The sequence below is a fragment of the Falco cherrug genome, chromosome 2 (genome assembly GCF_023634085.1).
Source record: "Falco cherrug isolate bFalChe1 chromosome 2, bFalChe1.pri, whole genome shotgun sequence".
NCBI lineage: Eukaryota > Metazoa > Chordata > Aves > Falconiformes > Falconidae > Falco > Falco cherrug.
This window is the reverse complement of record NC_073698.1, coordinates 88293752-88582109: the sequence shown is the minus strand read 5'-3', so window position 1 is coordinate 88582109 and position 288358 is coordinate 88293752.

The following is a 288358-nucleotide window of genomic DNA, read 5'->3' as shown; positions in this document are numbered from 1 at the left end:
GTTGTGGTAATCCACTTTTATCCAGGAATCAACACAGCTCTACAGTTTGATGTGTTGCCCAAAGAAGAGAAGCTAGAGAAGAGATCATGTAGTTTATTCATTTTACATTATTCTTCAGCCTGGAGTGCTGGGTTTGGGCTGGTCTTTCTTAGAGCAAGTAACCACACTTCCGTCACTCAAACACCTCTCCCTTTTGGCAAAATGTGGGACATGGCCTACCTACCTTTAGCAGGCTGAACTGAATATATGAATTGCTGCAGTTAAGACAGGATGGCTTTATTCTGCCCTGTATCTGTTTGCTATTCATCCTTTGTAAAGCTGAAATCTCTTTTTACATTCATCCACTTCAATGTTTTATATTGGACTCTAAAAGCAAATCTATCAAACTACTAAATAATATATATTAATAGATACATTATCTGCGATGAGAAGGAAACCTCTTTCAGAAGGATACAGTGTTCCAAGAAAAAAAGAACAGGGTTTCTTTTTTTGGACTGCATACTGTAATTTTTTAGATTTTGTCTTTGGAGATGGGTATTTTCTGGCCTTGCAAATACACTGAGTGGTCTAGATAAGATTCCTCTTTTTCGCTTGAGTGGGTACAGTAGAAGTACATCCAAACAATTCTATTTAAAATGGCAATATAATTTCACAAGAACTGAAGACCTTGGCAGAGTCAGAAAGCAGGAACTCAGTCAAGGCTTATATACACTTTACAGACACTGTGTTGTGGTTATAATCACCAGGTAGTAGTGATGCAGGTAGTGCTTCCACTCAGTGACATGCAAATTGACTTTATTGTTGAGGCACATACACTCATTTTTTTTTTCCCCAGGCCATGTACACGTTAGATACAGATCTGTAGTCAAAGAAACATGATATAGTCTGCTTTTCTAGCAATTAGTGTACTCCATCAGCACTTTCTTACGTTTTGGAGATGTGGACACAGTGATAATAGTGCCTACTGATTTTCTGAACTGTGAGCTCAACCGAGGAAAATACTGAAAGGATATAAACAGTAGCTGAAGATGAATGTTGGCAAGAGGTTCAAAAAAGAGATGGGGACAATGGCAGTACTTCAGACAGAGGTCTACTGATGTCGTCTAAGAACTACAGCAAAATGGAAACAGGTTAAAAAAAGCCCCTAACTATAATGGGAAAAGAATGGCCCAAAACTTTTATTTTATAAAGGCCTAATTGTTGAATGGAATAATGTGAAGATAAGTAGTTCCTTTTCACTTTTCTTTTTTGAAAAAGTGAGCTCAGGAGTAATGTAGAAAAGGATTATGTTTCATCTGAAATGTGATTCTTTTTGCTTTTCTGTCCCATTCTGTATAAGCTTTTTGACTGGTATTGAAACCAATAGTTTTGTACAACATCAGTCTGATGAGATGAAATTGTCCATCCGACTCTGTTCAGTCTGAAATTATACCTCAGCTACAAGCTCTGCCAAAAAGAGCTATAAAAATGCCAAATCCTTGCCAGAAGCTTACTTAGACTAACACAGGCCTATGCATCAGCATGGACCAGTGCACAGACTTTCTCATCACTCAGCTGTGTGCACCATAAACTCTTAAACTGCCTGTTTTGCTGATAGCTGCAGCTGTGGGGAATCTTTTTTGCTGATACATAGGATTTTAGACTATTTTATTAGCTTGTTGAAATGAAAACGTAGTTTATATGAATAGCTTTGATATGAAACCAGGACCTGAAAGTAGAAGAACTTCAGTGCCTTGCCAAATACACATATTCTGATCGTGCTTCTCATGTGGTGACCATACGCATGAAGAATATAAGGAAGGTTAATGTCTAGGTAGGATGGTGCCTACACTGGAAAGATGGTAGTCCCTTTGAGAAGAGAGAAAGGAAAACTATCCATCAAGATCCTGTCTTTCACCTTAAAGAGCACCATGCCTGGCTTATGACTGGTTTGATATGGGCAAGTTGAGGAGTGACTATTTTAATCACTGATGTATGAAAGTGCTTATAGCTTGTTATGTTCTGCTGTAGTTGTGTACATGGTATTCTGACTAGGGAAGACTTCCAAAGTCCTTGTGTTTGCCTTCTATGGTCACCTTGATTCCTTAAAACAAAAGTTCTGGTTGTAATGGAAAGAAGGGACTCTGACTGCCCAATGACATTCAATTTTCAGACTTGAGAAGAGAGTCAGGTTCCAGAGCAACAGCTGTCCCTGCATACTTGTCAGCTCAAAGTATCTTCTTGATTGAATGTCTTCCTGTCTTCCACCTGAGAAGGTGGAAGGGCTGCAAATTTTTCCAACTTTTATTTTCTGATGTCTTGAAATTTGTGTCAAAGTCTGGAGTATCCCTGCCATTTTCGTAGAGATCACTTTGAAATTCAGCAGGTCTAACCTTTATGATGAAACATGCTCTTGACAGAGGAAGAAACTCATGCTGAATGTAATGAGTCTGAAAAAAAATTTTTATGTTTGTCCTGAAAACCTACTCCATTTTGATTTAATCATCTGCTTTTTTCTTTATGTATATATTTCCAATTTTTGGCATGGATTTTCTTATCTTGCAACCAAAGCCACAAAACACAGTTAACTCTGGTGTACATGGCAAGTTTGTGTCAATATTTTGGAACTTCTGAGCCCAATATTTCCATTGAAATTAATACAATGTGTTTTCTCAAAAAAAAAAAAAATATCTGGAAGAAGAGATTCTGTGAATCTTACTGTACTGCTCAAATTCTAACTTTCACATTTGATACTAAAATATAGCTTAGAAAGTGCAATTTTCTAATTTATAGAAAAAAATAATATATTTATCTCAAGCTTAGCTATTTCATTGAATGAATAAATGCATTGATTTATTGACAATACTAAGTACTAAAATGATATACCCCCAAACAACCACTGCAGACCTCTGGAATTTTGCCAATGACAGCCACGTCTTTGAGGGGTAGGATGGTTGAATGGCACTGTCACACCAGTCAATATGTGTACGTAGAGCTACCAAAGTCTACTATTAAAGGCATTCTGTCCTGTTGGTTTTCAGCACCTGGCTATACAGTAGAAAAGTTTATTATTCTGCATATATGTGTTAGCACAGTGGAGTTTCTAAGTTAGACAGAGGTGTCTGACTCATACCATTTATTCTTATACATGAATAGGAACGATGACTTAGGTTTTGGCCACTAACGGTAAGTGCTCATAGCTACATTAACTTATGAATTCCAGCTACTGCTGTTTGTCATCTTTTTGTATTGTCACAGAAAATGACCAGTGAAAGCACTATATGAATGCCTCAGTGCATCATTCCTCTTCACAGCTGAAGACCTTTGAGACATCCAGACAGAAAAGTGAGACCATGGCGGTTTCCCCAGGGCCTCCTGTGTGTAGGTGACCTCTTCTTGGTGAGTAGCAGAGAAAGGAGTCAGAATAAGCATTATTTTCTGTCCTGGGAACCAGAGAATGATTGCCCAGAGTGACCTTAACTGACAGTGTGGCATTACAGAGCTCAGAAACATTGAGGGTCTATTTGATTTTTATACAGAAAAGCACAGAGAAAAGAAGTTCCAGAATGACATCCAAATGGGGTCTTCTGGTCCAGTTCTATGCATTAAACAGTTCGTAGCTCTGAAAGATAAATTTGAGCTATTTACTAAACAATTTTATGGATTGATTTCTTAATGATGCTGAAGTATATACTGGGATTCCTATAAACACATAGAAATCTCACTCTCTCACCCCCTCACTGTGCTTTCACATCAACGGACTCTGTGGGTTAGCACCTGCCAGAATTCTCTTGCATGAGACAATTTTTTGAAAAGTAATATAAAACCAGGGAAGAAAATAAAAAGAGTCTATGGATTGAGAGCAGTTGTACTGACCTGGACTTACACGACTTTACAATAAAAAGTGAAGCTTGGAATCATAGGGGATCTATCTGATAATTTTAAACATACAGCTGAAGAGCTATTGTTCACAGGATAGATGGATAAACAAAGTAAGGACAGAGGTCTGTATGTGAGGAGCTGTTAATTTGAATGCATAGAAATGGCCATCACTGAAGAAAGACATGAGAATATCACTGACAGAGAGCAGAAAGATTCTTTCTGGTAGACCCAAGTGACTCTTTTGGCTGTCCGAAGCCCACAGAAAATTCTCAGCTGAAGTGCCCTGGCTTTTTGCTAATATTTAGAAATAATGAGATTTAATGGTAGGAGTTCTGTTTAATATTAATTAAAACCCAAAAAGTCCCATTGAAAGATCACATCTTACGTGTATGATGTAAATAAGTCTGTGAGGTCTAAAGAAAATCACTACAGCTGTTTCTTTGGTAGAATACCTACAAAGATAAAGCCCAAAAAGCTGGCATATTGGTGTCTTTAAAATAAAGCAATCACAGAGAAAAGAATCTCAGAGAAAAAAGTCCTGCACTTCTCCTCCCTTTTCAGTGTAAATTAGTAAACAGAACAGAACAGAAATGAGTACAACAAAAACATGTTTTATTCTAAATGAATTATGGGAGAGGAGGATAAGATATGTCAAAAACAATAGTATACTCTGTAATACTTGCAGAGTACTGCCAGGAAACCTTCCAGGAAAGCATTTTTAAAACCTCAGAAATGCACTTTGAAAGAACTGAAGGGCTATGATAACATTCATGAAGATTATACCTAGGTAACTCAGCCTGTAAGTTCCTACTTTCAAAAGATTATGGTAATAATTGATGGTTAGTCCTAAAATATCAGCACATAAAAAAGAACTGGAGGTTGAGATAGAAAGGTAACATTAAATAGTAACATAGAACATAGATATATAAAGACAAAGAACGTTTCAAGAATAATGGATAAAAAGTACAGTTCAGTGCAAATTAATATAAAAGATTGATCAGTCAGTTGAATCTCTATCACATGTCTCAGAGCATATAAAACATGGAATGCAAAAAAAGGATGTGGAGAAACTACTTGTTCCATTGATGAATGACAAGAAACTGCAAAGACAAAAATAAAAAATCCTACTGTCTCTGCAGACTAGTAATGGATCAGAATCCTTATTATATAATCCTTTAGATTTCATAAAGTAGCACAAACACAGAAAATAATACAATCTTGCAATTTTCATATATAAAATCCATATATAAATTCCTGCAATCCTACAGAAAAAAAGTGAAGGAACAGAGGAACAATGGAACCAACAACAAAGTTCTGTCAATTATAAAAGAAGTATATATACAGGGATGTGAATTCCAGACTTTTAAGCGTGAATGTATCCCAGACAAAAACAGACGGCTTGCAAAATCTGCAATTTACCAGTATGTTGATATGGAGAAATCACAAGAGAAAACAGAATGCTACTGACGTTAGAAGTTTTCTCTGATGAGAGTAAGTGGGGCAAGCTGGGTTAGGAACATAGGAACTGCCACAGCAAATTAAATCAGTACTTCATTTGTTCTGTTGTCCTGTCTTTGACAGGGAGCAGCTATCAATACTTCAGAGAATAGAGAAAAAATATTTAAATGCATACAATTCCGGAATGACCATCTCATGGTGAAATTTTTTCTGTATCTCTATTGATTAGAGTTTGGCTTGTCACCTAGAGATTTAATCTTACGACAACATTCAGGGAAACACTTTAAATAGAACACCAAACACTGAACTTTATTCACATCCATGTTTTTACTTGTGTGTAAAAAATGTCTGTCAAAATGAAAACAGCTGCAGAGCTGGAAGGGAGCGATTGCATCCCAAGCATCAAAGTATTTTATTATGCTTTTGAGGTTGGCTGAGAAGCTGTGGTAACTCCCCATTCTTCAGCCTGTTGATTTATATGTGGAAGGAAGTTCTCTGTTGGAACAGAAATATCTGCAGTTTAATTAAAGTCATGTAAAATAAACAAATCTTCCTCTTTGACACTCGGATGCTGAGGAACAAAAATTTCAGAAGTGGAATTCTAAAAAACTCCTCAAACCCTTAAGCACGTCTTAACAATTTGCTAAGACGATTGCCAGACCTGAGAATACATTGACTTTTTGCATGGCTGCCCTGCCATTACCTCTCCAGTTTGTTTGTTCTGGGCCTTACGGATTTTACACTTACTTACTCTCCCAAAAGCTTTAAGTAGGTATTTTTAGGCTCTGGTGACTGCCTTGGAGCTATCAGTCATTTCAAATAACACTTGCTTGCCCTTCCTATTCTTCTTCCATCCTATACATAAGATGGTTTTTTATTTGCTATGTTCTCAGCCAGACAAACAGAACACTCTTTCTTTCAGTTCCATATGCCTAGGTGTCTCAACAATGACCAATTCAGACATCCCAAGTGGGTGCTGACGGAGCTGTTGATGGCATCAATATGCCTGGGTCAGCACAGTGGTGTCCTCCCCCAGTCATCTACCCTGAGATGAAGGGCTAAGTAGCCTTGGAGCAGCACTTCAGTAAAGCAGTGTTATTTACTTCAGGAGCTGTGTAGCATCTTGATATTTTCCTTCTCTGGGCTGAGAAGCCATCCCCTTGGCAGTGCAGAAAGAAATGGGGCCTCAAATACTCTACAAGTGTCATAAGCATCAAACCAGTGTACTCTGGAACAGAATGTGGTTGTAAAGTACAAACCCACTAATGTATGTGTTCTTATTGCTCTTGACTTAGATGTACACATTTATCTTGCAGTAGATCCCAGTATATCAGACACAAATGCAAATATCATCCTGTGTGGACGTCAAGAAGCTACTGAAACCTATGAAGGAACACGATAATGTAGTAAGGATTTAATTTCTGCACTAACCGAATGATAGTAGGCTCAAGAAGCTTTTTGTCACAAAATGAAGGTGATTATTCTTTGGAAAATAATATTTGCATTTGTTTTGTAGAGAAGCCACAGTGTTTTTAGGAGAACTTGCTAGGACAGATCTTGTTTTGGATGTAGGTAGAGAATTTCTTTAAAATGTTTTCATGTTTTCACCAAAAAAATAAAAGTTTATGAGAATCATGCAAAGAAGAAAGCAAGCTCAGAACAGCATGTTTTTTTCTTTAAATCATGCAGCACACCATGGAAAAATGTAAAAAGAAAACAGCAAATGTAGGAAAAAGACTTTTCTAATACTGTCCCTCTATTCCAGTATCCATCTGCTAATAGCAGATGCCAAATTAAGATTGTAAACCCCAAAGAAATATACAAAGATATGCTTTTAATACTCTCCTAAACACACATTAATCAGTATAGAAATATTTTGACCTAAAAGCTGTGTTTAAATGACCACATTTAATAACCATTATTGAAACTCAGAATATGTATATTGCACCTATCCTATGAGTGGCTTCAGCTCTCTTGTACAGTGAGTGGAAACCTGTTTGCTCTGTTAGGTTTAAACTCGTTTACTATAAAATTTATTAGGTACCCTTGCTTTTCTTAGGAAGAACAGTGAGTACTTTTTTCTTTAACTTCTGTATATTTTTACCATTTTATAAATCTTTGATGTGCTCTCTTTTCCACCTTTTGTTTCCAAGATCGAGAATGTGAGCCTACGCAGCTTCTCCTCAAGCAGAAACTGTTTAGTACCTCTAATTTACCATTCTATTCTTCTTTGTATTTTTTCTAATGTTGCTATATTCTTTTAGGAAAGACAACAAGAATCACCTGCAATTAAAAAAAATTGTTTAGTAGTATGAAAGAATTTTTATGGTGTTTTGATTTGCCATGTTGATTGCTGTGTAGCCTTAAGCTTGGCATTTTCAGCAAGATCTTGACAATGAGTTTCTAGATTCTCTTTCCAAATCATAGCAGATATCTTAGAGTTTATTACACTGAAACGATAGTTAAGTGGTTTTTTTCTGTGTACAGCGAAGCCCCCAGAATGAAAGAAAGCATTTTTTTTAATGTAGAAGCAATTTTTGGAAGTGCTTTTGGTGTTCCTTACAGGCTCTGGGTGTGACTTGACTCTTGAGTGGCCCATGCAGTGCTCTAGCAACTCTCAAGGGCTGTGAAACCCACAGGGTCAGTGTGACAGACTGTAAATTGGAGAAAAAAAAAAATAAGGACAAAGAAGAAAGTATCCTGCACTGCAAATATTTCTGGGTCCAACCAATTAGATGCCTCTAAGTAAAAAAAAAATAATAATTGAGTCCATTAATAATATTCCATTTTATTTGTTTGAATTCCTTTATTCTTAATTTTGGATTTTTGGTAATTTTATTAGACAGAGTTACCAGACTAAGGAAAGCTCAGATACTTCTTATATCGGTGCATTTTAAACATTACTAATGTAAATATTAAGATGCACGATTCATGGAATCTATGCATTGTGGAAATTACATTAATGGAAAAAAAACATTCACGAAAGGCAATTCCATCCAGCAGAGAAAGCATCAATAGCTCCTCCTACTTTTAATCTCCCCTCACTGAATACTGTACAGGGAAGAATGTAAAAGTGGGAGACTTGTCATGCAGGTGGATTTTTTGTTTATATTAGATTTTATAAAGATTATCCCTTAGTTTAAAATTCTGATAGTTCAGATTCTTCCCTTTTCTTATTGGTCATGGATTACAACAAGAATATATGTCACAGTTTAAAGCTCTCTCATAGCCCAACAAATCTTGAAAGATGTGCATTGAGCTTGATTATTCTGGAGGTGAAACCCATGAAAAAAGACAGTTGACTTTTTCACAGTAGTCCCTGATGAGGAAGAATATGTATTAGGATATTTTGTGTTGCAGCCAGCTTTCCTTTCCCTTTTCCAGTTGAACATTTTTGTTACAACCTTTTCATTACATAGAACTAATTTAGTCTATAAGTTAATTTTTAGAGGAACTGACAAAATCACTCTTGAAAATCAGTTTAATTTATAATTATGGGGGAATTTGTACCTTAGTTTTTAAATCAGTTATATAGCTGATTAATAAATCTTTACTTTTAAGATTCCAATTATGTATAAAAAATTATCTCACAAAATCTAGGAAAAAAAATAAGGAAACTCCCAATTCTTCTCTTCTCCCCCGTTCACTTTTCTCTCCCACCATCTGCCTTCTTGCACTGTACTCCCCTTCCCCTGCAAAACTGTTCAGTGGTACATCATTTGCACAAATCCATCTGCTGGACAAAGCAACCATAGAAGAAGCTGTCTGCTGTGAGAAAAAGATAGGCAGAAGACATTTCATCTCAGAAGACCCAGCCATGGGAGGACAAATGATAATTTGGTCAAAAAAATAATAGGAAAATTATATTTTACTTTCACGTTCTGTTTTCAAATTGAAAAAGATGTAGGAAACCCAAATACTATTTTTTCAAAAGCAAAATATTTTAGAAACACGTTCCAAGAATTTATTAGCTTTCTTCTTTCATTCTGTTTTCCTGAAGGAAATTGAAACAAAGAAGAATGGAAGGAGTTAAAAAAAGGAAGAATATGATTAATAACTGTTTCCCAGACAAATAGGAAAATATTCAGGCAAGTAATATTTTGAGTTTATGAATCTTCTCAAAGAATTGGAAAATATTTGTGAAAGATTTAGGTTTTATTGAGACATTACTTTTCAATGTTTTTAATTTTGTTAGACAAACATTTTGCCCCATACTGACAGGCTAACTGATCAATAAGCTAAACTTTTGTTGAATTCTTCCACCTTAGTTACATTTACTTCTGCCGAGAAATAGCAGTGACACAAGTGACCTCATCGGTATCACTACTGTTGTCTAGAGAAATTGTGGATGTCCCATCCCTGGAAGTGTTCAAGGCCAGATTGGATGGGGTTTGGAGCAGCCTGGTCTAGTGAAAGATAAAGATGTCTCTGCCCACTGCAGCTGCACTACCAGTCCATAGAGTGCTACTGTCTATATTTTTTTTTTATGTCTTCCCTGACAACCTCTCAGTTGTGGCCTTCTGTGAATGGAGCATATATAGAGTGTATACAATTTTTTTTCTTAGTAGCCTTTCTATTAGTTTGTTTTTGTCTTTTGTGCTTCCTGGAAAAATTTCAGACTTTTAAAAGCATTTGATTTGCTACTCTTTTATCCTCTTTCTTTGTTTTCCTAGCTCTACTGAGTGAAACTTAACAAATCAGGCTTTCAAACACATACTGGCTTCAGAAAACAAGAATTAATGAAAATGAGTATTGTTCTGGGAACAAGCAAACAGACAAGAATTTGTATTAGAATTTAGATTTGGGACAGAGGATGACTGGAAAGGAGGAAGAACTCAGAATAATATCTTATGGGTAAAAAAAATACTGCAGGAGCTTGTTATATTTTGCCTGCAGTCCTCTAAACTGGACTTCTGAGCCTATGGAGATCGTTGGCTAGTCACTTCAGAAGCAGCAGAAGCATGCACCTTGAAGGAACTTGGCAAGATGTCGGGGGATACTGTATGAATGCGGGGAGCAAAGCTAACTGCAGTAACTGTGCAGGGAGCTACAGATGCAATTAAAGTCCTACTGTTCACAGCACAATTTCTTTTTAACCGTGTCTGAGGTTATATTAAAACTAGAACTTCCATGGGTTTTCAGATGCATTAGAAACACCATTGAAGAAACAAAGCAACAAATAAGTGAAGAATATTTATTATTTTTTTATTTTGCTCAAATCTGCCAATGGAAGGATCAATATCCTTGTTAGTGATCACACGTCAAAGGCTTTGAACAGTGTGCAGAAAAATAAATATCAATGTATGCATCCTGTAATGAACAACAGAGCATTGATGCAAACGTCTCATTGGGGAGGAGAAAGATGGGGATGTCAAGTTTCGAAATGCAGGCACAGGAGAGGAAAACCGTCTCTCACAGACGGGGAACTCATCTAATGCAGTCAGAATGTGAGAATATTTTTCTTCTGAGAGCTTTGAAAATGTATCCATTGTCTCAGGGCTTATGAAAAAAAATTGGATTTCAGTCTCTCATTTTGAGAAGAATAAAGACCTTCACCAGAGGCAAGAGATAGAAATTAGCTTCATGGATGGATTGAGGACATGGTGTTCTTTACAAAGGCCTAAAAGCTTTTCTTAGCTTGCAAGTGGATAGGTTCTGTGATATTTTTCTCTGCATAAGGTTTTATACGAATGTCTCACTTCTTACTGTTTCCAACTTGGAAAGTTTCAGAACCATTCTTGACGTTATACACAAAGAGCATGAACCACTGTTAAGCAGTGGACAAAGCCACAATACTCGATTCTCTTAAGACTGATGAATAGACTTGCTGTTTCAAGAACAAGACTGTCAACAGTGGCAACTTGTCCTCCATTTAAGTGTTTTTATGATGCTGCTTTTCTCTTGATGAAAACTAACTACACAAAGTGGGGTTCAATGCATGATTAAAAAAAGTTTAAAAGTGTAGGTAAATGGTTGTTTCTACTGGCTGCTGTCAGTAACAGCTACTACTTTTGACGATATGAAGTGTTAAAGAGTTAAAGACAATCCTCAAACATCTGTCAAAATTTAGATGGCCTTGTAGCCTCTTAGGCTTGCTGACAAACACAACCACTCCAGAGACAGTGGAAAGTCTCATGTCAGGGGCAGTGAGCACAACTTAAACCTGTAATTGAAATTTTACATCATTAGAAAAACATACAAAAGTCATAAGCCGCTTCAGTAAAATGTCACATGTCACTAGCGTCACAGTTATCTAAGCTGTCTCACTAGGACGTAGATGGAAGTCATCTATCTATGGCTGTTCCAGTGGAAAATGTGCTCCATACTGGAAAGAGGCTCACTATTTTATGTGTTCATGCCCAGCAGAGTAGTTTGGGAGACTCCTCCTGGGTTATGTCAAGCTAAATCAGTTTGGGTTAGATTAAACAGTTCAAACATTTGGATTAAGTTGCTGGATTTGGCTTGAAGTGAATAAAGCAGGACCCACAGAAAAAGCCCCTCCAGCAGATCAAATTTAGATTCTATACATTGATGGAAAACTGGTGGCTATGCCCTGTTCTGCAAGCATGGCTGGACCCTGTGTAAACTCCTTAATGGTATCTCTATTTATAGATGTTACATTTTAGGTATTTTTTAAAAAAATTTGTTAACTTTTTAGAAACAAAGTATATGCATTCGGGAAAAAGAATCACTATATGGTATCTGTTACATGAGACTAGCTGAATATAGGTGGTTCTAAATGGATGGCTGTTCAATTTACATACCCCACTACACACTGATCTATTTCAAGCTTGCTCAGGATGACAGGATTTAAAAAACATTCACTATTCTTCAAATGCATTTCTTCTCATTTCCTTTATGAAGGTTCTTTCCTTTGTATTTTCTCTTAGAAGCTTCAGGAAATATTTATGCTGATATGTAAATAAAAAATACAGACAAACTGTGGGCTCAGTTTTCTACTGGTGCAAATCAAGCTAACTTCACCAGAATGGGAAAAGCATTAACAACAATTCCTTACATGAGTGGAATATCTCTGGGTGACAGGAAAGTTGATGTCACCCTTCTCCTCCGTTTAATCCATTTGTTTAAAAAATCCAAACATTTTTTTTTTCTGGATGAGCAGATCTCTGAAACCCTTTCTCCCCTCTTCTGGGATAGATTTTTTGAATCTGTTTGTTCACACAATATATTTGCAAAAAATAATAGAAAATTCATATGAATAGCTACAGTCTGCAAACAAGATGACTGTGGAACAATACCTGCTTTTAGTCAGCATATAATAAAGAGAAATTTTTTTTAAAAAAACCCAAACAAAACAAACCTAAGCCTATTCCATGTTTTCATGAATTGGCTACCATCTCTGGAAGAGGGACTTGTATCTTTCCTCAATATCTGTCCTGCTGACATTTTCAGAGTCCAGTAGTAAGACATTTCAGCTGACATAAAGTGGCAGATGATTCTGGCTGATTTCACAGTAAGCTCAAGGCTGAATTAGGGACAGATGTCTGGTCACAGTCACCACAGATGAGGGATGGTGAGAACTTTCTTGCCTTAGCAGCTTTACAGGCTGCCTTGCTAAGAAGACAGCCTAGGCTGAAGTTTATCTTTTATTGCTAAGATGCTAAGAAAGCTGAAACAGGAAAGGTTAGCGTGAGTGAAAGATATGACTCATCTCTAATCTCTCTGGTTTGTAATTAACAGCATTGAAAAATATGGATGAATACAGCTACCTCTTTACACAGTTTAGGCTGCTCTTGCTCTCTGCCAGTCCAGACAATGATTGCCACAAACACCATTTAAAAATAATAAGAAAAGGAAAGTTCTCAGTACTAGTGCATCGGGCACTTCTTTGGGAGTAGGGATAGAGCTTGTGTTCCTTTTAAGAAATATCCTATATCTATTTTCCACTGTGTGTGCTGCTTTCTTTCCTCCTCTACTAAGGAATTGCATGTAATCCTTCATGTCTTTTTTTTCTGGGGAAATGCACACTTTTCACCCAGCTTTGAACCCAGACCTCATGGCCCTGAAGATGCTGCCTTCCACATTTGGAGACTGGAATTTAAGAGTATCCTAGAGTGTTCCTGGGAGGAAAAAACAAAATGGACATCAGGGGATGAAGAAAGCATTCCACATATCCAACAACCTCCTTCCTCCTCATTGTTACTATTTCTTTTTGTTCTCAGAGATCTTTTGAACCTCTGTTAGGAGCCATTCCTTTCTGCCCTGTGCACTTGAAGGAACTTCTGATAATTCACTTAGTTATTTTGAGACTAACAATATTTTGCTAAGTCAGTATCTGGAAAAGCCTCATGGCTGAGACCTTATTTGGTGATGAGCAGATTGACCCCTCAACAAGTTGCACATCTAGTATTTTCAAAGCATTAGGGCAAACAAGAAAAGATACTGCAAGTTAATTTGTTAGCCCAATAACTATTAACAACACCGTGTACCTATTGCTCTTGTTTGTAATACGTGTTAGATAAAGATGGTAATAATATATGGATCTCAGTAAAACTTAATCAGGCCCTGGATACGGTGATATTTTCCCCTAGATTTTACAGTGAGGCAAAGCCACCTCTCAGTTTACAGGTACTACCAAGGAAGGCATGTAATATATAAACATACTCAGTGTAGACAGATTTTATTTTATGCTGAAACTGTAAACCCAGCATACAGAACTAAACATATCAGTAAAAATGTCTGAATGAGTCAACAAGGTATAGTTTGTAAACCTGTTTTCAGCTATTAACTTCAGCTCATGGAAGATTTCCTGCTGTTTATATCACTGACAAAGATTGCTCTATAACTGTTATGAAAGCACTTTTTGCTATTGTTGTCAGCCCTTCAACATAGTCACATTATGGTCGTGAAACGTAGCCTTTTTTTTTTTTTTAAACGGTGGTGTTTTGTGTTGAAAATATGGGGGAAATAGTTGTACTGCTGAAATTGGTCATATACAGTTATGATAATTTTCATTAAAAGCAAAAAAAAAAAAGACAAACAATGGGTAATAGGACATAATTTTCTCCCCTTTTAATGAGATTTTAAATAAAAATTTGAATGAAAATTTAATAATTTTAAACTGAAGCATCATGTCACTTAATAGGAATAATCTGTCTTCATATGAAGAAATATATTGGAAAAAAATGCAATACCATTTTCAGATATATTTTATTTTATAATATTGAAACACAATACTTGACTAGATCCACAACAGTGACTTTACAGGAATTACAAAAGAAAAGTAGAAAAAATGTAGGTTGTAGGTTCAGCTTTCGAAGCAGACATACTTACACATTTTTTCAAACTTCAACGAGTTTGCAGGCGAGCTCTGTTGCCTTTGACATCTCCTCTGAATGCAAGATTGCATCTGTTTTCTGGGCTTGTGTTTTTTTCTTTAATGCTTATTTCAAAAATATGTCCAGCTGTGCTGTCACATTGCATCTTTCAGTCCCAAAGTTTTCAGCAGCTTGCAGGACCCTCACTAACAACAGAACTCATTCCCTACAGCACCCACAGAGGCTGCAAGGAAATGTCCTCTGGGAAGGGTGGCTTTTGGAACTTGCTATTTGCACTGGAAAGGCAAATAAACACACAAGACTTAGGAAAAGTGGTCTAAGTTGATTGGCTTTACCCTTAATTGAGCTTAATTCTTGGGCTTTGAGAAGCATTAAGAGCTTTACCTTAATAATCAGGTTTGGCATACTGACATCCAATACCTCTTTTTCCTTTGCTTGACTGACACCCCCTGCCCTCATAACAGACTGTCATTAATCCAGTTCTTCAGCATCTATAGTGCATAGTACATACATAACAGCAGGGAAAAAAATGAAATTTGGGACTACTTGTAGGAGAGCTTGAGAACCAGCACATTTTTAGATTACAGGTTGTTTAAAAACTCACTTAAGAATATAAATAAAAATTCTTCTCTGGAGCATAGGAGTTTCTGAAACAAAGGTAGAATGAAACTTGTTTTCTAGAATAGCTCCCAGTACCTGCCTTTCTGTAAAAGCTGGGAAATCAGGGGTGTGCTCTGGATGTTACCTGCTTATGCCTTTGGCACAAGGGTATGGAGTGTTGAGTTCAGACAAAGGGACGCTGCCCACACATGGAGAGGAGGTTCTCCTTTAGTAGTGCTGTGTGAAGGCAAGCATATGCCAAGAGAGGTCCAGAAGAAAAACTATTAACTTACATGAATGTGCAGAAAAAGAAAAGCAGCACATGAAAACATTTAATTAAAAAGAGGTACATTTATGCACTTTTTGGTTGAGCTTCTGTAATTGAAAAATAGCGGAAAAAATATTTTTCTTTCCTTTTTGAAATTTAATGAGCTCTGCTCACAAGCAGAAACATTCAAATCTAATGCAATATTTCTCATTTTGAAAATACTGGAAACTTACTCACATAACCATGAATGTTTCTCAAATGAGAAAGAGCAGTTTGATAGAGAGAAGAAAAGAGCATTCCTCTCAGCTCTCCGTAGCAAATTTGAAAGCTAAGAAATCTGGATAGCTTAGATAAGATTCAAACAGGCATCAAAACATGAAGTTCCTCCTTTGAACTGAACCCTGCTACTTCAGTTTCAGAAGTGCTTATGACATCTACAAGACACTGTAGTGAAAGACTGAATGACAAGGAAGGAGAGGTACAGCTGAAATGCTGCCCTTTAAGGAAGGGAGAGCTGCAAAATACAATTCCTACAACAAAACCCCCAGGTTTTGTTCATGTTATAAATAAAAACTAGAAATGTTCTCTACCTTCCTTACAGGCAGCTGTCACAAGATAAACTATTCTCACTGATGCCAGCTGAAAAGTCACTTAGTCGCTTTACCTTCTGGTAAACTTTACATTTTGGTCAAGCCAGAATGAGCATTAGATCAAGCAGGCTTACCTGTTCATTTAAGAATGGAGAGTGTAGGCACATTCCTGAGATCACCATTGTTTTTCAGGTTGTCTGGATTTACTAAAATCAAACTCTAGATGAATATCAGACAGAAGCACCCACCACAAGCTCAGCTAGAACTATTGAATTCCACAGTGTATAAAGTAAATTATGTTGGTTTTTTCCCATTTTGGTTGGAATAAATTTCTGTCAGGGAGACTGTGTCTGTTCTGTCAAATTTCTTATCTTGAAAAAACCCTGAACATCTATTGTAAAAGAACTTATGCAAACATTCTGCTTTGACAATTTAAAAACCTAAATTTCTCCAGTTCTACTGTGGAAGGAGTTTTAGAACTTGAAAGTCTTTAAAAATGAAAAATCAAAACGAAACACTCAATGACTGAAACAAAGTGTTTTGAATCGTGGTTTTGAATATTATTTCCTTTACATATTTTCACTTCATGAAAATGTGAGATTATTCTTTTTATATTGTGCTAAAGATGTGAGAAATACAAAACAGAAGGTGGATGAATAAAAAAAATCTGGAAAATTATAACAATGTGGAAAATCAGGTTTCTGTTCAGCTCTACAGCAAGAATTAAATTACTATGAAAATCATGTCAGATTACATGTGATGATAAAAGGATGATACACTGTTTCAGTGCACCTAGCAAATTGTTTGCCACCCAGAAGTTCAACCTGGTGTATAAAATAACGTACACATCCAGGCTTTGTGGTGTGCTTTTCCGCTTCCTGGATCTATGAACAGACGGATCTCTAGTTCATGGAACGTGCTTTGAAGAGCTAGATGACATTGTCACTCTTGTGTCATGGAAAGAGCTGAATAAGGTAAAACAACATTCACAGAATTACAGAATCACAGAACCACAGAAGGGCTGAGGTAGGAAGGGACCTTTGGAGTTCATCTAGTCCACCCCCTGCTCAAGCAGGGCTATCTAAAGCCAGTTGCCCAGGACCATGTCTAAATGGCTTTGCTGTCAGTATCTCGAAGGACAGAGACTCTACAACCTCCCTGGGAAACCTGTGCCAGGGCTTTGTCACTCTCACAGCCAAAAAGCGTTTCCTGATATTCAGAGGGATCGACCTTTGTTTCAGTTTAAGCCCATTGCCTGTGGTCCTGTCACTGGGAACCACCAAAAAGACCCTGGCTCCACTCTTTCCACCCTCCCTTTAGGTATTTATATGCATTGATAAAATCTCCCTTGAGCCTCCCCTTCTTCAAGCCGAACAATCCCAGCTCTCTCAGCCTTTCCTCCTAGGAGAGATTCTCTAGTCCTTTGATCATCTTCCTGGCCCTTTATTGGACTCCCTCCAGTGGGTACATGCCTCTCTTGTACTAGGAAGCCCAGACCTTGACACAGAACTCCAGCTGTGCCCTCACCAAGGAGAGTGAGGGCAAGGAACTCCCTCCACCTGTTTGCAAAACTTTGCCTAATGCAGCCCCAGATACCATTAACCTTCTTTTCTGCAGGGGCACATTGCTGGTTCACATTCAACTTGGTGCCCACCAGGATCCCCAGGTTCTTTCCTGCCAATCTGCTTTGCAGATGGATGTCCACCAGCATATACTGATGCCTGGGGTTCTCCTCCAGGTGCATTCAGATCTGTTGAAAACTTAGTAAGTCAATGACATTGCCAATATTTGACATGAATGAAAGAGGAATTCATAGTGGTTTTATTCTTTCAATCTCAGAAGTAGGCACTGTTATTTTCTTTTAAATTTTGGCAAACTCTGAGACGAACTCTGGGATGTATATCAGGCTCAAGAAGAAGAAAATATCAGTTAAAAATAGCTCTAATACTCAGAAAAAAGCATTCACCAGTGTAATTCTGTCATTACCAGTCAGTCAGTCTGACAAGGAAATTTTTCACACCTGTTCTGAGTTATTCCTTCCTCTTGGGTTGACCATGACACTCACATCCATGACTATGGTGTTACTCTGCTTCCAATGGGCTGCAGCTGGAGACTCTTACTCAGCTGGAATGCCACATATGTTATTAGGACAACTGCTGGCATGGGGACTTGCCAAGGTGACGCAGGGCTAACCCTAGTTTTCTGACATATAAGCACGGACTGAAACTAAGTTTGATTAATGAAGAAGTTATTTTATAGCAACATGTGAGAGTTCTGGAAAATCTGGAATTAATCCAGATTGCTAAGGTAACCACTTATTTTCTCAGTTTTAATGTTGCTTTACTACTGCAGCTGAAAGTGTTGTTATGTCCTTATGCTCATCTTCCTCCTTATGCTTTAGAGTTGTTTGCTGTACTTTACTTTCCTCACATTGTTATCTGTGAATTAAGAAAAAGAAGGCACAACATATTTTAAGCAATCTAAAAATCCATTTTTCTCACTCTGAACAAAGGTCAATGTGGATGACAAACCTTTGTAATGTTTTCTCTTCCCCCCCCCCCCCCCCCCCGCAATTCTGTTTACCAGTGGCTTTTCACTGCAGTTTTATTTTTCAAAAGCAGATATTATAAATGCTTAATTCTGTCACAAATTTTCTTCCTCTTCTCTGCTTTGAGCAGCTGAAACAGGAAAAAAAGAAAGGAGTTCTCATGCTGTTTGTAGAAATTGAATTTGTATTGGAGGAAGATATCCTAAAGAATGAGATGTCTATGGGATAGGCAACAGCTACAGTAAAAATCACACAGCCATAAGTCGATGACTGCTAGAACAAAGCTCTGCTACATGCTTCACACTTCTGATTAATGAACTCTTCTGAAATTTGAATTGGACCATCAGAAACCACTTAGCACATCAGTGTGTTTTGATACAAAATGCCATCAATGAGCACTTCATATAATCTTGGTTATTAATTGTCAGGGCAAGATTTTAACCCCCTATTCTAATATTAACTGTAAATATAGCCTATATTTCATTTAGATCTAGGAAGCAAGAAAATAAATTTTTGAGTGTCACTTCCCTGAACCAAATTTCTTGTGTTTTTCCATTATAGTAATATAATTATTTGCACTTTCTACAAAGTGGGTTGAAAATTCTGTCAGATCTGAATTCCCCACTCCATATGTCTCAGGATTCTTTCTTCTGGTTTTGTTTGTATGTAAAATTAATGTAGCATTCTTCCTGACAGACCTGTGCTCCCCGCCCCCATCCAGTCTGTGGAGAGCTGTGGGGCAGCAAAGATACCCTACTACGGGCTTAAGGAAAAAGTTCAAAGGGTTGCTAAGGGGAGGTGTGAATTGTACAGACAGTGCAAGGACATGAAAGAATCAGGCTTAGCTGTCGAGATAATGTTTTGCCCCAAATACATTGATGAAATTAAAGTAGTACATCCCTGTCTTAATGGTTTATAGATTGCAAAACAGGGGGCTTCACCCTGAGTTTCCCATTAGTTTACCTGGTACTTGTTGCCACCTGACATAGCTGGAGACCTGCAGGCAGTCCTGCTGTTTGCCAGCTTCACATGTCACGTTATGACTTGACTCAAGACAATATCAACGGCAACCACAGAATGAGATCGGGAAAAGTCATTAGGATGTGATAAAAAGAACATGTGAACTTATAATCAAGATGAAACTATCTTCTGAAAGTGCAAAACCCAGAGTGAAAGAAGGCGGCTTTGGGCTGGTGTATGTGATCTCAGAATTGACTGTATTCAACTCTAGTGGGAACAGTATGCTCTTCTCAGTATAAAATGCCAGTATTTGTCTATAGTTCAGGTATACAAAAAATGCGTACACTATTGCCACTGCTGAGGACTAGGTAGAGACAGCTAAATACCTATTTCTCCAACCTGTTGGAAGCTTCTTACAAGGATATATACAGAGAAGGAAAACTGTAGATAACTTTGGGAGCAGGAGTCATGCTCATGCTCAGCCTCTGCTATCCTAATGCCTGAGGTTCATTCTCTAGAACAGCTGGGACTGCTTATTCTTGATTAACTGGCGTCAGGGAATAGATGATAAATGGAGACTGTATTCTTGCAGAGTTAATTGTTCACCTTTTGTTGAAGGTATAGGTAGTCATAAAAAATGACTATAACAAATTTGTGAATTATTCTGTTGCTTGCAGAAAGTTAAACTGGTGCACCAAGCCACTGCTTACCTGTCGGCAGGGCTCGCTTCTGAGACCAGCTGTTGTCTGTGGGTCCCTGCAAGTTTCTTGGCAATATGTGTCAGCAGCCATTGATTATGGTATTTTCCACCACATTGTTAGCTGTCACAGGGACAAGTGACTGGACAGAACCTGCCAGCCCCCTGGGACCCCTCCTGCTGCCAACACTGTTCAACATAATCTTCACCATGAAAATGTTTCCTTCCCTCCCCTGGTGACTCCAGCTGGGAGGATCTCCAGGGACATTTGCCGAGTGGTGAGGTACTGGATAGTTCACAACCACAGCCACAGCACCACTGCTGTGTAGCTGTGACAGGGGCCAGCATGAGAGCCCCAACTTGCAAGCAGCTCCGAAGGGAAGAAGTGGCAGGTCCTGTTCACAGCTTTCTTTAAGAGGAGCTCTTGTCAGCACAGGAGCCGTCCTTGGGCTCAGGCAGTTAAACTAGAAGCTAGAAGGTGCTCAAGGCTGTGACTCATACTTACAGCTTGAATTTATTCATACATGATTACACTTGTGGATTCTCAGGTCAGCACTGTTTTTCAGCATACTCAGCCCTTCTTTTTTTCCTGGTGTTTAGCTGCCCTATCAGTTATATTTGTAGAGAGTAATAATATTCCCAGTTGCCTTACTTTTAGTAGACTGCACAGTACAGATTCTTTCAATCTCCTTTTATAGAAAAGGTTGTCCATTTCTAGAATTCTCCTCATAGCTGCTCTGTGTAGCTGTTACAGTATGAAGTCATTTTTTGGTGTGGGTGACTAAAATTGAACATGGTGCTCCATCCTCAATATTGTCCTCATTACACTGGAAATACATCCCTGAATTTTAGGGTTTGGAAGGAAACGAATGTCTTTTCTGACTGCAGATCGCAATAAACAGGGAAGTAGTATAGTTCAGCCTCAAAATCCAAATGTTTGTAGAAGGAGAAAATTAGTTGACACTGAGCAGTGTGGAAGATTTGTCAACTTGCTGTTGTACGATATTTATAAGCTTTAATTGTACAGATAGAAACAATCAACAGAAAAGATTTTCATAATTTATGGTAGGTAAGCTTTACCTGTTTTCCCTCCAACCACTTCAGAGATGCAGGCATGTCTGCTTTTATTGACACAGTATTGGGTTTGTTGCACTGTGTTTAACTTTAGTCGGTCTGATGGGACCATCTGGAAATTGGTTTGGAAGGAACTTCCCATAATGATGTGTTATTTGAATATCCAGTGGGATAAACAAGTAGATTCCACTCATATTCTACGTAAGCAGTCATTTTCTCTGTTATTAAAATGAGCCCAGTGAATTAAATAGATCTTTTTTCTTTTTCTCCAAGGCATTATAGATGTTTTTCACATTGCCCATTTCTTTCAGACTTATTATTTTCAACATCTATATTCTGAACATTTTCTAATGAAATAGAAGCATCAATGTAATAGTAGATAGCAATGTGTACTATACACATCACCATTCTTGTACCACTACTGTAATATGTATACAAAATAGACAGCAATTTTTGAAAAAGGGCAGCAAGGCAAATAAACACTTCTTTGTAAGTGTGATACTCAAAGGAGAAAACAGAGAACTAAAACATCAGCACGAGTTAATATATTGTTGATACAGAGAGAAACCAAGAATTCAGATCAAGGCTTAACCATGTTTCAAAGGGAAAAGTAAGCAAAACTCAGTATAAAGGAAAGTCAGAAATGTCTTGTACTACATCTCTGGGAGCATTGCAGAGATGGAAAACAAACAAACAAATAAACAAACAAAAACCTCCTCCAAACCAAAAGAACTAGAGCAGGTTTGAAAAAGAAAGAAGGAAAGATGTATTAAACGAAACAGAAGCAAACGTGGAGGAGTTACAGTGGACTGAAAGAAAATGATGACACTCTATCAAAGCAAAACAGAAATATAATGTAAAGTAAGTTTTCCTTCAGAATTAAAGAGGTGGCTGCTACTCTGTGCAGATAATTTACATTACAGTTACTCCAAACCAGTAGAGAAGTTTTATCAGAGCAAAATCAGAGGTTTTTTATTTATTATGAAGGTTCAGTTTCTCTATTTTATTAGCCTTTACTAGGCTAAGGCCTCTCAGTGATGTGCTGTCATGTGCTACGCTTCTGGAAAAGAATGCATGTATTCCTGATTTGTAGTTGTTCTGCTAAACAACATTGGAAAAGAGAGACAAATGGATTAAAGAGTAGTTGTGTTGATTTTAAAATTATTTCATATGGTGCAGTGATTCTCTTTTTCATCCTGTTCGTACCATTTTTATTACTGAGCTGCAAACGACTCTTTCAGTTACTCCAGGACCGCAGTGCTTGCACTTGCACAGCTAAGTCCCTAGGATATATTTTTTTCCTCTTTTGTCTTTCTTGGTTATTAGTAGAATATTTTTTCTGCAGAGACTTCTGAAGATTTGGGTTATGTTAAGTCAGTTCTAGAAAGTGAAATAGGAATGGGTGAGGGAAGTATTACATATACATTTTACATAAGTGTCCAAGAGGAGTCCCTTTATGTAACATATGCTTCTGCCTCCAATCTCCAGCACTATGTACTGCCAACCTATGCAATGATTTGATGTATAGAAGAGTTAGACAAGGATGTTTTTATAAAGGCGAGACTTGCCACTGCTCTTAAGAAATGTAAGTGTACTGCAAGGACCATTTGCATATTAGACAAGTAGCTTTTAGCAAGACAAATTCTGGAGGGATCTGTTCATCATGATTACTGCAGGAACATGCTACTTGTCACCATGGCAAGCAACATGAAGAAATAAGCTCCCTGCAAATACTGTCTCTCTTAAAAATACTGGCTTTCCACATGATGACATTCTCTCACCTTTTCCTCATCTTCCTTCTGACTTTTTCTTACTAAAATCATGGAGGATATCTATAAGAAAAAAATGTTAGTTTCCAGATCTTCCCCTGGATAGCAGTACAGAGGCAGGAAAACAGTCTGAAAATGGTGACATAGAAGGGATGTGTTCGGAAGACAAGAATTGCAAAATCATTGAATTTGATGAAGAGAGCGAAGAAAAATAAATATATTGCACTAATCCATATATTTTTTTTAAATGTATACCATCATGTTTTCATGGCATTTGCTTTTATTCTCTGTTATTACATTTAATTTCAGCTAGTTGCTCAGAAGACTGAGATGCATGATTATCTTTGGCTACTGAGTCCTCAAAATCCTATTTAATAGCCAACTGTCAGTAGAGGTAGACTGAGGTCTGCTGACATCTCAAATACTCTACATGTATATATATGTAGAAGTCTAATTTTAGTTATATAATATATATATTTTTATATAATTTTAGGTATATATATAATTTTAGGTATATATATATAAATAAGAGCTTAATCCTTGTCAGCACAGTGGAGCTAGGTATTGAATTAATACATCCATAATATGGTTAAAATAATGGCATGTCACTACTCTGGGTAAAGACATTCACAAAACGCAAGTCTAGGAATGACCATTATGACTGTCAGGTTTTCTTTATGACTTTGATCACACTTTATGAAGTATTTTCTAAGTCTAAATAAATAATATTTTGGTTGAAGTAGATGCTGAAGAGAGTCTGGTCAAGTTAAAAGAAAATCCACCATGTAGCTTGCCCTAACAGTTCATCACTCCACTGAAAAACATCTCCTTTTTGTTTCTAGTTTTAGACACTGTCTTATTTAGATGAGTTACTTAGCAAGAACTAGGCATAGTTCTAAAACTTGCAACATCTATTAAAGATCAGGGTTTATAAAAGAGCAGGTTATCACCATAACAAGAAAATATGAGGCTTTAAGTATTGTTTTCTATCATGAACCCATCCTGAACCTATTGTATTTGGTCTTCATGGCATTTTAGAATTGTCTTAGAATAATATAAGACTGTTACAGGAAATCCTGAGTCCATCATCCCATCTGGAAGGTATCTTAAATCTGCTGCTAACTTTTCATCTATGATTAATGGGTCTGTTACTTCAAATTTGAGGTGTAGTTCACACAATGTAAAATTGAGTGACTTCAGGACAAACCAGAATGTGTTTAATAAAATATAATAGAGAGCTTCACCTCTGCAGTTGTAACTATGCTTAGCAATTTTTTCCCCCGATTGATTTGGATTCTTCCTGGCTTTTAAACTTTCTTTCTTTCTTTTTTTTTTTTTTTTCTTTCTTTTTTTTCTTTCTTGTAACAAGGTCTTTTACTATCCTACAAGGCAGATTAGATCTTTAAGCTAATTTGCTTTGGTATCCTTATGGGAGTCCTCTTGATTGTTAGAATAGAAGTTCCTTATAGATTTGCAGTATGTATAACAGTCTAACAAGTGTTCATTCTTTAGTTCTATGAATACCAGATCTTATTAAATTCACTTGAAATCCAAAATACAAAATTGATATCTTTGGCAGCTTTTAATCTCTCCAGAGAAACTGTCTGCAACAATTTTACTTCTAATAAATATGGCAACATGTTTACTAGGATTTAGGTGGGAGTCATTAATTCAATTCATAGAATCATTTATTAATTCAAGTTGGAAGGGACCCATAATGATCATCAGGTCCAAGAACATTAAAAAACAAACAAAAATAAAGGTGGATACAGCTGACAGACATTTACAGGAGTGTACACTGTAACCTCTGCCTAATCCACCTGTTCAGACACTTGCTCTTGCTCAAGTCTATCACTGTGGCAATACTTAGCAACTTGAACTAGCTTGAACATGAGCCAAAAGAATAGGTAACAAGAGCTGCATACTGACTGACCTTATAAGAACCACAGTCAGTAGACCTAAAAGAAATTATCTCCTTTTCAGTACTAGTGAAGCTGTACCTTGTTTACTGCACTCAGGTTTTGGCACCCAGTCCCAGAGGGACTGTGGATGGAGGTGGACTTGAGCCTTGAGCACATGGCCTGTGTGAGGCTGAGGGATCTGGGACTTCCTCAGTCTAGTGACAGAGGCTGAGTAGAACAGTTTAGGAGCTCTGTACATCTGTTAAAAGGGGATGGAGCCAAAGACGATAGATGGTAAAACAAGTAGCAGCCACAAGTTTGTCCAATTTCCAGGTGGGTGTTAGGAGAAGCTGTGGCACTGGGAGGATGGTGTGGCACTGGGACAGGTTTCCCAGAGCAGTGACTCTGCCCTTCAGGGTGTTCAAGACTAAGCTAGACAAAGCCATGGCAGGTCTGATTTAGTGCTGGCAGCACACCTGCTATGGGCAGGATGTAGGTCTGGATGATCACCAGATGTGCCTTCTAACTGGTGTCCCTGTGACTTTGTGACTATATGATTTTGCTGAAAGTTAGGACAGGTCAGATTAACTTCAATCTCATGGACTGCATATTAATTAGAAGACTGAAATGCATGGATTTAGTCTCAAGGAGAAGAAAACTTTGTCTGAAAAAGCAGCTTTAACATTTCTGCATGGTATTTGTGAAAAAAAAACACCTTTCTGTTTTACTTCCTTACTTTGTCTAAAATTTCTGAAAAGATAGATATTGTTTGGCTATGAATGAAATGATATGCTTTTCTTTTGAAATGGATGGTAAGAGAAGCAAGGGAGGAAGATATTTTTGCCAAGATATACTCACAGGAATGATAATTCTAGATAATTAAAAATAAGTATTTCCTCTGTACTTTTAAGGTTCAGCAGAGGAGAAACAAGTAACTTTTTTTACTTCTCTATAATTTTGAGAAACGTTAATAAAAATCCAAAGTATCTGATTATACAAAATACTTCCTTCCTAATTATTTTTAGTTTTGACTTTTTTTTCTGCAACATTGTTATAAAGATACTAGACCAGACAGAAAACCTTCACAGTGCTTTTTTTCCAGTGGACTCTCATCTTCACAGAGTAGCTGTAAATTATTTTTGAAAGAAGTCTCATTATTCTGAATAAACAGCAGTTGCTATGACTAAAGGTCTTGCACAAAAACATAAAAGGTAGTCATTTCAATACTATATAATTTCATCATTTTGTACTTTTTGTTTTGAAGGCACTTAAGAGCTGTGGAAGGCATAAAAAAGTTCTGCAAACACTAAACCTCATTCCAGCTCCATAGTGCTGGGAGGGTACAGAAAAACAGTGCAGTCCAAAGCCTGTGCTGTTGCACACCCCAGTTCAAAGCTCTTCCTTACTGGATGAATTTTTCTACTGACCATAATGCAATCTGGCCATGCACTGCCAGCCTATATTTTACGTTCCTTGCAGCTGTGAGCAGAGCTTGTCCCAGACTGTTCCTGGCCCAGCCATAGCATTCTTGCATAATGTACTCATTGCCTGTGTGAACTGCCCATGTGTTTACAGAGTATAATAAGAAACCCAGACTGCACACTCTGCTACCTCAGGGCATTCCACATGCATCACTGAAGGGTAATACTAGCCCTGAACCAAGTCCCCATCCATCTCCCATGGATCAAACCCAAATGTAGACTTTATCTCCATCAGCCTTATTGTTTACCCTGTGAGAGTTTGCAGATGCCAGCCAAGAAATGAGCTCTTGGTAGAAATGTCATTGTTTGGCTCTCGAGGTAGGCCAGGGGTTCTTGAGGATGGAAAAAAAAAAGGTTAAGGTGTATGACTGTGAAAAAGAAAGGATGAAGATATAGTTTTAGTTTGGCTTTTTGTTTGGGTTTTTGGGGTTTTTTGGTGTTTTTTTTTGGGTTTTTTTTTTTTTTTTTTTTATGACCCGTCCCAGTAGGTCCAAAAGGTGAGCACATGGGATGTTTCTGGCCAGGTCAAACTGATGAACTTTGAGTTTGGGGCAGATAGGAATTTCTGAACTATGGTTAAAACTTAGGCAAGCAAAATCCTGAGTGAAACCTGATTTCAAGTGCAGTCCTTCAACCTTGTGATAACCTAATAGTCAACGTACTCAACTTCCCCAAGAACAGAGCAGAAAGGCAAAATGTTTTTGATGATTGATACTTTTGGATAGGTTTTTGGTATCTAAAGAAATACTTGCTACAATTAATATTTTTTAGAGTAAACTATTTTTGTTTATTGCTAGTGACACCATCATTGTGACATTTCCTTTCCAATTCTAATAATCTGAATTACTCAAATCATCATAACATGAAGTATAATTGGGCCAAAGTAACTGTGTATCTCAATATAAGCAATACAGAAGACACAGAACATACAGAAAATAATTATTTCAGAGGTTTTTATGAACTCTTAAATCCACAAGTGTTTTCATGGATATATATTCCTTCTGATGCTAGAGTACCTTCATGCATAGCTCACAGAAGACCTCAATGACAGCTCCTGCCTTTGAATAAGTTACTAAAATATCTCTTCTCCACTTTCTCATAAAATGCAGCTTACAAGCAGTCAGATGATCAAAGATAATAGGCCGTTAAGTAAACCAGCCTTTGCAGAGAGCAGGGCAGAAGCCAGCAGAACAGGAGCGCTTAACCCACCACTGTGTAGGAGACATAAACATCATATGGGATGGTTGGACAACTGAAGCTTGACTAGCAGACAGCAGTCAGCCATAGGCCATGGGTGACATACACTGAGGCTGGACACAGAAGGCATTCATCCAAGGAGGCGAGTTAAGCAGACACACAGCTTTTCTTAGCAGCAAAAAAGTCTCCATGTTGTTAAACGCTGACTAACTTAACAGAAGCCATGTCCAAAAAAAGGGCTCCCCTGCGACCATCCATGGGTCTCACAGACTGTGCCCTGTACAGTGAATGGCTGATAGGTTTTGACTCCTAGAAAACCACTAGTGAGTAATCTGGGAGAGAAACAACCCCATTTGTTTCAGTGATGCAGTGCAGTGCAGTGCAGAGCAGTGAATGCAAACTCTACTAGCTGTATGAGGCTTGGAGTAGAACTTGGATATCTTCCATGTTTTAGTCTTGCGGCTTCTTCCAGCTAAAGCAGTGCATATGACATTATATGTTTGCTTTCTATCTCTGGTTCACATGTTGTTGTTTTATCCCCATACCTTTCTCCTTTTATGATTTCTTTGCTCTTGGCTAAAGCTTCTGCTGTTCTGTGGCTGTAATTTAATTTCTATGTCGTTACAGATTGTAGAGGTTTTAAATTTCTTTACATATCTAGCAATCAATTAAATTTTGTAAGAAATCAACTCTAATTTATAACCTGCAGCCACCTTGCCTGTTGTTTATAGTGGAACAGCAATGCTGTTTAAAGGACACTGAAGAATTCTTGTAACGTTTTCCGGTGCAAAGGTGTTCTTTATGTATTTATAGCATTTCATGTCTCCAGTAACATTCTTCTACAATTCTACTCAGCTAAAACTATACAGGTTCTATACATGTGTTTCCATTTAAATTAATCTCTTAATGGAATATTTTTATATTGCATTAAGTTAATGCATTGTAACAACAAAGTTCTTAGAGACAGTATAAAATGATTTGATATGCTATTGATTACTTCCTGCACAAATATTTATTATCAGAATCTTTTTAGACCTAAGAACAGAGCAGACAGAGAAACTTCTGTCTGCTTGTCTTATGAAATACATGGATTTTATTAATGCATTCAGTTCTTGACAGTCAGTGACACTTGGCTGAGCAGACAGGCACAGATACTGACACGAAAACTAAACAGATACAGGAAAAAATTGGCCTGAGTTGTCTTATTGCCATCTATCAATCTACAACCAATGCAATCCACACAATGTTTTCTTTGAAAGAGCGTAAACAATCTTGGATCTCATAGAGGAAACACACATTCAAGACATAGGTCGGGGAGAGTATTACCAGCCTGAGATTTATTTCCATCCCATTTTCATTTGTGACAACAAGCTCTATGCATCAAGATTGCCTCACAGTCAGAAATTTTAAAGGAAGCCTAGGTTTTGACTTTGTAATACTAAAAAGTAATCTTATTCAATGACAAAACCTCTACAAACAACCTTTCCAGAACAATGAGAGTAAACCTAATAATAAAGAGTCATTCTTGGTTTTAGCATTTTGAAATTAATGAAGTTTATCACCATTTATTTTTTGCCTCTTTGACATTTTTGTTAGTGTTAACAGAAGTATCTCATGCTGATGTCTGGAAAACACACTGAACACTGAAGTTTGACAGCATAAACCTCCACCTGGGAGCAGCGTGAAGGATCCTTTGCCTTGTCATTGACATCCGTGGGATTTCATGTACAGGTAATATTCTCAGCTGGTGTAAAACACAGGGTTCTGTTTTTTACATGACTCTGCCACTTGGAGCAGAATTGCTTCACTGCTTGTTAAAACAGGACTGGGGGTAAAAGTTGTGCAGAGCACACTGGGAACACACAGTGCTCAGCCCAGCTTAATGCCTTGAGTCCCTGGCAAAAGAAATTGACTGTCCAACTTTTCTCGTATAGAACCATCCTTTTTTTTTTTGTTTTCCCCTTTAAGTGTATCCTGAAGTTCTTGGTGTGTAAGGAATAGGACCACCTTTGTTTGCTTTGAAGTAATACCACAGCAAGATTTGGTCTGAAATGCAGTGATATGGAAAGTCCTCTGAGGTCACTGAAATGATCTCCCACTGATGTCAGGGTAATTTGAACTTTGTTCTGCAGCTTGATAGAAATAGATTGTGAAAAGCCAGAAGGTGTTATTTCCACACATGCTCTGTTGCTCATGATTGTTACATTTCTATTTTTTTTTTAAAGATGATTTTTTATCATGAATGGGAAAAAGTAAAACATTCTCTTAACAGCAATAAAACCCCCACTACCTTATTGCTATCAGACAACATTCCTCTGGGACCTTTAAACAAGATTGGTAATGTTGCAATTCCACACAAAGACCAAGTGAAAACAGAATTATCTTGCAGATGAAGATTTTGCACCCAGAAAGTAAGGATATTAGAATTTATTCAGGTCATTGTTGCCAGAGCCTTTTGATATGGATTTGCGAGCTAGTCTTACAACACTCAGACTTAATCTGAGAATAATTAGGATGATGGGATCAAATATTAAGTGATATAAAACCAGGAACTGGGATGAAAGTTCCAAAGTAATGGTCACTCAGAGGACATGTAGGCTTAATTAAACATCTCAAGAACTAGTTTTTCATGCAAGTAAATAGTCATGTGCTTACGGCTATGAATATATGGCAGTTTATTGTGTCTCCAGAATTTCTGGTGTCCAGCCCTAAAGTTCACTCAAAACTTTACTTAAAGTAAAAATTAAAAAGAAAACTCCTGTCACTTTGTTTCAACAGCATAAAATTTCAGTTTATTGCTTATTACTCAATGTATAACAACTTGCAACTCCTTTATCTATTTCTGCCTGTTTCACGAGTAAGCCTGGACAAGGTCACATGTGCTAGGTGTAAATAAATGGATTTCTGAATTAGAGTAAACTCACTAAATGTCACAAAGCAACTAGCTTTGTGTCAAGACCTAAAGGGTTACTCAGCCTGCAGCTGTGCAGGGGTCATGACTGTGGGTTTGTAGGATTCCATAATACACAAGGACATGGAGTCTTTATCCTCAAAATTTCTCTTTTATATAACAGATCACCACAAATACCACACAAATTACCACCAGCAAGTATAATACCATGAAATTATCACTACCAAGTACATCTATGAATAATAAAGTGAGTATACAGATGTATATTTATTAGAAATTACTATCAGCAATCAATAATATAGTATCAATTAATAGTATGGGAGCAGTCAATAGAAGCAACCATTTGTAGAGCAACCCTTTTATAGCAACAACTAATATAACAGCAATCAATTAGGTACATATTATTACAGATTACTACAAACTTATACTTGTTTTATACATGAAGCAACTTATCAACAATATAACAGCAGTTATTAGTGTGGTAGATTTCTTATATGGATATATAGTACCGGTATCAAGTGAATCAGACAGACTTCAGAAGGGGCCAAACCATCCCAGAGTGGAAGACAAACCCATCCCAGAGGGGGACCCAACCATCCCAGAGGTGGGACGACAAACCAAAAAGACCTTAAAAGTGGGCTTAAAGAGGGACCAGTAAGACAGCAGGCAGAGGCCCACTTCACAGATGATTTGTGACACAGAGCCTGGAGCCAGCCAGGCATCCCTGGTGAGTCTAAGATCTTGTAGAAAGTTGACATGGAAAGTTCAGCCTGTGTAGGAAAGGAAAAATGTGTGCAGCATGGGAAGCTCATGGAGAGAGAGGTTCCACTTTGGATAAAAATTTAGTCCTTTCCGTATCATAGAGACACAAGAGGGCATAAGGCATCACAACTTCGAGCAGCCAATAGCTGCTGGTAATTCCTATTTTTCAGCCAACAGATGTTGTCATTTCCTGTTCTTTCAGACCATTTTATTTTCCCAGACTGTTTACATTTTTCAGATGATAAGTTGCCATTACAGTTCCTTGGTTTTGCACATACTGATGGTATCTGAGGATACCTCTAGGTACCCCAGCTGTACTCCAGAGAGGCCAACTGTACTTTTCAAGGATGTTTCTGGTTGCCAGGCTCACGGCTCCCAGGCTGTCAGGCAATTTCTCTGTCAGTATTTTTCAGAGAACACTTATGCTGTTCAGTAATTTTCCCCTTCTAACCAGGCCAACTTTATGGCTGCTCATATAGCTTTATAAGGGTGATTTTCTAAATGCAAGTCTTGAAAACACAGTGAAGGCTGCTCCGCAGATTAAAATGATTTTTATGGACAACGATTTTGTGACAGACTTTGTAAACTACAAAGCATGTCTTAAAACTGAGATCTTAATAGCACAAGGGGCACTTCTGAGTCTTCCTTAACTGTGTGGGTTTATGACACAACCATGGAATATATCCCCAAACCATAATCATTTAATCATTTGGTAAATATTAAGAAGTACACGTTATTCCCATGCTGGCTGTTGACTTTTAGAGCTGTAAAGTACATTACCTCAATTTTTCATATTGAATAATAATAAGATCTTGGAGGTTAACTAAAGGATTTTGAGAGAGAACCTTAAAGAGTGAGGTGCTCAAAGCCCTTTGTCTTCAGTAAGAATAACTTGACTGGGCATTTTTCAATATGCCAATATTATATATAACTTTATAGATAATATACATATAGGAGACTTTGGTGATTTTAGGACATATCATTGTTAGTTGTGTTAACAACACCTTCTTTGACTTTGAACATAATCACAGACCATGACACTTTCACAATGTGAAACACAGTACTGATCAATGTGAACTACTATCTATGTGCCCACAGTTAAAGGATGGACAGGAAAGGAGTCAGAAGAAGAATCATGAAGTACTCGTTTTCTACTACTATGCTTTGTCTCCATTTTTTCTTTTAAGGAAAGAATAGACTTCATACAAAACTACATGTTCTAAATATGATTATCCTGAATATGACATTGCATATGTGACTTTTTATACTGTTCACTGTAATATAGCAAATAAATCCTTGGAATAGGAAAACGACAGAAAATTAGAAAGAACAGTGTGGCATGAACTGATGTAGTGAAATAGCTGTTCAACAGATGTGATCATCACACCAAATGTGTTTAGTGTTGCTTTTTATATTTGATTTGTTTAATGTTATGCTTTGTTACAAACCATTTTTTCAAGGGACTGGATATACTGTGTTTAGACTGTAAGCAAATGCATTGAATTCTGAATCTAAATCCCTAGCCATTTAGGTACAAACCTGAGTAGTCATTACACAAAAGTATTTTTAGATTCATTAGAAATTAATGAGGCAAAACAGCTTTGTAGGAGAGACAGAGCAAAAATTGTGAAGGAGCCATGGTGTGCCTATAGGTATAAAATACATTTTGATACATATATGCACATTTATAGTTACACATACACATAAATATGAATATATACTCATGAAGTAATGTTATTGTAAAAAAGAATATATTATATTAATATAATTTATATTATATATTAATATAGTCTATAATATATTATAGGATTCTGCTCTCTACTGTACAAATTTTCATCACATACAGGGAAAGGTACTTCTTTAAAAAATGTTCAGTTAATGAATCTGCTTTTTACAGTGTGGACCTAAAAGCACGTTGGAAATTTTGCTTTAGAGTTGTCAGCATGAATGATGGAAATAAAATAATTTAAAATATTGTTAGGATACTGTTAAGTATCTTGGTGAATAATGCAATGAATATTAAATACTCACTTTAATTACTCAGTTAAATCAATAATTGAGTAGTGGTGTGAGCTGTTTACCAAGTCACCCAGCTCGGCAGTGTAGCTAGTGCAGAAGTGGCTCTGCAGGCTTTTGACCAACAGTGGATTCTGTGTTTGAATCAAAAATCATCAAAGGAAAGCAGGAAATCCTGGGTGAACCTTGTCCTGAAATGACAAAACCTACACTTTGGATGGATCTCCAAACTCACAGTCATCAAATTACTCTTCTACTTTTGATTTTTTAATTCAGCGATGCTCAAACTAGGGCTATTAGCTATGTGAATAAATGTGTTTTTCTGTGACACAATTGGCATGATGAGTTGCATTACATAAACATTTATTTGTTTACTAAATGTGTTTAAAAGTCTCCTAACCAGTGTCTTTGCTGAGGATAAGAAGCTACAGAGATAAGGCAAAGTGGTGCTGATATGCACACACACAGACACACACTTTTAATCAGTGGATCACAAAGTATTTAACAATTAGATCATATTTTCGTTTTACAGGTAGAAAAAAGCAAAACATATTTTATGGTATTTTAGCTAGATATTTAAAATATTCTCAGAAAAAACAAGTCAAACTTCTCCCTCAAATTGTGAATAGACCAGGGTGGACCAGATAAATAATTTCTGAGGATACTAAGCGCTTGATCCAAAGTCTATTGAACTCAGTGGGAGACTTTCTGTCAACTTCAGCAAGCTTTGGATGAAACTAGAAATATTTTTTCTAGTATCTTCAAAGTAGATGCTACAAACTTGATTAACAATAAAGAAGAAAGTTGTAGCTACTTTAGTTTTTTCAAAAAAACCAACCATCTGGCATTTCTGGATAACAAATACACACACATGCACACACACATATATATATATACACACTAAAATTCTAGGCACAAATGTGAGAGTATTCTTCTTTAATTACACTTCATAAAAGCAATTAATAACATGCACCTATAAGTTAGTTCAGTGTTAACTGGTTCTGAACATGACTATTCTCATCTATTTACAGTATGCAGGCACAAAATCAACAGTTTATGCTCCCCTTTATTTTTCACAGCAGGACATAATTGTGTATGTTATTTTGGTTTTGCTTTATCTAGAATAAGTAATCAATCACCACTTTCATCTTTATGCTCATTCAGCATCAGTTTGAGGTAAAGGTGGTAGCTTTTTTACTACATTCACAATGTAGTAAAAACTGCAACCACAGAGACCACTTTTTAGGCCTTATTCCTGTTGGCTGTAGTAGGAACAGGATTATCAACACCCAGTTTCAGAAAAAATTGTAGGGAAAAATAACTTTTGCATTGCTGCACCATTTGACATACCGGAGTGTAATCCTTTCCCCAGGTTGTTTCCTATGCTTTGACCAAGTCTGTAAAATGAAGGGGTAATTCACAGGCTGGGCATAACCCAAAGAGCAATGCTTTTGGCCCACATCACAACAGAAGTGAGAGGTTGCTTGACTGCAGTCCCTTGGTCTGGGCACAGCACTGTGCAGAGCAGAGGGACCAGGGACAACAGCCACAGCCTCTCAGCTGCCTAGGGAATCATCCCAGCACTACAGGAAAAGCTGCTTGTGGCTCTCTTGTACCTTTGGTTGGGGACCCCGAGTGCCTCTGCAAGGGAAGGTGGGGAGCAGGGGAGGGGCTTGTCACTAAGTTTGTGGTAGAAAAGGAAACTGGGAAAACTGCTTGTGTGCCTGAATGTGTGAGGGAGGGAGACAACGATGGTTCCAGGATAGAGGACCCTGCTCCTCCTCTCCTTTTTCTGGAGATACGATAGTGCTCAGGAAGAGGGGAGCTCAGGGGTTGGCAGCCATGTGCTTGGAAGGGGCTGATAAAATCTGACAAAGAAGGAGTAGGACTTATACCACTTCCCTTAACCTGTCTAAATATTAGATACCTTATCTAAGCTAATAATTTAGGATGTCCCCATAGTCAGTGGAGAGGCATGAGGCTCAGTTCATCCTAGGATGTATATTTAAACAATATTGGCTAAATATGCACATTTTCTGCAAAAAGAGGAGTGACTGAGAGTGACAGACCTTATATTTTGAGGCAGGAGTCTTACCCAGCCTTTGACACAGAGCTAAGCTATCTAACTTGGTATATTGCTGTAAGTTGCTCTGGCATCTGTAGTACAACCAGCTCCATATGCCCGCCAGCTGCAGGGATTAATCTACAGCAGTAATGAAGAATCCGAGTTACACTCCTAGACTCCTCCACAATTTATATGCAAAAAAGGATACAGAATAAATTTGGGGCATGGAGTTAAACTAGATTTTGCCAGGACAGAGCTGCTCAGAAACTGAAATAATGTGGAAGGTGGGAAGAATTAACCTCGTTCATCCCCTTCACCTCTCCTTATATGAACAGTCACAAGGGGGAAGAAAAAGCCCAATTTTGTCCCATACTAGTTGAAACATTAAGTTCCAATGCTTCTAAGGAAGGTATACAGAGAAGTACAAAACGTACAGAATAACTTCCATACTTCTAAGCTGTTCTGTCTTTGATTCATATCCTCTAAAACCACTGTCTAATAATTTTTCTTTAAATTGTATTACCCTTTTGTTACAGGAAATAACTTGGTTGTGATTTGGCATCAAGACAGTTGCAAGTAGTTTCCTGGAAAAAAACTTATACCTTGAGTGACTAACGATGCCTTGCAAAATTTTAATTTCAACGTTATTGCCCAGTAACTCAGAAGAAAATACTATTTCTAAACAGGTAGAAATAATAATGATTGTCTAAAGGTCTAAAAGTCTAGAATTCTAAAAAGTCTAATTGTCTAAAAGTCTAAAACGTTCAATCTTTTCTGCTTTAGGTGTCAGTTTGAAAAAGTATAGCAGAAAAATATCCCATTCCCTTTAAAAATCAGTTTGAATGACGTGTTTTCTTTTAAATGACAATGTTACTAAATGATGGTTTAATAATAAGATCACTTAGCCATGAAACTAGCGCACCTGATGCTAGCAAGCCTGTTCACTGTTGCTAGTGGCTCTGAATTGGTGTTCACCCCAGTGCTTTTCCAGTTACCTGTCCCTTTTCCACTTCAAGCTAATTCTCTGCTTTGTTGTGGCTGCTAAATGCTGTCTTTTGGTTGGTTTACGTTTGGATTATACAGGGTTTCAAGAAATAACAGCAGTTTTATCTCAACACAGTTATTAGTAGGGACTGTGAGTTTCAAGAAGCTGAAATTTTGTTTCTGCTGGGGTGCTGCCAATTAATCAGCGTTTAAGTGCAATAAGCATGATTTACACTGGAAATAATGTAAAAATGTCAATCACATTTCAGTTGGAAAAATATATTGAAATTTAATATATATTCTCTGGCCGAGTGTATTATTATGGCCATATATAATATCATAGTTTTCCACAGTTGTATGTTGTCTAGAAGGAACATAACCAGTAAATCTCTGGTTTGGTATCAAAAAATGTAGTGTTAATAGACATTAACAGTGCAGAATTTCATTATTTTGGGAAAAAATAATGGCATGCAATGCCTTTCCTCTCAAACATGATTTGAAATCCTCTGTACAGGTTCACAGCAAGAATGGCCAAGTGTCATTATAAGGTGATGACTGCTTAGTGCCCCTTTTGAAATGACTATGGCGGGTTCAGCCCAGGCACAGCATTCACATCCCAATTAACTGGTACTCGCAGAAATAAGATAGAATGACCTTTTTTTAAAAAGACAAATAGGTCATTTTGAATATCCAGAGCTATTTCAGAATTTAATGAGCACTGTTTTCACACACTCCCAGTGGATAAGAGAAGATGACAGTTTGTGTGGGACTGCTTCTGTGACAACACTGTTAGACACTTGCTTAGATCTCAGTGTTGCCTCCCTTTCCCGTTACACTGTAAGATGCTTCTCAACATGAGAGATACAGGATGCACTCCAAGTCTAAGAACTGCAAACAAATGAGTAGTGTTTTAGATTGTGTACAAAGTCTCTTGCCCCAAAATTTCTGTTTAAGGGGAAATATATCTCCTTAGAACCCCTAAACAGCAGACTGTTAGTCAGCCAACTGAGGTGGCCTCGGTGTGAGAGATGCTAGAGGGCATGCTCATAACAGGAAAGCCTGCCTGGGAAGGAAACTTTCAGATCTAACCCTGACTCTAAACTTAACACTAACCCCCTCCTCCTTTGCAGAACTGAGAAAGGAGTCATGCTTGGCAGGTGTGGAGCTGGTGCCAAGGAAAGGGAAGACAAAGAGAGAGTCTGCAAGTAGTAGGTGTGATTATGGGTCAGGCAGACACAGCTGGGATGCCTGAGGTAAGGTGAGTTCACATCTCTGCTAAACAGCGTGGGTAAAGGTTGCCTCTATGGCTTGTGTGAAACTTTCTGAATTTCACATCAACAGGGCTTTTGTGCCACGTGTGTTGGGCACATGGAACCCCTTTCCTCAGTCACTCTTGTCCTGAGATTCACAGACACCTGCTGACACCATATAAACATTATCTCTGCCTCACGTGGGATTTGGCTTAGTGTGGGGTGCTACTGCTTTTAAGGAGGAAAGAGGAAATCTAGTGTTCCCTGGTTCCATCCCTTCCACATTCCTAGTAGGAAACTATGCCAAGTAGCACTGCCAAACGCTGGAGAGCTGGCTGCTCTCTGTGCCATTGGTAGCAGGGCTGTGCAGTGGGAGGCTGGGTAGTATATGGCAACATAGAGCACACAGCTGCCTACAGTACTGTTCATGTCCAACTCTGTCATCACTTTACTCTGTAAACTTTACAAACATGATGTTACCTCCAAATCAGCCTATTAAACTTCATTAGTGCCACGTAAGTAATTTGAGAATTGAAGGGGTTACATCAAACCTATCACGTAACTATAATATATTCAAACTAAAACCCGCCCAGTAGGACCACCTTCCCTGACCCCGGTGCTCTCACTCATTGCCCATGAAGAAACTTGCCTGTCCCTGGGGCACTCAGCAGTGCCCGGGGTCAGAGGCAGGTGCGGGACTAAAATTCATCTGAGAGAATTATAAATCATGTCCCAATAGGTTTCTCTCTCACCTGAAATATTTTGTTTATTAAAATCTGTAATGTAGTTGGTGATACACACTTGTTTCTAAAGTAACACCAAAAGATACTTGATGTGTTATGCATACAAATACTGGTATACTCGTTTTTCTGCAAAAGGCATGTCTTAAAAATGTGAGGTTCATTCATGCCTCAGGTTTATGCTCTTGTTTGAGGACATATGCAGATTTGGTATTAAAAGTTCTGGGGGAAAAAATATTCTAAACTCCTTTAGGAAAAAAAAAATTAGGAAATACAGAGGTTTTGCCTGCAGTGCCATTTAACGTATGACAAGATGAATATAGCAGCTAAAATTTTACTGGTGGTCACATGCTGTTCAGTAGGTCAGCTGTGTTAACTCCTCTCCACCGAGTTCACACTTTCTCTCACCTTCTTTTAGATTTTATCAGCAGTTCCTGATTTTGTGTGAATGTCCTTACTCTGCTCCTTTGATTCTTCTCTCATTTCTTACATTGCACTTGCCTGTGTCTTCCCCTCCATTACCCTTTTGCCTTTTCACTTACCTTTGAGTACTGTTTCTGTAGTGTTTTTTCTTTTTTTTCTGTCTTCCCTTCTGGCCTTAAAACATTCCATACCCTACAGAAATGTGTTTTGAATTATCTGAGAGATCATCCTACTAGTTGCAATCCAGTGCTTTGTTGCAAAACAATTGATTTGGTTGTCATCCATGCTATAACACATATGATTCCTGCATGAAAATGGCTCCCAAATCTACCTAATTTCTGATTTTCCTCATTCCCTGTTATTTTTAAGGATGAAGGAAGAAAAAAAAAAAGCATAGTAATAGATGCTCTTTAAAGTATGTTTTCATTTTTGTTCACTGTCCTACTTGTGATTTTTTCTTTCATAATTTTCTCACTCTTCTCCTTCCATTGCTCTCCTTCACCTTTCAAAGCCTCAATGCCTACAATACTTAGTAATAACACTCCTACTGTTAGGGATGAGCAAGTCTAGTGCATACACTTAATCCAAACAATCTTTTATATTGGTTAGATTAATTTTTCATAGTCTCCAAAGGAAAAATCATTGTTTTAAAAATAAAAAAAACAGCTCAATAAGTCAATTTTTCGGAAGATTTGCATGTGTATGTCACATGCAGATTTCCTCATTTTGGACCTTTTTTTAAATTCAGTTGTCCCCTAATATCACTACATGCTCCTTACTTTCCCCATCTTTTTTAAAACTCAGTGTCTAAAACTAGACACCATTCTCTGGATAAGGTCTACCTCATTTCAGATTCAAGAGAATTGTTTCTCATCAGGTTTCTCACCTTGTTTTGGAGACAGATTCCTTATTTCTTTGCAAACAATACTGCTTTCGTCCAGCAGTCACTTGGGCAGTTAATATTCACTCAATAGATGGCCAATTCTTCCTCTAAGACACTCGTGTCTGACTAGTGAACTGCCACTTTGTTCTTGAGATCAGTTATTTATGAGAACCATGTTAAGGTTATCTTAGTAATTCCATTTTTACAGTTGCAATAATTTATGATTGAAAATTTCATGCAGTTGCTGTAAATACGATGCACTTAATATACACACTCCTTTGATTTGTTTTAACCACAAGTCTCACATCTACTATTGTATTCTTTGGGATTTTAATGAAAATGTGGAAGATGGATGCCACGATGTTCTCAGGGATCCTGGTCCCCCAGTTGTTAAGGCTGTGTAGCTACCTGAACCTTCACCTTCTCAGCTACATTCCTTGTTTTCCCACTAGTGGAAATGGAAGCTAGAGGGCTCAGGTTACATCCCTGGGGAGAGTTAGGATATTTCTGCAGTACGCAGAGCAACACGCAAGCAGCAGAGAATTTTAAAATCCTATATTTTAGAAATAGATTAGGGGATGAGGAAAAGACACAACCCCCCCAGGGAATTGTCAAGGGTATTTTCCTGTGCTCTGCTGTTTTTGGCTAGATTAATGTCCATATTATTCCACCCATGATCTATTTCCCTTGTAGTGTTAACTTTATCTGGAGTGGTTTTGGATTAGGGGAGATGAGAATGAGAGAAGGACAAAATCAATCAGGACTTAAGAAAAAGGACAGAGACATTCCTGAAGAGAGAGGTTGCTTAGACAGTTAGTTTTGAAAAAGGAAGAGACTTACAAAAGGTGAAGTTCAAGCAACAGCATCACTAGCAATCAGCACTGCTCTCAGCCTCTGTCCCACTGTGCTTTCAGTGACTGCTAAACGCCTAGAGCTCTATTAACACATATCAGTGCGTGGCTCTGTTGAGCTCAAACCATACCCCTTTCATGGTACCTGTTGTCATAAAGTCACGGTCATGTATTACTACAAGTGCTCAGGAGAGATAATTAATCTCGCCACTTTCACTGCTGAAGAGGCACTAACAGGAAATTGATAAGAAGCTTAATATTATTAAACACCTGTGAGAAACCATTTAAGGCAGAAGAGAGTTTTGCATCACTGTGGCCATAATCCTGCATCCACACTTTGTGTTGCTTTTAGGAGAAAATCCAAAGCAATTAAGGGTCATATGTTAATAACTGCTTTATACTTTATTTCACCTCATAGCAATCCAAGAACAGTATGTAACAAACAGATAATCATGAAATAATTATGAAAGCTGATGGTCAAATGGACAAGTCCTGTGATCTGCTTGACAGCTGTATTTTGTAAATTAAAATTTACCTCTTGCTGAGTCAGAAACTTCAGGAAAGGTATCTAATGATTAAAAAAAGGGAAAGAAAATGAGAGTTCTGTTCTAATGCAAACTAACTCACTAGTTAGTTGTGAAGCCTTTGGTAAATCACTTCAGGTGTGGAGAAGCTTCAGAGAAAGCTGCAAAGGGTTGAAGGCAGACGGGAGGCAGCTGTTGAGAGCCCTCACTTATATTCTGAATGACAATGGCATAAGACAGGTTATGTCTAGGAGCCATAAATTTGCATGATGATACAGAGTTATGCCTGTGCTAATATGAACACTGGAGAGGTGAAACAATATTGTGGGTATAGTGAAATGTTGTAACTTCCCAGTGAGCTCTGGATCAAAGCTAGCTTGAAGCAGCTGTCAAGAATACACTGAATCATGTTTAGCCTCCAGTTTTGGGTAAGCAAATCCTTTAATGGGTCTGGTTTTATGTGCCAGTTTGTGGTAATCCCTTAAGGATAATGTGTCATGAACTGGTTACTTGAAGGAATGTAAATTATGTTGCATAATTTGCAATTTTAAAGAGAAGTTATTTAAATATTTTTAATTTTTTTCAGCTTTTTTAAACATAGTTGTTTTTTTTTTCTTCAGAGTTGATCCCCTTGCTCATGTGATACTGCAACAATGACCAGCAGGCACTGCCAGCTAGAGATTTCTTGGTAGAGAGGGGAGTGCTGACGTATTTTGTCTGTGAGGTTTCCCAGACTTTAGGGACTCCTTTCATTCAGTTCACTGACTTACAAGCATTTATTGTTACAAAGCAGTAAGCATTTATTGTTACAAAGTCCCTCTTTTCTTTGTGTGTTCCACTGCCAGCAAGGAATGAGTAGGTAGAGAGTTGAGGTATTCTTGCATTTTCTGTGTTTTGCTCAGTTGGATACAGAACAGCCAAAACACAGGATGACTGTAAATTGATGGAAATTATAAAGTAAGTGTTCAGTCAATAAAGCTTCTTAATTATTATTTTTAATAATAGATATGAATTACTAAATCAGGAATTTTAGCAGAAGTTGTAAATTACCAAATGAATTACAGATTTAATGCATCTGTGTACTGAAAATCTGAATTTATTAACAGTGAAAATGTTATTTACTAGAAGAAATCTTCATGAAAGAAAGAAAGGCACTGTCTTCCATGGCCAACACACTTGTTCATGTTTTTCTGAAAAATGTCATAGTGTTAAAGGTGGTGGCTGGGCAGCAGGTGGGGGAGCTCCTTTCCTTTGTTTAGGTGCGGGCACTCTGGCAGCCAGGTGGTGCTCCATTTTATCTTTGCAAGCAAGTTGAGCCAGGAAGAGCAACAGGTCTGTAGTTCAAGGAGAATAAAGTAAAGAAACACCAGCATGAGCTGAGGCAGCCAAATATTCTTGGTTCTACGAGGTATTTTTCTTTGATGAATCTTTTCCTGAGTTTTCTCAGCCATCTCTATGGGAGCTTTATTGGTGAATGTGTTGCACCTGGGTACTCAAGATTATGCAAGACTACAGCAGAAGTTTCCTGGGGGAGAAATTTCTTCAGGTTTTGGCTCAGCCTTTGCTGACCTGAAATGTGTGGAAATTAAGTAGAAAACACATGGCTTTTTACATAATTTGTAAGGACAAGAGTGAAAAAAAATTCTTAAATGATAGTTGTTTTAGAGACCATAGATCTTCTAAATTTCCTGTTGCAAGATTTCCCTTTTTTAAAGGGTGTGCTGTAGCTACAGAGGGGTCTGTGCTCTGCTGTAGCAGGGGATCTGATATGAAGAACAGTGAATGTATCAATACACCTTGCTTTTACTGTACGAAAAGTAGAAATAATGAACAAAATAGTTTTACCAAGTAAGATCTTTTTCTTCATAAATTCTGATTCTCGAAAGAACTATTGATTTCCTCTAACCTCTGCTCCATGCCTTCTGAAACACACACACACACAAATCACTATAAAAATTAGCAATATTTGCTGCAGGGTGCAGCTGTAACCTTCTATCGTATCTCTTTCCCCTCTGATACATTCCTGCTGTACAGAAAATTCTGTAATGAAATACAAAAGGCAATGATTTGGCAACTTTTATAGTACTTTTAACTGCTATCTTGAGGGAAAAAGGAAATATTATGAATTGCATAAAGTGAGCACTGTCATCCCATGTTTTATGGATTGTTTTCAGGACATGCTGTATGTAGTCTGGCATCAAAAGCACAAATACCGTGAATCCAGCTGAGATAGCAAACTTTCAAAGTCGTGAGGGAACTAAGGCTCAGCTGTCACTCTTATCTCCATTTTCCTCATATTCTTATGAGATGGTTTCTTTAGCAGACCTAGAAGGGCATGAAGTATTAATAACATCTTTCACCACTGGAATTTGAAGGAAAGAGTATGATTTTGGCCTTCCTGGAACTGTGCACATCTAGCTTTAAAAGTGAGATTTGGACAAGAAGGCATGTCTAATTCAGTTCCTATGTGCTCTGGCAGTCTTGTGGCTTGTGCATACCTGCTTGTAAAGTTGTGTAGCTAATTAGGGTATTGAACAAACCTTAGATGAAACTTATTATTTTCTCAAAGCAAAATGAAGCTTTTCAATTCATCTTGGTCTAAATCTGTTTGTGCTGACACAGACATGATAATACGTGGGAAGTCTGCTCCAATAGTTCATGCGCTGAAGGCATTTGCTGGGTTGTCGGTGCACTTATATGTCTGCCACAACAGTGCAACTGTATGGACGATGAAAGGACTGCATTCTTAAAGCTTTGGTACACCATATAGCTTACCTTTTGAAAAAAATATGCAGTTTCATGTCAAGGTAACAAATACAGTGTCAACATGAAGAATTAGAGAAATGAAGGCTTTAATTTCTGATTATGTTTATCTGCATATCCTCCACTGGGGTGGAGGAGGAATGAACCTATCTTTGGGGAGGCTTTCTTGTTTGTGTTTTTGTCAGAAAGATAAAATAACAAGCTGATAAGAGCAAAAGGAAGGGTAGGGACAAAGTTTCAATAATTAGGAAAAAGAAAAAGATGCGTGAAAGAAAAATAATGATAGTATAATAGACGTTAGAGAGAGGCAGCAGAACTTCAGGCTTCACATCCGAATTACCTTTGGGTATTTTGTTCTTCTCCATTTCTTAACTTAAATTTCTCAGTCTTAAAGGACAATGTGGGAGTTACTTTTACCCACCTGACTGGGAGACACTTTGTAACGCAAAATGTCTACTACGCTTTGTGTTTGTTCAGTTAGTTCTGTACAGCAAAGAATGAAAAAAAAAAGAGTAAACACACATACTCTAGTGCTTCTCAGATTTTCTTCAGTGGCATTTTGAAATTTTTCTTTCCTTGATTCTCTTGGTGAAAAGTCTTTTGTCTTAAAGGTGTTCAGCTTAAAGAGAAAATTGAAAATATCTCTAAAAAGCAAAAGGTGTTTGTGAAAAGCTCAGCTTATTGAAAAGAGAATGAACCCCTTTTCCAAACCAGGAAATCAATCCCCTTAAAAAAACAAAACAAAACAAAAAACAACCAAAACCAACAAACAAATCAAAAAGAACACCAACCAACCCCCAAAATGACCCTTATGTCACAAATCACTCAGCACTTGTCAAAGAAACTTTGGTGGAATTTTGGAATTTTGATCTCTGCTCCCTGTTAGGTTTTGTGAGTTTACAAGACTTGGCATCTTGTCTCATTTTCCTTCTTTACTATTACTTCTGAATATTCCAAGTCTATTTTTTTTTCTTTTATTTGACATATACATCCTTCCACCTGTCAAAATCTGAATGTATAGATAGTCTGGCATGATAAAGGCTGGAGGGAAAAGCACATCTAAAATATAATAATGTCATAAGATTAAACATAAGCTCTACTTTAAACGTTTGTGTGGGTTTTTTTTCCCTGTAACTTTTAAATTGTGTTTCTTCTGAGATCTGCACCAGCAAACATTTGGAAATGCTGATGGGGAGGGAGTAGGTTTAGGATTAAAATACTGTGTGGTTGAGGATAAGCATATGGATTTTATTAGTAGTTTTGCTATTGCTTGTTTAGTCTTCCCAGAGCTTTCTAAAAGACTGCAATGATGCAGATACTAAAATTAGTCTGTTGAAATTGGATTTTTGCTTTTCTTTCTGTGGAAATGTAATAAAATAGGACAATACAAATAAAATCCTATTTTTTAAAGTGCTTTCATTCTGGTTTTCATTGTCCCCTTCATTCCACAAAATATTTTACTTTTCTGATCAGTGTAGGGTCAAATGAATATAATCAAGAACAAGTCTGAAATGTACTTTTAGCTTCACAGAAATGTTAGGTGCTGCAGACTGCACTGTTGCCTGAAGTACTGCATTCCAAAATGAAAGCATAAAGTGGAGCACCTCTCCTATGGAGACCAGCTGAGAGAGCTGAGGTTGTTTAGCCTGGAGAAGAGAAGGCTCCAGGGAGACCTTCTAGCAGCCTTCCAGTGCCTAAAGGGGGCCTGCATGAAAGCTGGAGAGGGACTTTTACAAGGGCATGTGGTGATAGGACAAGGGGTAATGGCTTTCAACACAGAGAGGGTAGATTTAGATTAGCTATTAGGAAGAAATTCTTCACTATGGGAGCAGTGAGGCACTGGCACTGGTTGCCCAGAGCAGCTGTGGATGCCCCATCCCTGGCAGTGCTCCAGGCCAGGCTGGATGGGGCTTGGAGCAACCTGATCTAGTGGAAGGTGTCCCTGCCCACGGCAAGAGGTTGGAACTAGATGATTTTTAAAGTGCCTTCCAACCAAAGCCATTTTATGAAAGTAGAATGGGAACGATATGTGAATTGGAAAAATCAATAGCAGTTATACTTTCATGGTACTAAAGATAAAAAAAACCTACCTTGTTTTAATTCCACAGCAATAGGTTTAAGTGAAAACAACTTGTGTGTGTGTTTCTTTGAATAAAACATGTCCTAACAACACAAGTGGCTAACGTACAATAGAAAGTCTGTTGAATCTCAGTGTTGGCTCAGATTTGGGAAGCAGAGTAAACTAAAGGCAGGAAAATTCCTCATGGGCTAGAAATATATCTTAGAGCAGGTGGCTCTCTGATGTTGAGTGTGTAAATATATGTGAATTTGCATATGTGAGGTAAAGAATTTTTAGAAAAAAGTGCAAAATTAAAATTTAAGTGACGATATCACTCTTTAGGTGATGTGCCATTGAATTTGCCATGATCAAAATGTATGAATGATTGAACCTGCTTTGACCTGAATCATTACTATCTCTTAATACATTTATTGAATTATGTATTCAAGGAAATACTGTACATTTGGACAAATGTTCAAGCACAATTTAATTATTAGCAGAACTGCATTAAAATTTCAAATGTATAAAATTTTATTGCTTTGTGTCAGGAGCTAAAGGAACTGTACGTTGCTCATGGCATCAGAAACAAACAGTGGTCCTAAATAACAGTAATTTTCTCTTGTATTGCTTTCTGCATTCTTTTATGGAAAAGGTTAGCAAAAAGTGCAGAAAGGAAGGACTGACTGCCCCTGAAGGGCTGGTAACTTGTAGAACAAGTATGACTTCAGTTCCAGAGTTCTAGTGAGGTAAATGTTTTGAAAAGAATCAAAGGTAGTGTGAGGACAGAGATGGGCATATATCAAAAGGAATAACGGAAAGTCAAAGGTTCAAATTAAATCAGCTTTGGAAAAGAACACATTTCTAATGCCTGGGAAATAAATTGATTTGAAGAAAGAAAAAGTCTTTGCAAGGTTTTAGAAAGTTTGGGTCAAGTTTTGTTTATCCTGATACCAGTTTTTCAAACTTGTGTACATGCGCTGTAAACTTCCCATAGTTTCCTGTTTCCCCAGAGATTTTACCTGTGGTCTGAATGATGAGTCACAAAACACTGTAGGTTTTATTTTGAGGGTGTTTTTTGTTTGACTGGTTGGTTGGTTGATTCTTTGAAACCTTTAGTCAGTTTGGTCTTAGAAGTACAGAATGATAGCTGGTTCACTTTCAATATATAAGCAATTTTATAACTAATCACTTTGCTTATTAGAACTATATACTCATTTCACTTAGCATTCCAGGGAGCCTGGAGAATTGCAAGCTGTAAAACAAAGATGTGTTCAGTATGCTCTGCTCTGGAAGCTAAACTGATTAATAATGTACTGCCTTGAAAACAGAAACAAGTGAAACTGCACCAAATTATTGAGGGTGGTTCCAACCTACAGCTATAATAGCTGAATTTTTAATTGATGTATACCTATAATTCAATGACAGGGTGGGCTTGCCTGATTAAAGCAGCTCATGCTGTAGACTATATTACGCTGCTCTGTTTGGTGTTTTTTAAATGATAATATAAAATACGTAGGTATAGAGATACCTCATTTTTATTAAAGAAAACTGTTCTGGCAAAGTTAATTCCTATTAATTTTTATGGCAAGAAAGTAACCTAAAATCTATCTATTAATACCACTAATACCAGTAAGTGGACAGTACTAAACAATTTTTAAAGTTTAAAAGCTTTAAAAATCACAAATTATATCTTCTACCAAAAAAGTGTAATTCAGGAAACATTAGTGGCTTGAATATTACATTTTTCATTTTGTCACATATAGTCCTCTAATTCTTTTTAAAGCCAATTCAGGTAGTATAGCCTAATGTTTGGTTTTGCATCATTGTAATATTTCTAATTAAAAATGTAATGCCACTGATTAGTCATTTAATGTCTGATTTTTTTCGTATTCTTGTTTCCTTTTGATAAAAACTTATTGACAGGAAATGTCTCATTCATTATAAATGTCTCAGCATTGTATATGCAAAACTGTAAAGTAAAAAAAAAAGGTATAGAAAAATAAAATTATTACACACAAAAAAAATAAACTAAACATCTTTGGTTACAGAACTCCCTAGTGCCTTCTTCACATGCCACAGGCTCTTTGTTATTCTTTAAAAGACCAGGGATCTTACGAGACCACTTAGATATTTGTGCTTTTAATTATTACTTTATTAGTTTAAATAAATGGTGATATTTTCTTATGTCCATGCTAGAGTTTTGATCTATACTAGAGCTTTGTGCTATCTAGAGCAAGATAGTGGCAGCAAATGAGTGTGATTTTGGTACTGCTGTAGATTTCTTCAAATAAATAACTAAAAAAAAATAACCAGAGGAATCAGGGGACTGTTCATGTGCTTGGTGGAGTAAAGGATGAGGTCTTTATTAATTCTAGTTATGAAGTAGAGGTCAAAAGGTGGTGACTGCAAAATGAGATTTTGTAAATTATTGTTTATCTTGTATAGTAGAATGAAAATTAGCTATGTAGTCTCATAGTCTCAGATTCCTGAGTCAAAATTTATGACAGAGAATATATTCAACCTGTTTCTTCTGTGTACCCCACATCTCTTCTCTTGCTTACTGTGCCCTGCGATACAATCAAATATTTAATCCATCACAGTTTGGAGAAGGTGGGTTTGTTTAAGGAAGCAGGTAGGCAGACACAAGAAACCAGATATCGGATTGCATATGGCACCAAACTGTTACCCACTTAGGGGCTGGAAGTAGTACAAAGTGACTTGCAGTAGAGTTGACAATGATCAGTGTAAAATCTGTCACATATTTGATGTAAAATCTATCATTAGGCATTATATGACACCATTTGGTTAAAACACTCTTTAGCTTGTAACATCAAGACCTGGACAGATGGATGACTCTGTGGCTGTAGGCTGGTGTGATTCATCCCTTTCAGATCTGTGTGGCATATTGTAGACTTCAGACTCATGAGAGAAGGCAGCCAAGGCTTCATTCATCTATTTGCAAACGACAAGCCATGCCAGGGTTACGGCAAGCTAAAGCGTTAGTTTTTCATAGAACAATGGAAATTGGAGTTAACACGGCTCTTTCTGCCTATTTCAGCTCTCACCACTGAAGAAAGATTAACACAGGACCTCACTGATGCCTTCCTAGACTCAGTGTGAAACATCCTGTATTGGTCTTGTTACAGCACATGTATCAGGAACACCAAAGCCTCCTGGCTCACTGTCTTCAGACTTTCTAACAGATCCCATACGTTGACATCAAGAGGTTAGAAAAGATCAGACCCAATATCGGTCTATTTTGTAAATGCCTATCGCAACCCAGTGCTCCCAGGGGCTGGTATCTTTGTACATACAGCCTAACATCCTATGTGCTGATAACATTCGTAGCATCCTACATACTGAACTGGTATTTGTCAGTCTCGACCACGTAACACCCATTTTGCCAGGGAGGGGGCACCAATGGCTAACTCTACCTTTCTCCTAGGTGTGGGAGCCTGCAAATACCCATTCTCATTTTCATCTTATCTGTCATGTTTGGTGGCTGTAGGAAAATTGGCCAGGTGGCCTGGGTTTGAGAGCTGGTAAGCATGCAAGCAGCATGCATACATACTTATTCTGGCTGGCTGATGACTCACTTAGCAGACTGCAGTGATGTCTTCTACCAAAGCATGAGTGCCTAGACGTGTAGGAGATACTAGCAATTACAGGCTGTGACAGCAGATCTTAGTGGAGGTAGCCAAGAGCACATCAAACCTGGCTGCACAGAGGATATTTAATTCAGATCAAAGTCCATCTGTGCTTGTGTGGCACTCATGGAAAATCTGAAGACACCTAAAGGAGTCCTTGAAGCTCCAGTACAAACACTCTGGCTAAGAGTTTTACACCTTCTAGCACCTTGGTGCAAAACTGTGGAATGATTTTTTGTTCTCATAGCTAAGGATTATTATAAAATTCAGCACTTCCAGGTCCCAGAATAAGGTACTACTCTTTGACCTTGTCCTCTCTACTGTAAACACATTGAAAACTGTAGATGAAAAATTAATAGTTTCTCCCCAGCACAACACATCTTAATCATCCAAACTGTCATTCTGTATGTGATGTTGTCCCAAGAGAATAAACAAGTGTCATATGAGTTACACAATCTGGTGTAAGCACCTTTGCCAGAAGGAAGAAGATGCAGTCGCTTTCATTCCCAAGTATGTCTGCCAGCCAGGCCTTGTCTCTGTCATGGTTTGACATTGAAGTGTTATCTCACTCATAAACAGACTGCTTATAAATGTCTATATATAGTGCAAGAACTCTTTTGGCATGGACTTTTCTTTTGTACAAGTTCATGCCACAGCCCCAGTCTTGAGACATTCTTAACTGTCTGAGAGCCTGCATAGTTGTGGCAGCATGGGAGCACAGGCAAGTAGTGAATGACAATAAGAAACATTTAGTCTGTGGAACAAAAGCAAATTTGAAATTTAGGTTACAAGTACAAACGACTGGCATGCAGAATAGTCCTTACTAGCTCTTATTAAGAAACCAAACACGCATTATTATAAATCTCATTAGACTTACTGCCGTACTGGTGACTGAAAGAAGCTAAATGCAGTTATAATGTGACCTGATAAGTCTCACTTCCAAAATATGTTTTATTACCTTCCAAGATAGCTTGTAGTAAACTAAGCAATGAAGGACTAAATTCAAAGCCCGTTGATTGATTATGAGACAACAGCTTTTTAGTACAATGTTTGGCAGCCGATTCATCTCAGGACTCAGCTGATGCCTTATGTAACATAGTGCTGCGATTGAGACACAGCATAAATCATGCAGCATGGAATTTCTGGGAAAAATACATCCACTTTTGTAAATAACAGCATGTTGCATAGAGAAAAATCAATATCAAACCAAGTATCAGTTTCCTATTCACACATAATAAAACACTGCATGCACAATTATTTTTTTCTGTTGCTCACAAATTTCTTTGCTATTTTTTATATCAGGATTTCCTTCCAACCCTGCCACCCCTCATAAATAAAACAGCTGTGTAGGTAGGTAGATCTCACTTACCAAATTAAAGCTGAGCCCCTAATATTGTTTCACCTGATACATATATAATTAGGCCCAGGAGAAAAGACAGCTGTTTTCCATCTCTATCATTGTGTCATTTTATTTGTATTGAAACCGAAAAAAATCTTAAAGTTGTGGAATATTGTTCTGTAGCAGAAGCTGGCAGAGTCAATAAAGTTCAACACAGACTGACCCTCTTCCCTGCTGTGCCTTGACATTTCAGCACATACTGTATTACTCCATACTTATAATTTCAAACGTATGTGGAGGTTGTCTCTCATACTGCTTGAAACTAAATCCATTTGAAGTGTATGGAAGGATCCCAGAATAATGGAGTTAGTTCTTTTTATCTTTAATCCTTAGATTGTGTACCATAAATTAGTCTTATGCCACAGTGTTTCTTATGTGGAGAGATACAAGAAGAGATAAATAATTTTGTATTTACACCTGAGGGATGCACTGTAAGAAAGCCTGAACCTCAGGCTTTATTTGCTGGAGCTGTGTTTTCATGTTAGCTGTAGGCTTGGGCTTGTACTTCAGCCCAAAATCCCTGGCTATCCTCTGTGTCTGCATGTTGTCTCTCACTCTGATTCTAGCCTGCAGTGAGCCCTGGGAAGGGCAACGGAGGAGGTGTGGGAGGGAGAGTGGGGACCTGGCACGTCCTTGACTTCTGCCTCTGCAGGCAGTACATGCCCAACTGAACTAACCTCCTTGGCTGCGTACAGTCAGGGGTGTCTATTAAAGTAATCAACTTCTTTTAGTAACCCTGCATAAAACAGGGGCGTAGTACCCACCACTGCCTTCTGGATAGTAAATGCTGTGCTACTCGTCCATATGTACTGTGCTTAATGTAAAGGAAGTCACATCTGCACTGATATCTCCAAGACCTGCTGCAATATAAATGCATACCAGATTAAATAGAACAAGTGATATTATGGACAACAGTTTGGTACAATATCACAAATGAATTCTCTCTCATCATCTGTATTGATTTCTTAAATTGCCAATAACTTCTACCTTATTTTGCTTACTTGGTCTTTTTGCTTAGGGCAAAATCATGTGTAAAATTAAGGTGATGCTGTGTTGGCCAAATCACATCCTCTTTCTCTGCTTTAAAGTGACATACATTTTCTGCTAAAACCATAATGACTCGTTAACAGAACGAGAGGTGCGCTGATGGTGAAATCCAACATTTTCATAATGCATAAATTTGTCAAAATTCCTCTCTAAACTAGGCTATTTCTGGGACTATATTAATCGTTGTTTAAAATTGGTACCCCTACATTAAAAAGAATTGACAAATCTACATTTGAGAGGTTCTGGTGACTTCCCAAATCAGCATGTGAACACATATAATTTCTGATTTATGCCCTGAAGTTTAACAATCCCTCAAAATACTAAAGTAATAAAAGATAACTATGGTAATTTACTGCAGTTCTGTGTGTTTGAGACTGTGTAGGACACAAATTTACATCGGTCATAAATTAATTTACTATAACATCTTTTTACACTACACTGGTAGTAAAAATCCTCTCAAAATGAAGAAAAACCTGCTCTTAATTAACCTAGCGTGTTTTCACATTACCAGTACATATTAAAAGGCAAAAAAAATTATATTAGTGATTCCCAATAACCCAGAGGCGTAACAAATAGTATTACTATGCTTCATTGTGTTAAGACAGGAAAAATTTTTGTAATGTGTTTTACTTGACCTGATTTTCTCATCTTTACTGTGTTTGCAAGGTAAACATCAACATATTAATAGACATTGAGGTGTAGGCCTCAAAGATGTAGAGCACAAAACGTCTCACTAAAGTCAACGGCAAGAGATGGATGGTTGGATTCTGTGAGAATCTCCCAACTGTGCAACTTGTTCACTGCTTTGGGCTGGGGAAAAATCCATGTGGAAAGGTAGTAAATGTAGAATCAGTACCAAATGCTCTCTGATGTAGAAGAAAACAGAGAACCAAGTTCAACAACCTTTTTCTTGGTGTATTTAAAATATGCATGGATGCACGTAGGCTGACAGGATCTTTGCAGGAGGGCCCTGACACAGTGCCAGATGGAGCAGTGGGTCTGTAAGAGTCTGAGCTCAGGCTATATTTGTGGTAGTTTAGCGATGGGAGAATAGTCACATCTTTAGAAATGAAAAATATCTTCTGCTGGATCAACTTCTGGAAAAAAAGACTGGATTCTGGAGATATGAGGTCTTCATGAAAGGCAAGTTTTGAAGTTCTTTACTATTATTTTTTCTGAAGAGAACCATTATCAATTGTTTCTCCACGTACAATAAAAACGGATGATAAAAATCTGCTCAGTGAGCATCAAAGGAAATTTAAGTCAGTTAATAGGAAAAAAAACAAAGGTCTAATTCTTAGAAAAGAGAAACATTAGAAGTGAAGCTGTGATATTGTGAATTGCTTTCTTTTGGAGGTCTTTTGAAAACAGATTAGGCAAGCATATAGACCATATATCCAAGACATATTAGTTGGTCTTTCAAGGACCCTTCTAGTCCTATTAGGAAATTAGCTTAGCGGTATGGCTGAGCTCCGATCTGCAAAGCTATGTCCACATGAGAGTTTCCTTACCGTCTTTCCCCCTTCTGAACTAGTAGCAGCTACTTGCTGAGTTCTGGGATTTTTAATGCTGTCTATCGGTAGGAAATGAAATGCTGTTTAAATGCAAGAGGAACTGAACTGGAGTCCAGTCCAAAGACATCTCATTCTTCTGCATATATACAGATGTAATAAATCTCTTTCCTCTTGCTGTAAGATATCATGTTTATCAGTCTATGGAGTTATGTTCTTTCCTTTTTAACTAGGGTAACTTTTTTCTTTTTCTTCCCTCAAAAGTAATGGCAAGGGGGAAGATCTGGGTAGCTCTTATGAAATAATTAAAGAAAATTGCAAGGTACTTTTGGACTAAAAGAGATCTGTTCATTACCTTTCAATTTGTGGACACTGCTTAATGTCACTCAATGAACGAGAAAACTGTGTTAATTTCTAAACAGTCCTCAGATCTGTCCTGCACATGCAGCTATACATGCAGAGCTCAAACCATGTCTGCACACATCATTGATTTTTCAGGTTTTCAGGTCAGTTATAAGTTTTGAAATAGGTGTGTATGGTCAAGTAGCAAGTATGTGGGAACTTCAGTGTTCTCACTTCACAAGTAGACACAAGCTAAGTTTCTTTGGTAAATTTTTAATGCTGTAATCTGCATGAAACAATTGTGGCACTGTTAAATTATTTCAAATTGTTCCCATAAACAAGTGAAAGTTTTATAATTATATGACAAAAACAAATCCATCAAAGTGATAGTCAGTGTTCTTGCAGGGCATGCTGATTCTCATGTAAAAGCCAGTATGTTGCAAAGGAGGGAACAGACAGACTTGCACCACCAACTTTCCAGATTTTAAAAAAAGCCCCAAGAATTAAGTGAGCCTAACATCCTTGAGGGGCAAAAGATCAACTCCTTACAACTAGTACAGAAGATTCCAAAAGAAAATGTATCATGGAAGAAAAGCCAAAGTAAGACTCAGAAAGTAAACTTGCTTTATTTTGTTTCTTAGACTGAATCCTTCTTTGCTTTCTGGGGTAAAATGAAATGCCTGGAGGAAACTGTTAATGCTCGAAGAACTTCTCCATTATTTCCAGACTCCACTCACCAATTCAATTTTGTAATTTTAAAATCACAGAATATGTGTATCCCGCACTACAGATATCCTGACTGATTATGAAAAGCAATCCAACACAACAAACTGCACATATATATATACAGATAAGAAAAAGAAATAACCACAAAAGTTTCTGTGCTCACAATGAAACTCTTGCAAACTCCTGTTGAACTTGTAGGGCAGTTTGTGTCAAAGCCTGAGACTTTTGGTTATATGTCACAATTCCAAAACTCAGAAACCTAATAGGGAAAGACCTGTCAGAATCTTTTTTCTTGATCACTGTGGTATTTCCTGTGTTCCTCTGCTGAAAACAACACAGCAGTGTTTGATATATGGATAAGGCACAAAGAAACCTTAAATATGCCTAGCTAAATAAAGTATTATAACTTGAATCTTAAGCAACAAACTTCGCTTTAGATCAGCAGGTATCCACGATGTCACAGAAATACATGTTTGTAGTGGAATCTTCCCTTTGATAGGTGTCCTTCATTCCTTCCAGCTTCAGTGCAGAGCATGTTAGGGAGACCTCACTCCTGTGAGACCATGCCAGGGGTCTAGTGTGGACACTTCAGGCACAAGCCAGCCTTCAGTGAGGAAACTTCTTCTTACCACCACCATATGCAAATCAAATAAAGCAGACAGGATCACAGATGATTTTTAATTGCTGAACAGGTTTCTGCATTTAGAAAGCATGGTTCACTCACAGAACTGGACACACTGATCATCAAAGTGGATGTGCCTTTAATCAACTTTTCCAATGAGAATCAAATAATTCATCCTACTTGCAGTGCTGGAGTCAATTAAAGAATAGCTTTGTGTTACATACTTCGCCATCATCCAAGATTATTATCTGATTACACGAGTTCGTATGGTACTCCACTGTTCATAGCTGATTAAAAAACTGATAGGCAGCTCAGCCACATTCCTTAGGTAGACTCAGTTTGCACTTAATTGTCAGGAACCCTGTTCAGATGTGGACGCACTGTTTTTACACATGCCTGTCCCAGTTCTTTGATGGGTGATGGCAATACTGCTCTGGACTCTGCTTCTAAAGCCCACTTTTCTGAGCCACTGAATGCTAAGAGCAAGTGTAAGGTTAGAGTGGAGCAACTTGGAGTCCCTTGTGTGGGGACAGACATCCTAGCTCTCTGCTTGCAGCCGAAGATCAAACTGGGTGGGGAGAGTAGGGAGATGATTTATATTATGTGATGGGGAGATATTGTACTGGACATATGTATCCTTCTCCATATTCTCTTCCATCGTTTCTCTGGTTCATCTAGTCCTGTAGCTTTGTCAGTCTAAACCAGATGAAAGCTCCTGTTCCAACCATTGAAATCTCATCTCTGTATAGGAAAAATTTAACTCTGGTATTTTACAATACCTGTAGTTTAAGAACCTACTTTGCATATTTTGAAAAACAGCTTGGCACTTTAGTGGTTTATTGTTGTTTCAGGCCATAAAGCATAATTTAAAAGTGATATTTAATTGGGAATATTAAAACTCCACAGATTTTTCACTGGGGAAAGAGTACATTTTAATTTCAATTACTCATTAACATTGCTGGGTTAGCATTTTATTCACTGTAGGTTATTTTGTAGTTCCTTGCTTATTAGCCTGTTATTGTAATCTCTCAAAGCAAATATATCTGCTTATGTCAGATTTACTGTAATTTTAACCTTTTATGCAACAAAACAGGGTTATATTAAAGGCTATTAGGAATTCTCTTTTCCTACTCTGCAAACTCAGAGAATTTTATACTGTTCTGTAGTACTGCTAGAACAATGCTCCAGAGAGACATGAGGTGGCTTTGAGTCAATCATGCTAATTGTTTCCATATTTTGCTAAGCTACTGCTGTCTTCAGTTGCAATTAACATGACATCTGGCAAAGCACTGGGCTGGAACATTGATTATTCTAATGTTTCACATTAGTAATCATTAATAACAAATGAATAATTCAACCGATTAATAATTAACCTCTGGCTAAGGTTTTTGACACTATTTTTCCTCTGTACAGAGTCACAGCATGTACTGTTTAACTTGCTGTGATGTTCACTTCATCTCTCTTAGAAAATCAAATTGTATTTCGTTTTACTCTGAAGCAGTACAATGTGTACCTTGGGTTTCAGGAGCACAACAGTCAATGTGCTCTATTCATTGAGACTGCATTTGTATTCTATTTACATATAACCATTGTGTGATTTCTCAACTCTGAGTGCTTACTCATATAAGGACATAAAGCTGTACTTGGGTGGCCATGAATACATAGACCAAAACCAGGTGGAGGCAGGGTAACTGCTAACTTGCCAGCAGTTATTGACCATTATCTATGTGCTGCCTCCTAGAACAAATGAAGACTAGAAAAGAACATTTATTTATTTCCTGGGAAACTCTATTACCTGGTGAAAGACTGCTATGGCTTTGTCCTTAGTGTGTGGCTTAGTTAAACACACTTTGCTTAACAAAGTGACTCAGTTCCCTATATTATTCTATGCTGCTATTTTTAAGGAGTAAAATGTAACCAGGGTACTTTTACAAGAGGTAAATACAGTGGAAGGGGAAAAAAAGGGGAAAGCTCAGTTTTGTTTTATTAACTGCTGCTTCTTATCACAAGATAATAGCAGTAGTAGTAGAGGAATAAATAAATAAATTGAGGTGTTGCCCCAAACTCTTAGAATATTTGGTAATAAAAGTGAGAAGCACAGATACTATTGATTCCATGAATACTATGAACACCTGTGTAACACTCACATATTAATGCTTGCAGTTTCCTGGCTAGACTTAGGAGCTTGTACTTCCTGGAGTAAAACCAGTATTTCATAACCCACGTATGTCAAGCTGCCTACACAATCAGACCTCAGTTTTCATCTGTTTCTCCTGTTAAAGATGCTCTTCAGGAATGGTGACAGCCACCTGGGAAGACAGATGTGAATTTGGAGAAAGCAGTCACTGTATCAGTGACCTGAGGCGCATCGGAGCAGCTTCAAGACAGATTTGTCTTCTGTAAACCAATCTCTGAGCACAACTCTGTGGCACAAGGTAATGAGTACTGTAAGCGACACTCTATTCCTCTTGCCCTATGGGATCATAGGAGTTTAGAGTATTCCCAAGTATATCCTTCATGTTGATTTCAGGAAGGATTCATGACATAGGAGAAGCTTTTCTAGTGTTGGTCCAGTACCCACCTATTATACCAAATGATTATCCTGAACTTAGATATTATGGCTTTTGAGCAATTTTGAAAAAGGAGAACAAATCAATTCTTTATTCAGAATCTAATTAAAGCTGAAAAGACAGCTACCAGAGAGAAATAATGACTTGTTAAGCTGCTGTGACTGGCTGAATTTGAAATGCAAGCAGTAGAACACTGTTCATAGATGAAGAGGAAGCAGTAAGCTGATGACCTGCTATGGCGTCACAATTGCTGGGAAGATGGTACAACCAGTAATGCACTTAATTTTGCCTTCAGAGGAAGTGCTTACTGCTTTACATACCAACAAGTACTGCCCAAGGTGACTGAGCTTTAGGGAAAGGGACAAGTAATGAGATTTTGTAAAACCCCTACAAAATTTCAAGGTTTAGGTCCTTAATGATATTCATCAGAGGACCTGTAAAACTGTGCCTCCTTAGGTTAATGAAATGCTACTATATATGTAATGTGTAGACATGACACTTAGGGAAATGGATTAGTGGTCGACTGCAGTGTTAGGTTTATGGCTGGACTCGATGATCTTAAAGGTCTTTTCTGATCTAAATAATTCTATGATACTATTCAAGTGCAAGCCAGCATAAAGAAGCTGGCTTTACTCTTGCCATTTCCAAGCAAACAAACAAGGAAAAGAATTTTCCCCATTTTCAGATCTAGTACACCTAAGAAACATGAAGCAAACTCATATAATTACAGACATATACAGAGCCACAGGCTTTACTTTCTCAAAGAAAATTGAGAATTATGCTAAACCATGCATAATTCTTGGTTGCTAAATGCCTGATGTCTGAGGCTCTTTTATGTTCTATAACACTTCTTATTGGTTGGAGAGTCAAATATAAACCCTTGCACGTATTTAACCTGAAAACTTAATTAAAAAAAGACAATATTAATGAGCTCTATTTTCTTCAAGAAAGGAGTTTTTCCCTCAGAACTTCCTCATTTCTAAATATAGCTGAATTACCATACTTTTTTTTTTCTGGGAAATGTTAGAATTCTCCCCTATCTCTCCTTTAAAATATGAGTCAGTCCAGCTCATGTAAAAGCACTTTTTCTTTAAAAGTACTCACTATCTAATTTACATTAGGTATTTCAGGCTGTAGAACTTTTACAAAGAAGCTGTTAAGCCTAGTGGTGACATTTGATTGACCACTTTTTTTTTTTTTAACAAGAATATTGGCTAATTCTGTCAGTGTGACAATGAATCTGGTCAAATATTGATGACTTTGCTGGTGCAAGAAAATCTTAAATCTTTTAATGATCAAGGGACAGAACCAAGTATATCTAAAACCCAATTCATTCTATCCTAAAGCAGGCATATAATGAGTCAAATGTGGTCAAATGGGTCATTCTCTAAAATATTTTATTTTCTTTATTCTATAGGAACTCTAAGACATGTACACCAAATAGATCTACATTTAGCTGATGTTGCTGGTATGCAACTGGATAATAATGTGTCTAATTGGGCAAATGATGAATAAATTTTAGTCTCTGCTTTTTAACTGACTGAGTTCAGTAGGCTAGATTTTCCAAATGCTATATCTGAATAGAAATGACTATGCACCATTTTGAAATAATGTAAATGGCTACAGAGCATAAAAGTAGAAGATCTGCTTTTATTCATGTCTCGTCTTCTGTGAAGCCAGCTTGTAGTCATTTTGATTCATTGCTTTCAGTAAACTTCAGTATTTCAATCTTCATAGTCACCCCAGGAATACAACTCTGATTGCCTTCAGTTCCGTATTTAATGTGAAAGACTTAACAGGATGCCATGCATCATTGCAATGACATGAGACCCTCCAGAAATGTGAAGTGATGTGTTTGCTTGCAGACATGGTTGAGGAGACTATAACTGTCAGATTAAGCACAAAAATGAGGAAGATAAGAGCAGTCACCCTGCCTGTCTCTCCAAATGATGTTTAAACAGAAAAAATATTGTTGATCTTGTGAAAGGAATTTGGTTATTTCTTTACAGCTTTGAGGAATGGGTCAAATGACTAAAAACCTATATCAAGGCAACACTGAGAACTTTTTGATGTGGAACACTGAAATGTAGTATTTATCTTTCTGGGTTTTTTTCCCTCCCACCCCTCCCCATGCACACACACACATACATCCTCCTTTAATGCCTAATCCCCAGTGTAGTTCAGCTTCTGAAGGAGACTTGTTCCTCCGTTTATGTTCTTCCTGCTATTCCACCTATTTTACCCTTATTGTGCAGCTGAGGACAGCAAAAGGGAGAATTATCACAGGTCCCATCAATGTAGAACTATTAAATCTGAGTTGATGTAAAAACCTAGACTCAGCAAAAAACCCCCAAAACAGTAAACAGAACTTCCTGCCAGAAGCTGAAATCTCAACTCTTAGCTGAAGCAAAAGCAAAGTAAATAACTACCATACCATGACTCAAAGTTAAGAGCAAAATTCCTGGTATTGTTGTACTTTTATGCAGGTGTTGGATGCAAAATACTAATGATATTCCTGAACTGGAAAAGAAATAAATGTATTCTGCATATCTTATTGCAAACATTAGGGAGTGATTTTTTAACAAAAGTAACACTCAAGAGGTGTAGTAACGGAAAAGTCCTGTAAGAGTATCTTTCTTTCTGAGAACATTGATACAAAACTTCAGTATATGTATTGCATATTGCTTACAATTACAAAAATTCAAGTAACATAAAACCTGATTAAATCATTCATCCTCACACTGATGCAGAAGGTGAAGGTACCATTTGGAGCCTTAAGTGGCCCATTGTACTGACCCTGTAAAGGCAGAAGTGTTTCAGAAATTGTACAGAAGACTATAAAGAATGGTCACATCTTAGTGATTCTTCAGCTTCATTGACTAGATATTTACTTTGAACGTGGGTGTTTCCATTGGTCATGGGAAGCAGGTCCAAGGCTTACATGGTTCTATCTGGGGACAGATACTCCTACTGTAGTGCTTCCTCGTGTGCTCTCACCAACAGCCACAATGAACTGGGAGACTGTGCTTGTAGGGTAGTAGAAAATTCACTTTTAGTCTTTGCTTTCCTACCTTCTACTTTTAGATGGTTTTCAGTTATTTTATATTCAGTGATCATAGTATAAAGCAAGGTCTTAAATCTGATCTTTATCTTAAGTCCAATAGATCCTGGCCTGTGTTCTGTCAAAAGGGGTAGCTAATGCTGTCTTCAATGCTCTCTGAAAAGGTTGGGTAACATAAATTTTCCTATTACAATGCTTTACAGTGGCAGTAAAGATGAAAAAGGAATGCTTTCTTTCCCTTTTTTCCTTTGTCACTTCCAACATTTTTGTTCTTTTCCAATATCAATGACCATAGGTTTATGCAAATTGAGTTCCTCAGTTTCAGATTTTTTCACTTTGTTCAACTGTTTCATACAGCAAAGAAAGGTGTATTAACATTATTACTATCTTCTACCTGTTATTTTCATCTGAATGAACATAGCTTGACTGCATACATATTTTGTTTCTTCTGGACTCTATCAAAGGGTGTCCATGTGTTCTGGGGTTTTCATGCACATGAAGTTAGGAGACACAAAGAACTTATTCTCTGTAGGTTCCCTTTTTTAATACTCATGGGTCTTTTGTTAAAATAATATCTTAAATAAAAGTTGCATTTTTTTTCAGAACACTTCAGAACGTGATCTAGTTATATTAGACAAAATTACATCATTAATGCTACAAAGGCACACATTGCAGACAGAAGTTTTAGTCTTAGAAGAGCAATGTAAAGGAATGGTGTGTCTTCCTGAGGCATGGCATCAGAAATGACATGTGAAAATAGGGAATTCAAACTCTATTATATCTTTTTACAGACATGACATAGATGAAGAAATTTTAAATAACAGACCTTATACAGCCATATTCGGAAGGAACAGTCACAGGTAATTCTTACTACCTTCTTTTTTCTAGTGCCTCTTTATACATCTAATTTCTTCACGTAGACTTGGCAGAGTAGATGTACAGAGGACTAAATAATTGGAAGGATATCCAGGCTATGAATTTGGTCTAGTGAGTAGCATTTAACTTCTCCTTTCCTTTCTGCCACTTCCTTTTCTCTACCTCATGCATTTCCAAAAGGTTACATTTTACCATTTATAACATTTAAATTATGTCCATTTCCCATTACAAAACTGATCTAACAAATATCCTTTATTTCAGCAGACCTTAATGTATGACCATAAGTGCCCTGCAGCACAGACTATGTGCTATTCTTAGTACCCGTTGACATTGTAATGGCACGCAGGCAGTGCATCATTGTGCTGTGGTGGGAACTAACGAATCTATGCTATGCATCAACACCATATATCATGTTCATGATGAATGTTCCTGGGCCATGCCTGGTCTTGTGGAGTGGCAGTCAATTACGTGGCTTTGTAAAGCAATGCTGCAGGGGAATGCAGGTCTTTCTGCCATGGATCAGAATCTATCTTTTTTCTCCCAAGAACTTTCTTATCCATGCGGATAAAATGAGAACAGGTGGTGATAGGGGACTTAAAATTATTAAAATGCAAAAATAAAATAGTTAAACACCCCCCCCCCCCTTTAATCCCACTTGACAGTGGGAAAATAGCAGATTTGTAAGATACCTAAGGGAAGCAAAATGTGAAAGGGAAAACCAACATATTCCAGCTCGTCTGGTAGTGCATATTTGAACTTGCTTTCAATCTCACTTTTATGAGGACCAAAATGCAGTGCAGATGACTTTCACTGCTTTTATTTCAATGAGACAAATCTGCAGTGAGCTTGGTGCTGCAGTATCAAGTGTATAGGTAAGCATAAAAACAACTAAATCATTACAGAGAACAAAGGGATCCCTCCTAGACTGTTGTCCATTAAGAGTAAAATCCACACAGATAATACTGGTAGCAATACTCCTCATTCATGACTGGGAACTGATTACAGAAGGATTTGTAGTTATTGCATGAAATTTCCTTGTTGAATTCCTCAGTTCCATTTCTCACTGATGGCAGCTGGAATAATGATTTTCAATTTCCTAGGACATTGATGACAAACATTTGTAACACCTTGTTGTTTCTTTCATAGCTTTATTATATTTATATATTAAATGTACTTAAGCTTATCAGCCATGTATTACCATCAGTCAAGTGTAATCATACACCAAAGATTCAGTTAATTATGTGGGGAGAGAAGAGAAACAAAAAAGAAGAGAGCAAAGGATCCATACACCTGATGAAATATGGGCAGGAATTAGGAACAGAAAAGAAAAGAAAAAAAATGAAACCTTCCTTTGAAATGAAAGATGAAGTCCTCCTAATAGGAAAATTAAGGCCTTCCATTAAGAATCTGCAATATCTAGTCAGTATTTTCCAGAAGATATTCTATGTATGCTGACAGTTTCCTGTTCTGTATGTAGGGGTAGTTATGTTATGTAAGATACCATTAATAAATTTATCTCTTGATGCATTAAGAACAACCATATTCTGTGTATTCATAACAAGTCATTATAGCATAAATCAATGAAAACACTGTAATGGTTCATCACATTGATTAATCGCATGCAATATTATGCAGAAAGTGATGCATTTTTCAATTATTTGGGTCTATCAACAGAATTATTGAAAGCTCAGAGAAACTGTGTCAATCTGACAGCTTATTTGGATATAAACATAAGAAAAGGAAGAGTGATACTGAAATTAGTAGTGTTACACATAATTAAGATGGTGAAATTAGCTACTGTGTAAACAAAGTGAAACAAAAAATGGAGGAATCATATTTTTTTCAGGTTGTAGCATTAAAATGTTTTCAAAATGGTGGCTACAATTGTCCTGAGATGACCATGCACACAAGGGAAATTGCTGTTACAAATCAACCCCCGTTTGAGGCAATGAGTAGTGGAGCTGCAGCATCTCACCAAACCCTCTTGCAGGGCAAAGCATTCCCCCAGATCTGTGCTTTAGAAGAAAGTTTCCAGAAACCAGTTAGTCTGATTTTCTTTGGTGTTTAATATTTAGGTAAGATGACATCCCTTGTCTTACAAAGCACCTTCTGGAAGCCATACTGACTGTAAATGGAATAATAATAGTAGACATTTTCATAGTAAGTTCTATATTCCTATCTTAACTACCCTTCAAATTTTGGGTGTTATCGTGTAAAATGTTTCAGTGTTTGAATTTTTTAAGGATGAAACAGATGTCTTTTCCCAAGTGAGGATAAAAAGAAAATCAGTTCTCTGTTGAGCAGGCAGTTTCACCCAGAGTTGTGAGCTGACACTGTTGGGAAAAAAACGTGGTTTCTCATTGCTACACATCCTTGGTTTTCATTCAGCTGAACAGAAAAATCACATTCTAAAAAGTTCTCAAACAAAACCTTGACTACTGAATTTACCATGTAACACTTGTGCAAACACATCTATAACAGGGAAGTACCACTGTGGTTTAATTTGAGTAAATCTTGACTAGTGCCTAAGGTTCATGTATACCTCCCTCACAGCAGTACTTTCCACACAGTAAGAACAAATATAATAAATTGTTTGAAGAAGGAAAGGAAGACCTGAGTATTTTGGAAGGGCATTTTCAAATTTTGTGATAGCATGACATTGCTAAGTGTCGTGTTTTAACACCAGCCAGCAACTAAGAACCATGCAGCCGCTTGCTCATTCCCCTCTCCCGTGGGATGGGGAGGAGAATCAGGAAAAGGTAAAACCTGTGGGCTGAGATAGGGAGTTTAATAAGTGAAGTAAAATACACTACTGCTATTAACAATGATATTGATAATAATAGTGATGATGACAGTAATGAAAAAGAAAAAGAAAAAAAAAGGTTGCACAATGCAACCACTCACCACCCAGTGAATGATGCCCAGCCAGTCCCTGAGCAGTGCCTGGCAGGCCCCTGCCAACTCCCCCAGTTTATATACTGAGCATAATGTCCCATGATATGGAATATCCCTTTGGCTAGTTCGAGTCAGCTGCACTGCTGGCTCTGCTCCTTCCTGGCTTCTTGTGCACCTGCTTAGTGGCAGGGCATGGGTAACTGAAAAGTCCTTGACTTAGGGTAAGCACTACTTAGCAACAAGTAAAATTTCACTGTGTTATCAATATTATTCTCATCCTAAATCGAAAATGCAGCACTGCATCAGCTACTAGGAAGAAAAGTAACCCTTTCCCAGCTGAAACCAGAGCACTAAGTAAACCTCATCTTTTCTCTAAGCCTTGTCAAGGAGGATGGATCTCAAATAATGCAGATTACTACATAAAATATACTTACCACTAGAACTAGGAAGTAGAGCAAATTTTAAACAAATACAATAAGGCTGATAAAATGTATTTGTGATACAGATTACAGACAACAACAATATACCAGTAAACAACATTAAACATCTTATTCATGAGACATTAATAGCAAGCTGACATCACATTAATGATATTCTAATCCAGCTTGTTTGAAATAATGGATATAATATGCCATAATGCAGTGCAGTGCAGATTGAATTGGCTTTGTCTTCTTTGTCCAGAATACCAAATGGAAGAATCATTATTCTGTTGCAGCCTGCCAGCTTCTATTTATGGATTACCATTTTATTTCCCTAGCAATTAATCTAAAGATGTGTCATAAGAGACCCTCCCAGATGCATACTCTTTCAAAAAATGAGCTCTCTTTTCCACAGTATTGTTTCAAAAGATGTGGAGTGGTCTTAAATAAAGTAACATATAGAGCAATGTTACCTGATTTAAACATTTTGGCCTCAACTAGTAGTCAAGCCCAGTGCTTACAGCCAATGAATTATATATGTTGACTTCAGCAGGCAATTAATCAGTCCTTAAAACTTCAAAATTAGTCTTGCAGGTTTCATAAAGAATATATTTATATACTAAGGATTAAATACTGTAGTTATGTTTCAATTTCATGTTGGGTATTGTGAAAATATCTTTGCTGTATAAAATACTACAGCTTAATGAAATATTGCACCATGTGGGCCATATATATTTTAGAGGAAGTTATCCAAAACACACTGTTAAAATATACTTAGAGATTTCTTTTGCACGTTGATTCTTATCAGACATTAAGAAGAGACATCCAGTACTCTAGTCCCTCCTGTGTCTCTTTCAAGACTGTAATTGCATGTGTTCAGATTTGACTTTGCAGAAAGAGTCCTCTTTGCTACATACTTCGTATTTTTTACCAATTGCATACTCTATGCATTTTTAAAATCACTTGAAATATTTCATAAAATGTATTCTTCTGTCACAAGGTCACAAAGTAGGGAGAAATGTAAGATTTAAGTCTTCATGGCACATCATAATACTTGGTTTTTACAACAAGCCTTAAAAAAACAGAAGAGGCGTGGGGCACTCATCACAACTCCATTGGAATAAGTCTTCAAAAGCAAAGAAGGGATGGAGGACTTAATGTAACTCCTCCAGAAATATGATGGATGGGTCCTTGTCACATTATAACTAGAATGCTCTTTCCACTCAGCAGAGTAGCCACAAGGTGAGTTTACCTTTGGTGCTTGAAAACCCCGAGGCAGCGTATGACTGATCACACTCTTGATCCTTGGATCCTTTACCCCAAAAAGAATAAACAAAAAGAAAACAGTCAATAATTGCTGATCCCTGCCTACTGCAATTGTGGGCTGCTGCTGGTTTGTATTAGAGGCAGCATCAGTGAAAAAGATACAATTTGTTCCAAGTGAGGATAGGGTGAAAGTAAAATCTAATTTTATCTATTTCTCAGATAGTGGAGGACTAATTTAAGGTAATACCCTGTACAAACTATTTCTGAACACACTACACTCCATTATTATGGTGTTCTTGCTAAACAGAATTAGAATTTTGAACCACCGTACTGTGAAAAATCCTGGAAAGTCTTAAGATACGTAGTTATTCTTTACATAAACAAACAGGCAGCACCTGTGCATGCACACACACACACAGACACATGTCAGAAGACTTAGGACTGCTGACAGAGTGTAAGAAAGAGTTTTCCAGGCAGCAGTAGAAGTGATGGAGACAGCAGACGATAGGTAAGAAAGCTAGAAATTATTTAGATAATATTAACTAGCAGTGAAAATTCTCATTGGCTCTAGCAAAATCACAGATAGTCTTATTGGTGCTAATTTTGAGTTACTTTGTCACTCTCTACAGAGAGAGGGTCTTCTGACAGCTTCTCAAGTAGCAGATGGGTATTTACAGGTTTGAGAACAATGTATTGTCCAAGTGTAATTGAATTTGACCAGAAAACATCAACCCTCATATTAAAAGCAACTGAGAACTGTAACTGTCCTGGGAGTAAAGAAGAAATTTGCACACTGTGGTGAACTGCTGCTGATTCTGGAGGACCGCTTCACTTTGATGCCAATGGTCAGCTAACCTGGAGTAGAAATTAACATTTAAGTAGTATTGGAGTCCAGAATGCAACATATACTTTTAAATGTCTAAGACAGAGACATTCCCCATTCCTCTCATTCTTATGTTACAAGTTCCAGGGTCCTTGAAAACTTAGCAAGTTCAGCTCTCCAGTTTCTTTTTCAAAACAGTGCATTTCAGCCACAATTTGCCTACTCTTTTTTCTTTTAATACACTTTTAGGAAATAATTTTAATTTGCGGTAGGTCAAATAACATGAATCAAGAAACAGCAAGCCCCTGTTTCATGAGTTACCAGTGAAAAGTTTCTGACTCAGAGTACTTTATAATATAATATAATATAATATAATATAATATTTGTTTAATTTACATTGTTTTTCTAATCCTGAAGTTAGTTATCCTACATGCTTTGTCACAAAATACTTGACATTGCTGACTACCTTCCTGGCACTCCTCTCCCCAGTCTAATTGTCCATTTTGTTGCCACCAGGAACCAGCTGTGGTCTGTGGCAGGAAATGGGCACATCTCCAGGGCACGGCCTTTTCATTTCCATTGGGTTCTGAAATACACATTTTGAAGGAGTAAATTCCCTGGGCAAAACCTCTCTCTGTTTCTCTGCAAGGCTGATATAGTCAGCCCCTGTGAAACCATCTTCATTTCCCTGTCCTGTGGCTCGCAGCTGACATACACATTAAAATAAAAGTACCCATTAAGAACTGTGTTTCCCAGTGCTCTGTGTTCTATCTGGCTTTGAGGTTTGCTCTCTCTCTCACACACACACAAAGGAAGCTTTGGTCACAAAAGCAAGCTGGACTCACACCTCTGGGTCTTCTAACTCTAGACCTCTAGACCTTCTGAAGCATCTAACACTTGGCCTTTTGCAGCCTGAATAAATGCCTTTAAATGTCTCTACTGAAGCTTGGCCTTTCCTCGTTTTATGAGCCTTTACTCATAACTACTGTATGAGAAGACCTGTTGTGAAAAGAGGGAAGAAAGCTCTTGGAGTAGGAAGCTAATGCAGGCTCAATGTGGGGGGCAGGGAAGGAGGAGGCATAGTCAGGGCTGACAGAGCCTAAAGTTGGGAGCCTGAAGGGAGAAAAACTCCAGAGCCTCTTTCCCCGCCTTCCTAAAGCAGGAAGCCTGGCTGTGGTTTGTACTCTGCACTCAGTAACTATGTGTATCTATGGCAGGTAGTCTCCGAGGTGGTCTGGTCTTTGATTGTTTCTAAAAAAGATCAGAACAAAGGTAAACAAGACCCCACCACAAAACTGAAGCAAAATATATTGGTGTAATGAAATTAAGTATAACAGGTATAATTTACGATGTCTGTAGTGCCCTAATTCAGAACATCTTTCTCTAAGAGACTATACAAGAAAATTCAAGAGAAAAGCTGGAAGGGTCTGACAAGAAGGCAGAAAAAATAGAATGCTAAATAGCAGAAAAGTTGCTAACACAACAAATGTTTAACAGAAGAAAAAAATCCCTACAGAACACAGGTATTAGCCATCTTAACCCCTTCATAGAATAAACTTACCTTCCCTGTGAGATGGTAATATACTCCCAAACACCTGTGATTAAGATGGGTGTGGTGGCACATGAAATTAATTAAAAATAAAAAAAAGTAGAAAGATTGGGGGCTGTTTCTAAAGACATGCTTGGTTACAGAAAGCATAAAAAACTGAAAGAACAAGAAATTGGCTACGTTTTTATGAGCTTGTTTATGGAAGACTAATGTCGTGAGGAACATATAGATATGCCTATATAAGAAATGAAGAATTCAAAAGGGTTTGGGAGGTGGGGATCAGGAATGATACCGCCTGCAGGTAGTAGAAAGCAGAGGAAGGCTGGAGCTCTTACTTGGGCTTTGCTTGTTGAGTAGCTCCCAATAGCACATTCCTTTATCAAAGATGCTGCTGATTCTTTCACCTTGGATTTTAAAAAAAAACTAACACACCTCTCCCCACCCCCTCACCCACCTGGAAATGGAAAACACTGTGGAAAATGAAAATAGAAGGAGAAGGAGTATTTAAGACATATTGCTGCAGATGTAAATTCGTGTCCTTGATATTATTGTGCAGTTCATTATTAGCCTTTTGAAATTGGCACTCTCAAGCCATTATTCTCTGAATATTGCTAAAGACAGAGTGAGTAAGTCTTCAGGAAAAATACATCTGGCTACTTTTTATCTTAGCATTGTTAATGCCATGAAAAATAGTAGTAACTCATTGTGATAGAAGGGGAGGGATTATCTATATTTCTCATAGAGGCAAAAAATAGGTAAAATCTTTTAGATTATGCGATTTGTGCATAAAACTGTCATTACAGCATGATTTACACAAGTCTTAGAGGCTCTTAAAAGCCTTCATATTAAAGTAGATGCTACAGCAGGATTAGCAAACTGCATCTTGTCAGATTTTTTTTTACTTATTCACAGAAACTGGAGTTTTCTCTCAGTGTCCCAGCAAAAAGCTGTTGTATTTCTCTGTCATTTATTGATGTGAATGGAAGATGAAAGGAAATGGCTCACGCTGGAGGTAGATACTATGGGACTGACAGCTTCAGGGATATGTTAGGGGTGCAATGTGAATAAAAAGAAAAAGAAAAAGAAATGCTGTAGAATAGTTATTGGTATATGGTAATAGAACTTCGTTTTAAGTTTACTTAGCTAAACCAAAGGAAGCTCCTGTGGTCATGATGTGGTGCTTGGTCTGCCTCTGCTTGCTCTTGTGCCACTTCTGATGTACTTTACCAGAATCATTTACCAGGTACGTGCCTGTGAAAGCTCAATGGATAATGGTAGACAAGTTTGGTGTGGACCTTGTTTCAGATGTAAATTTCAACAAGCTGTTAAGACCCCAGGGAAGAAAGAGGAGTTAGCGTGATGTCACATCTCACATGTAGTACCTAAATTGGTGAAACATTGTGTGTTTTGCTATTTTATATTTTTTGATGGAAGTAGAAATGTACTCTCACGTAAAGAGCAGGAATAGGCAATCTCATGAGATGGCTCTAAGTCAGAACCAATGCTGCTATTGCAAACTGTGAGAATGGTGCTTCTCAAAGTCTGCACACTCTTTAGCTATCTCCAAAGGCTTCCTCCACTATAAGCATTCCATATATTTTTAATCTGATATTACCTAGTCCATTAATATTTTTTTCTCTAAATTCAGTTATGACATTGATCCATGTTGCAAATAGACTGGTGCAATGAAGCTTGTTTTCACTGTAAATTGTATGATGTTTTTATAACCCGACATAACAGACATATTGTAAATCTGCACGTGATTTAATATTTGCTGTTAATGTTATATAGAAATTTTACTTCTATTAGAGCAAGAATAATTTTAAAACACATATTTGCATAGTTAGGGTAGCTGACAGCGTGAGCTGAGATGTATCTATTATCATACAATAATACTGTCTTTTATAGTTCATTAAAATATACTCTGCAAATTATAAATTGTTTCCTTCCTACCAAATGAAATTTGGTTTCTGTTGCAGTTTAACCTCGGTTAGTAATTAAGCGCCATGCAGCTGCTTGCTCACTCCACCCTCACCCAGAGGGATGCGGAGGAGAATCAGAAGGGAATGTAAAACTTGAGGGTTGAGATAAGAAAATATAAATAGTTGAAATAAAAGAAAAAGGAAAGAACAATAATAATAGTAACAGTTATAATAAAAAGGAGGGAGAAGGGGAAAGGAACGAAATCCAAAGGGAAGGGAGGAAAGAAAACAAGTGATGCACAATACAACTGCTCACCACTCACTGACCAATGCCCAGCCAGTCCCCGAGCAACAATCGGCAGCCCTGGCCAACACCCCCAGCTCTTTGGCTATCATGGGTCAGCTGTCCTGGCTGTGCCCCCTCACAATTTCCCATGTACCTCCAACCTTCTCGCTGGCAGAGCCTGAGAAACTGAAAAGTCCTTGACTTAGTATAAACATTACCCAGCAACAACTAAAACCATCAGTGTGCTGTCAACATTGTTCCCATACCAAATGCAAAACAGAGCACTGCACCAGCTGCTAAAAGGAAAACTAACTCTATCCCAGTGGAAACCAGGACAGTATCCACCCCTTATTCCATACCATTTAAATCATACATTTTCCAATACATAATCACCTCTCCTGTCCTTTAACATAAATACACAAGTATCATTCCCTTAGTCTATGGACCATCCCTCTGAAGTTTATTGAGTTCATTTTGTCCATGACATTGGGGTCCGTCTGATATAATAGTTTTTCTGGGCAAGAAGGTGGAATGAGGTGTTGGATTGCTGCATGTTGAAGCCAGTTCTGATTCTATTACGGCTGCACTGATCTGGTTTCACCAAAGTCATTTTTCGTTGGTGTGGCAGTTGAAGAGGAGTCAGGTTCAGACCTTCAAATCCAAAGTGGTAGAGATTGGCATCACAAGATTCCCAGTACCAACAGGCATATAGAAGTGACAATATACAATCTTATGTAACAGTTAACATCACATAATTCATTGTATATTTTCACCCCAAATCAAATCCCCGTGAGACACACATGGAACTCCCCCATCCTCCTGCCTTACCCAACAAGTGCTCCCAGGTCCCTGAGCAAAAACAATCCCACAAATGGGTTTGCCTTTACCTGAAGCAGGAATGACCCAGGCTGTTTTTCCAAGCATTTTTTTGAGTTGCGCTATAGGAACTCTATCCCCTTCTACAATATATAAAAGCTTTGATTGGGCAGGGCCAGCTCTGCTGGCAGATCCTCTAATATTGACTAACCAGGTAGCATTTGCAAAGTGTTTATCCCAATGTTTGAAAGTTCTACCACCCATTACTTTCAGTGTAGTCTTTAATAGTCCATTACATTGTTCAGTTTTCCCAGAGGCTGCTGCACGTTCTCATGGTCTGGCAGTTCATTATACAAAGGGGCTTCTTCAGCGTGCCACCTCTCCTCTGGTCACATCCCAAAATCTTTACCTTCTGGCAAGTCCATGATGACTTTCAAGATTCCGGGGTGACTGGGGTTTCCTAGTCAAGCCTGTTGTGTGATCAGTGCGACCCATCTTACTCCATGAACATCCAGTGCAGCACTGGTATCCCAGGCACCAGGAGGAGCTGTACTTCAGTTCCAATCACTTCTGAAGCAGCTTGAACTCCTTCATAAGCCGCCAGTATCTCTTTTTCAGTTGGAGTACAGTGAGCCTCAGATCCTCTATATCCATGACTCCAAAAGCCCAAGGGTTGGCCTCGAGTCTCCCCTGGTGCTTTCTGCCAGAGGCTCCAGGTAGGACCATTCTCCCCAGCTGCGGTGTACAGCACAATCATTACATCTTGTCCTGTCTGAACTGGCCCAAGGGACACTGCTTGAACTATCTCCTGTTTAATTTGTCCAAAGGCTTGTTGCTGCTCAGGACCCATTTGAAATCATTCTTCTTTCAGGTCACGTGAGAAAGAGGGCTTACAATCATACTGTAATTTGGAATGTGCGTTCTCCACAAACCCACAACACCTAAGAAAGCCTGAGTTTCTTATTAGTTGGTGGTGACAAGCAGTTATCTTGTTGATCACATCCATTGGGATCTCATGACATCCATCGAGCCATGTTATTCCCAAAAACTGAATCTCCCATGTGGGTTCCTTGACTTTACTTTGTTTTATGGCAAAACTGGCTTTCAGAAGGATTTGGATAATTTTCTCCCCTTTCTCAAAAACTTCTTCTGCTATATTGCCCCATACGATAATGTCATTAATATATTGCAATGCTCTGGAGCTTCACCCTGTTCCAGTGCAGCCTGGATCAGTCCATGGCAGATGGTAGGTCTATGTTTCCACCCCTGGGGCAGTTGATTCCAGATGTATTTTACGCCTCTCTAAGTGAAGGCAAACTGTGGCCTGCACTCCACACCCAAAGGAATTGAGAAAAACGCATTTGCGTTATGAGTGGTGGCATATAACTTAGGTGCCTTTGATTCTAGTTCATATTGAAGTTCTAGCATGTCTGGTACAGCAGCACTCAATGGTGGTGTGACCTCACTGAGGCCATGATAGTCCACTGTTCATTCTCCATTAGGCTTTTGCTTTGGCCATATGGGGCTATTAAAGAGTGAATGGGTCTTGCTGATAACTCTTTGGCTCTCTAGTTGGCAAATCAGCTTATGGATGGGAATTAGGGAGTCTCAGCTGGTGTGATATTGCCACTGGTGCACTTTTGTAGTAGCAATTGGCATCTGTTCTTTGACTTTCAGTAACCTCACCACAGAGGACTCTTCTGAAAGGCCAGGCAAAGTAGACAGCTGCTTAACTTCCTGTTTCCAAGGCAGCTATACCAAAAGCCCACCAACACCCTTTTGGATTCTTGAAATACCCTCTCCTGAGATAGTCCATGCCAAGGATGCATGGAGCCTTTGGCCCAATCACAATGGGATGGTTTTGCCACTCATTCCCAGCCAAGCTTATTTCAGCCTCCAATGCATCTAGCTGTTGGGATCCCCCTGTCCTCTCCATGGTCCTGCAGGTAAAAACACAGGGTAACCCATGGTGTGTATCTTCTATATTCTCCCTCCCAAACAGAAGGGCATCTATGGTTGATAGATGAGATATGGGTCCATATATATACAGACTAGAATATATCTTTGTCAAGTTGCTGGACCAGCCTCACTACAGCTGAGATGATGGAGACAGGGATGCTATCTGCATAGTCCTGGAGGTGGCGAACCACTTCAACCACCATTGGTGGTGTGTTGTCTCTCCAGCCAATTATTGCCAATGAGTTGGCATATGATGATGGTGCAATCTTGTACAAATTTCCACCACATGGATTGTGTGCATAGGACTTCATCAGGGTCCATGGGTGACTGTGGATCATCCTGGTCATAATAAATCATGTCTTTCATGGCTAATTCCCTCAAGTACCAGATACCTTTTGGTATTGCAGTCCACTCGCTTGGGCAACGTGTAATATCTTCCTTGTAGAGATAACTTTCCTAAATGCTTGACAAGAATTGCTTCCAGAGGCTAAGGGTTCACATTACTTTTCCAATTACCTTGTCAACGCCCCCTTTAAAAAGTGATCCCAGCTGCTTGGCTTCCCTACACTCCAATTCTATGCTATTAGCTCCATTATCCCAGCATCAAAGCAATCAGGTGATAATGTGTTCACCTGGTTGATGGGCATAATCTCTCTGCATATCCCGCAGTTCACTCAGAGATAGGGATTGAGAGGTTAACTCTTGTTTGCTACCTTCATTTTGTTCCTGTGACGGGCCTTCTTCATCCTCCTCCTTTACCAAATGAGCTGCTTTTCGGTTTCCTTTTCTTCTTATGTATAGGAGCCACTGACACAGGTTGGTCTTCTGCATCACTCATTGTGGGGACTGAGGGAGCTGCTGTGCCCACCACAGGGGCTGGAGTAGTATTCAAAACTTGTTCCAGCATGATTATACAGGGAACAGACAAAAAATATAAAGGATGCAAGTTTAAAAAAGTAAAGACTGTTTGTTTTTCAAAGTATTTGGCTTGCTTCACTGAACTTTCTAAAAATGGCAGAAGACAAATATGTGAGAAAAGCAGAATATTCTGTACTGTAATCACATTTCTAGTCTAGTGTGGAACATGCTTTCTCAGAGTCAGTGTATATGTGACAGCTGGGAATGGGATTGATACTCATTCTGAAACTTTGTCAGTTTTGATTGTCTCATCTTGACAATTCATGATCATGATCATGAAATAAAGTTACTCTGTTTTACTTGTGAGGCTTAGTTCGTATATCAAGGTGCAATAAATATGTAACACTTGAGTGAATCAATGAAAAATAGCTACAAAGGAAAAAACTAAAAACCAAGTCCTTTTCCCCCCTTGTTTTTCCTGGTCTGTTCCCTTGGTTGGAAGGAGGCTGGGGTTCATGACTGTTCTGGTTTCAGCTGGGATAGAGTTAATTTTCTTCTTAGCAGCTGGTGCAGTGCTGTGCTTTGGGTTTGGTGTGAGAACAACGTGGATAACATGATGGTTTGGCTGCTGCTGGGTGATGTTTATACTGAGTGAAGGACTTTTCAGTTTCTCAGGCCCTGGCAGCAGGAGGGCTGGAGGGACACAGGACACTGGGAGGGGACACAGCCAGGACAGCTGACCTGAACCAGCCAAAGGGATATTCCACACCATATGATATCATGCTGAGTATATAAATTGGGGGAAGAAGGAGGAAGGGGAGGAAATTCAGAGTTTTGGTGTTTGTCTTCCCGAGTAACCGTTACGCGTGATGGAGCCTGGCTTTCCTGGGGATGGCTGAACACCTGCCTGCCAATGCAAAGCAGTGAATGTATTCCTTGTTTGGCTTTGCTTGCATGCACAGCTATTTATTTACCTGTTAAACTGTCGTTACCTCTGCCCACAAGTTTTCTTACTTTTACTGTTCTGATCCTCTCCCCCATCCCACTGTGGGGGGAGTGAGCAAGCAGCTGTGTGATGCTTAGTTGCTGGCCAGGGTTAAACCACTATTAGAAATTTAAGTTTTAAATACAACATCAATCAAGTTAACTGGTTGCACAACTTTCTAATTTCCTTTTCTTAAGGAATCTTTGTAAATAATAGACTCTCATGGGGACTAATCCAACTGGACCCCAGCCTGGCTTTAGTCAGGGCACTGACATAGTCTACAAAGAAACTTCCCAATTTTAATAGATAACCTAACCTCTTTCCCTAAGTATTGAGATAGCTACAGATATTGTTTTGTTGTTGGTTTTTTTTTTGTTGTTCGTTGGGTGGGGTTTTTTTGGGGGGGGTGCAGGCTGAGGGGAAAGTAATAGTGTTTTTAATGAGTTTCCTGTTATGTATCCAAAGCTTTTTTGCAGAAAGTAGAAGAAAATACTTTGATGCTGTAGATGCACTTTAGTCTGATGTTAAGGGCTCAGACTGCACTATACAAGCCCCTGAAATTGCACAAGAACAGCTTCTCCTTTTTGAACTATGCTGAAATACACATGGAAGCCTACAAACCTTTGGCACAAACGCACATAGTAAATATGAAATTATTGTTGACAGGATGGAAATGGTGTTTGAAATCATGTTAGGGACTTCAGAACAGAGAAGTCAGACCTCCATGTCATTAGTCAGCTCATGAAATGCCTTGGTCAGGCACAGTTTTGAGCAATGTAAATCCATTAAATATGAATGATGACACTGTATATAGAAAAAAAGACTTTCAATTTCTTTTTGCTTTCAGAAAGAAGAATCTAAACACAAGAAGGTAAAATCCTCTCAAAATTACTTACACTTTCACTGATAATAAGTTTATTATAAACATTTCTGTAAATGTTACTGATCTGATGATACCTTCAAACATGAGTATGTGCATTCTTGAGTACAAAGGCACTGTTCAGAGAGCAAAGGTGCATTCTTGCCAAAGATGAATCTGAGGTTAAAAACTTGGTTGTAGCACCTGCATTATCTAGGGCATATTTAATGGAAGACAAGAATAAGAAGAAATAGGACATAGAGATCATAGAATCATAGAAAGATTTGGGTTGGAGGCAACCTTCAGAGATCATCTAGTCCAACCCCTCTGCTGTGGGCAGGGACATCTTTCACTAGAACAGATTACTCTAATCTCCATTCAACCTGACATTAAACACTTCCAATAACGGGGCATCCACAACTTCTATAGGCAACCTGTTCCAGTATCTCACCACTCTTATAGTAAAAAATGTCCACCAATCTAAAGCCACCCTTTTCCAGTTCAAAACCATTGCCCTTTGTCCTGCCACTACAGGTCCTGGTAAAAGGTCTTTCTCCATCTTTCTAATGAACCCCTCATATATTAAAAGGCCGCAATAGACTCTCCTGGGAGCCTTCTCTTCTCCAGGTTGAGCATCCTCAACTCTCAGCATTTCTTTGCAGAAGAGGTGTTCCATCCCTCTGACTATTTTTGTGGCCCTCCTCTGGATACAGTCTAACAGGTCCGTGTTTTATACTGGAGGCCCCAGAGCTGGACACATTACTCTGGGTGAGGTCTCATGAGAGCAGAGTAGAGGGGGAGAATCAGCTCCCCCAATCTGCTGGTCATGCTTCTTTTAATGTAGGCCAGACTACACATGGTTTTCTGGGCTGTAAGCACACAGTGCTGGCTCATATCCATTTTTTTACCCACCAGTATCCCAAAGTCCTTCTCTGCAGGGTTGTTCTCAATCAATTAATCCTCCAGTTAGTACTGATATTGGGGATTGCTGCAACCCAGGTGCAGAACCTTGCACATGGCCTTGTTGAACTTCCTGAGGTTCACACAGACCCACTCCTCAAGCCTTGCAAGGTCCCTCTGGATGGTATTCCTTCCCTTAAGCATGTCAGTGGCATCACTTAGCTTGGTGTCATCCAGAAACTTGCTGAGGGTGCACTCAGTCCTGCTATCTATGCCATTAATGAAGATATCAAATAGTACTTGTCCCAGTACAGACCTTTGAGGGACAGAATTTATTACTGGTTTCCATTTTAATTTCGAGCTGTTGGCTGTAACTCTTTGTACATGGGCACCCAGTCAATGCCTTACCCATCTAACAGTCCATCCATCAAACCCATATCTGTCCAATTTAGAAGCAAGAATGCTAAGGGGGAAAAGGTGGTGTGTTCATGTGTTAAAAGCCTTACAGACTCATAAAATCATAGAATGGTTTGGGCTGGAAAGGACCTTTAAGGCTTCTCAAGTCCTACCCTCCCGACATAGGCAGGGACATCTTTTGCCTGGATCAGAAGTCCAGGTAGATGATGTGATTAAAAAGATTCTGCAACTATTGATTGACTAATAAAAAGGTGGCAGAGAACTCTTCTGAAAACACAGATTAGTACATGCTCAGCTCATGATATTTGAGGCATGCACAAGTGTGGCTTAATTTGTAATTAATAGTTGCTTCTAATCGATATAGGAAATGCATTGTCCTTTCCTTTATTTAGATACTTCATTGACCTTTACTAATGTAATGTTAAAGTGTCAGATATATAAATACATTAAATCCAGATTCCAGAAAAGATACTTAATCTTCAGTATATTCAGATACATAAATAATAAAGAATTTGGAATGAAGATTTCCTTTTCATTTTTTGCTCGTAATGAAGACTCCATGTAGATGAGGTATTCATAAAGCTTTGAGATCCTTAAAGCTAACTTTGGCATGACCAAAAACGTGTTTGCCAATCATTATAAATTCCAATACTTTGTGAAATTTAGTGTTATAAAGTGTAATCATATGACATAACTCTGAACTTGTAATCATTTTATATTCTGTTGCATCCAAAGTATCTGAGGTCATATGAGCTAAGGAAATGATAACTCAAAAATTAATAAGATTATCAAAACATTTCCCCTCATTTCTTCTCCTTCAGATAAACTTGTACATGGAAACATACCTCAGGATTTACCCATGGTCCCTGTAAAATCATGTAACATGAAGATCAGAAAACCTGAATTCTTTTCTTGGTACAATCCTAAATGAAAGCAAGACATATTCTTCTTTTTAAGATAGTAAGTCCATTTGGCAATGTACTGTACAAAATTTGCTTCCTAAATGAATTTTAGTGATCTTGAAATAATAGTTATGTATTAATTATCACAGATGGAAATTTCAAAGGTTCTTCTTTATTCTTTGATAAATGCTGCCTAATGACATAGCTGAATTAGAGATGCTTTGCTAAAAGTTAGATAATTTTGTAAAGGAAAAGTGGGTTTTTTTTATAAGCTGTTATATTTTTGATATTCTGTTATACACTTCCTCTGCTTCCTAGTCAAGTCTCTTGTGACTATTGATTTACATCAAAGATTTATTGGCAGTTCAGCATTCTCAACTTATCCTTATGACTGAGAGTAGAAATGTGATATAGCTTAGATCAGATTATTCATGAGAGGGAGACATGAAATTCCTTTGGATGAAGGACAGAACAGTAAAGTATTGTTATACTGCAGTTCTTATAGTGCTACATCATTATGACACCCAGACCTACAAGACATGACAGATGACTGAAGGCAGCTGTGTTAGCTCCTTAGGTGTGAGTGTCTGTGTATGGCAAATTTAATTTTTAATATTAAATACATTGATTGCTCAGTGCAGTCCTTTTAAAATGCTTTACACAAAGGAAACAGGTATTTTAATATGATCATTTGTTAATGACAAATGAACTTTTTATAACTGATTTGATTTATGGTATCTGGAAGATCAAAACTTATATTTGATGTTGAATACAATTTTGTCCTTGCCTTTTAAGCAGCATAAACTGAGAATACTTAAACATCAACTTAAATATCAATATGAAAAATTAAAGTCTTCTTGCATGCTTATTTTTTTGGGAAAAAATTCTGTGCTGTGAAGCTTGAGCAATGATCTAGCAATACATACAAACTTTTTATAAACTAGATATAAATAATAGCTTTGGAATAGGAATGAACTTTTGGGGTTTTAAATAAAGTTATACATAAAGAAGCAGTTGTCAGCAGAGCCTTCAAGTCAGTGATCATAGTGTCTACTTGTAGGAGCATACAGAATTTGTTCAAGTATATGCAGTTCCAGACTCAGAAGACATTAATTAAACTGGATTGATAACGTAACTGCTGACCTTTTATATCAAAGTATTCTATGGAGGAAGACAATGTGAAGAACACAAGGTACATAACACCTCTTAAAAGGCTGGACAAAACTGAAATGTTCTGTCCCAGATTTTGCTGTTAAAGAAACTAAGTAAGAGGAATGAAATGTTTTTTGTTTTGTTGACTGGTAAGAGCAGAGTTCACTTTTGCAGTGGTAGTGGGAAGGGATCTGTGGCAGAGTGGGGAGCAGGCCAGGGACAGGGGGAGTGTGGTCTTAAATTCTGTAAACTTCCCACTCTAAGAACTCAACTTATTTTCCTATTGCTCCAAAGCACAGGACTTTTACCACCCATGCATCCTTTAGTAAGAATTTTCCTTAGTGAAGGTCTAAATTTGCTCTTCGACAAGTGGCATATCATGTTCACTGATGGTTCTGAAACAGCTAAACTAAACACCTTCTCTGAAATCCTTATCTAGATGATGGCAGAGAAACTGTTACTCCTCATAAATATCCTGAATTTACTGAATGAAAAATACAGGGAAGGTAGCAAAGGGTGAAGAGGGGCACCAAAAATCAATAAATATTCGCATATTGAAGTTAATGTCAGGAACAATCTTTCCAAGAGATTCTGTCCTATTCTGATGCTTCTCTTAAATTTTTTTAGTCATATGAGGCAGGGATCTGATGGGGAAGAGTGGACAGTTTGGACTGATGTTGAAAAGGTCACCTTTCAGCAGAAGGCTGTGGATTTACCTTTCTAAATGACTTAGTATATTCGTATATGCATAAGAAACTGGGAAGTGTAGGTTTTAAAACAGTCAATGGATAGCAAAATTAAATAAGCACTGGTTCTCACTTAGATGAATTCAGCTTTGAAGATTTTCTAGAGTTCTAGAGATAAATCCCAAATGAAGGGTCTTGGATGGGCTGAGATTACACATTTGCTAGAAATTTGAGGCAAGACAGGTCTTGTTAGGAAGGGTAAGACAACAATAAAAGGCGTTAGCTGGCTTACTAAGGCAGAACTACTGAAGCAGTACTTTCAAATACACCAGACTATATTTAGCAGTGCTTAATATTTTCAAGTTCATGATTTATTGGATGAACCATAGTTGATGACATTTGTGCAGCTCAATAGCTGTTCAAATAACGGAAAGAATATCAGCAGTTATGTCTAGTAATTCAATGATAAATTCATTCTAGTGTCGAAACAGCTTTAAGACTGAGCAATAATGGAAGGGGCATGGGAGAACCTAGAATAGCTGTGAAAGAGGCAGTGATATTAGAGATACAACATTGGATTTGACTGCAATATCATGTAGAAAGATTACCCTGGAGGACTGGTAATCTATAAAAAAAAGGCAACTGCAGACATAAAAATCATGTGTAGGTTGTATTAGTGCAAATATATTTTAAAGCTTTCTTTCATGTGAAAACATTTTTAGAAAGATGGATGGATAAAAAGCAGAGTGTTCAGCCCTGATAGGAATGTCACTGGCGCTTGCTCATTGCAGCAGCAAATTTGGAAATGTGGCCCCTGCAGAGAATTACATGGAAATGTAACATGTTCTCTGCTAACTTTTAATTTGATAGATCAGAATTATGTCTCTGTGCTAGATTACACTCTTTGAAGTTTCTTTCCCCAAACCCACTTTCCTAGATTTTAGCTATTAGAAACATATCTCTATCACCTTCTCTCTCTTCCTCCCTTAAATAAGCAAGGACATTGCATCACCTGAGAATGTCTCTAATTAAAATTTTAATTATTAAAAAAAATTCTGATTAGTTACAGAGAAGAGTTGTGACATCTTTTCCTCTAGTTATCAACAGACTGTTTCATGAAGGAAGGGATGTCAATTTTAGGAGTGGAAGTTTGAATAACTAGATAGCAATGACAGTGTAAAAAATAGATACACTAGTGCCTGAAAACAATAGTAATCCAGGTAGTACACTGCTTGTATACAGGTTTGATGGCAGTCATAATTTTGTCGTACTGACCCACACTGTTCTTTTCTATGGCAAACTGGTTTTAATGTGCCTCTGGAGGTTTCAGTTGCTGATCACCAGAGGTTGGGAGACTTCCTCCATACGCAATTCTGAGCCAAGGGTTTGGGAAGTATAATGATTCCCTAGTGCATGCACTAGCGCTAAACAAGGGACAATGTGTTCAGTGAGCTCATTAGGCATGAACTTCTGACATTGCATATCCTACTGATTCCTGGTAGTAAAATTTAAAGCTTTTTTTAAAGGGCTGTAGAAGGAAATATAGTGCCACTGAGATTCATGGCAGATTCGTAATGTCAGTGACATTCCCCTTCCGGGAAAAAAGTTGTTCTAAACTGTGCGCAGCCATAAGACAGAAAGATAATAGAGAGTTTGACCAAAATTAGTAGCAATGACTTTTTTTTTTTCTTTTTTTTTTTTTTTTGCATAAGCTGCTTAACTGAGGTATGAAAATGACAGAAGTCAAGACTGAATTGTCCTAAAAGGTGTTACAGAGAATCAAAGAGCTCACAGTAGCTATACTGGGAAAAGAAGTGGCTAAGATTGATTGGACTGTCCTGTGATCTGTTACTGGACCAATTTTATTTTTTTTTTAACTCCTTGGTCTGCAGGAGCATTGATTGACAAGGTAAAAATGTCGTGGATGTAACTGTTTTGAACAACTGAACTAAACTAAAACCGATGATTCCTATCCCACACAGACCAGACTCATTGGTATAAAGGTAATTTGATTCTATTGTTTTCTTCTTGTGGCGCACAGGCTCTACATCTTCCTGCAGTTGTCTCCTCAACAACTAGCAGCAACTGTCTACTCCAGTACAGCCTTGTTCCTTCCAAACATGATGTTCAGGCTTTTGCAGCACGGTGTCTCCGGCAGCTGCTGCTCTTGGCCTGCTGCTCCTGCTCTCTTCTGTAATCTGGCTGGCCAGTTTACTCTCACGGAGAAAACTTTCAGACTGCTGAATTTTTTATTAGCCATATAGCAGACTATGGAGCAACATAGTACTTCCTTAAGACATATCAAATTTGTTGGTATAATTCCACTTTCCTTGGTGGGACACTATTCCAGTTTTCCTTGGGTTTAAAATAGAAGAAACTGTGAACAGATTATTTTAATCAAGCTTTTCTGACATTAAGATGTTGACTTATGTAATTTTAAATATAAGGTTTGTCCATTAATAGTGTTCAGTAATGCCAATTCTCAAATAAATGTGAAGACTCGCTTGCAGTTCAGCATATCCAAATTAAATGGATTGGGGTGGAGTTTTCTGAGAACACTACACAGCAAAATCACTTCTAAATATATTACCTCTGTTTGTAACCTTCTTGACTACTGTTCTGAGATCAAATGCCTCTTGTTCCCAGGCTGTTTGCAAAGAGAAAGACAAGTGTGATTCTCTGGTGTGGACTTAACTGAAAGTCTCTGTTGGAGTGCTTGGAAAGGCAGGCACTTCTTGCTCCTTCCTTTGGGGCAGTTCCTTCTGTGGCAGGGATTTTCCCCTCTTTTGGGTCTTTTTTTGCTAGAGGTGTCTAGAATAGTATCATTTATAGATGTAGCTCCTTTTAAATGTTTTGTACCTACATCTTGACAAGAGTAAGTAGTCCATAAAGCGCATGTGGTTTAGGTAGAAGGTAAGTGATGTATGTTTGAAGAAATGTTTTTGCCCCCTGCCCAGGAGCACTGTGGTCTTAAAGGAAAACCTGGGGCTAAAACTGACTTGCTGTTTCCTGAAGAGAGGAAGAGGGAAATCTGTATGTGGTCTTAAATACAGATCCATTTCATCCATGCAAGCCAGACTTGAACCAACCCAGTTGTGTGTTTGTTCTGTGTTTGCTATTCTCTGCCTGAATACTCTGTGATATCTCTTTCACATCATCATAGCTTTCTTGGATGTACCCACATGATTCGTCTGTCTGGTTTGTGGTCTCATGTCCTACATTTTATGCTCGACAATTCTAGTCCCAAAGCCCCAAGGTTTCTGTGTGGGAAGCTTACTGTCTCTGAAGCAGACTTGAGGCTATGCTTGTGAGTCAAATATACACTCATGTGGGGCTACGCTGAGCATTTCACTGAATCAGTAGAGTAGTTGTACTTGCACTCTTACTCCTGGAGATGTGTAAGTGACTTCCTGCATTCTCTTTGAAATATGGAAGGATGCAGAAAGAATCTTAAGATACTCTAAAAGCATACAGGGATTATGTATAATTTTGATAGGAATGTATCATTTTGAATCTAATTGTATTATATAATTACTGACAAACATAAAAAGGAAGGGTTATGTTCCTTTTCAAGGACATAAACAGGATAAGAAAGGTTGAATCGATACTCAATTAAAATGTAAAAATAAAACAACAAAACCCCAACAAACCAGAAAAACTCTTCTAACAGGAGATGAACAGTATTCACACCAAAAGAATATACCTCAAGGTTTTGAAGCACAGGAAAAATATTTTAAAATAAAAGTTTAATACTGCCCTTTATTATATTTTTTTATTATTATTATTATTATTATTATTATTATTATTATTATTAATTAACATTATTAACATTAACATTATTAACATTATTATTCATTATCATTATTAATAATAAAGAATATTACTATCATTGTTGCTACATTAAAGCACATGGGAAATAAAGATAAACAGAGAGAAATTACTTAAAGTATGTGTTATTTATAGAAATGCTATCTGAGCCTTCTAGTACAGCTTACCATCTTGTAACTTTTAGAAACTAGTACTGAGTAAAACCAAAGCCAAACAAATTGGGTGAGATTTGTCCTTAATACTCTGTGAAATGACATGAAGTAATTTCCCATAACTTCCAATATCTGAATTGGTTTCCTCTCTTTCCCTCCAAAAATGTTAGAGTAATATATCAAAGAGGCTGATAACATCTTTGCTGCACCTATGGTCCTCTTGGACTTTGCTTTGCTAGGCACTTCTAATGCATTTCTAACTAATTCAAGATTCATGGTGGAGAAAACCTAGGCATAAGCTTAACTTCAGTCCTATGATACCTCCACTGAGATCAGGGGAAGTCTTGAAGTACCTAAAAATCTGCTGCCTCTTATAATAAAAAGTCAATTAAAGCTTCAAATTATTGTGGATGCTGGATTCCCTGCCCTAATTTTTAAGGGAGATTCTGCTTTGTATTAGATGAGCAAATGCAACACCAAAAGATATACTCTATTTAGCTTATATGTAGTCATAGTATTTTAAAATGAAACTGTGATATCAAATTTTTATGCATTCCATGTTATGGTTGTTCATAAATAAAATATTACAAGTCTGTATCATCAAATCAAGCTCTTCAACAAAAAATACACTGACTAAAAGAAGGTAAAGATGAAAATTAATAGCAAGAGACTGGAACACGTGCTCCGGGAAAATATATTATTGAAAAAAAAAGAATTTGGATTGGGTCTTAAAGTGATAAGAAAATGCTCTCCACAAACCATTTTGTTTCTTATTGACTATTTAAAGCCCTATGCAGCATTTTAGCATTCACTAAAAATATTAATCCATAGTAGTGATGTTAATGTGTACTCACTATGTGGCATACTATATATTATAAAAGGTCTCCTAAAGGTGTTTTTTTCTTTTTTTTTTTTTTTTTCCTGAGGATTTTATCTTATGGTACCAAATTTTTACTTTCATAGTTAGATTTGTAATTCCACTGACTATTGTATAGCTAGTTCTTGAAGTCTATCAAATGCTTCCCATCAGATAATGATTTTTTTATTTTGTATATGATATATTATCCTTACAGATACTGTCCAAATTCACTGAATCAAATGACATGGACTTTTTTTTTTCTTGTGACCTGTCTGAAGATTTTAAAGCTGCAGACCCAGGTTTTCAGATCTGAACTTTTAAAATGGCAATCAGTAAACCACAACCACTTAGTTTAGGAAACACCTGAAATACTGACAGTACCAAGCATAAGTAGCAGGGTTTGTGACAGCACATTAAAATTGGAAAAAAAGTGTTGTATATTACAGTTGATGTAGTACATAGTTGTTTCTGCAGTACTCATTAGTTTTTGAAAATTAATTGGTGTGTAAGATTCCTTATATTTATACATGTCATAATGTGCAGCTTTGTCACTGAAGCTGCAAATAATAACTTTATAGTCTGTGGTTACTTAGAACAAGGAACTATATTCCAATTAAACCAAAACTGAGGACACTAACTTTCTCCAAAACTTTTGCAATTTGAAACAATCTTTTGTTTTAGTTTGAATAATGACAGCTTCCAACAGGGGAAAATACTCGACAAAATATTTCATGGTATGAATACATTTGGGATGCAGTATCTTTTCACTGGAATCTCAAATTAATAGAAGGTTAACACTCAACAAGACACATTGAGCAAATGCTGACATACAGCAGAATCTTTTAAATAATGTGTGTTATATTCACATTAATTTCCAATTAAATTCATACCATACAATGAAAATAAAAGTAATTAATAAATATTAGAGATTTTAAATAGAGTACTCTTATTTTTTGCTATAAACTTGAATTGAAGTTGATATTTTCTGGACTTGTGATATTGGACAAATTATTTTTCTGTAAAATTTAGCAGGTGCTGTTATGCTTTCTTTTCTTTATGTCTTCTTCCTTTCCTCCTGCTGCATGTAGCATAATTATTCAGATCTCTTCCACATTCACAGAATATTTCAGTGATTACTGTGAGGACAGGGAACCAAGAGAACTATTACATCTCATGTGACTGGAGCTGAATTCTGACATATTTTAAGAACCTACACAACTGTGTTGACCTGTTTTTCCCCATTAACTGGGAGAAAAGGTAAAATAAAAAAAATAATTCTGCTGATATGTGACCATTCCATTTGTACATACATATGTAATAACTCTGTACACCTACAGAAGGAAGATTTTCTATACATAGGCTATTTTACTAACAATGAACTTGAGGCAACAGGAATGAAAAATATATGGAAACTTGAAACAGCATATACATGCCAGACTAAAAAATAATCTAAACACTATAAAGTAGGAGTAGATGAAAGATGACTTTATAAGAAAATTGATTAAACGGATTTCCTTTGACAGTGCTGTTTGCCTGCTGTACTAAGCTGGTGTTCACTTTATTTGTTATCTTTTATGAAGGAATGATCTTTTCATGCTGCTTGTTACAGCTAGAAAATGACATAGATGCTTGAAGTAGTTTTAATTTTGTCTGCAACAAGAATAATTAGCAGTCTGGAATCAACTGCCCATATTTCATCAAAGCTGATTTATGCCATATTAAAAGTTAATACTCTGTGCAATTGCTAACATTCCTTCTACTGCATGGCTTTTCACTTAATGTCATGAGACAGTCCTCAATAAAAGCAGTCAACAGAAGAAATAAGTTGAGATAACCTTTGGCATAAATCTATAACCTTAATAAAATCTGGGTAAATAACAGCAGAATGGTAATCATCCTTGCTTACTTAAACCATGCAGAAAAATATTGTCTGACTAGACAGGTCCCCAAACCCATTCAGGCACTTCAGGCAAACAAAGGCCTCTTCCTCTAATAGACATTTCTGTAATTAAAAGCTCCTTATGAACCAAGAATCCTGTAGATTTAATGTGCGTTCCTGAACCACCTATCAGGTATCTTTTCCTTATTCTGGGTTTGGAGAGTTTCTACTGAGAACAGGTCACAATATTTACAGATGTTTTAAATAAACGTTTTTACTGAATTTTGGGTATTATTATTCCTTAAACAGCCTGTTTTGGCAGGAGGCCCACAGGCTAGCCCAAGCCCAGGGCATGCTCTTGTTCAGCCCACTGTTGGCTCCTTGGGAAGGAGCCAGGAGGCTGTGGCTGCTGCTGAGGGCGGCAGATCCAACCAGGTAGCGGCCAGACCCTGGGATGCTGCTGTCTAGAAGTCAGACACAGGATCCTCCTGTGGGGGAGTGAGGCAGCGAGAATGGTCCAGTGACCTGGTTGCAGCCACATCTGTTAATCATAAAATCATAGAATGGTTTGGGTTGGAAGGGCTTTTAAATATCATCTACAATTGGAAATAGTTCAAAATGCATATTGCAAACATTATAAAATTAAACAGCTAGTCACAATGGTGAAACAGGAAAAGGTCAAGAAAGTGAAAATTCTCTTTTTCTTCAACAAAGATCTTCAATCCAGGAATATGCTTTCTGTGAAAAATGCTTTGCAATTGGTCTTCTCTCCAGAAGTCCTAAAATAATCTTGTTCCCCTCAGTAGTTTGGTTTAGTTTTAACTTTTTTTTGAGTTATTATGCCATGAAATACTAAATTTTAGAGTAGCGAATTTTAGAGTAGCTGCTGTTACTTTTGCTCTTTGCATTTTCTTTCTTGGTTTGGACAATGTGATTTTGCTAATATTCCATACAAACTTCTGAGAGAAACAATGCTCATTTTTTTCTCGATCTCTGTTGCCTTTTCTATACAGAACCCCAATCACATGTATGTATATCTAGCTGCCATCTTGCTCCTATTTGTAGCAAAGGGAAGGTCAAAGAGGCTGTGACTCTCATGTCTGTTCATAACCATCACTCTGAGAATCCATATAGCAGAGTCATTTAGAAAGTGAATATCAGCTTCATGGTTTCTGGCATGAAGCATTTACATAAGTGGCCCCAAAGTGGCCTCTCTGGCAGCCACGGTGCATTGTAAACTAATGCCTCTTTTTTTGTCCGATGTCATTCCTAGGTGCCCTTGAATCCATCAGCTTTCAAGATTTCTAAGTCCAAAGTATTTAGTATTATTTTATGTAGTACGCATGGATCAGCAGTTGCTGTGCTGGTGGTACAATATATTGCTGTTCCTTTCATATCTGTAATAAAATATAGCAATAGAGTAACATCAGTGGAAAATATTCACATCCCACTGAGGTAGATCAGATTTAGACAAAGAGAGTATAATTCAAAAAAGAATAATGTACTCAGTTTCAGTAACATCTACTTCTCTGTCAGTTTTCATTGCCTTTTGCAACTCCTGTTAATTTAGTGGCATTTGAAATTTCACTAATGTGAAGTTAAATATTTCTAGTGCTTTACTTTTACTTTCCAGTTCTCCCCTGGGAGAAGATAGTAAAACTTAATAGGTAACTACCTTTTTAAATAAGACTTCTGCTGAGGAATTTTGCCATTTGACTAAAGAAAGAGACTTTGGTGAAATGTTATTTGATTTACCCCTTGTATCAGTTGAGGTTGCAAAACATTCACAGAAAATAAAGGGATTTGGGATTGTTATTAATATGACACTAAGGAGCAATGTGATTCCTCAAAATTAATATCTGTGATGTATAACGATACAGGGTTGAAAGACCAAAATGACAGTGAGCTAGTACAAACCCATGCCACTTGGATGGCATGGCACAGCATCATTTGGGGATGTAAGCTGGTTCTCACAGAGCAGGCTTGAGTGTCTACACAGCCATTGCACAGAAATAGGCAATCCAGCTGTGTTTGTGTTTATGTGAAACAGATCGATACTGGGTCTGGACCCAGTAAACACAGTACACACACCCTTCAGTAATAGAGGTGGTGTAAAGAAAATGGGACAGAGATCATGGAAATAACTGGAGCATACTCAGATTTTCCCTGATCCTTCTCAGTGTGTGCTTCCTTCCATATAACCAGTGTGGCATGCAACAAACTTGGTGATGGGAATTGCCATCTCTACTTAAATGCAGAAACCAAAGATTAAGTCCTAACTTTCTGCTGAACACACTGAATAGCAGCACCATGAGACATAAATACAAAATATTCCTACATTGATGGTACAAAATATACTAATTTTCAGCCTATTCCAAACTGCATCTTTCTTGATATGCCAACTAGAGCCCGTCTGGTATTGGCCATGTGATCCAGTGACTATCTGTAAACAAGCATGCATATTCACACCTCCCAGCAAAATTACTGTTAGGAAGTGATTAAGAAACTAACTGGGTCATCACCCAGGAGGAAAAGCCTGTGATACTTATCACCAGATATTCATTTTCATCACAAGCTCTTAGCTTCATCTGTAGTTCCCAGTTACAGTTGGTATAGCAAATACAACTCAACTAAAGGAAATTACTGATAAAGTTATATTCTCTGCTTTGCCCCCCCCCCCAATTCCTGATGGAACTCTTACAGGCTGATAGAAATGATAGAAATAGTTACTCACAATTTTTAGAGATATAGTTTGAAGACGCCACTGTAGCAGATCTTTTGGTGACTAGCTTTTGCATAGAATCTTCATGTTTCCTTACAGCGGAGACATATAATTCTGGACATGCTGTAGGATAATCAAATCCTGCAGAGGCCACAACTTCAGGTTATCTAGATATTAGTGCGTCTATTTTTCAGATGCTCAAATTTGGTCATTTGCACAGTTACGTTCTTAATTTTTTTTGGTTTATGTCTCTAAACATATAGACTTCTTCAAGCTAAATTATCTCTGCTGCCTAACAGGCTTGCTTTCTTATTCAGTAGTCAGAGAAATCTCTGCTTTCATGTTGAAATGGCAAAGGCTTATTTTATGTCCATAATGTTATATTGATCTGTTTTAATAGAAATCCCAAGACATTCAGTTCTTCTTCCATTTAGTTTCATTGCTAGGCATTTGATTACTTATATGGTATCTTAAGAAGGTTTTGTCAGCTCTGACTCAACCTTATTCAAACAAGGACCCTTCCAGGAGGGCCGCTATTATTCTGGTTTTTCCCTCTTAGATGCTCTGTTTCATAAAGCCTCTTACTTAAGCTGCACGGCTCTTTAAGATTTACCACACAAATGCTACCTCAGCCACCTCACTTCCTGCCGCACGAGGAGTATGGGAAATCATACAGATTTTGACCATGTTAGTACAAGCTTTTCAAGTGTCTCCTGGATTTCCACCTTACTGTGCAGGCAGCTCTGTAGCTTACATACATATTTTCTAACAGACAAGTGTAGCCTGGTTTTCCAAACAACTAATGTTCAGCATTATCAAACAGAATCATACAGAAGGAATGTAATATGTTTCCTATGCAGTAAGTTAAATGTCAAGTTCAAACAAGTCACTTCTGTTAACAGGGCAAAAAGTACTTGGTACTTGCTGCAACATCATGCTGCTCTGAAAGAGGCTGCTTGAGGCTGCTTTTTTTTTTAAACTTTTTTTTCCCCTTTATCCTCATGCCTTTGAGTATTGCACCAAAGGGATTAATTTTCTGGGGAATTATTAAGTGCTTTGCCTGCTTACAAGGTCTTTTTAAATTACATTGTGCCGAATAGTACTAAAATAATTGGATAGCTGACGATGTCATCTGCTGCAATAAATTTAGATAGTGAGTATTCGATCTAATTTAATACTGGGCATCAGATCAAAAACATTTCTTCAGTATCCCACTGATTTACAGTGAGTGAAATCTAAAAATATAAATATATTAAAATTTAGAGTAGCAATATGTGAATGTAGATTTACATATTTGTTTATTTTATCTTGCTGATATGGTACCATAATCAAATTGGACACACTAATTATGAGCTTCTGAATTAGCAAAATTAATTTGGATATTACATCTATTCTGATTCTCCTAGTTAGAGTTCACCTGAAAAACTGCTGTGTACTAACTACTACAGAGGTATTGTGATGGAATTGTAATTCCTACTTGGTCGCTAGGAATTTAACTATTTCTTCTGACACCTTATTTATGAAGGAAAAGCTGGGGAAGAAGAAAGAAATCATTTCAAAGATATAACTTGGTTTCAGGTTTTTCTAGAAAATGGGTTTTCAATTGAAGCTAAGGAACAGCTTTTCAAGATATAAGATACCACATTTTGCAACAATTAGCATGACTTGGGATTCCTCAATTACAGAGCAATTACACTGCTCTTGTGTAAATCATTTCTATACCCACATATCACACACTGACATATGTATACACATATGAGCTGATCTTGACTGTGTTTGCAGGGACACACCATTAAGTTCACTTTTCAGGAGAGATTGTTACATTTATGTCCATGATGTACAACTTACTATGCATTTAATTTCTTTGCATGATAGGAAATTTTCTTAACATTTGCATCATTTTTTGAGTTAGTTGATGGCTGCTGTGCTATGATTACCCTAAGTAATTTGTCCTTACTTTGAAAGAAGAAATGGGTGTTGTGGATCCCACTGGTTTTTCTATCTGTGTCATGCAGTGATTTTGTAAAGAAAGAAGAATCATAGAATTGTAGAATGGTTGGGGTTGGAAGGGATGTTAAATATCATCTAGTTCCAGCCCCTCTGTCATGGGCAGGGACACCTTCTGCTAGACCACCAGGCTGCTCAAAGCCCCATCCAACCTGGCCTTGAACACTTTCAACAATGGAGCATCCATGACTTCTCTGGGCACCTGTTCCAGTGCCATTCCACCCTCACAGTAAAGAATTTCTTCCTAATATCTATCCAAATCTACCCTCTTCCTGTTGAAAGACATTCCCATTAACCTGAATATATATTAAATATATCTGAATCTATAAGCCAAAGGTTTCCAATATGGTAATTATTGTTCATTTTACCTTAACATTAAGGGGCAAGCAGAGAGGCTGCTGACACAGTGAGCAATTGCTGCTTTTTTTTCTTTCTGTGCTTGCTGGGAGCTAAACACCAGAGAGACCTGCACAGGGATGTAACAGGAACATTTGGCCTGCCCTTGGAGACCACAAAGGCTGGCTGCTGTGGCAACAGGTGATGCTGTTTTGATAATTGTAAAATATCTAGTTAATGCAAATGATATTATTGATAGAAAACAGTTTAGGGTGCTCAGTCATGAATTCTGTCAGTGTGCAATTGATCTCTATCCCTTAAAAAGCCCTATAAAGATGTGAATTTTCTTCTTTCCATGCATTAACAGTTACTGAAGATTAGTTATTCTGCAAGAAGAGAGCTGATGTGACATGTGAATACCTGGTTATGATGATTCGTGCAGTGGTCCAGGAATGCCTCCTTGTTTATCTAAGGTGATCCACCAAAACAGGATAGGAACAAAATCTGGATTTTTTATATGTATTTTGTGCTCAGTGTTCTGCTGCTATTGATTTTGGTCAGTATGCTGCAAAGTGAATATTTGCTACACAGGACATAGCTTCTTGTCAGCTTGGATTACAGTGAGAAGTGGATAGTTAAAATCCTTCGTGGCTTGGCAGACGAGGCGCAGCATAGCCGATAACTCCCAAAGCAAGGTGCTACAGTAGGTAAATTGCTGTTCAAAATAAATTTGAATATAACCAAAATGCTGTCCATCCAAGTGTCGTGGTTTAACCCCAACCGGCAGCTAGGCACCACACAGCTGATTGCTCACTGCCCTCCACAGTGGGATGGGGGAGAGGACTGGAAGGGTAAAAGTGAGAAAACTCATGGACTGAGATAAAGACAGTTTAATAGGTAAAGCAAAACCCATGCACACGAGCAAAGCAAAACAAGGAATTAATTCACCACTTCCCATGGGCAGGCAGGTGTTCAGCCCTCCCCAGGAAAGCCAGGCTCCATCATGTGTAACGGTTACTTGGGAAGACATAGGCCATAACGTTGGATGTCTCCTCCCTTCTTCTTCCCCCAGTTTATATACCCAGCATGACGTCCCATGGTATGGAATGTCCCTTTGGCTGGTTCAGGTCAGCTGTCCTGGCTGTGTCCCCTCCCAATTTCCCGTGTCCCTCCAGCCCTCCCGCTGGCAGGGCCCAAGAAACTGAAAAGTCCTTCACTCAGTATAAACATCACCCAGCATCAACCAAAACCGTCAGTGTGCTGTCAGCATTGTTCTCACACCAAAGCCAGAGCACAGCACTGCACCAGCTGCTAAGAAGAAAATTAACTCTATCCCAGCTGAAACCAAGACACCAAGTATTTTGGCTATATGATGGATGTATGCAATCAAGCATAATTAATCTAATGGGAAAAACCACAGGTCGCTTCTTAGCCAGACCCGGTGGATAAAAATGGTGGGCATGCATGGCAGTGAGTCCCTAGCCCACCTAACTCTGACTAATGCACACTCTCATAGGGCTTCATGTCACAATGAATGGAGTCACAAGACCTGAACACTGAAGTGTGTACGCTGCCTCAAAAAGATACATAGAGGAACTTTAGCTGATACTGTAAAAGAGTTAATGTAACTCTCAGCCACATAGGATATAATAGATTTTAAATAGGTTTTTTTTGTTAATAGTCCTGTGTATCGTACGCTTACCTAACTTTTCCCTGAAAAGTTGCTACCAACACCATTTCTGAAGACTTGGATTAGGAACTTTTTAATAGACTTCAACATAACTGTCTATAGACAGAAAAGAGTATTTTTTTTCCTTTTAAAATGCATTTTAATATTCTAATATTTAAAATTATTTTAAACATTTGCATATATCTGCTGTGTTCTAGGCACTTTAATAACTTGTCTTGCAGCTATAGCAAATTCTGTTAACATTGTTTTAGTCCCCTTCTCATTAAAATCCATGGTCTGCTGAGTTCTCAGAACAATACCCTAATGAAGATGTTCAGACAAAATCTGGAGAGAAAACATCTTCCTTTCATCTATAGCAATGTACTGTGATAAAGTTAAACTCTACACTTTTTGCATATAATAGAAGAAAATTATGAAGGTGTATGTTTTATGATCACATAGCTAAGCATGGTTAGCTTCCTCCTGAACTAAAATAAACCCCAGCAGTAGGAGGGATAATACTTTTAACTGAAATAATAGACACACCATCTTGTCTTCAGGATTCGTAACAGAACTAGCAAACTTTGGTATAAGCAGAATTTCATATTTTATTTTCTTGTTATGAAGGAAGGAATACAGATAATGATTTCCTCTCAGTCTTACTGCCAGCAATTTCAGTCTGAAATAGCCTGGTCAAAGAGTCTGGAGTTACTTTAAGTCTTATAAGAAATAAGATCAGAAACTATGGTGTGGTATCCAGATTATATGAATCAAAAAATAATGTCCTGGACTTGAGGGAAAAAAGATTTCTTGGCTCTGTGTTTGTACTTCCTGAAAAGCTTTCCAAAAGCAATTGACCTACACAAAGGCTGGACAGTGAACCCTCCAACTAAGCCGTACTGGACTGGATTACCTGTAGTCCACAATAAAGCTTCCTGAAGATGTAACCTATAAGAAAATTATCCCATAGCTCATGCTGACATGAGTGATCTAACAGCCTCAGAAACAGCTTATAGACCCTTTATTATTATTATTAGTATTTTAATTTTCAAGTTGTCAGCTTAAATATTGGGTTATTTTTCTTTACCACTATTTTTCAAGGCTTCACACCATCCATGGGTGTATTCCTTCATTTGAAGGTATTTGAGATTTTTACTGGTGATGCAAACAAACATTAGCTGCTGGCCTGTCTGTGTGTAACTGCATGATCTGACACTTCACCACTGAAGCTGAAGAGTGACACTGCTTGCTGTCATTCCTCCTCCTTAGCCAGTTTTCTCCATATGACCCAAGAAAGTAGAAGCATAACAACCCATGTGCTTCTACTGCCTTTGTTTCCTGCCTTACACTTTTGCCTATTTAACTTCAAATATTTTCCATAGACTATTTCAGTTACCCCTCAAATCATTATTCCATTCCCTGCCTTTACCAAAATAATCTAATCTACCGATAATCATTCCCAGAAAAGTTTTTCTGAATAATCTCTCCTGAGAATCTACTTGTCTCCTGTCTCCTTTCCAACTATTTCATATCCTTTATCAGAGAAATTGCATGTGTTGCATATGGGAAGATGCCAAATCTTGTTGTTTTTTTTTCTTTTTGTTATTATTTTTTTTTAATCTCAAGTATCACATGAAATTTATTAATGCAGTTGTGGCAAAGGGAAAAAGAAATAAAGTAATACTGTTGAAGATCCTGCCCAAATTCATCAAATACTTAGGAAGGTACAGATATTTTCCATATGAAAAAGTATATGTGATGAAAGCTGCTAATGTATATAAATATATGAAGAATTTGTTACATTGGTTCTCCATGTTCTCTTTATTTCAGTAGACTGAAACCCAACATCTTCTGAAGCTCATGCTCCATTATGTAAAAGCTTGAAGAGCTTGAAAGCTGAAAGAAATGAGAAGTGCTTGCTGAAAATTTGCCTGTTGCAGTCGTGCAGAGCAGAGGCAGATGTCAGGCCGCTGAGCACATGCTCCCTCCAGGAGTTTCAGGGCCTGATCTAGATGATGGTGTAGGAGTCCCACTTTGTGAAGAGAGCTATTCAAGAAAGCTCTGCCAAAAGGCCTTGGCTGGAGCTCATCCAGCTTTTCTTGGGAACAGCTTTTAAACACCTGCTTTTCCCTCAAATCCCACCAGAGCTGAATTGCAGCTGTTGATTAATCAGTAATGTTGATTGATCACTGCTCTGTTGATATGGGCCACAGAGATGACCTGCAGATGTGCCATCCTGGCTTCACCTGGGACCTGTGTCATCACCGTGGACTTGTTCTGGGCTCTGGGCTGACCCCAGCAGCCGTCATCTCCGCTGGCATTGCTGGGAACTGTGGGAGGTGGGGCCAGTGGTCCTGCTCTTACTCCTGCTCCCTGGCTACCCTTCCCCTGTGGAACAGCCTGCCACTGTGGCTTCCTGTCAGTAGGAATAAGTAGAAAAGTTAATTCCCAACCTAGATAAAAAATTCTGCATATTCTGGGCATTTTTAAATGTGCAATACAAAATGCAACTCTTTCATTAATAAAACTCAACCTAAAAACATCTTACAGATTGTACTGTGTGGTACATGATAACATTCCATGCTCTAGGTAGCAGGTGCTTAGGCATGCAAAAACCCACCAACTTCACAGTATATAGTCACTACCCTTTTAGATTGCAGCAACGTATTTACCTCTTCTAAATGGTTTTTGATGCATTTTTTGGTATTATTGTGTTATAGTTCTGTTGGATTCCTGCTTGTTCTAAGGAAAACTGTGTATGTACATGTTATAAATGCAAATAGGTAGTAATGGAATAAGATAAAAGTTATTTGTCTTCTGGAATGATTTTTGTATTTTTTTAAAAAAATACTAGCCAATTCTGAAAGCTTTTAGTTATAGCACCTGCTAAGATTGACTAACCTGCAATTAAAAAAATAAAAAAATATTTCTCTTTTCAATTCAGTTTTGTATATATCTGTCAGCGCAGTTCAATGAGTAGCCCATTGCAACTCTAATTGCAGCATCCATGGTTTACCTCTGTGGCTGTGCATTTCAAGGAATAAGCATGCAGAAGTCTGTAAATTTGTCAGCTTCCCAGTCTGGTGATGTTAGCAATCCTACTACCACAACAAGCTGATGAATACCAATAGGCTGCTAGAGCTGTTTATTAAGTTTCAGGAGCTGTAAACTATCATCTTTTTCTTCCCCCCACCCCTCTTTTTTTTCTTAATTGGAGTGGGTGGTGGCCGGAGAGAGTTTTGTTTACTGTGGCTTGCCCACATTCAGTCTGTGTATCTGCAGTATCAATAGCATGAATAACTTTATATACTTGGGATTGATAAGATTATAATTCTATTTGCATTAATTTTGAAGTATTCTTAACTTGTGGCAAAGATGCAGAATTCCCAGGCAAATTAATTGAATTTCTTCTTTGAAATGAGGAGTGTCTGACAGACTCAAAACTTGGAACTGAACTATCTCAGCTTCTGTTGAGCTGTAGATTCTGAACTGCATGTTGACAGTATGGATAATAGGATTTATGTTTTCAGCACATGTGTAATTAAAGAAATAGAAGGTCTGCAGAATTATAATTAGGTACTGATCTCACAGTTTGCAAGGTAGGGTTAGTTTGTCTAGTATCAGTGGAGAGCGACACAGGCCAGTAATGGATCCCCTGAGTCATCCAATCCTGTTCCTAGGTTCCATAACTGCACATGTCAAATCAACTCCTTACTTATCAGCCACTAACTGTAAAAGAAATTATGTTGTTTATGATAGTTTTTGCTATCTTGCTGTTTAAAATTACTTCATCTCTCAGTAAGAAGGTGTGACATCATGGTACATATGACTTGACATCAGTCACAAATTTTGTCAAGCTATGATCTTGGGCAGAGGGAGAAATTCCAGCTGTCAAATACCATCTATCTTGGGTATTGGGACTGAGAAAATTTAGGCACCATCCTGACTTCTGTGTCTGTCAAACAGATGTGAGAGAGTTTGGGAGGGAGGGGGGATATGGTTCACAGGATTACAACTTCAGTCCAGATTCAGGTGATGTACTTTCACAATTTATCTGGCCTGGAAGAAGGAAGGGTTTCTGCCTTACACAGGTGGGAAGGCACTGAAGCAATCCAAAAGCCATGCAGCATAAAATGTGGTTTCTTCTGCAACCATTCAGAAAGTTTACATTGCCAGCAATCAACTTATTTTATTCAGAATAAACATTTCTTATAAATTTCTTATTTTCATGATTTTAGCATGATGACCATTATCTGCTGAAAAATTAGTTAAAATTAAGCAAACATAAGGGGCAGAAGTATAAAAAAGAGTTAACAGACATTTGCAAAATTTTGATTTACTTAAAACATTAATACAATTCTATGTGTGAAACATTAAGATTCCCAAAGACTTCAGAATAAACTCCCCACTATTTAGAGATTTCATAATGTAAAATCCTTGATAGGCTTCTAAATATAAGAAATGCTGCAATCTCCATCCTTTCAGAAGAAGAGAATTAGGCACTAGTGTGGAGTCTAGTATAAGGCCAAGACTATGAACACAGAAATAATGGGAGAAGATGATTTCGGTGAATAATATTTTTCAAGACATAATTGTTTTGGCTTATCCATAAATAAGGTGACCTGATTTAAAATTAATTAAAGCTAAAAGATAAATAGCATTATGGCTTGGTCTGCATAATAATTATGCATGCTAGATGTATAATTCAGATTCCCATAAGTGGCATTTGAAATGAATTGTAAACATCTTTGAAGTATTTGAAAAAGGTTTGTCTTTGATTTAGAATCATTCTTAGACTTGCCAGCCTCTAAGGAGCAAATACTGTCTGATGTTGCCTCTCCAACTTCAGGCTGATGTGCAGAGTTGTGATGTATAGGCATTTGCACTAATGTACATGTCACTGATTGCCTCTGTCCTGTGGTAGGCTAGTAACTGTTTTCACACCCAAGTAACAGGAAACAATGATAGTTTTTTGATAACGTCCTAGTAATTACATGACCCTCCAAGTGCTCTTGAGATAAAGATAATCCCCTAGCCTGAACAGGAGTCTTGCCTCATTTCAGGCTGGCACATAGTTATTAGCTTTTGCTTTGTGACAGATGTGAGCAACAGCAGAACAAGGAAATGGAAAAAAGGGAAAAAACCAAAGAGTTTTAATCTTAATGCACTAAGGGCTGTTGCTTAAACAGTTTAAATCTGGGAACACACTGTTTGTGGTTTTTTGTTTTTTGGTTGTTTTTTTTTTTCAACAGGTTCTTAAATGCTTAACTAGTTGCATAGGATCTTTATCCAGATGCACTCATTTTTGCACTGTTCCGTGGAAAGGAGACACAAACTAATAACTGGTTTACATGCATGTATTTTGCTATGAGTATTGCTAAATGTCATGCCACTATAGGGAACATTTCAGTTATGCAGGGTATGTGACAAAAATATGCAAAAGAAGAGAGAGATGTGGAGATCACCTAAGGTTACCAAGCCAGCAGATTTAGAAATGCGTCCCTGAGTAAGCCCATGCATCCTTTCACCACGTCTGAAACATAAACACTGTTTTGTAGTACTCTCTGCTGGTGAAGAGAAGATCATAGTTCCTTTTTGTATTGCTTTTTTTACTGGCTTACATGTACTTTGGGTTTTTTTAAATGGTTTATCAGGTGATAATTCCATATTTCTGAATGTTTTTACTTACTGTTGATTAGGCCTTGGTTTTGCCTTTAAACATCATTTGGTTAGATCAATGAACTTAGTATTTCACAGATGAAAACAGGGTTTTTTTCTTCATTATTGCTTCAGTTATTAGGAACGCTACTGAAAATATGAATACAAAAATTTTGAGTCTACTTTTAGCAGACTAATAAGCAAATTAAGAAAAAGTTGTGTTTTTTTCTGAGTAGTTTGTGATATGGGAGAATGTGTCTTAATGTGTTTCTAAGTGTCTGGGTTTAGACTAAAAAAAATGTATTTGAACAGCCAGTAAAAATAATCAACTCATTTTAACTCACACTTAACAGAATTGTGTTTGGGAGCCTGAATATCAATACTCCTACAGTTTGGAAATTACAAGCAAAATATGTTATGGCACTAATGGACTTCTAAGAATTGGAGAACATTTGCGTGCTTGTCTTCTCTTTGAATTAGTGAAAGTGTCTGTTGGTTTGCTATGAGACAGTAAGGCACTAAGAACCAACGTTAGAAAATGAAAGTTTGCTCTTTGTTCAGTGGCATGAATTAAAAATATTTTTTTTACATTGTTTTTATTTTACATTATTTTACATTGTTTCAGGTGGCAGTATCCAAAAGCCTGTGTGGCTGGTACTCCTCCTATGCTCTAGTCTGTAGAAAACTTAGGGTTTTTTGGGTAGCTTTGAAATAGCCTGAAGTAAGATTCCATACTTTCTGTAGTTTGGACAGAGAGAGATCAAAACAAACTGCTTGGGCTTACCGATCCTCTTCTGCTGAGCTGAGTTAATAGTTATGCTGAAATTTATGGTTCGTGGGCTTCAGCTTGCTCTTTAGTCTTCCCTTATTTATGGTATAGCTAACCAATGAGAGTTGGTTCTGGCATGGTGACATCCATACTGCATAACATGATGTGTATAAACTTCACATCTTCTCCTGTATTATTTTCTTATGAGAAGTACCAGCCATCAACCCCTGCAGAAGAACCAGGTGACTGCAGAAACTCAGCCATAGACATGGTAAATCGGTGTGAGTGAGAGAAGGATCTTTCTGGTCAATAATTTGACATGATCTCCCTTCTCTCCCCAGAGACGTGTTACCAATTTGTTGCGGTTCATTTACAAAAGAGGTTACTTGAATTTTCTAGTTCTTAACAAAAGCAACACACTGTTTTTGCAAAGCTAATAATTTATTGTTAGTCTGATTAATTCTTAACAATCTAATGGAAGAATGATTATTTTTCCAGTTACAATGATGTTAATAATTCTAGTTCAAATTATAGGCAGTTAAAATGATATATTTACAAACTTTCCAGTATCTACCCCTTTCTCTGATGTTATGTTCATCCTTCCACTGCCCCTCTGCATCCTAAGGTTGATGGTTTCATCCCGTAAGGGACCTATAGTGAGTCATCAGCAACCCAAGTCCTTCCCTGTGAGGACTATGCTGCTAGTGCTGATGTGGGTCTTGTTGGGGTCTTTTTTGCATGTTCGAGAACATACTCTGCAACTTGCAATTTGTTCACTTGTCTGCTAGCCCACTTTACAAAAAAATAAATATACATGTTTTATGTAGACTAGATACTTGTTCTTTGTTCTCTTTGTAAACACCAGCAATAGTTCTACCCAGCTCTTGATGCCACACTACTTTGGCAATCAGTAGCTGACCACTTGTGCGCTGCTTATAGCCCAGGATCTCCTGTGTTGTTCTGCATGTGGACTTTGAAGACCTCTGCTATCATCACATACCTTTATTGCTCTATGAGGCATTTTATTCCACGGTCATAGATAATTCATTAGACACAGAATAACTCTGTGTCATTACTATTAGTTGACAAAACTGTATACAATATTAGAAGTTACACTGCATGATTGTACAAATTAAAAGAAAATTAAGTAGACAACCGTACCTTGCTCATTAAACTATTGCTATTAAGAAGTTAAATTTTCAGGTAACTTCTAGTATTTCACCTTTTTGACATCTAAATTGCTTTTCTTTCCTCTTCTACACTTCAGCTCTCTTCCTTTCATAATGGCTTATTTCCTCCAGTTTGGTCTCATCAAGTTTTTTGGAAAATGAATACATTTCTGTGTGCTTTCTCCTTGGCCACTTAACAGCATTTAAAATTTGACAGAGGGTTTATGTTTAGGCTTTTGAATCCTCATGGGTAATTCCAATTCATTTTCATATCACTGTGAATTAAAATTGATAGGAGTAATATTGAGATATTAGAAATTTTAGGGGTTGACAACTGTGCTTCATTTTAGAATTTGTCTTGGGGCTAAGTGGTGACATTAAGGTTGATCTACTGAAACGATAAAGAGCAGAATGGTGCTGAATGTCAGATAAGACTAAGTTTTAACACTTCTTAATTTGCTAGGTTCACCCATCTTAAATTGCTTTAAAATTGTAACAGGAAGGTCATAGCCTGATTTCAGCAGAAACTGAGAAGCAGGTGCTAACGTTCCCTTACCATTACAAGTTAATTTATTTCTTTTCACCATGGAACTACAAAACACAGATAACAGACTGAAGCTTTTGTTCTATTGCTTAATGTCCACAGATATAAACCTTTTTTATCTTTTTAATACACTAAACTGGGACTTGAAAATATTTTAACTGCCCCCCCTTCATATTCTGCAGAGACATCCCTCAAAAATCAGTCTAAACATACCATTTATGTCCATTTCTTTTTATCTAGTTTGCATTTCATCAGCCATTTTCTAACCTATACCTCATGAATACACTGTTACCTTAATTCTTCTAGTCAACCCAAAGTATACATGCACATTCATCATATTCATATACTGCAGTTATTAAGTACAGTTGTGGTATAAATTGTCAACAATTTCTGCTCAATATGCATCACCTTCATTTTCTTCAGGTAACAAATATTACACTTTTGGGGTGCTGTGAATTGTGTTAAGACTAGTTGTCAAGGTTTAGGCTTCTCAGGGCTTCCTTTTCTCTGCCTTGACTTAAAAAAAACACATACCCTTGCTCCGTTAAGAAATGGTAATTTCTGAAAGCAAGAAATAACTGGAAAACTTGGAGAAACACATAACCCAAAAACATTTTAAAAGATCCTTTATAATGTATTCCTCATGTTACAAGAAGAAGGAATCACATCACCATACTTCTGCTATTATTTATTTGGGCTGCTGTAGAATTTTTATTTTGCTTTCAATTTGATCATATATTTTTTTCAATTTTTATAATAATTATAAAATGAAAATCAAGATAAAATGACAAAAGAATTCTAAATGCCTTGTACTAGACATTTGACTGAGTTGGTCTACAAACTGCATGGATTTTCTTATAAAATTCAGAGAGAAGTTTTAATTTAAGATAAAAAAGTTTTATCATGTTTAAAATCTCTCATGTAATTTGTTTGGATCTCTAATATTTTCTGTCTGTAAATTTGTTTTTTTATAACACAAAAAATATCTTCAAATGCATTTGAAGTGAGATTTGGAAGAACAGTCAATCACTTCTATTTCATCAGTTAACGAAGTTGGGGGAAAAAATAAGGCCCTTTCACATGTTCTTCAGCTTTACGTATCTGAAAGTCTTTTAGTCCTTCGTCTTGAAATATATATTAGTTGTCCTTTTGATATGGTCTAGTGACATAAGATGTAAGGTTCTTAGAATCTCTTTACCAAATAAAATAAAAGCTTGTTTTCTTGTTTTAACCTTTTTCTAGATCATAAATTTCACTCCCCCACCCCACCCCAAAAGAATTGTTATTTTTTGCTTACAAACCTTATTTATACTATTAGGTATGTTACATTATATTATATTGATGTTGTCATATCCTACTAGCATTCTTAGTTTAAAATGGCTGAAACATCATTAACGTTACCTAGTACATGGACATTAACATAAAACAAATAAAAAATACATTAACAGAACTTCAAGTAAAAATATTAAAAATGTATGTGAAATTGTTTGTTTTCTAATAAAAGCTTCAATTTCAGTCTTTGGAAAATTAAAATAATCATAGATATTATTTCACTTATCACTTCCTATTTTTACACTTTTTTTTTTTTTTTTTTTTTAATTTAAACAACCACCATAATTATCCCTTTCAGTACAGAACACCCAATGATATCACCTTGAGTGAGTTTTAGGGGTAAAGGCTTAAAACTGACATTTGAGATCAACTCTTCCAAGCCAGGTGAACAGGCAGGCTGTCCTGTGAGGCTGTGTTATACCTGGAGGCAGTGGGAACTTCCCACTATGGGAAATGGGCTGAAAAGGTGGGAGAAAATAAATTATTTACTGCTATGAGTTCTGATCTCCAGTCATGTAGTTGAGAGTAAATTTTCAGGCTCTGTGGAATACTGAAGGGCTACTGCAGGCTGGTAGGGCTTGTTAGTGCCGTAGGACTAGTTGACTAATGTGGCTATTTGGTCCTTACTACTTAATCTAGCTCAGGTGTCCAGATGCTGGAGTGTCTTGTGCTATCTAGGTGTAAGCTGACATACTCAGAAGCAAGGGAAATAATAGATTTACTTAAGTTCCTTCTGATTTTTGTTGAAGTTAATTTCAGTCCAACTAGTTTTAATACCAGAATTGTTGACAACTTTAAGAAACAATGGTTTGACTCAAAGATTTAGACCTGGATATGATTGTGGTCCCAGAGGTTTAGTAGTTTTTGCACTTCTCCATAGGGAAGAAATGAAATCTAATTTTTTTTTTTAAAGTTTGTTAAATATTAAAAAAGTGAATTGATATTAGACTAAGTATAGTTATTTAAGATCAAAAAGCTATAGGTACTAATTTTGAGCAAAAGTAACTGATTTTGTACAGTAAGTCTAATGACAATTTGACTTCTTCCTCAGAGAATGGTATTATGTCTTTTCTTACATGAAAATTATATTGACTTAAAGAAATCAGGTTAAGGTACTTAGTGTTCATCTCTAATTCAAACTATAACAGATCTATGAATTTAAGGATATAATAATTTTGCGCTGAGCTCCATCCTGACTTGGGTTTTCCTACAGAATTCCTTTGCCTCTGTATTATACCAATTATAATTGGCAGGCTTTCTCATGCAAATGGAAATATTCCTATTCTGATCAGGAAAAAAAAAGATAAGAAAGGCAAGACTGCCCCTCAACACATGCACTTTTTCCCCATGTTGGTAGCCATCCAAACCACAAATGAGCCACAGATGCTCTCTGAGAAGCTAAGAATAAATCTAATGTGCCTTATCTTGCTTTAAGGTAGCATTGTCTATCTTGTCCATTGTTGTTTACAGGATTTTGTTATATACTACAGCAGACATGGACTGCTGTAATGAAGAACGCTAGTACTTCAAGGCCTGTCTTCTGGCTACTTTAAAAATATTTTCTTATCTGTATTTCTGTGGCTTTAATTATAGTAATTGGTCTGACATTTTAAAATGCTTATATACTCGGAATTTTACCATCTAAAGGTTTTGCAGAAAATAACTCTTCCTTCTGTGCTTATACTATGACCTTTTTAGGTATCCTCCTGCAGATCTTACATGCTTGTGGCTTTCCCTGGAAGCACTGAAGGTTCTGAGGATGAGGTTTCTAAATCAATAAGGTCTTTCATTGTATCAAATCAAAGAAGTGCAATAAAATTCTGGAGATGTAATCCTACTGGATCACAACTAAATAAGATACTGGTATAGTCCAGTGAAGTGAGTGTCGGGCTTTGTACTGCTCTACAAGTAACAATGTTTAATAAGAACTACAATGAGCTTTGTGTACAGCCTATAAATCACAAGCACATAGTGCTTCTCACCACATTTCCTTTAAGAAAAGCACTTAGATCGTTCAGTGAAGTCTGAATTTCTGTATTAGAGAAAGAACTTCTAATTGGAAGAAAACTGACATTGGACAGAAGCTCAGTCAATTAACCTTAATAATCTAAAAAAAAAATAAATAAAAAAGATGTATGCAGATTTCCAGATTTCTATGTCAGTTTGCACCCAGCTATTGCTTTAAACAAAATCCTATCCTGAATACATGGAAGGAGCATAGAGTTGGTGTTTCCTCATCTGGAGGAAGGATTTCGGTAATAGAATGTGAAAAGAAACTCAATGAACACTGAAAAATAAATTTTTCTGAAACTGGTCCCTTGACAATAATTGGTCATTTGAACTGAAAAAAAAAAAAAAAAAAAAGAAGAAGCAGCAGCAGCTGTCCAGGGATTATAAACTAACATGAAGGAAACAGATATCTTATTTGATGTAACTTGCTATCCAAATGGAAATATGTTTTTTTATTATTTTCATTGTACAGTCTATTACCTATATGATATCTTTTTTTAGTCTTCAATGCCATTCACTCTTCTGTGCTATATATCCTTATTTCATTTTATAGTCAATGTCTGAACTCCAGATGGTGTGATTATTAAATTCAATGGCTATTTGTTTTTCCTCCAACAGGCCATTGGCATGCTGGACTTGCTGCTGTACAATCTAGTATGCAATGTCATGATTCCTCAATGCAAAAAAAAAAAAAATCCATTATGAAAGGGAGATTTTATTTTGACCAGAATATTAGGCTACTGTGCTGACATCTGTATGGAAGAGGTTAGGCTCCAGGAGTCATATTTAGCATATTAGTAGACTGGCCTCATTTCCCTAGAAAATGGAGGTACCTTTTCATTGGCATATTAATAAAATTCAGTGCATGTTGCTGGCTATCTGAGAAGCAGCTGATTATCTCCACCATTACTAACAGATTGTTCAGCTTTACACTATGAAAATATAAGCCCTTCCCCTCCAGGAAGAGATAGGAGGACTTTTGAAAACACTGGATGTGAGGAAGGCAGTTGTACTTCAAATCATCAAACTCTGATTTTTAAGTACTTTTAAAAAAAGAGAATCTGCAAAAATTACCTAAAAGGCTGCTTCTCAAAGCTAAAATGTTTTGCTTCTTCCATCAATGACACTGATAGCAGTCATCAGACTGATCTCCATTCATTATTCATTCTTTACTTTAAGATCACCGTGGGACTCACCATACTTTAAATAAATAACTTAACCAAGAGAATTTTGAAACTAAGTATCAGCTCCATATAGAAATGAAATTCTGAAACAGAGTTAAAATTGAACAAAGATGATTAACTTGTTTAAGCATCTTTCCAGTTTAAATCACGTTTATTGAATCTAGTTTTTTAGTTTTCTGTCTAAGGTATGGGGTTTTGCTGGTATTTGTAAAAAAATTGAAGCTTGTTACTATGACACGCTTAAGTAAGGTAAGGTTTCTACATTTCTGTTGCACAATTTGCCTCAGATAACCACTCAAATTACCAACACCATTCTCTTTGTCTCTCAATCTTTCCCTCCGGTCTGTGTGTACCTGCTTGCACACACATACGTACATACACACATTTGCACGCAACATATATATCAAGAAAGCCACTGACCTGAATGGAGTGCATGGTCTCAAAGCTAGGTAGCAAAGCTAAGAAGAATGTGTACCCTCTCATACCATTGGAGTTGATGTGGTCTGAAAAGATTATGGGGTAGTTGGACCCCTGCAACTGTTTCAGCCTAGCTGGTTTCTCTGTAGTGACTGCCAAAAGGGTGCTTCTGAGACAAAGCTATTGCAATGTTTTGATGTGAACATCTCTTAATTTCTCTTTCTGCCTCCTGCAGTTTCCTTAGTACTTGCTTTAGACAGGCCACAAGAAAGGCCAGAAGGACCTGTGCAGGAAGTGTTAAAAGCTAACTTGAAACACAGATGATACATTTAATTAAGTACATTACAGGTCGTGTCCCCATTCCCCCAGCCCCAGGGTGATAGTATCTGCAGTGAGCTGCTGAGTAAATCCTGTTCAGCTATAGAGGAGATTGCTTGAGCTGGGGGAGAATCCAGGCTATTGGAAGGGGACAGACTCTCTGGCCAGCAGTTAGTCAGAATACATTGGCCTGGCTGGATGCTGAAGGAAGATTCAGAGTGAGAAACTGTGGGTTGCAGCAATAAAACATGAATGCATGCACATGGAAGAAGTGGAGAGCATAGGTATCCCCTGCAATTGGGTCCAAGGTACTAATGAATGTTGCAAGGTGGTGAGATGTGTGCATAGTGAGAGATCCTGAGCCAGTGTTAGTGATGGTAGATGCAGATAGGTGGTAGGGGAATGGGTGGTCTCTGGTGGATGGCTCCATGTAAGAAGGGAGTAGGGAATGGAGGTGGCTTCCTGGTGCAGAAGATGAGATGGCAGGAAAGCACAGAATATTAAATGTAGTTGTAGCAGCCACATTGGGAGTTTAGTGCCTGAGTACTTTCTGATAACGTTTATATTCTTCTGCCTCAGTGCAACACTATTCTTTGTCTTACCTTCTCTGGCAGAGTTAGACCATCTGGGTGGTGTGCAGGTAGGCCTTCATACCAGGGAACTATGTGTGGACCTATTCTCGAAAAATGTGTAAAATTCAAGTAACATGTCACTTCCCTTTCAAGGATAGGATGGTACATCTGACACTGGAATCTGTTACTGCTTTATACATTCTTTTATCTGTTTGTTGACTAATGTTGGTGAAGTGACCACCAACACAAGATCCTTGAAGAGTTATAGTAATTCCTTTAGCAAAACATTTCTTTTCTTCCCTGCTGTTCTGTTGTCAGTAATTCTATGGTCTTCATTGCTGTAATCTGATTTGGATAACAAACAGCCTGTGAAGCAGATGGTACCCTTTGTGACTTCTACAGGATCTCAGGCTAGGACTAATTGAAAATTCTCCTGGTGTGAACAGAATTAAGCTTTGCTCTTATCACCCACACAAGAGAAGAACCTGCTTATTTGCACAACCGAAAAAACCTCATTCACTGAGGTTGTGGAGATGAATAGATCTGTTCGCCAAGTTTCAGATGCAGTAGAGAATGGTGGCTCTTTATAGGGCTGTGCTGCTGCTCTGTGGCTCTGCAGATCTGTGCTCTTGGCTGGCAACTTGCTTTTAGTTCCTGTTCCAAATGGTTTGGCCTCTTGCTGTGAAAAGATACTTTCACACAATTTCCAATCCATTAAGGAAGTATGTGTCTGGCAGTTTCCAATCCATATGAGCCTGTACATTCCCACTCCGTACGAGCTAATTTTCTTTTTTTCTTTTCTTTCACTCTCTGCCTGACAGCAAGAGAACCATTTTTGCAAGGTGGAGAAATAGGGGAGAAGAGGTAGCACTAATTAGAGTGAACTACTCTTTCCTCTCTAGAAATACAGATTTTGCAAAAAGAACAGGATGAAAATACTACTAATGGCCATTGTTCTTCCCGTTCGAAATATGAAATCAAACTATGTCTTCTCTTTCAAGGTCTGCCTGTGGGCCTGTTATAAAATTTATGGTATTATAGCTTAAAAGTTTTGCTTCAGATATTTTTATATTGTTTGATTTTCACTTTAAATTAGAAATGGTAAGAGATACCTTAGGAGAGTGTACTCTTTCCGATTCTCAATACTCTAGTCTTTATACTTTGAATTTTCATGCATCTTGCAATTTCTCATGAAGTTCTGTTAACATTGTATGTAGCTTCTTTTTGCTTCCTCTGTGAAGAGAAATATACAGTAGAGAACTATGGGCCAGAATATGGTTTGAAAATTTACATTTTTTTTGTTTGAATTTTTGTTAATAAAAAAGAGGTAAAAGATTTGTCCTTTGCTCTCGGTCCAAAGTGGTGGCATTTATACATTCAGGCTTCCGCTAAAGAAGCCTCTCCACTCAAGCAAGTTTTATGCGTTGTAAGCTGTGTAATGCTTGGGAGTTAGAAGTCAAGACCAGGTTCCTAAAACTAGATGTATTTTCTGGATATCCAGCTGTAAAGACATTTCATTCTTTGAAAGTGAAGGCTGATGATCCTAAACATTTATGTATCCAATAAGGGCAGCTGGTGATCCTCCTAGATGCACTATTTTGAAGAAATCTATGTTCCCCAGAGTTTTGCAAAGGTTTGTAACTTCACATAGAGACTTACTGTGCAAATGTAGTCTGGATGGCAAAGGCCTACATGAACGGCTAAGTACACTGACAACAGAAGATCATGTCTCATGCAGAGAGAGTTGGTGAAAATTACTCATGGCAAAGGAGATGTAACAGTTTATGCCTGGTTACTTGCTACATTTGGGCACCTGAAAACAGATTAATAGTGGGTTTTGAAACTACCTCTGTGCTCTGCTCCCATTTAAGCAAACTAGGTCTTCAAACTAATTTATATTTTAGAGTCCTGTTTCTGGCACTGCCACAGTCAAATGCAGTGAAAACACTTGTTACCAGTATTACCTGCACATTTGTATATAGAAACGTACTGTAGGAGTGATTGTGCACAGATACTAATTTTTTTTAATATCCCTTGATAAAATTTACTACATACAACACTCCATAACAGAAGTTGAGAATCTGAACTACTATTTTTCATAACTAATTTCTGGATTCTGTGGAGGAGCTCCTTGGACTTCTGCCATTTCCATCTTTGTGAGATTATGTTGCTTGCATACATTACTGTAATATCTGTTTACTATGGAAATTAATGTAATTTCAAGCATTAATACCAATAGTATTTGTACAGAAAATAATAAAAAAATAAACTATTTTCTAAATATTAATAGTATTTTTTGCATTGTAAAACATATGAAAGGCAAGCACTGATTATTTTATTTACAAGCATCAGGCTAGTTAAAAAAAGATTAGAAGTGTCTCTTCAGCTTTCCTATATTTTTATCCAGTACAAGATATTGGAGGAAAGCAAGTAAACAAGGTACAGCAGCTAAGAGCAATAATAGCACATGACATTCTGAATATTCCCACTTAATAACCCATGCAGGTACATTTACTCAAGCTTCTACTGGTGAATATCTACAAAAAAGGAAACAGAATCTCTAAAAATGTACTTTGGTTTATGAGTTCTATCTGTTGAAGTCTTGAGATTTGTTTCTCACCCTTTGTATAAAAAAATTAATGTCAAGATTATCCCACCGATACTAATGGTGTCACTTCTTGCTTGCACTGGGGCTGGTACTTAAGAACTGGCTTCCTTGATTTGTAGCTGGAACATTGTAGTTGCTGCTAGTTTAAAAGCCTTCCTTTAGCAATGACATGACATTTTCCAACAACACATTTTAAAAGCTTAAAAGATTCTTTCTTTTCCCCTTTTCTGCTTTTACTTGTGTCCTGTATTGTTGATGAGATGTGTTTTTCAGATCCTACTGTGAAGTTGAAAAAATTATTTCATAAGCTAAGAAAAATAATTTTCAAAGAAATAACAATATAGAAGATTAGATTTTTGTTTTCAGGATCTCTTCAACATCTAATCCTGTTTCACCTACTCTGGATATAAGACTGCTACTACAAAAAAATATGGAATTGAAAGATAGAGGGAGTTAAAAAAAGAAATTAATATTCCATATTTCTTAGCTGTTGCCCTTGTTAATTTTTAAGACTGTTCTCATTGAATGATATGTGAAGTTCATTTTCCTCATCAGTTATCACCCTATGGACAGTTTTTTGGTCAGAAGCTTGTCTCAAGTATCTGCATCTGGAAACAAGAGCAATTGGAAGCCCATGTACAGTCTCAGAACTATGATGTGATGGGAACCATAGGGACCTGGCACACGAGTGGAGCAGTCAGTGGTGGGACAGGGTCTTTGAAAGGTCTGAGCAGTAAAAAGAAGAAGGGGAGTTGAGCTCTGTGGAAAGGCATGACTTGACTGCATTGAACTGCAGTGCCAAACGGGACACATCTGTCAAGACATGACCAAGGTCAGAGGGAAGTAACCTCAGCAGTGTCATCACTGCCTGAAGTGTATTTGGGTTCAAAATATATATCAAAATTATATCAGAAAAATATATCCAACAAAAAATAGTGGAAAAGTCTGGACCATGGGCCCTAGTCTTTGTGGGAGATGACACCCACACAGACATCTTCTGAGAATGCAGCATGGCTTAGTGCAGCTACCCAAGAAGTTTCTAAATTGTGTTGGTGACAATTTCCTATTGAAAATGCTAAAGGGGGTGAGCAGGAGTAACACTTCACCTAACACTTACAAACAAGGAAGAATGACAAATGTCATCATGATGGCAGAGTGGGCTGCAACAACCAGAAAATGGCAGAGTTCAGGACCCAGAGGAAAACTGGGCAGGTGGATAGCAGAGTCAGGGCTCTGAGCTGTGGGATGTTAGACCCTGGGCTATTCTGGAAGCTGATAAACAGAATCTCTGAAGGGAAACTGACCAATGTACCCAGGAAAGTTTTTTGTTTTTTGAGAAAAACTTATTTGAAGGTTAGGAACAAATCATCCCATTGCAGTAGAACACTGGGAATTTTGACAGGGGCTTCTGAATTGAAGAGGAAAATAGAAGGTTATAGGAGGTGGAAACAAGGACAGACCAGCAAAGATGGTGTGTAAGCATTGGTCTGACACTTTGGGCAAAATCAAGGACAGCCAACCTCATCTAGGTTTCTGGAAAGATCATAAAGCACATTTTCATAGAATTAATTTCCAAACATGTGAAGGACAGGGAGATTTAGTAACAGTCAAATTTAGCAATGGAAATTCCTTTTTGTCTGACCTGGTGACCTATGATGACAAAACCTGGCTGCATGGGTGTGATGGGAGAGTTTGATATGATATACTTAATACTGCTCTTAAGCAACAATGTGTTCCCATTCAAATTAATGTCATATGATACCATACATGTTTTTCAATATTTTTTTTTAATTGTCATGGAATTGATATCTGAACACTCTATTTCCACTTCCAGAAATTTCCTTTAACAATGTGAAGATTAAAAGAGAAAATCCCAGAGCTAAGTACTATTAAAACCCACTTCACTTTGTCCCAGTCCTTTAAAAAAAGGCAGAGTGTTTTCTTTGCTTAAATATTTCCCATTAGTAGTATATTATTATGAAATGTCAAAGAGACAATATGAATAAACAAATAAACAAAAACATTTTTTTTTTCCTGTTCATACTTAACTTTCCTCTTTTTCAGTGATGCCAGCAGCTTCTTAGCTCTGTTTCTAAGGTTTTTTCCTTCTTGATATATCCAAGCAAATCAGATCAGTTTAAGCATGGAGTCCCATCATGAAGAGTGAGATAAAACATGAGCTTCCTTATCCTCTGTAGGACTAAAAGCTTTTCCTCTAGCTTTGATCATTTGGGTAGTGATATAAAATGAGTAAGCTTTAGCTGGAAAGACTCAAAATGGCTCCACAAGTGCCAGAGGGAGATTCAGAAAATTGAATTATTATCTAAACTGCCAAATATGGGATATTTTTCAGCATTTACCCTTTGAACAGACTTTAAACTTGAGAAATATGCTTATTGACAGATGCTTCAGCAACACAGCACAGTTACTATGCTTACAGACTTGAGTTATACATATGATTATATTTATGATCCTTATTATTTATAGTGACTTTGAAGAATCATGAACAATGGGTCCTTATTGTGTTTGGGACACAATACTGCTGTAAAATGAGTCCAGAAAAAATAAAAAGGAGAGCTTTATGGACAGCTTTTACAAATAGCTAGTTTTTAAGTAAATTCTTTTGCAATGTTAGCAAGAAAATGAAGAATAGAAAATGGGAATTTATGACAAAATGTTTCCTGAGATCTGTACCGTAGATTTTAAAATATAGAGTGGTTTATATGAAGAAAACATTTCAAGCCAGTTGTTACATGGAGAATTTCTTCTCCATTGCTTCAGTTTTGGCCCTCATTTTCTCTCCTTAAATTAGAAATGCTTTACTGATATAAATGTAAAGAACTGTATCCTATTATCTGAATCAAACCTGTTAATAGGCAAATGCAGGCAACACATATTCACAGATAAAAAATCCCATTTAAAAAAAAAAGTACTAATTTCTTTTTTTCTGCATTTATATATCCACATGTGTGCATATGTTTGCATGTTAAGTTCGACCTGCACCGAGTGCTTAAAATGACATATATGCTATTTTCAGAAATTCCCCTGCTGTCTAATTAGCTCAGGTGTTTGTGCATGTCATCTGTCTTGTTTCATTGTGCTAGTACATATGTACTAGCAATTGGAGAAAATGGTTAGGTTCATTTTTCTTAGTAGATGAGAAAAGAAAAAAATAATTAAAAAATAGCTGCTTACTTGCTTCATAATCTGATGTTTTTTTTAATTTTATTTTATTTTATATTATTATGTTTTATTGCACAGTGTCTTGCATTGTAGCATTTGGATACAGTTTCTATTTTCCAGATAAGCCTTTATTCCATTATTTGTTTTGCAGTTTTCTCCTGACTTTATGCAGACTTGTACATGTTATGAATAACTGGCTGAAGATGCCTGATCAGACTGAGCATTTCTTTGGTTTTGTAACTGTAGCTGACAAGTGAACAGCAAACAAGAGCAAACCCACAAATACTTTGAGATGGTCATAGTAAGAAAAATTTGGCAGATGATACACCAATTTCTCATTGTAATCTTTTGGCCCATCTAATGCATCCAACTTGCAGCAAGTGTGCATGTTTCTTTATATGAAAGGGCAGGTTTGCTAAGGATCAATCTAAACCATTGGCAAGATCTGCTCTACAGTGCTTCCTGCTTTCCCCCAGTTACCCCAGCTAGGGAGCTGGCTAGTCTGTATGCCACATCTGCCTTAATTTTGCATGCCTGGACTTCCATCTCATTGTAATAGGGCTGTGGATAAGGAGAGAGGCCAATGTGTGCCCAGAATTCATCCTTTAACTAGACAAGGAATAGATAAGGCAGGTACTCAGGGCTCCTGTTTGAATGTTGTCTTTATGGGCACATCAGTGATGCTGTTTCACATTCTTTTGCAAAACTAGAAACATTGAGCTTGTTATATATGGTTGAAATTATGCACAGAACTCAAATTTTTCTGGTAAGAAAATTTAAGAAAGTGCTAAAGTAGAAAGAATAGCTCTGTTGAAGTGGTGCTGATTCACACCAGCAGACAGTCCAGTCCTGCAAGTCAGGTTGGCTTATAAGCCATATCCTGGCTACCAGGTGCCATCAAGTTTGCTGACAAACTGGGCATGATTTCTGCTACAAAAAAGCCCACAGAATGAAACCCAGACTACTGGAGAAAAAGCAAAACAAAGTGCTATGGCATATGGGGACTTCTAGTCCTCTGTCCCAGCAGAATCAGATCCACAGTGATTCCTCCATTCTGGTTTTCACCAGCCCTTCTCCACCTTCCTTGGTTTTATTCTACTTGACCCCTTTATGAAAACAATTGCAGAGCTATACTGTATGATGGGAGAAAAATACTTTAGTTATAAAAGAGGAACTTACACACATTTAGGAGATGTGGAATGTCTACTGAAATGGGAAAACTGGGAAGACAAAGATAAAAACTTGCTTTCTTAATGTCCAGCAGCATCTTGAACTATACACAGAAAAAATAATTAAATGAACAAGAGCTGCCAAAAGCCAATGGCTTTACATTGCTTTTCATTCTTTTAACTCCTTCATTTAATAAATGCTTTGCTCTGAATACAGATTAATAAAAAGCTCATGACAGAGATGAACATTTTGTTCAATATTTATTGTTGCACCTGATATAAAATGGAAACTGGAAGCATTTTTTGAAATAGACTGAAAATTTGAAAAGTTGTGTGATTTCACTGTAGCATCTATAAGTACCTCTTAAACACCTTCTAGTCCAACAATATGGTACAGTGACTACATCTTCCCCTCTCGTCTCGTCTCATCTCGTCTCGTCTCGTCTCGTCGTCTAGCCTCATCTCCTCTCCTCTCCTCTCCTTTCATTTCATTTTCAGTGATATATGGTTTTAGAGGTAAAATCCTGTCACACCTGGTTGTAGTGGGCAGCATGTGTTGCATGGAGGGAAGGGAGAAAGGACCACAGGGGAGTGCTGAGCACACATGAAGAGAATATTTACATGTAAGGATAATTCTGGGTTTGCTATAGAGTATTATTGTAGAGAAATGTCCGGAAGTTAAATGGTACAAATACACTGAAAGATGGGAAAAGATAGGGTTGCTGAAACAGAACAGTATCAAATACTTTCTGCTGACAGTACTGATGTTGGAATTTAGGACTTCATTCTTGTAACATGTAAATCTAGTTACTCCAACACTGTTAGGACAGTCAATACACTCTTACCTTTGACTCCCTTTTAAAAAATGTCTTTCTATAGTGCAGCCAAAAGTCAGATTCCTGTCTGCTATACATCATTGAAAATATTCCAAGTAGAAGGACTTACTCTACAAAGTCACTGTGTCCTGAATTATCTTCTTTCTTTTACATAATTACAGTGCAAGTGTCACTAGGACATTGATATCTTTCGGTAGATTCTTCAAATTGTATTTGATTTTCTGTGTGTACAGAAAAGTAGCTGATGGTAGTAGGTGATGCAGAAAAGATTAGAAGATGTCAGAATATGCCCATTATGCCAAATACAAAATGTTTGTATTCATGTAGCTTTTTTTAACTTTTAGTCAGCTTTATCTTAGTTGTCACTGGTGGGGTGGAGAACTGACAAACTTAAGTCAATTTTGCAAAATTGTTGTTTGGTTATCTAAAGCACAGAAAAGATTTCAAAAACATTTTCCCCTATGAGGAATATTCTGGGTTTTTTTCCTGGTTTGTATCATGGTTAAAAACATTTAAACTCTCCTAGAATGCAAATTGCATGTTTGAGGTTTGGGCTGCTGGCATGTCACTTAAGGCTCTGATCATTGAAAACATTGTTCCTGAAAGCAGAGTTCAGGTCCTTGGCTTTAATAAAGAGGTGAACACAGTGCTCTGTGATATGATTGGTTTTTTTACTAACACTGTGAGGACACAGAAAGCTGTAATTCCTGTCTCCCAGTCTCAGCTGGTGCACTACTTCTTCTGACGGAGAGGTGTGTAGGAAATTTTGTTATTTCATGTATGAAATTTCTCAGTTGAATTGCCTTGATATTTTTTTTTTTTTTTTTAAGGCTATAGAGTGGGTGGCATCAAAAAAGCAGCATGTACGGTTACCATGGTAAAGTACTGACCTTCATTCACTACAGTGCTCACTGAATCGGAGACATTTAAAGGAATAGGAAATAACGTTCATTTTATTCAGCATATTCATTATACATTAGTACCTATACAATACCTTTTTAGTTTCAAAAGAAATAGTTCAGCTGTACATTCATGACACAAACACTTGTTGTCTATTAAATATTTGATTGGAAGTTACTGAATTTTGTACGTATTGTATAATCTTTGGGATGAGTGAAGAAGGTAGTCAAAAGCAGACTGTGCTCTGCCATGAACACTGAGGGTTCTGAAACAACTTCTCTGTTAAAACATGATTGCTGAGTGTATTGGTTTTAAGGATGTGGTGTTTATCAACCTGTTTCTTTTCCCATTATGACTCACTGTTAGTGTCTGAAAGCATGAGAGCGTTGTAAGATACCAAACAATAGCGATGTAGTAGGGATTTCCAGAAGAGCTGTAACCGGCTCATCATGTCTACATGTGTGTATATATACATTTTTGCTGCCAAACAGAGCTAGCTTGGGACCCAGCAGCCCCATCTGTCTTTGCTTCTCAACAAAGACAAATTAGCCTGGATGCACCTGGCAGCACAAGGCTGATACAGGTATGTTGTGTCCAGCACTGGAGCTAGCACATCCAAAAGGACCTTGGGTAGCTATCTCTTTCCTTTGCCTCTTACAGTAATAACATATGAAACTGCAGAGGGAGGCAGTTATCGATTTGCTCTTAGATCCAGATCAAGTAAGTCAGATGAGTTACTGGCTTCTTTCTGAAGACACGAGAGCTATGAGCAGGAACGGAAGATTTTGAAAGGCACCCAAACATATGAGATAGCCAAGGTTAAGGTTTAGATTTTCTTAGTTCTAGCTACACTGATCACAAATGCAAAGAGCAATGCTTTAGAGCAATGTTTCTAGAGATTAATATGGATATTTAAAAAAATTGTTTCCATGATGCTCCTTTGTGGGAAAGAAGATGGCAATGGAGAAGAGATGTGACCCCTTAGGTGAGGGATAGTATGAGAGATAAAGCCCAACTCTGCCTACTTTTCATCTTCCTGTAACCAGACATTAAAGAAAGTAGCTGGTTTCCTTCTAAGATCTATCATATACAGGCGTAAGACAGAGGATTTACTTAATGTTTTCTTTTATTGGGTAAGAATCACCAAGAAACTGCAGAGGTGTAGGAAGCTGGTATTCCTATCACACATTTGTTGCTTTAAAAAGGAAAATCTGATTCTATAAATGCACATTTTAAAACCAGTCTGTAAAGCAAAGGCCATGAAACAATAATAGAATAAATGTCAGTTGAATACTACATTTATCAAACTGGTATTTAAGATAGTGCAATTCTTTAGATGATTTCAGTCAGTGACAAAGTGACAAATTTTCTTATCATTACCACAAAATGCTGTATTCCTGTATACTCAAGGATTAAGTGTTACAGAACATAGATAAACTAATTGATAACTTTTTGCATTGTGCATTACAACATTAATCACTCCAGCTTGCTTTTACAATAATGCAGTTGATGACTTCTGTCTGTCATGGAGGAAAACAGAAGGAAATATAAACAACTGGGCTGTCTAACTATCTAAATGGAGAAGAGTCAGCCATTTTGCAACAAACGGAACATGGACACACGTATGGTTTTAAATGTTAATTTCAAAGTCATCATGTGGAAATTGAATGCTTTATTTGACAAGAAAAAATCACCTTACATAGAAATTCTGTACCAGGCCAAGAAACTGGCCAAATCCATTTAAACCAACACATTTTAAAAATACTTTGAAAGACATAGTAGACAGATTATATACTGATATGATATGGCCATATTCTTATTCTTTTAATAAGAAATCATTTGAATTAGTCAATGTGTAGAGAAAAATATATGTGTAGGATTTTTGTAATGTGCAGAGCTACTATTTCTATCATGTTACTGTCATATGTGATAGCTTTTAAAAACCCCACCAAATTATAAACATTTGCAAAAGCTTTTTGTTCTCTTTTATCTTTATTTCACAGGTCATGTGTTCTATGAGAGTGACACCAGAATCAGAAGTTTCTGTCACACAGACTAGTTTGTCTACTAATACCATTAAATCATCCATTAAGCAAGACCATTTTTGAAAGAAACAGTCATTTCATTAAAGGGATGTATCAGTTTATGCAAAGTTAAACAGATAATGCAATTGACATAATTTCTTAAGCTTAAATATTCATTAGGTTTTTTTGTAATGACAAATAGTTCCATAAGCAATGAGACTGATAAAATATGTCTGAATAAAAAAAGAGAACTTATTTTTTGTCAAGTTTAATTAACTTGTCTTTCAGGTTCATATGGGGCCTGACAGAGACCTGCACAGATTGTGACCGTGTAAGTTTTTTTCCATGCTAACAGTAACAACAACAATAACAAAATAATTTATGACATTTTCTATTTAAAACTAAATGATAGAGGAAATAATTTTTCCATGTGGACCTCAATTTTGGTAAAAGAAACTCACTCTAAATTTGATGAAAATTAAACATAATGCCTGGAATTTCTAAAAGCTGTGTTATTCTATGTGTCATTCATCTCACAAGCATGTATTTAGCTTACTGTATTTATCTTGCAACCATCTGATAGTTCTGGTTCCAGTAAGTTATTGGGAGAACAATTAAGCTTTTGCTGAAATGCCAGACAAAAGTGTAGTTTCACAAAATACTTAAAGATTGCATCAGTCCAGTTCAATGTGTAACAGCCTCACAGGTGAGAATAAATAAGGCTAAGATAAGTTGCCAGAAGATATTTAGGAATCATTTTGATTCCAGGATAAGCAGAGTAATTTATCTTGGCTCCCAAAGGAGAATGCAGCACAGGAGTAAGCAATTGAAGCTGTTTTAGGAAGCTATGGTGACAGGTTTGGGCTTTCTGTGTGAGGCCTTTGATTTAGCTTTGGAAGCCTAACAAATAGTATTTCATATTATGTCTGAAATACTCAAAAATTCTTCAGATTTGGGTTATGGAAACATGTCACTTGAGCTGTACTCCTCCACCATATTGAAAAAATTACACATCTTTCTTTTTGCCAAGACTGAATAATTAAAAGAGAAATATTTTTGTAATACATAAAATAGTAACAAATGTATTTAATATACTATAAATATGTTTTTCTATAGTGAAAATTAAATAACTTCTATAGCAATATTAGAACAGAAATTTGCCATTTCGACTTACTCAGTTTTCTTATTTCAACAGTCTTGCTTTTCAGTCATTATGTGCTACAAAACTTGCATTTGCACCTTCATGGTAGTATACCTGCAATTCTGACACTACTAAGGCTACCAAAAGCTTCTGTTTGGCTTCTTTTTGAATTCTAAAATACACTGGCAGAACTTACTGTTTACAGGAGGTACAAAGGATGAGTATTTGAATGACACAGGAATACACAGGAATATTACACTAGAATAAAATGAAGGATATGACTCCACTTTTTTTGGCAAATTAACTTGTCTACCGCTGAACTGATAGTAGTAATAGTATAAGTATGGTAAATCAAAATTAATAGTGTAAATACATTTTGGAGCTTCTTCATTCTGTTTCAAAACTTGATACTTCCTTTTGAACCTCAGATTCACACAGCTGTTTAGAGCAGACCAGTCTTCATATACATGCAGAGTTTTCCCTCTAATATTTCACTTTTCAAATCATGTGACAAATAATTTTCTAACTTCTACCAGAATGTCATCCTCTGCCCATAGTTATGACTGCAGGGCAGTACCTCCTGGTTCTAGGGCTCCTTGCTCTGTTTAGTAATTAATTTAATTTCTGGGGTGGATCCCCTGTCTGTTCCCATGAGCCAGATTTCTGCAAACCATATGTCAAATTTGAATGTGAAGACTAAATTTAAGAGTTCCAGGAAAATCACTTCCTTAACCTTCTGGAGCCATTCATAACAGTGCTCTCAAAATTCTGTCTCAAAATTAAATGTAGTAATTCCATATTGAATTAAAAAAGGAAAACCAAAACAAAATAATAATGCAATCCCCCTGAATAGCATTGCAATGAAGGTCAATTTGTTTCCACAAAGAAGTGTATGAAACAACTGCCTTCTTGGGGATGGCAGACCAGAAAGGCTACTCTTGTGTAATCTACTCCTTTACTGTAAAATATATGTAATGCTGTTGATAAAGGCTGAATAAATATATGAATTTTTGTCATACTGATTTATCTCTTATACATTGTTCCCTGTATACATGTGAACTTAAAAAAACATCCACTGTTGCATTTAAGCTTTTATCGGAGAGATTTCAGATGTTACTAATAACATATTTTATAGTTTCTAGACAAATCTTGGAAGGAGTGCAGTTTTCATAGTAATACACAAATTTAAATTGAGGCCTTTTTTGCATTATATTGTGAGCATTATTTGTTAAAGTGAAAGTAAACAGATTTTTTGGGCAAACTAGTATTATTAAAAAAATGTTCTCGAATTTACTTTTAATCTGAGTATGTATGAAATGGGCACATTTCAGTTTTTATTTATTCATTTGTTATGACGATAAGAGAGATGAAAGATTTCCTTCATCTCAAGAACCAACATCCTGAACTTGAATTATATTAGAACAATTCACACTGAATTTTTCAATAATTCAGGTTCAGGAAAACAAAAAGACCTAAATGTCAAACCCTGAATTATTTGAGAAATATTGTTTATTTATTTTTAAAAACCTTTGATATTCAATATAGTTCCATAGGTGACTTCTCTGTGCTTTTGCTATGTATGTAGGGTAGTAGGCCAGTAAGAAGGGAAACTGATAAATCAGCAAAAAGCATGGAGAGATGAAAACTAAGTTCTTTCAAATGCCCTTGTAAAAAACTTCACCAGCAGAAAAGTGAAGGGAAAATTTTCTCAAAGGGAAACCTTTAATCATAAAGTTTTAATCAGCTTTAATACTGTTCTCTTTCCAATTTCTTCTTAAAGCACCACAGAAGCAGCTTTCAGGTGATGAGCAGTTCACGTACCTTCTCTTAGGACTGAAATAGGGTCAGTCTTTTTTTAAATCTGACCCTGGCTTTATGGTCTGGACACACTGAAAACACACCAGTGGTTTGTGGCTCAGCATAGGTGATATTTATATGAGATCTTGTATCCCCACTCAGAGATCTGGAGCATCCTGACAAGCTCCACTGGTGTGTGTGAAACAGCTTCTCTCTTGGTGAAGCCAAGGAGAACTTGTTCATGGATGCTCTGCATGGCACAGGCATCCCTGCATTACGAGGTGGAGCAGGTTTTACAGTAGGCTGAGCACAACTCCAGCCCTGTTCTAGGGAACCTACATACCGGAATGCAGTTCTGTAAACAGTCTATGGCTTTGTCCTCATGTCAAGAGAGTTTCAAAGGTCAGGAGGGATTGCAGGTACTCCAGCACCATCTCCAGGCTCTTGAGTTGAAACAGAAGTATTGGTGATAGTGTCTTAGATATGTTGGTGGCATTGTTTCAGGTTCTCAGAATGGGAAACTTCTCAAAAGACTCTCATCATTTTTTTTTTTTGGTGGAACTCTATAGTGTTATGTTAGACTGCTTTGTTTTGAAAGAATGCATATGCCCAGTTGAAGGAAGAATGATATTACACAGAGTTGTTTCAGCATGGCATCTCACACCAATTTCAGCCAAACATTGTAGGAGTTTCTCTCCTTGAACAGTCCCATAGCTGTCACACTTACCCTGCAGGTAATAGTGGAGCTCACTACCAGCAAAAGTTCATCCAGTTTTCCATGTTGTATTTACCAGAATCTGAAGCTTTGCTCTGCTCAGAGACAAATTTCTCATGTCTTTTTGAACAAGCCAGTCTAGGCCTTCCCAGTGCCCCACTGGATCTTCATCCTTGAAATTCTTTTAAATGCCTGGGGAACAGCAACCAGCTACAGAACCATACATTACGTCTCTCTGATAATCAAAGAATGTTAAATTATAATTATTTATCCTCTTCAGAGTCCCTTGTGGAATAAGACAGAGAAAGTACATGGTTGGACAGCTGTTGTAGCTGCCGTCCCTCCTCCATAATTTGCCTCTGGAAGGGGACAGTGGGTTCAAGAGACACATGAAATACATCCTTCAGGTATGGGGCGCTGTGGGATGGGCTAAGACTGACAAAGTACTAGATAAAGGGAATTATCCTATGTTGGCCCTTGAGAACATCACCCCTGATTTGGCAAAGAAAGGGGCTGTGATAAAATACATATGCTGAAATTTTGGGACACTAAGGGCAGTTATCTTTTTATTACAGATGATCCTTAGTAACCACTATACCTCTTTGTTCAGCTGAGCTCTGTTCTTCAAAGAACAGCAGCAAGTGCAGACTGTTTTATCTCAGCAGCAGCATAGTCTCCCCCCAGCAGCTGCATCTGAATTCTTAAATGTGGAGCACTGGGAAAGTTACAGGTTATATCAGTCCAGTTAGTTTTCAGAGGATAAACTCTACTGCTCTGCCCCTCCCACCCCCAACACTGACAGTGCTCATTTCCTAAGTGACACTACTGCTCTTTTAAGTGACACTATTGCTCTTCCAAAGTGGCTGCAGCAGCTTCTTTCTCTTTCTTCTGTTCTCTCCAGCTGTCTGTGTCTTCTACTGCTAGATTTTCAGCAGTAGTCCCTTTGGAATGACCAATGTTCATGGGCTGTGGAGTGACAGGAAAACATATGCCTTTCGGTTGCCACTTTCCAAAGGACGGCATGGGACTCCCTTTGTTCCTGTTGACATACCTCTGCCCTGGGGTTTTGCACTGTTCTAAGTATAACATTGCTGAGCTTCTCACAAGCACCTTTCCTCTTCTCTTGCCAGACATGTATCATCCTGTTTTTCATGTTTTAAGTTGCTTTTCCCCACTAGGTTTGTTTTTATTATTTCTTTTGACAGGATTTTTCTGATGCTGCTTTTGTCCTTGCACAGCAGGTCTTTGTCTCCCTTTCCTCCACTCCCCTATTCCTTCCTGCAGCAGACTTCCCAAGGTCTGTCTTGCACTGGCTACTGCTTTCCACTTTGCCAAGAGAGCGGACAGTATCTTCTTCCTCTGCCATGTTCTCTCTAGCTATTAACTTCCCATTTGCCTTCTTTTGCTTGCTTCTTTTCTGTATACATGGACACATCATTCCACCCTTCATGGAACCAGTAGGTTGTAAAACGTCTCATGACTTGTGCTTCTGCCATGTTTTTTCACGCCTATATTTTTTAAGTCTAGTACCCATGGTTGGATGACAACACTGAATACTGTAGATCCCCATCACAACCTTCACCCACAGGCTTACTACACTAGGCCTTTGTACAGTGACTGCTGAAGTTGTTCCCATGCTCTTTGTTCTGCTAGTCCCTCTCCCTTTTCAGTCCCATTTTGACAAAATTAATTTTTGAACTATAGCTATTGAAAAGTTCCCTGTGTGCATTCAAACAACAACATGCTCCTCTCTCAGGACCATCTCTTGCCTTATGTTAGCTGCTGACTGTCCGCTGTGCCATGTCTAACTCAGAGCCCAGTCCTCCTCTTTGCTGCCATGCAGACCTCTGATCTTTGATACCATGCTTCTACATGCTTTTCTATGTGCTTCTAATCATCTTTCCTCTAAACTCAGATCTCTCCGCCATAATTCCTTTCATTTTGCAAGCCTGGTAAGGACAAGTGGTTATGTTTAATGATCTCTTCTAGAAAATGAAGCTTCTAGATTAGATAATGCTGATGGGCTTATACAGCAGATTTTGTGAATGGCTTTTTCTTCCCCTTTGTCTCAGTCAATCAGAGCAATCTCTGCCTCTTCTCTGTCCTATCATATATGTAAGTTAACTAGTTGGGTATTTTCTGCTTGAAATACCAGAAAGATCTTTCTTTGTCTAATAAGAGTACATATTACTCTCCACTGTAGTCTTTCTCATGTCAGTTCTTATTGTCCTGGGTGAACCAGGCACTGTCCGACTCCACAGACCACTGTGCTTGCCATATTTTAACAGGTACAGGCTCATGGGATCTGGTCCTTTGCCACTGTAGCATCATTGATTGTTCTTGGCACAGTGCTGTGAAGGCTGCCCTTCATCTTGGAGAGTTCTACCCTCCCTGTCTGCCATCCAGCAGTGCATTCAATCTCCCCACCTGTGCTCCTCCTGGACCTCCTCTGGAGAATAAGCACTGCTCTTTTCATGAGCAGGTCTTACAGGAAGGAACTCCTCTCATCATGCCTTAGGTTTCAGAAAGTGGTATAAATACTTATCTGCCATTCATTACTGAATAGCTCTTGAGAAGTGCCAGAACTTACTCCTGCAGCTGTGAATTAGCAACCCCCCTGTAGTTGTAGAAAAACTTTTAAAATCTGCAGAAAACCATGGGAATTCATGGCTACAGCTTTGAAATTCAATGTTGATAAAATCTTGATGTAGTACAGATAGCATTTAAACAGTATGATTAATTTGGAAGTGGTAGAGGAGGAAAAGGTTTCAGACTCATAACTAGATGAGTGTGGGACAGGCAAATTGACACAGAAATCCTTTCCAGGGAGACCCTACCAGCCAGACCTTTTGCAGTAGTCGTGTTGTTTTTCTGCACTGAGGAGGCCAAGCTCTGGTCTTTGCAATTCTCCTGGTGTGCATCTGTGCACACATAATGTAGAATGAGGTCCCCAGCCCAAAGAAGCAAATGGCATCTTGCTTCATTGCTCTTTTGACCATGGTAGACTCACACTTTAAAATCTTTTAGATATCTACCACAGGCATTTCCTCATGGATCTAAGAAAGTGAATGGTTAAAAACAGGTCATGAGCTTGACATGAAGTTCTTTGTCCTGATTTCAATAGGATTTGGATTTTCAATGCAGAATTTAATATGGTTTGAATCCAGCTTAGTGAGGAGAGGGACAAAAGGTTTTGGCTGATCTTTTTCAAACTCTCCTGTTTTCAGCCTTCAGGACACAGGGTGAAGTCCACTATGTTGCACACTGTTTCTTGTGGGCTTTTTTTTAACACGTCACAAAAAAGATTCTGTGAATGTGGGTACTACTATCCCTAGCTATCTCTCACCATAAATATTCATGGAGCCTTTGAAAACTCTAATCTTAGACATGATTCATAAAACTTTCTGGTCATTCAAGTAGAAAGACACATACTTTATAAACATGGCACTCTTTAAAATGTCCATATTGTTCAGTAGTTTTAGTATCCCATAATAGTTTTATGTGAAACAGAAGAAAGATAACTTGTGGATTCTTATTTTTAAAAATGATGGTGTTTTTTCCAGTAAAATAATCAGTGAACATTAACAGTATAGCATGCTATAAATTATGACGCAACATTAAATCTCTTAACAATTGAGAGTTTTTTAATTGAAAAGAGTCACAGAATTGAGCATTAATTATAAAGATAGAAGGAAATAACCTCCTGTGTTTCATTTCACACTGCACTTAGATTTAGAATTTCTCCTTTTTGTGTGTGTGTGTGTTTGAATTCCACTTGTTCCGAATAAGGTGTATTGTACAGATATTGCATCTAAAATAGATGAGAACTTCTTGGCTCTCTGACAAATAAATGGTTACTATAAATTGGAGATCTTTCTTTGAATGGAAGGAATTAAAAACCTGGATGACAAGATCTGGTAGCAGATGTGAATGGACTTTCATGGCTTCTCCACATTACTTAATACAAAACAAAACATAAATTGTTGAATCAAAGTAGCTACACTTGAGTGTACATAATAAGGGAACTGTCAAGCCAGCTATATATTTTTCAGATTTAAAATATCACTATGCAAAGAAAAACACAGATTTTTTACATCTTTTTAAATTTAAAAAAGTGTAGAGAGCCGAAAGGTGTGCAGCAACCTTTATTCTTGTTATCATGCAACTGGATAATTCTGCTGAGAGATGAAGTGTACATAAGCACATATACTCTGTATCCTAATCAGTTCCTCTTGGTTGCATTGGTCAAACTAGTGGCTATTACCTCCCTTAGTTTGGTTGCAGAGTGTGTTTTAGGGACACCAAGTTCCCCTTTTGTGTGGGCCTTGTTGTGGGTGGGTGTTTTACTGAAGTCCTGAGTCTCATCCTGTTCTAGAATGATGACATGACTGGAGCAACACAGTCAGGCTCAGGATCTTCCAGATATTTTAACAGGTTTCTTTATGCAAAGAGTCTGCAACCATGTTTCCAAACACAAGCAACAGGTCAAGTACTCATTTTCTCAATACATGGAAATATTACTTTTCCTGTGATACTTTAATCTCCTCACAATGTATATGTAAATATTGCCTTCTGAACTGAACATTTCTGGAAGCCTAAAAAACATATGAGTTTTTTGGCTTTATCTTCCTTAGTGTCTCCCATTTGCAATTAACCACACATAAAAGCTGACCATGTCTGGCATTCTTGCTAAAATAAAACACCAACAAAAGTGTGGAGCAGTCCTGGGTATTTATTTCATAAGTGAGACGTCTTCTTTGGAATATAATTGCTGCTATGTAAAGTATTTGTTTTCAGTGAGAATCCCCCTCAATCTGTTCCTGCTCAGTGCTGAGCCAGAATATTGAAACTCCAGGGAGGAAACTGCCAAACAAGAGAATTTTCCCCTGGTACTAGTCATGGTGGACAGTAGTATATAGATGTATAGTAATATACATTCATTTACATTAAGTAAGCAGCAAGTCCAAACACAACTACTAAATTTTATTTTCAAAATCAGCCTGAAGCATCCTTCGTCAGCTGCTGCACAGATGCTGTTCTGTAAGGGAAGGATTCACCATTATGGACTGCTAGGTGCTGTCTTCTGTTCTGATTTCAAATTTTTTCCATAGGAATCATGTGTGCAGGGACACATATGTATTTCCAGGCACAAGATAGCTAAATAAACATACCATGTAACCACAGAACAGAAAAGTGTATGCTAAAACCGTCCCTTGACATAGCAGCTTTAGCTGCAGCTTGCCTATGGTCTGGAAAAAGCAGCTACCATGTAAAAGGCCAGAAGATGGAAGAGATAACTGCAACCTGTAGGCAGGCTGGGAGAAAGGGAAGCAGAGGAGGGAAGTGAGAGCCTTGAGAGACATGGTTTTAATACTGATCTTTGGAAAGGTTGTTTAAACCAAACACCATCTCTCCTGTAACAATCTTGCATCTATGGGACACTGCTGCTGCTACAGGTAGAGACAGAGCTTCTGAAACAAACGGCAGACACTCTTCTTTTAGCTCCAAGGCAGGGACAGGGAAGAAAGCTATACTCTGAGAAAATAATGAATAACAACACAGTTACATCTGCTCAGACTAGTTTAAAAAGTGAAATAATTCTGAACAACATCTTGTTTCCAAATGTTGAATGTTCTTTCTTTCTCCGCACATCAGCTAAAGTCATGTTCATGTTAAACACAGGGGTCCAGATACTTTGTATCTCTTGCCCATTTTTGCTGTACCGTCAACATGACCTCTCCGAGGCTGTTTTTTCAGTAGGAAAAAGAATCACCCAAGGAAAAACGAACCTGCAGTGCCTGGAGAGCTAATGTTATGATATATTCTGATTCTAGAAGAGAAAAGAAAAAAGGGGGCTGGCTGAAGAAGCATCAGTGCCAAACTTCTTGTCAGAGACTGGTGGCCTTACTGGCCAGGATAACTTAGAGAAGCTCATGGGTCACATGGAAGAAAAGGGTAATGAAATGTAGTTTTCCAGACCTTTTGTCCTATTTAGTAAGGTCTGCATTTTACCCCACTGTGCAATTACAATTCTGTCAGACTTTTTAGGATCCGTCTCTCTAAATTCTTGTGTGAAACTGTATCCATCTTCCTCAGATGTGAATGTGTTGCATAGGTTATGATGTAGTATTTCCAATCATAAAAAGGTAATTGCTTTTTCCAGTCGGGGCCCTGAACACTACCCTCTGATTGCCACTGAATTCAGCCTCACAATAAGCCTGTGTGGTCAACATTTTTGGTAATGGACATTGATAGGTGTTTTGGTTTATCCCTGGTAGGCAGGCAAGCCCCACATAACCACTCATTCACCCCTTTGCAATGGGTGAGGGGAGAAAATTGGAAGGGTGAAAGGATCAAAATTCATGGGCTGAGATACAGTTTAGTAATAAACAAAACAACACCACTAACAACAAAAATGAAAACAGAGAACCCCAAACAAAACAACAAACCAAAACAAGAAAAACAAGTGATGAAGAAAAAAATTCCAGTTGCTCATCACCAACCAACCAATACCCAGACAGTCCCTGAAAAAACTTCAGCCCTGGTGAGCCTCTACCCTGCAGCTTTTATTGTTCAGGACAACGTCATATGGTATGGAATATCCTTTTGGCCAGTTGGGTCAGCTGTCCCAGCTGCGTCCCCTCCCAGCTTCTTGTGCACCCCTATCTTGTGAGGTGGTGTGAGAAGCAGAAAAAACCTTGACATGATGTACACTGCTCAGCAACAGCTAAAACGTTTCTGTGTTAGCAACAATGTTTTGGTCACAAATCCAAAACAACAACATACCAGCTACCGTGAAGAAATTTAAGTCTATCCCAACCAAACCCAGTATGATAGAACAGTGTAAACATTGCCTACTGGTATTTAAAAATGCACAGAAATTTTTGAAAATAATTTGAACTCCAGCATATTACAGCCTGCCTTTGGGAACAGAAATTCTTAGAGAAGTGTCATATCAAAACATTAAAGGAAAAAAAAATATGCAAGTTTTCTCCATCAGTTAAGCTATTGGCAACATCCCTCGAGACACAGTTGCTCTTAGGGATTTTTACTTTGTTGAAATCTCAAGTGCAGCTGCTAGACCTTTACATCTTATGAAGGACTGTGGAAATTAGGCGTAATTTGGTTTTTATATGAGCTAGAAACACTGATTCTGAAGAATCAAAGAGACTTGTTTAAAACAAACAAACAAGAAATAAAATCTTCTGTCTCACTGGAATATTTACAGAGTAGGGAGATTGTTACTTTTCAAAACAGAAATCAAATTTACATTCTTTCTGAACCAAATTGTACTTTGTTGTAGTAGACTACTCTGTGCTCTAACCAAAATAAATTAACTGGAAAGACCGTTATTTACCTGTTAGCTTGCCACAGTTACTTCCAGGTGTGATATAACAAAACCCACTCTGTCTTTAATTTATAGAAGGGACCAGGAAACTATTTTGTTAGAAACTTTTTTTTGCATATTCTTCAGAATAACTAAAAGTTTGGAATACCTATTAGCTGAAGAAAATTTGTTAACGCATGCCATGGAAAGTCTGAAAGGGATATTGCTGTGACAGAACTGAAATTTTAATATTGATCTAGAACTTCACAATGCTGGGACAACTCTTATACAATATCCACACACTCTCAGTAAACTCAGTTGAGTTTGTGACATCATGGAAATACATATAAAGCTACTCATACAAGAAAAGAGCAAAAAATTAGAAATTTTAGTAAAGTTGCTTGGTTTGGAAAATATAAATATAATAAATGTTCCTAACAAATAAGACTGACTTAAAGAAACTTCAAAATCTTAAAGAAGTGTGGTATGCATAAGATGCACTACTTGCAAGATACCTTTCAGACATCAAAAATATGCTTTTAAGAATCTCATTTCCATCAGAAAGAAGCTTACACATTTTATTAATATTTGCTTTTCATACAATAGTTATTGAAAAAATAATAAAATCCATCTCCAGAACATCCAGTTGACCCTTGTTCCTCAAAATTATTAAAAACACCCAAATTAATAAGTCCCTATAAAAAGACAATCAAACTGTATTTCTTATGAGCCAAATATAGAGATTACAGTGAAACTAGAGTTTTATAGAATTTATAGTTACTTATGTCCACTTGGCTGAACTCAGAAGAAAATCATAGAAGACAAAATTTAGTATCAGCTTATTCAGCTGTCTCTACAGTATATAAATTAAAAGAAGCAATGAATCTTTTTCTGACTTCACCCTTTGTTCGCTGGAAGGACTAGAAATTACACCAAGATGTTACAGGAGGACTTGGTACAGACCTTTCTGGGGAATGGGACAAGAGATACTTGAGTGAAGAGTGTGAAGTTATCCAAATGGGAGATGGTCAAGGACATGGGATTCCTGGGCATACATAATCTCTCCCCACACTTTTTCCTGCTTTTTTGACCTATAGTAGGAGGAGTTCTAGTTTGCGAATCTGCTATTTTCTGAGACTTTCTTCCATTTCTTCACAGCCAGTTTGCTGCTTCAGTCCTCAGCTTTAACTCCAGCCTCACCTCACCTCGGCCTTCTGCCCAGTCCTGTTTAACTTTCCAGGCTGCCTCGTTACATGCTCAATTTCCCATTGAATTATCCTTTACAGCCCTGCAGCATCCTCTCATCTGCAGTTCAAGTAGACCCAATCCATCCTGGGTGGCTCCACATCAGTAAGAAGCCTCAGTCTACCTCACATCTCCCCACTCACCTCTGTCACTCTCCACCCTCCACCTGGCTACCACAGAGCTGGTGTGATATAGGCAGCAGGGATGCCTGCTCTCCTTCCTAGAATTTTGGTCCTGGATTGGGAGTTTTGGATGTCAACTGCTTGAAGAGGTTGATTGTATCTTGGTGACACTCTTGTGGAGGACTCTACAGGTGTTTGGAGGAGGGGAAACAGCTCTGGGAGAAGAGACAATGTTCTTCAGAAAGGAGAGAAGGAGCGTGATGATTCTGGGCAGGGAGGAGAGCTCAGCCCTGGGATCCCATGGTATGCTTGTGCCCACTTTTAGGTGTACTTAGAGAATTACGACCCTGCAGCACTTAAACTCCCAACATAAACCATAAAGAAACCTGCTGTGTGGGATTGTTTTGATAAATATAAACTGCGTGATTGTGCCGTGGTTTCCAGCTCAGTCACTTGGGGTCAGTATCATTATGCCTGCATGTCAAAACAGAGGAGTATTTTGGACTTTGTCAGCAACTTCCTAGGTAATAATTTATTACTCTCACATTTTCACAAATATATGATCTTTAGCTTCTTCACACAATTTTGTAGGAAATACTTTAATAAATGATTCTGTGAGTGATAGTTTCACCTAGTAACATTAATCAAGACATTTAACAAAATGAGCCCTAGTACTGTACTTTCAAAGTCTTAAGAAATCATTAAAAATTAAATGTTACCTTTATTGTAACTTGTATCGATAACCCCTTTTAATTTGGTGGTCAATATATTTCAGGTGTTTTACCTTTGTCCAATAGGTAAACAGAAGGTTTTATTATGATTGAATAATTTGAGGAAGAGACACTGTTATCTTCACTAATCCTCTGATATTTGCATACAGGTCTATTGACTGTGAAATCATCCTTTTAATTTACAGCATCCCCTGTTGTTTTGAGAGGCTGTGACTCAGAAAAAACAAAATATGTTTACCAAGTTTACTGAGTTAATTAAATACTTTTCAAAGGTTTGATTTTTGTTTGTCTGTTTTGAAAGTAAAGTAGTTTTCACTTTTATATACCCATGTTTTTGTCATAATTGCCCCCCCCCCCAAAAAAAAAAAAGAAAAATCCCAAATCTAACAACCCACCCTGTACTGAAAATGAAAAGTTACATCAGGGACCTGATATATTGCTATGGCAACAAATGCAGAGCATGAAACACCAATGCATAAGCTGTTAGACTGAAAGCTTTACAACATTGACATGATTATTAAAGAAACTGTACAATATTATGTGGCCTTTGGTCAACTGTCAACTCCTACTGATACCTGGAGTCCCTGTTCAAGATAATCTATCTGAGATTAAAGTTTTCATCCGTGGCATTTCTGAAGGTTAAAATGACTCTTCAGGGAATAGGGAATTTCTATGGAGAAGAAAGGCCGCCCTACACAGATGTTTTGGATGAAAGATCTATTGCAAAAAAACCCCAGTGGTTTACACGTGGTTAATGCATCCATGTATCCTTTAACCCACAGTAATACTCCAAGCAAAAGACTAATAAGCAAAACTGGCATTTAGATTTTTTTCTCTAAACAGAAACGTGAAGGTTGTGATAGGGTTAGAGATATCTGTGCTATATTACCTCACCACTGAAGTTTTGTAGGCTGGTTTTCAACTCTGAAGTTTTTCTATCATCTCTGAATTATACATCATGGATTATTGCCTGCAATAACCAGTTCTTACTCTGCCATTACTTGCTTCACTCTGTCAACACCTTCCATTAGTCTCCAACCATCCATTTCCTCACCAGCTTCATATTAGAGTTGTCCACAAGACACCTTCAGTCCTACAGAACAGATACAGATCAGAATATAAACACCACAGATCATGAATGTGCTTAATTTCACTCTCTTAATTTTGATTCTTCACCCTGTGAGCACAGAAAGATTTTTTTACTTAGATAAAAGAGGAGACTAAACTGAGGGTGACAAGAGAAGCTAAAAGGACAAATATATATTTTGCTTTAGTTCCTTCACCTGCTCATTGGTAAGACCTGAGCTGAGCTGGGATTGTTGCTAATGAAAGGAAGTGGGACTTACAGTGATGTCCCATTTATCTCTGTCACAGCTATCTTCCCACTCTATTTTGGCACCTGCGGTAGCAATATTATGTAGCTAATCTCTGTGGTCTGAATTGTCTCTCTTGAAAAACCCTTTCCCAAGAGGCAATTTAGAGCAGAAGCTTAAGCAGTCTGAAACTGTTCACCTGAAAAGACTATTTCCCTGTCGCACACATTGAGACCTAGGGAAACTAGCTGGGAAATTTGGGAGGCCACATTAATATTTAAGTTATGTAGTTTCTAATCCCTCCCACTGTTTCAGTCCAACAGTCTCCAACAGTCTAGCTCCAACAGTTGGGCAAAATGTCATGCCTTGCTCAGACTAGCAAACCAAGATATTTTATCTGATGTTGTTTTGAGATTCCAGAAATGGATCAGACTTGCCTCCACTCAGATATCTGCACCCTGCCTGATGGTCTGAGGGAGACAATGGTGAAGAATAAAATTACTGAGTTGTATCACTGAAAATCCCTTATTCTATTGCAGATGTAATATATTTGCAACAACATATTTGAGCTGATACCTACTCACAGGATGGGTGGTCTCCAAGGATGACGAAGACTTCTGGTTATGTAGGGGAATAGTTAGCACCATGTCATTTTTTTTCCCCATCTGCATACAGAATTGAGAGGTACATTGATGACATGGTAACAGAATAAGAAGCACAAAATTCAGTGCGCAGGTGGGGATGTAGGCTCAGACACTCATCTTTTCCAGTTCTTGTGGCTGATCTCTTGGTGAAATGGTAAATCAGCCTGAGACTGGAGAGAGTAAGAATAATTCTTGTGTATATTAATGATCAGTGGGAAGTAGAATGGCAAAATATGCTTAAGCTGCAGACACTTTTATCCTGGAATTCTTCTGATGACCTTCTCAGAACTATTGTAACTTTTAAAGGACACACAATTTGCTGATAATAAGAAAATCAGATTTAAAACCTATGTGTTGCTGGTTTCCATTAAATGAGAGTATTCCATGAAATTGAAACACCTTGGCTATGAGAAATCCCATAAAGATGATTTTCTGACTGTAGCTGGAGAAGAAACCATCAGAGAAGAATAAAATTTTGTAAACCTCCCTCTCTAATTATTTAAAAAGCTGAGATTATTGTACTTTACTAGTGGCATATTACTCAGCACTCCTCAAGACAGGGACATCAGAAATAAATGTCAGGACTCTGCACATATGCTACATATAACATTGTAGTTAGTGCAAATGTTGGATGAGATGGTTGGGCCGAAATTAGCTTGTCTATCTGTATTCACCTAGGTATAAATGTAGAATTATTTTTGTAATTAATACTGCAATGTATTTTATTATTATATTGTTTAGAATCTTACTACATTTGTTTGTTAGTTTTTTCTTGAGGCAGTATCTTTTTCTCCTCCATAATGATTATTTCCTTACTTGAACAACATGCAGATTAATGCTTATGAGCAAGACATCCATACCATTTAAAGGACCTCAAAAAAGTCACCCAGACAATATGTGGTAATTGATGTATTTAAAGAGATCATATTTTTATCTAGTAGTTTTTATTGTTTGCAGTAATATTTAGAAGAAGGCTTGAAATTACATGTTCTATTATGTAATTACAGTTCTAATTATTAATCTTCTTCAATGTGATTTTTTTTTTTCTGAAAGTGCCTGATACTGGAAGTATTTCATTAGCATTTATTTCAGTTTGTTTCTGATAAAATTTTTAGTTTGGTTCTGGCTAGGATGGAGTTAATTTTTCCTGCAACATTCCATATAGTGCTGTGCTTTGTATTTGTAGCTAGAGTGGTGTTGATAACAAATTTATGTTTTGGCTATTGCTGAGCTGTTCTCGCACAGTGTCAAGGCTGTCTCTCCAGTTCCCCCCAAATGCCAGTAGTCTGGGGGTGGGCAAGAGGTTGGAAGGGGACGCAGCCAGAACAGCTGACCTAAACTCACCAGAGGAGTATTCCGTAGCATATAACATTCCCAGAATTAAAAACTAAGAGAAAGGGGGGGCATTAGTTTTTAAGGTGGTTTTCTTGCAAAGTGGCTGCTACTCGTACTGGGGCCATACTTCCCAGGAAGTGGCTGGACATCACCTGCTGATGGGAAGCTGAGAATAAAGCTTTTTTAATTGCTTTACTTCCATGTGTAGCCTCCTCCATTAGACTGCCTTTATCTCAACCCATGCATTTTTCATCTTATTTTCTCCCTCTGTACTTCTGAGGAGGGGGAGTGAGAGAATGGCTTGGTGGGCATCTCATAGCCAGTCAAGGTCAACACACCATGTCCTGGTTTCAGCTGGGATGGAGTTAATTTTCTTCTTGGTGCACTAGTGCAGTGCTGTGTTTTGGATTTGGTGTGAGAACAGTGTGGCCGGGGTTTCTCTCAGGCCCTGCCAGCAGGAGGGCTGGAGGGGCACAGGAAACTGGGAGAGGGCACAGCCAGGACAGGTGGCCCGAACTAGCTAAAGGGGCATTCTATTCCATGGGGTTTCATGCTTAGTATATAAACTAGTGGGGCAGGGAGGGGCTGGCTGGGGTGGTGGACCTTTGCTCAGAGAGTGGCTGGGCATTGGTCAGCGGGTGGTGAGCAGCTGTATTGTGCGTCACTAGTTTTCTTTTCTCTCTTCCCTTTGGGTTTCATTCCTCTCCTCTTTTCCCTCCTCCTCATTATAAGAGTTATTATTAGTAGTATTCTTTTCATTTTATCTCAATTGTTAAACTGTTCCTATCTCAACCCTTGAGTTTTACATCCCTTTCCAATTCTTCTCTCACCCCCTTGGGTGAGGGGGGAGTGAGTGAGCGGCTGCAATGGCACTTAACTACTGGGTGGAGTTTAACTATGACACACCACAGTTTTCTTTAAGCTTTTTTTTAAAAATAATTCAGTCAAAAATAGAGAACAAACTGAGATGCAAAAAACTCTCCAACACCAATTGTTTTTGTTAGCAACTATAATTTAGAATCCTTGAGCATCTCAATAAATAATTGAAATCAGTATTTCTCTGAAATGCCTTCATTAGTTTTTTCAACTGTTTCTTCTATATTTCCATAACTAACAACTCATTAAATAATTTGCTATAAACTGAAGGGGATGGCTTTTTCCCCTCCTTTTTAACTGAGTGTTTTAATAGAAAAACACACTTGGTTCCCTCTTTCTAAGTTAGTTTTGGGACTTCTTATCCCAAGTCTTTTGAGAAGCTGCATCTAGACAGATTTTCTATGTGAACTAGAGAGTGATAGTTTCAAAAAAAATCTTGTATCGGGTTACTGTTGCACTGGTAGACTTATTCAACAGTCATTAAAAATGAATCACAGCATAATTCAACAAAAGGAGCAGTGATTTTTGCATTTTTGCTAGCCACTATCAGAATGAATCAAATTTCTAAACTCTATTTAACACCGTTTCCTGCCTATAAGTGTTAAAAGTAAGGTGTATAGCTTCCCTGCTAACCTGGTATTGCAGAAACCCAATGAAAAATAATGGGAAAGAGAAAGAGATACTTCTGCTTTACGGATTTTGGTAAAGCGTGAATTTCAGTCCAGCAAAAACAACCTGTAGACTAGGGAGCATTTATACTTTCTTTGCTTTCCCTCAAACCCACAAATGTTAAAGCGATCAAAAAGTAATGGAACAGCAAGATATATTGAGAAAAAAGGCCACGTAACTAGTGAACAATGGAATTAATATGTCCAGTGAGTTGGGTTCTGGAGGGCTATTTAAAGTCTCTGGTTTCTAAAAGAGATGTAGTTTCACAATGAAGGCTTTTGTCCAGAGTGGCATTAATAGAATCACTCTTTTCTATCTTGCTATGTGTAATTTCTGATATCCTTTTAGCCTTTATCTCTTTCAAGTCTGCCTGACATTGCCCTGAGTGTTAAAACAGTATTAGGGAAGAACCATGTCTATACACATACATGTGTACTCACAGAGTACAATCTCATAGCCTGACTTCCCAAGATCTAAAAGGCTAAAAGCACTTATTTTCTTCTTTTTTATTTATGGTTCTTCAACAAAATGTGTTAACAAAAAAGCATTAAATACAATAGAGAGGGGCAAGAAATTTAAGCATATATTTTTACATGAGTTTCAGGTATGGTCCACCCTAATAATGCTTTTGAAAATCTAGACCAGTCTTGAGCAATGCATGGCCTCCAGCTCACATGCTTTTTAAATTATGTTCTTCAGTCAAAACTCAGGTAGATCTCAGCTCATCAGCCAGCCCCTTTCTTTAGCTACTGCATGTGTCATATTCTGCAAAGCCGGCCGCTAAGGTGGCATATGCAGAAAACCTGAAGATGTTGCTACAGGAGTTTGTAAGGAAAGGTTGAAGACAGCGCTACACTTTGTAGGAGGACATAGAGAGACAGAGGATCTAAGTGCATTTATTTGCAACTCACTGCTGATACATTAAAGTGCTTGACAGTCTATCCAAAAATTTGATTGGTCACCTGTGTTGTAGAATATTTCACTAACCTCTGTAATTATACACACAGACACACAGAGACATTAACACACATGCTTACACACACATTTGAAATACTGTGGAGTAGATGTCAGAAATTCAGGATTTCATTTTCTTATTTCCATCCCTGTGGCTACTGTTGGCATAATTTTTCTCTGCTTTTAATATTCTATGTGGATACAAATGCTAGATTGAACACTGTTTTAATTCTATTGAAGTCAGTGGAGTTACAGCAGAAAGCAATTTGGTTTATTGATTTTAGTAATTCAATCCAACTCCCATGTAAGGAATAACTAATACAGTGTGCAGTTGAAATAATGATCCATACACAGCTAAATGTTAAAATATTTTTATGTTTTTCTCACTTTTATATATGGTAAATATAAGAAAATATCTAAACATATTTTTCCTTACTTTTATTCAGCAAACAGGCTATTTCTTAACTAATTAGTTAAAATCCATGCAGCCTGTTGGTTTTAGACATATACATAGCACTAACCATGTGCTTATCTGTTTTATTGAACACATAAGAGTTTCTGCACCCAAGACATGAGGAGAAAGTGCTTCAATAACCAATTAAAGACACTGGAAAGGAGAAGCATTAAACATAGATTATGGTAGCAGAATTTGACCTTTGTAAGTCAGATCAGTGTAAATCCAGCTTTTTTAAAAAATATTATTTTCCTACCTTCTCTTTCTATTGGAAGTGTGAAGGAGTTATGCCAAAACAGGCTAGCATTTAATACAAATAAAAAAGCTTTTAAAAGCAGTGAAAAAAATCAGTGACCACTTAATAGGCTGGAAGTAAATCATGTGTGGAGATATATTTAATTTACTAGCATGCATAATGACAGTAGTTAAAAAACTGAAAATGGATACCTCTGAATCTGGGTTGTGTGAGTGATTTGCTTAGGAGTTGATTTTATCATCTGCTTACTATATCTAATAATACAGCACAAGTTTATAGTATCTTAATTGGTTTAGTTTATTGGTTCTTAAGTATACACTGTGTAATTGCTCCTTGATATCAAAACCCACGGTTGACTAGAACATAATTTGCATTTCATCTTCCATTTCAGTGGCTCTGTTAATACCATTCTATCATTCCTATAAATAAATGACACTAAATGAGCATTCAAAGTAATTCTCGGCTGTCCTGGTTTCAGCTGGAATAGAGTTTATTTTCTTCCTAGTAGCTAGTACAGCCCTGTATTTTCAATTTAGTTTGAGAATAGTGTTTATAACATAGTGATATTTTAGTTATTGCTAAGTAGTGTTTACCCTAACTCAAGGACTTTTCAGTTTCCCATGCTTTGCCACTAAGCAGGTGCACAAGAAGGTGGAAGGGAGCAAAGCCAGGAGTATAGCTGACCTGAACTAGCCAAGGGGATATTCCATGCTGTAGAACATCATGTGGCTGGGAGATACTGGTCAGTGCTCAGGGACTGGATGGGCATTGGTCAGTAGGTGGTGAGAAATTATGTTGTGCATCATTTGTTTTTCTTGGGTTTTACTCCTCTCTCTCTTTCTGCTATTTCTATTATTGTTATTATTATTGTTGCTGTTGTTATTATTATTATTATTATTAACTTAATTTCAATTATTAAAATATTCTTATCTCAAATCATGGGGTTTACTTTTGTCCGATTCTTCTCCCCATCCCACCAGCATTGGGGGAGTGAGCAAGCCACCACATGGTACTTAGTTGCTAGCTGGGGTTAAAACACAATATCTGTGTTGTGACTTGTATCCCATTTTTCCATTGATTTGCAGCATGGGAGAAACAACTGTTGTTGTAAACTGTCTCCTTAAGATTCTGACCTGCCTCAGTAAAGAGCAGATATGCTAATTAATTTTCTGCTTGTCTCCTTCTCTCTTGTCTTAATTTTATCCCATTCTCTTTTTACCACTTCAAATTTCTGACTTCATCAGACTTACAGAAAAACTACAGTTTTCCAGGAAGATGGAAATTTCATTAGCGTCATGTCAGACAATGGACCAGCACTGACCAACATGCAGCTTCTCTTGGTGGTTTGATTCAACTTGCTTCCTCAAATCATGTGTTTAGTCTCTAATGGAAATTTTCTATCAGGAAATCCTGCAAATGAATGCATGAAAATATGAGACTCACAGGGTTTCTTAGATTAAGACATGCAGCCCTCAACTAACTCACTATATCATGGGATCAGACTCTGGAATAAAAATGAGGACACATTGTTTTCCCTATAAAAAAAAGGGGGGTGGGGGGTGGGGAGAGAGAGAGGGAAAAGAATCAGTGTTAAGACTTGATGGTAACACAAAGCAATTTAAATATGAAAACAACAACAACAAAAAAAACCACTACGAGGTACACCTATCATTTGTGTTTAACCTGTTCCAGATTTGGAGATTTGCCTAGTTTGTTTGAAGTCAATACAAATTTTTCCAGCTGATTGCAATCAGTACTTGAAATGACAGCTGATAGCTCTGTTTCAGTGTACCATTAGTACAATAAAAATGTAGTGAACTCTTTTAAGCAAAGCATACGTGAGAAAAGGGAAGATAAGAATTATTGCATGTCAAAGGGTGTTCAGTTATAGTTTATACTGGTACAACTGTTTGAGATCAGGTCAGATATTTAGAAAATAAATCCTTTCAGAGCTTAATTACACTAAATATAAGTCTCGAAAGCATGAACAATAGTGGTTTGGTCCTAAAACTTGCAGGGGTTTGTTTTACCTGAGTTTGTTAAAATAATCTCAGGTAACTTCAATTTAGTAGGTTGACCTTAAAGCTGCAGAAGCATGAATAAATGCCTGACATTTTAAGGAGTTAATTAATTTAGTTCAGACTCATGCTTGGCAATGCTAATAAGGGAATGGTTCTATGACAGTGGCGATTGTTTGTTCTGATCTGAACTGATCAGGGGCAGAATTCATATGTGGGCCTTCCCACCAATTAGGCAACTAGTGTGAGAATAAATGAAAGACCAGACTTCCAGCACATTCCAGTCCTGTAATATGATCAAATAGTGTTGACTTTTCATAATGTTCTCCCGTAACAACAGGCAGAAGTCCCTGGAATTGCTCCAGTACAATAACATGCTATAAGATGTACAGCTAATGAGACCTGGAGCTGTAGAATAATTTAAGATGAAAATTTTGCCCCTGTAGCCCAGGCATATCAGATCTTTTTCTGCTCACAGATTATGTACTTGTAAGATTCTGCCTTTGCTAGTGTTGATTTCGCAACTTCTATATGTATGGAAAACATATGTGGATGGGTTTCACACTGTACAAAGCAGGTACAGCTTTAAAAAACAGATCTATGCTGACAGATGATGAAAGGAGAGGACAAGCCGAATTTTGAGGGATTTCAATAAACTTAATTTAATGGGAATTGAAAGTCCTTAGTATCACTTAGGACTTTAATGGAATCAGTTTTGCACTAAATTGATTGCTGGATAAAAGGAATTCGGCTCCTTTGAATGCAGTGGTGTTCCCAGCATACTGAAAACCTTCACCAGTTTTGCAGAAATACAAGCAAGAAAAATAGAGCACCTGATTAAGAACTTTACTGTTTGATATAAGTAAATGAATTATGATATAGTTGTCTTTTACTGAAGGAGCTGACAGTCTTCAGTGGTGAATGGATCATAAAGATACCTGTTAAATGTGAATGCATAAAGGCGATGCATAGTGATTATTTTGTATATTTGATGCAAATATGAATCAGTGATTTGTGCAGTCCTGAAAAATTAGATACCTGACTCTATCAACTGAATATTTTTTAGCAAATACTTGGAAGTAAGGAAAAATAAAATATGAATAGTATGTGTAAAGATGTTTTTGTGGAATAATATTCACTGCTTATCACAATTTCTAGTTTATTACTCTGTAGAAATATAAGTAAGAATTAATATTTATTGTTCTGGTTTTGTGTTCTGATGGGACACAATCTGTTTAATTTGATGCTGAACACTAAAGAATGTTGTATATTTTTTATTGTGAGTGTGTGACTTGATACTTCCAGTGTCACTGAGAAGAAATTAACCCTGCAGAGTAGTAAAGTATTAATTAGCCCATGCAGTCTGATAATCACCAAGAATAAAAGTTTGACTTCAAAAATTATGTTGCGGTATACAGAAAACTTGTTCCAGATATGAGCAGTCCTAAACTTCCTTACTGATCACCTTATAAATCAAGTGCAGTTTTCAATAACTGCTGTGCTTTGTGTTAGCTGACTAGAATTTAGGTCACAAAGTAATTTGTTTAATTCAGTACCACAGCTTTAGGTGTTGCAAGAGAGTGTGTTTATCTGTTGCTCCAATTGCTTGTGACAGTGGTGAAGGGAAAATGTACTTATATTCAGAGATCTAAAATTTACAAATAAATGATGTTAGCAAGGTAGACACTGCTGTATTAGCCTTTTTTTTTTTTACAGGGGTGGAAGGTAAGTCATGACCACTGAAGAATATCCATAGGTCCTTCCCTGTTCTCTGGATGTCAAAAGTCAGTGTTTTTCAATACAGAAACAGATCAATATAAAATATGTTGCCTGAGGCCAAGCACCCTTAAATTTTTACATAAGGATAGGTAATGGCATAATATTAAATGCAAATATTAAATTCTCTGATGAATATAAGAGAAAAAATATGAAACTTTTTTCAAGAAGTAATGACAGTGTCACAGAAGGTATACAGAAATTGAATCTGTATGGGCTATTAAGTGCATCATTTAGCTGTCATTCTTTCCATTTAGGAGCTCAGTGGAGAGCTGCTGTCCACAGACGTGAAAGGTGCTGACAGCCTTTATCAGAGTGGGAGCAACACAGAAATATGCAGCATCTTCTGTTCAGTTGGAGAACACAGGCAGTTAGGAGCATTCAGCCACCTATAGGATTTACAGTCACTTGCAATATGAATTGACTCAACTTCACCTGTGCATGGAACAGAAAATCAAAAGCACAGTGCTAATAAATATGTCAGAAGAAATGCACTTGCTGAGGCTCAAGTTTGATCTTTACTACAAACGTAAGTAGTTCTGCTCAAAGACTTTTAAGAAATGTGACATCTGGGACAAACTGAAGGAGACTAACAGTTTGTCAGCATGACTACAGAAGTAGTTTTCCATATCTCTGCAACACTTTCCTTTGTGGTTCATTTGTTTACTTGTTATATTAGAAGGTGACTGTTAGCTCCTGACTTGTAATTCTAATTTGTTATGCCTAGACTAGGAAATATGTTGTGGACAAAACTTTGGCATGGAAGTTGCCTGTCATGAAAAAGCACATGTGCATAACCTGTTAACGTCCAAACTATGAGAGTAAGTTCCATTGTGTGTATTGGGAATGCTCCCTTACACAATTCCCAAAACATCTGTAAGAGTTTTTGGGAGACACAAAAGAACAGCATTCTCTCCATTTCACATCAGAGATAATTAAGGTTCTGGTGCCCAGAAATATTTGGGCCCTAGAGGGAAAAGGTTTTCAAAAAAACTAGTTGATACTCAAGGATTACTTACTTCAGCCTCAAGAACAGTCCATGCCAACAAGGAGGAAGTCAGGCAAAAGTTCCAGGAGGCCTGCATGGATGAATAAGATGTTCCTGGAGAAACTGAAATATTAAAAAGAAGTATACAGAAAGTGGAAGGGGGGATAGATATCCTGGGGTGAATACAGAGACACTGTCTGAGCATGTAAAGAAGCGGTTAGGAAAATTAAAGCCCACCTGGAGAGGAATCTAGCAAGGCATGTCAAGGGCAACAGGAAGGGTTTGTACAAGTCTATAAGCAGAAAAAGGAAGGCTGAGGAAAATGTGGCCCCACTGATTAATGAGACAGAGGCCCCGGTGGCACAGGACATAGAAAAAGATGAGCTGTTGAATGCCTTTTTTTCATTGACGTCTTTACTAGTAAAGCAAACAAGGAGTCCCAGGCCATGGAGACCACGGGGGGAAATCTGGAGCAGGAAAAACTACCCTTGGTGGAAGAGAATCAGATCAGGGAGTATTTAAGCAAACTTAAGTAAACTTAAGCAAAATACATATGTCCATGAGGGCTGGGGAAGCTGGTAAATAATTTTGCAAGGCCACTCTCAATTATCTTTGAATGATCTGGTGGCTAGGAAAGAAATACGAGGACTGGAGGGAAAACATCAATTCTATCTTCAAGAAGAGCAACAAGGAGGACCAAGGAAACTACAGGCTGATCAGCCTCACCCTGGAAACGTGACGGAGCAAGTAATCCTGGAGACAGTTTCCAGACACATGAAACACAAGAAGGTGATTAGAAGTAGTCAGCATGGATTCACAAAGGGAAAGTCATGATCACCTGATCACCTTCTATGGTGAAATTATTGGCTTGGTGGATGAGGAGGGAAGAGCAGTTGATATTACCTATCTTGATTTCTGCAAGACTTTTGACACATTCTCCCATAAAATCTTCACAGAGGAGCTGATGAAGTATGTGCCAGATGAGAAGACAGTGAGGTGGATTGGAAACTGGCTGAATAGTCAGGTCCAGAGGGTGGTGATCAGTGGCATGAAATCTAGTTGGAGACTAGTAAACAGTGGTGTGACCAAGAAGTCAGTACTGAGTGCTGTACTGTTCAACATCTTCCTCAGCAATGTGGGTGATGGTTCAGAGTGTACCCTCAGGAAGTTTTCTGCAGACATAAAACTGGGAGGAGTGGCTGATAGGCCAGAGAGTCATGCTGCCGTCCAGAGGGACCCTGACAGGCTGGGTCAGCTGACAGGAACCTCTTGCAATTCAACTAAGGGAAGTTCAAAGTTCTGCACCTGGGGAGGAATAAGCTCATGCTTATTATCACCCAGGTGATACTTTGCAGAAGAGGCACTGTGGGGATCCTAGTGACCATCGAGATGAACACGAGATAGCAATGTGCCCTTGCAGCAAATAAGTCTAATGGTATCGTGGGGTGCATTAGTCAAAGCATTGCCAGTAGGTCGAGGGAAGTGATCTTTCCCATCTACTCAGCGCTGGTGAGGCCACACCTGAAGTACTGTGTCCAGTTCTGGGCTCCCCAGTACAAGAGGTAAGAAGCTACTAGATAGAGTCCAGCAAAGGACCATGAAGATGATGAAGGGACTGGAGCGTATCTCCTGTGAGGAAAGGTTGAGAGAGCTGGTAATGTTCAGCCTGAAGAAAGAAAGGCTTAGGGAGTGTCATTAAAGAATATAAATACCTGAAGGAAGGTTGAAAAGTGGATGGAGCCAGACTCTTCTGAGTGGTGCCCAGTGACAGTATCAGAAGCAATGGGCACAGACTGAAACACAGAAGGCTCCATCTGAACATCAAGAAACAGTTTTTTACTGTGGGAGTGACTGTGCCTTGACACAGGTTGTCTGGAGGCTGTGAGACAACCACTTCCATGTCATCAGTATGGGATTTTAAGGGATGGCTGGCAGTGCTGGGCTGCCTGCTGCTTGCATCTAGGGTGTCTGTCACTGGTGCTGGCAAGGTTACCAGCAAAGGGATTAAGTCTTAATGCTAAAACTAGTGCTTATTATGCTTTAGGATCTATAGGAGCTGATATTCTCTCCCACTGATAGTGAAGGGGGAACGAGCACCACCTGGCTGCTTTCTTTGCATGGCTTCTAGGGTGAACAGGATTTAGTACAATTTTTTTCATGCAAAGTAGACTTTGGAATACATTGCCTGATTACAAATTGGACTTAAATTAATAGTTCCCATTATGAGGACATGAAAAAATAGGAAAGGAGCTTGGTGTTAACAAGCAATATACATAAAAATATACCTGCATTCTTGTTACATATGAGAAATGAAAGCTGTTATCTTCCCGTTTCTCAGCTCTTACAATGAATTATGAAAAGATCTTTTCCAAAATCCTGAATTTCAAATGGAAACCAAGAGCTTTGGTTTCCTGTTTCAAGGCCACATATTTTCTTTTTATTTCAGTTAGTTTCTCTTTAGAAACTTTAGACTTTTCTTTAGAAAAGTTGTCTCTAGTTTTGTTATAAATGTGCTATTTCAGCTACTTTATACTCAGTAAAGCATACTCTTGAATGTTACTAATATGCACATGAACTATTAGTCTTACAAGCATTTCATAACAATTATTACAGATCTTGATTTCTATGGCTTTTTGACTTTTTATTTGTATAAGGAAAACCCATCTACAATACTCCTTATGACTCTCGATAGTTTTTCAGTTATATAACTAAAGCTCCAATGTCTAGCATGATAAATTAGTGAGCTATGGGTCATTAGCAAAATGTGAATTGATACAAAATGCACAATAGGCTGCACATTTTATCCTTTCTCCAGATGGTTAACTAATTATTCAAAAGCACAATATGACAAAAGTATGACAATATTATATATTTAATGGAACTGATTATGGAAGGGGTTTAATTGTTCTATTTCTCTCTTTTATCATTGATTAAAATAATGTATTTCAACAAAACTTGGCATTGGTCAGCATCTCAGTATTTTTAGTTGGTAATTATGTAGTTTTTCCTTAAAAGAACTGAAAATTGTAATTTGCTGAACAAATTGGAATGTCACATGAAAAATACAGCCTTACAATATGTTGTTTCTGTAAGGTTGAAATGACACACCCCATTTATTTATGTAACACTGACTTCTCAGGCAAGATGTTCTGAACATCCATATTGCAGTTTCTGCTCTATTTAATAATAAAACCCCCTTATTAATGAAAATTATTATTTTGCACTGTTTTCCAGAAAACATCACAAAATTTGAGATTTTATCTAAGATATTAATTTCTTGTGAGGTATAAAGAAAGAACTGCTGTTTTAAGAGTTCATTAAATCACTACGAGTATGGAATATTTATTTATATTTAATTTATAATAGTCTTAAATTTATTAAAATATTAAAATATGAATATATTAGAAGTATTTAAATCTGGTTATTTGATTAGAGTAAGAACCAACAGACCCTGGTGACCAGTTTCCCCAAACACCTTAGTTTCTGAGATGCAGGTAGTCTCTGTGGCATTGCAGCAAGGCTCCTTGCAGGTGCTTCCCATATGTGATAGAATACCTTGTAGACCTATATTTTTTAGGCTGTAGCACTACCTTATAAATGAGACAAGTTGTAGGATTGCAGAATTACTTCAAATACAAAGAAAAAGTATCTTGTAAATTGTGGTGAATGACACGTCATTGGTTATGTATGTTCACTAAACTGACAAGGCCAGGAAGACTCAGGGATTGTGCTGTCTCTGTGAAGCCTGGATGAGAGTCCAGGAAAAAAGAAAAAGAAGTGATCTGGTTTGAGGAGGAAGATTAAATTTATAAATTAGAAGTTGCTCAAAAGTATCAGCAAGTTGTGTTTGTCCCATCCTTCAGCAATATTTCATCAGGAAGCTCAGAAACTGCTTTGGTGATTAACACCTTGCATATTTGTACCACAGAACCATGGCCGCATTCTGAAGATTTGTTATGTGATTTACTGGTACTATAAATTCAGAAGCCATCTGCAGCTTAAAAAGATTTTTAAAAGATTGTTCAAAAAAGGCATCCAGACCCAATTAAAGCTTAACATTCTGTAGAGAAATCATGCTTTACTATTGAAATCTTTCAACTTACATAATTTTGAAAATCTTCCACAGTGTCTTTGTGACATTTTTTTCATTGTTAAGAGAGAGTGTAAGAGTTCGTAAAAGATTATAAGAGATACTGGATTCTAAAGCTGAAGAAAATAAGGGTTTTGAGAAAAGGATATAAAACTAAAACCCATCTAAAAGTGATATAGATTGGTATATATATATGTTATTATTAATTAAAGTCCACATTTCCATTCACCAGTATCCATAAACAAGGGGAAAACAGCGGGGAAAGGATACAGGAGACCAGAACCTCCAACATATTAAGCACAGAAACAATGACCAGAGATTTAAGTTGTGAAGAAATGATCACAGTTTTACAGAGATACTACTGATCTTTTTAAGTCACAGAAGTGAGGATACTAGTGACTACAATAACAGACCCTAAGAAGCTGTTGATCATATGTGCATATTCTTTAGCTCTTAATGAGGATTTGGCAGTAACTGAGCTCTGTTCATACACAACCCATGTAGCCTCTTCAGAACAGGGAAAGCCTTTCCTTCTCTGTAGGATTTTTTTCTCTCTAGTTTCCCCCAGAGTGAGAGCATTATTCAAAGCTCATCTAGGTTCTGAACAGGTGCAGCTGAGATAAGAAACAAGGAATGGGTTTGTGCTTTGAAAACTTAGGGCACTAAACTGTACTGGAAAAATACTATTCATTGCTCTCTCTCCTCAGCTCCATCCCATCATTGGAAAAAAACCAACACCCTCCCTGCATTACTAGTGGCACCTGAATCACTTACAGTGTACAACCTCTACCAGTGACTGTCTTAAAACACCGTGTCCACTTGAACACTTGAGCAGCATTGAGGATTTAAGATGAAATTCCAAATATGAAAATCCCAAGCAGACATCTAGTTGTGCAGAGCAGGGTCTGTTCCAAGAGTAAGGAGAACAACCATGATGTTCCCATGGTCAGTTCTGGAAGAGCTTTGGCACTCTCCATCCCTATTTTGAAATGTGCATAACTGCTGGAAGGAGCTGCAGTGTAAATTAGCAAGAGTCTTAGAAGAAAAAATATTTCCAAGATTAGTAACCTGGTAATCTGAAAGGACATTTTGGCTGTGCTGAATTTTATCCTATTCTTTATTTTCCCTGTAGTATGGTGAGTCACTTATATTCACAACTGAATTAAAAGATTTGGGTAGTAAAATCTATTAAAAAAATCTATCTTATTTTCCTTTTCTAGTTCCGAATTTTTCAACGAAAGTAAACATCAAATCCTGCCATTTATAATAATCTACTGAATAGAGTTCAGATTCACAGCTGAATTTTAGGTATTCATAGAATTCTCTTCTTTATTAGCTGTAATTTAATTCATATAAATGCATATAAACACACACACATATATGTACCTATACACACACACAGACACACATTTTATCTATACATGCCTATCTTAGAAATGCAGTAGCTTTTGCGAGTGTAACTACACCACAGGCTCACAGAATGACTGAGGCAAGGAGGCACCTCTAAAGATCACCCAGTTCAACGCCTTGCTCAGAGCAGGATCAGCTAAAGCAGGTTGCTCAGAGCTGTGACCACTCAAATTTAGAATATGCCCGAAGATGGAGATTGCAAATGTTTTACAATTTTGCTTTCAAATACTTTTGAAAATGAGAAGTACTTGATTTCTGAGAATGACAAGTCAGATGTGAGATAAAATTCACCTGCTCAAATGGGAAATAAGAACTGGCAAGAAAGATCTATGTCATGCATGAAGGGTACTGTAAAGACTCAATATTCTTTCCTGTTAAGATAGCATAACCATAACTTGTTGGCATTAAAATGTAATTTGTGTTGAAGTACCTTATTAAAGAATGTTATTCTCATATTAAAAATCAGAAGTCTATTTCCTGTTTCTCAGACTTGGATATATTAGGAACTTAACTGTCAAAAAGCTTGACAGAGACCCAAAAACTTGCAAAGATACTTACCTGATATCACATTTGAAAGGGGAAAATACTGTAATTAGAGAAAAGCTTAAAATAAGTATAACATATGAAACAAAAGTTCAATTAAAGGTGTTCCTTCACTGAAGAAACTCTTGGTACTACAAGAAAGCAAGTCACTTTCCGTGAACCTTCCTGACTACTGATTGTAAAAGCTAAAGCACATCAGACACAAATTGGCTCACTTCAAAAGAAAAGATGTAGTGAGGCACATTTAGATATTTCTTTAAAACTACTTTCTTCTCTCATTTCTTCTTTTCTACTAGCAGAAGCTGAAGAGAGGGAAATAACTACTGATGATGGACTAAAAAGTGACTGGCTCCTTAAGCAGAATCAAAGTCTATTTGGAATTGTTACTTTCTGGGACAGCTGCAATGGATAACATAAAACCTGAAATCCTCGTGTTCATCATAGGAAAGAAAGTTCTCCCTATACCCTAAAGACATGTCTAAATGGCTGTGGCATGTCTTATATCCCCTAAGCTTATGGTCAAAACTAGAGCATTTTGGCAAGAACACACTATGCCCCAGGAAGACCAAGAGTCAATCATGCCAGAAACTGATGTTGGGTGGGAGTAAGAACTTTAGCAATGATTTATCATGGTTATAAAGGATTTTTTTTCATAACTTGTAGTATTTCTAGGAGTTATTATTATTTGTTTGATATTTTTTGACTGAATAACACTTCGTTATGTGAACAAGAAGAATCTATATGAAGAAAACATGGTTGACAGAAAAATCGTTACATTTGAGTTATGCATTAGAAAATACCAAAGAGCAGCTTGTTTTTTCCCAGTCAATACTGGGAGGAAAAAGGAATGCAGAATAGAGAAGAAATATACCAGCAGATACTGGTGGCACTGAAGACAGAAGAAATTATAATAAAATTTCAAAAAGTGTGTACTTGTGCATTTTAATTCTGTAGCAACACAGTATTGTGGAATAATGAAAAGACTGAGACAACTGTCAGATTTCTTAGACATTGTGCTCCTGTGGACAGTATTTGCTATGGGTCATCACTGGATACAGGATGCTGAGATAGGTTTCATCTCAAAGCAACATTTTCAGACTTCTGTACTGGGCTTTTACAGAACTTCTGGGAAGAATTGAGCCTACTCATCTGCAAAATTAAGGCATGTAGTATATTTCCCAGGTTGGTTTAGAGCTAGGCACCTTCCACACACCATAATGTGCAAAAGTATATCCAGCAGTGATAAAACTGCATGAAAAATATGAGTGGGTTAGTCCATCTCTAGTGAAACCACAGACTCCTTTTTTAAAGAAGGTGGTGGTGTGACAGATTGAATGGTTTTTGTTTACTTGTCCATTTTGCTCTGCTATCTTTTGAAGAATAATTATTTTAATATTTGATTGATGGACTCATAGAAAAGTATTAATATGTGGTACTTCTAAGCTATATGTAAATAACTGTTTTAAACTGTGGAAATAAACTTTTATCTTGATAAAGGTAGCATTCATATTAATGATCTACAATTCAGTAATAACATATAGCTGTAGTACTTGCGTAATGTTGTTAAAAGAATCTGATAGAATTGACTGAGTTTTCAAAAGCACCATCAACTTCATTACTTGTCTAGAATACTTTTTAGATTCTTTACCCTTCTTTCATTTAAAACCTAGGATATCAGTAACTAATAAGGACACAGTTTGAGTGTATATATTCTTAGACAAAGCAACTCAGAGACAAACAGAAGCAGCTTTGGCTCTAACAGAGCAGCTGGATACTGACACAGGCAAATAAGCTCTTCCTATCCCCTCTTTTGTTCTCTGTGTGATAAGAACATCAGAAAAAGTAAGTATTTGTCTCTTCCTGTGATTAGATTTTATAGCTTTTCCCTTAGCCTAAATGAGAAGTTCATTCAAACCAGACATTTCACTACACAGAATAGACAAATGTGATTTTATCAGTCTAAGAAATAAATCCATGAAAGATGGCATATAAGTTCTTGACTCTAAACACATACACACACACACACACACACACACACATCTCCATATACATCCATGCACATGAACAGAAAATGGAAAACTATTCTTCTGTTGTTCTTGGACAAAAAAATTTTACAACCTTAAGAGAACATACCTCATGGTAGTTTGTTGTGAATACAAGAGTACATGCAAATTACTGCGGATAGCAATCTTAGATGCCATTGCTACCTCAAAACAGATTTTCCAAATGAACTGGTAAGGATATTACATTTACCATAGAACCTGATAGTTGGAGAGCAGAAACAATGCAGACATCTATCGGAAACTGCAGAGTAGAAAAACAAGAGATGAAACAAGAAGTAGTCAAGATGTGTACCGTACTGGTACTGTTCAAATATTTTACTTCAAGTGACAAAATTTACACAGTACACCTTTTAAACAGGATTTGCCTAGGCTGTTTTCCAGACCTGGATTTTACAGGTCAGTTGATCCAGTCAGACATTTTCAATTATTCAAAACTTTGATAAACATCTTTCAAGTCAGAAGGCGTAGAAGCAGAGCCTTTGGACTGGTAAGCTAGCAACCCCATTATCAGAAGGAACGTTTGTGGATATAATATGTGCAATCCAAGATACTGAGAATTTTACTGTAATCTATGATGACAGTTTATTGTTATCTCAACAAATACTTATAAACCTATTTTAGGTCACCTAATGACACATTTCTGTCTAAACTGACTTAGTCTGTTCAGGTTGATAGAAATATTTATTGCTGAGCAGGACAAAAAGACTGCTTGAGAGTTTGAAAACAGTCCAAAACCAAACAAAGGCACCACTGTAAACTGAGAAGCAACAATAATTTTAAAGAACCACATCACTGATGAGTTTTCAAAATCTAATCTACTATACCTAGCTGGATTCTATACAATGAACAAATTTTACTGAAATGGAACTTTTTTTTCCCCTGAACAGTTATTTTCATTATTTTTGTTATCTTGTATCCACCTATACTTGTTTAAAGGTGACACCAAGACTTAACCAGTTTAAAAAAGAGCGCTGAGGGATTTCTACATGCTTCTCTGAAAGGACTGTTTTAACAAAAAAGACAGTCTGAAGCACTAAGAAATGAATCTACATCTGATTGTGACAACAGCGGTCACCATAAATTAGCTTTATTATTGTAATAAGTAAAGAGTAATGCAAAGTTTTCTTTAACTTGAATTCATTTGTAGCTGCATATCCTAACAGTGAGAAAATGTGGCATATCATGCTGGGAGTGCAGCCAATCTAATCTGCAAAATTTCACTTACATCTGCACAAGCCAGTAAATCTCTATAGTGTTAAGAGACTAGAAAAAGAGTTCTTAGAAAAGTATTATTGGGGTTATATACAATTCTGTGTATATTTTCACCTCATTCTATTATCCTTCATGCAGGAGAGTAAAAGAAAGCACACACTTTTTTCTTTATTATAATTATACAACAGAAACAGAAAAAGCTTTTCTAAAAATGACCTGTGGATAAATTACTAGATTTGTTGTGCTTCAGGACATCTGTCATTTAACACTTCAACTAAAATGACTGGTACTCCTATATAGACAAAGAATGAGAAGCCAGGCACATAGTCCTAGCTGTTCTTAGTCATTTCAGTTAATGTTTTGTACAGAATTTCATAGTTCATTTATTATAATTAAATGTAAAATTGTAAGGACAATTCTAGTAGTATTTATATGCTTTTCCATTGCAGGAAACCTCCACAAAACCAGCTGTTGAGCAGAAGTTAAGTTTTGCTGGAAATTTTTTTTGACACATTTTCTCTTAGAAAGTTTATTAACTTCAACTTTCTTTGAACTTCATAATGACAAACATCTAATGTAACGGACAAACATTTATTTATGGGGAAATATTTCTAAAATGAACCAACAAACAACATATAGAGGTTACAATAATGATCTTTTTTAAACCGTAATATGAAAAAACAGTGAAAAAAAAATTATTACTACTCCATGTTGAAAAAAAATGTTGAAATAATCTTCATTCTTGCTACAGTTCAAAAATACCAGTTAAGCGTGAATATAACTTTTAATGAAGTAAGTGGGGCCACTTTTTTAGTGTTCAGACTTGTGCAGCAGTATTACTGAATCAGAGTCTAATAAACAGACTTCTTTGAAGAATATTCATTAGTTAAAAATCAGGCTATAAGCAATACTATTCACTGGTCACACCACTGATTATAAAGGTTAGAGAAGAGGTGAAATGTAGCCATCATGTACAAACAGTAAGTGTGAGTATGTTGTTAGAAACAAAAAGAGGTTCTCTAAAAAAATTAATTCTGTGTCTGAATGCAGGCAGGAGAGACAATTGTAAACTCCTGGGTATGGAAAGCAAAAGAAATAAGACAGGCCAAAAGAGAGTCTGAGGATCAAATAGCAAAATGAATCAAAACTAATAATAAGTCTGTTTTCAAACACATCCAGAACAGAAAAAATACCAGGGAATCTTTTATCACTGCATAAAAGCAGCATTAAGATAAGTTATATCTTTGCATCACTGTTCACTTCAGAGGCTTCCCGTACCAGACTCCTCCTTTGTGGAAGAAGCAGATCTGTCTGAAACTGAAGCATCTGTAGAAGATGTGAAACAAAACTGACAGTAAAAAATTACTCAGTCCAAACAGTATTAATCCAAGAGGTCTGCAAGACCTGCCCAGAGAGGTGGTGGAATCACCATCCCTGGAAGTATTTAAAAAATATGTAGATGTTTGCTTAGTGGCATGATTTAGTGATGGACTTGGCAGTCCTGGGTTAATGATTTGACTTGATGATCTTAAAGGTCTTTTCCAACCTAAATGGTTCTGTTCTATAAGAAGTACATAACTGAAGCAATAATGGTGTGCGCAACCTCTCTTTTAACATGCCTCAGTACTTCTGATTGAATGCTGGAGATACGATCTGCTTGTTTAAAGAATTGTTCCTGTATTTCTCCTGGAACTGCAGCCCTGTAATCCTGTTGTTCAGTGTAAATCAGCAGAAACTCTAAGAATAGAAAAGAATTAGTAGATGCTGGCTTAAATATAGTCTGTATGAAAGGTTCAACGTGAGTTTTACAAATGGTAGTCCTAGTTTATCAGCCTAGTGAAATTTATGTGTCTTGAGACATTGAACCAGGGTTATTTGGTTTCTCCAGTTTCCTTGAACTCCTGAAAGGCTTTTGACATAGCAACACCAAAGGCTATTATGTAAATGAAATAACCATGGTTAAGATAGTAAATTATGAGTTTTTACAAAGTAGGGAAAACTAGAGCTCTACAGGCATCTTGTGCTGGGACTTACACTGTATTCATAAACTAGCTTAGAAAAGAATATGTAACAGGGTGAAAGAATTTTACTGATGACATTACTCTGTTGTTCTAAGGACAAGGGCGATTCTAGAGAACTGGAGAAGGATCTTATGGCACTCCCTGACTAATTAAAATAGCAGCAGAAATCCAGCATAGAGCAATGCATATGCAGGTGGTCAGGTGAGAAACAAAACTTTTACATATAAATAACATGCTCTGGGAATACCTCAGCTGACATTTTCACTCTGCTGATATGATCACTCCGGTATGATTTCTTGGGTTTTATGATGGGTGATTCCCAAGATGTGTTTTCTTTTGCTAACTGCTGCTCAGAATTAAGTTGGTGTTTTCATGAAACTGACAGGTAAGGAATACAGAAAAAAATGGAGAACTTCATTATCTTGACACTGCACAATGCCATGATTAATTTGCATTTTGAGCATAAAGTGCTGTTCTGGTACCTTTGTCTCAAGAAAGATGTGTCTTATCTCAAAGATTCAAAGAAGTTGATCAAATACATGGAACAGCCTGTGTATGGGGAATAAACTGTTGAACTAGGGATCGTCAGCATGGAAAAGATACGCTTTAAATAGCGCCTACAAAACCATAAGTGGCATGGTGAAGAAATTATTGTTCACTTTCCCTTCCAGCACAAGAATTAATAGCAAGCCAGAAGATGCCAGTAGATGCCTGTTTCTAAGTCAAAGGATCTGGTTTTGCTGACACCAGACCCGTAGTGCTTCTTCTCTCAGGGTGTTGTGGCTGCTGAATTTGTGGCTCAAGGGAAAACTGGGCAAATGCTTTGAAATGATTTAATGATGATTACCTAATGTGCTAACCTACACTCAGATTGTTGCTATGGTGAAAGTCAATACATCATATATGTGGAGCCAAGAATTTACTGGTAGCCTAATTAAAACTTGACAGTATCACCAAAGTGCAACAAAAGAGTTGTTATTAATTCAGTTACAACAATGCAGATAGATTAAATTCATACAGAAAAGCTGCATTACTAATAATACCCCTAAAACTGTGATACAAGAAAACTTACTAGTACTTACCCATTGTCTTTTGCATTTTGATCATCCTTCCAGCATCCCTGTGGGTCTTCAGGCTGACAGCAGCAGGCTTCCTGAGGAAGAGTAGCAGTGAGGAATGTTATCAGTGAAGTTCACATTTCTTTGCTGCAAGGAGTAATGTACTGGTGGCAAAACTCACTTTCTCCTCACTCTGAGACCTGTTTTTATGTTTAGCATGGTCTGCTTCCCTTTCACTTGTTCTGAGGTAAAGTTTGAATGTTATGCAATAGCATTCCATAGTCTTTATCTACAGAAAGTTCTATTGTTTGTCATGCAGTGACTAGCCAGGGTTTTGGGAACTCATACTACATACAGTATTTGTAGAGCTTAATTATATATAACACACTTATTGTTATATATATTCATATATATATTATGTATATTTTTTTTCAATATAAATTGAAACAAATTAAAACTAGGTCGCATGTAGGTAAGTTCAGACCAGTGCTGACAACTGCATTATCAGGGCAATACAACACTTGCGGCCTTCTTCTAGTAATAGAAAAAAGTCGTATTTGCTGGGTTGTAAGAGAAAACATATCCATCTCAGTTCCTAAGGTCAAAATACCTGGAAACTGGGAAGATACAAGGAAAATATGTAATTTCTCCTGTTCTTCCTAAGTGCATGCTTATGGGTTCTTTTAGACACCAAATCCTGGGCTAGCTGGAGATCTGATCTGACCCAGCATGGCTATTTTTAGCTATAAACAAATGAATGTATTGCTTCTTAACTGGAGCAAACCCACACAGTTTTCCTGTGACGTAACCAAGAAGGTAAAATTGAGGGCTTCAAATCTAGCTGAAAATGTGCCATATTTACATTTGGGTTTTCCCTTGTGCTTTCTCCATCCTGTACTTTAATCTTAGGTTAAAAGCAGTCACGGGTGTCCTCTGAGAAAGTACTGGACACAATTCTGACCGTGCCTCTGGGGGAGTTAAGATTTGCCACTTGGACAAAAAGGAAATGCTTTGCAAAGACAAGTTAATTTTGGCAATTACCTTAAAAAGTCTTGCCTGGTTTCTTGCCAAGCCAAGGAGCCTTTAATCCTGGGAGAAATATTTTAAGTTTGCTTTTCCCATCTGCCCACAAAAAATGGCAGTTATAGAACAAAGGCTCCAGCAATCCTGAGTCTCTTCCCATACTGTCAGGTCCTGCCATGCTATCAGGACCTTAAAAACATGGGCAAACACAGATAATTGGTACATTTGCCAGTTTTCATCCTGCCCTCCAAAAAGGTAACATCAAGGGCCTTGTCATCTTACTGCTAACTCTCATTAGACCCTTCTTACTGATTGAAAAGTAGCATCCAACAGAAAACAGCAATGAAGACCTGTATGAGTTATGTTACTTTCAGTCAGCAGTGGAGGGATTTTATAGAAATCTGTGCCAGTGTAAACTGGAGTTCCTGAGAACAGACTTTTACTTGTGGTAGCCAAATAGAAACCAGTGTTTTTTTCAACAAACCATACAGGGGAATGTAAATTCTGTAGGACAAAATAAAACAAAAAAACCCCAGCCAACCAAAAAAAACCCCACCTCCATGCCAAGTTTAGTTTCCTTTTATAATAAGAAAAAGAAAAAGAAAAAAGAAAAAAAAAAGCTGTTCAGAAAGCCAAAATTTACTTTCCAGTAAGAAAGGAAACACATGGATAGCTGCAGTAATTGCCATATTGTCTAATCTGTTCAATTTACTAGTAGTTAGTATGAAAAAACCCTCAAACTTCTTTAACCATCCTTCTAGCTTGGAAGACTTCTGGCAGTTTTCAGTATCTGTGCAAACCATAAATGAGAAATTATTTGGTAGACATTTAGAGTTATCTATTCAGGTTCTTCTTGAGTAAAAGTCCATTTCATGCTGAATATTAATAAGGTAGTTTGAAGAAGTAATGCAACGTCGGTTTCTAACTTCTTGAGGAAAGTAACACTTCCTGCTTTTAAATAACACTTTCCCCTCCAAAAACATCCTGCTACAATAAAAAATTGTTTTCAGTATATGAAAAATTTGTAACACAATGAAAAATGTTGTTAAAAATGTCCTTTTAAACAGACATTATTGAGAACACTGTTATCTTTGTGAACAGAAACAACACCACAGGTAAAATTATAGAATGACGTAAAGACACCTATTCACCACCTTATTCATCTCTTGCTAGTGAAAGACTGTTCCCTAAAGTACACATCTAGTGCTTTATAGGTCCTTTTCAAAAGCATCAAGCAGTGTAGCTCCCATTCCAGAGATCTCACTGTCAGGAAGATTATCAGTCTGCTTTTAACTTAACTTTTTCCTTATACTAATTTACTGTCATTGTTTTCAGTTACCCCATGATAGCATGTTTTGAGATGTAATATGGACAAATAGATACTTAATGATCAGATAAACATCCTGTCAGCTTTGCATAGGGAGGCTGTTTTTAGATTCTCTTTAAACACTGAGGGTGACTATGTCTCAGCTGGGGCAATAAATATAGGCACAAGAAAAAAAAATCAATGTCAAGCTATGCCCTCTCATACATAGCTACCATCTAACAATTACTGCATGAGGTCCTGTTTCATAACTTTTCCCGTTATGCAACTGGTTATCCCTGGATAACAATGCTTATAATCCTTTTGCTAACTCAGACTTTGTTAGAAAACAAACTCTGGGCTGCAATAACAGATGTACAAAGAGAATTACCCTCAGGATATTTAACAAACTAGTCATGCAGCACAAACAATAGAAAGTAGAGAAAAAAATACTCTCTTAGCAAAAAGAACAGCAAATTCTTGTTTGTGTTTTTTGGGGGTTTGTTTTTTTTTGGTTTTTTTGGTTGTTTTTTTTTAGTCTCCCAAGTTTAGGATGCTGAAATGCCCAATTTGGTGGTTGTCATAGTTTGTGGGTTTTTTTCCCAACAAACAAACAAAATTAAATCCACAGTGATGTAATTTTACAAAAAAGACTCAACTAATGCTATTGATAAGTTTCCTTACTAAAAGATAACTCATATCTGTAGATCAGTACTGTGTGGTTTGGAGGCATACTGATTCATTGACAAAAATCAGTGATACATGTCACAAACAAGAGAGAAAGATATGAACTGAACTTGCCTTAGGTATCATCATCATGAATGCTATGTCAGTACAGATCAGCTTTTCAGTGACCTAGAAAGGTGGGTACAATTCAAGTTCTTTCCAGGCAAACTCATGCAGCACACGTTATGGTACTTCCTCCTGCCAACCCACAAAGTCCTCCAAAAAGATTAAGTAACAAAAGTAGTTGGAGTATATTTGTTTCACCGCCAATTACATCTCTTGAAAACTTTTAAAGTATGGTTTATACATTCTGTTTCAAATCGGATGTTCAGCTACCTCTGTATCTTACCTTTATTAAGGTTTTCTTCATCCATCCCCAAGGAACAAGTTCAGCCATCTGAATGACCATGCTAAATTCATGCTTGTTCATTTCTCAAAGTCCAGTTTGCTCTGTTGTTCAAGCCACATCCCAGGCATCAGGGTCTATATGAGAAGAGTGAAAGAAGGATGAATGAAGCAATAGATACTGCTGCCCTACAAGATTGTGCTTCTCTCCCATTACAAGAATCCTTCAGTTATCAGCTAGACTGGCTTAATGACAACCATGAAACTCATTAAATCCAAGCAGGCAGTTTAAAGGTAACATTTCAGTGCTAAGTCTTTACGGATTTCCCATAATGTATGTGACATCTTCATTTAGTGTTTATTTTCTTAACATAAAACCATTCTTAGAAGAAATACTTACATTCCACGTTGCAGGATTCAAAGCTCTGCCAGTTTTGAGTTTTGCTTTTACTGCTTAAGTTATAGCTTTTACAGATATATATGAGACATGTAATTTCCTCACACTTGGAAAACTCCACAATTACTGAAGGCACTTAGTTTAAATTCCTTTGCAGAAATCATCTTTGGCCAGGAAGCAATATGGAAATTTTCAGTCCAGAAGGAAAACTATCAGGAAGTTATCACTGTCAGAAAACAGGGTGTGATTATTAAATATATTTTGGAAGCCTAATGATAGCATTGCATTCTAAGTGACAGCTGTAATAATGATTTGCTGCAAGATAACATGACAATTTTCAATAATCTTTCCATTCTCAGCGCTTGGACACTGGCAGGAAAGATAGTGTGATTAAGGGGAAGAGAAAGAGAGGGTGCCATCAATTTATGACTTCACCTTTTACAACCCAATTTGTCCAACAGATTTTAGAACCAATAGATGAAAAATCTTTTACAATTCACAGAGTGAGCAGATGGCACAGCAGTATTGAAAATGACAGTATATATACACCAAATGAACTGGTATTCTGCTCTAGTTAAGAAGCTGTCAACATTTGTATTACAAACCTCAGTTTTCAAGGGTTTGTAACTTGGCTATTTTAGATAACATCTAGAAAGAGGTTTACAAAGCTGCATGCCTAGGTACCATGTAAAAAAAAAAAAAAAAAAAAAAGCCCTTTACACACACCTAGTCATATTGTACACACTGTCTGTGACCTAAGTTGCTGAGGAGGTGCCTTTACTCATCAGAGGGGTTTGAATGGGCTAGTTAGCCTGTGAGTGGCTGTGCTGGCTATGCATAGAAGACTGTGGCTGTCACTAATCTCCTCCTTTGCAGAGGAGGCTCCAGGCACGGCTGCTGGCACCTGCCCAAACACCCAGACACTTCATCCTGGGATGTTACTGTCCTGCAAGATGTTTGCAGACACTCTGTGAAGCTATTTACAAGGAACAAAAGTGATCAAGATGCCTAACATAAAAGATCAGCAATTTGAAGTAGCATTACTCCAAAGTAACATAATACTTATGTTAAATACCACATTTTGGCTTAGGAAGATTGCAAGCTGTGCTGAAGCAACTTTTTACACTGGGAGTCGCCAACAGTGCTTTTTGCACAGGAAGAGCCAGGCTGGTATAGCTGTGCATTGCATGGAACTCCTGCTTATACAAGGTCTCAGTTCTGGCTATAAAGAAAAAAAATATGGAATATTTTGCCCCGCAAAAAGACTGAACAGCATCTCAGAAAGTATTTCAGGATTTGGCTCACCGGCCAAAAAGTTTTAAATTATATGCTCCTGTGCGCTGAACTGCTTACAGGATTAGTACCAACATACTGTGCCCATTAGCTGTAGGTATAAATCTATACTATGATCTCTGTGGCTGGAAATAATCTTGGTTTGAACGTAAAGATCAGTGTCGATCTTAATACATGGTTCTACGATGTTTAGTGTTTGAAGTAAAAGTCAGAAAGCAGTAAATATTGTAGTAACATTCATGGAAGTTTATATGAAAGTCTGTTTTGAACTGTGAAAGAATATATGGGAAAAGCAAAGGGTTAAAGATGTGTACCAGAAGTAATAACGTGATTTTCAACTTGGATAACTGTGATATTGTTATTTCAGGAGGAAACATCAGGAAACAAACAAACTAACCAACCAGTCAAATTGGAAATTTTGTTTTTAGTGCCATTTAGAGGAAAAGAAATGCAGTGCAATCAATCAGAGTTGCACCCGCTGAGACATCAGTATGTCAAATAGATTCTCTCAGTGGAATTATGAGTCATTCCCCAACAGCCTTAAATTAGGATTTCCACAGGTGTTGATATCCAAATGCTCCTGGAATTCCATAACTACTACATGCCTTATTCTCCCAGGTGCATTTGAAATTCCTGTCTTGGGTGGTATATATAATATTACATGAAGTCTTCAGTCTCAGAACCATGTCAACAAAAACATGAGGCATCTAAGGCAATCACAAAATTGATATAGTGCAAGACAGAAAGGGAGGGTGAGCATTTAATGTAAAAAATAATGAATATGAATAGCTTAGATAAATACTGAGAGAGTAGATAGTGAGAGAGAATATTCTTAGTGATATATCCAATTGTGTTCCACTGATATTGCCAGAATCTAAGTGAGAGTAGGATAAATATCTAAAAATTTCTGAATTGTATGTGTTGTGATTTAATCATGGCCAGCAACCAAGCACCACACAGCCGCTTGCTCAGTCCCCCCACAGTGGGATGGGGGAGAGGATCAGAAGGGTAAGAGTGAGAAAACCCATGGGCTGAGATAAAGACAGTTTAACAGGTAATGCAAAAGCTGCGCACGCAAGCAAAACAAAACAAGGAATCCATTCACCACTTCCCATGGGCAGGCAGGTGTTCAGCCATCCCCAGGACAGCCGGGCTCCATCACACATAAAGGTTACCTGGGAAGACAAACGCCATAATGCCAGTTGTCCCCCTCACTTCCTTCTCCCCCCATCTTATGTACTCAGCATGACATCCCATGGTATGGAGTGTCCCTTTGGCTAGTTCGGGTCAGCTGTCCTGGCTGTGTCCTCTCCCAGTGTCCCGTGCCCCTCCAGCCCTCCCGCTGGCAGGGCCCAAGAAACTGAAAAATCCTTGACTTAGTATAAACATCATCCAGAAACAATGAAAACCATCAGTGTGCTGTCAGCATTTTTCTCACACCAAACCCAAAGCACAGCACTGCACCAGCTGCTAAGGAGAAAATTAACTCTATTCCAGCTGAAACCGGGACAGTGTGAAATGACTGTAACTAACTAACTAGATTCTGAAAAAGAAAAGCTAAGAATATCAAGTTTAAGTATGGAAAGGTGATGATGAATACTGAGAGAAGGGAATGCAGCCACTAGGATTTTTAATGAAGGTGTCATCCTCTTTAGCAGCACCTCAGCTTCTGCTCTTCACAAAAGTAGATGGGAGCTGGAAACTGAAAGTCAGGTCTTGCAAGGGACGCAGGATGCAGCAGGAATGACCTTGCTGCTCCTGGCTCCCATTTCCCTTTGATTTCCTGAAACAGCTAGTCCCTGTCTCAGAGAGTTGTATGTACCCGTCTCCCTTTTCCCAGTAAGACCCTGTTTCCTACGGCCAGCCCTCACTAAAGTGGATCAGATCTTGCATTATTAACACATGCTTTGAGCTGTTTTATTGCACTGATACTGTACTGGCTGTGCCAAGGCCATGCAGCTCCCCGGGCTCTGACACATGTGTGTCCTCCAGCACACCTGGGGCTGTGTGTCAACCAGCTGGCCATTTGCTCCATGAACTTGGACTCTACAAAGTACTGGCTCCCATTTTCTGTTGGCAGCCCAAATAGCACCTTGAGCTTGTCTTTTGAAATTAAGGCAACTCAGTTTCTCTGTAAAAACTAATCAAAATACATAGTGTTAACGCTTCTCAAAATCTTTTAAGAAACTGAGTACTCAAATATCTCAGTACAATGTTAAGGTAAACCCCATATTTCCCAAGTTTTCTTTAGAGATTGTAGGGACTAAATTACATGGTTTCCATGTATCAGGAAATACCTTGTAAAATATGCTTTGGAACTTGGAATCTTAATAATTGTCATCTTTCACTGGAATCACAAGTTAAAAATAAAGATCTTCTAAAGCAAAATATCACAAAGAAGTTTATTTCCTCCAAGTACAAAATGATCTCTGTAGTTTAGATTAAACCTTCCATGCAATAAGCTTTTCACTGAAAATCTGTGTTTGCTGTCTGTGATGTAGCCCAGGTACCTTCTTAAAGGACAAGGTTAAAATGTTCAGGAGAGAAAAAATGGAATATTGTGCCCTATGTTGTTAAAGTATTATAGAAAACATGAAATGCTGTTTGTTTTCTGCAGATTTTAAAATATTCTATCCTCCTTCAAACATTCACTCCAATTGACACAATCCAGAAAATGAGCTACTTTCCCTGTCCCTACTTAAAAAGTAAACCAAAACATATACAACACACGGACTAGGTGTTTCAGGTCCTATACAGTTAACAATGTCCAAGAGCAAAAGAGATCTTTAGAGACACTGAGAGATAATCTGAGGTGTTAATCTGTGCAAGCATGACTTGAACTCTAGACTGAAGTTCTTCAGGTAAATTCTGTACCACCATCTTCCTGAGCTTTCTGATGTATTTGTATGTCCACACAACAGATAATTGTTTACTGCAGTTTACTAATAATGTGGGTCAGATTCCTGTGCCAAGATAATAAATAAAAATATCAACCAAGATTTGCTGAATTAAAGAGCAGTTCTTGAGAAACATCACTAATAACTTAATTTCAGCCTAATATTTTTTCTTCCAGTACTCTTGAGTGCTGGCCTTTTAGTCAAGCCCTTTCTGATGTCATAATTCCTTCAGTGATTCTCATCTTTTCCATTTTAATTAACAAGTTTCCCAATGTCAGATTTTCTAAAGTTTTACTGTTGTCCAAATAATGAGAATCATCACATTTCCTCTTAAGAAAAAAAAAAAAATCCAAATAAAGATCTAAGCTGCTAATATCTCTTTCTACTTCCTTCTCTTTCTTTCATTTCCTCACTCCATTAGCACTGGCTGGCATGGAAAATGTTTCTGGACATCACATGCACTGTGGTTGCATAGATGCTCAGCCCTTCATTCAGGTCAGGGTTGCATTTGCCCCTGCACAAAACTGTATATTACAAATGTCAAAATAATAAGCTATAAAGGGCCAAGATAATTTCAGTCTCTTTACAGTATAGATGTTCCCGAGTCTGCAATTTCATGTACCAGTTGTTTCAGATTTCTGAAATGGAGATTACCCGGTCCCCTCTCTCCCTCAAAAACATTACAGACTTTGAGCTCCTTTCTACCGCTTTTGTAATAATTTCCATTTCCATACTCTTATTTCTCTCTTGTCCTAGGTGCAGTAATCTTTTTTTCTTTCCTGTGATTTTCTTCAATAACAATTGAGAAGCTATTGAATCTAAGGCATTTAAATTCTCATTGCAACTTTAGTCATCCTCTACCTCTGCTTTAAACTTAACTCTACCCTTGCTTCTTTTCCAGTTCTCTTATCTTTTTGGCTAGGGACATATTTGATATTTTTTTTGTTTTACTGTCCTTCCTGATTTCTAACAAGATGACTTTTGCTTCTTGATCCTTAAACACAGAAAAATAGCAAACCTACTTCCCTCCCTACACTTGTAGGCTCTTTGTTAAAGGATTTTTAAAGGACATTGAGGATAAGGAATGACATCCAATCTCCTTTCCCAGTTCTAGTCTACATCCTTGTCTTTTCTCTCCCCCCTGTCTCCCCTATCCTGGAGGTCAGAGTTCAATTGAAAATCTATGTTCATTTGGCCTTTCATTTAAAATTAATTATTTTATGCATAAAAGGTTCACAGTTAGTCCACACAATTATACAGTTAGATATGGTTAGTATACACAGTTATACATTCCACACATTCTCAGTCACCAACTTCTGTATTGTCTGAATATTACTTTTTAAAACCTAACTAATTATAGTTTCTTATTACATGATTCAATGAACTCCTACTAATATGGGCAAACTCACTTGTTCCTCAATGTGAGATCCAGGAAATGTTCATATTTCTTTTTCTAAATAACATATTATTTTTTTAAATAAAATCATATTCTAATTGTATTCCAAATGGGAATAGGAGAGAGGTTGTAATAAAACTTAGAACTTGTCCAGTAGGTTTTCCATTACTGTGTTTTCTCTGAATGACTTTAACTCAAACATTTTATTTTTCTGTTTTATATTTGTATTGATTTTTCTCCTTCTTATATTTTCTCTCTGAATAACACATACCCTTTACTGTTTAGACGTTGCTCCTCTGTCTGTTATCTTTCAAGTCCTGCCTTGCAATACTCATTCACTTTCCTGGTCAGCACAATCTTCTGCTGCTCAAGTTCCTGAAGCAGCTTTCTACAGCTGTGGCACCATGACCGTGGTCCATTCCCTAGCTGGAACAGGTAGGTGGCTTTCACTATGTTTAAATATAAAACTACACTGTCTGCTAAAGTAGTATTCCCACTAGCTTACTTTCCAAACATATAGTATTCTGCCTTCCATTCAAAGTTTCATCCACTGTCAAGTGTGAAGTCATCCAATTGTCCTCTTTTAAACATAGAGATGAAAGTGATATTCAACTAACATTCTTGTTTGATTTCTTAGTTGTCCTGGTTTCAGCTGGAATACAGTTAATTTTCTTTTTAGCAGCTGGTGCAGTGCTGTGCTTTGGGTTTGGTGTGAGACCAATGTGGATAACACACTGATGCTTTGGCTGCTGCTGGGTGATGTTTATACTGAGTGAAGGATTTTTCAGTTTCTCAGGCCTTGCCAGCGGGAGGGCTGGAGGGGCACAGGACACTGGGAGCGGACACAGCCAGGACAGCTGACCCGAACTAGCCAAAGGGACACTCCATACCATGGGATGTCATGCTGAGTACATAAGATGGGGGGAGAAGGAAGTGAGGGGGACAACTGGCATTATGGCGTTTGTCTTCCCAGGTAACCTTTATGTGTGATGGAGCCCGGCTGTCCTGGGGATGGCTGAACACCTGCCTGCCCATGGGAAGTGGTGAATGGATTCCTTGTTTTGTTTTGCTTGCGTGCGCAGCTTTTGCATTACCTGTTAAACTGTCTTTATCTCAGCCCATGGGTTTTCTCACTCTTACCCTTCTGATCCTCTCCCCCATCCCACTGTGGGGGGACTGAGCAAGTGGCTGTGTGGTGCTTGGTTGCCAGATGGAATTAAACCACAACATAGTTTTAAAAGTAAAATCTGTCACATCCTGGTTTGTTGCTAGGTCTGTCTTGGATTGTAGAGGCACATGAGAACATTTTACCCCTATACAGACTGTGTGTAACCACTGGTTATTGACTGAGTATCTTTACCTCTAACCTAGGAAATTATACCTGTTGCAAAGTGTGCTAAGACTCTGTAGGTGGGCTGTTATGAAAAATACATAATACAACCATCCCAGTTAGTACCTGAAAGCTGCACTGAAATACATATGCATCTAAGTTTCACACCTCTGTAATTATTGTTTACATATCTGCCTTGAGTGCTGGCTCAGGAATCCAAAGGCCATTGTGTGTTCTGAGTTTTTCAATATGCTTCAGTGAGAAAGAAAAAAAATCTCTTTGCATGAAAAAAAAGATAAATCTGTGCTGAGGACTGCAGAGAAGAGGGGAATACAACGTATCTCCCTACTTCCCCACCTCCCACCTGACCTCTTGCCTGCAGCTACAAAACTGATAGCTGCCCCAGCACGGTGTTTCTGTAAAACATCTCATTTGGTTGAAGAAATTCACATGCAGTAATGATTAGAGGGCAGCTGAATGGCAAACTGGTTCATAAAATATCAAACACCATACACTATAGTGAGGTACCATATGAGGTTTATGTCTGCTTTGTGAAACAGGGGTTAGAAACAAATAAAGCAGACATTAATTTTTTTTCCCAAAGAATTCAATTCTGTTGCCTCCAGAATAAACATACTTCTTTGTCTCCTTAGTCACTGTTGTCCAGAGAGTTGGAGGCAGGCAAGAAGATGAGACAGAATCTTTGTGTTGCTAGGGGACCTAGCCATCTAAGTAAACCAAATGCAGATCATAACAATATAGTGAGGAAAAAAAAATACTTCCTGCTACTCAGACACGTTACATAACCTTGTTGAATGTTTATCATTAGCTACACTGCATATTCATGTACACATTCCCTAAAAAGGCCACAAGATAGGCAGATACTAACAGGGCCTCATGAGAAAGGCAACTAATGCATTTTTATGTTCAATTTTATAAGCCATATGATCACCATCACTTATGAGAATTCTGTTCATTAATAGTTCTGCTCCAAAGCTCTCAACATTTTTTTCTATTAAAAATAGAATAATAATTGTTGATCAGAAAATTTAAGCATTTAATTAATCAGACAATTTAAGAATTATAGCAAGTGTTGTATATTCTAAAACAATATTTCCAGTTACTCTGGAATTATTTGTTAACTGCAGTCAAGTATGGTGCAAAAATTCTGGTAGGCTGAGAATGATGTATGTAAACTTAGAGCAGCCACATTCCTCTTTGACATCAGATCCAGGGTACATTTACCTTAGCTGTAGAAAATACATATCCCCTCTTTGCTTGCAGAGAATGAGGCATCTCCCATTTCTCATGAAAGTACACTTACTTCCACAGAAAAGGAGAAGTATCTTGATAGCTACAGTGCTCCAGAAAAGTGTCAGATGAAGGTAGCCCAAGTCATGGGGAAATACCTACAAGAAATATGGGTGCTTAGGAGCAGGATTCCATGACTGTCAGTTGTCTCTCTGTGAGCCCATATAACATCAGCATGGCTAGGGCTGAGCCAAGGCTAATAAATCTGGCCAAGCATGAGCTGACTCTTTTGGAGCAATACTCACGTCCCTGCACCATGCTTCTCAACACACTGGTTCTGAAAGCCCATCAAATTCTTTGCATCTTTGCCACAGTGAAGTAAGCTAATAGTCCTTCTGGACCCTGATCACTCAGAGGCGTGGCTGAAACACCTCACGGGCTCTTCAGTCCAGTACAGAGCCAGAATTAACAAACTCCAACAGTCACTTGCTGACTCCATGCAAAGCCATAGCTCCATTTTTGTGAGCAGAGATGGCTGAAGTCTGCAGAGATTAAAAGATAAAATGCTGCTGCAATTCTGAAGCCATTCAGCTGCTTTACATGGAAGTGGTCCTGGGAAGGGTGTTTTTCATCTGTGAATAAACTTACCAAATATTTTAACCTTAGTGAAAGGTCTCACAGAAGGATTGAAGGGTGAACTGCTGCAAATCATCTGTTACCTGTTATTAGGAATAGTGTCCTTAGAAATGGGAATGATGAGTTCAAATTCCCATCATGACAGGAGAGAGTAGAAACTAGGTTTCCACATCATGTGCTAACATTTGCCTCCAAAGCCACAGAATAAAACCACACAGTACCTTGACTGTAAAAGTTCTAGTTTGCTTTTTTATTCCTAGCAGTCCCCTTGGCATTTGCTAGGTTTTCTCTAATAAGAGTAGAAATTACACTTTGGGAAAGCAGAGATTATTTGCTTTTATCACTAAATTAACTAATTAAAAAAACACAAAGTAAAATAAAAAATCAAAAACATTACCTTTCTAGAATATTTGCCTGGTCAAACTTTTTACTAAATTTCAAAGTTTAAGTCAGGGTGCTTTGTAAGCTTTGGCAGGGGAGAAAGGAAAAACTTTATTTTTTTAAATTATTTTAATAGGACCTGCATACCTTAACTGTCCTAATCTGACCTAACTGTTTTTCACATGCTCTAACATTCACCAACAAGTAAATACTTGCAAGCCTAATATATGCCTGGTATCCTTTATGAATAGGTATCAGGTTTCTAACCAGCCATTCTTAATCCCCTCATCAATTCAAGGATGAGTTTCCTCCATATATTTTTTTTTCATAAACTGTGTGAAAATCCCTCTCACTAGCATCAGTAACACTGAATTGGACTCAAACATCATAGTTTTCATTTTAACATATATATAGATGGATGTTTGTGAAAAAGTTTGATACCTGAAACAATTCTTACAACTTCGCACACAACAGTCACTACCTTCAATCATGTGTTCTCTTCCTTTCACCCACGTGTGCTTTCTGTGAACTGTCACAAGAAAGATTGTCTTAACTCCCAAAGCCCGTTATTTTTGGACATACAACTTTGCCAACTGTTTTCTATGGAATTAAAACCTGAGCTTTTTTTTATTGACCACAAACTCAACAGGCCCTGTCCTTCTCTGAAGTGTGGATCTTTCAGCCAACCCATCAGCCTACAAATTATCCTATGAAGAGAAATACAGACATATAACACAAATCAACAGATCTACATCGACAAAACCACGTCATTCAAAACCAGAAAAGAAAGTAGCCATCTCCTCAGGCAGAAACAAAAGTATCCAGAGAACCATCCTCATAATGGTGATCTCACCAGAAACAAAAGGAGATTGACTCAGTATGAATATTCCAGGAAAATTGTCTGTGAATTAACCACCCAGATATGATGCACAGACATTATTTAATGTTTAGACTGGCATCCCTAAGGATATCTAGGCAGTCTAAATATAACATTCTGCCTGCCCAACTAGCTGAAGCAGAGTATTATCATGAAGGGCAGCAGTTTAAATGAAAAAACAATGACATGTTTACTCAAAAGATTAATTTCTATACATTGGATCTTCATGGTCCAAAGAGTAGGATATCTTACTCTAGTAGGCTAATTATTGTTATAACACCTCTGATTTTAATTAGAAATTTGATTTCACAATTTCAAATGATCATCAGAATTTTGCAGATATTTAGCATCTTCAACTTTATTCATCAGACATTTCCTTTTCAATTTTCATTTTGTACTTTGGCTGTAATTACTATTTCTGCAATGAGACACAAAAAAAATAATGTTACATTAGTGCTATGGAAATATTCCAGTAGGAACATAACACAGCCTACAGTTTTCTATAAAACATTTTAATATGTGGGTGTCTTAAAATGATGAAATTATTAATGAAGATACTACAGAACTTAAAATGCAGGATCTACTGTACATATATTCATCTTCTGTATCCAAGTGCAAAGCAATAGTATTAATAATATGTATTTCACATGTGTTAATGATTATATTTTCATACTGGTTTTTTTTAAATGCAACTTGCTATAAACTTATTTTTGGAGTGTAGTAGGATAGACAACATGTGATATGATTATGCTAGCAATACAAAGTGTTGATTAAGAAATACCTATGCACATTTAAAAAAATCACCATTCACAAATAAGAACATTTTAAGGATCTTCTGTTACTCAGATTAAGATAATCATAAAATTATTGCATAATTTAGGTTGGAAGGGCCCTTAGAAAGTAATCTAGAAAGCAAGATACCTTTACTTTTAGCTTCAAAGTTTAGGTGTAGATATTTGAGAATGAAATCTTATTTACAAATCCTGTTAGAATGGAACACTAACTTTCCTTTTTTATTCTCAGTTTGCTCCTTTCATAACATTATTTGATCTCAGCTTCCAATTTTTCCTAAAAGTATAATCTGACATCCTTCACCAGATTTTCTTACAGAATATAAACTCTTATTTTTCTCCCTTAGATAAAAATATTACATCTAATATATACATACAGGAATACTATTGTGTATTGTGCAGAACAAAGGAGACATTATGCTTCTGTTTAAAATGAAACAGCAAATCCAAAATCTTCTCAGCTTGGTTTGTTTCTTAAGATTGATTGACATTTTCTACTTGTTTGGAAATGTTGTCCTCCTCTTTGCCTGTAGATGGTCTTTGTGAAGCAAACAGAAAGGTCATCCTGCAGCTTTTCTTCTTGTGAATGCACCTCTCTACCTATAAGCATATTGTCTTGACATAACACTTCTACAACTCTAAACCTTCATATTTTAGTCAAGTCTGGTTCACAGTCAGTTTCTGAAGTTATAAGTGTCGTCATATGTCAATAGAAATGGAAAACATTAACACACATGTTCTGATAATCCCAACTATTTAACTTTGGCTATCATGTTAGAGTGCACATATATAAAGTGAAATTGGAGCTGCAACCTGAGGCTTTGATATTTCCCAGCAAAACACCTAGGGAAAGCAACTTGAAAGCTGGGTGAGAATGGAAGATCAAGAAGCTACCTAACGCTTTCTTTGTTACACAATTAAATGAGCGCTGTTATCTGACATGATACTCAAGGTAAAGAACCTTGCTGATAATGCAATACACATTTCTTCCATTAATACAATAAACATGCCCAGATATTCTGTTTGGGAACCCAATTTCACCTCTCCACTGGATGCATGAGCATACCCAGTTTCAGCAAACTGTGCGCCATATTCTGCATCATGCCTAATAGTGTTAGGCAGAATAGCCAATATATATTGTGCTGCTAATGAAAAGATGTACTTACAGGGCGATTCATGGTTACAGCCCGAAGGCAAGAAAACAACATTAAGAGTAAAGAGTGTCGTTTAAACCTTAAGGATTATTTAGGACTGCTGAAGTAAAATGACTTTAAAGAGGAGTTAAGAACTATGGTTATAAAGATGTAACTTAAAGATATTTTTCCTGTAGTGATTACATGCTTATTTATGTCAACTTTCACAACCCATTTGTGTTTACTTCATAAGGCTCTATAAATGATTCTGGCAATTCAGTAAAAGCTAAACCTTGTAGCATGTAAAGCCTAAGTACTTTTCCCTTTATTGAAGCTTCTGGTAGAAATAATTTCAATATAACTTTCCCCAGCCCCAAGCAGTGTGCAAACCAAATAAAACATCAGGAACACTCAGCATCCTAATGGAAAAGTGGTAGTACATCTCCTAGATAAACTGAAATTCGTCGATTTATCAACAGCTCTAAATAAAGTGTCCACATAATGCCTTTGGTTCCAGGTAATGACAAGGTTCTCCATGAACCAAATTCCTTAGCATCCAGTGTTCACCTCTTAGAAGGCTGGGTGGGATGGTGTGATTTAGTACTGCTGCTCCTACTTTGTTCTTGAACAGGAATTCTTTTTGGTGAAGCAGATAGGCATTTGAAATGTCACTTGCATAACCATGCCCCTCCCTAATATGCTTTAATAAAAAAGACAACAATCTGCAGATGACAAACCCAAACATAAATGTTAACCACTAAATATGCATAAAAACACATTCCAGGCCTGAAAACTTGCCTTTTTTCTTGCTCACCTCTTGCATGGATGTCCTGCTGCATGAAATGAGTATTAAATGTAGAAACTGGAAGAAAGCTTAGAAAGTGCAAGACCAATTGTAACAAGATTTGTTTTCCTGCAAGCTTGGAGTGCAAAAAAATTTTGGGATGCTGGAAGTTTAAGCAGATTGCAAAGGTCAGTACTGAGATGTCTTCCACAGCAGAGCTCTTGGAGCCCCACCAGCTATGTAAATCGGACTGCAGCTCCCAGGTTGTCCTTGAGCATATTCTCCAGAACTGCAGCTTCAGAAAGGTGGAGAGGAACTAGTGCAATCACTGATCTACAGTGTTAAGTTTTCATGGACTTTCATTTTTTTCTCTCTCTCTTACAGAAAAAAATAATTAAAAATCTCCAGGTTCTTCCATCTGAGTGAAATTTCTCCCTCCTGTTTTGGTTCTCTCTTTCTTTATTTAGCTTGTGTAGTCATGCTTTCCCAAACCAAACTTGTTTCTGTGCTTTCTGGTTTTTTCCCCTCTAAAACCTGTCCTTCCCTGGTACCTCATTAGTCACCTATTTATGTAAGTATTTATTGGTAGTTACAGTACTTTGAAGAAAAAAGAACAGGCTACAAGATAGAGCATTTCCACTTTCAGGGAAGATGGGAATCACAGGAAAGCTAATTCTACAGCGTCCTGAACCATAGGGTTGGTCGTTGGTCCCGTAGACTCATTGTTTACCCATCGACTGGAAAAGTGTTATGGTTTAATCTTGGCTGGCAGCTCAGCCCCACACAGCCACTTGCTTCTCCCCCCACCCCCGCCCCCGCCCCCCCAGCCCCCCCCGACCCCTCAGTTGGATAAGGGAGAGAACTGGAAGAGTAAAAGAGAGAACTTGTGAGCTGGGATGAAGACAGTTTAATAGGTAAAGCAAAAGCCACATGCACAAGCAAAACAAAAAAAGGAATCCATTCACCACTGCCCATGGGCAGGCAGGTGTTCAGCCATCCCCAGGGAAGCCGGGCTCCATCACGCGTAACAGTTACTTGGGAAGACAAATGTCATCACAATGAACATCCCTCCCTTCCTTCTTCTTTCCCCAGTTCTATACGTTGAGCATGATGTCGTACAGTATGGAATGTCCCTTTGGCTAGTTCGGGTCAGCTCTCCCGGCTCTGCTCCCTCCCAGCTTCTTGTGCACCGGCTCATGGGCAGAGCATGGAAAACTGCAAAGTCCTTGACTTAGGGCAAGCACTAATTAGCAACAGCTAAAGTGACATTGTGTTATCAACATCATACTCACACCAAATCCAAAACACTGCATTGTACCAGCTACTGAAAAGAAAATCAACTCCATCCCAGCTAAAATTAGGACAGAAAGACAGTGCCAATGTGCTCAAAAATCAGCAGAGTGGACCAAGATCTTTGCCCTTCCAGTGTTTAGAGAGATGTGGGTTCAGAAATGGGGCTGTACTGGGAGCAGTACTGGGACACTTTTGTGTAACATCCATTACTGTTATATTGGAAAGTTTTTTGGGCAATAAAGAAGAAGAAATGAATTCTAATTTCTCATACTCCCTTGCCAGCAGCACTGTCTTGTCATGCATGAATTTCTTCCTAAGCAGCACTCCTCCTTCAGTTCCAGTGGCTGGCACAAGCTGTCATTCTGACTTATTGTGCTGTATCAAAAGACTACAAATACCCCTTGCAGGATGTATTCTTTCATGATATTTGCCCTGAAAATATCTTTTTTTTTTTTTTTTTTTTTAAATACCCTAAAGACAAAATCTTACAAATTACTCTCAGACATGAAAACGTTCCTTTAAATGAATAGAAAACCTATTTAATGTAAATTAATACTTTCTCCAAAATGTCTAAGGATTTGTTTGCCCCTAAGGACCAATAATAGCAGAAATGATTGAATCACTGAGGTGCAACTAGACACTTGTCAGCGGGCTCAGGACAACCAATGTGCTATGGGAAGGACTGGAAATGGCAGCCATTCTCTGCACAGGATCTCCATGTTGCCTCACTTGCTAGCTGGTGTATATGGCTGGTGATGGTCTGGGTAATGGCATCTTCCATTATTTTCCCATGAAAAGATCTTAATGTGATCACTGCTGCTACTAATGCTTCACAGACTGTGCCTTTTCTGCTTCCTCATGGCAGAAAGTCTCCAGATTTCCTTGTCAAGTGGAGGAACATTTTAGAAATTATGTAAAAAAATAAGACAGTGACCCTTTGAAGCCCTCTGAACCGCACAAGAAGGAGGGCCCTGTGGGCATCGCTGTGGGCAGGCAAGTAGGAAGCCAGGACAAACAGAGGGAAAAGAAGCAGCGTAAGACACCATTGCCCTACATGCTAGGCAGTGGGGGCCTTGCCCCCCTCCAGTGGAAGTGGGGACAAACCAGCAGCAGCAGAGCCTGAAGAGGTGGGGGGAGGCAACCAGGGCAGCCAGGGCTGGGTGAAGTGCTGTGGGGCACACAGACCTGAAGTATGCCTCTTTAGATAGCTGCAGTCCGGAGGTGGTTTAAGGCTCCCCTGAGAAGCTAAGCTGCCATCTTGCCTTAAATGTAATTTTTCATGACCATGCCCTGAGGGAAAGGAGAAAAATCTATTTTTTGTGAGTCAAATCAGTGGATATTATCAGCAAGCTGAAATTTAGCATGCCTGAGATAGAAGAGGGGAAAGAAAACCAGGAGTCCCAGAGCACTGCCAGGCAGAGAGCAGGCAGGATGGAGCCTGCCAGTACTTGGACTTCAATTAAACTGTGCACTGATTTTTAAGCAGGTGGAAACACAAGTTAGCAGTACTTGAGATTAACTAGGCATTATACTGAGGTGTTCTAAAACAATGACTGGAAGGCAAGGATTTTGGCAGTGCTGGCTGGGAAATTTCTCCTTGCAAATAGCTAAAACACAAAGCACTGGCTGTTTGTTTCTAAAACTCTGACTCCTTCCCAATGTCTTTTGTCTTCGACCAGAAGTGCAGCAGACCTCAGACACAGATTCCAGCCACTTCCAGATATATATTTACTGTCTGGATTAAAGATAAAAGTATAATTATTACAAATCCTGCCCTGGAGATGGTGCCAGACAGTTTGAGGACAACATGACTTTGTTAGCCCCTTTTTCTATGGAAAGAAACAAAGGATTCACTTAATTGAAAATGCAGTCTGTCTCTTAAGAAAATGTGTATCTATCTTTGTAAATAAGTAGAACTCCTTGGATTTAACCAGGTACATTATCGAGGCATAGGACTACGGTGCTCAGTAGTACATACTGCAATTTGTTTACCGGAATCACTTTATATATAAAAAAATAGTCACTTCTAAATATTTGTGCTACAATGCCCCCTCAGCTATTACCTAATTAATATTTAGCAACTAGTTATAAGGGAAAATAAAGAGCCATGACAAGCAATAACTTATGTATGTATTTTATGACTCTTTTTAATGGATTATTCCAATAAACATTGAGTTTGTCATCAGAAACTGTATATCTGTGTACCTTTCTCCTTCCTCCATCCTAACCAAGTATCCATTTTCAAATGCAGACTTGAGAGATAGAGCCCAGCTTCCCATGCCATTCCCTTAATGTGAATGAAGCAAGGTGTTATTCCAGCTAAGTGTTGAAAATCCCAACAATTTTTCATTTGCAGCAAGTTTCTAAAGAACAGTCAGTGCCAGTGGATCTAGGCTGATGTATTCCCACAGGTAAATAACTGCCAGGGCATGCACAAGGCTTGCTGTACTTCTGCAATATCTTTCTTTGATAATGGTGCAACTGAATATGAACAGTGCATTTGAGCTAACAGTGGAGAACTATCCCATAAAGCACTTTATAAATAATTGTTGCTATATTTATATTATTGATTAATAAGAGCTAATTTCCTAGCCTGAATAATGACTAGCTAAGATGTTGTGATTTCTCTTTTGTGACTGCATTCCTCCCAGTAACCTTGGTCTATATTGGTTTTACTTTCCTTCACACCTTTGAAAGCAGAGTGATTTAGTTGAACTCAGATCTTACAAACCTACTATGAGCTACGGAAGGGATAAGCTACATGAAAACATGTGTCAAAAGGCAGGGAATTTGCTCTTGCAGGACTCACAGAAAGGAGGCAATGGCATTCTGGCAGCAGGAATTCTCCAGCAAAGCTGAATTTTTATAGAGGTTATCCTCCATTATCTGTGTCATAGTATTTCTAGTGGGTTGCAGTGATTAACAATGATAAATCATCTTCCTCTGGATTTGTGGAATTTTCTGGAGAAGGTAAATTGCTTGAGTTCAGTTCTAGGGCAGCAATATAAGGAAACGTAATAATGCTTTACTACTGGGTTCAAAGTGGTAAAAAAAGTACTAGTGTTGTCTTACCTTCATGCAACTGAAGCCTTGGTAAAACAGATGTTCAGACCTATTTCATATTTCATACATAGGTTTTTCTTTGATTAAGACTAATAGCTCAAAACTTCATTACTCTTATAATGGAGGGAAAATATTAGTAATATGAAAGGAAAATAATGTGATTGCATCAAAAAGCATGCATATCTGGTGAATTTCATGTACCACGGAGAACTGAGATGCCTTATACCTTACGAAGGAATTCGGTAAAGCCTTTATGTGTTTGCCTGTGCATAATGTCCTTTAGCTAATAAATTTTAAAAGGTAAAGAAAAGATACATTCTGAATATTATTTGATCCCCTTGTGAAGTGTGTATATACATGTTACACACGTGTGACGATTGATCTGACAAAAGCCTAAAGAGTCTGGGAATACCTAATTCACTAAATATATTCTGGCCAATCACACTTATTTTGTCAATTCTCTGTATCTGTTGTGTGGTCATCCTCACTTGCTCTTACATGTTTGGTGTTGAAATAACAAACCACCAAAAGTCTTATGCAACTGATATGTCTTCCAAATTTCAGAAGCCGCATATCTCGGTAAGTTACTCTTACTGGTTGTGTTGTTTCACCATGTTAGGAAAAGAAAGAAATCCAAAACAAGCTTAGAAAAAAACTAGTGACAATAGTATATGTTAAATAATAATTAACTTAAATAATAAATAATTTAAATTAAAATTATTTTAATAAATTTAGTATCTATAGTGACTTTATTACACAAGTAAATTTTAGATATTTGAATTGCGGAAGTGTTGCTGATACAAAAAAAAGACAGTTGCTGATGAGATCTGTCCCATAGTTCATTTACATTACAAAATGTATTGTTTTGAAAAAAATATGGTTCACTGGGTAGTTTACAATACAAATTGTTAGTCATTTGCTACTTTCATTATTTTTAATAGAGGCTGGACTTTGTGTATATAAGGTACCTTATTCTATGTATTTCTCTACATTTGCTTTCCCTGTTTAAAAAAATGATCAAGCTATAGCTACCTTTCAGATAATTTTTCTTCCTTATTCTCTGGGGTTTTTTTCCCTTCCCTTTTGAAGATGGATTTTTGCTTTGTATTTTATTCATGAGGGTTTAAAGAATAGCATATAATAAAAAATAGATTTGTTTGCTGAGAATATATAGACATCCTATCCCATGGCAACAATCTATAAAATAATTGCAGTGTAGGTTCGCCATTGGAGTATATTGAAGCTACACAAAACAATGAATTTCATTTAGTGCTTTAGAGGAAAATAATTACAAGATCCAGCACTGAATTAATGTTACAATCTTAATCATCCCACATCTACCATAAGGTAATCTTGTCTTAATTATAGATCCAGCTGGAAATGGCTTTAAAGCTGCATTGCTCTTACGGTCTTTCTTGGCCAAGTGTTGGAACAGAAATGTCTTGACAGCATTATTAATAGAAGCATTACCAACATTAAAATGCAGACTATGTAACACTCCACAAGCCATGTACAGCGCTGCATCTTTTTGACTTAAGCCCAAGTTTTGAAGCAGCTATCAAGTGCTTTTATTTCATTCTCAGCAAGACAGAATTAAATTTCATACTTAATACATAAGTACTTTAGTGTTTTAAGGGTTATCTAGCTATAATGCGATGTTATACTGGAGAATCCACAGAGATTTTAAAAAATCACTGTATACTGCAACCATGAAACATTTGAAGTTCTTAATGATGGTGTTTTGCAAGGCAGCTTTCATGAAACATACAATCTTCCTGAAGTACTTTTTCGGTAAATTGTCTGTTTCCACATTTGAGCAATGTCATCAGAAAGTGTCTGAGATATCTTGCAGCTCCTTTGTTAATGAAGGGCACGAATGGTGTTCAGTGTTAGTGTTCATTTCTCCCTCAGATGCTTCTCTAATGAAATCTACCCATACTACTCCTTCCTGAACAAAATGTGTAGTAGAAAATTGACAATAACTTAATTACTATACTTTCCTCCAGTATGAGTTAAAGAAGTATTTTACCTTGATAATTCGATCAACATTCTGCTACTCAAAGCCAACCTATGTCTTCCATAATGTCTAATGTCTTTACAATAACTTCACATGATTTATTTTATAATCTTTCAAAAGTTTCTTTCTAGCCTTTGAGACCTTGTAGTACACCCTTGGTCATAGTGCCTTTCTTTTATTGTTTTTCCTTGCTGCTCTTCTGAGCCATAAGACTTGTTATCTCTTCTCTGTCTTAATTTCTCTTTCACATTTTTAAAATAACTTGCAAAGGTTGCAAAGCTTGCTCAAGTGAAATATCCGGTTCTCTTGAGATTTTGAGTGTGTCAACACTCAGAAGTCAAAGTCACTTCAAAGTCACATAGCTTGACCATTCAGTTTTCAGTTCCACAACCATATTTCTCCTATATTTTCTGTTTAGGACACCTCCGTCATTCACTGGGAAGACTAGATGACACATCTTTTGAGCAATAATGCAACATGTTCATCCAATTCTTAATTTTTCTTTTGCATGCCTGAATTTCAGTTACATATGAAGTTCTATTAAAATTTCTTTGTTCAGAATTGCACACAATGAAAAGGCGCAGGTACTTCACAAACAATTCCTTTATCTGTGCAGAACGTTTGTTATGTTGGGCAAATCCCATTCTTGACAAAAGTGTGGGCTACGTGGGGTGTTAGCTCTGTGCTGATAGTAGATCTGGACACTTTGGAGGCTTAGGTCAGGGTGGTTTCAAAAGCCATTATACCCATACCGCGTGTTCAAGCTTCACTGTACTGTGAGTGCCTGCCTTTTAGGAAATTGAGCTTCAGAGTTTCAAGTTGGATCTTCAGACCACAAGTGCGGTACTGTACTGACTGCTCTGAGTGACTGATTTCCAATCTGAGGTGACTGCAACACTGTGAGTGTACATAAGCTAGTTTTCAGGGAGCTAGCCCACCTCTGGGTATCTGTGTATTGCAGCAGCAGCAGGAAGCACAGTTTGGCATCATCATGTTGTCAGGACTGATGCCAAGTGCCTGACCTCTGGAAAGCTGAGAAAAGACTAAACCTGCCTTGGAAAAGAGTAAGCCATATGTTTAATAAGCCTGTTTCCACAACATTTACTGACTGAAGAAGAAAATCACACAGATCACAAATGCTTGGGTCTGGGAAGTGGTGATTTACCAGGGATGTTACCTGGAGTTAGAGATCTGAGGTCAGGATGAATAATCTTTTTGAACAAATTTTCTCACTTTCCCACTCCTTTTAGTGAATGGCAGGTTTCCCTTGTCACTTGATCTAGATTTGTCCTAATTTACTTCTTTTATCTTAGCTCCATTGCAAAAACCACTGGTCTTTAAGGTAGGGAGGGAATTAACTATTTCTGGGTAGTTTTGCTTCTTTCTTTCTTAGCCTGGTCTTCTTTTCCCAAGAAGAATCCCTGTGCAGGAGTTGTTTTGTTTTTGTTTTGAGAAGGGTTGAAACCATGCTTTTTAACCAATTTTGAACACATTTTCAGCCAGTTCAGAAACTAATCCTTTTTCATAAAAGTCTTTTCACTCTTTCAATAAATTGTCATTTACTTTTTCTTTAGTAGCTTGCTGTGAAAATGCTGACAAACTTCAACCGACTCAACTCAGAAGCTTGCAACATCAAGTATGATGCAACCTGAAAGTGTGGCAGAACAATCAGCTGCTCTTACAACTGCAAGATAAGAGGCATATCGATCTGGAGATGCTGACAGCAGCATAGCATAAATTCACTCAAGCTAGCTGTCAGCTAGCTAACTCACATACAGGTAAAAGTCTAGCTACAGGATCAGAGACCTCAAATCAGGATCACCACACCCGCATGACAGACTGACTGCTGGCGAGTGGAGTAAAATCTGAGAAAGTGTCTTGGCTATAACCATAGCTACTTTCTACCCCAGTTCATTAAGTGGCATGTCACACAGAATGATCAGTAGTTCTGCATATACATCTAGGCAAGCTGTGAGTCAGGGCTTTGATTTTGTGCTTTAAAAAAACAGTTTATGACTTGTTAAGTTAGTTAATCATAGTTTTTCTTCTGGTGTATACAGAAATAAAATAGAAACATATATACAAAACCAGTAGAAATGAAGCTGAAAAGATGAGGGTTTGGCATACAGAATTTTCTCCATTTAAGGAGGCTTTTAAAATGCATGCAGACTAACCTGGTTCTACTTGCAGCTTTTAAAAAATTTCGGAATTTCTTAACTGTAGAAGTCGTTAATAATATAGCTTCCCAAGACATTTCTTCTTTATTTGTGCAATTGAACTTAATAAAAATAATCAGTGATAAGTATTTTGACTGTGACCAAATGAAGAAGTAAGCTATAAAAATGTGGGGGAAAAACATGGAAAATAATTCTATTTGGCTTTGGGGTTTGTTTCATTTACTAACTAATTGGATAAATATTTTTTAAAAAGAGAAATAAATGCCTTGAACTTTGCTTACCTTCCCTGAATTAAGAAACTGAACTGCCTCCAAAATTCCAAGTTTCACTCTCACTTTAAAAATGACAGTTGGGTTTTGGATTTAGCAGACCTTACCCATTACATCATAGATTTATTTTCTGCTGTCTTTTGTTCCTCCTTACTGAGTTTCTTCTTCCTCTCCCTTCACTTTCTCTTCAACTGGCACTTCTCTGGTATTAGGGCCATCCACATGGCCCCTAGATGAACATAACCTTTGCAGGCTAGACCTATGTCAGCAGTATTAAATAGTAGCTATGGCTACAGTATACTGCACTCCAGCTATTCTCAGTTAAGGTATGGTTTCTATTAATGGCAGGACTGTGTGTATGTGTATGTGTGTTTGAGTATGGACAGCCTTCAGGTTATAGATAAAAGAAGAACCAGACACTTCTAAGTGTTCCTGTGTCCACAAAGGATTTGGTTCAGTCCATGTAACACTTTGGGCAGACAACTTAAAATGTTTCTTGTACATGGATAACTATGATCTGGTATCTGAAAGTCAAGTGTAGTTCTTCTGTCCCTCACACACTAGAAAGATTTATCTCTGTAAATCCTGTAATGATTTAATCTGCAATCTAACTTGTCATGGAACAGGTTGATATTTCCTTTGATTGGAATTTAACTTTATTCTTTACCTACAGCACAAACAAATAGCTTTGGTAGTTTAAATGATTCATTTTCCTTATTTTCCTATAATGACATTTTCAGCTTGTCAGAACATTTCTTAGATTTAAGTAAGGGTTTTCTCGTCATCTTTTTTCCAGAGATAAGACTTACACTGTGTATTCTCTCCTGGTTTTACAAATACAGACAGAAATACTAATTTAAAGAAAGAATGTTAACTATATTAAACAGCCTTGTTTTCTAGGCTAATTCATGGCCTAATGTTATAATGGACCTTGAGAAATCTCATGCTCTGCCTTGCAGGAGAGCTTTAATTTTAGAGACTAGAGAGTTTCATTGTGTCTACAGGTGTATCCTTCAGGTTATGATCTTCAATGCAGAGCTTTAGGCAAGTTTTTTATATATCACCAAATACTGCAAAGATAACAACCTTGGACCAGAATCTCTCTAAGTTATACAAGCAGAGAGAAATGCAGACAGGTACTTTTGAAAATTTTGTAGGGTACTGAGCAGACTAGTCCTGTAACTTATTGAAATCAGTGTGAAATAGACATTGAATCAAATCTGGCACCACTGAGAAAATCCATCTTTGGACCTGTACTTGCTATATAATACCTAAACGTGTCTGAAAAGCTGGCCTTTAGATCTTGAGATCAACTCAAAAATCTGTGCAAGAGCAGCGTATAGAAGGCAGACCTGGCATCCTTGTAATAGTGTTCCTGAGGAAACAGTAGTTAGATGGACTTGATGAGATAACTTATTTATGTCCACATTAGTATCCTCGTTACTAGTGCTTTTAATATGGGATTATTAGTAAAACATCTTTTGTGTTTTGAGTAACAATTATAGAAAAGGTAAGGTAAAATAATATCATGCTATTTACTTTCAGATATGTTTGCCTCACTTTTATCAATGACTTCCTCAACGTTGAAACATTTTTTGTAGAACTTGGAAGCATATTTAAATACAATTTTATGTAGTCATGTAAAAGCCCAGAGATTTTATCTGTAAATTTGAGTAATCATTGAGGGAATGTAAGAAAGATGATGGGGTTATAATACTTCTTTTGAGAAATTTACTAGTCATGGGGCATTAAAAGGGAGATGGAACAGTGGAAAAGTCTCTTGGCATAAAGAATGAACAAAGCATTACACTGAAGTTTTTTGACAGGTCATCCAGCTCTTGGTAGGTTGATCCATCCATTATTCAACATCACTTCCAGTGTTGTAGAGATTTTTTTTTAACTAAGAGAGGATCGGGGATCAGTAAGTATAGATCATTGAGATGTGCCAGTGCAACTGCACGTATCGACTACTCATAGGTGAACATTTTATTAGTATTTTAAGATACTTCCTACTCGTCTTAACAAACCTGGTATCTCTAATGACATGATGGGGCAAAACACCACAAAAAAAAATAATCTTTCATTTCAAGTAGCATTGAATTTGCCTGGAACATTTTAAAAAATGTCAGTAAGGTACTGGTAATAATATCAGTTCATGATACCAGTGCTATCAACCAAATCAAATATTACCGTTAGGCCACATGGCCAAATGTTTTTAGCAATGCATATTTTACCACATTTAGCCACAATCCCTGTCTTTATTAGAAAATTTGCATGTATTCAAAAGCAAACATCTGCATGCCATACGAGCATAATAAGAAACTGACTGGCAGTGTATGAGAAGATGGAAAGATCTTTATCCCAGAACGTCTGATGTTGCCTCTCTGTGCTGTGTCCACAGACATGAGGTCTGCCCTGCTATGAAACTGGAGTAACAAGATTAAGTCAGCAGAATTACTCTGGATTTTTTCCAACTCGAGGGCATGCAGCTTTCGGCAGTGGGTACTCAGCAGCTCATAGAAACCTGACCCACACTCTGCGTATTGTCACAGATCTCTTAGCTCATTTCTGAATCTTATTAAGTAAAATCAGCTTAAACAAACTGGTGCATGATTCTGCTTCAGTGACTCCAGAAAGCTCTATTGCTGGAGCTGCTGTTTTGGAGATCCACAATAAATTAAACCTTATATACAATAATATAAAGATAACATCTTATAAAATAGAGGATCAATGAAGAGGAAGATTCAATGTTTGAAATCAATCCAGTTGCATGTCAGGAATGCACGCCAGTTTATAGGACTAAAAATCTTTGTTTTGAGAACAATGACATGTTTTTCTACCTGCCTACCCCTGCATTTGCCTGAGCACTTTCCAAGTGGACTTCAAATTATTAGCTGCAAACAGATTTCAACAGTGTAATTTGTTTAATATGCAGTAGTCAATATAGAGATGACAATGATTGATTTGCTTAATGACAACAATTTGTCTGAAAATTTGCTCTCAGTTGTTTCTTCTGCTTGATTTTGCTTAATCTCTGTTTAAAGTATCTTAGGAGAGCTTTATTTCTAGAAAGTGGGAAAAAAACCCCTGCAAAATTTGTCAGGATCTATGGGAGTGCAGAAACTGGAAATAAGGGCTAAGGGCTAATAGGTGTCCTTTTTTATTTGAGCTATGAAGCAGGTAAAAATAAAAGGCATATCTGCATTATCTCTGGAGTTAGTTCTCAGAAAGCAGTGAAAGATGCTGACGACCAGATCTGCCTGGTGCAAAATAGGAGATCACATCCTTGTGTGTATGCACTTAGGAGATTCCCTCAGACAGTTAGCACTTGATGGGTAGTGACTGCAGTGATATCCTTCCCTCTGTTTTTGGAGCCCTGCAGGCTCTCTGTTTTGAGTGAAACAGACTTGTTGAGACCAGATGAATGGCTACTCCCACTCTATGGAAGAAAAGCTAAGACCTGCAGGTAAGGACATACACGCAATTCTGTGCTGACTGAAGTTAGGGGTTGATGGTTGCAAAGGAATTAGACAGACAAGGTGCAGCAAAGAGGTTACTCAGCAGAGGAGCAATTTGAGCCCTTGTTCTTCAGACGTTCACCATAGTCAATGCACTCAGCCTTAAATGGACAGTGAGGGCAGCCGGGTCAAGCTTGGTGGAAAAATTAGCAGGAAGAAGGGCACTTGCGCTGCTATAAAAGAAGTGGATCAAATTTTGCTCAAAAGTCAGACTGAACCTCGTTTACCTTGACAGTCTGAACATTTTATAATACCAGATATTACTGTGGGTGTCTGAGCAAGCCAGGCTAACCTTGTGTAGATTTGTTGCTGTGAGACATTTCCCCTTGCATGTGCATGTCAGGTCCCATTATCCTCAACAGGGAAGTTGAAAGTAACTAAAAGTAGAAGTGAGTAAGAATCAATGAAGTATGTTAATGGATGGGTTTTATTTTATTGAAACCTCTCAGGGCAGCCAATTTATAGGCGGGAGGAGTGCCTTTGATTTTCTGTCATTGCTTCATTATGCCCTTTTTGGGTGAAAGAAATTCAAGTCTGCTAATACATTCAAAAGCAGAACACTTTTTTAATGGAGGACTATATATTGACAATATGTTGCCTTGTAGTATAAATTGTCAACAACAGCTCAGCATGGATTTGTCATGTTTTCTTTTAAGAAAGATCAAATATAAGCTTTTCTTTATTAGACTAGTGTCAAATATCTAGCTAAATAAGTAGTGGTATAGCTAGCAATTACCTAGCTGGCTTTAAGGTATTTATAAAGTGAAAACACCTTTCACTGGAATACTACCTAGGTAAAATTTGGCCTCTGAAATCAACTGTAAAGCTTCCATGAGCTTCAAAGGAACTGGAACGTCAGCCTCTCCATTAGTTTCAGTGGAGGACCAGTTCTGAAGAATAAAAAGTCTTTGATGTTCCTTCATGGCAAAAACCTTTGTTGGGACTCGACCTTTGAAAAACTCCCTTACGTGGAAATGGTCTTGTAACTCTTTTGTAGATTTTGCTTGATGAAAAATTGCAGCAAGGACTAGTACATTCGAGATAAGGTACAAGGTCTGACTCAAGAAATTGTCAGCTCTAGGGTAATTCTTCTGGTTGGCATTTGATAGATGCTTATTACCGGTAATATCTCCGGCAGTATCTTTCTATTTATCTGCCCTTTAACAAATCTGTTATGTTAGACCTTAGCTGCTGCAAACTGATTCATGTTATCCAGAACCAATGCTCTACTTGATTACCTTTGATTTTACCCTTTAATGACTGGTTCTACACTCTTGTAATCATTTTTGTTGTCTCCATAGCGCTAGCGATACTAATAACCAGTGTGCTCTAGCTGAAGTGGTAGGTCTATTTTACAGTACAGGCAGTCCAGAATCTGCAATGGTCTTCCTTAGCTGAGAGTCTGCTGTTGATTAATACTATTCCACCAGATACTCTGTCTCTCCTTCTTGCCCCTTCTCATGCTGCCCTGACTTTCTCCCTGCCTCAGTTTATATAGTGTCAATTAAGTTCCCAGACAGAAACTGTGAGCTCAATCCCATCTCTGCTTTTAGAGATTTCCTTCAGCTGAATACTGAGACATAGGAAAGTGTTTCAGACTATTACAGGTGTCTTAGGAAGAGTATCCACTTTCCCCCTTCTCTCTATACACACAAGGAGAAAATCCTATAGTGATATGATAAGTCAGGTCCTGTGGTTTCCCCCTGCAAAAGCAGTTCCTCACTGCCAACCAGCAGATTTCTGCTGTATAAACTTTTTTATTGCAGCTAAAAATATTTTGTGCTCTGTTGACTCACTGACACTCTATGCATTAAAGCTTCTAACTTTTGAACCTAGTTGTATTTCCTAACTATAATGGGAGTTACAGTCACATCGCTTCTACCAAGATGCAACTAGGATGCAAGGTATTGTAACTAAAATAAAAACCACTAAATACAAACCCTCTCCAACTACTTTTCACATTAGAAGATGATTAAAGGAAGAGGATTCACAGGAGAAAGTAATTTCTTTACATTTACAGCATGGATTTTGTCACCCTAACTGATCCAAGTAAACTTCCGTACTTCATAGTTACTTAAACAATCTAAAAAATTTTACATCAACAAACCCCCCGACTCTCATTTACTCATGGCTGCCATGAAAGACCTAACACACCCCCGCACCAAAAAAAACCAAAACAAAACAAAAACAAAACCACCAAAAAACCCAAAACCAAAACCCCAAAACCAACAACTCAAAATTTTATGGCTTGATGTTGTTATTTTAATTTTTTTTCTGGTAATATGAGTTCCAGTAGTAGGTACCTCTACTGCACTACTATGACTACTAGAGCTTTTCATTGTAGTCCCTAAGTCTAATAAAAATTTTTACTTTCTTAATGGCTGTGCTACTGATGTTCACCTTATTCATGCTCACAATGACAGATAGACGTGTTTTAAATTAATTATTTCATGCCTTATTACATTATTATCTGTTTATCTGTTGTTTTTTTTTTTAAAGTACTTAAAATCAAGTCAGCAGCAGTCTCTACTACATGGTTTACAATGACACTTAAAAGCTCTTCTCTACCGTCTGTTCTGTTTATTCCATTTCACAAATTCCTTAAGGTAGAGATAGCTCTATACTTATATTCTTAAATGCTGGAGCTTACATCCATAGAGGTAGTATGTGTTCCTCTCCAGTTAAAATTTATCTTAGCAGAGTTTTAGAGCTATTTTGATTCGATGTCCTTCTTCCTCTTCTTTGGTTTAGTTTATCAATCTTATGAAGTTTTTTGAGAGATCTATCATCTTTCAGTACCCTGTTGTTAAACAGAGGTTCTGCATTGCCTATGAGAATCTTTTCCTGTTCCTTCATACCTGAGTTTAACTGGTGGGCTTTTCAGATTTACTTTTTAAAATGACACATTTGTATGTAAGCTTTTATGTTTTCTGCAAGGTAACCCTTTCTTTCTTACACCTGACACCTTGCTGATACATGAATGTGAGAGCAAAGTCCTTGATAACCTCTTTCTCACCTATCTTGGAAAAAGAAATTGTATCCTGATGCAGCCAGTTTCTATCATATTTCTAATTCTCTCATCACACATCAGTCTTACATCTGTGTTCAATATTTCACAAGACCTCTTCTAGTTATGTGCCTGGGTTGTGCAGACTCAGTGCTTTCAACTTCAGAAATATTTCACTGTAAAAAACAAAAAAAACTACCCCCCCAAAAAAAAAAAAAAAAAAAGAGAAAAGAAAAAAACCAACAATAGTATTTCAATTTCAGAATTTAGCAGCCTTCATCCATACAGTGAAGTTTCTCAAGTACACATGAGCTGTTTATATTTGCTCATTCCTGACTAGCCTTTCTACCCTAACTCTGCTCAGCTGGCCTCGAGGAAAAAAACCAACATACATACAAAAAAATAGACTCTGACTTCTTAAATAAAATGTCATCAGAGTCCAGCTGACCTATCTCAAAAGAACTAAAAGGAGTTTGAACACGAAAATACTATGATCTTAGACATGCATATCTAATGTTCCCCAGTTCTCTCATGTCACATTAACTGATTTATCCTGCTATGTTGTTGTGCTTTCCTTTCTGAAAGCATTAGCTTACTCTGTATGGTGTGTCTTCAGTTTTGGTCTGATGCAGCCATCATCATTCTCAGAGGGTGTTTTTCAGCATCATTACCGATATTTATGCTTTTTCCTGTGTTAACTGATCTGTCTATTTTGCAGTTTCTGTGTTACTAATCTCTATTCCTGCAATCTTACAATTTGTGTGTGTGAAAATCTGGAGCAAATATATCTTCCTGTCTGAACCAGATGATCCTGTTCAGTGTGGAGGCCACCTCTTTTTTTTATTTTTCAGCAAATGAAAATATTATCTATATTCAGAATCCCAGCACTGACTGCTGTTAATAATTCTTTCTTTATAGAAGAAATAATTGAACACCACTTGTTACAAATGAAATTGCAATTACATTCTCATGATTACACTGGCACCATTTTCTTGAATAACAAGTTTCCTGAAGGTGTCATTTTAACCTCTAATTTTAATAAAATGCTTGATGCACTGAGACCAGCTGTTGTTTTGAAGAAAAAAAATTACCAGGAACATGCAGGATTCACATCTTTTTATTCTTTTTTGGAAATGCTTATTGGAATTGTAAGACTGTGTAGAAATATGTTAGTGTCAGTTATCAAACAAACAGCCTTCACACCTAGCATGTGTTTCCAGTGCTCCTCATGAAAGTGGGAGTGAGGCATCATGCTGCCTCTGGAGTTTCCAGGAACTGGGACTTTTGCAGATATGAAAGATCTATGGGAGAGACCTGCTTTTCACATTGCTCTAAAGATCTTTCAGGTAACAGAGGTCAAAGGAGTGTCCAACGAGGAGGTGATACAGCAAAAAATTATGTCAACCTCACGTTGGCTACTAACTGCTGAGGAGATCACCTTTTCCACTGTTGTTTTCCAACTTTCTGATGGTCATGAGGATGGAGATACATCCTGTCATTGTGTGACTGCAGGACCCATATGCATCCCATGTACGAACTTAGCTAGAGGTTTTGTGGAAGTTATACTATAGCAAGACCATGTTCATTTATGAATAAAAAAGTGTGCTTCTGAGGCCAGATTTTGCTCTTGATGATGATATCTCTTTGACATAAGTTTGATAAAATCAGCCTTATTACACCACACTTCAAAGCATAACTTTGATCAGCACAGTCCACCCAGGAAGATCTTAATATCACCAGTCAGCATTCCCTTTGAACACTTTCGTACCAGTATTGGCACTGGAAATTATCCATGTCTCTTTCAGGAAACTGGAGATCCTTACATGAGTCAGAAATACTCATTCCCAAGAAAGAAAGTGCCTCAGAAACTGCATAACATTAACCAATGTAATAACTTCTGGTGCTCCCTAAAGAAGAATTTTATTGTCAAGCAGAAGACAATAATGATGCAAAGGTAGACTGTGAAACTTGCAGATCTCAAACATCCACATATGGAGCTACAACACACAGTCCAGCATCCTGCACCTGCAGCCCTGTGCATAGCCTGCTGGTATGTGACTGCACGCTAGCAAACACCTCACCAAAGCTGTCATATGGGAGACACACCAGAATGACATCTCTGGCTTACGTTGCAAACATTTCTTTGGCTTCTGTAACTTGGCCCCTCAGCCAGTTTTCTCCCATAAGTAAGATCTTTTTTAATCTGTTCCCCAGCCATGTTCAGGCTAGCACTTGTTTTTTGTGTGGGTTTTTTTGTTGGTTTTTTTTGTTTTGTTTTGTTTTGTTTTTTGTTTGCCCATGTTTCCTAAGACTGTCCCTGAGAGACTGATTTTGAGTGGCAATGAAGGAATATTTCTTTCATTTCCAAATCTGATGATCTTTGCTACAACTCCAAGGAAGTTTCCCTTAGAAAATTCACATGCTTCTGAGGGCGGAAAGAAAGCATTCAAGCTGTGAGGAAACGCAAAGGCACAAAAAACATCTGACACTCTAAAAAAGAATTTAGATTGAGTAATTAAAAGAAATACTTCCTTCTGCTTCTTCAATGCAACACTTTTTTCCATAAATAGTATTTTAATATTTATTTGTCCTAAAATGTTCCCAAACTGTTCTTTTATATGTCCTCCAAATATATCATTTTAATAACACTTTTTCTTATACAGAGAATAATAATAATAATAATAATAATAATAATAATAATAATAATAATAATAATAATAATAATAATAATAATAATAATAATCCTAATCCTCTCCACTATACTGGGGTGGATGGATGGGGGGGTGAGGGGTTATAAAAAAATAAAAAAAGGGTGCCCAGGATTAAGAATGTTGACATATGTCTCAGTGTATGTCTCAATGTATGTCTCAACGTTTTCCCAGGCTCTCATATGAAACTCCTTTCATTTGGAAAACACAGGCAGAAGCATATTGTATAAAGGTTTGCCATGACAAAATGTGATTGCCCACAGGAGAAGGAAGATGCTCCTTCCTTCCTGTGTGGACTTGTAAAATTCAATACCTGAGATTTGAATCATGAACAAATCAAATAAGAAGGGAGCACAAGTCTCCAGCAAATTTTTATTTCCGCATATGTTTGTTCCTGAGACCTCATTTCTGAAACTTTATTGAGAACTTTAGCTTGATAACACATTATGCCGTATGGGGTAATCATGAATTCTGTTACACCAAGCTGGATGCCACTTATGACATAATTTTGATACAGGACTAGGAAAAAAAAATCAAAGTTAGCCATAGGTATAAGTAGCTATATGATATATCTATGTTATAATAAATATACAGTGGCTACCACAATGGTGGGTTGGCATAACATCAACAACTGCTTGTTTCACTTCGCTTATGCAGCTTGAGGGTCCCTCACCTTTCCATCGGTCATCTTAGATTCAGATTTTCTTGTTTTCTTCATATTAGCATCTCCTTTATCCTAGAAATTGTTACACTTACTTTTTTCCATGCTGCAAACAGTATTTGTGTCTCACTGCATGAAATTTTCTGTAAACTCATTCAAGTATTTATGTGGCTTAGAAACATGCATAAGCTTCAAAGCATAAACTGCAAAGCATAAGCTGTGGTTTGTTTTTACTCAGTACTGTTTCCAAAAGCTTCTAATTCTATGACAATATGTTAATTAAAAGTATGCTTCATCATTGTATATATAAGTATATAAACAAGCAAATAAAAACAAAAGCTTGTCTAATGCCATACAGATTTCTTATATCTGTAACAGATACAGCTTGCATTTGATAAATGTCAACTCAATTTTTGAACAGGAAAGCAAGCTTGTTCCTCAAACTCTGTCTGTAATTTCTTCAATTTTATTAAACAAGTGTGTAAGAAATCAACTGAGGGAAAGAAAGGAAGAGTGGAGACAAAAGCCCAGACCCATATATTTGACAAAATACTGATTTGATCCTGTAAGAAAGTATTTGTCTTGAATTGTACTTTTAGATGTAGACTAAGAAGCTGTGAAAAAACTAAGGGATTTTTACTGTGAACTTTTATTTGCATGAAGTTGCTTAATGCTTCAAGAAATAAGAACCTTAAGTTGAATTTTACTAGAACACCATTAGGTTTATGACCTGAAGACATTTGCCCATCTGTTGGGTAGAATAGTTTTCAGTGAATCAAAAAAAAGCAATGCAGGCATAGTGTTTTTTAATTAGCCCACTTTTTGTACCCTGAAATTATCTTGCTCTTGTAGCAGTTGTATAAGTTCATGTTTTCATACATACTGGTGAAAAAACCCTAAACTCTTCTAAACTAAAAGTCACTTGAGGATGTGGGTGCCATTTTTTAAAAAAAAAATTATCATTTTATCAGCTGAATAGTTAATAGGTGCCACATAATGTGATTTTCAAAACAAATTTAACTACAAAATATTTGACATAAAGAAGTATCTGAAGTAAAGAGGATCATGATCCACATGGGAAAGGTATTATTTTCCCATCTTTGCCTTAAAGTAGGTGATGCTGAGCAGTCATAGAGCAAGAACCAAGGACTGACACCTAGATAATGGTGAATATACTTTACTTGTATGAATACAGCTTCCTATACAGAAAGTCAGAGCTATCTGAGTTTCCTTGTCTTCCTCAGAGTTGCAAAACGTGGTCTCTGATGTTAAAATTAATTTTCCATTCTGTTCCAGGATTTTTAATCCTTAGTGCTTTTAAGAGGAATGGGTGATGAGCTGAATGTGTATTACACTGAAATCATGAGCAAAATACCTATTCCTCTAGTCACTGTGAGTATTTAGTCCCAAGGTGATCTGGGAATCTTCTTTCACCATTACTGTAAAGTTTTCTTTTTTTCCTATTTCATATTAAAAGTCATTCTTAATTACAGATTGATCCCAGAATGGGTATTCAATAATGCGCACAAAAGATGGGGAAGTTAATTTCAATTAACCAGATGTTACACTTATGGCCCAGATAAAAAATAAAACAAAACAAAACAATATGCAATTAAAACCAAATAATTTCATAAAATAGTGACATTAACCCATTGACCTGCATACTGACTTTCAAACATGCCTTGTACATCTGGATTCTAACCTGGGAATTAAGGTATGTAATGGAGCAAACAAGGTGCAGCTCCTATGCGGGTTCCTCTGCAAACAGAATCTCTGCTGGGCTTGTACTTCTACTCCGGTTGAAAATGTTTAAAAGTGACTAAAGGGGATGTACCTTTTGTCAGATGGAGACACTGCAGATGACTATGCATGGGCTTGTCTTCAACCATTGTATTTTCATACACTGAAGTAATGGAAAATCTTGGACTGGACATCAAAAACACACTTGAAAAAAAATACCTTCAGCTTGAAAAGGTCAGAAAACATTCATTTCATGTTTTTCTTAGAGCACTAGCTACCTACCATCCCACCAGGCTCTGAAGATGCCACATTGACTCTTTGGGCTTCTGTGGTTGATTCCTCTGTCAATTTATTTGTCAATGTGCTGGAAGTTGGCATTGACATTTTTAATTTTATTTCCTAAACCCAAATATTTTTATAATGTTTGTTTAAAAATGTCACAGTTGGAAGAATAAAGAAAATATAATTTTAAAGAAAAATTCTTGTAGTGCCAATTTTTATGGTAGCAAATTACAATTTATTGTGGTTTAAACCCGGCAGGTAGCTAAGCCCCACACAGCCACCTGCCTGCTCCCCTACAGTGGGACGAGGGAGGGAGTCAGGAGGGTAAAAGTGAGAAAACTTGTGGGTTGGGATAAAGAAAGTTTAATAGGTAAAGCAGAAGCTGCACACGCAAGCAAAGGAAAATAAGGAATTAATTCACCACTGCCCATGGGCAGGCAGGTGGTCAGCCATCCCCAGGAAAGCCAGGCTCCATCATGTGTAACAGGTACTTGGGAAGACAAACACCATCACTGCAAACATCCTCCCTCTTCCTTCTTTCCCCAGCTTTTATTGCTGAACACAACATCATATGGTATGGAATATCCCTTTGGTCAGTTGGGGTCAGCTGTCCCAGCTGTGCCCCCTCCCAACTTCTTGTGCACCCCCAGCCCCCCCGCTGGCTGGGCCGTGTGAGAAGTAGAAAAGCTATTGATAGTAAGCACTGCTCAGTCACAGCTAAAACACCCCTGTGTTATTAACATTCTGTTCATCAGAAGTCCAAAACATAACACCATTCCAGCTCCTATGAAGAAAATTATCCTAGCCAAAACCAGTGAAGTACAAATATTTTTACGTAAGTATGTGTTAATAATTATACAAAATTAATTCTGATTTTCAGTGGAAAATATGCAGAGTAAATCAACTCCATGACCAACTATATTTATTCTCAGTGATCTCAACTAAGTCATTTTTCAGAAAAGTTAGCTGTCTTTCTCTCATGCTTAAAGAAATCTTCTATGTCTTCTCTACTGTCAGTGTACTGTAATACAAATGAAAAAGAGAAACCTGGGAGGATTACTATGCACTGTCAAATATATCATCAATTTGGTGCAGATGTGACAGTTCTTACAGTACGACTCTATACTGCTGGTTTTATACAAAGCTCATTTTTTTGAACATTGCTTACTTATAAACACTGTGAAGTGCCATACAGTAGTTGCAGCAATATGATTTAGATCGGAGGTGACCAGAGAAATTGTTCTGTTGCAGAACTGGTGAGCGATTAGAACCAGACTCATTGCCTTCAAATACGAAGAGGAAATGTTACAGTGTCTTTCATTGGACCATGCTAATACACAAATAAAGCTGAAATCAATTCCTTAGAAGCTGAAAATGTAATCAATAATTTGGAATGACCTTTACTTGCTTTAATTCAGTGTTTTGGACATCACTCAGGACTCAAAAAACATTTTTCATTTTCTCTCTTTAGAGATACTTATTATTGCTCCAATTCTATTTTTAATGCAAATGTACCTCCCTTCCCCACCCCAAAGTGTGTCCTTTTCTCCTCCCCTGTTTATTTTATCCTTATAGCCAGTGGCTTGTGCAATTAGGATTAATGATCAAATTCAAAGGTATCCCAGTGGGTGGCAAGTTAAATATTTAATATTCATACTGCACCAGTGATGTCTTGTTGTATCTAATAGACCTGGAAAGCTCAATTAAAACTTTACTTGAAGTAGGCAACTGAAGTTTTCCCCATCTTCTTTATGAAACTGAGTTAAATCAGAGAAATTCTACCTCAAGTGACCTTCTTCTCTCACACAATTCCCACCTGCCTTATAAAACTTAGTAAGTGTTTGGGTATTATTCATTAATTAATATTCCACTAATCTTAGTTAAAAATCTAGTATTACCAAATATGGGAGCAGAATTGTTTGTAAAACATTAATGAAAAGACACTTGTTTATTACTTGGGGAACCTGCAAAGATGGGGAAGAGGATGTCAGTATTGGATGCCTCAGCAAACTGGGGTTTTTGTTTGTTTATAAAACAGAGAATACACTTCTGGTTAGTTTTGATGATTGCTCCTGGAAAACCAAGATGCAGCACTTACCTAGTAGTTCTTATAGTTTGTACGAGTAGAGTAGATCATAGACCAAACATGCTGTGGGGGCAAATCGATAACCAGTGCTCCTCCTGCCAACACATGTCTGTTTCACTCTTGGGAAGTGGAATCATTGTGGGCAAGAGATGTCAGCAGTCAGTGCTGTGAGTGGACACCACTGAGGTCAAATATTTAAGTGTCTAAGGGAACTAGCAGGAGTCCAGAGAAGAGAACAATCAGATGTATAATATCTCTGAGCAGGAAGCACTTACTGAAGGGCAGGAGAACAAAGTAAACTGCAACATTTTTAGCCATATAAGTTAGAAAACAAAGGACGGATACTGAATGTATTTGAAAGGGATTTATGTTAACAGCCATAAATTGATCTAAATAGGATATTGGAATTTTGCTTTTTACTGAAGAGGAAAGTGCTTTTCCTTGAACTGTAAGATACTACTAAAGTATGTGATACGTTAATTTGATACATTCAGATGTGCTGAGACAATAAGGAGGATACTTTGATAGTTTTTGAGGCTGAGATTTTTTACACTAAAAATGTTGGTTTGATATTTGAAAACTATTCTCTTTCTTAGTAATGTAAAGTAGAAAAGGGAACAAAATTATTACAGGTTATAAATAAATGAAAAAAATAAATAGCCTGAATCATAAGGGACTACCTAGGGAATGACTCTTCATAGCTGTCCTCCCTGTGATACCTTTATAATCTGTTGGTCACCACGTTTTGCCAAGCTGAACAGAGTCAGAGGCGATGACATAAATATGAACATCGAAGTGATAACAAACTGATAAGACAAGTTTTCCTTTTTAGTGTTTTGGTTTTTTTAAGCAATAGAAAATAAATCTTTCTTGATAGTTGTGCTCCTACAACAGTTTAAGTAATGTTGGCTGAAGTTAAGTCTTACAGAAGCAGATAATGGTAACTGGGCATTATACAGCCTCATTATAATCTGACGGACAACAAAATCTATTGCTTTGGTTTAACAACCGTGTTAGATTAAATTCTAGCTGTGTGTTTTGGAATAAATGGCATTGCAAGGTTGAAAGGTATAATGGAAAATCCAGAAGATTATTTTCCTTTTCCTGTTGTCTCTTGATAAGAATTTCAGATGGCACCAGATTTCATTGTATTATGGTTGTTTTGGAAGTAATTTCAAAGCTATAGCCAAATTTGGATGTTAAATAACATATATTTCAAATAAAGAAAATATCCCTATTTGCAAAACAGTAAGTGCTTTAAAATGAGGGGTCCTGTAGGACATTATTACCTATAAGAAGCCTGGGGGCCAGGGGAGAGCCTGAGTTTACCCACTGAGTTTAGGAAGAAACAGTAGACTGACAATCTGACAATCTTTTCTAAAGAAAGGTATTTTATCTTCTACACAATAGGTATTATTTAAGAACATTCTGGGAAATGACTGATCCAGATGCTTTTGAAACTATTGTGAAGTTTTCTTGCTGGATTGTGTGTAACTTCTCCTCCCTCAGTTATCTTCAGGTATGTCCTTGGCAAAATGCAGTCAGTCTGCACAGGGTACATGCAGAAATTAACCCAGTAGGTATTCAATTTAAGATACAGTAAAAAGCATGAAAATAAATTGAATGTGTATTTAAACACATGCATTACCAATATATGTACTTTATGTGACAGCGGCTAGATGCATTTACATTGCATATTGCGTTATCTGCTCTTTAGTTTTTAAATTCTTCTACAGACCTCAACTAGGTGCTTTGAATGAAATGGGAGAAGCAGTAGAGAAGAAACATGAAAAACTGTAATAATAAAGTATTTAGCAAATCCCAGAGGACACAGAAAGGAGAAACTCTAAGACAAGGACAAAGTACTTTTTTTTAATTTTGTACTGCTTTTTATTTTGAAATATATGTTCTTGATCACTTAGTATTACAAAACTTTCCTTTTCCATCAAAATTCAGAGATCTTACTATTCCCTTGTCTCTGCAGCGACAGGATACTCTTCAGCTGAATAGAGAGCAAGCAAGTCTCTTTAACTGTGAGGGGGAAAGAGAAACTTTACTTTGAAAATACCAGTAAGAACTATTTTGCTAACAACAAAATCACTTCTGATCAATGTGTGTAATCACAGAGATTTTATTTGAAAATTAACAGCCAATGGGATGGGTATATTAAAAACTGGAGAAGGGGACACTGATCCCAGGAATACAATTACATGTTCAGAAATACATTTCTTCGAAGTTACCATAAGTTTATCAGTAGGTAGGTAGGTAGGTAGGTAGGTAGGTAGGTAGAAAGATAAAATAAGAACAGAACGGAACAAAATCCGACTAAAGCCTCAGTTACCAAAATTAATTTCTTATAATTCCTCAGTCAAACTACTTCTGTCTTACTGAGAGCTTGTATAGTGGGAAGATTCTGCCACCAAAGATGGGAAAATCAATGTGAACTCAATGACTAATGATTAGTTAACTTCTAAGCCTCTTGCAAACCTCTGCAGCCTAAGGCATCCTCCTAACTTAATATATGACATTCATAATAAAAATTGCATATTCAAGAATCAAAAATGTCCTTTCCATCTTTTATTTATGCTAATATAGTAATACTTTGACAATCTATTGATAAGCAGTTGATTTCCTCTGCACAGCTGCTTCACTAAAATGAATTCCAGCAGCTCTGAAGCCTTCTGTGCTTAGACAAAATCCCTCTTAAATCTACAGATGCTATATGGTCTCAGTAACCTTCATTTTCAATTTAGTCCCTTCAAGATATTTTGAGAGATATTACTGTTTTCTATATTGTTTTGGTAATCAAGTGACATGTCAAGACACGATGAAAAGCACTTAATTGTAGCCTAGTTCTAAATTCCACTTATAAAAAAAAATGAGCCTATGCAGGCTGATTGCAAATATTCAGTCAAAGATATTGTTTTTCCTTCCCTCTGCATTCTGAGCAGTGAAAGCTGGACAATTAAAATCTCTAGCATGGAGTGATACTTTATCTCAGATGCAATCTGGACAGAAAATGTATTTGATGTGCATTACACTATTGTAGTGGTAATGTCAATGATACTAAGAATAGAAAATTTATTTTATTTGGGCAAATGTCAATCAAAGCTCATAGAAATCTGAATCAACACAAATGCTGATATATATAAGTGGGAAGGAGGAATGATTACTCTTATAAAAATGACAGGATTATTTATCCAACCACATACATTAATAGGAACTGCTCACAAAGTGTTTTAAAAATAAAGGCTGTTCATAGCGTATCTTCTGAATGTGGGAGCATTACTGTAATTTTTATCATTAAAAAACACTCACTCACTTAGACAGAGCTACAAAATTTTTGCCAAAAGCCACAGCACTCCTTTTTTCCCACTTTTACTTACTTCTGAACTCACCCAGAACCCGGCATTCACTGTCCAAAGACCCGGAGTCACCCCCTAACATGGTGAGAATCAAGTCCCTAGAATAATGCTGGAAGCACCAGGGTTTAAAATACCAGCAGTTCAACTGCCTTAGCTTAGCAAAACTGCTGCTCTTAGGTCACAGACAAAGCCGTTTCTTCACAGGTATTAATAATTTCGTACATGTAGGTAGCTGGTAGAAAGGAAAAAAGGTTATTTAACCATGAAGGAACTTGAAAGAAATGTAAAAACAATGTTTGAGCCTTTGTGAAAAACGTGGTCTGTTAGCTCAGATCTCATTAGGGAGTGCTTGCACAATACTCTTCATGCATTACAAAGTAGGTACCTGGGAGTCTGCTTATGAATGTGAGTTTGCATCACACCTCCCATGAACAGCGAAAAAACAGATCAAATCCATCCCAAATCTGTATTACTGTTTTTGTTTTCTTTGCCCAGCTGAAATAATTAAGATAGAAAGGACATTGTACCTCGTTAATTCCTAACTGTTCCCTAAAGCTGCTGTTTTGTTTTGTGTTTGGATTTTCTTTCTTTTTTTTTTTTTCATTTTATTAACCTAGATGTCATGTTTTGACAGATTAGATCAAAGTTAAGGACAACTTAAACCAAACTGTTCTTCCCTCATTGTATTGTTCAAAGTATTAGCATAAATAGCATGGCCATTTATTTTTAGCCATGAAATGGTAGCATATATTCTGTCCACTGTATATGTACCTTTGATTATGATTCAAGCAGAATACTGAAACAGTGCCTGCTTCCAGAAAAAAACACACCTACTAGTCTGAACTGTTATAATATATTATTTATGAAAAATGTTATACTGATGTGTATCAAAATAACTTTTGTATTTAGTTTGTCCCTGAAACCCTCCTTGAGGATTGTTATACCTAGTTGTGTGCAGATTCATAGTAGTTCCTTTCCTAAAGTATTAAAATAATGGCAGGAGATGGTACCCTTCAACATATCGTTTTAACAATGATTTTATTTACAGTATCTTCTCTTTCCTTGACCTATTCCAACACTACAAAGGGGATGCTTAATGGAACAGAACACAAAATCTTTTGAAAGCCAAACTTGTTTGAAACTGTTTTTAAAATAGGAAACATATTGCTCTTGGGTTTTCCTAGTCTCAGAAAGTCTAGAGATGATTACTATAATTTTTCTGTGAAGAAAGGACATGGCAAAAGACAACTGATACCCAAACTTTATAATCCAAGCACATTGTATATTTGTAGAAATGTACATATGTAGGGAAGATGAGCTATGACAGCTGATTGCCAATTGACTGCTTTTTTGGCAGGTGCTCACTCAGACTCATTTCAGAGTTTTTCTTTATTTGCCCAGGCTGTTTGAATGAAATCAACACATTGCCGTGTTCCCTCTCAGTTCCTGGAACCAGCTCAAGTACGTGACAGGTCAGGTGTAACAGCCTGAGCAGGCTCTTATACCTCTTATTGCAGCACACTACAACACTGTGCACACATGGATGTGTAGAAAGGAACAAGCATCCTAGCACTGAAACAGTGCTGCTGAATTACGTGTCCTGTCCCTAAAGAACTCCTTGATAGTAAAGAACCAAAGCAGGGAAGGAGGAAGGATATGCTAGCCCTCACTTTTCTGGTGGAAACAGGTTATCAGACCTGCCACTGTGTCCTAATGTTGCATCTAACCTGTGAGCATGGACAGTATGTTCCAGTAAGCATCAGGATGGTCAGAACATTACAGCTCCAGGTGTTGTAAGGATGCTGTGGTTCAAGGACAAAGAAACCAGTACATAACCATCTCTGCAAGAAGAAATCATACTACACAGAAAAACAGACTTTAACAAAAAGTCAAGGTGAATGAATCTGAGGAGATTAATAAGAAGTCAGATGTTTTGCTTTCTTACGTTTATCCTTGTTCTTCATAAAATATTTAAGAAGAAAGTCAAAAAGCCAGATAAGTGTATATGTTTTTCATAGAAACCTCAGGTTAGCCTGGAACTGAGTAATACTCTAATTTTGCCTACCAAGGTCACCCTCAGCTGAGCTGAGTGAGTGTTGTGCTGTTCAAACTGTGCCTCTGCTAGTGTGGAACTAACCAGGCACGGTACGCAGTATGAGACCATGGGGCTAACTCACAAAGCATTGCCCTGTTCCCCAGACATACCATGTGGATATGTTTGTCTGAAGTACCTAGATATAAAACAACTCTTAATTCTTTAGGAAGTTCCAAGGATGGATGGAAAGCCTTGGAAATTCTTTCATCTTCCATCTGTGGTAGGAAGTCAGTTGCAATTAACATCGAGGCAGTGATAGAAGTGGAAGAGTGGTACTATTTTCTCATAAAAAGATCAAGGATATTTATTAAGGAAAATGTAATAATTCTGAGTTGTGAGTTCCCCTCTGTGCTATATCATGTAAACAGTTATTATCTAAGGCATGCTAGATCAATGAATGCTCAAATCTGGAAAAAAATCAGAATAATTGAACTTGACATTTATTCACCATCCTTTTTTTGCCAGATACTTTTGATGACAGCTTTGCAAATCTCTGAATCTATCTTTGCTTTCCCTATGGAAAAAAAAATCCTTGAAGAATTTTTGATTCAAGAAAGTTAGCTTTGTTCTTTTAAAGTATATTTAAATTACGGTCTTTTCCCTTACTGATAAATGGGCAGGAGTTGGGCAGGGCAGGCAGGAGAGGAGTAGAGAGGAGAGGAAGCTGTGAGTATGAAAGGGTAATTTTTCTCAATTGTTATAAAACAGAGTGAGACTTCTGGATTCATTGACAAGCTGGCAAAGCCAGATAAATTATGTGGGAATGAGAGAATCAGAGAAAGAGAAGGAAGTAATAAAAGAGGAGCTGGTAGGGTAAGGAAAAGTATGTGCATCAAACTGAGACCAGACTAAGGAACCAAGAGGTACTTTCTTCTGTAGGTGGCAGAAGTACATCAACTATACGCTTTCAAAAAACAGATGTGACTGGTACTTGTGCCGAAATGTTCCTTCTCAGGCTAGTTACCTAGAGCTGAGGTCCAACTAGCATGCTGCTAGCTAATAGACCAACCAACCAACCAAAAATAAAACCACAAAAAAAAATACAAAGGACTGTTGTTGCAGGGACAGCATGAAACATCAGACCTCTACCCAGATAGAAAACTCTTAAAGCACATATTATTACCATAGAGACATAATTTAGACACACAAATCACTGGGGGAGGGGAAGAAATCACATTTGTCTTCAGTATTTTTAACACAAAAGATTCCTGTATACTTTAAGTACTACTAAATGAGGTTTTCTTATGCCATTTAATACATGTTTTACTAAACAAATAGTACAAAAGTCTTCTCAGATGAAAAAGCTTTATTTTTTGATTGCAGGATAAGATCAGTTTTTTGTTATTATTTAATTAAAAACAGTGACTTTTAATGTCACAGTGTCAACTATAAAGCTATAATGCATCTATGAGCTGCAATTTAGCATCTTCAGAGTCCTTTGTGTGAGGGTAAGCAGGAAATTGTTGCCAAAGATAATCAATGAGTCTGTGAGACCTCATCTTTATTTCCTCTTACCTTTTCTTGAGTTTTAATGTTGCCAGAACTTTTGTTAAGGAAGTACATATAAAATGAGGTAAAATGAATTTTACCTAAAAAAGCAAAAAATTAAAGTATTTCCTAAATCTTTCCTTTGACAAACTATTTAGATCTCTGTCACCCAGTTTGGCACTGTCCAGAATTACCTAGTTAATATTGTGCCAGTAGGCAGTGTATTTCAGCTTTGTTTGCAAACCTGTACAGTGGAAGTTAATGCTTAAAAAGGTGTGTAACAGTATGTACTCATCCACATCTCTTTTTGTAGTCACCAGCCCTTTCTATTGCCTTATTCATACAGCAGAGCCTATTGTTTGTTTAGGTGGACTTTCAAAAGTATGAAATTTGCACTTCCCCTTGGATTCCACAGTTATGGTCCCAGCTTGCTTTCCTTGATTGTGCAAAGGAATCTTCCTTTCTGCTCTGTACAACTGGAAAATAAATACACTTAGCTTGAAATTTATTTTGGTTTTTTTTTTTTTTTTTCAGTAAAAGTATTTTTTTCTTTCTTTTTTTTCCAGAATGAACCTGTACAGTGCTTAGTCTATTGGATAATATTATTCATGGTTTAAGTATAGTTTGCGGTGGCTCCTTTTCTTATGTCAGAAAGTTTTAGAGAAAAGTTATAAAAATTTAAAGATTAATAAAACAATTTTTAGAAAATTTATGTTGTCCAGTAGCAGTGGTACTTCTTTAGACTTACAAAAAAGATTTAGAAATGAAATTGTTATCACATCTGTATGTGTGTGGTTTTGCATACGTATGTGTATATATGTCTGTGCAACTCCTGTCAACTAAAGGTCAATTGACTAAATACACAAATTAATGGCAGTGGATATTAATACAAGATTGTAATTCATGTTGCAGAAGGCAACAGGTGAAATTTGACTCTGTTCCTTTGTGTGTTGTTAACCATTTCATCAAAATAACTATGTCAGACAACAGTCTCCTTCTCCCCAGGAAAAAAAAGCAAAATCCTAACAACAGAACATGATGTGCAGACTACCGTGTAAGCTATTCACCAGTTTCAGGTAATCGAGCCCAGAGATGAGAATTATATACTTCACAAAGAGAAAAGAGATCACACTGCATAATAACAGTTGTGCAAGAAATATACTGTTACATAGAACTGTTACGGACACTGGAGTGTGCAGGTACTGAATGTACCTTAGGTATAGATTAATAATGATTAACTTACAATGACAACTTATCTTCCGAGAAAGAGTGTATTATGCCTTATAGAGCTCTGGGACTCGACCTCTTCAAATATGCCTGGATCAATCTCTGTTTTTAAAGGAAACAAAGCTGATACATTACAGTTTTCTGACTGTACATTCTTTCAAAATGAAAATACTTGTCTTTAATAAATTTAACAAAAATAATTTAATCATTTGGAAATTATCATGCATTTATTTCAATCCATCTTTTTCATGGGTGGAAATATCTCTTCATCTTTTCTGTACAGTTCCTGAACCTCATCATATGAGAAAGGTTTAGGCTCAGTCTACAGGAGGACTGTGTTATATGAGAGACAGTCTTAAGAGAGGGAATATTTATGTAATAGTGTAGAGGGGTGGGAGGACTTTTTCTATATCACTAATAAATCTGCTTGTCCATTGGCAGACAGTTGAGGAATTGCTATGGAAACCGGTTCTTTGGGGAAACGTCCTGCTGTGATAAACACAGGCACACAGAGGTCACGGCTTGCAGGACAGGACAGAAGAGCAATCTTGCTCTCTTGATGAAAAAGCAGTGCCAAATGAGCAAGTGGAAGTGCTGAACCAGCATGACTTGTCTGCCTGCCAGGATCAGATATTTTGGTGCATTGCCAGGTGGACAAATGCTGAATTGCTCCTGGCCTGTGAAGGTGGAGGGAAGTAACCCAAGCATGGGTTAGCAGAGCCGGCGTGGATCAGAAATGAGAAGCCTGGCTAATATATGTAGGCGGAGAAATACCAGGGTGGATCAAGGTGATGAAATGCAGTTTGTAAGCTTATACATGAAACTTTTCCCTTAGAGCCTTGATGGATTTTCAGTCTGTGTTTGAGGTTTCTGAATAGGGCTGTAACCTCTGTAATTACAGCAGTCCACATGGGCTTCTCTTAGTCTCTATTAATGCTATTTCATCTTCTGAATAGTCACTAGTACAGGATCTGAAACCCTGTCATATCCTGAGTTACTAATTTCCATTAGCACAGTAGCATTTTGATGTTTTGGGGGTTTGGGTTCTTTTTGGGGGGTTGGAAAGCAGGGAATATTTACTTGGCAGTTATTGGGTAATCTGCAATTAAGTTCTTTCATGTGTTCATGAGCTGTTCTACTTGCTATAAAATTATTTAAGTGTTAGTGGCTTCCTGGGAAGTGCAGCACCTGAGTATAACATCTGATACGGAATATATTTTGTCTGTAAAAGTGGAGAAGCATCAAAATAAAACACTGAATTAGCTTGTCATTTAGTGATTATAGCTTGGTGAATCCCCAGAAATTAAGAATTGTCGGATTCACACTTTGTTGAGGAGAGTAAAAAATGGAATGGTTCTCCTCCCATCCTGGTAGGATGCCTAACCACCCTGCTACTCAACCATAAATGCTGCTCCCTGCAGAAATTTTGTGAAACCAAGCCTTCATTTTCTTCATTTTTCTTGTCTACTTCCAAAATGGAATATTCTGTTTTGGCTCAGAGAAAAGCAATTTCATCCAACTTCTCATTTTGGGAAGAAAAAACCAAAACATTTTAGTGTTTATTCAATGTGTTTTTTTCTAACTGGGTTTCATCAGTCAATGAAGGGGGGAGGAGCATCACGATTTGTATGTTACAATCTAATTCTCTTATAGGGGACTAATTATTTTTATTATTATTATTTTTATTTTTTTTTTTTCCTCTTACAGGACCATAAACCACTTTATTTATTTACAGGAACAAGGATGAAAATCAACAGACAGTAAAAAGTGCTGTTTGGATAAAGAGAGTTCTATCTACTTGCTCACAAGCAGTACTGTCTAAGTTGTTTTACACAATGTACCTGAAATCCTTACGGTGCTTTGCAGTGCTCTTTCACTAACTTGTAAACACACAGGAAAGAAGAAAAGCATCAGTAACAGACAAAGGCAGTAGTAATGAACTGTGGAGTCAAACTGCTGATAACAACAGGAGTTTAATATTAGCCATTAACCTCTACAACATCCCTGCATCGAACTTGGAACCAATGCTCAGAAAATGTTACCTTCCCTATAGATATGCAACCCAAGAGAAATACTCACTTTTGAAGTTCTCACAGTTACAAATTCTACTCTTGGTTAATACTGTCAAGAACAAAATTGCTGAAGTAATTGAAGTTTGAAATGTATGGATGCTCAAAATTGTGCAAGCTTTTTCTTTGTGGACATGCTTGTCACTTCTGTGCAGATATGTGATTTCTCCTGCAAGACTGCACATCACCTTTGATAGTGAAAGATGGAATTCTGAACTGCAGGAGTCAGGGAAGTGCATGGCTAGCTGAAACTTCAAGCAAATTCTAACAGTTAACTATGCAATTAATACTAAACTGGTTACGTGCAAGTACAAACTCTCCACACTTTAAGGGAAACATATTTTTGGGGGTGGTAGGGGAAGGAAAGGGAGACTGAACTTTTCCTTCAGTATCATGTTTTCAGCAGCTCTGGGTCAAATTTTGAAAACACTGTTTCTAGCTCCTGTGATGGCTTGAGTTTCCATAACCAGAGGTGGCCAGATTTGTGAGAAAGAGATGATATATTTCGTTAAATAGATTTCACTTTCCTCGAGCTTTATCAGAAAAGCTTCTGGGTACACAGTCTGCAGTACAGCTGTAATGGAAATGTGAAAATAATGTTGCTTCCCACCAGACACTGCTTAGCATTTAGCTTTAGATTCCTGTGGATAGAAATAACATTATTGCTATGAAAATTACACTCAAGAGGTTGTATTTTTTCAATTTTGGAGTTTCTCACAGCTCTAATCCATTGTTTTGGACACACTTAACTCTTTGATCCCTTATTATGCTACTGCACAGTAAATCCTGATTCCCTAATCTCAATTATTCTGAAAGATCTGGAAAATATGCACAGAATTATCTGTTATGATGTACAATATTCAAATCTCATTGTAGTTTCTTCCCCCCCCCCCCCCCCCCCTAAATTTTATGTTCTGTATGTAGAACCAGAGAATCTGTGCTTCTTTTATTGATTCTATGAGCATTTGAAAGCCTTTCTCCAGCCTGCTATGGTCTTTGGGAGGGTGTCACGTTACCTCATAACTTTGCCATCTCAAATCACTGCAGTATTTTAAACATGAAATATAAACTAAACAACAACAACAACAAAAAATTAAACCTCTCCCCTGGGAGTACTGAATGATTTTGTGATGTAATTAATTTTCAGTTAATTGGTAATGTAAGCACTACTCCTAGCATGTCATCTTATGAAGCTCTTTTCAGAAAGTATCACAATACAAAAGGAAAACTAATGATGCCCCTTCAAGATGTCTAAGCTAGTTGAGATCCTATTTCTTCTTCAGTTAATTTCTCTCCTTCAAGGGCATGGTGGGGACAATTGCTTGAAATGCTGAAAAAGTGGAAAAAATCTTCAAGCAGGATTTGTTGTAAGGAGAGATAAACTGAAATTTAATAATAATAATAAAAAAACCCAACAGCCCACCATCCCCCAAACCCACAAGAAAACAAATATCTGTATGCTTAACAACATATCTATAGTTATCCACCTCATGCATTTAATTAAATTGTGTGCTTCAGGCATAGATACAGAAAATAAAATCTTAAATTTTAAGAAACAGCCCAACCCAAAAACCTCCCTTAAGTGTTTCAGTATGAAAGGAAAAAAAAGCCCCACATTCCTTTCAAATTCTGAAACATTAGGGTTCCTCACCTTATTAGATGGTGGTTCTTCAACCACTGTCTGTTCTCTCAACATCAGCTTTTCCCTGCTTTTTTGTCCCATCATGAGATAAAAAGGTTTTACTTAAACAGCTACTTCACGGTAATTTGTAAACTCCATCTCCTAAATCACACAGATTTGTCTCTGCCATTCATAGGCTAGTTCAAGTTCTTTTCAGAGCTGTTTTACCTACCTCGTGTATTTTATTGATAACCATAAGCAGTCTACCACAAAAATGTATTTTGATCTTCTGTCTTGCACATTTACAAACAGAATATTTGTTAACTGATTCAAGTTAAAATAATACTGTGACTTTATGCTGTCCTAAAAAAATAGAAACAAGACTTAAACCCAAAAAGATGTTGGAGATCTTTGTACTTGGCTTCACCTTCTTTGTCCTTAAAACTTCCCAACTTCTCTAGTTTTTTCCCTCTGAATGAATAGGGCACTAAACTCAAAATCAAGCACTAGCATGCTAGGACATTCACAATCACAGGAGTGATTTTGTAAAGGCAAAGCTTTGTAAAAATATCCAGTATTTAAAATACTCAGATAAACAAAGAATTTGCACTATTATGAAGATCATGCATACTGTATTTTTAGCACCATTTGCTATCAGGTGTAAGACTAGGTGGCAAAGTCCTATTTCTTTAAATACAGTAAAGAAAGGAGTGTCATTCTCTTGGGTAAAAGTAAACTGACACAAGACACTCTTAAGGATAATGAAAATCTGTTAGTTTGCATGTTTACAGTAAAGCACAAGATTAAATACGAATAAACCCACTTCATCTTCTACATGATAAATTCATGCACTCTTGCTAAAATTATATGTATATTTTTAGATCTCCAGGAAATGCTTTCACCAAGATATTCAGCTAATGGTAAAGTGACAACACTTTCCATTTTAGTGTCTTAATCAAAGTTCTGTTTCTTTGAAAGAAACAAAAAGTTACATGTAACTTTTTTTTCAGAAAGGGTAACTAAATTCCTTACAACAACCATGTGACTTTTCATGCTCAGAAGCCCACATTGTAAATGTAGTCATAAAGAAAATCTGGGGGAAATCCCCCAGTGCACCCCTGGGTAATTTAATAGAAAGCAGAGGGAATGTATGACAAGGTTCCTTTCACTTACCCATCTTTCACTGAAAATGGAAAGGGTATAAATTATCAGCTTCTTACAAAAACTTGAGAAGAAGAGAGTTAATGTAACAGGCAGAGGCTTTAGCAGCATCTGCACTCTATTTTGCTGCTTCTTTCATGCAGTACTATCTTCTGTGTCTGGATATTTGTTTTATTAACTATCCTTTCCAAAGCTAATAATAATAAAAAAGTCTTATGTCACAAGCCAAGAAACTCCTTGGAATGTATAAGTAGAGTATTTTTATTTTATATAGGCTGCAACTACATCCCAATTAATTGCTATTATTCTCATTTGATTAAAAGACTTTAATCCAATTTTTTTGCAAGACTGATGCTGAAGATTATCAATATGGAGCAGACCACTGCTATTGGGGTCATTAACTATGTAGGAATTTGACAACAGAGGTCACTTCAATGAATATAAGCTACAATGTTTTTCAAAACCTTAAATCAATACTGTTTAAAACAAACACCTTGCTCTCCTATGGCCTACTTTTTTTTTTTTCATTTTTAAATATTTTTTTTGTTTTCATAGTCTTACTGAAGATCTTTCCCTATAGCTCTACATCTTTGCCTCCTCAGGATTCTTCTATTTTCTCTTTCCTTTTATCACTGCCTCCCTTTTTGATCTCTTCTTCTACTTAGTAAAGTATAATGACTGTAAGCTCTTTGTGCAAGCCACTACTAGCTTTCAGCAGGTGGCACTGTTATTTAGTCTAACTAGCAGGGCAAGATAATTAACACCCATTCTTAAACAGTAAAATATAAAATCTTTTTAAACTTCATTTTCACTTTATACACAAAACAGTGACAAAATTACTGAAAAAATATTAGAAAATAATTTTTAAAACATGAATGTGATAAAAATATATTCTTACATGCAGACCTCCTTTAAAGGGGCTCTGGAACCATTCAATATGCTGCCTCTCTTCCTTTCTTATTGAACAATAAGAAATAATTTTGCCATTGAATTTACAGCATTTACATAGCAGCATTGCCCTACAACACAAGCAGTTTATTTTGATGTTGTTGGTAGGGTTGCTTATACACATCTGCAAAGGACTGCGATAGGTGTGAGCATAGCCCCCCTGCCTGGTGGGGCACAGGCTGAATCCACCGCTGGGGTCTGCACTGCAGGGTCCCGCAGATGCCCAGGGAGCCCAGTACAGAACGAGCAAGTGCTCTGCCAGTGCTGTCAGAAAAACATGCAACTTCTATCAGCTCCAATTACAAGGAAAAAATGGATCACATCTCTTAACTCTATTCCCAGTGGCACTGTGGTGGTTGGAAGGCAGCTGCGTGAGCAGGAATTTCCCCAGGCTGCTGCTAGCCCCCCCTGTTTTTCCAGCAACTCCCTTCTGAGGATCCCTGGGATGGAAAAACATATTCTCTGTTTTCTCAGACTGATCTATGCACTTCTACTTGCAGGTTGCTCCCATGACTTTTCTGTTACAGTTAGCACTGGCTATTTTACCTCTCACACAAGCTATAGCCTGTCAGCTTCAGTTGCCTTCCATCTTCTTGCCATAGTAAACTGCTAGTGGTGAAGCTGCTGAAATATTTTTGGCCCTCAGAATAGTATCCCCTGCTGCTGTTCCACCACTTTCTTGGGAAAGAGCAGGAAAGGTGGACTGGGATGGGAAGCAAAAGTTTGAGGTGGTGTCGACTAGAGGTTCCTCGTGATTAGCAACACAGGGCTGAAGGGGCTCACCTAAAATGCATGCACATAAATAAGGGACAGCCTACAGGACATTATCATGGGGAAAGCTCTCATAAATTTTCTGGGAAGTTAGCATGACTAGGTACTTCTGTAACGTATCTGTGGGGAGCAATAGGATGAACCAGAGGTCTGTGTGAAGTTACAGGACTACTATTTCATTGGGATCACATAGACATGGTGGGATAGCTCACACAGCTGGAGCACTATGGTGGGCACATACAGACCCGAGGAAGGATGGGTTGGGAAGGTAAAGATGGGGAGTTGTCTTTATGTGAGCACAAGGAATGCATGAAGCTCTGCCTAGACATGGACAATGAGCTATTCATGGGCTGAGTCAAGAGTAGACTGGCCAATGTGGATGATGTTGTGGTGGCTGTCTGCTACATACCACCTGATCAGGATGCAGTACTAGATGAGGCCTTCTTCAGGCAACTGAGATAGTCCTCACATTTGCCATCTCTGGTCCTCATGGGGAACGTAAACCATTCCAATATCTGCTGGAAGGACTCTTTTGCTCTATTGCACTGGCAATACAGGAGATTTTGGTAGTGCAGTGATGACAACTTCCTAACACAGGTGATCAAGGAGCCAACAAGGAGAGGGAATTATGATAGGTCTGATTAGTACAACAACAACTGATTAGGGGTATGAAGCTCAGCAGCAGCCTTGGCTGTACTGAACATGAGGCAGTGGAGTTCAGGATCGGGAGGGAACAAGTCAAAGCAGGATCACATCCCTGGTCTTCATGAGAGTGCACTTTAGCCATTTCAGGGGCCTGCTTGAAAAAATCCAAAGCAATACAGTCTGGGAAAAAGAAGAAGAGTTCAGGAAAGCTGGTTGATTTTCAAGAGTCACCTCCAGTGTTTCACACCAACATGTAGGAAATCAAGCTAAGGCAGAAGGAAATCTTCATGAGTGAACCAGGAGCTCCTCAGTAGAATCAAAGCAGTAAAAAGGAAGCATATAATATGTGTAAGCAGCATTGGGTGACCCAGGATGAACATCAAGAAACTGTCTGAATATGCATGGATAGCATTAGGAAAGCCAAAGCCTACTTGGAGTTGAATCTGGCAAGGGGTGTAAAGAAAGAAAGATTTCTACAGGTACAGCAACACTAAAGAGAAGACCCTTTTTTCTCTTCACTCTCACCTATCTGAATCCTTCTAAATGTTTTCACTGCTTTCAACTCCAGGATCCTGTCCTAATTTCCTTTGCTCCATTCATCACCTTCCAAGACTTCACAGTTCCTTAAACATCATCTCTTTTCCCATTTGCCATTTTAGTTGCATTTTTTAATACCTTTAATCTCATTTCTGTTTCTCATTCCTTTCAGTGTTCTTTTTATTTTCCCTTGACTATCAAGTCACTTTCTCAAGCAAGTCATAGTCCACCACCTCACACATATTCACATAATTAAGGTCAATGAAGTTGTCAGTTTTTGTACACTATTTGTCGATGATTCATAAACTGAGAATGGAAGTACAGAAACATAGCTTTTTTAGATGTTTTACTTTTATTCTTTTAAGACTTACTGTGCTATTTCCATGCCCTACACCAATCTTAGATAACTCCTCTCAAGTATTTCATGCTTCCTGGTGCAAGCCAGTGCCCCATCCCCTGTCAATGTATTTCCACTTCCCACTGGCTGTTCACTGAACAGTACGGAAAACCTTTCACCCTTCCTTCATGTTTCTTTAAGTTCCCCTCAAAAATTCTTACATTTCTTCATATTTTTGTCTGCTTGTTTAATGATTAGAAAATCTTACAAATTCCTTAACTTCAAATCTGGACTTTCCTACTCATTCATTCATTTATCTGAGATAGCATTCTATGAATCCTTTTAGCACTAGTTCATCACAAGCTCCTTTCATCAAGCCTTAATCCTTACTCCAAATGCTATGGTGCAATTACTCTCCAGGTTTGCTGCAGGGAGAAAGTTAATGTTGGAATGTTTCCACGTGGATCAAACTGGGGAGAGGGTGCTAAACTGTAATGAATCTGGGAGCAGATGGTGTGGATGTGTGTGTGTTCTGGAGAATATTTAGATTTCAATAAATACACAAATAATTAGGAGAGAAGAAATTATTTCATTTCTTCTAATATTTTTTATTTAAACTTTATATTTTTCCTGGTAGCATGGTAATATGAACATCACATTTTCACAATGCTGTCATTTAATGTCATTAACAAATAAGAGTATCATATTACAGATTAAGTTGTTTTCCAAATCACATCATTCAATGCCTGTTAGAACAGTTTTATGGCATTAAACATTATTTAAATATGAATTGTAGTAGTATCTTTTTATCTCCATTGCTTAAACAATTCTTTGCTTCTCAGAAGAATTTTAGTTTCCTGACTAAAATGAACAAAAATAATTTGGACACTGACAATTGAATGAGATTACTACAAATTTAAAATAATCTAAGTTGCTGTTTGCAAAGGCTTATCTGCTGGGTCACAGCTAAACAGTAACTCTCCTCTTACTGGGACAGCCAGGTAGAAGACATGGAAAATGTGGATGGAAAATGTAACTGATATTTTTTTAAGTAGCTGGGATAAAACAGGTCAACAGTTCCATTTATTGTTAACTATCATTCTTCTTTTGCATCATTAAATGTGTAAGGTTATAAAATATGTAGCATTTAAAAAATACACTTCAACAATAATACTGAGATCTGATCTGTGTTCTTGCTTGAATAAATCCTCTAGATTTGAATAAGGCTGTTATCTAATAAGTATTTGACCAAGGAAACTAATTTAAACTCTATGAATTTGCCATTCCTACATTATCTTGTGTTTTCAGTAAAAATACTGTCTTACTGGCAAAACATTTGTTGCCTGAAAGCAAAATGGATTTTAACATAAAACCCCTAAAAGCCCCATATTTTTTAAATTACTGTAAATCTCAAAGGGACACATTCAAATTATTTTGTCAGCCCTTTCCATGGAAAAACAATTTTCATGCTTCCTCTTTCCCTTCCACCATCCAAAGCTGACCTAAATTGCTTAAATATAGGTAAAAGTTTTGATGTTAACACTCTTATTAGACTCAAACATCCCAGCACCCTGTTCCGGCCCATACCAGAAGAAAACCTGCTCCAAGAGGAGTCATCATATACAACAGAAGACTTTACTTACATATTGAAAAAGAAGTAGAAAACAACAGAACACATGCACTTTTCTAATATTAGCTAACAACCTGATTTATGCCATAGAAAACTGAACTACTGAAGTGCTTCACAGGTACTGACATGTCATGAATATCGCACATCTCCACCATAGATTTTATGTGGTTTAAATTCTGTATTCTTGTTGGAGCTCTGATTTTTATCCGTATTCTTACCCTTTTACTTAGTCTTATCATTCATGGGAAGAAAAATCCTCTTTACAATAGTGGATCAGCAAAATTAATTACAAGTAACATTCCTCAAAATTTAGGAAAGTTCTCTGAAGTATCTGAGTCTTTTTGATACCCCGAAAATTCTTGTGTGTGTTCCTTCCATCTGCCTTTTCTCTGCTATAACATTGCAGAAACTTTGATACAGTTTTGAGACAAGATTATATTCTAACAATTTTTGGTGGTTGCAAATAACAGATTTTAGAAAGATCAATTTTGTCCTTCAACACATCGTCAGGGAGAACTCTCCTTGTTATGCATCCTTGAGTCCTAGAATACTGCTATAGCTTTACAAGCAAGTGGAATTATTTTAAATTAATAATGTTAATTTTTCATAGTATTAAAGATTATATTTTGTAACTTATTTCTTCTCATTTTTGATGGAGGATATTAAATCTGAAGCAAAACATCCTTACCTGCTGTAGAACAGCTGACATGAAATGAATTCGTATGCAATGGTAAACTACCTAGCTAAACAAGTTGTGTCTGTTGTGCTTTTGGCAGTAGCACTCTATGCATCCAGAATAAAAGTTTTCTAAAAGTTTTTTTCATTTACCTAGGAGGAAAAACTGGTTTTAGGAGGGGGTCTAGTTTAAATAAGATACTGAGTTTTGCATACATCTAGGAAAGGGAAGAATGTGTTTAAACATAACAAAACTTTGGCTTTCCTTATCAGATTACGTTTAACTATCAGTTTCTTCCGAGCAAGTGTATGGCTAAATCATGGGTAACAGGATACCATATTCAGAGGCATTGAAGACTATCAGCATTTTTATTTTCATTCTAAAAGTTAATTCCAATATGAAATTTAATTTTTAATTAGACGCAACTCATTTACTGGTGCTATAAAATTACTTCCCAGCTATAATAATGTAGTAAGATAAGGTGTATTTTAATTAGTTCAGATATGCTAAAGTGGAAATAACGGAAGATACTGATTTGGACACATGCATAGTTAAGCGCATCTCAAGCAGGAGGACTGTAATTTATTCACATGATCAAATACAAAAAGTAAAAGTTTTTTCAGGACTGTTAATAACTGAGGAATCTAGTTCTAAAAATTCTGAAGGAAGCATACAGTGAGGAATCTGTTACAGTAATTATAGTGGCATCAGTTAAGTCTTTACTGCATTCAATAAGAACTATACAAGAATATTGTACCAGAAGGGAGTATATGTATACAGCTATCAACTATATTTTAAAATGAGCTTTCTCAACGGCAATATGGGAACTTGAAAGCTTGCTCAACTTTCATTTTGGTTTAACTTTCTGCAATAAGATTGTTACTTGCAATTTCAGATCAAAAAATAAAATGCCCAGGAACCTTGGATGCCAGAGGAGATTTATGACAGGTTGACCAGGGTCTTCAGTGAGATATGGAAGATTTTACTGTTCTTTTATTATTAAATACATTTCCAATGCCAGTAGAATTCATTGTGATGCTGATGAATTGCTTCAGTGTGACATGACTAGTAAACCTGTAACATGTTCATACAATCCACAGGGAAATACCAGAGCTTTTATGAAGCTGATGCGAAAGTGTTTGGTGACTGAACACAGTCAAGGGCTTTACATGCTCAGGCCAAGCTGGTATTAGGAATTCTTGGATAGTATACATAAAGAAAATTAACTCTATAATTCAAATGGGCAATGAACAGTTTACTGAGATACATTCTCTGTGGTTAAGCCTGGTAGACATGCTGGGCAGTGTACTTTTAATCTCCCAAGGTAAAGTAGCACTCTGCCTTTTTTGCTGTGCTCCTGTGTTCAGACTTCTTGTTCTTGCTCTTTTTCTTGTTCTTTCTTTTTCTTTTTATATTTTTTTTCTTTTGTAAAGAGAAGTTGTAGTGGTGTTAGGCCTCTGCCAGTATTCCAAGACTCTGAGCACTTCCTTGCTACATCTCTGGAAATATGCAACAGTCTAGGCACTTCTGTAGAGATTTGTGACAGGGCAGTTTGTTTATGTTGACAGCAAGAAACGTGCAGAACTTGATACAATAAAAGTATAGACATGTATGTGTTCTCTTGCCTCAGCAATATTTGATTATTGCTATCCAGTGGTCAATGGTTTCAACACATCCGTGGTTTGCCTTCCCTTCATCTCTAGCTTGCAGTTTCCCTAGTCTCTGTAGCTGTAGCAGTAGCAATAACCCCTTTCTTCCACAGCTACCATCATTTTTTTGGCTGACTCTCTGAACAGCTCCAACAGTGTTTGGAGACTGTACCTATGCTATGGGCATGGCTTTCCTTGCAAAGCACCCGGCTCCCTGAACATGGTTGCTACAGCTGGAGGAGGATGTAGTGCTGCTCTGTTTCCTGGCAGTCCTAAACTCCCTTCCTGCAGCAGCCCCAAAACATATCTCAGCAGGGAAAGGTGAGGGGACCAGGACTGCAGGGAGCACTCCAGTGCAGAGCTTCACTGACAGGATGTGCCAGCATGAAGGCCGGGATGGGCTTCAGATGAAACACTGTTTAGCAGGCTTTCTATCTGCTTCTCCCCCTTTATTCCTCATTTTTTTTATTTAATGTTATTTGGTCTGAAGATTAATAGCCCTCCTTCATTTGCCTACCAGACAGGCTTTCTTAACTGGTGTCAGGAAAGCTGTAAAAAGAAAAAAGAAAGAAAAGGGAGACAAGTTCTGCACTCATTTTAGGTGTGTAGCATGACATAGGTAATGACAGAGTGTCTTTATCTGTTGCCTGAGACTGCTGCTGTTTCTCCATTTAGGAGAATTCAGATTGTACTACTTATGCTCACAGGAGTTTCTCCTAATTTTGCCACCTGATTACTGGTTATCAATGTAGCTTACTTTTTACAGCTCCCAGCTACCATGGAAGAGCAGACACATTCCTGTTCTGGCAAAGGGAAGGAACTGTGTGCTTTCACAGAAAGGGTATTGGGCTAAGGTGCCAACCCAAAGCTCAGAATTTCCTCCCTTCTCTTGTAAACAACTGTAGTGCAACTAATGTTATGAGGAGGAAAGAAGCAGCAATAAAGAAGAAAAGACTTGTCTAAAGCAGTGTTTTAGGAAAGTTAGGGCATAGCAATTAAGAAATTTTCATCCTCCATCCTTTCAAATAGAAAATGAAGTTCCACCACATGAAGTTCCACCAAAACAAGTTTCAGGCAAACAATAGAGAACCATACTTTGTATTTATGTGTTTTCCCTTGCTGTAAAAATGGACAAGAATGTCTCCTTTTACGTCTCAGTAAGGTAGGGTCGTTTGCACCAAAACATCTTGATTTGTCAAAGCAAACGTTCATCTGGTCTATCTGACTATCATCTGTTTCTGAGCAATCATGAGGTTTCATGGATGGGGACTATTTTCCTCATCTCTGCTAAGGGTGCAACACTGGCTGTCTGGCATTCACTGCGAAAGACCCCAGCTCTGCTGTGCTGCCCAGCTGACCCAAATACAGTGTTCTGTGGAAATCTGGAGCTCACTGATGGAGAACAGTCTGAATGTATCCTGTGCAATGATAGGGAAGAGTATCCTTACAACTGGAAAGAGAAGTGGCTTAAATAATTGACTAAACTTCCCACTACCATATGGTAGCAAGCAACACACAAAAAGCTTTTCTGGCTACTAAAAAGTCCCAGAAGTAGATCTATTCTAACAACCCAAAATAGCTTTTTGTTAAAATGTAGGGGACAGATATTTTCTTTCCCTGTAGTTATGCTGTTTCATGTACTCCAACTTTCCAGCAGCCCTCCTTCTCCTCCTGCACACATCAGTCAAGCACAATTACACAAATCTAACTGATAGTTCACGTCAGAGAGCAAATCAGCACATAAATCCTGAGCACAATTCTCTCTGTTGACACAAGAAACATGTAAATACAATTCCTCATAGTTACGAATTTCTAAAATGCAACAGTCTTGGTTGTTTTAAATTTACAGGAAAAATATTTAAACACTTCTAAAAGTAACTTGTCTTTAAACTAGAGACTATCATTTTTGAAACATGATTTTTTCCATGTATAAACACAAACATTTGTGGGGACATATGTATGAACACCCCCCCCCCCCCCCCCCCAAGAAATACTCTCCTTCCAGAAATGCTTTGGTCTGAGCCAATTCAATTTTAAAGACACATCAAATCAATGACATGGATTGAAGCAGAGTTAGCAAATTCAAGATTTCAGAGTCTCAGGGTTGACAAATGCAGCATGATGAATAATTTAATTTTATATTAGTCCTAAAACCTGAAAATTAATGCATCAACAAATGAAACTGCAAAACTGCAACAGATAGATATTATTTGCTGTCTTGGTTCACAGTTAGATTAATGGAAGAGTCATGTAAAGAGTGATAGGACGAAACAGTTTCATATTACTTCATTAATGTTGGAGGCAGACCCAGATATGTGCTTCTAGCAGTTTTAATAGGTGTAGTTAAGATTACAGAAAAAAAAAGGTTTTCACTAAAATATAGATATGTATTTATGACAAGGAAAGTATCTCAAGGGATTTAATACTTTGAAACCATCATCAAGAGGGCTGGTTTTGTGGTTGTTTTTTGGTTTTGTTTCTTTTTTTGTTTGTTTGGGTTCTTTTTTGGGGGGTGTGTGTTTTGGTTTTGTTTTATAATTTGTTTTATTTTTAGGGGAAGAAGTGTCTAGACTCTCATTTCTCACTGCAGTACCTCTCTCTCCACTTTCAAAAAGTCTCATCTTTCTTTCAAAGCCTTCAAAATACACTTGCAATTAGTATCTCTCTAACTGGCCTGCCTTATACTATTTTCTACAACATCAAATACCAGCTACTTATTTTCATATATGAATCTGTTGCAGGATGTCCTTCCTTTGGTTATATCTCATTATAAACAGATCAGCTCATATGACTCACCAGGTTTTGAACACAATTTTTCTGGGGATTTTTTCTTATTTTTTATTTGTCTTTGTATTTATTCTTTCCTCCTAACATTTTTTTTTAAACTCATGCAGTCAATTAATTCTTCTTTTTCAAATCTGTAAGACTCTATTTTCAAGCTTCCTTTTGCTAAAAGCTTGAGACATTCTCTTTCCTTCATAAACACAGGAGTTTTTTACTGAAACTATATTAGATTTTGGTTCATTACCAATGCTGTTGTCAACTATTATCTGTGCTTTTTTTAATTTTATCTGTCAAAAATCTGTTCCGTGTCTATATTTTCTCATTGAGTATCAACTGGTCATCTCTTTCCTTTAGTTGCATTAAGGTACTGATCTACATAATCCATGGTTTGGGAGAACTCACATCATAACACTTCTCACAGTTTCAGTTTACAGAATTTGGTTTAGAATATTTTTACTAAATCAAGGAAAGTTTTCTTCTTATTCCCCAAATAATAATAATAGTAATAATAAAATAAAAAAATATTAAAACAAATTCATAGGACACTTCTAGTTCAAAAGGTGCTCTCAGGTGCTTTCTTAGCAAGTAGAAATTATTTCATTATACAGCTCTTATTTACAAAACAGGATAAAAAAGTCTTGCAGTAGGACACAACTCAGGAGGTACCAGATGTCACCTTGAGTCACCTCTGTTCAGGTCTGAACATCCATAAACTGCCAATGAAACTCAGACATGAAGCTACCCATTAATAGCCCAAACCAATGAATTAGACAAAGGGAGGCACTACAACTAGAAAAAAACTAACTGTCTTTTCTGCTTTTCATGCTAATTTATTTCAATCTAGTCAATCCATATGAGGAAGTGGACTGTTCATAGGAATTAGCTGTACTACCTTTCATTACAACTACCAGTTAAGTTCCTTTGAAAAGTATACTTTATTACTAAGACTCCACACATTATTCATTTGCAAGAGGGAAAGATTATTTGACATAACAACTCCAATTAAAAGAAGTTATTGGGTAAACAACAAGCCTTACTGCTTACCAAGCATCCATATATGCCTTTCTGCATATACCCCTTTGCAAAGTCATTCACATGGTTCAAAACGGCTGGGAAGTTAACTTGAAGTCCAAACTAGCTGATTGAACAGATAAATCATCACCTGTCTTAGAAAGTGTCAGTCATTCTGTAAAAATGCATACCTTCTGTCTTTTTTACTTTCTCCTCCTCTCCCTCTTAACATCTAATGGGGCAAGAGGAAAAATATTCTGATTATGAGGAACCAAAGCAAAATGTTGTAGCATTATTTCAGTTCACAGACCAGTTCTGATGACTTTAGGTCACACCGCTAGGTCTGTTTCTTCTAGGATTTTCCTGAGGGAAAATAGATGAACTCTTGAGAGAAGTTTGGTACAGCTGGTAGCTATGTCAAGAAGAGTTCAGGCTTCAGGAAAAGCCAGCTTGTTGGCTGTCAAATTCAATTATTACTGCTTTATTGAATGTGCATATGTCTGGAACGATGAGTGCATGCATTTTTATTATTATGTTTAAAAAATTGAAATGACAGCTAAATCATTAAATATATCTTGTTATGTATGTCAACTTCAACTTTTGGTTCATGAGTATTCCTTTATATTCATGGTTATAATGCATTATAATTGTAAGAGTATTATAAATATTAACTGTTGCTTGCATTATAACACTCATCCAAAATGCTTAATATAGATGCATAAACAGCCTAGTGTATGTTAAAGCACTTGCAGCAAAACTTGCTGATTCTCCTGAGCCTTTGAAAAAAGCTACTAAAGGGGCTTGTTCAAAAAACAAGAACAGCCCCAAAAGCCAGTCAAACCTTTTTAAAGGTTTTGAGTGTTTTGTTGTATTTTTAGAGAATATTTTTCATCTCTGTAAGTACTAAGAATTGATTTACTAAGAACTGTGTGTTTATAGTATACACACTTTATTAAAATAAACTTTTTAACAATAGAATGTTCACATTAAAAATCATATTACATTATCAATCGACTACTGGTTTCTTTCTCACAAAAATTCTAGCTGTAAAGTTTGGAGCAATTTTTGAGATCACAACAAATGTCAAGTCACTTTTTAGGTTTGGGGTTTTTGGTTTTGGTGTTGTGATTTTTTTTAAAAAATGTATTTACAATCCCTTTGAACTTGCCCCACAGTTGAGGCTTCATCACAATAACCCCTTTTAACAGAAGCTTTAATGTTCTTGTCTGCAAGAATTTCACTGAAATACCAAAATCCCAAACAATACATACATATTTTTTATATATATGTATATGTGATTTTTTCATAGAAACTTAATGAAAAGTGAATTGAAAGCAATATGCATTTTAGCTTCATCAAGCTTGAATTCTTATGTAAACTTAGTTAACAGTGGCCTTATACACTGTTATGGTGCTGGGTGAGCATATCAGACTGGCACACGTCCCACTTGAAGATATTATCCATCAATAATGTTGTAGATTTGTGTCCTGAGACTTTGGAAAGCATTTGTTTGGATATCTCCTAATGTGATAGCCTCACAGAGCACAGGGCATCTTCTCTATGGAACTATATTGATATGGAGGTAGAAAAGAGTTGACAAGCTTTTCCACTTGATTTCTTGTTTTGAATAGCTTATAACTATGCTGGATTTAAAACATCAAGAAACTCCTGGGTTTGGTAATGAAAATAAAGGTATAGATTTAATCCAACATATCAGAGCTTTGAGTGTACACATATGATTTATATTTTGGCCCTAATCACTGCTCTTTCCAGTAGTCATGTAATAAATCTCTGTCTACATAGGAAATTTTAAGATGTAACACTGTAATCCACTGTATCCTTTCTAATGTTCATTCAGGAATAAGCTTAAAATACATGGGTTAGCCCTCTTGTTGAGAATTTATTACGATCACTATCCATAACTTATGTGACAGTAAGGATGTTTTCCACTTTTTAAACTATACTTTTTGCTTCGTTTCAGTGTTATTGCAATGCTGTAGAGGGGCAATAGCTCTGGGGATAGCTGAGCTATTTTGTTGGAACTGGGGAAGAGTAACAGCCCAGAAAGTAAAATTCTTTATGAGAAATTTAAACAGACATTTGTGTTGCATTGCCTTTCAGCTACAGAGAAGGAGTTAGAAAAATTCCTAATTATATATAGCCAATTTTTTTTTTTCAGGGAAGAAAAACAGAGATACAACATAAGAATTAGGTGAGATGAAATTAAAGCAATTTTTCTATGACAACGATTTTCATTTACAGATATCATACAAAAAATAACATCACAATGAATTCTTAGTTATACTGTGCAACATGAGCTATCTCCTTTAAAAAAAAAGTTGTAGGAACAATCTGGACTACTTTGTATTATAGCTAAGAAAAAAGTTCATTTAAAAACATTTTGGACCAACACAGATACAAAAACCTCATAGGGATAGCCCTCAAATTTCAACATAGGAAACTCTTACTAGCTATGGGAGAAACTGTAGCACACCTTCCTCTAACAGTTTGCCCTCTTACTATTATTTCTAAATGTAGAAGGCTGCCATTGCTTTGGGGAAAATGCATAAAAGTCAGAAAATAATTTGTTAACTAAATTTTACAAATCCCCTTACATAGTTCTTAAGTTCTCATGTATCATAGCCCTATTACTGCCCTGAGAACACTGAAAAGCTAGGTTCTATATTTCTATGCATGCACCTTTTGGGGCCTCCCAGTTTTAAAATTACACTGTGTTACTGTCATGAAAGACCCCAGGAAATGTGAGGAGAACAAGAAGCCTCACATCTTGCTGAAGAGACAAATAATACCACAAAACATATTTGGCTTTCAAAATATATGCTTACATTCAATCCTGGAGGAGAAGGAGCAGAAAGGAAAAAAAAGGAAAGAAAAAAAAAAAAAGAGGATAAAACCCACTCACCAGCAATAACAATACCAAACAAACCCACTTGTCAAGTCTGTGTTTGTATTCACCCTACACCAGTACCTGTTTCCTAGCCCACAGGCTCTGTTTCCAGGCAACTCATGTGTGTTTACCTCTCCGGCATTACTCATACACTGCAAACTTTCCAGTGCATTAACCTGCAGTCCTCCATCCTTCTGTAAAACCTGCCTCACTCACAGTCCTTGCACGCTTGCAACAATCTTGAGCACTTTCTCTGGCATATGTTTATCAAAAAATAATCCTTTCAGGTCTTTAGCTAGGTTGCCTAGCTCATACTTCTTTTAATTCTGTTTTTCACCCACTACATTCAAGAACATTTTCCTGCCATAGAGATACTATACACAAGGCTATCTTAATTATGTTAATCACTCTCTCCCAGCTAATACAATTAACTATAATTAGCTGATCCCTTTCCTCCTATTCTTTGTTCCCCCAGGGGGATTAGGACTTATTAACTAGATGAATACCCAATCCTTCTTGCTTGACTGACTCCCAGGAAGAGCCCCAGGGCAGCAAGGCAGGAGGTGCACTGCCCATGCTCTTGCCTGACCCGGGCCCTATGAGCAGCAGAAGTCCCTTGAAGAGGCATTGACTGAAAATGTGTATTCCATTATAATCACCTTGTATGGAGGCTGGAAATCATTGCATGGCAGTCTGCATAATAATTAACAAATATTTTAAATCTGCTGTGGATTTTCCTGGAGTACTAAGATGGTGTTTGTCATTAGCATTGTTGCAGGGGCACATGTTATAGTTGTGGTTGCACAGTTCTTTCTCTTCTTTTTTGTACTGGAGATGAAACTCCCCGTACGTGTATGGAGCTGATTGTCTACTGCCTGGCATGCCATGTGGTTGTGTACAGTTAGACGAGTCACAAAACTGCAGTCATTTACAGTAAATGAGTTGCAAAGGAATCATGTCCCATCTGACATTATTGTTATGTTGCCGTTTTGCACTGTAGCCACTAGTGACCACATTGCTGAAGCACTCTTCAGAAATCTCACCTCATATTTCTCTATAAGGACCATCATTGGCCATTGCATAGGCACATTTCTCACCAGCTAGAGGTTCCAAGTGTTTTGCACAGTCTTTTTGATGCAGAAGGCATGTGTAAGATCTACAGAGGATGCAAATGTGTTTAAGCAAATCTATTGAAAAGGTAATTTGGCTACTCTGGATGACCTGGAAATACATGATGCAGCACCACAATAATGCTTTTGGAAAGCCTGGAGTAATGGAATAAGGAAACCAGGTGACCATTCATCAAAAGCATGCTTATCACCACCAGACAGAGGTACCTGCAACTTACTGACAAATAGAAGAAAATCAGTGAAAGTACTGTTAAAAAGGGAAATGTAAAACAATAAATTAAAAAAAAAAAAACAACCAACATGTCAGGAGCAATCTTTAATTAGCAGAGATAATGGTAGATGACAGAATAGGCTGTTCCAGCTTAAGCTCCTCAGGCTGTTACTGATACCGCTCCTCATTTCCTGCTGTTTTTAGGTTCAATGCAAGTGCTTTTAGACTCAGTCCATGTACAAATGATCAGAGTAGGTATAGTGATACAGTGCCGGATTTGAAAGTGTAGATCTGCTTACCTCATCCTGAATCATATTCTTTGCATGCTTTACCATTCCAATATTTTTTACTTTTGTGACTATAAGTTCAGGCTGCTGACACTGAAAATTGTAAATGGCCATGCTCCAGGGACAGAGAACCTACGCACACAGCTCAGCCTCAGGGAGGAATTTCAAATTGAAATCACAAACTGATTTTAATATCTACTGCCATAATTAATTTGTGTATTTAATGACAATAAAACAGACACCTGTGACCCCTGTGAATGTGACTGCAGAGAGATGTGGCAGTTTCAGGTCCGTATTTTCCACGTTCCAAAGTGTATGTATTGCAAATTTAAATGTTTCTTCTCAGGGACAGCTTTACAGTATTGGGGGAGAGAGTGGGCAGCAGAGGTATGTAGAATGAGAACACAGCAAGAGACACAAAAGATCAGCAGATCATGCAGTGGTAGGGGTGAGTCAAGCAGACTTGCACTTTTGAGATTGTCTAGAGATTAGTTAAGAGTCTAGAACATTTATTGAATATATGTATGTCTGTCTGTATATACTCCTGTTGTGCTCAAGATCTTGCTTCTTAGCAAAGAGGAAACACACTATATGCAAAGCCAAGAATTAATTGTTGATATAATTGATGCCTTAACAGTCTAATCCGGGAACCATTAATAGTCTTACAGAAAAAAGAAAGAATCCTTCTATACAAGAAAAGTTTTAATGATAGAATGAGAAGTGTTATACACAAATTAATTTTCTACCTTTTTCTTGGTGTGATGCTCACCCTTCCACTGTTCCTCTGGATCCTTATGCTGGTGGTTTCACTTGGGTGGTGGTTATAGGGTGTTACAGGGAGTTGTTGGCACCTGGAGCCCTTTGCTAGTAGGAATTTGATGTTCATCTTGACCGTTTCTTCATCCTCACATTAGAGATCCATGTGGGGCCATATTTATGTGTTTATTAACATGCTTTTACATCTTGCTCTTTATTGGCCTGTGTCTCCACATTACATTCAGATTTATTATATGGTGCATTTTACATATGTTGGATATTTGGTTTTTTACTCTCTTATTTATTCTGAGAATTGTTTTTATCCGGTTTCAGGTGTGCATTTCTTTAACTGACCATTAACAAATTTATAGCTGTGGGGCCACCAATGCCAAAACTGCAGCACTTCTCCTATCAGCCTATACCCGTGCCCCTCTATGCCACATCCTGTGCCTCCACTTAAGCCTCTGTAGTTGTACCTGGCCTTTATTTCTCTGAACTACTGCTTAATTCTATCCATATAAAACCGTGGTAAAATAAACCGAAGTAAAAATAATTAGCTATGCCTACTTCCTCAGGAGACAAAGCTGCAGGCAGGTCAACAAAGGTTTGCATAATACAGGGCTGAAGGGTTAGAGTGTGTGATATAAAGATGTTCATTGTTGCTTTTATACTATGTGTATATATGTATGTAAGCCTTTGTGTACACACATGTATCTATCTATACATACATGCACATACATATATTTTTCTACATTGCATTTTTGCAGACTTTCACCTGAATGGTTTTGGACAATCAAGACACAAAGTTTTACATTCACATTTTTTTACATGGCATCAGTGTGACAAGTATATTGCAGATGATAGTTCCTTCCATGTTTCTATCGGGAAATTACCTTGTGTTCCAAATTCTTGACACATTAAATTATAATTGCTGGGGTGTCATTGAATACTGGTTGAATTGTTACAAGCAGATCTAATGGAATCCATATTAACATTAATGGATTCTAGCTCATAGCACATGATAAACCACTGCTGGATTTGTCTGAAAGTTTTTTTATCTAACGTGTAAATTTAAGTTATCCTGAAGAGCAACATACATTAATCTTAACTTACTGGGAAAACATATATACACAGATGAACCTTAGAAATAAATGTTTAATTCACATCTTACCTTTTTAATATCTGTCTGAGAAGTGAATCTACTGTAAGGGGCAGTGTAGTTTCAGTATGACTTACTGTTTTCACTGCTAGCCAAAAATACTGTGACACAATGAAAACAGAATTTGGCATAAAAGCACAGCCTTGTTATATAGCAGGGTATGCTGGAGGTGTCAGAGCCTTTAAGTGTCACCATGTTAGTGATAAAGAACAGGCAGTAACAAGATGAATCATAAATGGGACAGCTGTGAGCAGGTGGAAGTTTCTCAGAGATTAGGGGCACAGGAGACATAGCAAGAAGAAAGAAATACTAGAGTGGAGGAAAAATGGAAAGAATTTAATATAAAGAAGTAAATCTGAAAACAGGGGGAGCCAGGATTTAACAGAACTCTAAAATGTAGCCTGGGAGAAATTACTTGCAATAGATGTGTCAGAACAGAAGGAGGATGTAAACAAGTCACCTCTTCTCTAATACAAGGCTACAGACATAGAATCGTAGAATCATTTAAGTTGGAAAAGACCTTTAAGATCATTGAGTCCAACCGTTAAGCTAGCACTGCCAAGTTTGTGCCCTTCAAGGAAGTAGCTTTGCTCTCAGGTTTGTCTGCAGAGATATGAACACTCCTAAGCCTTATTTCAGATGAAAAGAGCCAGCTTAGCAAAGAGTACTCATTAAAACATCTAAAGCTAATCTGGCTTCCTTATACTGAAATACATTCACAAAACATTTATAGACTTAGTGGATGTAGCTGATGGAAGAAGGCAGTAGCAAGCAGCACGCAACAGGCTGAGGAGCTGCCAGAAGCCTCACAGCCAGTGTCAGAAAAGGAAGCATTTGTCAATGACTGTCATGCAGAGTTGTCCTGGTACCAAGGGCAGAGGAAACTTCTACTATGCAGTACTGTCCTCTGGGTAGCTAAATACATACCTATCCCTGGAGAAGAACGACATGAAAAACAATGTTAAATAAAGGTAAATAGTAGAAAGGAAGAAGAAACAAACAAAAAAAAAAACCCAAAACAGCTTTAAAAACATCCCAAGAACAACAAACCAGAAAGAGATAAAGTATATCAGCAATTCTATTCTGTACAGAAAATAGACCACTACTAGGAAATCTGGAAAATGCTACTCTAGATACAGACATGTACATACCTCTACAGTAGATATGAAATCATTCTATTAACAATGAACATAGGGAAGGCTGCAGTGGATTTCCTGACATACAGTAGATTTTAAGTATAGGCTGCAACTTTTCCATCCGTACAGGTGCTCACAGGACTCCAACTCTTTTGTCAATTTTATTTGAAATTGGAGAGCTAAGAGGGAAAAAATCGCCAAAGAACACACTGCTGTAATTCTATGTGAATGCTTCTATCACTGGAAAAATCAGACTGTGATAGCAGTATGAATGCTTATGGGTGTTGAGCATGAGTATGGCACATGTATGTATAGATGTAGTTAAAGATATAGCTATATATGTATATGCATATGCATACATATGAATATTGAAAATATCCATATATAAGTATGCATATGTAAAACACTGCATAGTTAATATACTTAATTTAATAGCAGAGAGCTTTATTCAATACCTTCAGGCTCAAAACCCAATGCTTACAAAGTACTCTAAACCTTCAGTGGCTACAGCAGTGCTGAATATTATGGAGAAACATTTTTTGTAAAGAAATACTATAATAAAATAATTTAACATATTTTATTCTGCTTTATTAGATACTAAATGAATAAAAGTGGTTAATGGAACCTAAAGGAATCAGTCATCATTCTTACTCTTTCCCTCTTCATTGGGATTCTTGTGATGTATCTTTCTGCTTAGCTCCATTTGTGCTATGTGGTCTGTAAATGAGATTTATAAGAATCTATAACTTGGAACATTTCTTAAGGCAGAGGATGTAATGAGTGAGTATTTGTAGATAGAGCAAGTCTTCAACTGTAATCCTAGCTGAGGGAAACGGATAACCTGTTAAGAAATTCCCTGTACTGAGGTCCTTGATAGAGGATGATCAGGTTTAGAAACATTTAAACATGCTGGATAGACACAAGTCCATAGCCATGATGGGATGCTCACACAAGTGCTGAGGGAGCTGGCCAAGGTCATTGCAAAGGTGCTCCTGATTATCCTTGTTTTTAGAAATCTGCAGTGTCTTCACTTTGTTGTTTTCAAAACTCTGGAATTCATGTGATAAGTCAAAGTGAATAAATAACTATGGATTAGCTAAGCTTTAGAACAAAAGTCATCATATAGAAATCTCACTCTCCCAGTAATGAGAAAAGGGTCTGTAGAGAAAGTCCAACTCACACAAAAAATATCCTGAATGTCACTTGTTAAACTAGTGTGTATCTTCCATGCAAATATAGATGTATATTCCTTGTTGCAAAAGACCATACTGATTTCTCCAGTTTTACTGTAGTACATAGGCATATCTTTATATACTTTATCCTGTAAAATCAGGACTTAATCTTCTCCAATAGATATCTGAATTAGTTTTAGTCTTCTGCATTTTTTCTCTTAGTGATGCAGTTATAATTTTATTTCGTTGCATTATACCAGGTTTGTATTTCTCTTCCGATAAAAAAAAAAAAAGAAAACAAACCAAACCAACCAACCAACCAGTGTGATGATTTCAGCTTACTGAAGTAGACTTTTTTTTTAGCTTCTGGTGATTTAAGGAATTCTCTCTCCTCCTACTCATTAGGAAAACCGGCAAGAGCTCCATGCAGCTTCCCTGTAGAATCATTTGCAGCTGGAGATAGGACAGAGACTGCTTACTCCTTAAAATTATCTCTCAATTTGTTACAACACAGTTCAAGTTTATGGAGTTGTGTCTTCATTTTTGGTTTGAGCAGGGAATGATTTTGAAGCTTTTAACTGATCTATTTTTTCTTTGCTTTACCTAGCTACATTCTGCTTTACCCTATCCACTGACAATGTTATCTTTCTATTTATAGTAAATACAAAAAGTAATTTAAAATCCTAAAAAACGTATGAGTTTCCTCATAGTGTGAACTCATAATGTAACATTTCTTCAGCATTTCTATTTGTAAATTCATCAGTATGCTTAAAGTTCAGCATGTAATTTGCTGAACCATAGCTTTTGAGCATGCTCTGCTCTCTCTTTTTATTTTTCTTTTTCTCATCTACTCTCATGGAGTATGATCTCATCAAAGAAATGTAAGAGCAGTCCTTCTCTGTGTTATTGTGGTTTAACCCCAGCCAGCAACCAAGCCCCGTGCAGGTGCTCACTCACTCCCCCTCACCCAGAGGGATGGTGAGGACAATTGGAAAGGAACGTAAAATTGGAGGGTTGAGATAAGGACAATTTAAAAGGTAAAGCAAAGCGCATGCAAACAAAGCAAACCAAGGAATTCATTCACTGCTTCCCATGGCCAGGCAGGTGTTCAGCCATGCCCAGGAGAGCTGGGCTTCATCATGCATAGCAGTTACTTGGGAACACAAATGCCATAATGCCCGATGTCTCTACCTTCCTTCTTCCCCCGGTTTATATACTCAGCATGACGTCCCATGGTATGGAATACTTTTTTGGCTGGTTTGGGTCACCTGTCCTCCTGTCCTGGCTGTGTCCCCTCCCAGTTTCCTGTGCCCTCCAGCCCTCCTGCTGGCAGGGCCTGAGAAATTGAAAAGTTCTTGACTTAGCATAAACATGATGCAGCAACACCCAAACCCATCAGTGTGCTGTCAACATCTTTCTCACACCAAACCCAAATCACAGCACTGCACCAGCTGCTAAGAAGAAAACCAACTCTATCCCAGCTGAAACCAGGACATATGTGAAAGAAAACTTCCTTTTTAAGTTGAGCTTAATAGAAACAACAAAGCTATTTCATAGTGAAATGTAAGCCATGCTATCATACTACATAGCACTGCCTAATAATGCTCTGTTTTATCTGGTCTGGGGATTATTTTTTCAATTGTAAAAAAAATTGATATTATTATTACTAAAAATCATTAAAAAATAAAAGTGTGGTGGTGGTCTTGGCAGCAGAGACAGATAGGGTATTTCTGTATTATGGTGGTCTGGAACTGGTGCAATATATGTATTCTGGAAACTAGACATAGGACTCCATTTAAGGATAATTAAAGAATCAACTACTGTTAATCCTTTAATTATTGTCTTGATAGAAAACAGCAATATAGGTTAATTTACAGAAGTAAGGTTTTTTTGCAGAATAGCTGACTCTGGCCAAGTGATTATGACCATCAATATATTGATATAAATTCCATGTATTAGTGAAGTGCTTTATGCATGTATTTATATATTTAGTTTATTGATTCAGTAAAATGGTACCTGAAAAGCAAAAATGCTCTGGGTTTGTCTATCTGAATTCTTATCATACACCTTTAAGAATAAGTGAACATAATCAAACCAGGTCTCAGAGTTTACACAGATCATCTGTGCAAATTATATAAATTAGGTTCTTTAATTACAAGTGCTAGAGGATGGAGGAAGAGCTGCAGGCATTCGTAAAACACAAGCAGCTTTGCCCAAAGCAATTTTTTTGATAATCACAAAATACATTTTTCTTGCTGTACTATCAAAGGTTCCGGTTAGTCAGCAGGCACTTAGTGCACTGGTTAGAATGCACCATCAAGGGAATGCAAGCATCATGACTGGAGCACCCTCATCCCCAGGCAAACTCCATTACTGACCTTTCCTATACAAGTGTGTTCTCTGCATCTTTGCTTCAAAAACTTTTTGGCTAGACACTGCAGAAACTAACAAAGGCTCTGGAGAGCTATGCTAGGGTAACAGCTGAAGGACTATTGCATAAGAATGGCTTCTCAGAAGTGTCTGAAATTCACAACTTCAAAATAAATATTTGCAAATACTGCAAATTTAAAATAGCAGCACTTATATTGAAAACTGACATTGAAGAGTATAACCTGTTCTCAAACACCTCTATGATTCAATGTCAAAATCTGTATAGGGAAAAATTTTCCTTGATTTTGGATATTTGTTTTTTTTTTTAAAAAACCCTACAAAATAGCAGAGCACAGACAAGTCAGATACTATTTGGTTTTCAAAATTTAAAACATAATAGTCTCTGTTTACAGTCTCTTCTGTTACAGAAGAGATCCTGTATAAATTAATTCCATAGAATTTTGTAGAAGTTAGACATTTGAAGTCTGTTAGAAAAAGGTGGAGAGACAAGTGATCTTCTCTGAAGATTACCAGTATCAAACTCTCTTTGCCTTGAAGCTGTTTATTTATTTTCTTCCAACATGCCTTTACAAAGGCACAAAATGGTCTCTTAAATCTACTTCAAAATTTTCTATAAAAATTGCTGCCTTTCAGCTTGGTGTCAGAAGCCAGCTCGATGACCCTTCTCTTATGAAAAGAGAGAGACTCTACTCATTAAACTAGTCCTTTATACTGCCTAATTCTTTTCTTACTTTTTACTATATTGGGGTTTGGAAAAGCAAATTATGTGATATTATGATGAAGTTTTGATCTATATTTCTACAGCAAGTGTCTAGACTTAAATAACTTAGGTCAAAAGGGAGCAATAATCTTAATTATCTTCATTCTGAAAAGCCTTCCTGAAAGGTCTGGGTATTGAATATGTTATTAGACCCTTGAAATGATTGATATTTTTAAAATATTGTAAAGATAGAAAGGTACAAGAATAAGAGTTGTGGAACATTCCTTAAATACTATTTGTCAGCTGTAAAGAATAGCTTTCAACATTTTATGAGCAGATATTTCCACTGACCCACATATCTGAGAAAGCTGAATCTCAGGGAAGGTGATTGGTAGAGGTGAGGAAAGAGAAACCTTAAAGAACTGCTGCGGTGGAATGGTAAATGGAATTTTAGATGGAAGAGAAACAGTGCATACAATAGTCTGGAAATACTGCAGTTGCCAACAATAATCCAGTTTCACTCAGTGATTTCTAGAATTATGAAATCAGTGCTCCAGCTCCCAGAGTATGGAAAGTTTTCCTAAGAGAATATTCAAAAAAAGAACTTGGCAGCTACCTTATGACTTAGAACTAAGCTGGTTGTCTAAATGTAAAAAACCCATTAAAATTTCAGTGAGGGTACAGAACACCGGTGTTTTTAAGCTTAAGCCTCTGAGGATTTAGTATTTACATAACACACCTAACGTTCTCCCAACGCTGACAGTGTTGGCCATTTCACAGGACTGAACTGTTGTTTTCTGCTGCTGACAGTGGTGCCAGCACTCCTCTAGGAGTATGCGTGCTGACTGATTGCCTTTCTGGCATACGCTGGCCCTCATCCATAGCAGCGGGGTCAGGGTGGGCTTCATGTGTCTTGCTGAAACCATGTCACTATGACTAGTTTGTCCAACGAGAGGATGCCTGCAGAGGGAGCATGTGTGTACCCTGGAAATACCAAGTTCTGGAACAAAGAGTTTGCATACCTACAGCAATTTTAAATTCCTTTACAATAGACAACTTAGGCATTTCAGAACCTAAATCTTGTGGCTGGAATGAGCTCCAAAACCTCTTTTACAAGAGTTGCTACAGCCAAAGGGATATTTCTGAAGTTTGCTCTTGTAATGTCTTTGTAAGAAATTAAAAGCTTAGAATGTGTCAGCAGCCTCCTCTCATCTCCATTGTTTTGTGGATCTTCCTATGCAGTGAAAAGTTCACACACACCTATGAGTCACAAGCAGATGAAAGTTAGTCTTGAAAAATCTCTAAATAATATTTTCACCTCCTATGTCCACTAAAGCTATCTGTGTGCTCTTCACAGAAGAGTGATCCTAGAAGTGGTTGAACACTGACAAAGCCTGTCAGAGCCTTAGTGCCCTGGGCTGCTGTGCAGGGGCAGGGGAGCCAGGAGCTGAGGGTGACAGCAGGGCAGGCACACCAACTAGGACTGCCATCTTGCAGGGCCGGAGCAAGGTGAAGTGCAGGGACAGTAAACAGAGCCAGCCAGGAGTCCGGTGATTGCCAAGCAAGTCCACACTGAAGACAAGCTGGAAAGTCAACATCAGCAGGTTAAGATTCAAATCATCAAAACCTAGCAAAATTGCAGACTAACTTGGCCAAGGAGCGAGGACAACTGGATCATTAAATCACACACATGCTTATGACTCACCTTCCCTGTATGCATCTAATTCTGGAGAGTGATGAAGCTGAAAATAATAAATTAAAACACTAACTTCTAATTATTAATATAAATTAAAATCAAGACATTATTAGTAGGATAATATTAGGAATAAATTAATAGATAAATAATGATTCCCCAAACTGGGAATTCCATATGATTTTCAAAGTAAATGTCATTTAGGAAAGCTGATCTCAAGTTTAGGTTCCATTCTTTATATTATTCACAAGCAGATTTTTGTAGTGATTTTAATTGTTCATAATCATGAGTCATCACTTATGCAAACAAGTTTTTAAGCCGGTGGTTATTTTGGGCACTTGTAGTGTCTTCTCTGAGTATCTATAACTTACTATCAATGTCTTAGGGCTGGCATGTTTTTATTTCTGTAGCCACACTATATAGTCTGATGACCTACCTGGGTAACAGAGAAGCAAGAATAAAGCTTGAGTAAAGCACAATCAATATGTAAATAGTCATGCAAAACATGCCATTTTTGTATGTTTATCATGATATTCTCTTTTCCAAGTTTATGTAAAAAAGAACTGTTTTAGAGATAATCATAGAAAAAACAGATTGCCAAGGATTTTTGAAGAAAATGTGTGCTATATGAATTGATGTTTTCAGTCCTTTTCCTTGACTTTCCTTTTCTTCTCCATGTGGAGACAGCAATGGTTTAACACAAACGCGTAATTTTAGCACTCAATATACTTTGCTGTGAACCTGATTTCTATGACCCAAGGTCTTTAGTGCTTTAGCAGGAGTACTTTTGTCACCTGAAGTGTTGACATTTCTGCTACTAATTGGTTTTCATGTTTACCTCTCTGAAGTACTTAAGAAAGGATCTGTATTGTCCGTCTCTAAGTAGTGAGGAAATATTTCTGCATTAAGCTTTATTAAATTTCTAGCTCCTTCCTTAATATTTCCTCTTTACCACCTGCTTGGCTTTATATTGTTTATTCTCTTTGCCTCTTAATTTAAACTTGCTAATCATCTGTTAATGCAGTTTTGATGAAACATCCCTTGCATGAAACCTCATCAGCTATCTCATTAACAAATCTTATTGAAGTCACTCCACCTATTATCACCTGGTCAAATTTCCATTATGTTTAGTCATTGAGAATATGGGCAAGGAGAGATTAAGTTACATGAACACTAACAGGAAATAGAAAAAGTAATTTAATTTAACTTAACCTTGGCATAATGAACATTTCACCACTTTAAAAAATAGACTTCATCTTAAATTATACATAACAAAGGCTTCTGTTTACTTGACAATGTAGCTGCATATGACATTCAGCTACTATCAATGCATACAGTAGCCAGATAAAGTATGTGTAATGAAGTAAAGACTAACCAATCAAAACAATTTCTGGTATTAGAGAATAAAAAACAAGTATGCCATTTAGTAATAATAATACTTATTAACATTTTAGATCTGGGTTAATGGTTATTTGATCTTCTCATAGTACACTGAGGCAGGAAATGAGCATCCTATAAAAAAAAAAAAAAGGCACAGGTCATGAGGTCAGCATATAAAAGTGTCACTTTTACAGAGTTCTATAATTATTCCTGTATAAAACTGTATTTTTTCCTATATGTATAACTAAATAAAGTCCTTAGAACAGCTGTAAGGCTATTGTTATTAAAAGATAAAATTTGCACTGCAGATGTTAAAAAATAGTCCAATGAAAGTTTCATGGGCTTTGTAAGATTTTAAAAAGATTAATTTTCTCCTTCTTCAAAGTTATTATTTAGAAGAAATATGGTCATGTATCATAAACTAATGCACATACTCTCTATGAAATGCAGCTGGAATACTAAGCAATAATGAAAGTGATATGAGGACAAGAAATTAGCCTTCATGATCTAACCCACACCTTGTGGGATAAAAAATGCAATTAACAGAAGATTTAGTCTCTAAAAAACCATATTGCTCATGAAGGCTATCAATTGATTGCCATGGTGAGTGGATCAAATGCTCTGCGGAAGCTGAGCAAGCTTTCCGCACTCATATTGTGAAGGTGGTGGTGGGGAGGGTGCACAATTCTCTCAACCCCAGGTGTTTTATCTGTCTATCAGCACCCCAGGAACTTGTGCCTGACCAGTCTGTCGGTGTCCCATTAACTGAACAGTCCCACTGGATTGAAGGGCCCTTCAACTGCCTTGTTCAGGGAAACATACCAGTAGCGACAGAGGACCCCTTGGCGGATCTTCCCACATTGATTGTGTTACCCGCTGCCATCAACTGCTAGCACCCACAAAGGACTCACACTAACAGTTTACGGAATAACACTATTATAAAATCGTGACAAGCTAAGTTTCGTGATCACCTGTAATAGGGACTGTCTGCAAAAACAAGCTTGAAATGATAAACAACCAAACTATATACAACTAAACCTTTAATTACTAATGACAGCTGGAATCATTTAGTTATTTCACAGGCATAAGTCAATGCTCTTACCCAATAGGCATCCCTATGGGGGACAAGACAGGTGCAGCCTGTCTACCGATCCCACAAATTACAATGGAGTCTTCCCTAACCTCTCCCCTCATTCATTTGCTTTTTATACTTTTCTTTACTCTCAGGTGGAGCTTGAGTGACTCTAGTCGCACATTCTTTCATCATTGATTAGTGTAAACTTCTCTCACTTTCATTTAAAGACATAGTTGACAAGAAATAGAAAGCACGTGCTCTGTGAGGGGTGGTTGTGCCTTGGATGCAGGTAACTTTGGGATGGAAGTGTGTTTTAGTATTATAACAAGATTATAATGAGCAAGGCTCATCTAAGGAGAACAGTTTTGCCACAGTTGTTGGCCCAGCAATGGGTATCTTCTCATACATTTTACATTTGGCAGCTGCTATACAGTATATCAGCTGCACGGTACCATCAAGTTCCCAGCCCTGCAGGGAGTACAGCAGAGCCTGGCTGTGGGGTCTCTACTCCACTGCTCCTCTAGGGTAGCAGGTTGTGTTGCCCAGGGAACCATGGTGGAGTAGGTTCCATGCATGCCAACCATCCAAAAGTAGCAACTGTTTTTCCCTAAAAAGGTATTTATAGTACTACAACTTCTATTAGGTCTATAATTTCCCCCTTCAAGGAATCTACCCACAGTACTGCACATTGCCAGTGTGTTTAACACCCAACAGAGTAGATGGAAAGTTCAATTTCCATGATGGTGGCAGTTTTGAACTTTTCTTTTTAGAATATTGATAAATGTATAATCTCCGAGTTTGTGATGTCAGAATTGAAGCTTACTAAATTCCTCAACATGCCAGTAAAGGAACAGAATGTTTCTTTACATATCTGCTGAGATGAGCAAGTTTTCCTTATAGAAGGAGCAGTGTGGAAAAAATCCATAAAAAAAGTAGTGAAAAAAACCCCTCATACTGCTAAATTTCAAAGTGTTTGCTTAGAGTATGGAGCCAAAATTGAACTTCAAGTCATTCTAATCTGATATCATATGTAATTAAGACTGTATAACTTTTTTGTTTCTGTATGTAGCCCAGGAACTTTCAAGTGCAAAGCCTGTAACCCTACATGTTCCAAATTCATATAAAGTATTATGTGAGTTCTGTGTAAGACTGACATGTAAACCATATATCTTACATGGTCTACATAGACTCCCATCTTAGCAAGAATATGCATGAGAACTATAATACCATCTTCCCTAAAGACAAAGTCTTCAGTTGCAAGCCAGAGAATTTATCTCTTCACTTTAGGTTGTTCCAAGAGCTAGTCATAGTTAAAATGTTTTTTCTCATTTGAATATGTCATTGAGTCATTAATTTTGCTGTGCTGTTCTCAACTAAATCAACAAGTCCTTCAGAAAAATATTTTCATATGAATATTTGTTCCACCTCTACAAGGCCTTAGAGCTAAATGAACAGAGCTTCTAAAATTTGTCTTCACAGTAAAGTATTTTTTGTAGCCTTACAATTTGTGGTTCTTTGTCATGGCACTATCCAAACTAGCTGGCTGCAACAAGGCTTTTACCATCACATACCAGATTAACTTCAATTAGTAGTTCCCACCCCTTGCCCCAGCACAGCCACCAATACCCCACAAGGTTTCAACAGCTCATCTACTGTTCATGCTGTTTCTTCAGCCATCTTCAGGCCAGTCCACCCTGCTTCTTGCCTCTGCTGCATCCAGAGTCTTACTGCAGGCTGCTCTTCCAGCCAGCCTCTCCTCATCCAGGCCCCTTTCTTCTCCCAGGGTCTCTCCCTGTCGCTTCTATATCCAGGGCATACTCTCTCCTCCCTCTGCTTCTTCCAGGTCTGCCTTCCCCTGGTGCTCTCTTCCCATCACTGCCTCCCTCACCCCTTCCAGGTCTCCCATACCCCTCGGGGTTATTTAACTACTTAGCAGGAACCAGCCACAGCTGCACATTATCCACATCAGCCAACCCACCACCCCTGAAGCCAGCCCACAGCTGTATATTATCAATGTTAATTAACCCACTCATTCCTCTATAATTCCTCTACAGTTCTTTTCTTCCTATTCTCCATTGTTTTCTAAATATGATTCTCATAACTGAATTTCATTATTCTATTTATGTTCCATTAATATTTTTTAGAAAGGCAAAAATAACTTCACCCTCTTTATTTTGGTTCTGGTTATACTTCAGAATACCTTATATCCTTCACTGGTCTGTGTTCTTGCAGTGCCGTATCCACATGCAGATCAGTATCCCATCCTCCTCCATGAATTAGATCTGAATTAATGTTTTTAAAAATTTACTTCACTTTACACCACTTTTTACTGTCTGCAAGTTAGTGAGCTCTTAATCACTTTTTCAAGGGATAGTGAAAATTATGTGCTAATTCTTTTTGCCTGTGCTACTTTAAGTCATGCCTTTGTAACACCTAAGTATGTTATATCTGCAGTTACCTTTGTCAGTCAAACCTGTTATCTTATAAAAAAATTAAATAATTCTTGTTTGATAAGACCTGTACTCCATAACATGATATTGATTGCATTTATATTCCTCTTAATTTAATTATGTATTGATTAAATCCCATGTCAGCTTTCATTTTTTTTGCTCAAGGGTGATAACATGTAATCTATAGTTTGGCTGGGTTATTCCACTGTCTCCATTGGCATGCTAACTCTCTTCTTATCTTCGTGATGTCAATTGACACCTCTAGTCTATTATTTATTAAAAATACATAGTAGGAAGCTGGAAGAAACCCCAGCCACATCTTTAAGGCTTTTGGGTTTGTTCAGGTTATCCTGACCTGCTAATTTTAAGAGGGCCTTTACAAAGAGAGGAAAAAAATGTCAAGAGTGCCATTCAGATTACTGGTTTCTCTTGCTCAAACAATGTGATAATAGGGACTTTGGTCAGGTTCCCTTCTTTCAAGGATATTGTCAGGTTTATGAATTATGATTACAGAGTCTCCACTACTTTGACCACAGCAGGTATTACCATGTTCAGAATTTCTAGGCACGTGTTTCCTGCTGGTCTCAGCTCTCCCTCGTATGTTCCTATGAGGGGCATACTACAAATGCTTTTCTGGAGTATAATTTTCTATTTCTGTTGCAGAGAAATGCACTTGAAGTCCCTACAATGTTCAAAACCCTCTTACTGGCAACATGAATTATTTTCTCTAGATAGTTCTTTCTTAGATAGTCCTGTAACCAATGCTTTGGATGGGGCTTCCAATGTTCTGGCCAACTGACTTCGTGGGGCAGCAAAACTTCCTCTGCCAGATTGGCTTTATGAAAAGCAATACCTCTTCCCAGCTGCTGCTAGTCTGTCATCACTGAAAGAGAGAGAGAGAGAGAGAGAGAGAAAGAGAAAGGGAGACGGAGAGGATGAGAATGGTTAGTTTGGTCTGAAAGAGTTTAAGAGATCTGCTTGCTTTCTTTACAGACTCTGCCTACTCTTTGATCCTATCTCCCTAGTACTCTTAGCACCCCCAGTTTATTGAGACTCTTTCCCCATTTCACCATGACAATGGTAAAAATCTCTACTGGTAGTAGAGGGACTGTTACGTCCTGAAGGCAGCTAAGCATATCTGAGGGGAAAAGGCTCAAAGATCAACAGCAGCAACAAAGCTATCTATAGGTATGATACCTGATACATGAAAAAAAACCCACATGTGTTTATGAATAAACCACTATGTACCTGAGGATGCAACTATCTTTCCTACATCGGCAATGTACCTATTCATTACTATAAGGAATGCTACCCCATCAAGGGAATGATAACATATCACTTTTCCATCTGAAGAGTTTGTAGCAGATGACCTCTCCCCCAGCCCAAGAAAAAAAGATATTTAAGTCACTAGCAAAAAAATCTGAATCTGACAGTGTAAATGCAGTGAGCAAGCAAAAGGAGTGCCCTAAAACACTGGAAATGGAAGATGGCAAGTTTTCATTGCATAGAGATAGTGTTGAACTACCTAAAATGTTTTAAAAATATTAAGAAAAAAATCTTCCAGAAATTTCCATGTGAAATTAATAGGGGAAAAAATTATGGTGGGACATGAAATTAATTCCAAAAGATTAGTTGTTTAAAGATCCATTGGAAATAGGTACATCAGTATTCTTCTAGCTACAGTTCTACAGAGTTGTCATAATGTTTTTTATCTTTGGAGATCAGTTAAGGCTTAATATTGTAATTTCTGCTTAGTGTTTGTACCCTTCAGAGTGCCACTTGGTGGTGCTCACCCATTTAGCAAATGAATTACAGATGGTACTAGCACTAAGAAAAAAAATATCTGACATGCAGTTCTGGAAAAAGACATATTTTAGCCATAAGAGTTTCACCTTGCTTTAATCCTCCATTTTTATGTCTCATTAAAAAATATTCACTTCATGTTTGATTTTTAAAAACAGTTAGTATGAAAGCTCAAGTTTACTAAGTACTTTCCCCATGAATCAGTGATTACCCTCCAAATCTTATGTTATTCTAGAAAGCAGCACATGTATCATCTAGCTGAGAAAAATACTAAAATTAAAATGTGCTTCAGGCATTTGCTTAGTTTTCTATCTTAATGAAATAAGATAAGTGGGAGCCACTGAAATTAATTCTTCCATCAGGATTATTGTGTGGTTCACAGCTTTGAATACAAATAGATGTGAGATCAATAAGCTTTTACCAATTATAGCCCCTAAAATCTATATCCAAATCTCTGAAATCAGAGTGTAGTACCACAGAACAAAACTGCTCAATAACAAACATGCTGAAGAGCAGAGAAAGAAAGTCAGCCCAAATTTCTGGTAATAAAAATAATAATTCTTTAGCTATGACAAGAAAGATTTACACTGGGCCACTTTCAGAGGCTTTCTGATGAGTAAAGTGACTTTTGCCAACACTTTACTTGCCTTTCAGAGTGGCCTAGATTGGCTAGATGTGATCCTGCTCTCCAGCTCAAAAAACCCTGCCCTATCACAGGGCAAATGCTTCTGGCTCCCACCTCCCATTAAATTACATTGCAGAGGGGGACCCTACTTCTTACAGACCTATTTGAGGAGATCACAGCTCCTGTTACATGGAAACTCAGTAGGAACTGGGAGCCATCAGCCAATGAAGATGGCCTTGGCCAAAATCCTTGTATTTTGGAACCGCATCTTACAGGTCCCCTGCGCTTTGAGCAAAGAAAAATGTTAATTTACACATTGAGTGATACTAAAGGAAAGATGATACAAATTAAATTAGAATGGAACTAAAATGGACCCTTAAAAAGGAAAGCACTAAATGAAGAAAGAAGCACTACTTTAGGTAAAATCTAGAGAAGCTGAGTAATTCATTGCCTCAGAAGTTTAAAGGAATGAGAAATGCAGGTGGATTTTAAAATGGACTAAATGAGTATCAATTCTTTCAAAAATTATGCAAGCCAAGAAACCTAATAATATCTCCTATTTGAGAGGAGAAAACTTATTAATTTGCAGAGAGAAATAAAAGAACAATTTTATGTGATGTTTATTGATGTGCAATTAACTGGGACATTTTTGGCACCTTTCTTTAACACAGCAAGTATTGGTTCTTATAATATAGCACTTGGCTTCATTTATGGAATACTCTACCATTTCTTGTGAGGCACCACAACTGCAGTTTGCTTCTCAGAGTTTATCTTTGACATAGCTAATCTTTGTTTCACTCCTAATTTGGGATCCATCCACACACAAGAACCTTAGAGTGAAGTAAAGCTAATTTCTTCATAAGTTCACTGGGGAATGTATGTGCCCGCTCAAATTATCACAAGTCATCAGTGGCTAAAACGGAATACTTTTTTTGTAACTCACTACTCTTCAGAAAACTGTTAAACTGCATCACAATGTACTCAGACATGTCTATTGGTTTTCACCCATGATCATTCCCTTCTTCTGTGTGGATGATTTCCTGCTGTGTCTTTGTCTCCTGCTGTTTTTTAGAGGTGGTTATTCTAGCCCTTCTTGAAATGTTGGAAAAGGGCCAGCATTTTGAACAAAATGGTTAAAACTACAAATAATCATATCACCAAAAGTAAACACATAAGAAACTGGTTCCTTTCACATCTTAAACAACCACTTTTTTTCTGACTGAAATGTGGTTTTGTCATGTTAACATCATCTCTTTAAAGTTCCTTTTTATTTTTGGAGTATCTGTGTATCCCTTTGATTTGAATTACAGGCTGCATATGATATTACAGGGGCAATATTTGTTTGCTTTCTTATATTTTAAAAGTATGTATTTCCTCTAATCTGTGAATACAAGTGAAATATATTTATTTATTAACTGGTAGGCTGCATCCAATAATGAGGTACCTCCATCTGCTTCAGGCTTGGGTAGACTTATTGTTGTCATCTGTGACAGCTCAATTCTGTGTGCTGATTGCTTTAGAAATTTGCAGCAATGCAGTTTTGTCCTTCCATTTTCCTTAACAAGGTTGATAGGATTTGCAATTACTGAGGGGCTTTGCCTGCTCTGTCTTCTTTATAATGTGCTGAGCTTATATAAAATCCAAAAATAAAGGGAACTGCAGAACCAGGCTTATAAACATTCTTCCCCTATGTAATGACTGGCATATTTGCTTTGTGGTTTTTTGTTTGGTTTTGTTTTGTTTTGTTTTAATCTTTTTAATCTTTTTAATTCTGCTAGGACTATGCTGCTTCTATCAATTAATATTTTGAAATGGATGACCTGTGTCATCCAAAAGGAACACCCGTTAATCCAACAGGAATAAAGCTGCTGTAATTAGACTAATAGGGGAAAACCAGAAATGTGAATGGAACTCATTTTCTAAAACACAAAGTTCAGTTAGGTTGTATCCTGTGGATCCCCACTGTTTGTGAGTTGACAAGTTATGTCTCTTGTTGAAGAGACCTCTTCAAAAGCAGCAGCAAATTTCTCATCTTCAGATGCAGAAGCAACTTAAAACCAATTCTAGAACAGGAAGAAAATATGTTAGCTATAGAAATGAGGTCACTGAGCTGGTTCAAGCATGGCTGTACATCTCAGCAGTGTGGCCACAGAAGATTAAGCACCAAATCACACTGCATAGTTCTTTACCAGTGTCACCTTATCATTCTATTAATTCATTGTATGAGATAATTTTAAATTAATTTCTTTTTTAGCTTTTGTGCGAATGCCAGAGAAAAATAAAAGATGACCTTGAAACTCATGGTTAAAGACTCAGGCCAAGATAGAAAAAGAGCTTTCTCAGTACTTTTTGCATGTGACCTAATACACCAGGATTTCTAGATTGTTTTCTGGGAAATAAAAAAATAGTTACCAGGGGTTTATATTTTCCTTAGGTTTTATATACACCTAATACTGGACAGAACATATTTAATTTTCAGTTTCAAAAGAAAAAATGGCTTAGATAGCTAAAAGACTCCACAGGAACTCTAAATAAATTATAGAATGTTCCATATAATTGTCTTCTTTTCAGAATTCCTCCAAAGCTTCAAGAATTCTTTAATTTTTTTCAGGGGTAGTCAAAAGGAAGACTTTTCAGAATACTTACAGCTCTTTTTCTATTAAATGCAAAGTTTCTCTCCCATACAAAGTTTCACAGTTTAGCTCTGTGTATTTTTTTACTTCTTTAAGAGTATGTGCAAAGACATGTTTGATTGTATGAAATCATCCTGGGTAAGAAAATATAAACTCTCTGATAGGATTCACTTTTTGATTGTATGAAATCATGCTGGATAAGGAAATATAAACTCTCTGATAAAATTAACTTCTTCATAAAATGCCCATGGTAAAAATTTTTATCAGTACAAATCGTCAAGCTCAATCACAACACTTATCCCTAACCTCACTTGGATTTCAGGAAGATTTCTTACAGAAATGAAGAATTTAAGCACACATTCTACCTGTTTTTCATGTCTTTATGCTGGTTTATTCTAGTAGTATTAACACTCCTCATAATTTCTAATGTGCTTACCCTGCTGGATATCCCCAGTAGTCTGTAGAGCCCACTGAACTCCACTAGCTTCCTCCTTGCAAAGCTAGGTCCTATAGCCCTATTTGTATCTCCTTTTTCTTTTTCTCTCAAAGTGTTCAGAATTCCATTAATTTAGCTTTCTTTATGGCTTATCATGTGAACTTTTGTCACATGAATTTTTCCACTGCGAGACAAAAAGCAGCCTTTGTCTTTGCAACCTCAGGTGTTCTGTGACTCAACAAGAAGTTATTGTGGTAACTCCTCATGGTGGCTTTTCTGCAGCAGGTTTTCCAAACGTGACATTCTCTGAGACAAGGCTAAATGCAGCTGACATTTCATCACAGCTGAGAAAGTCATGGGGGAGGTTTGGCCTGATTGAGTGACTACTTTGGCTGAAGAATGAACTCTGTGGAAAGCTGAGCTCTGATTGTTCACCGTCTATTGACCTATGACTGCGTGATGGACATGTAGCATCAGCATCTAAGTTTTGCATGTTGGAAGAACAAATTCCAGAACATTAATAATGCCTCTAATGTTATGCTTTAACAAGTAATCCTTCTCCATTCCTTCTGTTTCTCATAATTTTTTCTGCTTTGCTTGTGAGTAATTATGTCAAGGAGCACAGAGACCTGTAAAATGCTGAGGACAAGATTCTCAGAAAACTAAATGCACTTCTGACTTCACAGGGACAGGAGTGGCCAGAGCTGGGCTTCATAGCAGCGATCTCTGCTAGCAGGACAAAAAAGGTTGCTTGGTTCAGAGCATGATGTCCTTTACTTAAAAGGCCTATTTAAAACTTTCTTTATTGTAAAGAGTTTAATACTCATCACCAGAAGGAACATGGCAGCTATATTTCACCTTCAGCACTGATAGGTAGAAATACTTCAAATGGAAATGGCTTAGAACAAAGTACAGAATATTTATTTGTAAGGCTGTGTACTTGAGGGCCTTATCTGAAAGAGAATGTTGGGCTTTTTTTTTTTTAATTAAGCGAGATAATACTAATTAGATCTGTCTGAAAAGTAGGGTGGATGTTTATTAATGCTTTGTGAGCATTTTTGGTAGATTTTGCAGCAAAGAATCAAAACAAATGCTGAATGTTAGCTCTAACAACAATAGTGAATAATGTCGCTTCAGATCACTGGCTACATTTGAAAAGACTCCTGGAATTTGTTTTTTTCTTGGCAGATACCATTTTAAAATGAATATTTTCCTTAGACAGATGCTGAACTGACAGATGACAAGAGAACACCTGTTTTCTACTCCTTGGCACATGCAACTATAATGTCATATTCTCATCCTGCCAATACATTACTATCTGTTAATGGAGGAGGTTGCCTACAGCTGATGGAGCAGCTGAGACAGACTCATTTGGTGCTTTCTCTTTCTGCTAGGACAAGCAGAAAAGGTGACAATTAGTGTCATTTAAGTTTTCCTTTCTGTTGGTACAGATGGTTTATGACTGTGCATTATAACAGTCAGTTACACCACATTTTAAAGTTACATTTACACAGTGTCACCAAAATCAGGAATATGGAACTCCTTAACACTGATGTCACATCAAGAAGCAGGCATTCTTTATTGCAGTGCTGGATGCCCAGAAGATCATTCCACCTGATGTGCATGGCTTCCTTCTCTCACGTAGCTCTCTTTATGCAGTACATGTATATATATTAAACAGATTTCCCAGAAAAGACACACATATTCATGAGATTTCCCAAAGCCAGTTATAATATTTGCCTTCCCCCTTGCACATGGCCGGTTGTCCAGAGCAGAGGTTTTCAGTGGTCTGAGTGTCTGCAAATCTGCTCACTCCTCTATTCAGTTGGCTAGTTTTCCTTTGTGGTCCAGGTCATATTGGTCTCTTAGTCTTTCTTGGCCTGGAATCACTTGCTTTAGGCTGGTTTTCCTTCATCCTCCAGGGATACCTCTTAGAACCTGAACTGATTGCTTACAAGCATGCAAAGTTCAGTTTCAAACAGTCAAGGTACCTTAATACTAACTGTTTGATCCTAGGATGCATTGAATACTTCCAAGTTCCTAAGATTAAACCTTAACCCTTCTGTAACAACAGTACACACATAATAGGTCAGGTGAATCCATTGAAGGGTGAATAATGTTGATAAGAAGAAGAAAATAAAATGTACAATTCTGTATCTATACATGTTTATGGTTATGTGTGTGCATTATATTTTGTAGGTCCTTAGGCATGTCATAACATAATTTTCTCCTTCTTTTTTTTATAGAATTAGAAGATGTTATTGTATGAACATGAAGAATTTAAATTTAGGGAAGGGCAGTAAGTGACAAAAGCAATGATGCTGACTGCCAGTGACACAAAGTGCATTGTTATGTGCTGAGCACTTTGTTATTACAAGGTTGTGCCAAAATCTCTCAGCCATTGTTGAAGTTGAAGACAACATAGAATAGCCCTCTGGGAAGCTGTACTGGTTTTGGAAGGGATAGTTAATTTTTTTCATAGCAGCTGGAATGGTGCTATGTTTTGGACTTCTGATGAACAGAATGTTGATAACACAGGGATGTTTTAGCTATGGACTGAGCAGTGCTTACACAGCTGTTGCATGCCGGTCTGAGACCAGAGCATGGTTCTGTTTGTATTCTCGGGAACAGAATTAAGACTCAAAATGGAGTCCAGAGCCAAGGAACTTTATTTGCCCAACAATATATCTGCGAATGCAAAGGGAGAGAGAGCGAGAGATAAAGAGACAGAAAAGAAGGAAAGAAAGAAGGAAAGAAAATGAAAGAGTTCAAAGCAACAGCTACAACCCTGGAGCTGTGGCGTCCCAACAGTCCGATTCGTTTTCATATCTGGTGGGGGAATGTTCTGTCCGTTGTTGGTTGGTTCCATTTTTTATAGGATTGTCACAAGCCGTTCTGCTCAACCACACCTTCCACCCGACAATGGTGTATGTACCCAACATCACGGCGCCTCCAGGCACCTTGACCCCCCTGACCCCAAGTCTGGGTACATGCACAGGGGTTTGGATAAGTTTTGCAGGATCAGCATTCCCCGTTGCTCCATGGTGTCAGTTGGTTTCCTCCTTTAACAACGTATAGATAAGTCTCTGCGATGGCAGTGGCGTTATCTTCCTGCCTTAAATCTCTTCTGTGGCAGTAGTCATTCACAGTGGTGATGGCATGGGTTTCCTGCCATAGTAACGGTGAGACAATACATCTGCTGTGGCGATGGTGGGTCTCATCAGTGCAGTTTCCCACAACAGCATCAAGGGCTTTTCTACTTCTCCCACTGCCCAGCCAGCGGGAGGGCTGGGGGTACACAAAAAGTTGGGAGGGCACACTGGGACAGCTGACCCCAACTGACCAAAGGGATATTCCATACCATTATGATGTCGTGTTCAGCAATTGAAAGCTGGAGAAAGAAGGAGGAAAGGGAGGCATTTGGAATTATGGCATTTGACTTCCCAAGTAAATGTCACGTGTGATGGAGCCTGGCTTTCCTGGGGATGGTCAAACACCTGCCTGCCCATGGGAAGTGGTGAATGAATTCCTTGTTTTGCTTTGCTTGCATGCACGGCTTTTGCTTTACCTATTAAACTGTCTTTATATGGATCCACGAGTTCTCCCACTTTACCCTCCTGATTCTCTTCCCTATTTGTCAGTGAGCTGGATGTGTTAGAGCAAGTGAGTGGTTATGTGTGGGAGAACTGCGTGAGGTTAAACCACAACAGGTTATATGCAAATTCTTCATCCACCATGCTAATCCACAAAGGTGGATTTTCTGGTCTGTATGAAGTCTGTTGGATAGATTCTTTGTTTCCATATATTTGGATGGCACTGTGATAGGAGTGATGGAAGAAAGGAGTAGAGTATAATGTATTCTCTCTGCATAAACAAAGGATGTCATTACAGCATGCTGTCATTCTATCAAGTTAGCACTTCAGACACACAGCATCACCTGTTATGAAACTGTGTTTTAAATGCTAATATGAAACTATTGTGAAAGCTGTGCAACTTCTACACCTTATATGTTATACCAGAAGTAGTCTCCCCCACCAGAATGTCCTCTGTTCTTAACAGCTTATGATGTTTTTATCTCCACTTCTCTCTAATCTTTTTACTTTTTATTTCTTAATCATTGCATAATGAAAAGTCCATGTATTAAGCAAGCAAGCTGAGGTTTTCCAGCCATGTCTCCACTCAAACTAACTAGTCTTTGAATCTTATTATGCACAACAGAGAATATTGAATTTGCTTTTGTCAGTGAGACTTTATTATATGACATGAGGCTGAACCAGATTTTGTCATTGACAGCTGTATAATATAAATTGAAAGGAGTTGCTCTGTATAGTGGGAACCAGTAGAAACAGAATTAGAAATTTCTTTACTTCATCACTGAAGCAGTGCCAATTTATGCAGTTTAGTAGTGAGGTGATTGTTAAAAAAGTCAATTAATATTCACAAGAACTCCAATTATACTTTGCTTAAAGAAACTATAAGAAAGCTAAGTATCTTGCAGAGATTTCACTGGAAAACTGTGGCATGTGTTACTGTTTGGGTTTTTTTCATTACGTTATCCATGTTCGTACCTGTTCATATCCTGAAGATACTGAAAGAGTGTTTCCTTCCTGGCCCATGAGTCTTTCTTAGTCAACAAGTGGATTATCCTTCACCAAGCAAATGATCTTCCTGCTGGACTCAAGACTGGAGAGATTTTCTGTTCTTTCATCCATCTATGAATATTTATTACTTTAATAGGTGAGTCTAATAAGAGTCTGATTTAAAACCCATTCAACTCAAAGGAGTCTTTCAGATTATTTTAATGGGATTTGATGGTGACCCTAAGACTTTATGTCAGTAGACATTACTGAAAGCTGTAAGCATTCTGAAGAGATAGGAAATGAACACAAAGAAGCAAGCCTGGTTTGCATCTATAAAGAAACTGGATGCCTCGGGTTTCACTAAGAGGTTTTTATTCAGCTGCTACATCAACTATTTGACAAATGAAGCTGACTTTAGTGTCTTACTCACAGGGTGTCAGAACTCTTATTTCTGTATGTTTTATTAGCCTACATTTTGTAGGCTTGTTACAAGAGAAATAAGATTGTACTGTACTGCAAACAGTAGGGAGGTATTTGTAAGAGCAGCTGCCTAAACTGTAGTTTGAAGACTGTTCCCCCAAATAAAGGAAGACAATACTTAGCAGAGGTTTATAAAGATAAAAATCTAGAAAAGTACCTCTTGAACGAAGGTATGTATGTCTCATATATATGTGCACATAAATATATCTCTCTCTCACATTTTAGCTGACAATGCTTATAGTAATATCTATATGTGTTTATATGCATTTCACTTCAAGTAAGAATAAGAAATATTTTGCAACAATTTCAATGAATACTGCTCTGCATATATATATATATACATATATATATATATACATATATATATATATACATATATATATATACATATATATGTATATATATGTATATATACATATATGCACCCAAAGAGTTACAGTCAACAGCTCAATGTCCAAATGAAACCAGTAATAAGTGGTGTCCCTCAAGGGTCCATACTTGGACCAATAATATTAAATATCTTAATCATTGACATAGATAGTGGGAATGAGTGCACCCTCAGCAAGTTTGCTGATGACACCAAACTGAGTGCAGCAGTTGAAGGAAAGGATACCATGCAGAGGAACCCTGATAGACTTCAGGAGTGGGCCCATGTGAACTTCATGAAGTTCAACAAGACCAAGTGCAAGGTCATTCACCTAGGTCACAGTAATCCCCAATATGAGTACAGAATGGGGGATGAACTGACTGAGAGCAGCCCTGCAGAGAAGAATTTGGGGATATTGGTAGGTGAGAAATTGGATACGAGCAGGCAATGTGTGCTTGGAGCCCAGAAAACCAGTCATATCCTGGCCTGCAATAAAAGAAATGTGGCCAGCAGGTTAAGGGAATTGATTTTTCCCCTCTACTCTTATGAGATCTCACCTGGAGTACTGCATCCAGCTCTGGGACATTCAGGACAAGAAAGACATAGATGTGTTAGAGTGGTCCAGAGGAGAGCCACAAAAATGATCACAGGTATGGAACCCCTCTTGTTTGAAGAAAGGCTAGAACATTTGAGTTGTTCAGGCTGGATAAGAGAAGTTTCTAGGGAGACCTTATTGTAGCCTTTCACTATGTAAAGGGGGCTTATAGGAAAGATGGAGAAAGACATTTGCCTGTCACTACAGGCCCTGGTTAAGGGTTAATGATTTTAAACTGAAAGATGGTAGATTTAGATTGGACATAAGGAAGAATTTTTTTATGCTCCGGGTGGTGAGAAATGGGAACAGGTTGACCAGAGAAGTTGTAGGAGCACCATTATTGGAAGTGTTAAGTACAGGTTAGATGGGGCTTTGAGCAACCTGATCAAGTGAAAGATGTGAAAACCAGCAGGGATTTATGAAAGGCAGGTTCTGCTTGATGAATCAGATGTCCTTCTACAGCAAGATGACCTGCCTAATGGAAGAGGGAAAGGCTGTAGCTGTTGTTTACCTAGACCTTAGTAAAGCCTTTGACACTGTCTCCCACAGCATCCTCCTGGAGAAACTGGCTGCTCATGGCTTGGATAGGTGTACTCTACACTGGGTAAAAAGCTAGCTGGATGGCCAAGCTCAAAGAGTGGTAGTGAGTGGAGTTACATCCAGCTGGCAGCCAGTCACAAGTTGTGTTCCCCAGGGTGCAGTACTAATGCCATTTCTGTTTAATATCTTTATCGACGATCTGGACAAGAGGATTGAGTACACCCTCAGAAAGTTTGCAGTAAGTTGGGTGGGAGTACTGACCTAATCTAAGGTAGGATGGCTCTGCAGAGGGATCCGGTCAGGCTGGACCGATGGGCCAAGGCCAGTTGTATGAGGTTCAACAGGGAGAAGTGCCAGGTATTGCACTTGGGGTCACAACAAGTCCACACAACACTACAGGCTTGTGGAAGAGTGGCTGGAAATCTGCCTTGTGGAAAAGGACCTGGGAGTGATGCTTGACAGCCAGCTGAACATGAGCCAGCAGTGTGCCCTGGTGGCCAAGAAGGCCAAGAGCATCCTGGTTTGTATCCAAGATGATGTGGCCAGCAGGACAAGGGAAGTGATCATCCCCCTATACTCAGCACTGGTGAGGCTGCACCTTGAATACTGGTGTTCAGTTTGGGCCCCTAACTTCAAGAGGGATGTAGAGTTGTGGAGTGTGTCTAGAGAAGGGCAATGGAGATGGTGAAGGGTCTGAAACACAAGTCTCATGAGGAGTGGCTGAGGGAGCTGGGGTTGTTTAGCCTGGAGAAAAGGAGGCTTAGGGGAGACCTTATTACTCTCTACAACTACCTGACAGAAGTCTGTAGCAAGGTGGGTGTCGATCTCTTTTCCTAAAAAAAACAAGTGATGGGACAAGAGAAAACAGCCTGAAGTTGCACCAGGGGAGATTTAGATTAGATATTAGGAAAAATGTCTTCACTGAAAGGGTGGTCAAGCATTGGAACAGGCTTCCCAGGGAAGTGGAACAATCCCTGGAGGTTTTTTAATGAGATGTAGATGCAGTGTTTAGGGACATGGCTTAGTGGTGGACTTGGCATGCCGGGCTTAACGGTTGGACCTGATCTTAAAGGTCTTTTCCAACTTAAATGATCCTATGATTCTTTGATTCTATGAGTATGATTATCTATCATATATATAAACAATAAATTTCAGAGGCTTATCAGACCCTTTCTAAATTTGCACATTCTTTGAGACTTGTCTTTATTTTACTAGGAATGCCACTAATTCTGAAGTAAGGGACAGAGGAGTGATTACTGCAGTGACTGTTGGAAAGGGGACACCCAGATGTCCTTCTGCATGAAACTGTGGTAAACACTTCCTACCTCTTCGTTTCTGAGAAGATAAATTTAATTTCTTTCTTCCCTGGCAAAGTTTTATTTTATTTTTATTATGAGATAAATATTGCAAACAGTATGGACACAAGATTATTTATTGCTGCTGATTCCTCAGTATCCTCTGCATGTCTGCTAGCGGTGGCATGCAAGTCTAGCTCAGTCCCTCTCTGCTGTAAAGCTGCTGGCTTTTGACATAACAGGAAGGAACACAATGGTGAAACACATTGCAATATGATTGCTGAACAGCTATTATGCTTTCCTGGTGAATGCTGATGTGTTCAGTTTTGGTATTTTGAAGAAGGAAGTTTTTAATTTTTGTTGCTGTTCAATGTGAAGAATGAAAGCATGAAATTCAGCCTAACAATGCAAAAACCTAGCTGAACAAAATCCTTAACTTAGAATCATTGATGCTTTGGTTATTACTCCAAAGAAAAATTCTTCCTGAAATATATGATAATGAGTTTCATTTATAAGATTTGTTCAGTGGTATATTATTTTCATTTCTGTTTCCAAAGTCAAGTGGTAATATTCAGCCATTTGTTAGTACAACCTTCTGTATCTATGTATAATTTTTTGGTTGACCTAAATATCACATGCATGGTTTATCTTGTGAGTAGACTCAAAAGACCTAAGTGATGATTGTTGTCCAGTCTTCTGTGGTTCCTTGGATGCATGAAGTAACATAGCCTCTTGTCTTACTAATTTCAGTAAAAACAGAACTCTGATTGCTGCTGGAAAGAGAAATTGAGATGTGCAGTTAAATCTCAGATCCAGTCAGAGGGGCAACAGTGATTAGCCTTGGCAGGAGATGCTTGCTGCTTCCTCTCTTCTCTCCTGACACACACAGTGTGTCGATGATCTACTGACCCTACAAATGGAAAATGTAAGATTACATGTGAACTGCAGGCTTCTGCATGATGAGATGCTGTGCACTGCTGCCGGTGTATGGAAAGGTGAAGAGCTATTTTCAGTATCTACTGCATTTCTTTGATGTTTGCAGAGATATAAAGAGATCAGCAAACAATGTATTTAGGACATGCTTCTATTTTAAAAATATACTCTAAAGAATTACAGTGTTCTATTTGATCCTACCATTGAACTCAGAATTTGGAATGGAGATAAAGAGAGGCAGTAAATATAAAACTGAATTCTGTTTAAGATACAGATTCAAAAAAAGTAGTTGTCTGAATTGGAAACCTAATAATGGTGAATATGCCCTGGTAGAATTACCAAAACTGTTAATAATATCAGCTCAAGTATTCAGAGAAATTAAGGATAAGAAGAATTGGTTCATTTGGTAAGATCTTCTCTGTATCATCTGCCATTAGATTTCACACAACAGCTGTTGTACCAAGACCAATAACTTGAGTCCTTATTGGGAAGATTTTGCCACCTCTGTAATTAGCATTTTGGCACAAATTTTGTCCATAACACTTTATGTAATGCATGATTTTGGGCTGCATCTGTGAAAACCATTGAAGATATTTTATTTTTCATAGTTTAAAACAGTGAGTATTCTATGTAGTCTTTATGATAGTTCACAAACTATGGCTCTGTAAGTATCGGAGAGTATGGGGGAAGTAAAAGTAGATTTAAAAAATATCTGTAACATACAAAACTTGTATATTCCTTGGTACAAGACAAACAAAAGCCCCATGATTAGACTGGAATTAAAGATTGTCAAAGTTTGCTGTTAATTTTATCTTTACATTTATTATTTTTATGACATCCAAACATATTTTGGAAGCACAAGAATTTAGAAGTTTGACAAAATAAAATATGCTAAATAAATAAATAAAATTAATACCAGTAACTCAATTTATGTCCTGCATTTTTGCATTTATTATTTCCTGTTAAATTCAAGCTGCTTTAAAATATTTTTTTCCCTTCAAGTTGTCACTGAAAGACAGAGCTAAAGTGGGTCATGTGGCTGAATATTTGATTACATAAAATGATGATATGGTGTATTTTCACATACAAGTAATTAAATAAAATAAAACCACAAAAAAGGGTTTTAAAAATGGGTGATTACACAATGCCTTTTCAATACAGATAGATAGCAAACTGGGTTATGGCGTCTGGGGTCTTAGAAGATCCAACAGCAGAAGGATGTAGTTAATTGTTAAGTTTTCTTGTCAGAACAGAGCACTTTGTAATGATTTGGAAAAAAAATGACTTTTTTCTTCCTTTGTATGGTGAAAGTTGACATGTCAAGTAATTCTTCAAATAGAAAAATAAAACAATATTGAACTAAAACAACTTTCAGAATCATTAAAAATTAATCCACACAAAAATCATAGGTTGCTTACCCCTATTCTTTCTGTGTAGCTAGGCTGCTTGCTCAGATTGGATTTGCCTTACAGTTAGATGACCATGGAAGCTGACTGTAGAACTGCAGCTAGAGTGGAGTCATCAGGATTTCATTCATTTATTTTTTGGAGAAGGTACACATGTTCTGTGGCATATACCTTATGTTTGTACTTTCAAGTGTGTTGGGTTGACCTTGGCTGGCTGCCAGGTGCCCACCAAGCTGCTCTATCACTTGCCCTCCTCAACAGGACAAAAAGAGAAAATACAATGGAAAAGCTTGTGGGCTAAGCTAAGGACAGGGACATCACTTACTAGTTACTGTCATGGGCAAAACAGGCTTGACTGGGGAAAGTAGTTTAATTTATTACCAATTAATAACAGGATAGGATAATGAGAAATAAGATCTAGAAACACCTTCCCCCCCAGTCCTCCCTCCTTTTTCGCCTCAGCTTCACTCCTGTACTCCTTTCTTCTCTACCTCCTCTCCCTGAAGGGCCACAGTGAATGGAAGTTGTGGTGAGTTGTCTCTGCTGCTCCTTCCTCCTCACACTCTTCCTCTGCTCATTTGCGGTCCTTAATGATCTTCCTCAATGTGGGTCCTTCCCATGAGCTGCAGTTCTTCAGGGACTTCTGCTGCATGTGTTCTTTCCATGGGGTGCAATCCTTCAGGCATGGATTGTTCCAGAGTCAGCCCACTACAAGGTCTTACCAGAAAATCTGCTCCTGCGTGGGTTCCTCTCACAGGCCAAAGCTCTTGCCAGAATCCCAGTGTGGGCTGGGGGTCACATCTTCCTTCAGGGCACATCCAGCTGCTCTGACATGGGGTCCTCCATGCTCTGCAATGTAGATATCTCCTCCACTGTGATCCTACATGGGATGCAAGGGGACAACCTGCATCACCATGGTCTTCTCCACAGGCTGAAGGAGAATCTCTGCTCTGTAGCCTGGAGCACCTCCTTCCCCTCCTTCTTCACCAACCTTGGTGTCTGTAGGACAGTTTCTCTCACATTTTCTCATTCCTCTCTCACAGCTGCTGTTTTTACCCTTTCTTAAATATGTTATCACAGAGATGCCACCGACATCATTGGTAGGCTTAGCTTTGACCAGTAGTAGGTCCATCCTGGAGACAGCTGGAACTGGCTTTGTCAGATGTCTTCTCTCAGAAGCCACACCTGCAGCCCCACTCCTTGATGCCAAAACCTTGCCATGTGTGTAAACCCAATGCATTCAAATAGTTAATTTCACTCTGAGTGAATAGCAAAGAGAAGACATTTAAGGTTACAAAAAATAAAGGCGGTTTATCTGACTCAGTCACAAAATTTGTGATTATAATAAATTGTTATTTTATTTAGCTTAACATAAAAAAAAAATATCTGTAGTGTTCTTCTCCAGACATTCATATGATATTACATTTTCACAAGAATCCTTTGTATCATGGGTGCTTTCTTAGATCAAGGTTTCAGATAACAGTTGGGCACCCTAAACATGGGGAGTTCCTAATGAAGTTTCTAGTACAGAACCTACTCACATTCTACAAGTAGCAGGTAATAAATGAACACCTAGGTCAAGTTCAAATATCCTGAATCTACCAGTGAAAGGACTATCTGTAGTTGTACAGGCTAGCCTTCGAATTTTTGCATTCTAGGGCCTTAGGTACAGTAATTACATTAAACAATGTGCAGGTTTCAAATTTTATGTTTCAATGTCCATTTCATGAACTGCATCTAGACCAAGGGCAATTTGTAGTCTATGACATGTCTTGGTCTCCAGGTTTCCTGGATTAAGCAGTTGAACAGGTAATGTAGAGGTCACTTCCAGTTTACACACCTGGATTTCCTTCCCTCAAATGGGGATCAATGGCCATGATACTTATCCCAGTGTGGGGCACAGCATGTACATGAATCGTGTATTTCCTCTAATTTAGATATCATCTTTGTCATAGGACTTGACTCAGCAGATCATGCACTTAAAAATCCAACAGGTAATATATTTTTTACTTCAAGCAAGATGAAAGCTGCTGATTTACTGTCTAGACCTGAGCTCCTCTGCCTCATTTCCATTTTACTAGAAAGTGTAGAAAAATGAAGCTGGGTTAATTAGCATTGATAATATACAGCTGTGGGTTGGCTTCAGGAGCAGTGGCTTGATCAGTGTAGATAAGGTGCAGGTGTGGCTGGTTAAGTTAAGTGGCTGAGACCCAATGAAGAGAGAGCAGCCGGGGAAGAAGCAAGAGGAGAGAGAACATATTCCCTAGGATCCAGCAGAGGGACTGGTATGAAGAGTATTCTGGTATGAGATCATAAAAGACCTTGTGGCAGCTTGATAGTCTGGAGAGTACTGTGACAGGAAAGTAGTGAAGGAAACTGAGACTGTAGTTTCCAAGAACTAGTCTGTCCTGGTTTCAGTTGGGATAGAGTTAATTTTCTTCTTAGTAGCTGGTGCAATGATGTGTTTTGAATTGGGTGTGAGAATAATATTGATAATACATGGATGTTTTTACTTGTTGCTGGGTAATGTTTTTGTTAAGTCAAGAACTTTTTAATTTCTCAGGCCCTGCTAGCTGGAAAGGCACAAGAAACTGGGAGAGGACACAGCCAGGACAGGTGATTTGAACTAGCCAAAGGGACATTCCATACCATAGACCATCATACTGAGTAAATAAACTGGGGCAGGTGGCTGGAAGAGGGGTGATCCCTGCTTGGAGACTGGCTGGGTATCTGTCAGCAGGTGGTCAGCAATTATATGGTGCACCACTTGGTGTTTCTTTTCCCTTTCACTTTGATTTCATTCCTTTCCTCTTCTCAGTCCTTTTAATTACAATTGTTGTTATTGTTTTTATTATTATTATTTTATTTAAATTTTTAAAATTGTTATTATCTCAAGCCTTGAGTTTTACCTTTTTCCCCAATTCTCCTCCATGACTCGTTGCAGGGGTAAGGGTGAGGAGTGAGCGAGTGGCTGCAGGTTAAACCATGACAGTCTTACTTTTCAAGACAGTTTACCCTAAAAAAAAAACCCTCATGTAATTTCTTTAGATTTGTCAGGATAATTTCAAACTTCTAATAATATTAGTCAACTGGCCTTAAATTCTACACTTAGATATGTGAAGATCTTCAGGATGTAAGAAAACACATTTTTAAGCTTTTCTGTTCATATAATTGTATATGGGATGGTCATATTTCATGTAAAGGGGACTAACAATATTTTCTATATTAAAATATTTACAAGATTCAAAGACTGTTTTTCAAATTTTGAATTATGTATATGTATGTTTGTATTCAAATATGATTCTCTATAATTGGTCATTATTTTGCTTGGTAGTGTTATTACTGCTCTGCCATTTTATGTTGTTGGAAAGGTACCAATTTTTGTTCTATTTCTAGGCCTTTAATAGTCCACTATTCTTAGTTTAATATTCTGATGTCTCTTGCTAACTGCCTAAAGACAGTGACGTTGTCTTTAGCTACTGCTAAGTTCCTTGGTATTTTTTAAAGGCTAAAGATGGTAAGTATTTTTGATGTATATTCACTTTGGGGTGCATATTCACTACTATAAAAAAAAAAAAAAAACCCACAACAACAAACCAAACATACTTGAGTCATTATTTAAGTTACTCTATATGCTCTTTTCTCTCCTGCATCTGCTTCTTTCAATTCACTGAAAGAAGCTGAATATACTATTGAATAACCCTGCAAGTCACTTTGTGTACGATTAAAAGTGTGTAATTTCAGGCTAGATTTCCCTCCTTTGCCAAAGGTATACATTAGGATTTTAATGGTGCGTGGAGATGAATCCCAGTTGTAAATGCAAAAACCTTCATAATATTTTAGGGAACAAATAATTAGCATTTTGGAAATGTGTGTGCATCTCACACAAGCAATCTGGTTCTCCTCCTCCTTCCTGTTTTGAAGTCAATAGCCTGTGTTACATCAGCCATCTGCAGTTCCATAGACAGGTGCAGGGTCAGCATCACAGCTCCAAGCCTGGAGTTCAGAGAGAGCTGAAAAAATTGCTAAGCAACTAAGAAATTTCCAGCATCATTGAAAAAAACACCACAGCATTCATTTCTAAAGATATGGATGTGTTTATTTGTGTTTTATGCTTTTCTCTGAATGTGGCTTATCCAGAGATAATAGCATATGGGCTTGCTTGCAACTTTAAACTGTGGAGGAAAAATGAGAAATATGTAAGGCTAACCGTAAAGTGTGGGGGGTAAAAATCCAGTTATTGTTGAGGACTTGGTGTGCCTTGGAGGTAACAGACTATTCTACAGTATTGATTGCCTTAGAAACATGATGTTACTTCCTAATAGCTACAAACACTAACCAAAGTGCTGAGGTGGTGCAATGTGCCAAATAAGTACAGAACAAGAGAGTAGGCCACTGAATTCTCCAAAGCTTACACATTGTTGCATCTGCTCAAATTTCAATTCTTTTTTTTCTCCTTTCTGTGCTTGAGTGGGCTGAACCATTCCTACCACCCCCTCCCCTCTCTACATATTCTCCTCCCTTTAATTCTAACCGATTAATGGGGTTTTATGCAAAAAGAGTTAAAATAACACCATTCTCTATACACTTAAACAGTGAAACATGGCAGAAATAAATTCTGTTCCTGGACCTGTTATCACACAAGCCTGTGGTCCAATGAAGTACACAACCAGAAATTTTATATGCACTGAAAAGCACTGTCATGAAGTCCATCGGGGCCAGACAAATAACATCTTTCGTCCAATATCTTCTTCTGAAAGTACAGCTATTGAGAGAAATTATGATAGTAATTAAGAATAGAAATTTTGTTTTCCTTTTACATGCACAATATTTTCAGGATTATTAAGGCTAACCAGACTTCACTGGTGAAGTTTTCATATCTACAATACAATTTAATTGATATTCTTTATGTATCTGGTAATGAAAACTTTTATTATTATTGCCAAGTGATCTCCAAAATAACTTTTATTTGGTCTTAATGTCACATCAATGCTTTTGTGACACTCCAAATCAGCATTTTTCAGCCCTATAAAAATAGCAGCTTTGATTATTTTATTTTTTTTTGGTAGTAGTAGCTCAAATATGGATACTACTAATCAAATTATCTGAACAAAGACCAACAAAACTGAGTAAAATATAAATTTCTTCAAAATATCCTGATTTAGATAAAATGAAGATAATTAAATTTGTGTATGCACATAATTAAATCATAGATGGCATTTCAGGTAAGCAATAAGAAAGGCTAGCCAAGACATGGATACCTTTTCAGTGAAAATGCTTACTAGGTGACACTGTCAGCAAAAAAATGAAATTATCTTCTTTAATTGGGTTCTAAACTTATCTTGACCTCAAAACGTGAACTGATTATATAAACTTCTAATTATCTAGCACTGTTTTTTAATACAGTAACTCTGTATGATCTTATAATGCTATTACATAAATATAATAATGATATATGTGATCTTTTCAAATTTAAGGCATACAATTAGTAATTGCTATTTTTTCTTCATTCTGTTCTGTGCACTATTCTGTGCACTTTTGCATTGTTTAGTTTCCATTTATATTCTGATATTTCAGAAGACTATCCGTCCCTTCTGAGAATATAGATCCCAAGTCATATACAATTTTTGATTTGCTTCTCCTTCTACCTACAACCAGCATCACTTTCATATTCTGAATACAACTTCCAAATTAAAATATCCTTTTAAAAAGACAATATGAAGGCCTTTTAAGAAACTGTATTACTTAATAATCCATGTCTTATGTCCTAACAATCATATGTTCGATATTGAGGGAAAAAAAGGTAAATAAAAGACTCAGATCTTCCTTCTTGCCTTCACTTGCATGTTCAGCTAATTTCTGGCTTAGTCTCTTTTTCTGTGCACTGGTGGTTGACAGAATGGGTGTTTGTGCTTGCTGTTGAAACTGGCTTTTCTCTTCCAATAGTCAAGTGGCACAAGCAGGCTTTGCGGTTGAGGTGGAGAAAAAGTCTCTGATGCTGTGCAGTAAATGTTAAAAATGACTAATCCAATCTGGCTATCTTCTGACCTGCAAGGAAAAGGTACATTCTTAACTCATTTCAGTGGGCAAACATGAGATGAAACCCTTGTGAATTTCTTGTGGGCACAATACAGGTGTTTTGGCACACTGGCATGTGTTGCAACATGGCCTGGAGTTTAGCTAACTAGACTGACCATGAGAAACTGTTGGATATAACATGAGAAATTGCTGGACACAGCAGATAACAGAGTGGGAAGCTGACAAGTGTTATGGGTTGCACTGTGAGAAATGGCCAGATTTCACAGATGGTTAGGGGGAAGTGAGGTGAGAGACAGCCAAATTTCACAAAGAATTAAGGTCAATTGGGAATCTTTAGAGAAGTGAAATCTTACAAGGCCACTAGACCCTTAGCAACCATAACCTGTGAGATACCAACTTTGGGTACAGATGTAGCAGAAGTGAGTCTAGTGGGGAAAAAAGTAATTATAGGTGTGCTGTTTATCTGGGATGAAGCAAAGATGGAGAAAATGAGGGGTTAAGGTGGATGGGGAAAACAAGCATGGGACACAGAGATGAGCTGAAACAAAAGATGCCAGCTGAGTGCAAACAAGCTGCTGGCTGATTTACTTCTCTTGTCAAGTCCTGTCTTTGTATTTAAGGCTATTCCAAACAAGTTTCTGTGTAAGTGCACTTCATTCTGGGTATGAGTGTGTGAACCACTAGTGACCTTTAAGAGAGACTGGTCAGTAAGTAACATGAGAAATCTGAGTGCCAGCCACTGGAGAGAGAAACTGTGGGTCTGAGGAGTTCATAACTCTAGAAGCCAGCAATGGATGGCAAGCATACTGCGTGTGGGAGGGTGTAGAGGTGAACCACTGGCAGACTTCAGGCTGGACTTAAATGTAGTAGAAGGACACCAAGACCTGGAAAGACCCAAGGTCTCAAGATCTGAGCCAGAAACTGAGAGGCCTGGGATCTGGGCAAAGGTATTGGGTGGACTTAGAGTCTATGTTATTATACAAGGAATGTATGAATGCGGGTGTGCCTGTAAATCCAGAGTGATGGTATGTATACAGAACCAGTAGTGAGCTTACTTCCTGGTCTGTTTGCATATGTATGTGTGTGCATGAGCGCGTGTGTATGCACATGTGTGTACCAGGAATGTGTTCTCCACCTCACTGCTGGCTGGACCTGGGCACAGGAAGCCTCTGTGTCTGTGGGTCTTGGATGGCTGATACCCTGAGGTCTAAGAGGGACCAAACTCATCTTTACAGGGGCAGGAATGAGAACTCCCCTGAGTTCCAAAGTCTACCAGGTATGGCTACCTTTTACAGTAAGTTTAACGTGGTTAACGTGTTAATTAGGATGAACAGTAAGTTCCACCTTTAGTCGTTGCTTAAAAGATCCTTCAGCAGAAAAGTGCTAGATGAGGACATTCATTTTCAGGAGAAACACAATGCAAATCTGATTGATGTAATGACTTTTACCATCTTGTGTTAAGTCCTCTAAAATTTAACAGTTTAGCTAGGAACAAATAATGCAAAATATATCCATCTTATAAGTTAATGTATACAAATTTAAAACTCAAATCAATACTGGAATAACAGTTATGTAATTTAATATATAAACAGACCTATTTCTAAATCTCATTATAATTTGCTATTTTGCTGTTCACTTCTGCTGCAAGCCAGAAATATAGTGTATGAAGTGTCTTAGGAGGTTGCAAGGTCCAAGAGCTTAGTATAAGGAAATATTAATACTTTTTAAAAAATCTATTTTTACAGATGTGCTTGAAATAACATGACACATAATTGATATGCATTTACTGTTTCTTGAAGGACAATTATTTTTGCTTATTTCACTAGAAAATTAATTGACACTGGATTAGTTTCCCTGTTCTATGTAAACTAGTTTCCAAGCACATAGATGAACTTACCTTCTTCTATCCTGCATCATTACCAGCTGTATTAAGCAATTTGCAGATAAATCATTAATGATTTCCTTTTATGTTTAGTGTAATAATATTAATCATGAGCGAACAAATTGAGTAATCATATGGCTGTAATATGCGAATCCCATAGGAGCTCTGTTGTAATTTACTAATTACACCCATGACACAATATTATAGACTAAATCTAAAATTACAGTTTATTACTTCAATAATGCTTTAATACCCAAGCTGCAGCAGCAATATTTGACCATGAATGTGCCTCCTACTTCAATGTGGCCTGCAAGATTGATGGTGCCAGATAATAAAAAGTCAAATCAGTTGCAGAAGTGATCGAAACACTAGCAACTTTAGTGTGGATCATTCCCTGGAGAAGTAATGGAATTATTAACTTTTTCTGATACTTGCTAATTTACCAGGAAAAATATCCATGTCCTAGTTCTTGCTTATCAGCTGATATGCAATAATTATAAAGCTGCCTAAAATCCAAGCAGAATAAAGCAAATAAGCCACCACAATCTATGCCACACTGATAACCTGAATTCAATGAAGTTTTACGTCTACTTTTCATTTCTCATTCATCCTTAAGGATATAATCATAAATGCCAACACTCTGAGGAAGGGTAACTAAATCGAGCAACCAGTGCTGTAAAATGAGTACAATGAGATATGTACTTGGGCCTGCAGTCATCAAAGTCATGATTCTGTCACATCACCTAAACCGAAGATTTTTTTAATTATTTTTTTTTTTTACATCTGTTACTGTTTTAGCGTTATGCTAAGCCTTATCCTACAACAAGGGTCCACAGAACATTATATAACATGTAAGTTAATTATTATATCATCCCACGATTGTAAAAAGCGTATTCTTTATACCTTTGTTAGTGGAATGACTTTAATATGTTTTCGGGAGGACTTCTAATAGAACAAGAAGGCCATAGTCCTTCATGTCTAAATGCACTTAGGTAGGTTGGACACGGCAAGCTTTACTGAGCAACTGTTGTAAATATTTTTCTGCAGTCACCTGTTTAAACAAAGGCTCTGCAATCTATGAAGAATTATCTACATGTTATTTTGTTCTGATACTGAAGAAACATCATTGATAACATATTTTGGACAGTTTTAAAATCTTCTGGCCCTTTTTAAACTTCTATGTCATGCCATCATATGAATACCTAAAGTAATTTGGTTTTTTTCCAAAGAAAGCATGGCTCCTGAACATTTTTCTGAAGCTTTATTTGGTACTTGATTGTTCCCTCTTAATCCATAAGCTCACCTGATAATTTTTCCAACGAAGTATCAAACCAAATTGCTATACCTCTCAAATGTTAGAGCATGTTTTGGAAGGCTTTGGTTTGAAAATTTTTTGTTGTACTGAATTTTAAATTCATAAGAGTTTAATCTAGTTTTTCCTATGGGATGGGCACTGTACTTCATTATCCAAGAAGGAAAGGATTCTTTGGGGTTTTTTGATTTTGTTTTTTAATAAGCTGATACATACTAATAAAGGTGTAACTTTCAGTTTAAAAAAAATTCTTAAAGATACACTAGAAATAGAAGTCTTTATTAAGCAGATGCTCAGAATGAATATTTTGTCCATTTACATGATATCCTAGCTGCTTCTAAATCCTAAAGGAAATTCTTTCTTGCTTTCATGTTTGCATTCACTCTACATTTCTTCAGTCATTGCTTTATTCCAGAATTTTTTACTGCAAAATAATATCTTAATTTTCTACATATTTTGTTAATGAAAATATATGTTGTTTAATATAATACTTTCAGTTATAAAGTAATCGATATAATAGTATTTTGAAGAACTGCACTGGGCAAAATGATTAAATGTGTAATCTTTTAAGAAGTAAATTTGTGTACATAAAGCATATTTTAGAGTTAAATTTCATCTGGATACCTGCTTAATTATGGGCCACTATGCAACTGTGGTATCTCTAGCATGTTCTGGGTCACTGAGTGGGAAGACATATTTGGACAAGACCATCTGTTCACTGGGTTACCCTGCAGTATTAGCTTAGTCAGTGAGATGAGCAACACCACTGTCAATTAGTATGCTAATATCTGATCACTAGCTCCCTGATGGCTTTGTTTTAGTTTTAAATTAAGATCAAAATTTAACATATAATATACAGATTTGGCTAACCATGGGAAATTAATATAAACTGACCACTTTCCACCATTTGCAGTAATGCTTGGGCCCCTGGAAAATGCTGGTGATTTTTCCTTCTGGTGATTTTTCGTTTTGGGGTTTGGGTTTTTGTTGTGGTGTTTTTTAGTGTGTGGTGGGGTTTTTTTTTTTTTGTTTGTTTGTTTTGTTTTGTTTTGTTTTTTTTTGTGGTAGCAGTTAAATGCTTTGTTGGTTTTTTTTTTTTTTTCCCCCAAAGAAGGAACTTTTGTATCTGCTGGCACTTCATTTTCATAAAAATAATTTTTTGAAGCTTGCGAATTTGTGAAAAATAGACTGGTGATAAACAGACATTATAGACACACCAAAGCAGGACTTCTGTGAGGTCTCCCTGCTGTATGTGCTATTGCACTTTTGTGTTCAGCCCAGCAGAGTTTGGAGGGGTCAAACAGAATAATGCTAGGGACTTAAGGACAGAAAATAGGGCAGCAGTCAAAACCCACTGAATTTAGTGTGTAATAGATGCGGTGCACTGACAGTAACCTGTCAGCTGCAGTGCTAAATGGAGGCTTGGTTAATGCTACGAGTGATTCTGAGTGGAGTTACAGAGTGGATATTTGACTGCAAACAGGAATAGTGAATTCAACCAGAAGACCAGCAAGGTTTGGTGGTGCTTCCTTAAGCCTAAAGGTCTTCTGAGCCCCCACAGTTGCACGAGAGACTTGGCTGCTCCTCCTCAGCAGATACAACCGACAGCCCATGCAAACTGAAGAGCTGCACTGGACTCTGAGGGTTAACCTTGTTACAAAATCCCCCTTGCAACCTACTTACCTGTTGCTTAATCTACAGAATAGACAAAAGTCTTCCAGAAAGGCAAATTAAAAACTGTGTTTTCTGTTACCAAATTATTCTTCAGGATTTGTGCATGATTTTCCTAAGGCTAAGGGTTATTTCTCTGTTTGCTTTTGAAAATGATTACTGGTGTATTACAGAGTGTCTTTAGAAGTAAATTTAATAATTTTCCAATTACTGGTTTAGAGATTGACGGCAAAACAAAACAAGGAAAGGAAGAGGAAAGTTTTAATATTTACTTTTTTTTTTTACTAGAGTAGCAAAATTGCATGCCAAATACCTAATAAAATAAAACAAAATTGACAGAATCAATAAGTTTCAAAATATATTCAATAGTAAAGAAGAATAAATACTGATTAAATATGTATTTAATAAGATGATATAATCAGTGGTGAATTATTATGATAATTCAGAATTGTTCTCCTAGGAAAACATGTTACACCATGCCTGGGCCCTGAGGGCATCACCAGCCCTGCCTGTCCTAGCCCAGCTCTGCTGGGGCTCCCCCCACCCTGCCTATGGCCCAAGTCTCCATGTCAGCCTCCCAGAGGCTACACATGGGCCCATGTCACAGTCCACAGGGAGGTGCCCTGTGCCCAGGGCCAGGGCTGCCCTAGTGCCCCCAGCTGCCCTGCTCCTGGCCTTGGCTGCCAGGCCCCTGCTGTGACCCACCGTGGGGACCTTCTGATGGTCCTGGCCCCAGGAACCACTGTCTACACAGCACCTTGACACACCATTTGTGTGCCAAGACATCTAAGAAAGATACAACATCTTTGTGAGACCCATAGTTCCACTCATTGCTTGTATTTTAAGTGTGATACATGGTAGGAGAAAAGAAACACATCATCCAAAGGTTTTCTTATGACCAGACTAAAAAGAACGAACAAATAATAATTAGAAAAAGTTTTTCTACCTTAACTGTTACTGTAGAGAACCCATCCCTTATATTCTTCTCCTTCTACCACCTATGTGGTCCCACTGCTGCTGACCAGATGTCTCCATCTGATGTATGGCACTGAGGCATCAGCAGCCCAGATTCTCACCAAGAAGGGATTCTGACAGTGTTGATGGTGGTGCTTCTCACTTTGCATTCACCTGGAGAGGTTTTGATGCATTTCTTGTGAAAGTTTGCTCACTTATTCTGTCATTGGTGCATGATGCAATGCTACAATCAAGTATCACTATAGTCTGCAAAAGGCTTGCTATAAGTAGGATGCTTCCTTTTTCATCAGTCATTAAAGTTAAATGTTAAATTACATAATTTTCATTAAATGTGAGACAGATTCAGATATCAGTTACTATGTCTAGTCAGACTTTTTATATTGCCATTTGTACTTAAGCCATATATCCTTGTGTCTTTTGATCGAACTCAAATTGGAGTTTAAAGGGGTCCCTCAGGAATTTATTCCTGGCCTAGATCACCCCCTTGCTCCCTTCTTTAATGTAGAACTAACATAAAGTCCAAAGACACCTATGGTGGCCTTCGTGTTACCTTGAATGGGAATGAGGTTGAAGTCTCTCTTTTTCTTTCAGAAAATTGGTAGATTTGAACCATTGCACAAAGCCCACTCCTTACAAACTGAGTTACTGTTGCGTAAGCATCTAACTGCCAAAGCCACAGCACTTCATTTTCTGACTGATGGAAAACAGCAGTTGAATAGTACATCCATTTATTTTGGTCTTGTATATATGAACTACAAAGGTCCCCTGAGTATTTCAGTCTTATATATAGGAATTACAGAGGTCCTCAGAGTACTCTTCTGTCTTGAGTGGAGCGTACTTTCCTTGGGCAAGGGGTAAAAATAAGTGACAGCAAGAACTTATTTTCTTTCAGGGAGTAGGTGAACTGACCTTTAAGCCTCAGCTCTTTTGTTCCCTAGTCAGTGGATTTCAGCCAGTATGTTCAGGCAAGGCAGTCAGAATTCAGGATAGGATGGCAGAATTTAATATCTGCTGAAACAATAAATACATATCAATCTTTGGGTTTCTTCACAGTCTTTCTGGGAATAGAAAATCTTAGGCATCACTCTTTGTTCTCAGCCGTTCTTAAAGTTACTAATACATCATTATAAATTATTTATATTTAGAACCTGCTAAATCTCTTGATAGCAGTATTGTAATTGTGGTGGCCCACAGATTGTAGGAAGAGATATGTTATCATCTAAGTTACTAGACCAAGTACAATTGGAAAAAGGAAAAAAAAAAATATCGGGCAAACATTCCCTTTTCCTCAGTATGCTCTTAATTTGAAGACTGTAACTTCTTTTTCAGAATTAATATGGGTATATATGTTTACAAGATATCTTTTTTCCAGAGGTATAAGAAAAATAAAACAGATTATCTCTTCCAGCTGATCTGAAATTCTTGATTATGTTATGACAGGTGATAATACTCTTCCTTTTATAGAAGTATAAATATGATATAGTATTACTACAGTGAATGTAACAAAAAAAAATAATTTAGGCACTTTAAAATTGGGAGCTTCATCATTGATGCAGAAATAGCCACAAGAAACTAACTGTAGGAATTCTTCTCAATTTGCTAAATGTAGCAAAGAAAAATAAATATATGTAATAGAAACAGTAGAGAAGTCTCTTTGTAACAGGTAGGAAAGGGCTATCCAAATCTGGGTTTGATCATTGATCCCATATATTATTTTGCATTGAATACACAATCAGAGTGAATGACTGCTTGTGTGGGTGTTTGGCTGATATTGAAGGTTAAGCCACCACAGATATCAAACATACTTTCTTGTTTTAAAGAGATTGGTGACTGTACATGTTTAATTTCAATAATTATATGCTTGTTTCATGTAAATAGTTCAGTGTTACATGGGTGTTTGTGACTAAAGTGTCAGAAATAACCTGTGTGCAACATTTGGCAGAATAATTAACACCACATTATTTTTTCAATAATTACAGCAATTACTATATGAAATGTGTGTGAATCTGGAGATACAGATATGTATAATTTGTTTTATATATACAGTATGTAGGTCAGCCTTCACCAGACAAAATCTTTTCTGATCTGTAAGACTATTAGTGAACGTTTTGGTGGAATATTAGTGAGAGTAGCTAGAAGAATAAATAGCATTTGTGCAGGGTCCTCCAGTGAAAGTGTACAATATTGAGAAGGGTAAAGCTCTGAACTGTCAGGCAAAGGATTTAGTTTCCTCTGAACTCTCTGAGTATACCATAAAAGGGAAACAGCCCTTTAGGAAACCAGAATGCAAACATTCTTGCAGAAAGTTAATGCTGAGTTATATGTGCCCTAATTAGTAACGATTTTGGGATTAAAGCAGGAAGAGCTCCTGTTAAAAAGTCTACAACTTCAACATTAATAATATGTAGAAATAAAAGTGATTTCCTACTAAATAGTTTTATTTTCTCCCTAACTGCAATATCCTAGAATGGTTTTCCTGTCGGAGAAAAAACCCACCCACAACCCTGAATTCCACCCACCCCCACCCCAACCAACCAACCAATCTGATTAGCTAAAATCTGCATATATTTGCCTATATGCAGAAGGTAATCTAAGAAAATAAATTGAATACAATGTATCATGTGAGAATGTGCTATTTGCTGCACAACAGCAGCACGGCTAACACGGGGAGCTGTCTCTGTGCTGTATAAAAATCTTCTCAGAGCCTCAGTTTAAGGTTTGATGAAATGAATTTTCTTTTTTCTGTTCCGACAGCCACAACCTACAGCTTTGTTGAACACATCAGCTGAAGACATGTATGGAGAACTATTTACTATTTCACATCACAAATTTCAGCAGACTTCACAACAATTAGCAGTATCCATAAACTACCTACACACCTCATGCACTGTAACTTTGTTTGCATCAGCAGTACTATTCCTGTTCCTTTTTTCAACTCTGATGAACAGATGAGTAGCTAAGTAAAAGTTTAAAAGCTTCTGAACATATTTGCTATGTGCACGGCGTTTTTTAAACTTGGAGTTTGCCTACTAGGTGTTGCAATAGACAGAGAGGAAGAAAAACACACTTGCCTTGTATCCTACTGATACAAGGAGACAAATTCTTCAAATGTATCAGAGATTAATTTCTTCCTAAACATCCAAACCATTTTCTCTGCTCTGTGCATAAAATGCAGCTCTTCAGGTGAAAGGATTCAGATGAAAGGTGTTCAGGCTAATGTAGGGATGAGATTCCTGCTCCCCTCAAAACCAGTGCACATACAAAACAGAGGTTTCAGAACTCTCTCCTTGGCTAAGAGGAACAGTAGCACAGTGAGACTTTGAGCCCCAAGTTTAAATGGACAACATATGAAACCTGAGTTCTTTTTTTTGACAAAGAATTTCAAAAGTCTTCTCTTGGGTGAAAGCTTTTAAGAAAAAAATCCTGCAATATCTTCGTATTTCCAGAAATGGTCTGGTAATGGGAGATTCCCAGAATGTTCCTGCTAGAAATTTAAAAAAAATATTTCAGTTTGGTGGACTCAGGACAAAAATGAAAGCTCTGAGCATCTCAGCAGAGGGCTTGGTTATCTTTAGTTATCAAGCTCTGATCCCAGAAAAAGAGGAGTCACAGAAACGTATAAAAGAACATAGTGAACTGAGTGTCTTAAAAAAGCTCCAAAGGAGTTGCAGTGAAAGCTTAACGTGGGTATTGGGTAATAATTATCTCATAACTGCCTTCATCCATCTCCAAATCTGTGGTGAAAAGGTTGCTATGAAAAGGCTGCTATCAGGGCAGGAGCATTTCATCATAGATATGAATGAAAATGTAAAGGTATTAATTCCTGCTGGCAACATTTTGTGTCATCTTCTTAAATACTCTTCTTTTTCTCAGTGAGTCAGACAGACTTTGCTACTTTCAACACTACTTAACTAGTTTATTCCCTTTTGTATCAATGGGCTTGTTCATTAATAGCATTCATAACTTATAGGTCATGATGGTATTCTAAGCTATATATTACACTTAAATTATTAGTTAAATGCTCCTGACATGAAAAGCAGATATAAACTAAGCTGGAAATCATATAATTTGGCTTAATGATCTATATAGAGTCAGAAATAAATATATACTTATTCTTAACAAATGCTGATATCCACTTTATTATAAAACTGATAAGATCAATACCTTTGGTATTTTTGTCAGCTTTGCCAGTCACATATATTTTTCAATATAATTAGATAGATGTTATTACCTATAACACCTAATGCTAATGCATTAACTTCTCAGACCAATTAATTTGTGGCAACCTATTGGTGATACGTACAATGGATTTGAATTGGCCCAATGTGGATGTTGTTTTTTTTTTTTTTGCAAAAATGATGAGTTTAGTGGTTTGAAAGTTTCATCCTAACATCTTTTCCTGCTTTGAAGTGAGAGCAACACATAACAGGTTCTGTTCATTCCGATGTCTTTAAATGCTCTTAAGATACGATTACTTTTGTAATTAAAATGTAGTTTGACTAAGCCAGAAACTGAGAACTTTTATTCTTAATTAAACTGTTGCTTCTTGCATCATTGCAGAACTGGTTATATTCAGTCTACCCTATTGTATTCGCTATAATCACTTTAGTGACAATAGGTCCACATTTTCAGCTGCAGCTGAAATCAGAAGGCTGCATAGTTTTTTAAGGAAAAAAGAAAAAAAAGATGCTTTATCACATTTAAAGAGCTCCATGATCTGCCAAGTCTAATGGATGCTGCCCAGGAAGAATAAAAATAAGGGAACTTCTGATTCCCTATGACTTGCCACATGGTTGCACTTTGAGAAATTCCAGTGTGTGTTTCTACTTCTCTTTGAGAAAGAGAACACTCATGTACTGCTTGGTTTTGCTCTATGTCTCTACTATCAGGAGACGTGAACTATTAGAGTAAGATTTGTCCAAATCTCTTATTATTAATCCAGAATTAAAATATTTCAGAATAAATATAAATAACTCTTAAGAAGGGTCACAACTTTAAATAGTCCCACTGCTTTTAGTGGTACTCCCTGTATGCTCAAACTTGTGTGTATTGAGGTCTAAGTAAGGAGACTGATAAGGATTTTATAATTAGAGTTTCCTTGCTAAATACAGATAAGACTATTACTTGATTAACACAATAATGGTTGAATCAGCAGATTGTTTGTCCTTTCAGTGTCTTTTAAGTCTGGATCCAAAATGTGTTGGGAAGCTGTCAAGGGAAAACCCTGCATCAGACAGAAGAACGGTGTAGAGTAAACCACAAGTCATCAGGGACGAGAAATTCTTTTAGTAAGACTTTTGTACACCTCATGCATTACTTAGCTTACTCACAGAGCTTCAGCTCCCATTGATTAGATTACAACTAATGCATTTCATCACCTCACTCTGGTCCTGAAAAAGAAGTGTTACATTTTATTGACTGCAAATTCCTCAGATATAAGCTCTACCTCTTCATTCAGATGCAGTGTTCCTCTGGTTTGGGCTAGCTTGTCATATAAAAATGAATTCAAGAGCATTGGAAATGGATGGCAGATTGAAATTAAAGAGAGGGCAATAACCTCTAAAATAGTAAACACATTTTTCTTAATCTCTGAGAATGAAGAAGAATGAATATGATGTTGCAAACTCTCTCTTCTCACAGTAATTCTGAAGGTTCAATTACATTTGAAGATAGAAAAAAATTCATCACAGATACTTCAAACCAAAAACCTTAGCTGGATCTTGCACCCGATTTTACAGCAGTCTTTATTAAGAGCCAGGAATAATTTCAGCTTTAGAAATTTGGTTTTAAAACACCAATGTCTATCATGCAGGATGAAGTCTATGCATTAGTTTTTCAAAGCAAACTGGAGCAAGTCTGGCATGTAATTGTGATGATCTCTCCATATTAAATTGGAGAACAAAATACTTAACTGTATCTTTAGATTTCAGAGGTTATGAAATTTTAGTGTCTATGAAAATACTTTGCACGTTTTCCTTTGCAAGTGAGAACTGAAACACAACTTTTATATCTGTATAGTTTAACTGTCATATATCTGTCACAGTTTAACTTAAGATGACAGTTTAAGCTGTTGCCACATCCATGATTACACCACATGTATTTTGAGTAATCATCTTTTTCATTAGCCATCATTAGCAAAACCTGAGATTTTCTCTGAATGCCAACATGCTGTGCTTAATATTTTTTACAGAAGAGCAAAAATATGTTAGCTAAATGTCTGTAATTTTTGAGAGAGGATGGCATCATGGTAAGGGCAAAAGAATCATATAGTTACCAAGAATAACAGCATCTTCTATCTCTTTGTGTGCATAGCAAAGAGAATGTGAGCAAAGCAACCCAAGGATTGCTGGGATGGAGTTGTCTCTTATGCCTTTAATCCTTTGAGATAAATAGCAGATGCTCTGTCCAGTGCCCGCCAGATGCCAAGAAGAGGATTTAATGAGCTGTGAAACAACCTCATCTTGGTGTATTTAACCATGTCCAGTGGGGCAAGATGCACAAGTCTTGCATTAGACAAACCCAACAGTCAGATGACATGTAAAGTAGTATCTTTTCCATTAATGAACAAAATTTTAAGAGACTCTCTCTGCTTGTTCCTCTGACACTTTAGTGCAAGTCAACCCAAGCTTAGGTTTTGATAACTCATGAAACCTAGAACTGCAGGCAACAATGGGAAAACACAACCAACAAGATAGTTTTCAGTCTTAGAGCAAGATGCATAAGATACCATAGAATTATTATGTATTTGAACTCCTGACAATATCTATTAAGACTGGATGTGTTCATTTGTTTTCTTACTTCAAATAAGAAAATATAAAAAGGTACTGTATCAAGCAAATTGATATCTAATAGTCTATCTATTCACAATACCACATAACACCTAAAAAAAATTGAAATTAAGAGGGTCAGTTCACACTGTTAAATAATTAACACTGTTAAAGAACATTTTGATTTTATGTCTATTTTCTTCTATCTACCTCAAAAGAACAATGTCTAAAACTGCACTCAACTGTTCTTGGGAGATACTACATACTTAAGAAGTACAAATTTTAAGTTAACTAGATTTTTAATGTTTCCTCAGGATATAGTGTTATTCATCTTCTCAGAACAAAATTGATTGAAGAAGTAATCATCACTGGCATGTAATTCCTATTCCATTATTACTTTTATTACCTACCCTGCTCTGTTGATATAAGGGTTGAGGTAAGCTACCTTGTAAATCAAAACAATGAAGTGATCCTAATTAAAAATAACTTATAAATATTTTATTTCTATTAAAATCATCCATCAAAAAGATTTGCTTTTATGAGTGCATTGATTATTTTTACTAGTTAGTAATATTTCAAAAATTTGGTCCTATAATGAACCATTTTTAAACTATCCTCACTACTCTTTCCTCTGAGCATATGATAACTTTTTGTGTATGGCACAGGTCACCTATATCAAGTCAATGGTTTCTAAACCTTATCCGGATTATCAAAATTGGATGTGGGACATTTCTAAGATAAACATAGAATACTGAGTACTCTTCAAATACGTATCTGCACTAGTATATCTGAACAGCTGTTTTGATCTGTAGCCAATAACATAAATGTCTGCATAAAAATGAACAAGAGAGAGATAAGAGCATAAAACTAAAATTCTCAGAATTCTCTGGCGTGGCATAATTTTGATGTAGTATGAAATCCAGTTGTAGAGTTTCTCTAGGTCACTGTTAGAAACATAATGGATACACCCACAAATTGATTCCAAGGGAAAGAAACAATGCAAAAGCACACATAATATTGTTATGCTTTTTTCACTTCCTATAATTAACTGGGATTTTTGGAAACAGTTGTCATTGAAAAACACAGTTTATTTTTCTCTGAATTTTTCCTAGAATATCCCACCTCTTTTTGAAGATTGAGAAGTCTTCCATTATTTTTTGAATGAATTATGTAAAATTCTTTTTACTTTTAATTGTTCAATAAAATACAAATCACTTCTCATTACAAACAAGAGGAAGATTCCCCTGGGTACAATTTGGTTTTGAAAAGGGCTTGTGGTTGGGTTTTTTCTGTTTTTAGTGCTTCATAGTGCCTTAAATTTATGGCTTCTTTTATGGCCCTATTAATTCAGAAACTATTTATAACCAGATAAAATTATAGTTGCTTTCCATTAAATCAATAAAACCAAAGTTATTAAAATCCTCTTAGACTTAATTACTAGAAAACATCCATGTTCAGGAAAGAGGCTCAGTGCATGTTTAACATTGCAAGTATCCCTAAACACCACTGAAGTCAATGGGGTTTAGGGACACACTTTAAAATCATTACATGTATAATTTTTTTTGTGCATAAGAAGTGACAATTAGAAGCTTGGTTTATTCCAGAAGCATAATGAAATACAACAGCAGAACTATCCATATTTATTATTCACCCGACTAAATAATTATTTTCTTTGATATTTTGTTTTAAATATTTTAATCATTCATTTACAGATGCAGATTCATTGAAAAGTATCTAAACTTTTTATAGTAATTTTTTTTTAATTTAAATAGAATTTTATTAAGCAGTTAGTATCTGATTTGTCATGTTTTACTTGCATGCTCTGGGCCATCATTTCCTTGATTTATTATACTGCTGCATTTACTCCCACATGTTGAAAATTAGTCACTTAGGAAGTAGGAATTCACTTCCAAAGAAACATTCCGTGTCTATTCCTGCCTGCCCACAAACTAGTAGCAGGCTTATAAGAGTAGATCTACACAGCTGTAGGAGCTCTACCTTTAAGATTCATCTTGTTTAAGTCTGAAAACATTTAACATATTTTTTAATCAAAGAAGAAACCTGAGACTGTTTATTATCATCAACAGCAAATAGAATCTTATAAAAACAGTCACCTTTTGCTGAAATCAGGGATAAGTATTCTAGCTACTTTATTTAGAGCTGAATCAGGTCTCAGAATATCCTGCACACATACCAACCAACTCGTGAAAGCATCCTTGGAGCCAGACTCATAAGTTTTCGGCTTTATGCTACACTTGAACAACTTCTATTTGCTAGTGCTGCCTGAAAGAACTTGAAGAGGTTGTTTCTGAGTGTTATTACAGAAGTTCAAAACTCATTATTCTCACAGTAAAATATAAGGTGAATTCTGAACAGAATAAAGATTACTTGCTGTTGTAATTTGCTGATATAAACCCCTGTATTTTTTTAATTCAATAACATAATCTTAGATAACTGTGCTCCAGAAGGGATAGAATAAGCATTTGATGCCCCTACATTCCATGTGCATGCTGTGGTATTTACAGTAATTTAAAGTGTGTTACTACTGATTCAGAAAGGGCTATTTCGCTCAAACTTTTTAGCGTATTGACTGTTAACATTTTCCTTTTTCGGTCTTAGCTCAGTAAGTAGAAAATATTCCACTGCTTCTTTTCATTAAAATTTAAATTTAGCATTTTCTTTACCTACCTGAAATAGCAACAAACTGCAATGCTTCATAAAATGTTTCTTTCCTAAAATTTCAATCGATGAAGTAATTTTTCTGGTTTTTTTTCTAATATTTAATTTTTAATAATTTTCTGGGTTCAAGAAATATCATTGAAGTCTGATGATATTTTGGTCTGAATCTTTAATTGTGAATACATAAAAATATACTAAACTATTGGCTAAATAGGAAGGTGCATCAAGAAATGCTCAGCCAGTAAGAGACTGAGGTCTAGATTCTTGTTTTGTTCTCTAACACCAGAATACTACAAAACCTCGTTTAGTAGAAAATATATAAAGGAAATGTTAGCCAAATTATTGTTGACAATGCTCCAGCACATTTTCTTTCACACAGATTTTTTTTAGAATTCCTCTCCGTCAAAATGATTTTATATATCTAAAAAAAAAAATAATAATCCCCAAAACAGTGAAGAGGTTTTCCTCCTTTGAACCACTGAAAGTATTTCACATATAGGCTTAAATTTTTTATATATTCCCCAGTAATTCAGGCTGGAAGGGACCTCAGGAGATCTTTAGTTCAATGTCCTGATCAAAGAAAGGGAGCTGAGCGGTCTGGTCAGATTTTTTAAGACTGTATCCGTTACGGTCTTGGAAGCTGCTAAAACCAGAGACTGTATAGCCTCTCTGGGCATCTTGTACCAATGCTTAGTTATTCTCAGCGATGATTTGGTTGGTTTGGGGTTTGGGTTTTTTTTTTTTGTTTTTAATTCAAAAACTTAGGTTTCATGACCAAATTAAAAACTATGTAAGAATGAGGTCTATCTCAAAATGGTGATGATTGGGGTAATTCTGCTGCACCAGTCTTGTGACTTAATACATCATTTCATACTTGTTCACATAATGTGATTTATATAACTTAACTGATTCAGTATAGTACTGTTTCTCAGCAGGAACTCAGCCATGGGAGACATGCAGTGTTAAAGATGTTCTGTGTGTTCAGAAAATCCTTATCCTCAGAAGTCAGATCAGATATGAGTAATCTGATTTTTTCAGTAGATTAATATAAAGTAAAGCACATAAGCATTACCTGCAGCTTGGTGAGTGACTGAATATTGGCAGTGAAGCCAAAAGTAAGCTTTTTATTTCATGGTATCAGTAATTACATCCTACACTGATATTTGACAGTGACCAGAATTTTATTATGATATGTTGCCAATAAGTGCATGACCCCGTCTCCAAATCTCCTTCACACTTCTGCCTTTTTCTTTCCTTTTTCTTCAGTATTTCATCAAGCATTATCAAATATTAAACTAAATATTCCTAAAATAAACTAAATATTCCTAAAGAGATGACTCTCTGGTACTAGCCCTTTGCCGTATAAAGCATACCTGACATAAGCCTTTGAAGACCCTGATGTTTGGTTATAGTTTTCTATAGGTAAGACACGTTTAATTTTCATACATAGATAATAAACCTTACTGTCAACAGCCAACACTTTAAAAAGTTTCCAAAAGTGAGGGAACTGATGTTGACTTGTCTTGTAACATCATCATAACCAACTCTCTGGATGGCATTCGATGTTTCTCCTCACTAAATATCTGCCATTTATCCGCTTCACAGTCTTCAGTCCTTTGCTAGAAAGTGATATAGCTATCATATAGAAAAGTTTAATTTAGTGTACAGCAAACAGAGAATCCTATGCATCAGGTAGAATACATTTTGCAGATATTGTAGTAAGACTCAATATTCACACATATGCATAGCAATGTTAGGATGCAAGCTGTATTTTTTTATAAATTTTGTCAACTCAGCCTCTCCTAAATTCCATTTGCCTATCTGCCTCTCATAGCTAAATTTATAATGATTTGTAGTAATAGGTGTTAGAAAGCTGACTAAAAGAGACTAAGTGATATAGGAAATAAAATTCCTTTGCTGTATCGTCCTGTTTGGAAGATCTGAAAAACGCCATCAGAGGGCATTGGGACTCTAACACCTCTGTTTAATAATACATCTTTGCTCATCCCGTTTCAATTGTTCTCAACTTAGTTCAGGTCCTGAAAAGAAAAAAAAAACAAACCAAAACCAACATTGTATTTGTATAAGCTCAGTGCAGACTTGCTAGATTTCTGGAGTTCATCTCTTGAAAACTCCCTTGTGGCTGACTAACATGAGCTGAGTAAGTTTTCCATAATACAGTCATGGCCAAGGAACTGGCATCACGGAGCCTGTGTCTGTCACTGAAAGAAGACACTTTCCTCTTTGCTGAGTACACTGGAGAGGCTTGTATAGGAAGACTGCAGAATCTGGACTGTTCATAAATGCTTTCTTTCCCTTTGGCTCATGGCTACAGTAAATTAAACAAAACTTGGTTAACCTGGCAGCTTTACCCACCTACCATTTACAGCCACCTGCAAGGAGGCAGAACAGACAGCCGTGATGAGTTCCAGTGCAAGGTCGGGGTAATTGAAAAAACATTGTGCATAGGAGATAAATATATGTATATATTGCTCCACTGGGTTGGTATGTGGCCAGAAATACGAGCTACTCTTGGATAGATTTTAAAAAGTCTGTAGACCACAATATATAGAACAGTCTAAAAGTGGTAGGAAGGAATGAAGAATTAAATTTATTCTTTTACAGTATCTATTATCTACACAGAGCTCACTGTTCTTCATATGTTTATTTAGGGAGAGAAAAGAAGGTGGTGATAATATTTTAGAGGTTTGGAAAAGATGTATTTTTCTTAATTAATTAGGAATGTGTATCTGAGGAACATGTATTTCTTTAGCTGGAGTCTTAAAATGATCGGTATTCTGGTGTTTGTATGAGATTTTCTGTTGTCAGCTCTTCTAATTATGTTAAATTGATTCTATGTAGCATCAGAGGTTCATTTTATAATTTCCTGCTAGAAAATTTTAAACATTAGTTAACTAATGTTCTGTTTATTTCAGAAGATTGTATGGCTGTTTTTATTTTATGTTTCCAGACACCAAATAAAAGCCCTAAGTAAACAAGAAAAAAATCATGTGTGTATATGTTTGTATAAAAGACATAACTGTACTGTTAAAATGTTTAAATGGCTAAAAACCAGGGATGAAAATTTTCAGTATGTATAGTTTGCTCTATTTATCTGTGGTACATATTGTTTCTGGAGTCATTGAAATATCCAGCTAAAGTTTTGAAAGGAAATTCACAGAATCCAAAAAATAGAAAACAATTAAAAATATATCCTGCTATGGAGGAGTAATGAATATATACTCTTCTACTGGACTGTCAGAAAAAACTTAAAATGAAGAGAGCTATCTTACACACTACCCTCATGCCCAGCCTTAAGCTGTGGAAAATAAAGATTTTCTGGGGATTATTTTATTAATATAATGTGTTCAGAATTTCAGTGTGTTCAGGTCTTATTTCAACAAAAATCTTCAAAACTTCAATAAAGAAGAAAGAAAATTTTTACTTTATTTCTTAGTGTCCAAGGCTTTTTCTGTCAACAGAAGTGCCTTAATTTTAAAATTTTACAAAACTTGTATTTAAAGAATAACTATGAATTTCAGAAATTAGCTACATAATTTTCCTTGATAATTTTCAAAGTAATCTTTAAAATATGAACCTTTTTTCTTATAGAGGGACAAATCCCAAATGGTTCAACTCTTCACAAAGGTACCCTGCCTGCTTGTGTGAGAGAGAATTCACACACACAAATGTATGTAGAGATATTCATTCAGTGCTCAAACCAGCAAAAAATATTTTTTTTCTAGACATTGCCAGTTTGGAGAGAAGGCACCATTTCAGCAGATGTGCCCAGGATCAGACCCTCTTAGAAGCCCCTGCAGAATCTTGCAGCTCCTGATGAGCTCACTGGAAATGTTTTGCAGTGACAGCTGAATTTCATCTCCCTGAATGTCTGAGTTTGGGAAAAAACGCAAGGTGCTGTTATTCAAATATATTGGAGATAAAAGACACCACTTCTAACATCTCTTCTTGGGATGTCAGGCCCCAGAGCACATTTTCCTTCTCCTCTGGGACATGTCTCTGTGCTCAAGGAAGCCCGTTGATGAGAGAGATCTGTATGAGAAAGCTTACCTGGCAGTGGACTCCTTTAAGGGAAATTTTGAAGAACCCTCAGCAAGGCTCCTGCTCCTCACTTGGGAGCTGCTGCGAGGTTTCAGCTTTTGCCCTTGGTCGCTGCCTAAGCTGGGCTGTGGCTGGGGTCTCACACCTCTGCCAGTTTGACCTGCTGACTTTACCTGCTTAGCCTTATCTTGCACCTGTCTCATAATGACAGATTTGCATGGTCACCACAGCCTCTTGTCTCCAGCCCGGCTCTTCTGGTCACCTCATGGCCCATAGGGTGAGGTCCTTGCATTAACCCTGTCCAATGGCCTGTGGCTCCCTTCCCTGGCCTCATCTGACAGCCCCTGCCTGCTGCACCCTGACAACAGGCTCAACAGCGCCCGTTCAGCCCAGAATTAGTAAAATAATTCTTCTACCCAGAAAAGAAAGCTTTTTACCTTTGTGAAAGGCAGAAGCTAATTGATAGGTAGAGCCACCAATATGTCCTGCCCTCAGGGACATCCCTCCCAATGGTGAAAAGATCCTTCTTCTGTAGAAAGGCATCTGCTGATGGCTCACACCTCTTGCTAAATTCAGCAAAAGTCTAGCTCCAAAGCTGTGAAGGGTCCCCAGCCTGTCCTTTCCTATTCCAGGCATTAAAATACCTATTACTGTTCTTCATAATAACATTATTCAGGAAATAACATAAAGATAAAAGATTCATTCAAGTAGCCAAAAAAAAAAAAAAAAAAAAAAAAAAAAAAAGTGGAAATACTGGTGTAGATATAAAAGCAGTCGTATGCTTCAAAGGCTCTTTCTAGCTGTCTGAGTTGGTTTAAAGAAAGATATTCTTAATAACATACCAGCATAGACAGCATGATAACAGGGTCATTGCTGTCTAGGAATCTGAAACCTGACAGCTATCCTCTAAAATATACCTAGCAGGCCATGTGCAGGAAGGAAGGTGTCCTGCCCCTTCCTGCACATTCAGAAGCCTCACAAAACAAGAGTAACTTTGTGTCAAATAATACAGGCCACCAGAGGTGGTTGTATTTCAGAACCTCTCGGTGCCAACTACCTTAACACATAAATATGCAAGCTGAGTTTGTAACTGGGTGAATTTATTTTTCAGAAGCTCAGCAACAGTTTCTTGTAAGCGTGAATCTTGATCCAAATTTATGCCAAAAATAAGACCAGTCAAGTAATCTGGGCAGTTAGAACCAGCCATTACACAGTTTTAGTTAGTGTCTTGACCACAGAAATTAGCAAGGTTTCATTAGGATTGTCTGACTGGTTACCTAGATACCTTTTGAAGATATTATATGATCTTTAAAATGGAAAATAAAACTAAAATTAGGATTTTTTGCATAATTATAGCATTTTCTTATCCTTTAAACTGTGTTCTCCACTGAAGAAAAGTGAAAAGAGTTTGTTATTTTCAGGATCTTGTCTTTGCACAGATGCTACTCTCTTCATAAGAAGAAACAAAAGAAAGAGGGGAAAAAGTAGAGGAGATGAATAGGAATGAACTTACTAAATATATAATTTGGAATATCTTTTAAATTAGGAAAGACATTTTGAAATATTAAGGAATTATAATTCTTGTAGAAATCAATTAAATTTCAAATTTTCAGTAGAAATTCTCTTGCTTTCATAGCAATATCTAATCAGTTGTCTTTTTGGAACTTTACAAGTAAAGCAAAGAGTTGATTGTTTTGAAAAAAAGAGGGTTATTTTCTATTTCACATCATCTCATGCACTGTTCTGACTGTTACCAGAATTCCTTCAGTTTGGAAAACAAAATCATAAGATATATTATTTGAGTCACTTTGATAGAAGGGAAATGGTAAAATTATGACTCAACAGAATCTTGATCTATCTGTTTCATCTGTGCTTTCTCTCTGGAAAATAAAAATTGAGGAAGTTTGTGGCTAATGAGTTGCAAATAGTGAATTTCAAGTGAATTAAACTCCTTACTGATCACTCTGAGTATATATTTTTTCAACCTATTGTCTTCTTACCACCAAAGCTCAATCAGAAACATCAGAGATACTAAAACCTACAGACTACCCACATGTTCAGTATTACATTTGTAATATCTTTCAGTGTGACCTAGGAATGGCTGTCCAGAGAGGTTGTGGAGTCTCCATCCTTAGAGACACTCAAACGCTGTCTCGACATAGCCCTGGGCAACTGGCTGTAGGTGAATCTGCTTGAGCAAGAGGAGTTAGACCAGATGACCTCCAGAGGTCCCTTCCATCCTCAACTGTTCTGTTATTCTGTAAAGGTAGTTTGGAATTCATGGCAAAAAACCCCCACAATAATACCCACCTCACTCAGATTATCCCTGCACCCCCCCTTCCCCTGCCATATTCTCATCTATGGAAGTAGTTGATCGAACAAGATAAAATAATAAGTGGACACTGAAAATTTAGTCTGTTTTGGGGAGGGTGAAATAATTCACCATGATCTCATTCAGGACAATGGCTAGGCTTAGTGATATACTATTGTAATATACCACTTGCACATCAATGTGATTCCACTGAAAGGGATGGTATTATAACAGAAAAACTGATACAATAGACTGGTAAGTCAGGCCCATATGTTCATAACAGGAAATTTATTTATAGCTTATGCCTTTAATAATTGATCGTTTCTCAGAACAAATATCACACTGAAGTCACTGTGGAGGGAATAAGATCTTCTAGTTTTATCTTTGTCGGATTTTCTCTGTAAATATTGGATTTAGACTCTGTCAGCTTCTCACACACACACCTACCTTATTACTTTTTTTACTTGCATTTGCCATTTCTCCAGTATCGTTTCTAAAGAAACTATTATCCTTAGAATTCCTACAGTACCTAGAGCATCTCTGAAGGATTTATTGCTTTTTCTGGATGTGCAGGTAACTTAACGCCACTTTGCTTTGCTTTTTAGTGTGAATATAAATTCTGCAATTCTAAGTTTAATCTGTTCAGACTAAAGATATTTTCCTGCTGTAGATGAGTAAATGTGTCATCTTATTTCACAGTAATGTACAGCTGTAACACTCAGCATTCCCATGAGATACACTAGGTGGAAGGCATATGATTTGAAATAGCATAAATATCTAAAAGGATGAATGGAGTCTTAAGGTTATTACCACTTTCACAGATAAAAGAAAAAAGGAAATCTGCAAATTTTATTTAAAAGTTATAATCACTCCAAGGAAAGCTCCAATGTTTATATGAGTAACAGAATATTTTCTCTTGATGTATAAGGTCAAATAATAACTACAAGGAAACTTGAAATTTGTTTTTTCTTTCTGTGTAGTGGTATTTTGCCTATCCTTTTCACCTGTGTTCCCACAGCCATAGACTCTTAATCATTCTGTTTAACACAGCTTGCTAGAAATATAGGCTTTTATTCTTACCAATTCCTTCTTGAAAATTGCATATTGCTGTCTCATTATTTTCCATTTTAGATAAAAAACATGTTCATATATAAAGTAAAATCACCAATTTAACTAATTTTTAATCTTAAAAAAATTAATGATCCTTCTTTCTCTGGGACCTTTGTCCCTGAGTGAATGAGCAAATTATACTTTGTTTAAGCTATTACAGGACCTTCTATTTCTGTTAATCCAACCACCCAGCTCTGTCTGTTGTCAAAGTTAGAACATTTCTTTCAAAGTCTGAGTATACAACCTGTGGCAACTACAGAAGCCCAAGAAAAGGCTATCAAGTACTAAATGTAAAGGTCTGTGGTACATTCAAAGCTTATAGCCTATGTGGCAAATTGGGTCTTGCATATAAAATAGAAGGTGAAGGAAATTTATATATTGTACAACAGCTCTATGGTATCCTATAAAAAATTTGAAGAAATGTGAATTGAAGATCTGTATTTTTATTTATTTTTATGTTATATTAATTTTGATAGGAAACCCCAAAATAGAGTAACACTAATGTATACTAATTTTTAAAATTGCTTTAGTTTTTTTCCAAAGAAATAGGAGGATGTGACTGATGCAGGGAGAAAAAGAATGCTCTCAATATGTAAGCCTTTGCATTATTTAATTTTATTATAATGTAAGCTGGAGTATTTAAAAGTGTTCAAAGTGATTTCTCTTTCATCATATCAATATTAGTGGTGAAACAGCAGATTTATCAGTTGTAATAACAGGCACACGGCAGTTACCTACACACATAAGCAATGTACCTTTCAGTAACATGTGACAGACTGCTGAATCAATATAACGATGTGCAGATGGTTATTGAACACCTCTGCTGAGGTTTTTCATTCTCACACCAAATTCTTGGAAAAGATGATGGTGCTGATCTTCTGGAGTTGCTATTACAAACTTGTAAGGAAGTTCACTATTTGTTTAGGTTTAACCAGTAAAGTTCTAAGTACTAGGGCTTTTCCCCCTGCCATTAGATGGGAGCTAAGGCAGACAGCAGAATCTGCCCGCTGTTCGCACTAGTAATGGGCTGCAGTCTTTGGGGTCTAGTGGCTCCTGAGACCTGGGCTTCTGGGCTTTGGTGAGTGTGGGGAAGCTTTCTGGAAGGCAGGATTACCTGTGCACTGTTCCAGGACCAAAGTAAGTATATACAAAATGTGTTTTATGTGGAAAATACCCAACATATCTTCAAATCTCATTTGTTGGAAAGTCAGCTTGCAAATTTCCTTGTATTTGCTACTGCTGAAAAAATTGATGAGAAAAAAAAAAACAAACCCAAAAACAAAACCCACCCCCCCACCCCCCCCCCACCCCCAAGTATCAGAAAAGAAAGAGGGAAAAAATCATTATCCTTACAACTGAAGTGTTAAAAAAGACTCAAAACCCATACTTTGCCTTTTGTTTCTGTATATGTGCGTGCATGGTCTGTTCATATAGAGGAACACTAAAATGCTTTGAACTACTGAAGAGACTGTAGGTGAGCTGGTTACTTCAACCCATTAGTGCAGGAGTCATTTTAGTGGAGAGTAGTACGTCCTCAGATGACCATTGTTTTGCCTAATACAAGCTATGGCCGACACCAACCATCAGATCTCTGAAACACAGATCTACTTAATGAATTTTCAGTAACAGGAAATTTGAGGAAAAAAAAAAAAAGGTTATTTCTCTTTTGGTATCCTGGAACTATTTTCATGTGACACCTGGTAAATAATTGAACTCAACAATATCTTCAGCTTTTAGAGAGAATTTACTTCAGAAACAAATTTACTTCACTTACTTACTGTGAAAAACATGAATCAGATGAGTATGTGTTTCTATGAAGAAATTAATTCTTTTGCCTTTACGTGTCAGTAATAGTACAGGTGAATGATCAACTAAGCCTGAGTCCTGTCCCTGACCAATATTAAAACGATGTCTATTTAACTTTTCTATTTAGGAAATGACTCAAAATTGTTGTAGAGAAGGAAGTTGCATCCATTTTTTATCAACTGGATGATGCTTTAATGGGCATGGAAGGTAAATTTCATTCTCTCATTTACCTGAAGGAGTCTGAACTCACTTTTTCCAACTGACATTTTCAGCTATCACAGCACTCAAAGCTCTTTTGCCTATCTGTAACAGCTTCTTGTTGTAGATAGTTTTAGCAAGTCTATTCGACCCTGCTCTATATAATTTGTCTAATCAAGTGTTAAACTGGAATAATTCATTATAATAACAGATAGCAGTGTAAATGTCCAGTATGGGAAAAACATAGAAAGAGAAACCTGACATGTAAAATATTTTCTGAGCACCTGGCTTTCACACAGAAGTCTGCAGGACTTAGAGACAACTGCATTTGATAATGAAATCACAGAACTGCAGGCAGAAGACATGTAAATTGCAGTGTGCAGCTGTGCACTGCATTTATTATCTATTCCAGATCTGAGGGGGAGGTGAGAATCCCCAAAATACCAACGACTGTAATCATCATGATCAGCACTAATCATTACTCACCAGCTGCACACAAACACACACAGACATGGGAAAAAAATAGAATCATTCCAGTTCTCCTAAATATGGAACATTTTGATTTACCTTAGGAAGAAAACCAGAAAACAGTTATGGGTTTATTTCTATACAATGGAACAATTACTGGGTGGTATGTCATACAGGAAGTATGAGGTAAATTGCATATTTTTTTCATGTGTCCTTTTATTTTAAAATATACATGCTTCAAGATCAGAGGGAAAAATCACTGTGAAGTGTTGCTAACTGCGGGGAAATTATTTTTAGAAAATTGAAAGATTGCTCCAGAGAGGAAAGATATGAGGGCTGTATAGAACTGCTACAAGATAAAGGTGGGAGAAAGTTAGTACGCATTTGCTAAAAGTAAAAAGCAAATTCAATTTGTAAGACAAATTAAACAACTACAGATTTTATTTTAATATATACAAATAGGAAAGAAAGTGTCTACTAATTTACAGAAATTCGTGCTGTTCTGTGTTTTAGAAGGATAAAAAAAAAATAATCCTGCCTTGGAAAAATGAGATTGAGAAAGAATGTTTAACTGCCCTCAGCTTCTTGACAGACATAGCTGCATAATCTGCATTTGTCTGGCTAAGTGAACAAACTAAAAGCAACACAGAATTAGCACATAAAGAACAATAAAATCTTATATTCTTTTCCCCTCAAACCAAGTAAAATACCAAACACTTAGGGAAGAATCTTAGTTACTGTTTTATCATTTAGAATTTCTGTGGATCTGTGGTAAGAGGAGGAGGCAATGCTGCTCCTCTCCATGACAGCAGGTCTTTCCAAGAACACCAACTATGGATGCTGAACCTAACAATCTGAACCAGTGGGTCTACTTAGTGAAAAGGAGGTCTAACAAAATTTCCCCTGAATCTCAACATGAAGACTCAGAAATACAGTCTTTAGAAACAGACAAATGTTAAACAGTTTCTAATCTTATGTTCAGTGTCATACATTTAGGAAATTTAGTATGAATTTATGAATGTACACTAACAAAAAAAGGTGCTGTTGGTTTAAACTACCCAAACAACCCATTGTAATATTTGTGGAAATCAATAAGACCCTGCCGTATGCAGCCAAGATTGTTGGCTATTCAGGGATCTCTATCTGATTTGTCTTTGTTTATCTCTTGGAAAGGTTGAGGAGTTTACCTGCAAGATGTGAACACAGAAGAGGAAATTACATTTTCTAATATTATGCTGCCTAGCTGAATGAGATATAAGTGGCTGAGCTGGAGCTCCATCAATACCAAAAAAAAAAAAAAAAAAAAAAAAAAAAAGAAAGAAATGGAATTGCAGCCTGAGCCTCTTTGATAACACAGTCAATGACTTTGGGATGCAGAGGCACAGTCTGGGGAAGGTAATACGATTTAGGTATCCTCCGCAAGGTTTTACCAGGTCCATGGGCTGGGACAGCATTCTTATGCTTACATGGCCGTTAGGTAATGTGTTATGACTACATAGAAAGCACTGTGGGTACGAGTGAGTCTAGTGTAGTAGAGTTAGATAGGAAGTTGGTTCATGGAACTATGGTATTGATCTGATTAACATTTTTTATTATTACCTTTTGTGATAGAAGTGCTGACTGTTCTAGAGATGTAGACTTTGGTTCATTTTGATGTGGTTACTTCTCACCTTTGAATAACTTTCACAGACCCTTCACTCTCCTCCAGTTCTGTGAGTTAATTCTATTTTTTAGCACCAGCTGTTTTGCTACAGTTAGCCTTTCTTTCTCTCTGGGCACCAGCAATCCTGGCTGTGTTGTCTTCAGTGAACATTTATATTCCTCAGAATGAATAATATTTTCATTGTCATTTTCTCTCACAAACATTTCCTCTGACTGTATGGCTTATTTCATCATCTTAGACAAAAAAAATCGTATTAGACAAGTCCTGACCTTTTGTTGGGGCACAGACAATGGAAGGACAGACTGCTTCTCCTTTACTAACCATACTACTCTTTGATTTGAGGGAAAGAATAGCCTTATCATTACTACAAATTTATTTGAGTAAGAGTGGAGAACATTGGATCTAACAAAATCCACAGAGTCACTTTCTTCCAAAGAATAGGCAAGACAATGAGAGATTAACATCCTCCATGAAAAGCAATCAAATATTTTCAGTAATGCATTTTTTTTGGGTACTATAAATGTGGGTTGCTTGAAGCAACTATTTGGTATAACTGCAAGAACATGTCAGCTCTGCTGACTAGGATTTTACCTCCATAATGGAATTTCCTGGTCAAAAAGAAAGATAACATCCCACAGCTTGAAGCACAGAATAACTGATATCCTAATGGTGGCAGCTGTCTCCTAAAATGCAAGTGACCTGTTTTCTCCCTGAAGTAGATTACTGACTTGAAAATAAGTCTCACCCACTCTACTGACTGTCCTATTAGATGATCAAGTGTTCTGCAGAGGAGCTGTATACAGTTCCTTTCATGAAAGCTGTTTCTTTTTGATATAATTATTTAATAATTGATTAGAGAGGGACTTGATCCCATGTAGCAGATAAGTACTTATAATCACCAGCATCATACCACATTCATGTTTCTCAATCTCCCTTAATGAGCTGTTCCATTTTGTTTACAAACTTTCTTATTCTCTTTTGGGGCTTTATTTGTATAAAAGTAAGAAACAGATCCTAACCACTGAAGAAGAGGCCAAAAGTAAAAGACATTTAGGGGCTCTTCAAGAGTGTCAGTCCCATACTGTTAAATGTTAAAATCTGTTTTTTGTTTTCTTCCTTCCTAAGATTATATACATCAGCATAAGAGATCTTTCTACACTTATCTGTAATCTTGTGTCTAGATAAGGGAGAGAAAATACCCCACCATATCTCAATCTTACGGGAGCTCAGACCGACACACACCTTTAATGCAAAGTCTCAGCTACTTCCGGCATACGACCTCCCTCCCTGCCAAGGAAACCTGGCAAATTCCTTGACAAGAAAGATGTCTTTCCATATCTTCCCAATTTATGACTCTATTTAAAATAAAGCCTTTGCAATTTAGCGGTAGATCATTTTATAGGTTCTTAGAAGCAGAACAACTTTCAGGATGACAGACATTCAAGGAATCTCCCATTGAAAAATGCTTTTGTAGTGCTCAGCGGTGTGGTATGAGAGCTATGTGTCAGAATATTTAGACTTCAAAAATACAAGAGAAAAATAATCGGATATATAATGTATAAGAAAGGAGAACATTTCTGAAACATTCCTCTATCATTAAATCTACCTACTGCTGTTTTCTATCTTAAGGCCAAATAAGCATAATTTGTTTCCCTTTTAAAAGACTTATTTTCTTGTTCTTGGACTCTGGGACATCACACAGTGATATAATGCTCAAGTAATTTTCTCCCTCTTCTTCCTTAAAGTCTCTTGAATCATGTTTATATTTTGTACTCTAATTATCACATTCCTTGCCTAAGGCTTTTGCATGCTTTCCCCATTTATAAGATTTAAAAGTTATAATTTGAAACAGCCTTTGCAGAGTCTACTGGTGAAGTCTAAATACAGCAGCGGACTGATCTGAGTGTAGGGTTGCTAAGACTCCTCAAGAGCCTGCTTTGTCAGAATTAGGGAAACCATCAAAAGGCTGTATTTTTTTCTTTCACTGTTCCAACGACACAGAAACAGGATGGGATTTAGCCCTTTAACCTTACGAATAAATTCAAGGTAAAAAAAAGCATCTTTGCCAGGTACTGTCAAAATCCATGCTCTCTATCACTCTAACAACCAAACATTCCTGTCCTACAGGATCCCTCTTTCAGACCTTCAAAGAGTTTTGTGTTGCAAAATTTGGATCTTCACTATTTACCTGATATTTTTTGGAGGTATTGCATTTTGCTGTCAGCAGGCTCATTTTTTAGCATCACATGGATCAATTCTGGATGAAAGACAGCAGGGTCCCCCTCCGAAGTTAACAAAATAATTCAGGGATGATGCAGTGCCTTGTCATGACAGTACAGCACAGGTCATTTCTACCATTTGTCACAACTAAAGGCAGGCATCCCAGCAGCAGATTCTCTAGTGTTCTCATTTGTCTTCAGTAGTAGGTATCATCTTCTACTGTGCAGCAGAATTTCAAACTATCATTAAAAAATCATTAGAACCTCAAATAGGACACTGCGAACCTATGCTTCATTCAGAGCAGTTTTCCTGAGCTCTCACAAA